Here is a 288,358-nt window from a genome sequence, read left to right on the forward strand (position 1 = left end):
AAATAGTTGGTTATGCTGACAGGGTTAGATAAAGAGGGGTGGAAGGACACTCATGTGGAGCATAAACTTCAGCATGGACCAATTGAGGAAAATCTTCTATTTCTGTGCTGTACATTCTATATAATTGCTGTCCAATGACTTATTTTGGAAGTGAGCATGACTGGTTGGCTGTAATTTTGCCCATAGCTGAAGCAGCCTCCTGATATTCACATATAAAAACAAGAAATGCTGGAAATACTCAGCAGGTTTGGCAGCATCTGTGGAGAGAGAAGCAAAGTTAACATTTCAGATCAGTGACCCTTCATCAGAGCCATGCATCATAGTTCTGATGAAGGATCACTGACATGAAAGGTTAACTCTGCTTCTCTCTCCACAGATGCTGCCAGACCTGCTGAGTATTTCCAGAACTTGTTTTTATTTCAGATTTCCAGCATCTGCAGTAATTTGCTTTTATTATCCTGATATTCACATGTGGGCTCACTCATTGGCTAGGCACCCTTATAGAAAATATACCTTAAGATGAGTCACTGCTTCAGCACATGGATGAGAGTGAAGGAAAGACATCATATTATACTTCCTAATGTAATTATAAATAAATCTGCAGCATATTCTTGAAACCCTCTGATTTATAATTGCACCATAAACTGGTGGAACCACTATTCAATGGGTTATGGTGTATCTCCATGCTGTGGTCATGAGAATAATAGCAAAGCACTTGCACATTTTATAATGAATTATATCTGCTGTTCACCAAGTAAGAGCTCAAGTCCACAGTCATCAGTAATCTAATTACCTATTTGTGACTAATTTGTGACTCTGCTTCTTTGGAAGACAGGGGTAAGCAGGGTCTCATTTGGCTCAACTTAGCTCCAAGATGACACATTTGGTAATGGAAAACTGGAATTAAGTCAACACACCATATAACTTAATTTCCAGTACCCAACACCACCGCCCCCACCCCCCGGTAACTGGTCTACACTGCCATGTCCTATTATTAAGGCAGACTGACTGACCAGTCATCAATAGCGCACTGCTGTATCACAAACTTGTTTGGCTGCAAATCTTTGCATTGAACCACAGATAACCCTGAAAGCCAACGTTGGCTGCATGAACTGTTGCTAGCAGCAGGAAGATTACTAGTGTGCTGTTAAGCTGCATAGTATAAGCTGTTCAAAATTCAGTGATGCCACTGTGCACACTTGGAGTGGGGGTGGGGTGAGGATTACATGGGGATGGGCAGTCCACACCTTGGCTTAGTCTTATTTCTTTCTAATCTGCATCTCTGCTCTTTAGTTAGGCAGTTGGAGTGTGCATGTACATGTGCATGCACAATCAGGCAAGGTGAAACTCAAGCTATACGATTTTTCAGTTGCCTCCTTTGAAGACTCAAGCTTGAAGATGGTTTCCCAATTAACCAAAAACAATATTTAAGCTCTCAATATGCCTACTTAGTGATGCTTTCACAATGAATAATGCTCCTCACTTGGGTACTATATACTCCTGTACAAAGTCTTAAAAACCAAATCAAATGGCCATTCAGTCCATCAAACACAATCCTTGAGCGCAGACTCACTGGGGCTTGCATGATGCTAGAAAAAGTACAGTCCAATGGTATAACATTTTGGTACACGAGGCTCTAGCCACATAATTTGCTGCTCCCTGTCTTATGAATTCTAAGCATCTTGATGAACTACTGTTGTCCTATGGAATGTAAAGCAGCAAATATCATGGCTTCCTACAAGGAATTAAGTCAGATCTTGATAACTATAAACTAGTACACCACAGATCTTAGAGGAGATGAAGGCTGCTGCTTAGCCCATCTATCTTCAAGAAAGTCTAGTCTCCTCATTGCATGCCTTTGGTTCCAATCTTACCTGAAAGTTGATTCCAAGTGTTGATTATTCTTTGTATGAAGGACTTCTAGAAATCAATTCCAAAAGATACAGCTTCCAACTTTACCTGGAAATTAATGCCAAACATGCAGCACTGCCAAGGTTCCAATATAAGGGATAGAAGTAGATCATTCGGGTATTCTTGAGGTGGCTAATACTGGAGTGGGAGGAGAAGCCAGTGCAGGAAATGTGCTGAGAGTTGCTTCATGATACATTTTAAGGCTTTTAACTCTTTCACGGTGTGGGATGTCATTCCAAAAAAATACATCAAATAAATGTTGTCTCTAATTCTAAACTCTTCTTTGCTTAATTAAGATTGTTTTCTTTTGAAAAGATTGCATTGTAGATGAAAAGGTCAAAGCTGTGGTAACACCTGAAAATTATAGCTGTGTTAGCATTCAAAGCATGGGGCCAAAAGTAAACGCATACAGCAAATCCATCACTTGATTACAGGACGAGATTAAAAGGACAAGCTCAGAGTAATTGCTTCTCTGCCTTGATAGATACAATTATACTACGATGTCTTCTGGAGGCTGGTCAAAGCACAAAGCACTTTCTATATGATGCACAGTAACCATGAGGTCTAAAGGGCTATTTTACATGAAAAATTCAAAAGAGCTTCTTCACTGCTCTTTATATTTTAATTCTCATCAGTCTGTCATTTTCAGTTTAATTCTGGCGTAATGGAGGGAACCAAATGCCTATGCAACAAGACCCAACATGGTCAGCACTTTCAGGAGGAAATGGGAGAAAACTGGGGTCTCAAAAGAAAAATTTCCACGGGTAATTAAAATATAAAAATTGCATACATATAGCTTAGAGTTCAGCATACAGAATATCAGTCCTGTTGCACCAGGATCTGGAAAGGATGTGTGTGATACACACACCCCTCCTCGCACCACCCCCAACACACACACACACAAAGAGCTATTATGGTATATAAAAAGATTCATTTGGTTTGAATAACCAAGGCTTCTATAGTAAAGGTGAGAATTTACTTAATTTATATTCTCCACATACTGTAAAAGTGGTAATCTTTTGAGGGGAAAGAGTCTATCTATTTGGGATCTAAAGTAGGGGATAGCATAGCTTTGCCAAACAGTCCTTATTTTCATCTATTGAAGTAACTATTTTCAATGAAATCATAGTCCTTTATGGTTTCCTTTCAAATATTCTCCAGTCTTGAAACAGCCACACACACTACTATCTGTTTTTCTTTTGGAACAACTGTCATAAATACCAGCCTATATGACTGTAACAAAGGTAAACCTTGCCTCCTTGCCCTTCATGGCCTGACTATAGTCTTTGATACAGTTGACCACACCATTCTCCTCTATCGCTTCTCTATCACCCAGCTGGGTTGGACTGCACTCACCTAATTCCATTATTATCTATACAGTCATAGCCAGAAGGAATGGCTTCTTTCCACTCCTGCACCAGTATCTCTGGTATACCCCAAGGATCTATCCTTGGCCCCATCCTATTTCTCATCTACATGCTGCCCCTCATCCAGAAACGCAAGTTTCCACATATACAGCGATGACGCCCATCTCTACCTCATGACCACCTCTCTCGATCCTTCCTCTGTCTCTAAATTGTCATACGGCTTGTTTGACATCTAGTACTGGATGAGCAAAAATTTCCTCCAATTAAATATTGGGAAGACCAAAGCCATTGTCTTCAGTCCCCACTACAAACTCTATTCCCCAACCATCCACTCCATCCCTCTCCCTGGCAACTGTCTGAGGCTGAACTAGACTGTTTTCAACCTTGGTGTCATGTTTGATCCTGAGATGAGCTTCCGACCACATGTTTACCACCATTGTGACTGCCTATCCCCACCTCCCCACTCCCACCCAGTGACCGGGGCCCTCCCACCTCAGTAACATTGCCTGACACGGCCCCTGCCTCAGCTTATCTGTGCCTTCATTATCTCTAGACTTGACTATCCCATGCCCTATGCTCCGTAGACTTGAGGTCATCCAAAACTTTGCTGCCCATGGTCCTAACTCTCATCGTCCTGTTCATCTGTGCGTGCTAACCTGCATTGACTCCCAGTCGAGCAATGCCTCGATTTTAAAATTCTCTTCTTTGTTGTCAAATCCCTCCATGGCTTCGCCCCTCCCTCTTTCTAATCTTTTTCAGCTCCACAACCCTCAGATATCTGCACTCCTTTAATTCTGGCCTCTTGAGCATCCTCAATTATAATTGCTCCATCATTGGCGGCTATGTCCAGGTGCCAACGCCCTAAATTCTGGAATTTTCGCCCTAAATCTCTCTACCTCTCAACCTTCCTTTAAGTCTCTCCTTAAAACCTACCTCTTTGACCAAACTTTTAGCCATTTGCCCTAATAGCGCCTTCTATGGCTCAGTGTCAAATTTTGCTTTATAATGCTCTTGTGAAACACCTGTCCCTTTATTACACCAAGGGCACGATATAGATACAAGTAATTGTTGGTATACTAAGGCCCACCCACCTTGCAGAAATAGCTGTTCTATGTCTATTGACACCACTGCACGGGTCAATGAGTTAGGGCTGGGGCAGGATTAACTGCCAAAGTCACAACAAAGTCTACCTTACCGAAAACAAAGTTTATCTACTCAGCAAAACGAGAGTCTATTTAAATAGTGCACTACAGCAAAGAATCTACAGACTCAGAGGCTTGGATATTTACTAGGGCAGGTTAAGTAAGAGAAGAGGGTGGAGTTCTGGAAGGGAAACTCCAGATCTGGGTTTCACCGTGTGTTGTGGAGATTTATTTCCATAGCCTGCATCTTTTTGCCCTTTCAGGTTCCCTACTGGAAGTCAGACTGATTGACAGAGTTGACTTCCAGTTGGATGGGGAGCACTTCAGAGCTTTACAGGACCAGGTAGCTCTGATCCCTGACCTGGGGTGGAGAGGGTGCATGGGGATCCGATCTCCAAACCCAGGGGCCTTTGCATTGGGGGTGGGGAAGCAATGTACCCTCTGCACAGGCGATTTGTTTAAGCGCGCAGGCCCTTTAAATTTTTTTTGCGCAGCCGGGCCCACGTGGTAAGTTAAAAGACTTGTGTGCAGCCTGTGCGGGAACTTTGGGATTGCTGCACTTACTAGAGGGAGCATTGGTGCGCAGAGGGCTGGAGCAAAGCACTCCTGCTCCTCCTCGCCTACAAGCAGCGCTGTACTTACCTTCGCACTGAAGCATTCCGCACCTTGCTTCAGTTGCTGGGTTTCCCCAAGCCTGGGAGCATCCGCTATAAAAACTGCTAAACAGGTTAAATCAGAGCTGCCAGCCTTATTAACATATTTAAAATGCCAAACCACCTCCTGGGAATGGATTAGCTGCCAACCCCTTGTTCCGCCTCGGTTAAACTCAGAGGTTGGAGCCAGCTACCCGACGTGCTTGGAATTTCCCCCCATTTAATCCTCTATCTGCAGCCAATCCCGCATTCTCACCCATGTTAAAATTTCTCCCAACGTCTTTCCGAACTAGAAGAAACAGAAATCATGACCAAAACTACAGCGACATCTCCTGATAAAGGCAGCAGGATTTCTCCAGCAAAATAAAGGAGGATAGTTATGGTGTACAAATTATGTGGAATAATCAATCGCAGTCACTGGAGGCATGATTGACAGAGGAACTATCCAATAACCTATTCTGGCTAGGTTTGAGGTGTCACCAAATGCAGCCGTTATTTGCGTTTTATAACTATGCTAGCAGTGTAATCCAATATTAATTAGATAACACTGACAGTTCAAGCTGTATATGCATTAATAGATCCTAAGCTATTATGGGTTCTCAACACAGTTCTAAATATACTTGTGGCTCCAGTTATCCATAAATTCCAGATTTGAAAGTGGTATTTCTTTATTGAACAATTTTAAAACTGAAGCTCTTTATCAAAGGCTCTTTCAATTTGCATTTATACAATGATGGACCCTACTTCTGATTTCCTCTGGTCAGATCAATTTCACTTAACTGCTTAACTTTTCCTCATCACTGTCCAAAAATTGAGTGAAGAGATTGACTAGAATGCAACAATAGTTGGACTAGTCTTATAATAATTAAATACAAATAACAAAATAAATGTAATCTTCAGCATGGATGAAGAATGTACAATATTGGTGCATTCCTCTGGTGTTAATACTCTGGAACGGCTGATCTGCTTCCTGGGTGGTTTATTGTGAGGTGTCAGGTTGAACTTCTGCAGATACAACCCTTAACGAAATAGACAATACCTACTCAATCACCATCTTAAGGGCTGCTCTTCTTAGGTTAAAGTAATGGCAAATTAATGGGGGATTGAAGTGCTCACTCTGCTTTTGAGCCACAATGTACTGGAGCTGGAAGTGCTTGATTTGCCATTCACCCTTGTTCATATTCTTCACTTTGACGAGCAGAAAACATCTGCAGAAAGTTGTGTAGTGGGTTTGGGCAATAAAATTAATGTAGGGGAGGATTCAGAGTGTTGCACTAACTCCTTTTGCCCTTTCGTGGAACTAGAGTTCAATAATCATTTAATTCTTAGCTAGCTAGGAGAGTTTACACATCAATAGTCAAGTACTATTTTAGAAGTTGTAACTGGCAGATGACAATGGTGCAAAGGCCCACTGAAATCCTATTAATGAATGCATGAAAAAAGTTCAACAGTCCATTTTCCTGCTAAATAGTGTTGCAGTCACCAGTCCATCCTTTAAGCGAAACAGTTCCAATTCTGCTTCACTATTTCAAATGCTTGGCAAAGGCTTCCCTTCCCCCACCACACCCAACATTGTTGCAGCTGTTCAATGTGGACAGATGCAGAACAATGAAGTAATGGTGAAAGTTTGATCTCCCCAGATACTTTTAAGATGAATAAAACTTATACTAATTTTTATTAATTGAGTATACAGGTATAATGTTCCAATTTGTCAGCTGTGGACAGTTGGCAGCATCTCACTGCTGAATCACAAGGTTCCGGGTTCAAGTCCCACTTCAGAGCTTGAGCACAAAAATCAAGGCTGATGCTCGAGTGCAATACAGAGGGAGTACTGCAGTGTTGGAGGTACCGTCTTTTGAATGAGTCTTTAAACAGAGGCCCCATCTGATTACTCGAGTGGATATAAAAGAGCACATGGCATTGTTTCGCAGAAGAGCGGGGGTGTTATCCCCTGTGTCTTGGCTAATATGTATCCCTCAATTTGACTGCGTGTGAAAGCTTTATCAGAATAGCTTGCACAAGAGAATGTAATTTTGCACTGAAAATATCAGGGCAGATTAAATGACGTCACTCGGTCATTTTCTTAACATTAAGGATGGAAATTTCAACCCTTCCCTGTAAGATGGAACCAGAAAAACAGTTAAAACTACCAATTCTCCCTTTTAATGCTGCATGTTTAGAGGTACATATTGGCAATTGACACCCCTTTCACCATGTAATCATTTGAAGGTCATGGGTAAAGCACATTCATTTACCATTCATAAAATTTGTTCTAATTTACTGCATGGGTGCTCAAAACCTTATCAAATTGTCCACATCAACAGCAAATTCACACCAGCAAGATCACGCTTGTTCAGAAGGAAGGAACATAGATCTCAGTAACTACTGATTAAATTATTCCTGTTTAAAGTTCTCAGAGCTCATAGAAGTCACAGCAATCAAGAGGTTTGCAACATTTCATTTACATCAACCATTGTCTGGTTAACCATTCCGATTTTGGAAACTATTACCTTTCATCATTCTCAATATTATGATTTATGAATTGAGCAATTCTCATGAAGACCAGTATAAACTCAGTCTGATACTTCGACAACCTTCAACAGGGTACAGTAGTCCAGCTACACTGCCAAGCTGACCTGGTACGATGCCTCTGACAATCTGTTCTGCTGGAAACAACTTCCTGACAGTGGCCAAACATCAGGCAATAAATAATGTACCTTTCTTGTTGCTTGATCACACCGTTTTTAATGGGTATCTTTTAAAAAAAAAGACAGCCCTTTGTGCAAAGTGCATAAAATGTGATAAAATCAGCAAAGTTAGAAATGATCCCATAGCCTGACCAAGCAACAACCTGACGGTCATGCTCTCAGAATCATACCCATCATCATGCCAGACTCCTTTATCAGCACTGACTCCATTAAGTTCCATAGTCAACTGTATCATTGTTAGTTTGTCAGTTATTTTCAATAGATTTGACTTTATATTACAGATTTTCATGCCATCCACTATCCCAGAGTGAGATGGCAGCCTACATTCAAACCGCTGATGCTACGTTCTATGAAGTGAGCAAGAATAATTTGGCAAGCAGCACTTTTCTTCTGGCAATGTGCCAGGCCTATGCCACTGTCCAGTTATGGCCAGGATCTCTCAGGTGTAGCGCTGCTTCCTAACACAGCAGAGTATTTCAAAGCACCAATGACCCAATCTGATGTAAAGAAAGAAAAATCTGCAAAGCAACTTTATCTAAACAGCCAAACCGTAAAACTGATCCAGTAATCTCCTGTAAAAATGGAATCTTCCGAGGTTCAAGAAACAAGATTATAAACAAAACAAAAACAGAAAATCCTGGAAATAGTCAGCAGGCCAGGCAGCATCTGTGGAGAGAGCGCTAATAATTAAGATAGAAACCTTTGAATTCTGGCCAAAGGTTTACCAACCTGAAACATTGAGAGCGCGTTTGGAGGAGAGTGGGTGACCCGCATGAAAATGTCGGGTTAGTCATTTAAATACTTGAATAATCAATTAATCGAGTCTTTAACCCTGAATTCTTGCTTTAACAGCAAGCAAACAGGTTTCCCAGAGTTGTATGGAACTCGCCAGGGTCAACAAGGCAAGAATGCAGTGGGGACGCATTCATCAAATGAAATGGACAAGCTGGAAAGCCTTTAAACAGCAAAGCTGCATATGTGAAAAGCTTCTGCTCACAATGCTTGTTCTGAGAGGATGGGCGGAATCTTACCAACATAGAAACTTCTTAGGCGTCGGGACCACATGTAGGTCCCGACTCCATAGGCGTCTGAGTCCTACCTGCATGAGTGATATTCCCGGAGGTGGCTGCCTGCGGGAGCCACATCCAATTAGAGATAATGGGCAGGTTTCACAGATGGGAGGGCCAATGGGATTGCCCAAGGCGATGGGCGGCCGGCAGCGGCACCGGGAAAGGTGGGCGCTGTTGATATAGGCAGGGGAATGCGAGGGCATTTAAGGTGGAGGTGCCCTCTGAAGACTTCAGAGAATGGTTAAAAATAAGTGAGGCCACAGCTGCGGGGACATCATCGTGGAGGGCCCTCTGGCATGCATGACTCCAGATGTGGGTGGTGGGGGGGTGGGACGCATTGGGAAAAGTTAGCCCCTTATCTGCCGCTGGGAAGCCGTCTCCAGGCACTTTTTATTTATTTTATTTTATTTAGAGATACAGTACTGAAACAGGCCCTTCGGCCCACCGAGTCTGTGCCGACCATCAACCACCCATTTATACTAATCCTACACTAATCCCATATTCCTACCATATCCCCACCTTCCCTATATTCCCCTACCACCTACCTATACTAGGGGCAATTTATAATGGCCAATTTACCCATCAACCTGCAAGTCTTTGGCTGTGGGAGGAAACCGGAGCACCCGGCGAAAACCCACATGGTCACAGGGAGAACTTGCAAACTCCGCACAGGTTGTACCCAGAATTGAACCCGGGTCACTGGAGCTGTGAGGCTGCGGTGCTAACCACTGCGCCGGGCTTCGGCCTCAACGGAGGACAGATCTGCCATCGGGAAGATCCCGGTGCCATCACTAATTTACCCCCAAGTGGGCAGTTAATTGCCACTAGTTGGCTATTCCCACCACTGCTGAGGCAATAGCTAGTGTGGTCTAACCCTGCCTCCAGCAACAGCACTCTGAGGCGGAACACGTCAAGTAGCAACTTTCAAAAGTTCCCCACCCTCCCGCCTCCAAACAGCTGATAGGATTCCGTCTTGTGCTTTCACTGCTTCACTGTTGATTTCCTATGTTTTGGAAGTCATTCACCTACCTTGGACTTTGCTCAATTTGACTTGATACAGTGCCACACAACAGACTTATGAGCAAACTTGTAGCTTATGGAATAAAAGGGACGGTAGCAACATGGATACGGAACTGACTGAGTGACAGGAAGCAAACAGTAGCGGTTAATGGATGTTTTTCAGGCTGGAGGAAGGTTTGTAGTGGAGTTCCCCAGGGATCAGTATTGGGACTCTTGCTTTTCCTGATATATATTAATGACTAGACCTGGTGTACAGGGCACAATTTCAAAGGTTGCAGATGATATGAAACTTGGAAGCAGTGTGAACTGTGATGAGGATGGTGTAGAACTTCAAAAGACAAGTTGGTGGAATGGACAGACAGGTGGCAAATGAAGTTCAAATCAGAGAAATGTGAAGGTGATTCATTTTGGTAGAAAGAACATGGAGACACAATATAGAACAAAGGGTACAATTCTAAATGGGGTGCAGGAGCAGAGGGACCTGGGTGTATACGTGCATAAGTCAATGAAGGCGGCAGGACAGGTTGGGAGAGTGGTCAATAAAGCATAGAGTATCCTAGGCTTTATTAATAGGGGCATAGAATACAAGAGCAAGGAATTTATGTTGAACTTGTATAAGACACTAGTTCGGCCTCAACTGGAGTATTGTGTCCAATTCTGGGCGCGCACTTTAGGAAAGACATGAGGACATTGGAAAGAGTACAGAAAAGATTCACGAGAATGTCGGTGCAGGCTTGGAGGGCCGAAGGGCCTGTTCCTGTGCTGTAATTTTCTTTGTTCTTTGTTCAATGGTTCCAGGGATGAGCAATTTCAGCTATGAAGATAGATTGGGGAAGTTAGGACTGCTTTCCTTGGAGAAGAGAAGGCTGAGAGGTGATTTGATTGACAAACATGAGGGGTCTGGGCAGAGAAAGGATCGAGAACAAGGGCACAGATTTGAAGTATTTGGTAAGAGAAGCAAAAGTAACATGAAGAAAAACTTTTTCATGCAGAGAGTGGTTAATGTCTGGAATGCGCTGCCTAAGAACATGGTGGAGGCAGGTTCAATTGAAGCATTCAAAAGGGAATTAGAGTTATATGAAAAGGAAGAATGCAGGGTTATGGGGAGAAGGCAGGGGAATGGAACAGAGGGAATGGCTCTTTCAGAGAGCCAGTGCAGACACGATGGGCTGAATAGCCTCCTTCTGCACTGTAATGATTCTGTGATCTTCCCTGTTGTTAACCTCACTGCAACATGGGAGCAGCTTGTAGCACGAGCCTCTGCTGAGGAACAAGAGGGACAGCACCAGCGACACCAATAGCGGCAGGAGCAACAGCAGCACTAGCTGCCTTTTCAGCCATGTCATTCCACTCCACAGAACAGAGGAGGTGGACATCACTGCAGGAGTTCCTCAGGGTAGTGTCCTAGTCCCAACCATCTTCAGCTGATTTAATGACCTCCCCATCATAATGTCAGAAATGGGAATGGTTGCTGATGATTGCACAATGTTCAGCACCATTCACCACTCCTCAGATACTGAAGCAGCCAGTGTTCATATATGCGGCAAGATCTGGACAACATCCAGGCTTGGGCTGATAAGTGGCAAGTAACATTTGCACCACACAAATGCCAGGCAATGACCATCTGAAACAAGAATCTAACCATCACCCCTTGATGTTCAATGGCATTACGATTGCTGAATCATCATCATCCTGGGGGCTAACAGTGATCAGAAACTGAACTGGACCAGCCACATAAATGCTGTGACTACAAGAGCAGGTCAGAGGCTGGGAAATCCGCAGCAAGTAACTCACCCTCTTACTCCCCAAAGCCTGTCCACCATCTACAAGGCACAAGTCAGCAGTGTGATGGAATACTTGCCACTTGCCTGGATGGGTGCAGCTCCAACAACACTCAAGAAGATCGACACCATCCAGGACAAAGCAGCCTGCTTGACTGGCACCCCACCCACCATTTTCAAGTCATTCCCTTCACGACCTACGCACAGTGGCAGCAGTGTGTACGATATGCAAGATGCACTGTAGCAATACACCAAGGCTCCTTTGACAGCACTTCCCAAACACCCGACCTCTACCACCTAGAAGGACAAGGGGAGCAGATGCATGGGAACACTACCACCTGCAAGTTCCCCCTCCACATCACACAGCATCCTGACTTGGAACTATATCACTGTTCCTTCACCATTGCTGGGTCAAAATCCTGGAACTCCCTTCCTAACAGCATTGTTGGTATACTTATACCCCAAGCACTGCAGCGCTTCAAGGGCGATTAGGGACAGGCAATAAATGCTGGCCTAGCCAGTGACACCAATATTCCACAAATGAATTAAAAATAAAAAAAAGAGATCCATCTCTAAGGAGGTGATACCAACAGGCAGAGGATCAGCTTTCTTGGACATACCTCGAGCACCAGAATCTCAAGGGTCTCAGGCTTTGATAGCAGGTTATTTCAGACTTCTGCAGCCTGCTGGAGCAAAACCTCCTTCACTGTGGACCAAGTGGGCATACATTGCCATTGGCCATCAAGGTGGCGATTACTGGTTGGCCACCCCAATCCCCGACTCTCTGGAATCGTTAGGAGTGAGAGAAATGGAACATATGGAGAGGATGCAACATCAACATTTTTGAAGGGTGACTGTAAAAAGGTGAGGCTGAGTGCAAGTATTGGCTGTTCAGATGGGGATGTGATGACATGCATGGAGAGAGAGGAATGAGGGAGTTGCAAGGGGTGCTGGTTTGAAGGGCGCTGTGCAAGAGAATTCTGGGTAAGTCAAAAATGTGGAAGTTGGCGACTGAAAGTGGGATGTGGCTCATCCTTCCTGCCCTTCTAGGTCCTTGAACCTCTTGGGGTACTGTATCCAGGTTCTGATGAAAGGTCATAGACCTGAAACGTTACCTTTTTTCCCTCCACAGGTGTTGCCAGACGTGATTATTTCCACCATTTTCTGTTTGTTTCAGGAGACCACACTCCTGCTGCTCACTTCCTCAGCCACTTCCATCTTTGCCTTCTTGATTCGAGAGGCTGGCCTCTTCCTGTTATCTGTAGGAAACAACACTTCATTGCAGTCCCTCAGATCCTGCAGCAGAACCTCCAGGGCAAGAGTCAGAGAGCTGGGGTGGGGCAGCATTCCTACATCTTTCCATTCGTATGGCTGCTGAAGCCTCAGGAAGCAATGTACAGTTCAGCCACTCTGACCCCTACCGGGTCCCTTTAACTAGAGATCTTTCCTTTGACAGGTCATTGTCAGGCTCGCATTCTGATTGGTCAGGGAAACCCGGAAGCAAGATACTAACGTGATGGCTGAGTTCAAGAACCACAGCAAAGCCCCCTTCTCTGACAAATGGGTTCCTGACCTGCTGCCAGGAGCGGGTCTATTTCAATAAAATTTTGTTAATTAACAGTTTCTTGCTTGACAGGTGCTGCCTGCCTTGCTGAGTATTTACAGCATTTTTTAAAAAAAATTAGATCAGATTTCCAGCATCTGCAGTATTTTGCTTTTATATTTGGTTTATAAACATGTTAGATATATGTCCTTCTCTCCTGTCACTTGTTTGGATTGCCAAGATCTGCTGTGCTTCCGTTACATTCAGCCTTTTTTTGCTATTAGAGTTTGAGGTTCTTCATATTTCCCCCTTCATCTAGAAAAGATGGTCTGAAAGCAAACTCTTTCATATCAGGTGATCAACATTGCTCAGTTACTTGCCATTAGTAAGGATTCTTGTCTGCAGAGGGGGCTGATCTGGACAGTTTTCCTGCTACATTGATATTCTACCAGATAGCTCAGCTGTAAAATAGTTACATTCTCCCAGTCAGTCACCTGTGCAAGACTAACATGTCACTGCTTGTCTACCATGTCGATCACAAAACAAATTTTATTTTTTTTTAAATAAAAAAAAAGAGAGTGAAAGGGGCATTTTAAATAAAAGATTGAACTTTTATTTAAAATAAATGCATTTATACACGTTTTCAAAAACAATGTTATGCTCCACTGTGTAGGAGTTTGTGGCACAATTTTTTGCTAGCTGTTACAATGAAACAGGATATATTTAAGCAAGGCTCAAAAAATTAATTTTCTTCTATCTACTGAAATAAATTTTTACTTTACCTATGCCTGCAAAAGCACAAAACTTAATACATTGTAAGCACAAACTGTAACTGATTTGTGATGCTATAGTTTAAAAACTGTACAATTATATAAAACTTGTGTTTTTACATTAGTTACATGAAAAAACAAATACTTCATATAGCATTACTTCATAATGTACTGGAAAGATTTCCTATCTTGAGAAACAAAGAGGTAACTAATGCTGGTGATTAAAACGGCTTCACATAATACTATAAGGTGTAAAAAAGGTTGGCAATATAAAGTACAGTATGTAAATTAAAATAACCAGATATTTGGGTAAGCAAGCAAAAATAATGAGCTGTGTTGTTTGATTGCCAAACAAAACTACCTTCATTTTCCAAATATCTGTAGTAGTCCTGATTTATGTAGGGGATTTTTTATTTTGAAAAGGTTTTAAAAAGTTACAAACACTCATGCAAAAGTTTGATAAATAGTCGTATTTTTTCTGCCATCGACATTATGCTTTGTGGATAGCTTTCGGATCATACTGTTAGGCTTGTTTCAAGGCTTTAATTTTGAAACAGATTTCTAACGAGGGATCTTTCAAGTTTGCTGTGTCAGATGGGGAGAACATGCCATTTCCAAAACTGCAGTAGGCTGTTTGGTAGCTAGTTGCTGTTAGTGCACATACAGTGTTAACTGATCTGGTAACTAAAACAAAAAAAAAGTCCATGGTAAAAGATTACAGTACGAGGCGCTTGCTGGAATAAGCAGCATATGTTGAGTAACAGCACTCATATCTAACAAAGGTGTTTTAATGGCTGAATGTATCTGTCAATGTAATTGCTGTCACATCCAACCACTGGTAAGCTTAAAGAACATATCTTCATCCAAGCTTTCATTCTGATCTTTAGCCCGCGTCGACAGGAAGATGTAACCACCAATAAACTCGTGAACTACCTTGCAGTCGATATCTCCACAGATAAAAGAAAGCCGAACTTCATCTGCAAACTCAACAGTCACCTAAACATAGGTACACAAAATGTAATGGATTTATAAAGTCACAGGCATAGTAGTGTCTCCTCTCTCCAACAGCTCAGGCAGAATACATGCTCTTAATACAAAATATGAATTCTCACCTTTATTAGCCCTTAAAGAAAAATCACTCAAGCTAAAGATGCCTACTTTACAATCTGTCTTGTTGCTCGTTTCCGATCAAAAATGTTAAGGTATGATAAACGTGCATTGTAACTTTTATTTAATATTAATGCTAATATGCTGCTTTTCTAAAAGTATTTTTCTTTTAAAAAAAAGTTTTATTTAGTCAAAAGGTGCATTAAGAAATTAATCAGTCTAATTAAAAGTGTGCTTTTTAAAAAAAAAACATCTGTTTGTTCCAAGACCATATGTACATTCTATTTTGGAAAATTAGCTAAAATGAGTTGTGCATAATGGAAGCATGTTTAAGAACAATGACAGGAGAGAAAAACTGAAATCATTAGTTTGTTCCCTTTTTCACGTTTTCTATTTTCTGCACCTCAAAAGTAGGGTGGCAACATTAGTTATGCTGTTTGTAAATAAAATTGTTTCTGACCTAGACATATGCTCTATAATGTGTCTAATAATGGAATATAGTTTATAACAATTTGCGCTTTCCAATGTGTTTTATCTGCAACTAGAACTGATGCACTGAAATATTCCAACCTGATTTTGTTATTTCTACACAGGAATTCTGATTCACTTGGATGTATCATATAACAAACCACTAAACAAATTTAACTATTCTACATAGTGATAATATCCAAATTATAATAACTTAATTTGCCAAGTTTCTTTAAAATGTAAAGGATTCAGTACAGTTCTAATTAATCATACCATTTTGATCTCCCAATTTACATTCCACTGTTTCATGTTGCTGAACCTCCATGTCTTGATTGCATCTCCTGTGCTTGAATCCATCCTGATCAACCTATTGTAGGCTATGCCAATCAGATCATCTTTCTTACTTCCTTGAAATCTAAATTGCAACATATTGCATAATATTTTTATAGCAAAATGCAGTTGGATGGTAGCAAACATTACAATTTTTTCAACAAAGAATTCAACTGGTTCTTCATGAATACCCGTATTTGGCAACCATCTAAAATACAAGAACCTACTGAACAGACATTAAATTTATTCTTCAAAAAAAAAAAAAAAATTGTTTTCTTGCATTGAATATTGCAGCAAAATACCAGGCCTATAAAAGAAAAGGAACTGAACTATGAGTGTCCAAAATTAAATGATAGGCATAGTACATGACCTTTAAATCAATGTTTAAATATTTGGTCTGCTCAAGAAAACAGCCTGAAAGACAAAATATGAAATGAAATGTACAGTTTTGAAGCTACCATAATAGATGTATAATAGAAAGGATATAAACACATTAGAATTGCCGATTCAAGATCAAAATTTAACCTAGGTATCCACTTTAAACAGAAAGGCTGCCTTGGTGCTATTTTCTGATAGAAATGAGCAATTACTTTTTTTAAAAATTGAAACAACTGATCCAGAGTAGTAAAAGCAGTACATTCACTACCACAAACATTTATTTTTGCTGCTGAATTTATGAATTATTTTAAATAGAGAATTTGCTGGAAATCTTTTCTTTGAACAGATTTCTTTATGTTGAAAAAAGGCCCATTTGGTAGTCAGTGCTGAAGTTTTAAATAGTCGCTTGGTAGTACAGAACTTGAATATTGCTGACAAAAAGACATGCAGTCGAAGCTTTATGTCTGGCACTCTTCAGGACAGAAGCAAGAATGCCAAATTTCAAAGGGAGCAACAATTTATACTGCAGGCGAAAAAGGTGTTAATTGGTTGGCAAGTCAACCCAGACTGGTCAAAGTATTGCCATGGAGAATGCACCAGGGAACTGCTGTTCCCCCAAGCTTTTGTTAAATTCAAAAAAAGTGCAACATCTGGACATGTTCCAGAAATAGTAGCAAACCTGAGGATTGGGAGGATTTTAGAATATAGCAAAGGAGGACCAAGAAACTGATAAAGAAAGGGAGAATAGAATATGAATGTAAACTAGCAAAAAACATAAAAACGGACTGTAAAAGCTTCTATAGGTACGTAAAAAGGAAACATTTGGCTAAGACAAATGCGAATCCATTGCAGGCAGAGTCAGGGAAATTTATATTGGGGAATAGAGAAATGGCAGAGAAGCTAAATGATTACCTTGTGTCATTGAAGATACAAGAAATCTCCCAGAATTAGTGATCCAAGGAACTAGGGAGAATGATGAATTGAAGGAAATTAGTATTAGTAAAAAGGTTGTATTGGAGAAATTAGTGAGGCTGAATGTTGGTAAGTCCTCGGGATTTGATATCCTACATCCCAGAGTGTTGGAAGAGGTAGCTATGGAGATAGTGGAGACATTGATCATCTTCCAAAATTCTATAGATTCTTGAACAGTTTCTGCAGATTGGAAGGTAGCAAATGTCACCCCCCTCCTCCCCACTATTTCAAACGGGAGGGAGAAAACAGGGAACTACAGACTTGTTAGCCTTACATCAGTAGTAGGGAAAATGCTAGAATCTATTCTAAAGGATGTGATAAATAGACACCTGGATAATAATGATCTGATTGGACATAGTCAACATGGATTTATGAATGGGAAATCATGTTTGATGAACCTGTTGGAGCACTTTGAGAACGTTACTAACAGAATTGATAAAGGGGAGTTGGTGGGTGTGGTATACTTGGATTTTCAGAAGGCTTCTGATAAAGTCCCCCACAGGATTGGTTAACAGGCAGAAAACAGGGAGTAGGAATAAATGGGTCATTCTAGCGTTGGCAGCTGTGACCAGTGGGGTACCGCACGCTGTTCACAATATAGATCAATGATTTGGATGTGGGGACCAAATGTAATATTTTCAAGCTTGCAGAAGACACAAAACTAGGTGGGAATGTGTGTTGAGGAAAATGCAAAGCAGCTTCAAGGGGATTTGGACAGGCGAAGTGAATGGGCAAGAACATGGCAGATGTAATATAATGTGGAAAAATGTGAGGTTATCCACTTTGGTAGGTGGAACAGATGTGCAGAGTATTTCTTAAATGGTAAAAGAGATTAGAAAGTGTAGATGTACAAATGGACCTGGGTATCCTGGTCAATGGCTGAAATTTTACTGTTGAAAAATGGGATTATTACGAGGCACCCGAGCCGTTAAATGGCAGTCGATGACATCGGGTTGGGTTCCCGATGTCATGACGCACGAACGCCATTTTACGATGGTCAGACGGCAGGCAAGATCGAGGCGCTGCTTGCTGCCCATTTACAATCAATTAAAGGGAAATTAAGGTCTTTAAAACACTAATTGACAGCCATTTCTCGGTAGCTGTCAGATTTTACAGCCATAAACCGAGTCGAGGGGTGTCTCGGGAACCCGGCAGGTTTGAGTGTGTGTGGCAGGCAGTGAATTGGTGAGGGACTTGGAGGTACTGTTATGTTGGCTGGTAGTTCAATGTTATATCTTTGTGTGACTTTACAGTTTGTGCTACTTTCAGATTGTTCATCAGGGTTCATCTGATCGGGCCCCAGAGGTATTGATTTATTGGTCGAGAGGGAGGGGGTTGTGTGTGCCTTTACTCACAGCAGGTTGATAAGACCTGAAGTAATAGCATCTGTGGAAAACAGCAGCAATGGGAATTGTCCACTCTGGAGGCGGCTCATCTAATGAGGATGACTACGCCCCAAGGAGGGACAGGAGGACAACTGGACAGGGGAACATGCAAGCTGCTGTCCCAGTGCGGCCTTGTAATCGAGTAGGCGAAGAAAGTGACAGAGTGGCCCAGGTGCAGCCACCTGTCAGGAGACGGGCCTACCCAGCAGGCAGGGTCTACCGCCCACGTTTGAGCTTCTTGCAACTGTCAGAACGCCAGTGTCGAAGACGACTGTGGGAGACAGTCACATCTTGATGGGAGATGCTGGAAGCGGAGGTCGCTTCAAACTGCATGGGTGGCCATCCAATGCTGGTTGCACTGAAGGTAACAGTAGCGCTGAATTTCGATATATCCAGCTCATTCCAGGCTTCATCGGCAGACATGTGCGGAGTCACACAGGCATCAGCACATCACTGCATAAAAAAGTTGTTACTATAGCCATTTTCAGGCATGTCAACCATTTTATCAACTTCACGACGGACACCACCAGTCAGGCTGAGAGCCAGAGGCTTCAGCACCATTGCTGGGTTCCCGATGGTCCAGGGCGTAATAGACTGTATGCGAGTGGCCATTACAGCACGTACAGACCAATCGGGAGCCTTCATTAATCGCAAGGGATTCCACTCAATGAATATTCAGCTCGTACGTGACCATCGTAAGAGAATCATGCAGGTATGTGCACGCTACCCTGGGAGCAGTCATGATGCTTTCCATTCTCCGGAACTCCCAGGTGCTAGCACTATTCAGCCCACCTGCAAGGATGGATACTTGGCGACAGGGGTTATCCGCTGAAGACATGGCTGATGACACCAGTGAGGAACCCAATGAACGATGGAGAGGAACATTACAATGCGAGCCAGGCGGCCACCAGAGTGACCACAGAACAGACTTCTCAAAATGAGATTTAGGTGTCGCGATCACTCAGGTGGAGCCCTGCAGTACTCGCCATCAAGGGTCTCCAGAATTATTGTTGCATGCTGTGCCTTACATAACCTGGCGATGAAGAGGGGAGAGGCCTTGGAGGATGATCAAGGTCAACGCCAATGCCAGGCTTCCTCAGACACAAATGTTGATACGGATGAGGAAGAGAGGCCGGAGACACCTGACCAGCGGGGAGATGGAGCTGAAGGTCAGGTGGAGTTAAGTGCAAGGGAGACCTGGGAGGCTCTAATACTCAGACATTTCTCCTGCACAGAGCCCCATCAAACATAAACCGACATGGCAATCTAGAGAGCAGTCAATGACAGGAGCTGGAAGGGCAGAAGCACTCACCCTTGGGGGAGACATCTGAAATGAACCGGGACACCATTCCATCAAACATCATCCAGCACAAATGTAGTACATCTCAAATAACCAATCTTATAGTGGTGGAGCTGTAGGAACCTCAACGCGTCTGTTGAACAGTAAAAGTAGGCTGTGGTAGTCAGTAATAAAGAACCCATTAGCGGATTTCTCAACAAGCATGTTCAAGGAAAGGGAGCTCACTAGACTGCTGCATTTCAAAGGTGAATTTGAGCCTGGAAACCAACAAAAATATGAGTGAGAGCTGGGCCGAGAGGGCATCCCATGTCAACACCATCTATTTGGGCATACATGGTGTTATTAAAGCTGAACTCAACTGCGCAAGTTGCTAAGTTCAGAAGTTCAATATATATATGCGTTGGGATTCCTACAGCTCCACACGCTACAAGATTGGCCTTATCGGCAATCTCGTAAATAGGGCCCGAGCCATTTGCTCACTGTCCAAGCTTGACGCTGAAATGGGGCGCATCAAAGCTATCCTGCGGGATAATGGCTACCTGGATCAGATCATTGCTCGTTGTGTACGTCACACACTCACGAATGGGCCTTAGGCCGCCACTTTCGGACTTGAAAAGTGCTCAGTCTATCTCAAGGGTAAAGTATCTCAAAAATGTGAGCAACAGGTGAAACTATCCATTTCACACTGCTACTATGCAGTCGCAATACAAGTGGTATTTTCCACCAACAGGATGCTGCCATCAAGCCAAAAAGATGTTTTGCCTAGCACACAAATGAGTAATGTGGTATATGAATTCCAGTGCCAGTGCGATGCCAGGTGTTTAGGCCATACGTCACAACTTATGCACCCTATCCAACAGTATGTCCTTTCGGCTGTTTGCAATATGTGGAGTAGTGACAGGGTATAAAAGGAGCGGAGAGCGAGCCTGATACCAGAAGCAGCAGCGGTGAGAGCGCTTTGTACTGTTCAGTGGAACTACTTGACCAGCAAAAATCGAAGTGTAACGTCACAGGAGGGCTGGTAAGTGATTGGTGGGTATTTCTTTACTTCTTCCGTGTCTCGTGGTGTTTTTTCTTTTTTTGGGGGTTTTGGCCAAATAATTTAAATCAGGCGACGTCATTACAGGTGAAGAGTACACTCAAATAGTTTTTTTTTTCTTAAATACTGTGATCCAAATTAATTAATTAAAATCGAATAGAGATGGCTAGGCAGGCGATGTGTTGCAGCTGTAGTGTGGGAGCTGTTAGACGCCGGTGCAATCCACGGTGACCACATCTGCAGCAAGTGTTGGCTGCTCGAGGAACTTCGGCGCAGAGTTGATGAGCTGGAGTCCGAGCTGCAGACACTGCGACACATCAGGGAGGGGGAAGAGTTACTGGAACACTATTTCAGAAGACAGTCACGCCCCTTAGATTAATTACATCCAATTTGGACCGTGGTCAGGGACAGGAGGGTGTGACTGCAAGTGAGGCAGGTATGGAGATCCAGAATTTAGCTTTGGAGGAGCCTCAGCCAGTGCCCTTATCCAATAGGTACGAGGTTCTTGCTCCCAGTGTGGACAAGTGCACAGGCTGCAGGGAGGATGAGCAAACTGACCACCATTCAAGTGGTGGGGGGAGAAAAGAGAAATGTAGTTGTAGTAGGGAATAACAGAGTTAGGGGAATAGATACTGTTCTCCGCAGCAAAGATAGAGAACCCCAAAGGCTGTGTTGTCTACCTGGTGCCAAGGTTGAGGACATCTCTTCTGGGCTAGAGAGGAACTTAGAGTGGGAGCGAAAAGATCCAGTTGTCGTGGTCCATGTAGGTACCAATGATATAGGCAGGACTAGAAGAGAGGTTCTGCTGAGGGATGATGAGCAGCTCGGGGCCAAATTAAAAAGCAGAACCACAAAAGGTAATAATCTTCGGATTACTACCTGAGACACGTGCTAATTCGCATAGGGTAAATAAGATGAGAGAGGTAAATGTGTGGCTCAAAGATTGGTGTGCGAGAAATGGGTTCCGATTCATGGGACACTGGCACCAGTACTGGGGAAAGAGAGAGCTGGTCCGTTAGGATGGGCTTCACTTGAACCATACTGGGACCAGTGTCCTGGCGAATCGTATAACTAGGGTTGTAAATAAGGCTTTAAACCAAATAGTTGGGGGGGGGTGGTAGGGTGGAGGGTTCAATTGAAGGGAAGTTTAAAAAGTTGAAAAGTAACGAGAGAGCAGAGATGCAGGGTAGTGAAGGAACATACATTAATCAGAGTGTGACAGGAAGGGACAGAGAATATAAACACAAGAGTACAGCAGCAATTAGAACCAGAGTAGGTAAGAATGGTAAAAAGTCAAAGCTTAAGGCTCTTTATCTGAATGCACGTAGCATTTGTAACAAGACAGATGAGATGACAGCACAGATAGAAACAAATGAATATGAATCGATAGCTATCACAGAGATGTGGTTGCAGGATGACCAGGACTGGAATCTAAATGTTCAAGGATATTAAACGTTCCGGAAGAATAGGCAGAAAGGAAAAGGTGGTGGGGTAGCTATGCTATTAAAGGAAGGGATCAGAGCAGTTGTGAGTAAGGATATAGGTGCAATAGATCATGATGTCGAGTCAGTTTGGGTGGAAATAAGGAATAGCAAGGGAAAGAAATCACGGGTGGGAGTGGTCTATAGGCCCCCCGAAGAGTTGCCTCTCTGTAGGACAACATATCAGGAAATAATGGAGATGTGTAAGAAGGGCACTGCAATTTAGATGGGTGATTTTAACCTGCATATAGACTGGACAAATCAAATTGGCAAGGGTAGCATGGAAGACAAATTTGTAGAGTGCCTCAGGGATTGTTACTTAGGGCAATATGTTGCCGAACTTACCAGGGAACATGCTACTTTAGATTTGGTACTGTGTAATGAGGTAGGATTAATAAGAGATCTCATATTTAAGGATCCTTTAGGGGGAAGCGATCATAACATGGTAGAATTGCAAATTCAGTTTGAGGGTGAGCAACTCGGGTCTCAAACCAGTGTCTTCAACTTAAACAAGGGCAATTACAGAGGTATGAAGAAAGAGTTGTCTAAAGCAAGCTGGGAAGGTAGACTACAGGGGAAGTCAGTACATAAGCAGTGGCAAATTTTTAAGCAGATATTTCATAACACTCAGCAAACATTTATTCCAGTCAGAAGGAAGGACTCGAAGAGAATGATGAACCACCCGTGGATAACAAAGGAAGTTAAGGAGAGTATCAAATCAAAAGCACAGGTGTACAATGCAGTGAAAACGAGTGGTAGGCCAGAGGATTGGGAATTTTAGAAACCAGCAGTGGATGATTAAAAAACTAATAAAAGAGGGAGAAAATTGATTGAGAGAGTAAATTGGCAAGAAATATAAAAACAGTAAGAGCTTCTATGGGTATATTAAAAGGAAGAGAGAGTAGCTAAAGTAAGCGTGGGGCCCTTAGAGGATGAGAATGGGAAATTAATAACAGGGAACAGGGAAATGGCAGATAATTTAAACCAATATTTTGCATCGGTCTTCACGGTGGAGGACACTATAAACATCCCAACAATAATAGATGAACAAGGTGTAAATGGGAGGGAGGAACTTGTAACAATCTCTATCACGAGGGAAAAAAGGTGCTGGACAAACTGATGGGGCTAAAGGCAGACAAGTCGCCAGGACCTGATGGCCTGCATCCAAGGGTTTTAAAAGAAGTGTCTGCAGAGATAGTGGAGGCATTGGTCAGGATATACCAAAACTCATTGGATTCTGGTAGGGTACCAGCAGATTGGAAAACCGCTAATGTGACCCCTATTCAAGAAAGGAGGGAGACAGAAAGCAGGAAGCTATAGATCAGTTAGCTTAACGTCTGTCATTGGAAAAATGCTTGAGTCGACTATTAAGAAATAGCAGGATATTTAGAAAAACATAATGCAATCAAACAGAGTCAACATGGTTTTATGAAAGGGAAATCATGTTTGACAAATTTGTTAGAGTTCTTTGAGGATAGAACAAGCAGAGTGAATAAAGGTGCACCAGTAGATGTAGTGTATTTGGATTTTCAGAAGGTGTTTGATAAAGGTGCCACATAAAAGGTTATTGCACAAAATAGGAGCTCGGGTATTGGGGGTAATGTGTTGGCATGGATTGAGGATTGGCTAACACACAGAAGGCAGAGAGTCGGGATCAATGGGTCTTTTTCAGGTTGGAAAGCCGTAACTAGTGGGGTGCCACAAGGATCGGACCTAGGGCCTCAGCTATTTACTATCTATATTAATGACTTGCAGGAAGGGACAGAGTGTTGTGTATCCAAATTTGTTGACGATACAAAAATAGGTGGGAAGGCATATTGTGATGGGGACACAGAATCTGCAAAGGGATATAGATAGGTTAAGTAAGTGGACAAAAATCTGGCAGATGGTTTTCAATGTGGGAAAGTGTGAGGTAATCCACTTTGGTAGGAAGAATAAAAAGGCAGAATATTTAAATGGAGAAATACTACAAAATACTGCAGTACAGAGGGATCTTGGTATTCTTGTGCATGAAACACAAAAGGTTAGCATGCAGGTGCAGCAAGTAATTAGGAAGACAAATGGAATTTTGGCCTTTATTGCTAGGGGGTTAGAGTTTAAAAATAGGGAAGTCCTGTTACAACTGCACAGGGTGTTGGTGAGGCCACACCTGGAGTACTGCGTACAGTTTTGGTCCCCGTATTTAAGGAAGGATATACTAGCATTGGAGGCAGTTCAGAAAAGGTTCACTAGACTGATTCCTGGGATGAAGGGGTTGTCTCATCAAGAATGGCTGAACAGGTTAGGCTTTTATTCATTGGAGTTTAGAAGAATGAGAGGTGATCTTATAGAAACATATAAAGATTTTAAGGGGGCTTGACAGGGCAGATGTTGAGCAGATGTTTCCACTAGTGGGGGAATCTCAAACTAGGGGACATAATTAAAGAATAAGGGGGCACACATTTAAAACTGAGATGCAAAGGAATTTCTTCTGAGGGTGGCGAATCTCTGGAATTCTTTGCCTGAGAGAGCTGTGGAGGCTAGGTCACTAAATGTATTTAAGGAGATAGATAGGTTTTTGAAATCTCGGGGAGTCGAGGGTTAGGCAGAACAGGCCCGAAAGAGAAGTTGAGGACTGGGACAGATCAGCCATGATCTTATTGAATGGCGGGGCAGGCTTGAGGGGCTGAATGGCCTACTCCTGCTCCTATTTCTTATGTTCTTATGTTTATACTCAACCAGCCCGTACTTGCAAAACTCAGAACACAATGTCTGGTGTTAGATGTGATTCTGTGATTGGATAGCACTTACTAAACAATCCTGAGTGCGCCCAAGATTACACTAAAACCAATTAAGATCAGTCAGGCTCACAATGTGGCACACTTACCCTTGCTGGAAGCTATGTATATTCATACACAGGGACCTGACCTCTACAGACAAAAAGGGATATGTCCAGGCATTGTGCCTTTTTTGAATTAAACAAAAGCATGGGGACAATAGTTCCCTGGTGGATTCTCCATGGTAATGCCTCGACCCGAGTCTACTTGCCAACCAATCACCACCCTTCCACCCTTTTCTCATGCAGTAGAAATTATTGCTCCCTTTGAAATTTGGCATTCTTGCACCTGTCCTGATGAGTGCAAGAAGAAAAGTTTTGACAGCGTGTCTTTTTTCAGTAATAATCAAATTTTTAAATATTTCCATCACGTCAGTACAGGAAAGCGATTCAGCAGCAACTTCCAGGATGCAATATTGCAATCATTTACAAAAAACTCCCACGATTCATCTTACTGCCTACAGTAAAATAATGATTGATGGTAAGTACTGTATTCAAGCTGGTAAGTGATATCCAAGGGAATTTCCAGAGGATGTATTTCTCAAAAATGTATTTAAATACTTCATTTTTGCTTTGTGACCCCATTGCTGACCTTCCTAATGCAATTACTTGGAGTGCCAGTATTTTGTGCTCTTCAAAGATAATCTGCTTTTGATGTATTTTTAATGGAGGGAGGGGCAACATCTTGGTTAACTGCATCAGCCAAGAAGCAAGATTATACATTTATCAATAATTAAAGCAATGTTCAATCTCAAACACTCCATTTATTGATGACCCAAATGCTAAAAAGAGGCAGAAATCCTGCAAGTTCTCAAAATTCTGTTCCATGCATCCAGGGATTGGCCAATGCAACTCAAACAAGCCAATAGGAGATGCATAACAGATGCCAAGGACAGATATTTCTTTCATTTCTCCCACATGGGGAAGGAACTTGGCTTCATAGCAGATTAGAAACTGCAAGGAATATAGCCACATCCAACACCCTGCCAGTGTTCTGCCCAAAGGAACAAAATGCCCATTAAGAGTAAGGGATTGTTTTAACTTGTCATATGCCATCAGTTTATCACCATCTTGTGACAGGTTGGGATGTAGAAAATGTCATGAAGTTTATTTAGAACTACTCCCAGCAACTCAGTAGTGGGTATGTGTTGGTCAGGATGGGAGATTATATAAAATAATTTTTGATGTAATCGGTGAAAATGTGGCCTCAAAGCAGCTACATACTCATGATCTGCAGAAGACAGGAGAGATGATGTTCATTCCTAATAAATCGGATATTGTTTTAATTTTGTTTGTTGAAATCGAGCTAAATATGTTTGAAACAGAGCTGGTCAAGATCAAAATCTCTAGAGTAGGAAATGTTCAAGATACACTACAGCCCTGGTCCCAGGGAAAATAAATATTTGGTTAAACATAAAATTAATCATAAAAGCAAAATACTGCAGATGCTGGAAATCTGAAATAAAAACAGAAAGTGCTGGAAATACTCAGCAGGTCAACAGCGTCTGTGGAGAGAGAAGCAGAGTTAACGCTTCAGGTCAGCGACTCTATCAGAACAGGCAAAGGTTAGAAGAGTATTAGGTTTTAAGCAAGTGAAGAGGTGGGGGGGGGGGGGGGCAGGGTGTGGTGGTGGGGAAGAAAACAAAAGGGAAGGGGTGTGTGATAGGGCAGAGGGGCAGGAGAGATTAAACAACAAAGATGTCATGGGACAAAGGCAAAGAGAGCGTTAATGGCTGTGGTGAAAGACAAAACATTAGTTCAGAGACAGTTAATGGCAGAATAATGAGCAACTCTGTCCAAAAGCACATGAACACAGGCACATGGTTAAAAGAAAATTATTGTAAAAATAAAATTAAAAACAGCTAGTCATGCCCTAAAATTGTTGAACTCAATGTTGAGTCCACAAAGCTGTAGAGTGTCTAATCGAAAGATGAGGTGCTGCTCCTCGAGCTTATGTTGATGTTCATTGGTACACAGCAGCAGGCCAAGGACAGAAGTATAGGTATGAAAGCAGGGCGATGTGTTGAAATGACAAGCAACTGGAAGCTCAGGATCATACTTTCGGACTGAGCGGAGGTGTTCCACAAAGCGGTCACCCAATCTATGTTTGGTCTCCCCAGTGTAGAGGCAGCTATATTGTGAGTAATGAGTACAGTATACTAAATTGAAGGAAGGACAAGTAAATAGCTGCTTCACTTGGAAGGAGTGTTTGGGGCTTTGAATGGTGAGGAGAGAGGAGGTAAAAGGGTCAGTATTACACCTCCTACGACTGCATGGGCAGGTGCCGTGGTATCTGAGGTTTTGGGTGTTAAGGAGGAGAGGTCTAGGGCGTTGCAGAGGGAACGATCCCTTCGGAATGCTGACAGGGGAGGGGAAGGGAAGATGTGTCTGGTGGTGGCATCACACTAAGTGGCAGAACTGGCAGATGATCCTTTGGATGTGGAAGCAGGTGGTGGGGGGGGGTTGGGAAGTGAGGACAAGTGGAACCTTGTCATGGTTCTGGGAGGGTGGGGAATCCTCAGTTGAGGAAAAGGGAAGACAGGTCAGAAGCGCTGTTGTGGAAGGTTGCATCACCAGAACAGATTCATTATAAGCCCATCGACTCACATGGCTACCTTGACTACACTTCCTCACACCCTGTTTCCCGTAAGGACTCCATCCCATTCTCCTAGTTTCTCAGTTTCTGACGCATCTGTTCTGATCCAAATGGTAATTTCAACAGCCGCCAGGGAAGATCGGGTGCAGGTCTTTGCATTCAAAAACTGGGGAACATTGCACCCATTTAAAGCTTGAAAAATGTGCAAGAGCATTCAGATTTCTACCTCGCTATTTTTAATTTTTTATAGATTTAACAATGTTACCTTGCAATGAAGTGGGTGATACCAAATTCAGGTAGAGACTGCCAGGCCTGAATAAATCTCATCTTTGCTTCAATGAGACTCATCTGAGCTACATTCTGATGTGCCTCAAGAATTCTGGCAGAGATCTGAAAAGAAATACAAGATCATAATCTTTACTCGCCTTAGCTATGGATATCAAAACAGCGCGGAACATAGAAAAAGTGGAATGGCAAAAACCTGAGTAATAAAGGTTAAAAACATAGACATATCTAAGTCTATAAAAAGTTAGTTTTCTTTCTTTAAAAAAAAAGAACATTCAGCACCAGAAAAAACTTCCACTGTCACATGATTAAACAGGTCAACCAAACAGGTAACCGTGCATTCATGTAAACAGTCTTGCATTTCTGTTAAATACCTTTAATCTCAGGATTCATTTCCCAGGACATTTTTTAATGTCAAGAAAGGAAACATTTTATTAATTCTATAGTGTCAGATTTTATTAAAATTGCAATATTCTCATTTACTAATTGTCCTTTGTCTCCAAGTTTGGATCCAGTGGAGGTTTTCACTTCATTAACATTTAACAATTCTGACACACAAAGAAGCCCACACACACACAAAAAAAATCATCCCATCAGTGACTGAACTGTCCACTTACCAAGTCCCTTACATAGCCTGGCTGAAGAGGGCAGCATGAAGAGGGAAAAGGAAGTTGAAAGAAAATGCAGTGAGAATAAAGGTAACAAAAGCACAAAAACAGCTTTTCACACCCAACCATCTGCCTCCCACTACTAATGAAACAAAACACTGAACAGATGAAATGAATTACTGAAATCCAACAGGTCATTTAAGCAATTTCAATAAAGACTGAATGTTAAAAATGCAAAGTAAAAATATCTCCAACATAAATCTTATGTGCTGTGAATACTATTCAATTCCCCAAGTGGTTGACACATTTTGTTTTTGGGGAAAATGCACCATAAACTGGCCACTTATAAAAGGAATCTTCAACTAAAAAATATGCATTACTTTGAAATTATATAACCCATAACTTAAGCACACTGAAACATTAATAACTAAATGACGATTAGAAAACTATAACTGGAATGAGATGGGTCGACTCAAACACTTTACGCATAAGAGCAATATCTAATGTTTGCCATATCCTTTTCGAATCTATTCCCGAGTCATGGACTTTAGGGAATACAACAAAAGTAATTTCATTGCAAATACAGTTTTGCCTAAAATTTCTATGCACTCATGTGATCCACAACTTAATATTCTGTAAATGCAAACATTTAACTTGAGATGCAATTTTGACAAAATAAAACATTTGTTTTGTACACTTTCGCTCCCCCCAATACATCTCTGCAAAGCATCGAGACATTTTCTATGTTAAAGGCACCATATAAATACATGTTTTCACTGTTCAATATAAATAGTCAGAAAATGTTTGAACTATGGATGTTAAAAAAAAGACTGAATGCTCACCATGAGAGGATAGGGCAACTCGGGGATGAAAAAGGGATTATAATTATGAAAATTGAAAGCGCGACAGATATTAAATATATATTTTGCATTGGGATTTTACAAATGATACTAGTAGCGTCAATAGACGTATACTAGAGAAAGATATGGAACAATTGAGCTAAGTATAGAAAAGGAATGGACTTTGAAAAAAATTAGCAGAACTCAAAAGGTGGATATGTCACTGGGCCTGGAGGGTGTGCATGTTCGCTACTCTTTTGAAAAAGGTTAAAAAGAGATAGCACAGAATTGGCCATAATTGTTCAATTCTCCTTAAATAAGCAAATTGTGCCATTGGACTGGAGTAGCCAACTTAACAGCTTTTCAGGAGGAAATTAGTCGAATATCACTTGTTGGCAAACTTCTAGATTCCCCAATTGGAGATAAAATTAGTGACCATTTAAAAACCCTGTATAAGGGTTAATAAAAAGGATAGTCAGCAAGGATTTATTGAAGGCATGTCATACTTAACACATTTAAGAGAGTTTTTTTTTGAAGAGGTAAATGGGTAAAGGGAAAGCAACAGCTATATAGTGCATATAGGCTTTAGATAAAGGTGCTTCACAAGAGGTTTGTTAGAAAAATTCAGGTGTATGCATGAGGAAATGCACAAAATGGATAGAAAGTTAGTGGACAGATATGAAACAAAAGTTGGGGTAAAGGGCCTACCTCAGGATCAATGCTGGGTTCACTTTTGTTCTGAGTTTACATAGAACTTACGAGTTTAGATAAAGGGAACACCAACTCAAAAATCTGCAGATAGCACAGAAGTAGGTGGTTTGACCAACAGTGCTGAGGACTGAAAACTTTAAGACGACAGACTGGTGTTAGTGGAATTTGTAGAACGAATGCGTATGCAGTTTGAGGATATAAATGTGAGGCAATATATTTTGGGAATAACATGGATTGGGACTATTCAAGAATATTGTACATGATCAATTAGATTATTTCTTAAAAATGCAAGTAAAGTGTGCCCAATAGAATTTTGGGTTTAAAAAAAGGGCATTGCCAAAAAAAAGTAATGAAATATTTCTGCATAACATTGGTTAGAACCTATGTAGAGTGCTGTGTGCAGTTTTGGGCATCTTATTAAGAAAGGGCATTAAAGCCATAGAGCACAGAACATAGATTCATCATGATGATACCAGGAATGGGAAACATTAATATAGCAAAGCAAAATACCAAGGATGCTGGAAATATGAAATAAAAACAAAAAATGCAGGAAATACTCAGGTCTGGCAGCATCTGTGGAGAGAGAAACAGAGTTAATGTTTCAGGTCATTGATTTGAAACATTAATGTAGAGCAGACACTCAAGGTACTGAGACTGTTTCTATCTGAAGGAGGATCAGCAAAAAAGGACATTTAACAGAAGTTGCTTTTTAGTTTTGAAGAGTTTGATAGCATGAATTGGGAGAGACTATTTCCTCTGTTTAGGGGATGGGGTGGGGAAGGGGGGGGGGGTGGGGGGGCCGGGCGGGGAGAAACGTGAGAGGCCGGGGGCAAGGGCCAATGGTCATAAATTTATCGTGGTCGCTGCAAGCGAAGAGAAAAGCTTCATCATGCAGAGGATAATTACAGCATTGTTTTCTGCAGGGTTGAGGCAGAGACTATTCATAGGAAATATTGGATAACTATTTGAAGCAGAAAAAGATCATTGCCCATTTTCACCCCGCCTCAGCTGATTGGAGGCCCTCATCTATGCCCTTATTACCTTTAGACTTTGTTATTCCATTGCCGTCCTGGCCAACCTTCTACCTTGCACCCTCAAAACTCAGCTACTTGCACCCTAACTTGTACCAAATACTGTTCACTCATCACTCCTGTGCTGGCTGACCTCCACTGGCACCCATTCCAGTAAGGCATCGATTTTTAAATTTCCTCATTTTCAAATCCCTCCATGGCCTCCCACCTCCTCCAGATCTCTGGACCCCTCGAATTCTGGCCTCTTGCACATCTCAAATTTATCACTCTGCCACTGGCAGCCATGCCTCAAGATGCCTAGGGCCTAAACTCCTGAATTCCCTTCCTAAACCTCTCCACTTCTCTGTTTTCATTTACAATGAGTCTTAAAACCTACCTTACTTGTCCTAATATCTCCTTATGTGGCTCGGTGTCAAATTTTGTTTGATAACACTGAACTGCTTCAGGGTGTTCTATTATGTTAAAGGTGCAATATAAATATCAATTGTTATTGCTGCTGTTGTCGAGTGGGGCAATAAGGTTAGTTTGGATTACTGTATCAAAGAGCGGGCATAGACACCATAAAGCTGAATGGCCTACTCTTTCGTAAAATTTCATGGTTCTAATTCATTAGAAGTTTTAAACTTACATATGCAATTTTCTCTACAGAATCTCGAGGCAAACTTTGATTTAACTTTGAACTGCAAGAATCACTAATTACTCAATATTTAGCAGTTCTTTTACTTTCACATTTAGGCCAAGTGCTACTTTTAGTTTTGAAGCAGAGAAAAAAAAAATTGGCAGTCTTTAGTTCACAGCAATCGATGAATCCCGTGAGGGCCAAGAAAGGAAAAAGTTTTTTACTGGAGCAAATGTGAAAATACTTCTGAGATGACTGCAATGTCAGCAAGCAAATAAATTCAAGCTAAAATTCTATGAAAGCCTTCTGTGTACTAAAGTGCAAGCAATGCAAAACTTTGACTCTAGCCCCAATGAACTGAATTTAGCATTTCCCTTATTAGCTTATAAGCATACATTCCAGAAATTCTCCAAACACTCACATCAAGCTATTTCTTCTTTCTCTACAACCAACTGACATGACAGCCTGTGATAAATATGCTCAGTATATGGCTAGTTGACCTCAGAGGCAGCAGTGAGATGGGACTATCAAAAGCAGCAAGAGAGCTATGAACATATCAACCATCTCCATGCACAATAGCAAATTGAAAAATCTTATCTAGCAATATTTTATATATTTGAGCTTTTTATTTAAAAATCAAACAATCCTATAAGAAAAAAAAACAAAAGCACATATGAATGTTTATGGCTGTAGACTTTGTAACCTTGGACTTAAGCATTTCAGTACAAGGTCTAAACAGACATCACATGCACCGCCTTGTATATTGCAACAAATTGTTGGTCATTCCAGCTGAAGGATGAAATCAAGAAATACAAAAGCTCATTTTAAATTACATCAGACTAGTTTAGTGTTAAACAGATTTTCTCTTTCCTGTTTTTTTTTCATAGGAAGACTTCTGCCAACAGGAAGGAACTGTTAGATGGGCAGCAGAAACATGAATCATTCTTCCCAGTTCAGAAATGCCAGCACAGTGAAGCATTTATATTAGAGCTAAACCATGGAATCTCTGCATAGTTTTTCAATGCAAGTATTTGTATTTGGAACTTTTCACCATTTGGGTTATCTGCACAAACCAACTTCTTAAAAACCTGAAGTAGATCTACACTAAGTCAACCAACCTTTAAGTTGACATCTGCAAACTAACGTCAGTTTTATCAGGTGGTGTGCAAACAAAACATAAACGTCACCATTAATGAGAGATAGTGCATTCTACCCTATTATATGAAGCAGTGTATTATAAAGGGAATGGCACACTTGTCAGTCTACCCTCAGTATTTTAACCATTGATCTTGCCGGAAACTAACTGTGCTATGTAAGACATGTTTAAAGTGCTTGAATTCAAAATGTTTCAGCTATTAAAAAGAGGCACTTCTAGAAGTCTCGGGTCAATAATTTATAGTTGTAGCCTTAAATCGATGCAAAAATTATCTATAAACAATAATTTAACATTTTATGTATGATAATGATATGCAACAGCCTTCAACATCTCCAAGCTTGTAAAGTCAGGCATTTCATGTGATAAATTGAAGCATGTCAGTAAATTCTGACAGTAATCAACTTAAACATTTATTACCGAGGCATATTAGAGTGCAAGCACATGACATATGCCACAACAGGCTGCGTCTCTGAAGGCCATAGCCCAATCATTTCAAACAAGCGTTTCCTCCCTAAACAACGTTAACACCAAATCCTTCCAAGTCTTCATCTGAAGTCCCCGGTTCTATTATGCCAGTTGAAAATATTAATTTCACAGTCCTTGCATTGAAGGTTACTTAAGGAAAAGCACCATAATTAAGAACAGTTAGTTCAAACTAAAACTAACAGTCACTAATAATAATAAAACTCCTACAGATGGTGGAAGAGAGGACAATCAAGTGACATCAGTTCAGAAATATGCATGTGCTTATGAGGCGCAAGGACAAGATTGGGCTCAGTAACAATGCTCTCCACAGTTATAAAGCCTGCCAATACTCACCGTCTATTCTCACCCATGAATAACCTATTTGTAACATATGGCATCCAAGATATCCCAATATTAGTGCTTTTAGAGAAGGGAGAGGCAAAGGAGAGAGAAAACTGGTAAATGCACACTTAAAAATGATTTTTTTTTTTAATCGGGCCTTCAAAAACTAAGTCTTATCTTCTGGGGCTTCTTTCTGGGTAAATTCAGGCTTAAATGGAACAACTATTGCCAAAAAAAAAAAAAAAAAAAAACTGCAAAAGGAGACTTGATGACATTAGACAGAAATGTAGGATCAGGGTAGGCTATTAACAACTTGTATTGATATAGCACCTTTAACATAGTAAAAGGTCTCAAGGCACTTCATAGGAGTTTGATCAAACAAAATCAGACACCGAGCTACATGAGGAGATATTAGGACAGATTAAAAAAAAAAAAGAGGTAGGTTTTAAGCAGCGTCTTAAAGAAGGAGAGGCAGATAGGTTTAGGGAGGGAATTCCAGAGCTTGGGGCTTTGGCAGCTGAAGGCACAGCTAGCAATGGTGGCATGATTAAAACCAGGGATGCCTTACACAAGTGGTAGGATACTGAGAAGTGTAGAGGAACAGAAGGACCTTGGAGTGCATGCCTACAAATCCCTGAGGGCTGCTGGACAGGTAGATAAAAGGTGGTTAAGAAGGCATGTGGCATGCTTTCCCTTATTAGCCAAGGCATAGAGTATAAGTTATGGGAGGTTATGCTGGAACTGTATAGAACACTGGTTCGGTCACAGCTGCGTACAGTTCTGGTAACTGCACTGTAGGAAAGATGTGATTGGACAAGAGAGGGTACAGAGGAGATTTCCGAGGATGTTGCTTGGACTGGAAAATTTTAGTTATGAGGAAAGATTGGAGAGGCTAGGGTTGTTTTCTTTGGCTGAAGGGAGACCTAATTGAAATGTATAACATTTGAGGGGTCTCGATAGAGTGGATCAGAAGGCCCTATTCTCCTTGGTTGAGGGGTCCATAATCAAGGGACCTAGATTTAGGGCAAGAGGTATAAAGGGGATTTGAGGGGAAATCTTTTCACCCAGACGGTGGCGGGGGTCTGGAACTCAGTGCCTGAAAGGGTGGTAGAGGCAGAAACCCTAACATTTACAAAAAGTACTTGGATGCACACATGAAATGATGTAATCTACAAGGCTATGGACCAAGAATGGAAAGTGGGATTAGGCTGGAAGGCTACTTGTTAGCTGGCATAGACATGACGGTCTGAACGGCCTTCCTCCATGCTGTAAATTTCAATGGTTTAAGAGGCTAGAATTAGAGGAGTACAGATATCTTAGGACTGGAGATTACAGAGGGGTGAGGCCAGGGAGTGATTTGAAAACAAGGATCAGAATTTTAAAATCAAGTTGTTGTTCAATTGGGAGCCAATGTAGGGCAGTGAACAGAAAGTGGACGGGTGAACAGGGCTTGGTGCAAGTTAGGACATGGGCAGCAGAGTTTTGGATGATCTCGACTTTAGAGAGTACAGGCGTGCATTGGAATAGTCAAATCCAGAGGTAGCAAAGGCATGGATGAGGGTTTCAGCAGCAGTTGGACTGAGACAGGGGCAAAGGTGGTAATGTTAAAGAGTTGGAACTAGACCAACTTGCTGTCGACATGGATATGTGGGCTGAAGCTCATCTCAGGGCCAAATATGACACCAAGGTTGCAAACAGCGTGATTCAGTCTCAGACAGTTACCAGGGAAAGGAATGGAGTCAGTAGATAGGGAACTGACTGTGGTGGGAACTGAAAACAATGACGACAGTCTTCCCCAATATTTAGTTGGAGAAATTTCTGCTCATCCAGTACTGGATGTTGGACAAGCAGCCTGACACTTTAGAAAGAGAGGAGGGGTTAAGAGGTGGTGGTGAGGTGGAGCGGAGCGTCATCAACGTACACATGGAAAATGAAGCTGTGTTTTCAGACGATGTCGCCGAGGGGCAGCATGTAGAGGAGAAATAGCAAGGGGGGGGAGGGGGGTGGTCAAGGATAGATCTTTGGGAGACACAGATGAGATAACAGTGTGGAAGGGGGAAGCAAAGCCATTGCAGATGATTCACTGGCCACGATCTGATAAATAAGAACGGAACCAGGTGAGAGCAGTCCCACCCAGCTGGATGACAATGGAGTTGCGTTGGAGGAGGATGGTGTCGTCAACCGTGTCAAAGGCTGTTTTAGGTCGAGAACGGATAGTTTACCTTTGTCACAGTCACATAGGATGTCAGTTGTGGTTTTGATAGAACAAGCTTGATGATTTTTGTTATTCAATTAAATCCTGGCTGATCTGTACTTCAACTCCATTCACCCACCTTTGCCCCAATCTTGATACCCTTAAGTAACAAAAATATAAATCTGGTCAGCTATTCTGTGACCTTGTCCTATTTACACCCTCTCCTTTGTTATCTCTTGCCCCACCCCCACGTTACTTGCTTATAACCTTTTACATTTCTAATATTTGCTAGTTCTGAAGGGTCACTGACCTGAAACGTCAACTCTGCTTCTCTCTCCACAGATGCTGCCAGACCTGCTGAGTATTTCTAGCAGTTCTTGTTTTTATTTTACATTATATTAAAAATATAAATCAATCATCATCTCAGCCTCCAAAGCCTTTTGGTGGAGCGAGTTCAAGATTTCCACTATCCTTTGTGCGAAAAAGTGCTTCATGATTTCACATCTAATTGGCCTAACTCTCATTTTAAGATTCTCAACAAGTCGCAGTATTGCCCTATTGAATTTTAAACAGCTTAATTAGATCATGCCTCAACCTTCTACACTCAGGGAATACCAGGCTTGTTTATTATTATTCATTTACTTAATCAGTCATGGGGAGCAGGCGTCACTGGCGAGAACAGCATTTATTGCCCATTCCCAATTGTCCTAGAGAAGGTGATGGTGAGCTGCCTTCTTGAACTGCTGTAGTCCTTAGGTGTGTAGGTACACCTACAGGGCTGTTAGGAAGGGAGTTCCAAGATTGTGACCCAGCGACAGTGAAGAAACAGTGATATAATTCCAAGTCAGGATGGTGTGTGGCCTGGAGGGGAATTTGCAGGTAGTGGTGTTCGCATGAGTCTGCTGCCCTGTCCTTCTGGGTGGTAGGAGTCACGGGTTTGGAAGGTGGTGTCGAAGGAGACTTGGTGAGTTGCTGCAGTGCATTTAGTAGATGGTACACATTGTTGCCACCGTGTGTCAGTTGTGAAGGGAGTGAATGTGAAGGTGGTGAATGAGGTGCCAATCAAGCGGGCTGCTTTGTCCTGGATGGTGTTGGAACTGCACTCATCCAGGCAAGTGGAGAGTATTCCAACCTGTCCTCATAATTTAACCTTTTTAAGTCCCAGTATCACTGTGATGAATCTGCACAATAACCCCAAACAGGCCAATATATTTTTCCTGAGGTGCAGTATTCCAGTTGGGGTCTAAGGCTTTGTACAATTGAAGCACCATTTCCTCACTCTTGAATACCAATCTCCTTGAAATAAAGGCCAACATTCTATTGGGTTTTTTGATTTTTTTTTTTAAAACTATTTTTTTTTTTTTTATAAAGTGCACACATAAATACCTAAACCCCAAATGTTCTTCCAAAGCTTCCATCTCCCCATTAAGTATTACAATTCATCTTTTTCAGATCAAAAGTGCATGAGCTCTCACTTCCTAAAATTGAAGTCGGTCATATTTTTGCCAAATTACATAGTCTATGTCCTTTTGTAACTTCTTGCTCCCATCTATGCAACATACTGTGTCGCCTTGTGTTTTCTACAAACTTGGGGATACAGCTCTAAATTTCATCCAAGTCATTTATGTACATCGCATACATCATGCCAACCAGAGAATGCTTCCTGCATCTCACCGCCTTACCAATTACCAACATGTCACAGGTTACCTTCAATCCTGTGCACTTTCATTTTCTGTATGTAAAGAGCATGCGTTACTAAAAAGATAGGCAGTTTCTCTAAAGAACCAGTGAAAGGTTCCAATAAATACTCCAATTCAACTGACTTTCAAGGACAATGGAGCCATTACTTAAAGGATTAACCAAAATGGAGAACTCTTAAGTTGTGTCAATATTGTTCTAATTACCAAAATTTCAAATCGCCTCTTGGAAACAAAGGGATGGAGAAAACATTGCGGAGGACAATTTCTACCAAGAACCACAGAAATAGAAGATGATTTGGTTGGTAGGTTAACTGCAAACTGGCAGCAGAAACAATGGGAAGGAATTGATGGGTTTGTAGATTCTTGGCATTAAACCAGAATTTATTCATCTGAAGATTCAACATTTGGTAATGATTGAGCCTAAAATGCCATTTTATACTTTTCAAGTTGATTAAAGGGATGATGCAATGGTAGCTAGATGCACGGTTGCCTCTAATTCCTGAAGTTTTATGAAATGCCTTATTGTCTCAACCTGCTAGGCTTAAGTACAAGCATCAGTACAATAATTTAATAACTTCAATAATAGCAGGAAACAGCCACGTCTGAATTCATCATTTAAGTACGAACCTCAGATTTACCCAGGAGGTGCACAGATGGTAAATACCAGACGGTAATATATCCTCATCAGATTCGGAAAACCTTAAACAATTAATTGAATCCACAAGATCCTGAAGTCTTCTAAATGTGTCAGCTTTCTGAAGTAAGGCTAAAAATCAAGGCTTCTATATTCAGCTCAAAATAGCTACTTGGGAAATCAAATCCTATCCTTAAGATTTGAACATCAATACATGCCCATCCATAAAGAATTTATTAACTGGAAAGAGGTGGTGGTGTCAACCTGGGTGTTGGCTGTGGTTCAAGTGGTAGCATACTCACTTCAGTGTCAAAGGATTGTGTGTTCAAGTCCCACTACAGAGGGTTGAGCACAAAATTTGGGCAGTATTGCGGGAGTGCTGCACGTTCAATGGTATAGTCTTTCAAATCAGCCGTTAGACTAAAGGCCCAACTGCCCGCTCAGCTAGGTAATTAAGGTCCAATGGAACTATTTTGAAGAAAAGCAGAGGAGTTCTCTGATGTCTTCGTCAATAGTCATTCCCCAACCAAAATCTCAAATAGATTATCTGGTCATTGCTGATTGCGGGACCTTACTGTTTATAAGTTGGTTGCCATATTTCCTGCCTACAAAAGTGACTATATTGCAAAAGTATTTTATTGGCTGTAAAGTGCTTTGAGATGCCCCGAGGTCCTGCAAAGTACAACAAGACTTTAAGTCTTGCATTCTTATTCAGAAGATTTTTTAAAATTAATCTCAACTGAATCATCTGATGGATTGTGCAGCAAAGAAACTTTCTGGAAACAAACAATTCAAGAATCTGCCAACAAGCTGCAATGGTGCTTCAGGCCGACACATTTTAGGAACAGGGAGAAGTATTACATGATTCAAGGACCTATTTTGAACCACAACTGCAAGTTTAGATGCTTTCATTTCAGCAAACAGATCAAGATTCAGTTGAACTTTGAGAGTTTGCAAAAATACCTTTTGCAACATCAAAACTTTTAGGGTGAAAGGAGATAGGTACTCAGGAGGGAAATAGAAGTTTCTGACCAAGACTTTTATGCACTACAGAACGAGAGAAATAAAGATCACATCCATGATTGCACATGAAATAAAATGCTGGGGATTAGACGACTGCCCCTAAGCTAAGTGGATGATAAATAAGTGAAGAGCAGAATTATTAAAAGACAGTATTGTGTGGATCACAGATAAAGTTATACACAGCTTTGCAGGTCACAAAAAAACTGCTATGCGTCATAGTAGACATTATCAATCACGATAACAGATAGTTACTGCATAATGCCATCTCTGATGGAAGGATTGTGAAATTATCCTGAAAATTTAACTGCTACTTTAATTTACCAGAAAAGTTCGTAGATTGCATTTGGAACAAAGTGCACACTTCAAACAAAGTTATATATTTTGGACTTTCAACCAGCATATATCCCCCATCAGTCACTCATAATTTTATCAATATTTCATATTCAAAATTAATGCAAAATGGCAATTTAGAAGTCAGCAGAAAATGATCTTTTGGTAAAATACCTGCTTGTTTTTATACTTTTTCAAATAGCGAGGAGACACAAGGCACTCTGGATTGATGTCTGTTGAGTTTTGGTCTGGAATAACTTGTGGGTCAGGGTTTAAATGTTGCATCTTCAAAAATGACAAGATATTCTGCACCTCAAGACTGTATGAGCTGTCTGCCATTGTCTTGCCCTTTGATGCTAGTCTGCAGGCTGCCATCCAGTGTGCATACTGCTTTTCCTAATGAAAGGCATAAAAGTTAGCTTCAAAAGGAATGTATTTTACACCTCAAAAAATAATTTTTAGCTATTCCCTTAAATATCAATTTTCTTTGGATTGCAATATATATCAAAAACATTTCAATTCAAAACTCTTATAATCAAACATGATCAGGCATCAGGTCATATTCAGATTTTACATTTTATTTCATGGAGGTTTGCAGCTAAGCAAGGCATAAAGACTGCAAAATATTTACATCAATGCCATATTCATCTTTTTAGAAATGAAATAGAAAAGCTACAAAAAGAAGTCTCCATTGGCATCAGAATCAAAGTGGATGACAATTTTCAGTACATGTATGATGGATTTAAATCATCCTCACAAATGAGTGATGTGTTAAATTACTCTTACAATGTGTTAACTTGCTTTAAAGTTGCTAATGTGCCATCGTGTGATCATGTTACAAGGACACACAAGGTCATTGAACAGGCTGGAGACAAGGTGCGGAGAAACTGGAGAGACAGGCAGTGGCACAGTGATGAACATAATCACTATTACTCTAACAGAGTAAACCAAACTTCATTTTAATTACACAAATTCAAGGATTTTAACTGTTGTGGATTAAGTTCCATAATTTTGTCAGTGCGTAATTAGGGCCACTGGATGATGATGATACAGGAAGTCAAATTCTACTTCTATTACTTGGGATTACGGGATTTTTCAGAATGTTTGGGACTATGGTTGATGACCTACCCATTTTTCGGTGATATTTGCCAATCCACTAATCTTTGTGATTTAACCACTGAAATACTTCGCCTGCATCATATTTAATTTTGAAAGGTTAGGATAAGAGGACAACAGTGTCGCAAGAATACTGAATTGAGGGGAAGGGAAAACATTTTGCTTAAAAATGTTTTTTGGGGTTACGACGTTCTCTTGTTGCAAGGTACCGCTGTACTCTTAAAAGGTTAAAATGAATCTTTTTCGAAAGTTACATCAACATTCCTATCAGTGTATACCAAGTGTCATGATCAAGTAGGATACAACTGGTAAGCATGTGTTAAAGTTAATCGTATTTATTCAATATTTTACTAACTAAAGCAGTCACAATCACAGACACACTGGAAATAAAACAGAAACTAAGTTATATTAAAATTAATTATTTTCCAGAATATCAGAATTTAAGGTACAGGATTTGTGTTGACTTCAGGATTAGTGTTAATTTACATTTTCTTCCTGGATATATGTTCACATTAAATCAAGGGAAACATTATTCATAACAGTAAGTTTCTTTTGGATTCTGAAAAATAATGATAAATGCAAGATTAGTACTTACATTATCACAACGGAGCCAGATTTCATTCATTCCCTCTGCCACTGGTATCAGCAACTTGATATTGAATTTTTGACCAGATATGTTTACATCAGGGGTCACCTCACAACCTGTTTCATCAAATTATAGCAGAAATCACCTATAGTAGCTTATGCTCAAGTGCATAAATATGGCATACTTTTGAAACATCTAACTTACAGCTTCACTAACTGTAGGCAACTAGTGTCTAATCAATCCATCAGTTCATTACAAAATCCAACTGAATATTTGAAATGCTTATTGTCCAGTTTAATATCAAATCCGGAATAGTAATTCAGGCCTCACTTTTGAAAAAACCTCCTGCATATTCCTTAAATACCATTTCTTAATCCAATAGAATAAATAAAATTCTGTCCCAAATGTTCATGATCTACTCTTCTTTGTAGAGTCCCTTCTCCAACATGCTAGGTGAATGCCAGTTCCGTTCTTGGTGAGCAAAACGGTAGGTAAAACTAACACTTGCATGTATGGGTACATTGTGATGCAGTGAAGAACAGAAACAATTTGCATCTTTAGCATAGAAACACATTCCACAGACATTTCATAGAGGTGCAAGGAAATAATGAACACTGAGTCAAAAGGAGATACTGAGAGTGGTGCCTACTAAAAGCTTAGTCGGAGAGGTGACTTTCAAGAGAAAAAAAAAAGGTGGAGAGGCAGAGGCATTTATTCGTGGAATTCCAGAATGTGGTTTCTAGGCAGCAAAAGGTACAACTATCAATGGTAGGGTTAAGGCATGGAATGCATGTGGGCTTGAGTAGGAAGAATGGTTGGTGGGGGTGGGTGCGTAGAGGGGTTTTGAAGTGCTTGAGGTGACAGAAATCGGGAAGGGGTGTGAAGCTTGCAGGGATTTAAACAAAAAGGATGAGAATTTTTTTTAAACTGAGGTGTTTAGGGACTGGGAGCCAATGTAGACCACTGAGGACTTGGCAAGGTAGGATACAGGTAGCAGAAGTTTGGATAACTTGAAGTACAAGAGCAGTGCAGGAGGGCAGAGGAGTAAAGTGACTTTGCTACAAATAGTTATCACAAGAAATCTTCCTCCATAACAGATTTTACTAAATCACTAATTTTAGTTTACTGGAAGCATCCAGAGGCCCACGTAAAATGGGGAGAGAAATCCTTTGCAAGATACATCCCATTACTTGAAGGGGGGAGCACTTGGGAAAATAACTACAATATGGCACAATTAGAATTCTGAACTCTGTCCCAAAAGGCTGTGGATGCTGAATTAACTGAAATTTAAGACGGAGATTGATAGATTTTTGTTAAGCAAGGATATCAAGGGATATACTGTTCCTCGATCGCATTTATGGTCTGAACCAGAGACAGCATTTGAAAGGCATCAGAGCACGGTTAACCTGGATAAATGGCTGTGGTTGGTTTTCCACAACTGGAAAAGGATCAGCGATAGTGCGAGCCAGGGGGCAGCTGGGAAGGTAAGTTTCAGTATTAAGTACTTACCTCGCGATTTGGCGGACACGGGGACTGCTGGGTACGTAAACTTATATATTCGGGCAGTGGCTAAACCTGAAACACTACACGTATAGTATCTCCCACCCATCCTCCTCCTCTAACCAAAAAAAAGGACTCTTGTGTGGAGGGTTTGGTAAGGTTTTCCCTTATTTATTTATTTTTTTTAAATCTCTGTTGTCAATTTAGAGCAGAGGGGATGGAAGCTCGGACAGTTGCATGCTCCTCTTTCAGGATGTGGGAGGTAAGGGTCACCACTTGTGTCCCTGCTGACTTCACCTGTGAGAAGTGCACCCAACTCCAGCTCCTCACAGACCGCGTTAGGGAACTGGAGTTGGATGAACTTCAGATCATTCAGGAGGCTGAGGGGGTGATAGCGAGCAGTTATAGGGAAGTAGTGACACCTAAGTTACAGGATAAAGGTAGTTGGGTGACTGTCAGGGGAGGGAAAGGCAATAGGCGCACAGTGCAGGAATCCCCTGTGGCCGTTTCCCTCAATAATAAGTATACCGTTTTGGATACGGTTGGGGGGTGGGCGGTGGGGGGAAACCTACCAGGGGAAAGCCACAGCGGCCAGGTCTCTGGCACTGAGCCTGGCTCTGTGGCTCAGAAGGGAAGGGGGGAGAATAGGAGAGCGATAGTGATACGAGATTCTGTGGTCGTGAACGAGACTCCCGGATGGTATGTTGCCTCCCGGGTGCCAGGGTCAGGGATGTCTCGGATCGAGAATACAGGACTCTTAAGGGGGAGGGGGAGCAGCCAGAGGTTGTGGTACACATCGGTACCAATGACATAGCTAAAAGGGATGAGGACTTGAAAAGCGAATATAAGGGGTTAGGTTGGAAGCTAAAAGGCAGGACGAGCAGAGTAGTAATCTCAGGATTGATACCGGTGCCACGTGCTAGTGAGGCTAGAAACAGAGAGCGAGTGCAGCTGAACACGTGGCTTCAGAGCTGGTGTAGGAGGGAGGGCTTCAGGTATGTGGATCATTGGGATACCTTCTGGGGAAGGTGGGACCTGTACAAGAAGGACGGGTTGCATCTGAACTGGAGGGGCACCAATATCCTGGGCGGGAGGTTTGTTAGAGCTCTTCGGGAGGGTTTAAACTAGTTTGGCAGGGGGATGGGAACCGGAGCTACGGATCAGTGGATGGGGTAGCTGTTGAACAGGCAGATACAGAGTGCAGAGAGTCTGTGAGGAAGGTTCGACAGTTGACAGGGCAAAGTTGCAGCCAGTATTATGGGTTGAAGTGTGTCTAATTTAACGCAAGAAGTGTCAGGAATAAGGGTGATGAACTTAGAGCATGGATCAGTACTTGGAGCTACGATGTTGTGGCCATTACGGAGACTTGGATATCACAGGGGCAGGAATGGATGTTGGATGTTCCGGGGTTTAAATGTTTCAAATGGAATAGGGAGGGAGGTAAAAGAGGTGGGGGAGTGGCATTGCTAATCAGGGATAGTATCACAGCTGCAGAAAGGGAGGTCGTCGAGGAGGGTTTGTCTACTGAGTCATTATGGGTGGAAGTCAGAAACAGGAAAGGAGCAGTCACTTTATTGGGAGTTTTCTATAGACCCCCCAATAGCAACAGAGACACGGAGGAACAGATTGGGAGGCAGATTTTGGAAAGGTGTAGAAGTAACAGGGTTGTTGTCATGGGTGACTTCAACTTCCCTAATATTGATTGGAACCTCCTTAGTGCAAATAGTTTGGATGGAGCAGTTTTTGTCAGGTGTGTCCAGGAAGGTTTCCTGACTCAATATGTAGATAGGCCGACTAGAGGGGAGGCTATGTTGGACTTGGTGCTTGGCAACGAACCAGGCCAGGTGGCAGATCTCTCGGTGGGAGAGCATTTCGGTGATAGTGATCACAACTCCCTGACCTTTACTATAGTCATGGAGAGGGACAGGAGCAGACGGGATGGGAAAATATTTAATTGGGGGAGGGGGAATTACAATGCTATTAGGCAGGAACTGGGGAGCATAAATTGGGAACAGATGTTCTCAGGGAAATGCACGACAGAAATGTGGAGGTTGTTTAGGGAGCACTTGCTGCGACTGCTGGATAGGTTTGTCCTGATGAGGCAAGGAAGGGATGGTAGGGTGAAGGATCCTTGGATGACAAGAGATGTGGAACAGCTAGTCAAGAGGAAGAAGGAAGCTTACTTAAGGTTGAGGAAGCAAGGATCAGACAGGGCTCTGGAGGGTTACAAGGTAGCCAGGAAGGAACTGAAGAATGGACTTAGGAGAGCTAGAAGGGGACATGAAAAAGTCTTGGGATTTTCCTTAATCCTACCCGCCAAGGCATTCTACACTTATGTGAGGAACAAGAGGATGGCCAGAGTGAGGGTAGGGCCGATCAGGGATAGTGGAGGGAACTTGTGCCTGGAGTCGGAGGAGGTAGGGGAGGTCCTAAAATGAATACTTTGCTTCAGTATTCACTAGTGAGGGGGACCCGGTCGTTTGTGAGGACAGCGTGAAACAGGCTGATATGCTCGAACAGGTTGATGTTAAGAGGGAGGATGTGCTGAAAATCTTGAATGATATGAGGACAGATAAGTCCCCGGGGCCAGACGGGATATACCCAAGGATATTACGGGAAGCGAGGGAAGAGATTGCCGCGCCTTTGGCGATGATCTTTGTGTCCTCACTGTCCACTGGAGTAGTACCAGATGATTGGAGGGTGGCAAATGTTATTCCCTTGTTCAAGAAAGGGAATAGGGACAACCCTGGGAATTATAGACCAGTCAGTCTTACGTCGGTAGTGGGCAAATTATTGGAGAGGATTCTGAGAGATAGGATTTATGATTATTTGGAAAAGCATGGTTTGATTAGAGACAGTCAGCATGGCTTTGTGAGGGGCAGGTCATGCCTCACAAGCCTTATTAAATTCTTTGAAGTTGTGACAAAACACATTGATGAAGGAAGAGCAGTGGATGTGGTGTATATGGATTTTAGCAAGGCGTTTGATAAGGTTCCCCATGGTAGGCTCATTCAGAAAGTAATGAGGCATGGGATACAGGGAAAGTTGGCTGTCTGGATACAAAATTGGCTGGCCCATAGAAGACAGAGGGTGGTAGTAGATGGAAAGTATTCAGCCTGGAGCTCGGTGACCAGTGGTATTCCACAAGGATCTGTTCTGGGACCTCTGCTCTTTGTGATTTTTATAAATGACTTGGATGAGGAACTGGAAGGCTGGGTTAGCAAGTTTGCCGATGACACGAAGGTTGCTGGAGTTGTGGATAGTGTGGAAGGCTGTTGTAGGTTGCAACGGGACATTGACAGGATGCAGAGCTGGGCTGATGGAGTTCAACTTGGAAAAGTGTGAAGTGATTCATTTTGGAAGGTCAAATTTGAATGCAGAATACAGGCTTAAAGACAGGATTCTTGGTAGTGTGGAGGAACAGAGGGATTTGGGGTCCATGTCCATAGATCGCTCAAAGTTGCCACCCAAGTTGATAGGGTTGTTAAGAAGGCGTATGGTGTGTTGGCTTTTATTAACAGGGGGATTGAGTTTAAGAGCTGCGAGCTTATGCTACAGCTCTATAAAGCCCTGGTTGGACCACATTTGGAATATTGTGTTCAGTTCTGGTCGCTTCATTATAGGAAGGATGTGGAAGCTTTAGAGAGGGTGCAGAGGAGATTTACCAGGATTCTGCCTGGACTGGAGGGCATGTCTTACGAAGAAAAGGTTGAGGGAGCTAGAGTTTTTCTCACTGGAGCGAAGAAGGATGAGAGGTGACTTGATAGAGGGGTACAAGATGATGAGAGGCATAGATAGAGTGGATAGCCAGAGACTTTTTCCCAGGGCGGAAAGGGCTATCACTAGGGGGCATAATTTTAAGGTGATTGGAGAAAGGTTTCAGGGAGATGTCAGAGGTAGGTTCTTTACACAGAGTGGTGGGTGCGTGGAATGCACTGCCAGCGGTGGTAGTAGAAGCAGATATATTAGGGACATTTAAGCAACTCTTGGATAGGTACATGAATGATAGTAGAATGAAGGGTATGTAGGTAGTTTGATCTTGGAGTAGGTTAAAGGGTCGGCACAACACCGTGGGCTGAAGGGCCTGTACTGTACTATATTCTATACCTCCCAACTCTCCTGCCACTCCCTTAGCTGTTTTGCCAAAAATAAATTTGCTTTAGAATCCTTAGGAGATGGATGCTGGAAGGAGGCAGGAGAAGGAGGGATGGGTATATGTCCACCATTCACTTCCAGACACATCTGGTTCTGATCCACGGTAACTTGCGTTGCTCTGGGCCTACATCACTTGTTCCACCTTACAATGAGAGCACTATTACTTCCTCCAATTGGCATACTTTGTTACCCTCTCCAGCAGATACTGGATGCCACTGTATTTTGGCGCACTAAACGTTAGCCCTTACCTCGCAAATTCATCTGATGAGCTGGAGGTCCATGGGATTCATCTTTGCTTTTATAGCAGGAAATGGATGTGTCTTTAAATGTGCACCAATATGGCTTGTAACCTTTGAGTGTTAATTTCTTTGGTCTACAGGAGGTAAAAAAATATATACTTTTTAGAAAAAAATCCCACTTGTTCACAGCAAAATAAGTTGAACAATGGTTTTGTAACTTTAGCCTCACAAAGCACGGTCTATATTTATTTCCTGTAGTCAGGTGAAGTCAGTATTATTGCAAAGAATTTGAATTTGATGCAACATCAAAATAAACCCTCCATTCAAAAAATGACATTTTCTTTGCACAGCCGACATCCTCTCCTCTGATTAAATGCTCCATTTAAGTGACTGTTTTGAAAAGGAAAAAATATTCTTCTACATGAATAGAAATAGATTCCAGAGCTTTACAATGTTTTTGTGCTTCATAGGCTTCTGGAAAGGACATTAAGATTGCGAAAGGACCTGGATAAGGCTTAGCCTCCCAAATGCAAATATTGAAGTTGCTACTCAGTATTGAGTGATTGCCCCCCTGGGTACTGGAGTGAAGTGTACTCCTTATACCAAAAAAAGCAAATTCATCAACTTGCTCTTGGAAACTATTCAAGTGCTCCTACTGTTAATGGAGATCTACAACATGTTTAATTGTAGGACAATAAGAACAAGGGAAACCATGGAGGGGGGATTTTAACCCAATATGTTCATTGGGAACTGGGAGCAGCTTTGACAATTGAGTATTTTGACTTACCACCCATTCCCACTGGCCATTTTTAACTCTGACATCCATTTAGCTGGTTGAAGCATCAACCTGGAAGTAGGTTGGTGCCTCATGAATGGTTGCAAACTGGGATCCTGTGATGTCATCAGGACCCTGATGCAATTTTAACTGGGGTGGTCAAAAGTGCTAGCCACTCAATAAAATCTAGGGGGCTGTGACTGCAAGAAATACTAAAGGGACACTCCAGTTATAGGAAGCCGTGTACTATTATGCTTCATGGATTTGCAAAGCATTTTTCAGCTTAGAGATTGCTTCTTTGTTTTTTCTTTTGCTTTACTTACCCAGATTAAGCTCCCTTTCCTTTCCTATCCTGAGTGGCGTGAAACAGGGCTGTGTTCTTGCACCTACACTGTTTGGGATCTTCTTCTCCGTGCTGCTCTCACACGCGTTCAAGTCTTCAGAAGAAGGAATTTTCCTCCACTCAAGATCAGGTGGTAGGTTGTTCAACCTTGCCCATCTTAGAGCGAAGACCGAAGTACGGAAAGTCCTCATCAGGGAACTCCTCTTTGCTGACGATGCTGCATTAACATCTCACACTGAAGAGTGTCTGCAGAGACTCATCAACAGGATTGCGGCTGCCTGCAATGAATTTGGTCTAACCATCAGCCTCAAGAAAACGAACATCATGGGACAGAACGTCAGAAATGCTCCATCCATCAAGATCGGCGACCACGCTCTGGAAGTGGTTCAAGAGTTCACCTACCTAGGCTCAACTATCACCAGTAACCTGTCTCTCGATGCAGAAATCAACAAGCACATGGGAAAGGCTTCCACTATGTCCAGACCGGCCAAGAGAGTAAGGGAAAATGACACACTGACACGGAACACAAAAGTCTGAGTGTATCAAGCCTGTGTCCTCAGTACCTTGCTCTATGGCAGCGAGGCCTGGACAACGTACGTCAGCCAAGAGTGACGTCTCAATTCATTCCATCTTCGCTGCCTCCGGAGAATCCTTGGCATCAGGACCATATCTCCAACACAGAAGACCTCGAGGTGGCCAACATCCCCAGCATGTACAGCCTACTGAGCCAACAGCACTCGAGATGGCTTGGCCATGTGAGCTGCATGGAAGATGGCAGGATCCCCAAGGACACATTGTACAGCGAGCTCGTCACTGGTATCAGACCCACCGGCCGTCCATGTCTCCGCTTTAAAGATGTCTGCAAATGCGACATGAAGTCCTGTGACATTGATCACAAGTTGTGGGAGTCAGTTGCCAGTGATCGCCAGAGCTGGAGGGCAGCCATAAAGGCGGGGCTAAAGTGTGGTGAGTCGAAAAGACTGAGCAGTTGGCAGGAAAAAAGACAGAAGCGCAAGGAGAGAGCCAACTGTGTAACAGCCCCGACAACAAATTTTATCTGCAGCACCTGTGGAAGAGCCTGTCACTCTAGAATTGGCCTTTATAGCCACTCCAGGCGCTGCTTCACAAACCACTGACCACCCCCAGGCGCTTATCCATTGTCTCTCGAGACAAGGAGGCCAAAGAAGAAGAACTTACCCTGATTAAGCTCTCAGTACATTACAGGTGCCAGTTCTGCTTTGTTGCTTCGGATAAACATTTGGAGAAAACTCCAAAGACTTGCAGGTTGATAGGTAAATTGGCCATTATAAATTGCCCCTAGTGTAGGTAGGTGGTAGGGAAATATAGGGACAGGTGGGGATGTGGTAGGAATATGGGATTCGTGTAGGATTAGTATAAATGGGTGGTTGATGGTCGGCACAGACTCGGTGGGCCGAAGGGCCTGTTTCAGTGCTGTATCTCTAAACTAAACTAAACTAAAAAACTGAGCACCAGCAATAATATCTATAAATCACCTTTAAAAATATAGTAAATGTAGCTTCACAGGTACCTTATCCAAATTTGACACTGAGTCACACAAGATAGTAGTTCAGATGAGTTAGAGAGTCATAGAATCATTTACGACATAGGAGGCAATTCGGCTCATCGGGTCCATGCCAGCTCTCTGCGGAACAATCCAGTCAATCCCATTTCCCTGCTCGATCCCCGTAGCCCTGAAAGTTTATTTCCTTCAAGTGCCCATCCAATTTCCTTTTGAAATCATTGATCAGCCCCACTTCCACCATCCTTGTAGGCAGCAAGTTCCAGCTCATTACCACTTGCTGCGTAAAAAAGTTCTCACAACCCCCTTACATTGCCCAAAACCTTCAGTGTCCCCTAGTCCTTGTACCATCAGTTAATGGGAACAGTTTTTCCTTGTCCAACTTATCCAAGTCTGTCATAATATTGTACACCTCTATTAAATCTGCCCTCAATTTCCTTTGCTCCAGGGAAAACAACCCCAGCTTTTCCAACCTAACCTTGCAACTAAAATTCCCCATCCTTGGACCATCTCTTCTGCACCCTTTCATGGACCCTCACATCCTTCCTAAAGTGAGGTGATCAGAACTGGACGCAATACTTTAGTTGAGGCCTAACCAGAGCTTTATAAAAGGCTCAGCATAAATTCACAGCTTTTGTACCTTATGCTTCTACTTATGAAGCCCAAGATCCCATATGCTTTGCTAACCACTCTCAATATGTCCTGCCACCTTCAAAGATCATTGCATATGCACCCCCAGGTCCCTATGTTCCTTCAAACTCTTTACAACTGTGCCATATAGTCTATATTGCCTTACCCTATCCCTTCTGCAAAATGAATCACCTCATACTTGTCTGCATTAAATTCCATCCGACACTTGTCTGCCCATTCTGCTAGCCTATCTACATCCTGTTGTAGGCAGTTCGTATCACTCCAAGTCTGGCAGCATCAGCAAATTTTGAAATTCTACTTTTTAATCCAAGATCTAAGTTATTTTTAATATAGCATAAAAAAAGCAATGGTCCTAGCACTGACCCTTGGGAAACACCACTCCAACACCAATACATCCTCCAGTTCATAAAACAACCATTTACCATGAATCGCTGTTTTCTGTCCTAATAACAATTTTTTGACCAAAAACTTGATCAAAGAAACATATTTTAAAGGAGCTTCTTAAAAAGGAGAGGGAGAGGGAGATTTAGGAAGAGAATTCCAGAGCTTAGGACCTCAGCAGCTGAAGGCATCGCTGCCAATGGTGGAGCAATTAAATGTGTGAATATGCTTAAAAAAAAAAAATCAGAGGAGTAGAGATCTGAGGGCTGAAGGAGGCTACAGGAGATTTGGGGCATGGGCGGGGGAAATAAAAAAAGGGGTGTTGACTGGCCATGGAGGGATTTGAAAACAAGGATGAGAATATAAAAAAAAACAAAGCTTTGCTCAACTGGAGGCCAGTGTAAGTCAGTGGCCAGCCAGTGAGCACAGGGGTGATGGGTCAAAGGGACGGTGCAAGGTTGGAGACTGGCGCAGTTTTAGATGACCTTAGGATTATGGTGGTTGGAACAACTAGAACATGCAGTGGATGGTTTGATGACATATGATGGGTCTGCTAGTAGAAGGCTTTACCCAGACCACAGTGTCTATTGGCCAAGAGTCACTTTTCTGGATTTGAGTGAAGAGCACTAAATCAGAAGGCTGTGTTTCATACAGCGGGATGTCACTGATCCCTGCAGCCTCCTGCAAAAGGACCTTCTGCTTGCTGGATCAGGTGGCTATACTTTTCCAGTTGCTGTCAAGTTACCAACCACATGTAACTTATATGCGCCATCACCCATACCTCCCAGTATGCAGTGCAGAACTGCATCAAGCCAGTCACCAATGCCCTATTTGCCAGGGTCAAACATGGATGCCAACACTCATGTAGCCATTAAGGCATCAGCTGTTTTCAACAGAAAAGGCCAACATTCAATTAATGTCCAGTTGGTGTGGGATCATTGCAGAAAGGTCAAATCTTTGCTTGTTTCAAAAGGCAGCCGTTGATCCATTCCTACTATTTCACCCTTCCAGTAATGCAAAGGATGATTGCTTGGGGACAGGAGTTTGCCTTGCACAGATGGCTGATGACGCCCCTCTACAACCTTACCATGCTTGAACAGCTCAGGTATAAATCAGTGCCAAAGGATCGCAAAGACCATCACTGAGCATACTACAGTACTTTGGAAAGGTTTAGATGCCAGGATAAGTCTGGAGGCTAGTTACAATATGCTCCATCACTGTAGTGTGCTGCAAACTCAAAAGCGACACTGCAGACAAAAGTGCCAAATGCGATAAAGGTAATAATTGTCAAACACAATAATGGCTTCGAATTCATCTCTCATCCAACTGTCAGCCTCTGATGCCCTTTCTAAAATGTTTACTAACGCTACTACTCCTACACCGTGCTCCACTAGTGGTTCAGCAAAGCTGATAGAAAGCTGCTATTGCTTAGGATACTTGTCGCCAGTAACTTCTTGGAGCTCGAGCCGAAAAGTCTGTCTTCAGACTGTTGCACGGGCAGTCTCACTCAGCTGGCTTTCTGATACTATGACAGGTATTGGTTGAGGGGGTTGTGAGGGAGCAGTTGTGCTGATACCCAAGAGAGCAACACCTACTGATCCCATTACAACTCCTGTGGGGCTAAGGTTCATCAGTCCCACTTAGCTGAGGAGAGCAGACTGCAGAAGGTGAGTGACACCTTTAAAACTCATCTATTTGGTTCTGAAGAGGCTGGATGACAGCCATATAAACTTCAGCAGCAGTGCAAAGGTTGGTAACCATCAACTCCTGTTGTCAGCATCCAACTGAGTGTGTATGGAGCTGGCCACATGCTCCAAGGTAGACTGCAGAGTGGTGATGTCATGCAAGATGAAAGTACACAAGATGGAATGGATGCGTCCATACTTTCAGTCATGATGTGGACACTCTTTGGCAGGCCTTTCAATACCTTGTGTGGCTGCTTGTGAGGCAAGCAGGGTTTCCCACCCCCACAGCTGGCCCTCTAACATCTCAGTCCGATCACAAATGGGGACAGACATTCTATCAGCCAACCTTCTACAAGTTTTATCTGCTCACCAGCCTCCAGAAAGAGAACGGATTTGCATTGTCTAAGAAAGCCACTCAAAGGGTGATAGGATTTAAGTGCACAAACCCCTTCTCAGAAAGTGAAAAAAAGTGAAGAGAACAAGTGGAAAAGGGAAGGATTCAAAAGGGAGAAGCAGACTTGGAAAATGTGAACAAAAAAAAAAAAAAAAAAAAAAAAAAAAAAACTTACTTGAAAACTTTTATATGGTCAGCCAATTCAGGAATAGAAGTGATATCACCCTAAAACAAGAATAAGTTCTGAGTTAATAGTCGAATTTGATAGCACAATAAAATCCATTGTTCACTACTTTAAAAAAAATGCAATTCACTACAGTATTTGCATTCTTTGGTTATATAACAGAATATGCCAAATGGTTGTCGGACTAATAGGTTAAAGGCACAATTATTAGCAAGGAGGGATTCTAGAATAGGCAAAACACTTCTAATGCAACACACATCAGGAATTCTAACAGGAAGCAGCTTATGCACCACAGAAGTATTGCGTTTGATTTTCCCTACAGCTCATTCTCACAATGGTGCACAAGTGACTCAGCTAGCTGTCAATGTGCTGGATGTTTCTAGGTACCAGGCAGTGTTTGTATAATCCAATCATGGCAACTTAATTGAATTACAACAGATTTGTTAACTGAATCACAAGCTAAAAATTACATATGATTTTACATACCAGAATAGTTGATGTTTTGCCACCTTCCAAAGTAATCTCCAAATCTGATAGGGCTGCATCTACTTCATCCACTTCTTTTTCACTGTTGTTCATGTGGTTCTCAGATGACATAATGGACAATTTGTTGATGTGATACTGGGGGGAAAAACATTACAACTTGGTGCAAGTTGTTGAAACAAGCAACTTTGCTATTACTTTTTTTTTTTAAAAAACCATCCTAACTCATTCGAAGCTATACAATATTTTTAGGCAAAATAATGAGAGAAAGGGACATCTCTATTACCTTCATCAGGAGGCACGATTTCATAGTACAGTACTTTATTATGTAAAGCTTCTGATGGTTATCACTTTAAACATTAGTCATGAGTAATGCTAGTCTACTAGACGGCAGCCTTGACTCAGATGTAGCCTCTTGGCATTTTATGCAAATCTCCCTACATTACACCAGTGATTAAACTTCAAATGTACTTCATTGGCTAGGACGTGCTATGGGATGTCCAGAGGTCATGATAGATGCTATATAAATGTTTTACGAGTGCAATAAAAATTGTGCGCATATGAAAAACTTTCATTTATATTGTGCCTGTAACTAGGTCAGGAGGAGAGAGAGATTAGGGACCAAGGTTTGAGTTGAAGAACTAGGTATCGATTTTTTTTTTAAACTAAGAAACCAATGTGGAAAGGTTCAGAGAGGCAATTCCAGACAGCAGGACACAGATGGCTGGATAATTGTAAGAGTTGATGGACAGGTACAGCTAGGTGCCACACATGTGGAAAATGACCCAATAACTGTGGATGAGAGTCAGAACAGCACATAAGGAGGCAATTCGGCCCACTGAGTCCATACTGGTTCTCTGTAGAGCAATTTAGTCAGTTCCACTTCCCTGCTCTATCCCCGTAGCCCTGCAAGTTTATTTCCTTCAAGTGCCCATCCAATTTTCGTTTGAAATCATTCATCTTCTCTGTTTCACCAGCCTCAGACAGACAGCGAGCTCTAGGTTATTACCACTTGCTGTGTAAAAAAAGTTCTTCTTCATATCCCCTCTGCATTTCTTGCCGTAAAACCTTAAATCTATGTCCCCTAGTCCTTGCACAAATAGCTAATGAGACAGATTTTCTTTGCCTACCTTATCTAACCCAGTCATAATCTTGCACACCTTGTTCAGATCTCCCTTAAATCTCCTTTGCTCCAAGAACAACCCAGCTTCTCCAACCTAACATTGTAGCTAAAAATCCCTCAACCCTGGAACCGCTCTGGTAAATCTCCTATGCACCCTCTCAAGGACCTGCATATTCTTCCTAAAGTCTGGTGACCAGACGGCGCAATACTCTAGTTATGGCCTAACCAGAGCTTTATAAAAGTTCAGCATAACTTCCCTGCTTTTGTACTCAATAACTATTTATGAAGCTCAAGATCCCATTTGCTTTGTTAATTACTCTCTCAATATGTCCTGCGACCTTCAATCAACTATGCACACGGACCTCAAGGTCTCCCTGTCCTCTTTGGAACTGTGCCATTAAGTCTATGTTGCCTCTCCCTAACCCTCTGCCAAAATGCATTGCCTCTGTATTAAATTCCATCTGTCACTTGTCTGCCCATTCTGCTAGCCTATGTTCTGTTGCAGTCGATTGTTACTATCCTCACTGTTTGCCACAACTCCAAGCTTGGTATCGACAAATTTTGAAATTTTACTCTGTATTCCAATATGAAGTCATTTATATATAAATCAAAAAAAGCAGTGGTCCCAGCACTGACCCTTGCGGAACACCATTGTCTACCACCCTCCAGTCTGAAAAACAGCCACTTACCATGACTCACTGTTTTCTTTCCTTAAGACCATTTTTTTCTTATCCAAGCTGAACTGACCCTCAATTTTGTTAACCAGCCTTTATGTGGTACTTTGTTTAAAATCCATATAGACACCATCCACTGAATTCCCTTCATCGACCTTCTCTGTTACTTTATCAAAAAATTTCAACTAGTCAAGCTCAATCTGCCTTTTACAAATCCATGCTGGCTCTCCTTAATTAACTCAAACTTCTCCAAGTGCCTGTTTTTTTTGTCCACATACTGGTCAAGGAAATTCTCTTGAACACATCTCAGAAATTCCTTCCCCTCCTTACCCAGTACTCCAATTACCCCAAAATTGACTGGAATAATATTCAAGTCCCCCAATATCACTGCTCTTTAGTTCTTGCACACCTGTGATTTCCCTACAGATTTGCTGCTCTCTTTCACTATTTGGAGGCCTTTAGAATACCCCCATTAACTTGATCATCCCCTTTTTGCTTCTCAACTCTAACCAAATGAATTCTGTCCATGCCCCCTCAAGGGCATCCTTTCCAACACTTCTCTAATCAGTACTGCCACTCATCTCCCTTTTTTCCTTCCCTACCTTTTCAGAATACTTTGTATCCCTGAATACTCAGCGCCCAGTCCTCACCATTTTTAAGCCAATGAATATCTCTAATGAACAGTCTTTAGAGGAGGGTAAAAAAAAAAAAAGAGAATCAGGAGATGAAATCATAGAGAGCGTCAGTTATGCTGGACAAGTAGGAATAGAACCATACAAGAGTAGTCCCACACAGCGGAACAGATCAGAATCTGCCATTTACAAAATAAGTGCTTTTTTTTTTGTTGTGGCTGTGTTATCAATGTGTTACTGGAATGGAAAGGAAGTTAGAGTCGGTTAAAAAAAAAATCAAAGCAATTAAGTAAATGTGCCACAAATTCTCTCCACTTTTATACACTGGTCTACTGCTGCAACTTAAAAACAAAATAAAAGCTTCAACATAATCTGCACACCTCTACTGTATAAATCAGAACAAATTAAAATATTTATTCAGCTGTATTACCAATGTATACATAAACTTTTTTTAAAAAACCATTCAGTGCAAATATTTGCAAGCATACGTCTAGAACCCATTCAGGTTTTTCATTTTTAAAACTAGTGCATTCATATCAGCCAATTTTAAGACTGCAGCCTAGTGTGGTATGTACTGAACTACACTGTCCGCATTAAAAATCTCTGGAGAGGTACACCATGTTGTTAAAGGAATATTAAACCATTAATGTTCCTGGCATTTAGGTTTGTTCGTAGGTTAGTGGGTGGAAGAGTATGAGGCGAGGTAAGGGGGTTGGGGTGGTTGAAGAACTACATACAATTGCTTGTATTATAACCTCAATTATCATTTAAATAACTCTACCTAAAGAGGCAATTTATTTTGGTTCTGCAAATGCAATACAACACTTTAGAAATTAAAGCTATGATGCAGTTTTGTGACTATGATTCACACATCCCAAATTTTCAATTTAAAATTGCAGTACTATTGACACAAGTAACTGTAAAATAGTTGCCACTTTTCAGGGACATAAAAATGACAGTACGACTCCTTGTATGTACCTCAACTCATTGATAATAGAAAACTGTTGGATGATGTAAAAGATTAAGTAGTTTGCACGTGTTTCAGTGATTGGAAAATCCACTGATCCACATCCCTGTTCTCGTTTTGCTCCCCAGTATTAATAAAATGTTATTTTAATCCCTAGTTTGGATGTAGGGTAAGCAACCGAAGAATTAGCAAGTCTTTTCACTTTACAGATTGACTGACCTTTTGCAGACTTTGAGTATTTTGTGTTTGTATTTCATGACTCCAGATGAGACAAATGCGAGATGTCATAAAGCTGGCAGTCTTGCACCATAGAGCATAACTCCAGTTCAGTGTCAAATCTTGAGAGAGAGAATGCTGAAAGAGTGCATTGGATCTCTTTGCAAACTGAAGGAAAGCTTATTTAAAGGCTTCAAAGTGTGTGGTTGCCTCACTCATTTGTTCCACATAAGGGCAAAAAAGTTAGGTGAATTTAGAAGACTAAGAGCAGCAGATGCTTGCAAACTGCATCAAACACTCAGCTCCTGACATCATTAGAGCCTTGATCCAAACATGGACAAAGAGCTGAACTCCAGAGGTGAGGTGAGAGTGACTGCCATTAACATCAAGACAGTATTTGACAGAGTATGGCATCAAGGAGCCCTAGCTAAATTGGAGTCAATGGGAATTAGGGGGAAAACTCTCCACTGGTTGGAGTCATACCTAGCCCAAAAGGAAGATAGTTGTGGTTGTTGGAGGTTAATCATCTGAGCTCCAGGACATCACTGCAGGAGTTCCTCAGAGTAGTGTCCTAGGCCCAACCATCTGCAGCTGCTTCATCAATGACCTTCCTTCAAATCAAAGTCAGAAGTGGGGATGTTCACTGATGATTGCACAATGTTCAGCACCATTCGCGACTCCTCAGATACTGAAGCAGTCAGTGTAGAAAAATGCAGCTAGACCTAGACAATATCCAGGCTTGGGCTGATAAGAGACAAGTAACATTCACACCACACAAGTGCCAGGCAATGACTATCTCAAACGCGAGTGTATCTAACCATCGCCCCCTTGACATTCAATGGCATTACCATCGCTGAATCCCCAACTAGCAACATCTTGGGGGTTACCATTGACCAGAAATTGAACTGGAGGAGCCATATAAATACAGTGGCTACAACAGCAGATCAGAGGCTGGGAATCCTGCAGTGAATAACTCACCGCCTGACTCCCCAAAGCCTGTCCACCATCTACAAGGCACAAGTCAGGAGTATGATGGAATACTCTCCACTTGCCTGGATGGGTGCAGCTCCAACAACACTCAAGAAGCTCGACACCATCCAGAATAAAGCAGCCTGCTTGATTGGCACTCCAACATCAACATTCACTCCCTCCACCACCGACAGTGTCAGCAGTGTGCATCATCTATAAGATGCACTGCAGCAATTCACCAAGGCTCTTTAGACAGCACCTTCCAAACCCACAACCTCCACCACCTAGAAGGACAAGGGCAGCAGATACATTGGATCACCACCTGCAAGTTCCCCTCTAAGCCACACACCATCCTGACTTGGAACTATATCGTCTTTCCTTCACTATTGCTGGGCCAAAATCCTGGAACTCCCTTCCCAACAGCAAGGTATGTATACCTACCCCACATGAGCTGCAATGGTTCAAGGTGGCAGTGTCTCACCACTGGCAATTAGGGATGGGCAATAAATGCTGTCCTAGCCAGCGACATGCACATCCCCATGAACAAATAACAGTTAGCAGTCAGGATGAGGAATTTGACCCACCCTTAATTATTCTTAAATTTAGATTATAATAGAATACATCAAAAGCGCTGGTTTAAACACTGCATATGTTGATGCACATGGAAATAGATACATAAAATGATCAAGAAACTTTATATGTGGACCAGTAATTATCTTCTAGTCATATATTCAACTCTAAAGTGTAGTATTAATATAAATAGATATTTGCTTCTGGCATTCACAATTCTAAGGTTCTGAAATTCCACATAGTTGCACTGGATTTGTGCCAATGAATCATGGGTTGAACCCACTGATGCTCTCCAGAGCTGAATCCACCAGAATTGTGTGTTCCACTCCTGCAAATACTGCATAAAATTGTAACAATTTGCTTGAGTGCTTAGAAATTAAAAAGTCAATTCTGGTTGAAGAGTGCAGCATCAGATTAGGGTTGCAGCAATTCTGCACCAGTGTCTGAATCACTCAGATCACAGTCAACTGGCTCTACTGGAGCGCTCACATGCACTTCTGCACCCATTTTCAAGAATGCCTCCCATTGGATAATCTGGCATGAACAGCTGAAAGAGGGATAAGTAGATGACAAACAGGAGGGAAAAGAGCTAAAAATTTCAGTGAGACCGACTTGCAAACTCTCCTCGGGGCAAAACAAGAGAGACAATTGGCAGATTTTCATGGAAGCAAACCTCAAAAAAAAAGTCATGTGTGGGAACTGCAGACTAGTGCTGCAAGTCCAGTGACCTGACCACTCATCTTCCTTGGGCACCCATGCACCGCACCCTCTAATTAAAAGCTGCACAACCATCCCACTCAACTCTAGTTAATGGGGGGCATTAACTTGGGATCTTGCTATATGTGCCACCACCACCTACTCCAACAGCAATTACTGCTATAAAATCTCCTTCCTCCACTTCAAAGGTGATATCAGCAGACCTACTACATCAGCTGTCTGATGGGATGGGGTGCAGTTGTTAGCTTTCACCTAATTCACTATTAGAGTCATAGAGTTATATAGCACAGAAACAGGCCATTTGGCCCATCATGTCTGTGCTGACCATCAAGCACCTTATTATTCTAATCCCATTTTCCAGCACTTGCCCCGCAGCCTTGTATGCTATGGCGTTTCAAGTACTCATCTAAATACCTCTTAAATGTTATTGTTGTAGGACAACTGGCATACCATGCCAGGGAGGCAGGAGAAGGCATCCCAACATTAAGGAGCTCTCCCACTACAAAGAGCATGCCATGGAGCTGATGGAGAAGCTTTCTGCTTCTACTGAAAACACTACTACTGTCATCAGCACCAACATCGGGGAATGGCTTTCCTCATTGAAGGCTGTATAGGAACTTAAGTTAAGTAGGCCATTTAGTACCTCAAGCATGTTCTGCCATTCAATGAGATCAGGGCTGATCTTCAATCTAACTCCATATATCTGCCTTTGTTCCATTCCCTTAATATCTTTGGGTTAACAAAAAGAAAAATCAAATTTATCTAGTATCAATTGCTGCTTGCAGAAGTAAGTTCCAAACTTCTACCACCCAGCATCAGTGGACTTTGCAATGAATGCCTACTATGTAAAAAGTAATCAGGCATTAGTCTATGTCTTTCACCTCCATGGAAATACCGATACTATCCTAGTCAGAATAGAGCGGTGGTTCTTGAAGTGTGGTCGGTGGACATCTGGTGGCCTCTGAGGGCCCTCTGGTTGGTCCAAAATGCAAGAGACAGCCAAAACCATATGAGAGAACAGGGCAGAACCCTCATCCTAACCACCCGCATGATGCCACACAACCTGACCGGCTCCTGTGTGTGTGGCGCTAGTCATCATAAGCATGAGCAATAACAATGTAGTTTTGTAAGCAAGACTTGTTACTGCTCCAACATACAACTGAGATCAGATTTTCAACACCTGTGGGGCTGAAAACAAGAGAGGAACCAGCTGAATGTGGAGCCGGATAGGAGACTAAAGCTTTCCAGTGTGGAAACAGACATCACCTCATTGCTGTCTCATCAAAAGCAGCACCACCATTCTTTCCATTAATTCTGATGAATGTTTTTTGCCATGGCAAGCGAAAGCAGGTGGGTAGGACTGGTAGGTGGTCCACGTGAAAAAAAGGTTTGAGAACCACTGGAATAGAAACTACCTTGCGGACCAGCTTTGCCTAACTAAGTTTGAAACTATTTTATGAGCTGAATTCAAACCAACGTAGTTTACAACACTGAAAGAGGTCATTCAGCTTATTGTGTCTATGCCTACTCTTTAATAGAGGAATCTAAAGCTAACCCTCGCCGCAAACAACAACTTGCACGTATACAGTGCCTTCAATGTAGTAAAAATCTCAACCTGCTTCATAGTAGTGTTAAACAAAATTTGAGACACACAAGAGGAGATATTAGGACCAGCAAGGTAGGTTTTAAGGAATGTCATAAAAGAAAAGAGAGTTCAAGAAGAGTGATTTATGGAGGGAATTGCAGAGTTTAGGGTCCAGGCAGCTGAAGGCATGATTGCTAATGGTGGAATGATGAAAATCAGGGGTGCGCAAGAGGCCATAATTGGATGGTTGTAGGGCTGGAGGAGGTTACAGGAGATAGGAAGGGGTGAAAACAAGGAAGAATTTTAAAACAAAAGGTGTCAATGTTAAATGAGAGACATTGCCAAGCCAGGAACCAATGTAGGTCAGGTGTGACGGGTAAATGGGACTTGACAGCTAGATTCTGAACTGTGAAGGGAGGGCCACCATCGCACAAGGGCAGCCAACTGATAAATTTATGCCTATACTGCACCCTGGCTATCAGAGATCCATGTGACTGCCCAGATTCACCAGATGCCACAGAAGTTGATGCAGTCACCACCTTCATTACCACAGGAAGAACGCTGCAGGCAGATGGCCATGGCTGGAGACCCTTATGCAGTCACAGACACAGCTTCCCTATTGCTTTTTTTGCTGAAGCCCAAGCGCCTTCTCAATAAGACTTGATTTTAAAATGGGCTGCCCATAAATTCTGTATGGTGATGGAGGGGTATAAGCATCCTCTCTTAAATGCAGCCTCAATCTCTGCTCCTCAATGATAATGGCATACAAAGGCGTGTCCATAGGACAGCATTTAAGAAGCTCTGTACAGGTGTGTGTATATAATTATGAGCAACAAAAGTAGCCAGTGGTCTCATTCACAGAAGCAAATCCAACAATGTGTTGGCAAAATATCCTGCCCACCACCCTCCCCACAACCACCCCCCAGAAAAAAAATTCCCATCTGCTGTAATCTTACCTCAAACATTCAGCAATATTCAGGATAAAAAGCTCATTTTTGCCTGTGCCAGTATTGCTGGCAACAGCTGCAAAATTATATTTTATATGCCAACTTATTCCTTGCATATTATGAGTGTAATGCCAATAAATTTGGGGCTGCAATACTACTGCATTGCACTTAATTACAATCAAATGAGGAAGGGACAAATAGTGTGCACATATGACGATCTGCCAATATTGACAAGACCAGCAGAAACAGCTGCTGCCCAAAATAAAAAGGATGTCCTCATTTTACATGGAGAAAGTACTGAAGAGGGCGTGCAATTTCAGGCTCAGATTACCAACAGAAGATGCAAAGAAATGCTAATCGATCACTATCACATAGATTGCATCACCATGGCAATATTATGGCGATCAACGGAGACCACCTCCAGGCGCTTACCCATTGTCTCTCGAGATAAGGAGGCCAAAGAAGAAGAATGGAGACGTTACATATAGTATTCACAAAAGTGTTAAACAAAGGTAGAACTACTCTTTTAAAATGTTATTTTGATTTTGGGAAATTAAATGCTCTGCCTGCATTTTTAGTTTAAACCCTAGTTATTATTTTGCTTGCCAGATAATGTTGAATGTGAATATTATATTGAGATCTCTTGAGCTTTCTGCAATTTGGATGCCAAAAACACTTGGGGAAAATGCGAAACCATTGAAAATTCTCATAGTTGAGCAAAGACAGGAGCAACATTTAAAACATTTGACAAAAAAAAGCCAATCCAGTTACACCAAGTTTTAGTATTTTCTAAAAGACTTTCTTTGTATGGGTATATTTTCTATACAACTAAACTGAGTTACCTTTTAGTTTAAAAGGACTGCCTACCGTTTTTCACCCAGTAAGACATTTCTGTTTATCTGGAAACAGAGAAGCAAAAACAATATGATCATGATACTTGGGTATTCTACAGGTCTCCAAATAGATAGTTAGATTAGATAGAAAGAAAAGCAAATCTGAAGGGTAATCACAAGAGATGTGCAAGAACTACAGAGTGGTGATACTGGGGAATGTTGATTACCCAAATAAATATCAATTTGGATAATGTTAGAGTAAAGGGAAAGGAGGGGGAGGAATTTCTGAAGTATTCAGGAGAACTTCCTTGACCAGTATGTTCGGTCCAACAAGGAAGGAGGCATTGCTGGATGTGTTGCTGGGAAACCAGGTGGGACAAGTGGACCAAGTGTGTCAGGGAGAACATCTAGCCAAGAGTGATCATTGTATCATACGTTTTAGATTAGTAATGAACAAACTAAAGTAGAACTTCTAAATTGGAATAGGGCGAACTTCAATGTTATGACAGAGGATCTAGCCAGGGTAAAATGGAACCAAAATAAAAGCAAAATACTGTAGATGCTGGAAATCAAATAAAAACAGGAAGTGCTGGAAATACTCAGCAGGTCTGGCAGCATCTGTGGAGAGAGAAACAAAGTTAATGTTTCAGGTCTGTGACCTATCAGAATGGAACCGAAGTTAGACAAGAAAACCAGAACAATGGGCAATCTTTAAGACAGAGATATTTCAGGTACAGCCAAGATACATTCCAACAAGAGGGAAAGGCAGGGGAACCAAAGCGAGGGCTCTTTGGATGACGAGGTTGATAGAGAATATGATAAAACAAAAAGTGTGATGCATGCCAGGTGAATTCTTCCAGCAAGAACCAGGCCAAATATAATAAATTGAGAGGGGAAGCGAAGCAGAAAATAAGACTGGCAAAGAGAAAATGAGAATAAATAGCAGTTAACATAAAAGGGAACGTGACATATGCTAGAAGTGCACGGCAAGGCTAGAATATTTATTGAGTACTTTGTATCAGTGTTTACCAAGAGGATGCTGACAAAATATATCAGAAGTGGAGATGGTAGTGCTAATGGATGAGGTGAAAGTGGATAGGCAGGATGGCTATACATAGAGTCGATAAGTCAGCTGGTCAGGACGGCTTGCATCCCAAGTTAAAGGCCTACTACCCGACCCAAACCCGACGATGTTGTCGGGTGCGGGTCAGGTCAGGCCGGACACACACGGTAAGTGGTCTGCTGGTAAGTATTATGAATAAAAAATAAAACATTTACCTGAGCTGGGAGTCCAGGACGAAACTGAGTCTGCACAGTGAGCGAGTGACATCACTATGACGTCATCATGCACGCGCTGCAGCTTCATGGAGCTTCCCAGTTGGGAGGTAAGTAAAGGGATGGTCGGGTCAGGTCAAGCCGGGCTCGGGGTGAAATTGGAGGGACTCGGGCTGGGTCAGGCTCGGGACCGCTGTGGATCGGTTGGGTTCAGGTCGGGTTCTTTTTCCCGACTTGAGCAGGCCTTTATCCCAGGTTTTTAAGGGAAGTGGAAATAGTGGAAGGGCTTGCCCTAATCTTCCCTAGATACAGGGGAGGTGCCAGAGGATTGGAGAATGGCAAATGTGACACCATTATTCAAGAAAGGCTGCAAGGACATTCCTAGTATCTACAGGCTGGACAATTTATCAGTGGTGGGTAAGGTCTTAGAAACAATCAGGGAAAAAAATTAACATACACTTGGAGAGGTTTGAGTTAATTATGGAGAGCCAGCACAGATTTGCAAAAGGCAGATAGTGTTTGAAGTAGTAACAGAGAAGGTTGAAGAGGGGAATTCAATGGATGTTGTCTAAGAATTTTAGCAAAGCATTTGACAAATTACCACATTAGAGGCAGGTTAACAAAATTGAGGCTCATGGGATAGGAGAGTCAGTGGCTGCTTGGATAAAAAATTGGCTTGAGGACCAACAGCAGTGAGTTGTGGTAAATGGTCGTTTTTCCAGAGTGGAGGATGGCAGACAGTGGTCTTCCCCAAGGTTCAGTGTTAGGACCACTGCTATTTTTGATGTACACAAATGAATTAAATTTCAAAATTTGTCGATGATACCAAACTTGGAGGTGTGGCAAACAGAGCAGATGGTACCAAATCAACTGTAACAGTTCATAGATAGGCAAGCGGAAATGGGCTGACAAATGGCGATGGAATTTAATACAGAGAAGTGTGAGGGGATGCACTTTGGCAGAAGTAATAGGGAGAGGCAATATATACTTAATGGCGTGGTTCTAAAAAAAAAGTGTGCAGCGACAGAGGGACCCGAGGGTTCATGTGCATAGATCTTGGAAGGTGGCAGGACATACAGGGAGTAATGAGCAAAGTATTTGGGATCTTTGGCTTCATAAATATATAGAGGCATTGAGTGCAAAAGCAGGGAAGTTATGCTGAACCTTTATAAAGCTCAGTTCAGCCCCAACTGGAGTATTGTGTCCAGTTCTGGTCACCACACTTTCGGGAGGATGAGAAGATCCTCGAGAGGCTGCAGAGGAGATTTACTAGAATGGTTCAAGGGACGAGGGACTTTAGGCTGGAGAAGCTGGATTGTTCTCCTTGGAGCAAAGGAGGTCAAGGGGAGATCTGATAGAGGTGTACAAGATTATTGCAGGTTTAGATAAAGGTAGACAAAGAAAAGCTGTTCCCATCAGCAGATGATACAAGGACTAGGGGACACAGATTGAAGGTTTTGGGAAAGAGATACAGGGTGGGATGTGAGGAAGAACCTTTGTTTAAATGCAGTGAGTGGTAATGACCCAGAACTCACTGCCTATGAGTGATGGAACTGAATGCGATGAATGATTTTAAAAGGAAATTAGATGGGCACTGAACATGCAGGGCTACAGGGACACAGCAGGGAAATATAATTGACTGGATTGCTCTACAGGGAGCCGGCATTGGCTCGATGGGCTGATTGGTCTCCTGTGCCGAAATGACTATAAACTCACAAGATGTCTACTTCATGACACCATCACCATGAATAATATTCCTCACTTGAGTACTATATATGCCTGTACAATGAAATTAAAATGTATGAAATGGCCAATCATGAAGCGCAATCCTCGAGCACAAACTCACTGGGGGCTCACAGCAACCAACTATATTTTATATTCCCCTAACACCTTACTCCATGAGCTAACCTGGCAGATTATTTAAAACATTTATCACCTTTTGAACATTTCTGTATTGGACAATCATTCACAATTCTACCTAGAATCCTGTGAAACACATAGAAGCAAAGTTTAACATGGTAATACTGTGCTAAGTCTTGAATTTGAATGTTATGCTGGAATTTCCTGGAGATCTAACGGGACGAGATTGATGAGCACTTTGTTTAATGACATTGCTCAGTGTATAAACTATAAAAGCACCTTGACAAATTTGGAATTAACATATTTGTGTACTCTAAACCAGATATTTCCTTCTGCATCTGCCCCTAGAAAAAGCTCTCCATATAACATCACTCAAATTCTCAACTGTCGAGTCATTGGCCCTCCATTTACCACAATATTTCTGCAGCTGCTGATCAGTTCAATCACAACCTCAACTCTATCTTCAAGCCCGTGTCCCCAGTAAAATACTCAGACTCTCACCTGGGCCTTCGTGTCCATTTTCCGTCCCCTATGATGTCAGGGGCCATGTTTAGGGTAGAACCTCTGTCTGTCCTAAATAGGCCCTGATGGAAACTAGCAACTGAGACCAGGGCCTGATTTATCCAGCAGGTACCAAACAGTCACTGTACTCCTGGCAGACTTATGGCAGCAGATATTTGGGGCCTAAATCTTGAATAGTCTCAAAGGAACCATATAAAAAGTATAGCAATGAAATCTGGCCTGATACAAAGAAAGTAGTTAATATGACAGCCAAAAATACATTAGGCCAAAAGGTTTGTTATTGGAATGCTATAGAACTCTACACATTTATATATAGTCAATATGAAAGTCAATAGTGTCCTGTCAAACCTGCGCAACACAATCTTAAGTATGAATCAGGCTTACAAATCAAAATCATGAATTTAAGTTTTGGATTGTATAACTCAAATAATGGGTGAAGCCAATGTTGTGCATTTATTTCAACATATGCTAATAATTAAATCATGCAAAGCTCCTTGACATTTGATTGAAAGAGGAATTTGAGGGGGAAGTGGGGGAAGATACCAGCTATACAGTAGCATATATGGAGGCCACAGCTGAGGGGGGGACATGCGAGGGAAGAGCGCACGAGGAGAGGGTGGGAGGAGCGCGTGCGAGAGGAAGGAAAGGAGGGAGGGAGGGGCGTGTGCAAGAGGACAGGAGGGAGGGAGGGGAGGGGAGGGGGACGAACGAAGAGAATGTATAAGAGACTGGCAGCCAGCATAAAAAGGGGAATCCAGAACTCTTCAATAGGCAAATAAATGGTAAAAAGGGCGGTAAAAAAGGAGGAGCAGGTGCAATTATGGACCTAAAAGGCGATTTATGCATGGAGACAGAAAGCAAGGCTCAGGTATTAAATGAGTACTTTGCATCTGTCTTTACCAAAGAAGATGCTGCCAAAGTCATAGTGAAAAAGAGGTAGTTGAGACACTGGATGGGCTAAAATTGATGAAGTATTACATAGGCTGACTGTACTTAAAAGTTGATAAGTCACCAGGACCAGATATGATGCATTCGATATGAAGAGAAGCAAGAGTGAAAATTGTAGAGGTACTGCCATAATCTTCCAATCCACCTTAGAATACAGAAGTAGTGACAGAGAACTGGAGAACTGCAAATGATACACTCCTGTTCAAAAAAGGGTGCAAGAATAAACTCAGCAAATATAGGCCAAGGTCAGATTAACAGGTCATTCATTCTTTTTGTAAGAGCTTGCACAATTGGTTACATTTTCCCATCATAAGTGACCGCTCTACTAGTGTAATTTATTGCTTCTGAAGCACTTTGAAACATTTTGAGGCTATGGTTGTGACTATTCCCTTGCCTTCATTAAGCTGAAGATACCATCTTGACTGTCGTGGCCTTTAGTGTCCTAAACAATATTAAGCTTCCCTGCTGCACTGCAGCTCTTGCAAGGTCACATGGCCAAATCATTTATTAGACTCAAAAGCCAGAAATTGGGCAGGATGTTTCCTGTACTCTGATGCTACATTTTTCCAAAACTTTGTTGTCTAAGAGGAAGGATACACATTATGTTCAAAGATTTACCATACCTATTGATGTTAATCAATGAACTGCACAGGAAAGTTTGACAAAAATGTCCAGCAAATATACAAGAAATTGGGACCTAGTACAGTATTAAAACTCACTTGCCAGTTGTCAGATCAGTAATTACCTGATTAAACCTTGATTTTGCCAACTTTCTCCCCAAGTGCTCCGGTTCTGGGTAACTGGTTTGTACTTTTCTTATTGGGTGAACAGAAATAGCACTTGTGTGGATTTCGGAGTAGATTGATTCAGACACAAACCTGATGTTCAGTTTCCACGTGTGTCAGATACCCAGTTGACAATTAAAAACTTTTGCTGAAGTCACAATTTGCTGAACAAACTGGCTAAGTGAATCATATATAATATGACCACTCATGCCATAAAATACAAGTCAGGGATGTGGAAAAACTACCTAGAACACTGAAGCGCATCAATCCAGCACATGAATTCACCCAACACATTTAATAATATTTTAAATAACTCACAATTATCTTTATTGATTATTGATAGTAATAACGTTTTTTTTCCACAAGCTTCCATTTATGCTCCGATGCAATCATGTGGGTTTACCACACTTGACTGCAATCTTTTAATCTTTACATTTAGCTTGTCTAATCTTTCTCAATAACACGTCTTTACATTTAGGATTAGTATTGATTCGGATCTGTACAATTTTTACATTTCCTAATACAAAAGGAATCTTCTTGTGTGGCCAAAACTAAACACAACATTCTCAGTTATGTGCTGACCAGTGAGATATAAATTTTTTAGCATAATATCTGTAGACTTGCATTCCATCTCTAAGTTATGTAATGTCGCACTTATCACCTCCTTTTAAAAAAAAACTGTACTGCTACATTGTGCAGTCAATGAAAATAACCACATCTGTGATTACTTCCAGGTCCCTTTCTAAATATACCCATGCTTTCCATGTTAACTCAGTTCCTTTCTCTCCAAGCCATTCATATAGATTAGAAGTAAACAGTCCATGGGCTGAATTTTGAAAGCTCGATCAAAAAAGGCGCAGCGCACGCATAAGCTGTGCGCTGCTGAGCCCCATGCGATATTTCATGCGGCGGCTCATTTACATGGAGGAGGCGGGTGCTCCATCCCCAGCAACGGCAGCCGGCGCGGCACCATTTTTAAAGGGCTTCAGGCCCTTGTTACATTTACATTTTTTTTTTTAAATGGTCGTGTCTCCGGCAAATAAAAATAAAATGTTAATGCAATTTTGAATCCCCTCTCCCACCCCCGCAATGAGTAATCTATATAAAAATTTCCCTCTCCCTCCCAAAAAAAAAAATGTTTATTCAGATCCCGAAGTTTATATCCTTTGACCCTCAACTTTTTTTTTGTTATTAGTTTGTGGGATGTGGGTGTCGCTGACTAGGCCAGCATTTGTTGTCCATCATTAATTGCCCTTGAATGGAGTGGCTTAAATGGGCTACTTCAGAGGGCATTAAGAGTCAACCTCACTTCTGTGGATCTGTAGTCACATGTAGGGCAGACCAGGTAAAGGCAACAGATTTCCTTCCCTAAAGGTCAATAGTGAACCAGGTAGGTTTTTACAACAAACAATGCTTTCATGGTCACCATTAGACTAGCTTTTAATTCCAGATTTATTAATTGAATTCAAATTTCATCATCTGCTGTGGTGGGATTCGAACCCATGTCCCCAGAGCATTAGTCTGGACCTCTGGATTACTAGTCCAGTGACATTACTACTACGCCACCACCTTCCCACCATCCCTGCAGCCAATAGCAGGAGGAGTTTTCCCCGCTCCCTCACCCTGAAAACTTCACTCCTCTTGCGCCTTGGATCTCCGAATGGCATGGGATGGCTGCCGGGACAAGGCAAGTGTTTATGCATTCATTATAATTTATTTAAATATTTAAATTAAGGCTTCACCACCAAGCAGCGGGGGGGGGGGGGCACCCTTAAGCTGTCTCATCGATGCCGGTAAAATGGCGTGGGGCCTTCTCGGCATCAAGGCAGGCCTCGCCTGGAAGTACTTTCCGGGCCCATCCCCAAGACACCCGCATCGGATGGGCTGGCAAAATTCAGCCCCATGTCTTGTGGGACACCATTCATTCCCCTCAATCCAGTCTGATAAAACAAGGCCAAAGAGGTCAGTTATAATGTTTAATAAAATATTGTGTCATAACTGGCTTTATAAATAGGCAGAGAGTACAAAAGCAAGGAAGCTATTCTAAACCTTTATAAAACATTGGTTAGGCTCCAGCTGAAGAACAAGGTCCATTCCTGGGGACAACACTTTACAGGGTTGGTAAAACTTGAAAACATTATTTGTAGGGCTGTGGGGAAAAGAATGTGGGAGTGGAACTAATTTCAAAGAGCCAGCACAATGGGCCAAATGATCTCCTCTGTGCTGCGTGTTTCTATGAAATCAGTTTCAGTTCCAATCCCATTATTTTTCTATTATAGAATGGATTATATCATTGGGACACCACTGGTTTAAGCATGCACTGAGGTATTGTAAAAGAAAAGCCTTTGTAGAAGATTTTAAGATCTGTACTAGCATTCATACAATCCAGACAAAATTTTAAATGAATTATTTAGAAGCCACTTTAAAAAAAAAGTATTCAAGAACGTGTGGATAGTTAAAATAGAAATCTTTCTGGAAATTGATGCATTAAAATGCAAGCCAAATAAATTTGTTGCAACAACTTGTATTTATAGTCAGTGACTCACGGGTAAGTATGCACATTTAAAAATTTCCAAGAAAACAAATCCTGTCCTTTCTGATTTGATAAAAAGGCAAAATTAATTGTCCTCTTACACTTCCCAGAAAAGCAGAACACAGAGTTACTGTAGTATCGTTACAGCTCAGAACTATCAGTACATGCTGGAGCACTAATATGACACCATGCAATGATTGTGATGTGAACATTCAATGCTCTGGACACAAGCTCAAAGTTTTATTTCTATTAAGTGACTTTCTTCAGCCATTTCTGGCTGAAACTCCTCCTGCTACTGGAAGCAACCAGCCTGCTCCAAGATTTCCACCAAGGCCTTGTAACTGGCCAAAAGAGGCAGTACACACCATCCACAAACAATTCACCTTTTCCAATTCTAACCACTCCCAGCCTCCAACCCTACACCTCCACAAGGAACGTCACAACCTTGGTGTGGAGTTTGGCATCTCCTAGGTAGAGAACGAACACCCAAGTGTGTGCTCTAGTTTGGAGATGCCCAAAGAGTTTCTGATCTGAGCAGCACTGCTGTAGAGAGCTACCAAACAACAATTATATATTACCCTCAGAGTGCAGGAGGAAGGGTATGAGTCATTACAGTTGCACTCACTGCTTAGCTGTCAGTATCAAAATAAGACTGCAAGAGCAGCAGACCAGAGTAACTGGCTTCCAGGTCATGGATGACATAGTACAGGCAGATCTAAATTGGGAAAAGGGAGAACCAAGTTAAAAAAAAATTCTCTCTTCTTTCTGTGGTTATGCACAAGGAAAAATAAAATGCAGGAAATCAAGGGCTCATGGGGCAGGGTGGGGTGGAGGCGCCGCATATTAATGTACTGAAGTAAAATCAAGATTTCCAATGATCAGCAGCTAGAATTACAGGACTTAGTAAAACTTAATCACCCCGTCCACCACCCCACCCCCCTCAATGCTTTACACAATGGAAATCTGCTATCTGGGAAAAGCTGGAATGTGAGTTCAGCCAAAATAAACGAATCTGGTCTAATATCGGATACAAAATACTATTGCACTGTCCCCCTTGACCACAAAAGCTTTTTGGCTTTCATCTGCTTGATTTGTCATTCTTATAAGATTTCCTCTGCCAAATGGAAATATAATTTGGCAATGGGTATGACCAGCTACTCATTTCAGACCTTCTTCGGCAGTCCCTTGGGTTCGTGGATGACTTGCTTCCACTCTGGCATGACAGAGTCTGCAGATTACATATTGTATTTATCAGCCATCTCAGACACTGCCATGGAGGGGCAGATGGTGTTTGAAGGGTCAGGTAGATGAGCAGTTTGGAGGCTTGTGTACTCCCTCTGATGCCTTGACTTTGCCCCTGCATGTTCTCCAATTTCCTCAAGGTGTACGATGCCTTCCTGAATGAGCTTTCTCCATCAAGGAGAGTCATGAGCCAAGGACTCCCACGAATTGATGGGGATGTCTGATGTACAGATGCCTTGAGGACATCTCTAAAGCATTCTGCAGTCCTCCTGAGAGTCTCCCGCCATGACCTAGTTCGGAGTAGAACTGTTGCTTCGGGAGTCGGGTGTCAGGCATGTGAATAATATGACCTGCCCAGCTGAGCTGGTTCTGGGTGACTAGCACCATGATGCTGGGCAGGTTGGCTTGGGAGAGGACACTCCTGTTGGATAGTCTTTCTTGCCACCATATTTGGAGGATCTTGTTGAGGCACCTCTGGTAGTACTTGTGCAGTGCTTTGGAGGTGCCTGCTGTAAGTTGTCCAAGTCTCCGAAGCATATAGGAGCATAGGAATCACTGCAGCCCAGTAAACCATGATCTTAGTCTCGGGTTTGAGATCCTGACCCTCAAATATTCTCTTCCTCAGTTGGTCAAAGCCTGAGCAGACACATTGGAGGCGATGATGAACCTCATCGTTCAGGTCTGCTTTCACAGAGAGTAGGCTCCCAAGATTTGAAAAATGGTCCACATTTTGCAGGATCTCGCCATTGATCTTGATTGACAGGGGAAGGTGTTGTGCTGTGGGAGTTGTTTGGAAGACGACCTTCATTTTCCAAGTGTTTAGTGAAAGACCCAGTTTCTCGTATGCTTCAGAGAAGGAGTCAACAATGATCTGGAGCTCAGTTTCCAAGTGAGCGCACATGCAAGTGTCATCTGCATACTGAAACTCGATGACGGTGGTTGGAGTAATTTTGGTTTTGGATTGAAGGCGGCGTAGCTTGAACAGTTTCCCGTCTGTTCTGTTGATCATCTCCAAGCTTGCGGGTAGTTTGCTGGAAGTGAGGTTTAGCATTGCAGCAAGGAAAATGGAGAAGAGGGTTTTCAGACCAGGCACCCACAGAAAGCAGCGATTTTTCTTCTATTTTATCAAATAAATCTTGATATAGAATACAACGTTGAAATTATATAGTTTCATTTTTGTGCTTATATGATTCATTTTAAAGTGTGCATCAGCACTAAGTGATAGTATAACTTAGACTGAAATACCAATGGACACCCAAATGCACAGGGATGAGAAACCCATTCTAGAGCAAGGTACAACTCCAATTTGGTACAAAACTGCATTTTTATAGCGTTCAGGCAATCTGCTCGAGTTCCTAGGAGCTTTGAAAATTTTGCACTATTTCTAGGACAAAGGAGATGCTCTAACGTTAAAATTCAACTGCCAGTGAAGTATACGTACTGCTGTTGCTATATCTTGTTGCCAGTCAGATTGACAGATAACTTTGGTTTGCAGGTTGTGATGTATCAGCATCAATATAAATCATAGCTTAATATTACCTATTATTGATGAGATGGATAAAATGTTGATGCTGCAAATGTAAGTTCTGCTTTTCAGCAGAAATGATGAAATACAGGAACATAGCTGAGCCTATACTAAAATAAACCTCAAAATATGAAATTCACAAACCATTTGTGCTGAAATAAAAAGGATAATAAAAAACAGATTAAGTGCAAGACACAAGAATCATACAAGTTTCAGAGTAAAGTTAACCTTCAGAATTAATGGCCACCTTTTCAGAAATCTTTCACATATCTGCACACGAATAGACGGTTACCAACACTACCCATACCAAGTACAACTTACAAAGAGAGACATGAACACTTACTGAATGAGGAGAGTGCACTTGGAGTTAGCAGCATTTGTAAGCAAAACAAAATCATTGGGACTAGGTTATAATTATGATTTCAATATAAATGAATCTTGTCTGTTTTTCACACTGAGCCTTCAGTGTTTTCAATGTTTCTGAATGTAAAGGAGTGGCAAAAACCACAACCTTCCAGAGCCAGCGGATCCTGAAATAAAGTGAAACAAATCATGTCCTCCCCTGCCAGCAAAAGGGACATTGCTCTCTCCTCCTTGAACTTTTTGAGAAGACTGAAGTGGAGAGTAGAAAACAGGAGGATAAAAGGGGATAGCAGAGATAAGGTACTTACTCCAGGAAACCAGCAGACTGTTGCCTTGGGTGCCTTGACTCCAGTTCAAAACACCACAGCAACTGATATTTTGGAAACTTCTCTGTCCTTCTAGGTTTGCTTCTCACAAGATAAAGATTACACACCAAGTTCCCACTCCAGAAACTCGACTCTATCCCCACTAGGATTCTGTGCCACTGTGAGCAGGAAGGTTTGTGAAGTTTCAACAGTACCACATCTGGAAATGCTGAGGTTGTTCAGACGGAATCAAGTTTCTCCGCGTACCTGGTATCATGTGGAATGTCCATACCCTCAACTAAATGCTCTGCATGCTGGTTGATGTCACCTTGCCATTCCAACCTCTTTCAGCAGCATCTGCATGGAAGGCAGTGGGTGCAAGAAGCATCTGTCTCCGCTTTTGGTAAAAATGCTGATTGACACCAAATTAGTTGGAGACCACCCCAAATATACCATCATTATGCTGGAAAATCATGGTCTATGTTTATAATAGCTGTATGGTGGGGAACACATAATCTAGATCCAGGCCTCCTCTAGCTGCACGCCCCAAATGTTAAGGTAAACATTGATCACCAAGGGAAGGGGTGGATAAGAAGACTGCAGTAATAATTCAATAGCATTCGTCTTAGGAGCCTCATTGCACATCTCGTTATAACCAGACTGCCCAGGTTAGTGGAAAGTACTGGAATAATGAAATTGCACAAGGAGTTATACTTTAGCTATCACAGGTATGGCTATGGCGGCCAGTCCTGGAATCTGAAGACAATGCTGTGCCTAGATCCCACCTTAAATGGCAAATATTCTGACCAGATAATTTAGTATCACCACCTGCACGGTCGAAAAATTATGTCCTACTTAAATATATACAAGAACACAAATTCCAAGACAAAAAGCTAGGAACCACACTAATTTAGTTAAATCGATTTCTCATTTCAGAATTATGTAGAGTAGTTTTGCTCAAGCATACATTAAAAATAGAAAACTGATCTCATCATTCTGTAGTGCGTTTGTGCTCATAAATGCTTTTATGGAACATGTAGAATTGCCCAATGACATTCTGGGCACAGTGCCCATTCCTTTGCAGCCTCTGCCCTTCTCAAATGTTCCAAAGTTGTTTATAGCTAGAATGATGAAGATATGCAGAGTTTAGACAAACAGATCTCAGCACCAAAACTTTCTAATGCGACAATTAATCTGAGGTAGCAGTTTTACTGAAAAATTGAATTTTTCTTACTTTATGCTTATGTTTACTTACTTGCAAAGCAGCAAACATCATCATTTCCTCCTCTGTGCATTCAATTTCTTCCAAAAGAATACACCATTTAGCTTGTTCAAAAAGTTGGTTGATCCTCACTGCATCATACTGAAATTTCAAAATAAAACAAATGTTTAGAATTGTCACAACTTTGTACAAACAAGTATTTTTGTGTCGTAGCATAAAGAATAAAAAAATTGTTACTGCAGATATTTTAAAAATCTTTTTGGGTATATTTTAAGACTAATACCCACTCCAACTCTAAACTATGAAAGTCATCACATTGTAATGTGCTGTGCCACCATAACAGTATTGCTTTTAATTACATATTTTAAATCAAATGTTGTTCTTTAATTTCAAAGATTTCTGCTTTAAATAAGTTGGTGTTAGTCAGTAACAGAAATGAGCTGAGAAAGACCGGAACATGAAAGATTTAAGTAGTCAAAGCAGATTCCTGGAGCCTACCTTGTCCGGAACTTGGTAGTGACCTATTCTTGCCTTCCACTGTGTCAGTATTAAGTATTTTATGAAGCGGTCATACAAATGTTTTGTAAACATAGCTAAAATAGTTACATGTTGGGTGGCATAGTAAATAAAGTATAACTTGTATATTCATGCAGAATTGGAAAAGTTACACAGAGAAGCGATCAAACATGCAATAAGGCCGACACTTTCTAATGCTTTTAACATTGGAGGGTGTGTATAATATTATTCAGTATACTGGTGCAAAATAAGTGGTATAAACTAGTTTTAATGGGCATTTCAATGGCACAGAAAAATCTGCCACATTATAAAGGCCTGCTACCTGACCCAAACCCAATGGGACCCGACGACATGTCAGGTTCAGGTCAAGTCACTCTTCCGGGTCCGGCTCGGATTGGGCACCCGCAGTATTAATTGGACTTTAAAAGGTTGTTTGAAAGGATGAAGATTGGAGCCACGAAGTCAGTGATTGTTTGGTCAAGAGTTAAACAGAAACCCATGGAGTTGTGCCCTGACAGATTGTCCCACACTGTACCAGTACCTGTATTGTTTAAAATAAACACAGCAATTGCCCGAAGGCTCAGAAAATATTATACATTACTTAGACTCCTGCTTTACAGGTTGAAATACGTGCTGCAAGTTTATCCAGTGAGCAGCTGAGATGCAGAGACTAGGAAGGTCCTGAATGATTAATTATAATATACAGTATTTATATAAAAAGATAAAATAATCACTGTCAGGACTCTAGTCTACACACATACAGTACTGTACTGTGTGGCACAACTCCATGGGTTTCTGTTTAACTCGTGACCAATCACTGACTTCGTGGCTCCAAACATCATCTTTTAAAACAACCTTTCAAGTCCAATTATAGTTTTTGTTGCTCATCTGCACAAACTGAAAAAGCGAAAAATGGATTCGGAATCGGAAGGTAGGTAAAGTGAACATTCCGGTGGTCAGGTCGGGCTCGGAAAAAAAAAAAAAATGGAAGGACTCGGGCCCCGGTCCAATGTGGTTCTGTCGGGTTCAGGTCGGGTTTTTCTTCCCCGACCCGAGCAGGCCTCTACCACATTATGCATTGCCTTGTAAAATACTTACTAAAAATATCCTTTGAAGTACAGAATAAAAAGCCAGCAGAAAAGGATAAAAAGAGCCTTTCAAAATGGTATGCAGTTTTGTGAAATCATACCTTCGGATTTAAATCAAAGAAACTGTAATATTTGAATCGCAGCATTAAAACGTCATTGTCTTTTACATCTTGCTCCATCAGGGACCTTGACGAATCTAGCCATCTAAAAGAAACCATGCAAAGATTGAAATATATTTACACAATGGTGACTTTATACTTTTCTAAAGAAAAAAAGGAGGCAAAAAAGTATCTGGACTTACCCTTTATTAGTTTTTGCCTTATCAAGTAGAGACTGGGGTTTGAATAGCTGTGCCAAAATATCTGGAGAGGTGATTGGCTGGCTCACTGCAAGAACACCAGGATTGCCTTCTGACAGAGGACTATCACCAAACCAAGCTGAGGTTGGGGAAAGTGGACTACCATCTCTTGAGTCATATGTTGGCGTCATTGTTTTGCTATACAATCCTGGGCTTGAGTAAATACTTCCTGAAGGAGAGAGATTAAAATAAATATAATTTTATTTGGTTAATTATCAGTTAGGATATACAGCGTTTAGCATGATGCAAAACTGCAGAGCCAATAATTCTGATCATTACGGAAATCTGTGTTTTGGAAATACTAAAAATCAAACAAAGCACAGACAGGTATCCATAGTGTAACAATACATTTAATCAAAGTCTGTGATAAGTTGAAAGCTTACCTTTTGATGGACCAATATAAAGAACATCAGAGCCTACAGAAGAGGAAAACAAGAGGAAATGAGAAGGGCAGGACAGAGCACAGAACAGGCAGGGCATAGCAGAGTGAACAGGCAGAGCAGAGAGTGAGTAGGTAGAGCACAATATCATGCTGCAAGAACATAGCCAGTGATAAGAACATTCATATGAATCAACTTATCTGTACCAAGGATTCATCATGTCTCCATTATAGAATCTGCTTCATCGCTAACACCAGTGAAATAACTAGTGGGCCTTCAGATGCCATACCAAAGGCACTTGCTAGAGGAAGTGCATATTGTGAAAGTTCGTACAGCAAACAAAAAAAAAATAATCAAGTTTAAAAAATGAACATGGCTAATTTTGAATACATGCTGGTTTTGGCATGTGCTATACATTTCAGATAAATTAGTGCTATCACTATTTGAGGAGGGTTCAAGTAAGTGAGTGATTAAACTGAAAAAAATCCAATGCAGAAGAATTGTGTTTGTTTTTTTTTTTAATACCAATGCAAGGACTTCTATAGCGCTAGGCTGAATATGTATGTCTGAATGTCCTTCAGCATTGACATGCACCAGACATGTTAAATTAGTTTCATCATACATGACTACCTTATTTTAATGCAAGTTCCACCTCATCCCCCTCAAGAAAAATATATTTAGGAGAGATTGCTCTGACAAGAGGAGCAGGCAAGTTAAAATTGAAAGAATTATTAAAACAGATTCAAGTATCCTCCACATAATTATGAGATTATGTCCAGAAAATCTAAAGGGATGTGTCCTTTGAAGACAATTTGGGCCTTTGTTGATGTTACTGAAAACCTTTCCTTCTTGCATTATAAATTTACTCTTGGCCTTGCTGTCTATCCAACCAGAATGGCCTCCGATAACTGATGGATCCCCTCCTAACACCAGCCATAATTCTTCTAATTCAAGTTTTATAACGTTTCCTTAGAAATGTAAGTTTCTTTGTCCCCCTTCAAAACCCAACTTGTTTCAGTTTTATTTGTTGGGGAGTGGGTGGGAAAGGGCAATTGACACCCAAGATCATACTGAATAGCGCAGCAGGCTTGACAGGATGTATTGTAAACTCCTGCTCCTATTTCTTATGTTCTTTTGGGATTAAAGCATAAATTGATCAAAGATTCTACTTAACAGTAGGAACAGATTTTTCATTAAACCACGAGTAGTACATTGGACTCTGCCTATCCCAGGGGCATCAGTCATCATGGGTTCTGATACTTGATTTATTAATTTAACCTCATTTGACCAGCTGGGCCTCCGATCAACTTGGTCCCAGGGAATGCAATATGACTCTAATGTTCCTAATAGGAAGTTTAGCACTGGCCAATCTGAGTCTGAGATACTGAGCTTCATTATGGTAGTGCAGGAAGATAAGCAATGGTACCAGAGCTGATATACAAGCTGCTGTGTAGTCTCCACCATGTGAATTCTGTCTGGCAACCCTAAATACTGCAGATGTTCCTGTGACTGCCTTCATTGTAAGTTAAAAGCAAAATACTGCAGATGCTGGAAATCTGAAATAAAAACAGAAAATGCTGTTTTTATTTCATTGTAAGTTGCCTGGTTAGCATGAGATTTTTAGCCCTTTAGTATCACCTTTCTTTTGGATGATTTGGACGCAGCTTAGGTTTGACGCTGTTTCACACTAGCCTTCTCCATGATGCTCCTTTCACTCCAAAGGTTAATGGGGGCAGATTCCACCAACAACTTCTGAATAGTTTTTTTTTAAAAAAGGGAAGCAGCTCGCTTCCCTTATCTCCACAAAGTCAAGCCACTTTTTAAGTACTCCCAGTCATCACCTTTGGTGGATTCATCTTTGATTAAATCTTTTGACTGTCACTGGGAAGAACTGACAGAGCACTGGCAAGTCACTGGTTACTGTGCAAGTGGACCCTTTTATCTAGTGCACCCTTCATTATCAGATCCTGGGTACAAATTACCCATATAGAATTTCATTCTTTGGGTGCACTTCATCAAGAAGGATGCCAATTCCAGGTTACAACCTAGTTTCTCCAGACAAGGAAGTTCATGTAATTGTCTCTGCAGTCAGACAAAGCAGAACTTTTCACATTTGCTTAAATGGATACACCGAGCTCTGATCAGTGTCAGAATGCTGATTAAGTTTCTAATATTAGAAAGAACCAGTGGCGTTTTCTGCTTTTTACTGGTAAAAGTGCAAAGCTGGTCTTCATCCAGATAAATAGCCTACAGTTTGCAATATTAGGATATGAACACTTAACAAATCTGTTACTCATCTATTTTAATAGGTGTGACTTCCTTCAAAATAAACAAAGATCATCCTACAAATAGGTTATGTGTACAAATTCTAATATCACTTTCAGTAGTTTCCAGGCATTCATGTTTAAAAATAGTCTGATTACAGTCCAGTATAAACCCCAGGTAATGCTACAGCACTTACCTTGCCAAAAATGGAAAACAAGTCACGTTTGCATTATTACTGGCGCAGAGAAGTAACCTTCTCCGGACCTATAACCCTGAGAAATATCTGCACTCTTCCAATTCTGGCCTCAAGCCAGTCAATCCCTGACTTTAACTGCTCCAGCACTGGAGTTCTGTGACCAAGCTTTTGGTCATCTCCCCAATATCTCCTTACGTGGCTTGGTGTCATATTTTGTTTCGACAATGCCCCTGTGAAGTGCTTTAGGCCGTTTTACTGCAAAATGGGTTATACAAATGCAAGCTGTTGTGTTGCACTAGAAACAAGCATCCATACTATAGCAGTATAGAGCTGGCATTTACCAACTTCAAATGAAACAGTTTGAATGTGGAGCTCAGATAATCTAAAATGATACACCCTGCCAAAATGAACAATTAATTTATTTAGGCACTGCAGAAGAGCTCCCTGAAAAGAGGGGAATTTAAATCCTGTTACTTATAGTTCAATTAGACAAGGACATCTTTGCCTTTGTTTGACGAACCTAAATCAGGAAGAAACTTATAGTTTGCCTGAAATCGTTCAAACCATCTGTTCAGTGATGGGTTGGTTACAATAATTACATAACACTTTCTTCCACCTAAACACCTGCCAGACAGTTCTATTTTACATTCTGGAAAGAATTCTCAGTACAAAACTTTAACTCTTGAAACCAAAACATGCTCCGATTACCATCCACCTTGCTCCACAGTCCCTCTTATTGGAAGTACCATTTTGTAATTCATGACATAATTCTGTTAGTTATCACTGATTTCCCCTCTCCCTGTTCCAAACTTACATAATGGTGAGATAGATGAAGGAAGACATCTTTACACAGCTGGAAAAGGGAGGATCACATGGGCAACATGCCAAAACTAGAAATCTCTAAAAAAAAAATATCCATCACACTGCATTCCTTACCACCAACACCACCCCCACCCCAAATCTAGATGTTATTATGTGGAATGCAGAAGTTGACTTCATTTGAAGATTGAGAAACAATCCTAAAAACTTTCCTACACCTGCATGCTAACAAACATAGTTCAGGTTTCAAAAGATCTGTCCAGATTTATCTTTGTCTAAAAAGTAAATGACAGCTTTGTTTACACCTTTCTCTCTCTAGCTATGTGCAGAGTCAGCGTTTGTACAACTAACTCTCAAACATCCCTCAACTTCAGATTAGTTCTCTGTAGAGGGGAAGGAGTACTACTGAACTGTTACTACCATTTCCTGCAACAATATTATATTTTTGTTCATTAAAAAAAAAAAACTTTCCTTTAAGACCTTTAGGAAATCAAGTGCCAGTGTTAAGCAGCCAACAGTTGACTGCAAAATTTAACACACCAGATGAAATTAACACAAATAAGCCAAAATGTCAGAATGGAACTTTAGAAAACTACATGAAGAAATAAATCACAGGGCCAAGCTACTATCTGGCTATTTATGACCTAATTAGGTGCAACATCCAACCACAGCAGCAAATATAAAAATAGGAAATCTGTACGACATCCAAGATCACAAGTTCATTATGGATGAGGAAGGCAGCTGGCCCAACCTGATTCTTCCATCCAGAGCCATCTTAATTAAGGAAAGCCAACAGGGATTTGTCAAAGTGTGTTTAACTAACTTGATTTTTTTCCCCCATGAGGTAACAGAAAGGGTTGATGAGGGTTCAAAGAGCACATGGATAAACTACAACAATTGTTTATTCCTGTCTGGCGCAAAAGTAAATTGTATGTTTTCAAGAAGGAGTTAGATATAGCTCTTGGGTTTAAAGGGATCAAAGGACATGGGGCGAAAGCAGGAACAGGTTACTGAGTTGGATGATCGGCCATGATCATAATGAATGGCGGAGCAGGCTCGAAGGGCCGAATGGCCTACTCCTGCTCCTATTTTCTATGTTTCTATGGTAATGCGGTTGATGCGGTGTCAATGGACTTACTAATAAGCAGGTCAGCAAAGTTGAAGCTCATGGAATAAAAGTGACAGTGGCAACAAGTATAAAAAGATGGCCGAGTAACAGGAAACAGTACGGTCGTTTTTCAGACTGAGGAAAGCTATACAGTGCAGTGCCCCGGGGTCAGTACTAGGACCACTGCTTTTCTTGATCTATATGAATGCAACCGGGCTTGGGTGTACAGAACACAATTTCAAAATTTGCAGATGACACAAAAATTGAAGTATTGTGAACTGCAAGGAGGATAGCGATAGACTTCAAGGGGACAGACAGGCTGGTGGAGAACTGTGAAGCGATACATTTTTGTAGGAAAAACGATGAGGCGAGGCAATACAATCTAAAGGGTACAATTCTAAAGGTGGTACAGTAACAGATACCTAGGGGTATATGTGCATAAATCGTTGAAGTTGACAGGGAAGGTCGAGAAAGTGCCAAAAAAGGCATATAGGATCCTGGGCTTTATAAACAGAGGCACGGAGTACAAAAGCAAGGAAGTTATGAAGAACCTTTGTAAAATACTAGTTTGGCCTCAACTGGAGTATTGTGTCCAATTCAGAGCACTGCACTTTAGAAAGGACACGAAAGCTTGAGTATGAAAAAAAAAGATTTATCTGAATGGTTCCAGGGACGAGAGACTTCAGTTATGAGGATAAATTGGAGAAGATGTGGTTCTTATAACAGAGAAGGTTGAGAGGAGATTTGATAGAAACGTTCAAAATCACATGTGGCCTCTAGACATAGGAACATAGGATATAGGAGCAGGAGCATGCGTAGGCTATTCGGCCCCTCGAGCCTGCTCCACCATTCAACTAATTCATGGCTGATCCTCTACCTCAACGCCATTTTCCAGCACTATCCCCGTATCCCTTGATAGATTTAGTGATATTAAAAAGGTATCAATCTCCGTCTTGAATGACTGAGCCTCCAAAGCCTTTGGGGTAGAGAATTCCAAACATTCACCATCCTCTGTAAAGAAATTCCTCATCTCAGTTCTAATTGGCCTACCGCTTATTCCAAGAGTGTGTCCCCAGTTCTAGAACCCCCAGCAAGGGGAAACATGCTGCCTGCATCCACCCTGTCAAGCCCTGTAAGCATTTTGTATGCTTCAATGAGATCACTTCTCATTCTAAATTCTAGATAATATAGGCCCAGTCTTCTCAATCTCTCCTCATAGGACAATCCTGCCATCCCAGGGATGTCTGGTGAACCTTCGTTTCACATCCTCCATGGCAAGTATATCCTTCCTTAGGTACAGAGACCAAAACTGTACACAATACTCCAGGTGCAGGTCTCAAAAAGTTCTATACAATTGCAGCAAGACTTCTTTACTCCTGTACTCAAATCTTCCTGCAATAAAGGCCAACATACCACTTGCCTTCCCAACTGCTTGCTGCACCTGCAAATTAGCTTTCAGTGACTTATGAACAAGGACGCCCAGATCCCTTTGGACGTCAACACTTCCCAATCTTTCGCCATTTAAGAAATACTTTTTTTTCTACCAAAGTGCATAACTTCACATTTTTCCAACATTATATTCCGTCAGCTATGCTCTTGCCCATTCATTTAGCCTATCTAAATCTCCTTGAAGCATCTTTGCATCCTCCTCACAACTCACATTCCCACCTAGTTTTGTGTCATCAGCAAACATGGAAGTAGTACATATTATCCCCACCTCCAAATTATTGACAGATTGTGAATAGCTGGGGCCCAAGCACTGATCCTTGCAGTACTCCACTAGTCACAGCCTGCCAACCAGAGACTGATCAGTTTATCCCGACTGTTTTTGGTCTGTTAACCAATTCTCAAGCTATGCCAGTACATTACCCCTAATCCCATGTGCTCTAATTTTGCGTACTAGCCTCCTGTGTGGGATCTTATCGAAAACCTTCTGAAAATCCAAATACACCACATTCACTGATTCCCCCTGATCTACGCTCATTACTTCCTCAAAAAACTCCAACAGGTTTGTCAAACACAATTTCCCTTTCACAAATCCATGTTGACTCTGCCCAATGCTACCATTATTTTCTAAGTATCCAGTTATCATATCCTTTATAATAGATTCCAGCATTTTCCCTACTACCGATGTCAGGCTAACAGGTCTGTAAGTTCCCAGTTTTCTCTCTCCCTCCTTTCTTAAGTAGTGGGGTTACATTTACCACCTTCCAATCTGCAGGATCTGTTCCAGAATCTATAGAATTTTGGAAGATGACCAGCACATTCACCATCTCTATAGCCATCTCTTTCAACACTCTGGGATGTAGATCATCAGATCCAGGTGATTTACCAACTTTCAGTAGATGAGGAGAAACTGTTCCCATTGGCGAAAGGGTCGAGAACCAGAGGACACGGATTTAAGGTGAATGGTAAAAGAAGCAAAGGCGACATTAGTTAGTTAGAGATACAGCACTGAAACAGGCCCTTCGGCCCACCGAGTCTGTGCCGATCATCAACCACCCATTTATACTAATCCTACACTAATTCCATATTCCTACCACATCCCCACCTGTCCCTATATTTCCCTACCACCTACCTATACTAGAAGCAATTTATAATGGCCAATTTACCTATCAACCTGCAAGTCTTTGGCATGTGGGAGGAAACCGGAGCACCCGGAGGAAACCCACGCAGACACAGGGAGAACTTGCAAACTCCACACAGGCAGTACCCAGAATTGAACCTGGGTCACTGGAGCTGTGAGGCTGCGATGCTAACCACTGCTCACTGTGCCGCCCCTAACCACTGCGCCGTCCCATGAGGCAATTTTTTTTTTTTTTAACGCAGCAAGTGATTAGGATCTGGAATGCACTGCCTGAGTGTGTGGTGGAGGCAGATTCATTTGTGACTGCAAAAGGGAATTGGATAAGTACGAGATAAAAAAAATTGCAGGGCTTGCGGGGGGAACTAGCAGAATTTCATTTGCAGAAAAGCAGCACGGACACAATGGGCTGAATGGTGACAGCACGAGAAGGAACCATTCTATTATTCGACTCCCCCCAGATAAAAAAAAACTTATAGCATCAAATTGTTTCTTAAATGAGTTGAGTTTTTGCCTTCACTACTCCATCTAGGAGTTTATTCTGTACGTTGATCATTCTTGTAAGAAAATGTTTTCGTTATTTATTCTAAAAAGTATCTTTTATGGGTCTGAACCAGTGTCCCCAATTCTATTACCATAGTTTAATTTAAAATAATGTGCCTGGTTAATTCCTTATATTTCTCTAATGTCACCTCTCAGATGCTCCCCTTCCATAGTGAACACAAGGTTCTTCAGTCTTTACTCATACCTTATACTTCTGATACAGTGGATTAGCCTTCTGGCTCTTACTTGCATTGGCTCCACTGCTTGAATGTCTCTTGGTGACCATAACTGAATGCAGCATTCAAGGTACAGTCTAACTCGGGCATTATAAAGTTTGATCATTACCTCTTCTGGCTTAGACGGTACAGTTTTAGCTGTGCATTTTAGCATCCCATTGGTTTTGATTGCTGCTCTGCATTGATTGGCGATGTTTAGAATCAATTTCCTCTAAGTCTCTTTCAGCTTCATCCTTCAATGTCTGAACACCATTCCAGCAGTATGGCAGTTGTCTATTTTTTCTTTCTACATGCAGCACTTTATACTTGTATGAACATACGAGTTAGGAACAGGAGTAGGCCATTCAGCTCCTTTGAGCCTGCTCCACCATTTAATAAGGTCATGGCTGATCTGATTGCCGCCCCCAACTCCACTTTCCCGCCTACCCGATACCCTTCGACTCCCTTGTTAGTCAAGAATTTATCTATCGCTGCCTTAAAAATATTCAAATGACCCTGCCTCCACCACTCTGGGAAAAGAGAGTTCCAAAGACACTCCGCCTTCAGAGAAAAAAAAAATTCTGCTCATCTCAATCTTAAATGGGAGACCCCTTTATTTTTAAAACTGCATCTTAGAACATAGAACATAACAGCGCAGTACAGGCCCTTCAGCCCTCGATGTTGCGCCGACCTGTGAAACCATCTGACCTACACTATTCCATTTTCATCCATATGTCTATCCAATGACCACTTAAATGCCCTTAAAGTTGGCGAGTCTACTACTGTTGCAGGCAGGGCGTTCCACGCCCCTACTACTCTCTGTGTAAAGAAACTACCTCTGACATCTGTCCTATATCTATCACCCCTCAACTTAAAGCTATGTCCCCTCGTGTTTGCCATCCTCATCCGAGGAAAAAGACTCTCACTATCCACCCTATCTAACCCTCTGATTATCTTGTATGTCTCTATTAAGTCACCTCTTCTCCTCCTTCTCTCTAACGAAAACAACCTCAAGTCTCTCAGCCTTTCCTCGTAAGACCTTCCCTCCATACCAGGCAACATCCTAGTAAATCTCCTCTGCACCTTTTCCAAAGCTTCCACATCCTTCCTATAATGCGGTGACCAGAACTGCACGCAATACTCTAGGTGCGGCCGCACCAGAGTTCTGTACAGCTGCAGCATGACATCGTGGCTCCTAAACTCGATCCCCCTACTAATAAAAGCTAACACACCATATGCCTTCTAAACAGCTCTATTACCCTGGGTGGCAACTTTCAGGGCTTTATGTACCTGGACACCAAGATCTCTCTGCTCATCTACACTACCAAGAATCTTCCCATTAGCCCAGTATTCTGCAATCCTGTTACTCCTTCCGAAGTGAATCACCTCACACTTTTCCGCATTAAACTCCATTTGCCATCTCTCAGCCCAGCTCTGCAGCCTATCTATGTCCCTCTGTAACCTACAACATCCTTCCGCACTATCCACAACTCCACCGACCTTCGTGTCATCCGCAAATTTACTAACCCACCCTTCTACACCCTCATCCAGGTCATTTATAAAAATGACAAACAGCAGTGGCCCCAAAACAGATCCTTGCGGTACACCACGAGAAACTATACTCCAGGATGAACATTTACCATCAACCACCACCCTCTGTCTTCTTTCAGCTAGCCAATTTCTGATCCAAAGCACTAATTCACCTTCAATCCCATACTTCTGTATTTTCTGCAATAGCCTACTGTGGGGAACTTTATCAAACGCCTTACTGAAATCCATATAGACCACATCCACGGCTTTACCCTCATCCACCTGTTTGGTCACCTTGTCAAAAAACTCAATGAGGTTTGTGAGGCACGACCTACCCTTCACAAAACCGTGCTGACTATCTCTAATGAACTTATTCTTTTCAAGATGATTATAAATCCTATCTCTTATAACCTTTTCCAACATTTTACCCACAACCGAGGTAAGGCTCACAGGTCTATAATTACCAGGGCTGTCTCTACTCCCCTTCTTGAACAAGGGGACAACATTTGCTATCCTCCAGTCTTCCGGCACTATTCCTGTCGACAATGACGACATAAAAATCAAGGACAAAGGCTCTGCAATCTCCTCCCTGGCTTCCCAGAGAATCCTAGGATAAATCCCATCTGGCCCAGGGGACTTACCTATTTTCACACTTTCCAAAATTGCTAACACCTCCTCCTTGTGAACCTCAATCCCATCTAGCCTAGTAGTCTGTATCTCAGTATTCTCCTCGACAACATTTTCTTTCTCTACTGTAAATACTGACGAAAAATATTCATTGAACACTTCCCCTATCTCCTCCGCTTCCACACACAACTTCCCACTACTATCCTTGATTGGCCCTAATCTAACTCTAGTCATTCTTTTATTCCTGATATACCTATAGAAAGCCTTAGGGTTTTCTTTGATCCTATCCGCCAATGACTTCTCGTGTCCTCTCCTTGCTCTTCTTATCTCTCCCTTTAGATCCTTCCTGGCTAGCTTGTAACTCTCAAGCGCCCTAACTGAGCCTTCACGTCTCATCCTAACATAAGCCTTCTTCTTCCTCGACAAGCTCTTCAACTTCTTTAGTAAACCACGGCTCCGTCGCTCGACAACTTCCTCCCTGCCTGACAGGTACATACTTATCAAGGACACGCAGTAGCTGCTCCTTGAATAAGCTCCACATTTCGATTGTGCCCATCCCCTGCAGTTTCCTTCCCCATCCTAAATCTTGCCTAATCGCATCATAATTTCCTTTCCCCCAGCTATAATTCTTGCCCTGCTGTATATGCCTGTCCCTGCCCATCGCTAAGGTAAACCTAACCGAATTGTGATCACCATCACCAAAGTGCTCACCAACTTCTAAATCTAACACCTGGCCGGGTTCATTACCCAGTACCAAATCCAATGTGGCATCGCCCCTGGTTGGCCTGTCTACATACTGTGTCAGAAAACCCTCCTGCACACACTGGACAAAAACAGACCCATCTAAAGTACTCGAACTATAGTATTTCCAGTCAATATTTGGAAAGTTAAAGTCCCCCATAACCACTACCCTGTTACTCTCGCTCCTGTCAAGAATCATCTTTGCTATCCTTTCCTCTACATCTCTGGAACTATTTGGAGGTCTATAGAAAACTCCCAACAGGGTGACCTCTCCTCTCCTGTTTCTAACCTCGGCCCAGACTACCTCAGTAGACGAGTCCTCAAACGTCCTTTCTGCCGCTGTAATACTTTCCTTGATTAACAATGCCACACCCCCCCCCCTCTTTTACCATCTTCTCTGTTCTTAGTGAAACATCTAAATCCCGGAACCCGCAACATCCATTCCTGCCCCTGCTCTACCCATGTCTCTGAAATGGCCACAACATCGAAATCCCAGGTACCAACCCATGCTGCAAGCTCACCCACCTTATTCCGGATGCTCCTGGCGTTGAAGTAGACACGTTTTAAACCAAGCTCTTGCTTGCCAGTGCCCTCTTGTGTCCTTATAACCTTATCTCTGCCCTCACTACTCTCAACATCCTGCACACTGGAACTACAATTTAGGTTCCCATCCCCCTGCTGTATCTTCTAGTTCTAGTCTCTCCCACAAGGGGAAACGTCAAGTCCCCTCAGGATCTTATACGTTTCAATAAGGTCACCGCTCATTCTTTTAAACTCCAATGGATATAGACCCAACCTGTCCAATCTTTCTTCATAACCCCATCCATCACAGGAATCAGTTGAGTGAACCTTCTCTGAACTGCCTCTATTGCATTTACATCCTTTCTTAAATAAGGAGACCAAAACAGCACACAGTACTCCAGATGTGGTCTCATCAACACCCTATACAACTGTAGCAAAACATCCCTACTTTTATATTCCATTCCCCTTGCAATAAACGACAACATTCCATTTGCCTTCCTAATCATTTGCTGCATCTGCCCACCAACTTCTTGGTAATTAATGTACCGGGACACCCAGATCCCTTTGTACCTCAAAGTTCTGCAATCTCTCTCCATTTAAACGATATGCTGCTTTACTATTCTTCCTGCCGAAGTGGATAAGTTCATAATTTCCAACATTATACTCCATTTGCCAATTTTTTTGCCCGCTCACCTAACCTATCTATATCCCTTTGCAGACTCCTCATGTCCTCTTCACCACGTACCTTCCTCACTACCTTTGTGTCATCAGCAAATTTAACAACTATACATTTTGTCCCTTCATCCAAGTCATTGATATAAATTGTAAATAGTTGAAGTACCAGCACGGATCCCTGTGGCACTCCACTCTTCACATTTTGCCAACCCGAAAAGAACCCATTTATGCCTACTGTTTCCTGTTAGTTAACCAATCCTCCCTCCATACCAATGTTACCAATGCCAGGAGCTCTTGTTTTGCTTAGTAACCTTTGATGTGGCAGAGCGTCAAATGCCTTTTGGAAATCTTAGCATAGCACATCCACAGGTTCCCTTTATCCACGTTGTTTGTTACTTCCTCAAAGAAGTCCAATAAATTAGTCAACCATGATTTCCCTTTCATAAAGCCATGTTGGCTCTGCCTGATTACATTGAGATTTTCTAAGTGCCCCACTACAACCTCCTTAAGAATAGATTCCAGCATTTTCCCCATGTTAAGCTAACTGGCCTGTAGTTTCTTGCTTTCTGTCTTCCTCCTTTCTTGAATAGAAGACTCACATTCGCTATTTTCCAATCTGATGGGACCTTTCCAGAATCTAGGGAATTTTGGAAAATTAAAACCAATGCATCTACTATCTCTTAAGACCCTAGGATGAAGTCCATCAGGACCTGGGAACTTGTCAGCTTTTAGTTCTATTTTTTTTTTCAGTACCCTTTCCCTGGTAATTGTAACTGTTTTTAAGTTCCTCCCTCCCTTTCACCACCTGATTCAAAATTATTTCTGGGATTTTATTTGTATCCTCTACAGTGAAGATAGACGCAAAATACCTGCTCAATTCATCCACCATCTTCTTATTTTCCATTATTAATTCCCCAGACTCTCTTTACAGGACCAATGCTCTCTTTATTTACTCTTTTCCTTTACAAATACTTGTAGAAACTCTTACTATCTATTTTGATATTTCTAGCTACCTGTCTCTCATACTCTAATTTCTCCCTCATAAATTTGAGTCATTCTTTGCTGTTCTTTTATATTCTGCCCAACCTTCTGACCCGTCGCTCATCTTTGCAGAATATTCTTTTTCTTTCAATTTGATACTATCTTTAAACTTCCTTAGTTGGCGTCCTTCCTGTCTGCATTATACTTAATTTGTCATTGTTCTGCCCACTTACAGATCTTTTTCAACTCATTCCGTTACTTCCAAGCTGCCTTTTCCGATTCCACTGCCCCTTCTAGTCTGGCATCATCTGCTATGTTATCACTTCTGTTCAGTTTCTGACCTGAGGCACTCCACAGGTCTGATACTTATTTTTGTACCCTTACTTTGGCAAGGCTTCATTACAAGCACTGAAGTGGCCTAGCAAATCACACACATTTCAGGGAAACTGCATTGTCTGCATAGCCCTGCCATCCTCCTAAAAACTTCTGGGTCACAGTGTTGGCCAGGGGCTGCAAGAAATACAGAGTCTGTTAGAAACTGTTGAATAGCTCATGAACTGAAGTAACCTGAGCTCAGACACTGGCCTGTGCTGGTAAAAACCAGTTTAAACTAATTAATTTAGGTGAAAGACAAGAGAGAGATCACAGGAATAGAGCCTTATTTGGACACGGTGTGATACTGGGGTCTTTGGGCCTGGGCCAATAAGGAGAAGATACAAACGAAGTGAGCAAGCCTAAACCAACTGGAAAGAAACAGCACAGTTTGGAGCTAAGAAAGAGAATAAGTATGGAAAATCTCAGGCATAGAGCCAGCGAGAAACTCTGGAGACCAACCATCGCGGAAGCGGAAGACCCTGCGTGAGCAACGCGACGACGTAAAAGAGAGAATGGAACGCCTGACCAGCGTCAACTCCCCCCCCTTTTCGGGTATTATCCTTTGTTTTCTGTGACTAGGTCAGGGAAAGGTCAGAGGAACCTAGTGGGTGTGCTCATCAATTCTAGCTAGCTGTGTTATTAACTGTATAACCCAGTTTGAGTTGCATGCTTTTGTCTAACCAAGTATATAAGCCTTATTCTTACATTGTACAACAACGTGAATAAAGTAAATTGATAGTTAGTTAAAGAAAGGACTGAGTTTCCTCCTCTTTGTACTAAGCCATTAACCGTAGCTGGTGGATTAGGTGGAGGGTGGCTCTCCTGTAACCCGATATCCCAAACACCCAGCCTGAGCCTGAATTAAGAGGACTTAGTCCCACGTGACAGCCAGGATCAAGTGGATGAAGGGAATAAAGGGGCCAAGGGGGTGTTGACTCCGCGCCACGGTTTACAACAGATATATGGAAGTTATAATCTGTAAGAATCCACTCCCTTGCAAAACAAAAACAAAAAAAAAAACTGGCGTAGCTCGATCACTTTTCATTTGAGATTCCTTAATGTCCCTTAGGGAAGGAAACCTGCTGTCCTTACCTGGTCTGGCCTACATGTGATTCCAGACCCACAACAATGTGGTTAACTCTTACATGCCCTCTGAAATGGCCTAGCAAGCCACTCAGTTCTACCTAACTCCTACGAAGTCAATAAAAAGGAATGAAACCGGACGGATTACCTGGCATCGTCCTAGGCACTGGAAACGACAACCCAGCCCTGTCGACCCTGCAAAGTCCTCCTTACTAACATCAGGGGCTTGTGCCAAAGTTGGGAAAGCTGTTGCACAGACGAGTCAAGCAACAACCTGAGTCATGCTCACGGAATCATACCTTACACTGTCCCAGACACTGCAATCACGATCCCTAGGTATGTCCTGTCCCACCGGCAGGACAGCCCCAGCAGAGTTGGCGGAACAGTGGTCTACAGTAGGGAGGGAGTTGCCTTGGGAGTCCTCAATAATCGACTCCGGACCCCATGAAGTCTCATGTCATCAGGTCAAACATGGGCATGGTAACCACCTACTGATTACCATCTACCACCCTCCCTCAGCTGATGAGTCAGTACTCCATGTTGAACATCACTTGGAGGAAGCACTGAGGGTGGCGAGGGCACAAAATGTACTCTGGGCACAAAATGTACTTCAATGTCCATCACCAAGAGAGTGGCTCAGTAGCACCACTACTGACCGAGCACTAAAGGACATAGCTGCTAGACTGGGTCTGCGGCAGGTGGTGGGAGAACCAACACGAGGGAAAAAACATACTTGACCTTGTCCTCACCAATCTGCCTGCCGCAGATGCTTCTGTCCATGACTATTGGTAGGAGTGACCACCGCACAATCCTTGTGGAGACAAAGTCCTGCCTTCACATTGAGGATACCGTCCATTGTGTTGTGTGGCACTATCACCGTGCTAAATGGGATAGATTCGAACAGATCTAGCAATTCAAAACTGGGCATCCATGAGGCGCTGTGGGCCATCAGCAGCAGAACTGTATTCAACCACAATCTGTAACCTCATGGCCCGGCATATCCCCCACTCTACCATTACCATCAAACCAGGAGACCAACCCTGGTTCAATGAAGAGTGCAGGAGGGCATGCCAGGAGCAGCACCAGGCATACCTCAAAATGTGCAAACAGTGAAGATGGATGAGAAAGGCCAAATCATCCTTTACCCCTTCTCAGCAAGATTCTAAAGGAAGGCATCCAAACTGAAGTTTTCGTTCATTGGAAATCCCAAGTACCGACATGGATTAACAATTGCAACTAGTACCTCTTGAAGATCATCTTTTGGAAAATACAAGAGCTCCTCTTCGTCCATCCAAGGCCACAATATTACATTTGCTCACCACTATATCCTACTGGTGAGCACAATTTTCAAAAAGGTGGTAAGTAGTGTGCACGTAGATCAAAGTGATTTTGCAGCAACTAAAATATTGTCTGCGAAATGGAATGCTGCAACATTTTTAGAAAATGCCCGAAAAACATTGACACCATCCCATATTATGCCACTCACATCACCATCGATGAAAACACCGAATAGGATAACTATAGCTCATCCGAATTTGAGCGATAGATTGAGTGTCTTTCTAAAACACAAGTCTTGAAGCGGGAGCAAATATATGGGATAAAATCCAACTTAGAGGGCACTAGGTTGAAAGAATCATGAAAACCGATGAAAGTAGTGCAAATGAGCTCCCAAGTTTTACAGCTTGTTTTGCATGTTCCTCATGCAAAATCCTAACTGCTTCTTTCTCATTGTTTTACTATTCCACAGAACAACTGACACACATGCTCTAAACACCCAAAGAACTCTAAGAGACATTAATGCTGATTATTGCTCTATAGATTTCAGGTACGAGGATCTTGCAGTTGAACAGAGATGAGCAACAGAATCTTATTTATCAGGCTAAGAAAGGCAGCTCCACAGGCCATTTAGCGGTTCCTGGCACTGTTGTCTAGGACTATTGCCATTTCTCTTACCCACCTCCTCCACCACATGCCAGAACAGCATAGCAAACTGCTCTCAAAGACATCCCTCACCATTAATAGCTAAGCAAGGGACTTGGGAGTCACAGTACTGATTCTGTAACCAGCTGCAAGTCATTTCGCTTAGGATCTCTAACAGCAACAGCCAACTATTGAAGATAAACATGCTAATCAAGACAGCAGCAAACATCTCAATATTGCTATCCTATCAATCTCTTTGCCCTCAACTGTGCAGTGTTCTACTACTGCTGTACAGTAACCTATAGCCTCCAGCCTTCAAGCCGATATTGTCCACGAGCAATTCTAACAAACACCTTGTATTTATATAGAATCTTGAGTAAAAATTCATAAAAACTTGGAATAGGAACGTGAATGAATCCTCAGTAATAGTATCAAAGAATGAGACTTCATTTACAATAAATTTCGAGAATTTAACAGGAATCTTAAAAGACAGAAAACATTTAGCAATTAATAAGTGACAGAAAACTGATCTGACCAAAACTGAAAAATGCTAACTCCCAAAATCTTCTAAAGTATGCATCTCAAAGTCCAACTCCCGAATTCCTTCAATGTATGCATCTTATAAAGTCTTACTGATGGTCTCAGTGAAGCTGAACAGTTAGCGTCCTTGGGGTTTAAAAGAACTCGAGTCGAATTTAGTCAAAAAATTAAAAATAAGGAATGTGGTAATCGGTGAAAAAGTTAACACACATATACTGTTCATTTTATAAGAACGAGTGAAGCAGGGTTAAAATAGTTTGTATTCATTTTTTTTTGCAATTCATTTACTATACTATATATGGAAGAAAAAATAATCCAGCGAGTCTGGTCTCTAGCAATTACGTAATACTAAACTTTGGATAGACAAAGCATTAGCAATGAGGTTTGATATATTTCCTAATGCAGCGTGCAGCCTTTGAAATAACAGTTCTCTAGTTGCCAGGGATGACCAAAACTTCCAAACCAAGAGAGTGAGGCCTCCATTTTATGGGTTCTCCTACTACAATTTAAAAAAAAATAAAAGTGCACATAAAATATGCTGCTCCGATACAACTAAACAGCTTCGCCAGCTTTAGGGTTAGCTCTGAGGTACACACTTTATTTGCAGCTTCTAAGATAATGCTGCAAAAGAAAATCCTTGTACTATAGATTACACTGCCATCATTGCCATGTGGAGAGAACCATTAAATCAATAGTAAACCAATTTTTTACTGAATGGACTATTTAGAGTTTCTGCTGAGAAACATGCAATTTATTAGTTTGGGTAATAGGCATCAGTAATAAGCTCACTAGAAGAAACTGGGTATATTTTTGTCTTGCCTCAAGCTTGTCGACTTTGAAATGTATAACTGGAAGGAGGAACACAACATAAGCATTTCCAGGTTTAACATTCCAGCAGTACAAATAAAAAGCTTAAAATTTGTTTACTACTGTCAAGGGACTCATTTATTTTTCAGCTCAGGCAAAGGGCTTATACCCAAAATGTTAACTTGTATTTTCACCTGTATTCTTCAGACACTGATAGATTTGCTGTATACTTCCAACAACTTCTGCATTTATTAAATATTCCAACAGAAACTACAGCTTGTAAAAATAGAGATATTTTCAGGCACATCCACACAGCCAAATAAACTTGATTCCTTCCTTCTGCATCAATTACAGACAGACATTCTCCAATGTTGAGGATTACAATCCTGAGTGGTATTTTAATTGTGGAGCACAGTCACACTGTACCACAGAGTAATGTGACCCAGATCTGTGGCCTTGATATTCTGCTTTCAAATATGACACTTGCTTACACTCGAGATAAGAAAAAAGTTCCTTTCAGAAGGCAGCACGGTTCCATTTTCAATTTGAATATATGGCCTAGCAAAAAATTCAAAAATAGTTCTAGAATCCTGAAATTTTGTAGTTGAAAGCAAGAATGAGTCCTGCTCATTACACCACACATGGCTCCAGTCATTTGATGACTACCACTAACTTGAGTTACCCCTTAATTGTACAACATTAACTTAGTTAACAGTAATCAACATGCGTTCAGAAGGGAAAGATCTTGTTGTAAAAAAACCTTTGAGGAAGTGACATCTCAGATGGATTACAGTCAGCCCCACGACATACTGCACTTAGATTTTCTAGAAGGCTTTTAAGTTTCATGTGAAAGACTATTTAATTAGGTTCAAACGGTAGAGAGTCATGGCAAATATTGGGCATAGATTAATGATTTCCTGAAGGTTAGAAAAGAACAGGTGCTTTCTAGAGGAGTTATGGCAGTGGGAGAAAATACTGAGTCAGATGCCCCAGGACTCTGTGTTGGGGCTATGAGTGGTTCCAATTCATATTAAAAAAAAGGACTTGGATTCAGGAACCCAACACAAAATGGTCAAATGAAATGAAGGAGTTGGACAAGTATTTAAAAATGAGCAGACCAACAGCAGATGAAATTTATTAGACATGCATGAAGTACTACACATAGGAATGAAAATGGACAACACATGTACTCCAAATGGTAATAAGTAGCTACGGGTGAAGTTGAGAGATTATGGGACAAATTTTTTTTGCATGATCGAAGTGGTAAGAATGCCTTTGTCCAAATAATGCAACTGATATATACCAAGTGCATGGACCTCATTCAGTCAACACACAAAGTAGTTGGTTTCTTGCATTTGGTTTAAGAGTAAGAAAAAAATGATACTCCAAAGAGCAACAAACAAGATATAGACTAGTAGATCAAGCCCTTCATTTGACTTTTGACCCCAGTTTCAATGATGGGATGTTTTTCAACAATTTTGTCAACTAAATAGGTTGGTAGACTAAAATAAACCCTTCTTAAAAAAAAAGTACTCAAACTTGGCACACAACTCCAACCATGCAAATATCAAACAGATTTTCCATCAATTGTAAATCAATTCTTCAATTAACATGAACCTAACTCTCGAAGGAAACCTTTTACCACACTGCATACTTTTAGACTGGAGTATCAAACAATAGAATAGTATTCACCAATTATAGAAGCTCTATAATTAGCAGGCCAAGCTGTTAATCGGGGAGCTGCTGGAAGGAATTGTGTTTTTTTTTAAAAATAAATTTATTCTTGGGATCTGAGCATCGCTGGCAAGGCCAGTATTTATTGCCCATCCCCAATTGCCTTTGAGAAGGTGGTGATCAGCCACCTCTTGAATTGCTGCAGACCGTGTGGTGTAGGTACACCCACCGTCATATTTGCAAGAGAGTTCCAGGTTTTTGACCCAGTGACAGTGAAGGAACGGTGATATTGTTCCAAGTCAGGATGGTGTGCGACTTGGAGAGGAACTTGCAGTGGCAGTGTTGCAATGAATCAGCTGCCCATGTCCTTCTAGGTGGCAGAGGTCATAGGCTTGGAAGGTGCTGTCGAAGGAGGCATGTCGAGTTGCTGCAGTGCATCTTGCAGATGGTACACACTGCTGCCATTGTGCGCCAGTGGTGGACTGAGTGAATGTTTAAGGTGATGGATGAGGTGCTGATCAAGCGGGCTGATTTTTCCTGGGATGGTGTAGAACTTCCAACATTGTTGCAATCTGGCAAATGGAGTATAATGTGGAAAAATGTGATGTCATTCCCTTTGACAAGAAGAATAATAAAGCAGAGTGTTAATTCAACAGAGAATGACTGCAGAATTCTGAGGTGCAGAGGGATCTGTGTTCTAGTGCAAGAGTCACAAAAAGTTAGTATGCAGGTACAGCAAGTAATAAAGGCGGCTAATGGAATGTTATCCTAAATTACGAGAGGAATTGAAAATAGAAGTAAGGATATTATGTTTGTTATACAGGGCATTGGTGAGACCACATCTCGAATACTGTGTGCAGTTTTGGCCTCGTTATTTAAGGAAGGATATAAATGCATTGGAGGCGGTTCAGAGAAGGTTTACTAGATTGATACCTGGCAATGACATAGCTTCAAGTTGAGGGGTGATAGATATAGGACAGATGTGAGAGGTAGTTTCTTTACTCAGAGAGTAGTAAGGGCGTGGAACGCCCTGCCTGCAGCAGTAGTAGATTCGCCAACTTTAAGGGCATTTAAGTGGACATTGGATAGACACATGGATGAAAATGGAATAGTGTAGGTCAGATGGTTTCACAGGTCGGCGCAACATCGAGGGCCGAAGGGCCTGTACTGCGCTGTAATGTTCTAATTCTAATGAGCAGGTTGGCTTATGAGGAAAGGTTGGACAGACTGGGCTCGTTTTCACTGGAGTTTAGAAGCGTGAGGGGAGATTTGTTTGAAGATCTTGAATGGTCTTGACAAGGTGGATGTGGAAAGGATGTTTCCTCTTGTGGGCGAGTCCAGAACTAGGGGCACAGTTTTAAAATTAGGTCACCCTTTTAGGACAAAGAGGAGGAGAAATTTTTTCTCTTAGGGTTGTGCGACTTTGGAACACTCTGCCTCAGAAGGGTCATTGAATATTTTTAAGGTGGAAGTAGAGAGATTCTTGTTAGGTGAGGGAATCAAAGGTTATCGGGGGTAGATGGGAGCATGGAATTCGATACACAAGCAGATCAGCCATGCTCTTATTGAATGGCAGAGGAGGCTCAAGGGGCCGAATAGACTACTTCTGCTAATTCGTATGTTCGTATGTATATGCTGCAGAATTCACAGCCTTTGACCTGCTCTTATATCCAATGTTTATCTGGTTTGCCCTGTTAAGTTTCTGGCCAATGATAACACCCAGGATGTTTAAGGTGGGGGAAATTCAGCAATGGTAATGCCATTGAATGTCAAGGGGAGATGGTTAGATTCTCTTTTGTTGGGGATGGTCATTGCTTGGCACAAATGTCTTTGTCAGTAGATCTATATATCGAGTGATAACAAGAATAGTTGAATTTTGGCTCTAGCAGCTCTGAAAACCTAGCCTTCCTCAGGGGTGGTTGAACATCACAAGTTTGCAAATTCTTGGAAGAAAATATTTAATAAGGAAAAATATTTCCTCCTAAAAACCAAAGAACATTGAGGACTATAGCTCAATATTTCTAATTTAACAGATTTATAATTCTAATTAAAAAGCAGCCCATTTCTGCTCTGATAATAGTACATCTGGATGCAGAACGCAACTATGCAAAGGCTAGCTATTTTTAGCACCAAAAATGCATCTGCAATTGTGTCTCAACGAAGAGCACAGCTGGAACTTTTGCTGATGGTGTAACATTGATCTTTGAAACCTTGAAGAATTACACCACACAATGAACAAGGCCATTCAGCCCTTCAGCCTATTCTGACATTCAATTAGATCAGGACTAACCTACATCTTAACTCAATCTAATCCGTAACCCTCAAAACTCTTACTTAACAAAAATCTACCAATCTCAAATTTTGAAGCTTTGGATCTGATGTCAAAAGCTTTTTATTTGTGGAGGGGGGTGGGGGGAAAAACAAACAAAAAAAAAAAAAAAAGATCTCCAAATTTCCATTACACTTTGTATGAAGTGCTTTCTGACATCGACCCTGAATGGCCAGGCTCTAATTTTAAGGTTATGTCCCCTTGTCTGGACTCCCCACAGAGGAAATAGGACAGGGAAAGAAAAATGTAATTGACTCCTTTAACCAGCTCAATTCAGCCTTAATCTTTTATCAAATGGAATAAAGGGCTAGTCTATGCAATATCTGCCTTCACAATTTAATCCTTTTAGCCCAGCACATCAGTGCCAAAGACAAGGCTGAAGCATTTGCAACCACTTTCAGCCAGAAGTGCCGAGTGGATGATCCATCTCGGCCTCCTCCTGAGCTCCCTAGTATCACAAATGCCAGTCTTCAGCCAATTCGATTCACTCTACATGATATCAAGAAATGACTGAAAGCAATGGATACTGCATTGGCTTGGGTCCTGACAACATTCTGGCAATAGTAGAGGACTTGTGCTCCAGAACTGGCTGCACCCCTAGCCAAGCTGTTCCAGTACAGCTACAACACCAGCATCTACTTAATGTGGAAAATTGCCCAGGTATGTCCTGTACACAAAACGCAGAACAAATCCAACCCGGCCAATCACCACCCCATTAGTTAACTCACAATCAGCAAAGTGATGGAAGGTGTCATTGACAGTTCTATCAAGTGGCACTGACTTAGCAATAACCTGCTCACTGACTCAGTTTAAGTTCCGCCAGGGCCACTCAGCTCCTGACCTCATTACAGCATTAGTCCAAACATAGACAAAGAGATGAACTGCAGAGTTGAAGTGAGAGAGTGACTGCCCTGGACATCAAGGCAGCATTTGACAGAGTGTGGTATCAAGGAGCCCTAGCAAAACGGGAGTCAATGGAAATCAGGGAAAAACTCACCACTGGTTGGAGATACAAAGGAGGTCAATCATCTCAGTCCCAAGACAACACTGCAGGAGTTCCTCAGGGTAGTGTGGTAGGTCCAACCATCTTCAGCTGCTTCATTAATGACCTTCCCTCCGTCATAAAAAGGTCAGAAGTAGGGATGTTCGCTGATGATTACACAATCTTTAGCACCATTTGTGACTCCTCAGATACTGAAGCAGTCCGTGCCCATATGCAGCAAGACCTGGACAACATTCAGGCTTGGGCTGATAAGTAGTAAGTTACATTCATGCCACACAAGTGCCAGGCAATGACGATCTCAAACCAGAGAGAATCCAAGCATCTCCCCTTGACATTCAATGGTATTACCATCTCTGAATCCCCCACTAACATCCTGGGGTTACCACTGACCAGAAACTGAACAACCACATAAATACTGTGGATAAGAGAGGTCAGAGGCTGGGAATTCTGTTGCGAATAACTCAACCTCCTTGCTGCCCAATGCCAGTCCACTATCTACAAGGCACAAGTCAGGAGTGTGACAGAATACTCTCCACTTGCCTGGATGAGTGCAACTCCAAAAACTCTCATGAAGCTCAATACCATCACCTTCAACATTCATTCCTTCCACCACCAATGCACAGTGGCAACAGTGTGTACTATCTACAAGATGCATTACAGCAATCCACCATGCCTCCTTCGACAGCACCTTCCAAACCTGCGACCTCAACCACCTAGAAGGACAAGGGCAGCAGATGCATGGGAACAGCACAACCTGCAAGTTCCCCTCCAGGCCACATACCATCCTGACTTGGAACTATAAATCGCTATTTCTTCACTGTCGCTGGGTCAAAGTCCTGGAACTCCCTAACAGCGTTGTGGGTGTACCGACACCACATGGACTGCAGCTGTTCAAGGTGGTGGCTCATCACCACCTTCAAGGCCAATTAGGGATGGGCAATAAATACTGGCCTAACCAGCGATGCTCACATCCCATGAAAGAATTTTTAAAAAGCATCATTCTGGGTGTATTTGTGCTGAGACTCCTCCAAATCAGATAATATCCCTCCTGAGGCATGGTGCCCAGAACTGAAGGGAGTACTTTAAATGGGGTCTAACCAGAGCTTTACATAACCAACATTATCAGCAAAGTCTTTGGCCTCCTTGTCTCAAGAGACAATGGGTAAGCGCCTGGAGGTGGTCAGTGGTGTGTGGAGCAGCACCTGAAGTGGCTATAAAGGCCAATTCTAGAGTGACAGGCTCTTCCACAGGTGCTGCAGAAAAATTTGTTTGTCGGGGCTGTTACACAGTTGGCTCTCTCCTTGCGCCTCTGTCTTTTTTCCTGCCAACTGCTAAGTCTCTTCGACTTGCCACACTTTAGCCCCGCCTTTATGGCTGCCCGCCAACTCTGGCGAACGCTGGCAACTGACTCCCACAACTTGTGATCAATGCCACAGGACGTCATGTCGCGTTTGCAGACGTCTTTAAAGCGGAGATATGGACAGCCGGTGGGTCTGATACCAGTGGCGAGCTCGCTGTACAATGTGTCCTTGGGGATCCTGCCATCTTCCATGCGGCTCACATGGCCAAGCCATCTCAAGTGCCGCTGACTCAGTAGTGTGTATAAGGTGGGGATGTTGGCCGCCTCGAGGACTTCTGTGTTGGAGATACGGTCCTGCCACCTGATGCTAAGTATTCTCCAGAGTCAGCGAAGATGGAATGAATTGAGACGTCGCTCTTGGCTGGCATACGTTGTTCAGGCCTCACTGCCATAGAGCAAGGTACTGAGGACACAGGCCTGATACACTCGGACTTTTGTGTTCCGTGTCAGTGCGCCATTTTCCCACACTCTCTTGGCCAGTCTGGACATAGCAGTAGAAGCCTTTCCCATGCGCTTGTTGATTTCTGCATCTAGAGACAGGTTACTGGTGATAGTTGAGCCTAGGTAGGTGAACTCTTGAACCACTTCCAGAGCGTGGTCGCCAATATTGATGGATGGAGCATTTCTGACGTCCTGCCCCATGATGTTCGTTTTCTTGAGGCTGACGGTTAGGCCAAATTCATTGCAGGCAGCCGCAAACCTGTCGATGAGACTCTGCAGGCACTCTTCAGAGTGAGATGTTAAAAGCAGCATCGTCAGCAAAGAGGAGTTCCCTGATGAGGATTTTCCGTACTTTGGACTTCGCTCAGACGGACAATGTTGAACAACCTGCCCCCTGATCTTGTGTGGAGGAAAATTCCTTCTTCAGAGGACTTGAACGCATGTGAAAGCAGCAGGGAGAAGAAAATCCCAAAATGTGTGGGTGCGAGAACACAGCCCTGTTTCACACCACTCAGGATAGGAAAGGGCTCTGATGAGGAGCCACCATGTTGAATTGTGCCTTTCATATTGTCATGGAATGAGGTGATGATACTTAGTAGCATTATAGCCCCTCGAGATGAATTTTAAATTATTTTTTGTACTTGCTGACTAGATTTTAGTGATTTCTGTACTTTGACTCCTAAATCTCTTTGCTCCACATCAATTCCCTAGCATCTTGCCATTTGATTACTTGGAAAAAAAATTACGATTTGTATTACCTTACACCAAAGAAAGCTTAAAGAGAATCAGCTGTTCTGGGATGTAGGTTATGAAGATTGCAAATACTTCATTTACATTCTAAACTAAAAGTAGTAATACCTTCAATAAATGTCACAATGGTTTAAACCGATGAGAAAATGCAATGGTGATGTGGCGAGAGCGTAAAAAATGCATGATACTTATTTTATATAATGCACATTTTCCATTTAAAATAAAGTTCTGTTGTTTTATAAGTCACACATAAACAATATATGCATGTTTTAGAAGCAAAAAAATGCCTTCCTAAAATATGGAAGGCTCTTGACAGAAATTATTTTCTCATTCACTACAGCCACACTTATTCAGTCCATCAACTGGAGACTTCCTCTTTATAAATGGAATGGTTCATAACCATTATTTGGCTTCAACTGCTAAGTTACCACACCCATCATATAAAACTTCAATGAGCTTAAATGATTCATTCAAGTTTCCAAGTTAGCATGACACTACATAGAAGTTATGCCTCATTTTTTCAAAAAAGAAATGTGAAGAAGGAAGTGAGAAACTTAACACATGCAATGGCGATCATAATCACACTGGAGCTGACAATTGCTAGCCAATAACTATTTTGATCAGCATTGACATTAAACAGTCAAGTGTCACGATATGCTTTAAGCAACTCCCACCTGGCAGGAAAGTTAATACTTTCCACTTGATGCTGCAATTATATTGTACTAATGCATAACTGCTCCAGTGTTACATTTTGCAGTTACATATGCTGTACCCTTCTCAATGGCTGGAGAAGATCCATACAGGCCTGTGAGCACAAAGATGCTTGCTGTTGAAATGCAGCATCACTTTACCTATTTAGTTCATCATGTTGCCAATAATGTCAGCAATGCAGCTGTCAGCAGTATGCTGAAAGGAAATAGTCATTTCATACTACCACCCAAAAGTACAGAGATAATGGGATCATATGCTATCAGTGAGATGCAATTTGTGTCCAGAGTGAGCAGCATGCCTTTGTCTGATGCAGCTCTGTTAAATGAAGTCTCCCCTTGCCTCCTTCCTCAGTCTAGCCACCAAGGACACAATACTAAAAGTCTTTAAAATGTCTAATTGGAGGCTTTGAAATGGCTGTTCTGCTTTTCCTTTAGAGATGCATACTGATGTCAATATGTGGATTGAGCAAATGAAAACTATCCTGAAGACTACAAGACAGACTATAAACTTTGCAACAAAAGCAGCCTGATTAATGGATTTTTTTCTGATGTAGAAGATAAGACCTAGTGCTAATGAGTGAAAAAAAAAGGACTTTGGCAAGGGAATGAGATGAAAGTTGATTCTCATATGGTATTAAATTCTTGCAGATCATAATTCTAGCATATATGCTAACTTAGGGGCAACCACACCTCTAATGTGGGATTGGTTATCCAGTTGAAGAGCAGCCACCTGACTGCCTCAGACTTACTGGTGGCCACCTGGTGCAGATCTCAGCCAAGACACCTGATGTATGCAGTGGTACTTGAAGTAGGACTTCTGAATGAGGCTTCTCAGTTCCTTTATGACTTCTCGTAATGACTGTGTAGGGGTGCAAGGCACATTCAATTGTCATGTGTCAGCTGAAAGTGTCAGAATAGCAAGTGGTCACACAGGTAGAATGTCAGAAATGGAGCTAATCTCTATGCAGTTGCGTGGGCTCTGCTGAAGTGACATTATTAGTGATTTGTAAGGCTATGAGGAGTGCAACATAGACTGACGGGTTCTACTATTTCAAAGTCAATGTGGAGGAATAAAAAAAGGACCCAAGAAGCAAATGAATCCCTCTTAGAGGATCCACTGCTCTGCAAAAGGTCAAATTTACATATTAAATTTCTATTTTAAAATGGATGTTTGCATATTCAAGTTTAATTCAGATTGCTTGAAAAACAACAAACTGTTTCAAGCAAATTTCCTTAAAATAAAAATAAGCTAGTTTTGCATTTAATCAATATTCCTCCTGATTTTTTGCTTCCTCCCCCTCAACCTAAAAAAACTGTTTGGGTGTGCTCCAATACTAATGAAGTGATGCATTCTACAAACTAGATATAAACAAGTATTACATGTCCATTTCTCGCTTCCCTCTGGTGTAGTATGACAGATTACATAAAGTGTTTTGATTCGCAAGCCATCAGTAGAATAGGAGGTGGCATGTAAATACTGGAACATATCTGGCAGATGAGAAAGGTTCCAGCCTCAGCCAAAGGTCAATCATTCATTTTTTTTTCCTCAACTGCAAATCTTTTTTCCCTTTTTTTTTTATGTAGAGTGTACACTTTTACAGACCTGATCCTGGAGTAATTAAAGGTCCCTCCAACTCCAGTGCCTCATCTTCACCTTGGTCTTTTTCATCAGCTTTTCGCTTTTTCTTCTTTGTTGGATCTTTTGGTTTTCTCAGGAGCGACAATTCTTCAGGATGCCTTATATCTGCAAGAATAGAAAAGCAATACATAAGATAATGGAATTGACAAGACATTCATGCAAGTAAATCAGCAACATAAAACAATGCTCACAAAAAACCTTCCAATAATGAAGCTTGTAAAGCAAGGTGTAGAAATCAGAGCAAAGAGCTACAAGACTTTCCAGGCTGATGCCAAGTCTGCATATCATTTTTACACACTATTTCTTTCATTCTTTCATGGGATGCGATTGTCACTGGCAAGGCCAGCATGTGTCACCCATCCCCAATTGCCGTTGCGAAGGTGGTGGAGAGCTGCCTTCTCGAACTGCTGCAGTCCATCTGGTGTAGTTACACCCACAATGCTGTTAGGGAGTTCCAGATATTTGACCCAGTACAGTGAAAGAACGGTGATATTGTTCCAAGGCAGGATGATGTGCGACTTGGAGGGGAACTTGAAGGTGGTGGTGTTTCCATGTGTCAGCTGCCCTTATCCTTCCAGGTGGTAGAGGTCACGAGCAGTGCAGCTTGCAGATGGTATACATTGCTGATATTGTGTGCCGGTATGGAGGGAGTGAATGTTTAAGGTGGTGGATGGGGTGCCAATCAAGCAAGCTGCGCTTTGTCCTGGATGCGGTCGAGGTTCAGTATTGTTGGAGCTGCACTCCTCCAGGCAAGTGGAGAGTATGCCATCACATTTCTGACTTGTGCCATGTAGATGGCGGACAAGCTTTAGGGAAGTCAGGTGGTGAGTTACTTGCTGCAGAATTCCCAACCTCTGACCTGTTCTTGTAGCCACAGTATTTATATGGCTGGTCCATTTAAGTTTTGGTCAATGGTAACCCCCAGGATGTTGATAGTGCAGAATTCAGCAATGGTAATGCCATTGAACGTCAAGGAGAGATCGTTCACAGAATACAGAATTGTTTCAGCACAGGTGGTGGCCATTCAGCCCATCGGCTGTGAGGGAACAATTCACTTTATGCCATTCCCCTGCCTTCGCCCCACAATCTTCTACATTCGTCCTTTTCAGGCAACTCTCTAATTCCCTTTTGAATGTCTTGATTGAACCTGCCTCCACTGCACTCTCAGACATTGCATTCCAGATCCTAACCATTGCTTCTTTTTGCCAATTACCTTAAATTTGTGCCCACTCGTTCTTGATCCTTTCACGAGTGGGAACAGTTTCGCCCTATCCACTCTGTCCAAACCCCTTGTGATTTTGATTACCTCTATTAAATCTCCTCAGAGTTCCCTTCCAAGGAAAAGAGTCACAACTTTTCCAATCTCTTTGTAAATGTATTTCCTCATCCTAGAGCCAGTCATTAATCTTTACTGTACTCTCGCCAACGCCTTCACATCTTTCCTTAAATGCACTGCCCAGAACTGGACGCAATACTCCAGCTGAGGCCGAACTAGTGTCTTATACAAGTTCAACATAAACTCCTTGCTCTTGTATTCTATGCCCCTATTAATAAAGCCTAGGATACTGTATGCTTTATTGACCACTCTCCCAACCTGTCCTGCCACCTTCAATGACTTATGCACATATACACCCAGGTCCCTCTGTCCCTGCACCCCTCTTAGAATTGTAGCCTTTATATTATATTGTCTCTCCACTTTCTTCCTACCAAAATTAATCATTTCACATTTCTCTCTTGTTGCAGATGGTCACTACCTGGCACTTGTATGGCACAAAGTTACTTGCCACTTAGGAACCCAAGCCTGAATGTTGTCCAGGTCTTGCTGCATGTGAACAGACTGCTTCAGTATCTGAGGAGTCACAAATGGTACTGGACACCATGCAATCATCAGCAAACATCCCCACTTCTGACTTTATGACGGAGGGAAGGTTATTTGATGAAGCAGTTGAAGATGGTTAAGCCCAGAACATATTTGGAGTTTGGCACTCTGCTGGATGCTTGAAAACAAGTAAAAGCAATAAAAGTGGCACTATAGGTTAGAGTGCTGCTCTTTCACCAAGAAACCTGAATTTGAAACACAAACAGGAAATGCTGGAAATACTCAGCAGGTCTGGCAGCATCTGTGGAGAGAGAAGCAGAATTAACGTTTCAGGTCAGTGACCCTTCATCAGAACTGGCAGATATTAGAAATGTAAAAGGTTTTAAGCAAATAAAGTGGGGGCGGAGCAAGAGATAACAAAAGAGGTGTTGATAGGACAAAGTCACTGAGAACTGACCAGAAGGTCATGAAGCAAAGGCAAATGGTATGTTAATGGTGTGCTGAAAGACAAAGCATTAGTACAGAGAGGGTGTTAATGGACAGATAACAGAACAGCCTGACCCCAAGCACAAACATAAAAAAAAGTGGGTAGGCAGAGTCAAAACAAACCAAAATAACATTTTAAAAAAAGGGGAAAAAAAAAAACTAAAAATAATAAAAAGCTGGGCCCCGGCATGCTCTGAAATTATTGAACTCAATGTTCAGTCTGACAGACTGTAGTGTGCCTAATCGGTAAATGAGAGTCCAGAAGGCTATAAAAAGTGCTGAATCAAAAGATGAGGGGCTGTTCCTTGATCTTGCACTGAGTTTCATTGGAACACTACAGGAGGCCAAGGACAAAGATGTCAGTGTGAGAGCAAGGTAGAGAAGTAAAACGGCAGGCATCTGGAAGCTTGGGGGTCATACTTGTGGACTGAATGGAGGTGTTCTGTAAGGCGGTCACCCAATCAGCATTTGGTCTTCCCAATGTACAGCAGACAACATAGCGAGCAGACAGTACAGTTGCCCATCCCTAATTGCCATGGAGAAGGTGGTGGTGAGCTGCCTTCTTGAACTACTTCAGTCTATCTCGTGTAGGTACACCCACAGTGCTGTTAGGATGGGAGTTCCAGGTTTATGACTGAAAGTACACACAAGTCTCTTTCACCTGGAAGGAGTGATTGGGGCCTTGGACAACGAAGAGAGAGGAGGTAAAAGGAAACATAGGTTTTGGATCTCCCAAGCCTGCATGGAAAGGTGCTGTGGGAAGGGGACAGGCTGTTGGGGTGATAGTGGAGTGGAACAGGGCGTCATGGAGGGAACAGTCCCTTTGGAATGCTGAAAGGGGAGGGGGAAGATGAGTTTAGTGTTAGCATCATGCTGGAAGTGGTGGAAAATGATCTGTTCAACATGGAGGCTGGTGGGGTGGAAGGGGAGGTCAAAAGAAACCCTATTGTGGTTCTGGGAGGGAGGGGAAGGAGTGAGGGTAGAAGTGTGGGAAATGGGTTGGACATGGTCGAGGGTCCTGTCAACCACACCTCCTCTGGGCACATCTTTTGTTTCATGTTCCATTACTACTCCCTTTGGATGTGTTCCACCAACTCTTGGCATTTACTCTATTTACTTGGCATCCTCTACCCTATCAGACTTCCCCTTTTGTTCTTTTTCCACCCTCCACTATTTGACCTAATTAAAACCCATTACATTTCTAACATTTCTCAGTTCTAATGAAAAGGTAGTCAACCTGAAACGTTAACTCTGCTTCTCTTTCCACAGATACTGCCTGACCTGCTGAGTGTTTCCAGCATTTTCTGTTTTTATTTCAAATTTCCAGTGTTCACAGTATTTTGCTCAATTGGTTTGGGATTGAGAGTCTCACAGGGAAAAGAGCAATGGAGTTTCAATCTGTAGCTCTTGTAGCAAAAAAAGGTTCACTGCAAAAACAAATAGATAATGGCAAATTTAAAGTACAAATAAAATGTAAAATTACCACATTGAATGCTACCTATAGCTTTTTACTGTCCAGAAGAGAATATGCAGCTTTTGAGCATTGTAAACTATGAAGTCAGCTTGGATTTTAGTTTTGGATTTGTCAGAATGCAATTGGTGAAGTTGGGGTGGGGGAGGGATGTTACAAAGAGGAAATGAAAAAAGTGGCTGAGCAGAGTTTCCATCCAGATTGTTGTCCAGCAACCTTTGCTGGAAATACATGCACGTGGATATTGGGCAGGAACAGGCTCAAATCACAGTTCTGATTAGTCGCCACTGAATTAGCTGAACATTCACGGTTTAAAGATAACACAAAGACGGGCCACCTGACCAAGCTTAGGTCAGTAATTTATGCGTAGAAGAAAATTCAGTAGCAAGTCAGCAAACCTAGTGAAGATTAGCTTGCAAGACAGCTTTTCACTGATGTGGGGGATCTTTTAAAAAATGTGCAACATTTATGTTGGTTGTTAAAATGCACTACAACGGAGAAATGACTAATGCAACATTAAAAAGATTCCTGTGCACTTTTAAAGGTTGGAGCAATTCTGTTGTGACTATTAGTGATGCTCATTGATTTGGTAATTTTTATGAAGTTTAGTTTTCATAATGTGCCAATATAGGTGCAAATCACAAAGTGAAGGCATACAAAACAGCAGTACAGAAACAGCTTGCACTGAATCTCAAATTTGGTGAAATATTAAGTGTTAGCAATTTTACTTTTTGATACATGACATTCAATATAAATTCAGCCAGTTAGCTTTTTCAGGCTTCACATCAGAATTATTCCCAGTATATTTCACTTTTTATGTAAAAACACATAAGGGGCTCAAGCTGCTGCTTTTCTAGCCACATGTACTATAAAAAAAAAGCATATGCAATGTATTAGCCTACAGTCAACAATATTCCAGAGCATATCTAGACCTCCTTTGTTATCTCTTGCCCCACCCCCACCTCACTTGCTTATAACCTGTGACTTTTCTAATATTTGTCAGTTCCGATGAAGGGTCACTGACCCGAAACGTTAACTCTGCTTCTCTTTCCACAGATGCTGCCAGACCTGCTGAGTGATTCCAGCATTTCTTGTTTTTATATTATATAATATTCCAGAGCAGACTGATTCACTCCTGCCCCTCAATCACAGTAGTAAAGTTTCAAATTTCAGGCATGCCACATTGGAGACTTAGGCACCCAAAAACCTTCTGCAGTGCCATCAAACCCTCAAAGTGCAAAGTAGGCAAAGCAACATATAAAAATTAAAGACTTTTGGGTTTTTATAAACTTGGACAGAGAGAGTACAAGAAATAATGAAGAATTTATGCAAAACATTGGTTAGATCACAGCTAGGTGACTACCGAGTGCAGGTTCAGGTGTCCCATTATAGAAAAAAAGGACCTTAAAGACAGACAGAACATTTAGAACATGAATAAAAATGGCCCCCTCAAGCCTGCTCCGTAAATAATGTTTCCACCTGGGATAGCATAGATTAACCAGGATGATAACATGGGTGAAAGACTATAGTCTATGAGGAAAGACTTAAGATATGGTACTATTTCCACTAGAGCAGAGAAACGAAGAGGAAGTTTTTAAACTTCAGAAAAGTTTTGATAGTGAAGAGAGAAATACCATTGCTCCTGGTTGACAAAGGGTCATCAATTTAAAATGGTCATCAAAAGGTGAGGAAAGAAATGAGAAATTTATTTTGAAGGCTATTGGAGCATGGCAGCTTTTGCACAGCACATGGTTGAGGCATAGAACACTTTTTGGGGGGAAAGAGGGGGTGGGGAGGCATAAATTCAATAAATATTTGAAGGAGGACAGGGCAAGATTAATTAATCCAGCAAGGAGTTAAAACAAACAGAATGGACCAAATGGTCTCCTTCGAGGCTGCAAAATTCTGTGGTTGTATTTGTATCTTGTAAAGTTTCAACATAACCTATGCAGACTTGCAATTTATTGCTCTGGCTTTATTATAATGCTTTGTTTATACTTTTTTTTTAAAAAAAAAGCTCTTCTTGTCTAGATTCGAGACCGATGATTTTATTTCTCCCAGGTCCCTTTCCAAGTCCACACCTTCACTTGGTTTCCTATTTTATTTAAAATCCACTTTTTATACAATGCTGCCTTTCATTCTAGATCCCAGAGTTTTCAGTTTAATTACAAGTCTTCATATAGATGTTTTAGGCAAAAGCTTGGTGAAAGACCTCCAAATAGTAAGAGATAGAGGAGCAAATCTGCAGGGAAAAATCAGAGATGTGCAAGAACTAAAGAGTGGTAATATTAGGGGACATTAACATTATCCCAATTGATAGGAACATAGGAGGAGCAGGCCATTCAGCCCATCAAGCCTGTTCTGCCATTCAATATGATCATGGCTGCTCATCCACTTCAATGCCTTTTTCTCCACACTATCCCCATATCCCTTTGTGTCACTGATATTTAGAAATCTGTCAATCAGCCAGAAGTGCCAAGTGGATGATCCATTTCAGCCTCTGCCTGAAGTCCCCAGCATCACAGATGCCAGTCTTCAGCCAATTCGATTCACTCCACGTGATATCAAGAAAAGACTGCTGGATACTGCAAAGACTATGGGCCCTGACAACATTCCGGCAATACTACTGAAGACCTGTGCTCCAGAACATACCGCGCCCTTAGCCAAGCTGTTCCAGTACAGCTACGACGACATTGTGGAAAGTTGCCCAGATATGTCCTGTACACAAAAAGCAGGACAAATCCAACTGAGCCAATTTCCGCCCCATTAGTCTACTCTTGATCATCAGTAAAGTGATGGAAGGTGTCCTTGACAGTGCTATCAAGCAGCACTTGCTGAGCAATAACCTGCTCACTGACGCTCAGTTTGGGTTTTACCAGAGCCACTCAGCTCCACCTCATCACAGCCTTGGTTCAAACATGGACAAAAGAGTTGAACTCAAGAGGTAAGGTGAGAATGACTGCCATTGAGATCAAGACATCATTTGATCAAGTATGACAACAAGGAGCCCTAGCAAAACTGGAGTCAATGGGAATCAGGGGAAAACATTCTGCTGATTGGAGTCATACATAGCACAAAAGGAAGATGGCTGTGGTTGTTGGAGGTCAATCATCGCAGCTCCAGGACATCACTGCAGGAGCTCCTCAGAGTAGCGTCCTAGGCCCAACCATCTTCAGCTGCTTCATTAAAGACCTTCCCATCACAAGGTCAGAAGTAGGAATGTTCACTGATGATTGCACAATGTTTAGCACCAATCGTGACTCCTCAGATACTGAAGCAGTCCGTGCAGAAATGTAACAAGACCTGGTCAATATCCAGCCTTGGGCTGATAAGTGGCAAGTAACATTCGCGCCACACAAATGCCAGGCAATGACTACCTCAAACAAGAGAGAATCTAACCATCTCCCCTTGACATTCAATGGCATTACGATTGTTGAATTCCCCCACCATCAACATCCTGAGGGTTACCATTGACCAGAAACTGAACTGGAGTAGCCATATAAACACCATGGCTACAAGCGCAGGTCAGAGGTTAGGAATCCAGCAAGTAACTCACCTCCTGACTCCCCAAAGCCTAGCCACCATCTACAAAGGCACAAGTCAGGAGTGTGATGGAATACTCTCCACTTGCCTGAATGGGTGCAGCTCCAACAACACAAGAAGCTAGACACCATCCAGGACAAAGCAGCCTGCTCGATTGGCACCCCCATCCACTCCTTCCCCCACCGACGCACAGTGGCAGCAGTGTGTACCATTGACAAGATGCACTGCAGCATCGCACCAAGGCTCCCTAAACAGCACCTCCAAAAATACCAGTGACCTCTACCACCTAGAAAGACAAGGGCAGCAGTTGCATGGGAACACCACCACCTGCAAGCTCCCCTCCAAACCACGCACTATCCTGACTTGGAACTATATCGCCATTCCTTCACTATCGCTAGGACAAAAGCCTGGAACTCCCCAACAGCACTGTGGATGTATCTACTCCACATGGACTGCAGCGGTTCAAGGCGGCAGCTCACCACCACCTTCTCTAGGGCAATTTGGGATGGGCAATAAATGCTGGAATAGCCAGCAATGTCCACATCCCATGAATGTTTAAACTAGTGTGGCAGGGGGGTGGGAACCAGAGCAGTAGGACAGCTAGTGAAATAAATGAGGAGGACATAGTAAATAAGGCCAGTAGGACTAAGAGGAAGAGCAGGCAGGCAGGATGTTGCTGAGCACAGCAGGACTGGTGGTCTGAAGTGCATTTGTTTCAATGCGAGAAGTATAACAGGTAAGGCAGATGAACTTAGAGCTTGGATTAGTACTTGGAACTATGATGTTGTTGCTATTACAGAGACTTGGTTGAGGGAAGGGCAGGATTGGCAGCTAAATGTTCCAGGCTTTAGAAGCTTCAGGCAGGATAGAGGGGGATGTAAAAAGGGGTGGGGGAGTTGCATTACTGGTTAAGGAGAATATCACAGCTGTACTGCGGGAGGACACCTCAGAGGGGTCATGCAGCGAGGCAATATGGGTGGAGCTCAGGAATAGGAAGGGTGCAGTCATGATGTTGGGGGTTTACTCCAGGCCTCCCAACAGCCAGCGGGAGGTAGAGGAGCAGATATGTAGACAGATTTTGGAAAGATGTAAAGGTAACAGGGTTGTAGTGGTGGGTGATTTTAACTTCCCCAATATTGACTGAGACTCACTTCGTGCTAGGGGCTTGGATGGGGCAGAATTTGTGAGGAGCATCCAGGAGGGCTTCTTGAAACAGTATGTAGATAGTCCAACTAGGGATGGGGCCATTCTGGATCTGGTATTGGGGAATGAGCCCGGCCAGGTGGTCAAAGTTTCAGTGGGGGAGCATTTTGGGAACAGTGACCATAATTCCATAAGTTTTAAGGTACTCGTGGATAAGGATAAGAGTAGTCCTCGGGTGAAGGTGCTAAATTGGGGGAAGGCTAATTATAACAATATTAGGCAGGAACTGAAGAATTTAGATTGGGGGCGGCTGTTTGAGGGTAAATCAACATCTGACATGTGGGAGTCTTTCAAACGTCAGCTGATTAGAATCCAGGACCAGAATGTTCCTGTGAGGAAGACAGACAAGTTTGGCAAATTTCGGGAAGTTTCGATAACACGGGATATTGTGAGCCTCGTCAAAAAGAAAAAGGAAGCATTTGTAAGGGCTGGTAGGCAAGGAACAGATGAAGCACTTGAGGAATATAAAGACAGTAGGAAGGAACTTAAGCAAGGAGTTAGGAGGGCTAAAAGGGGTCATGAAAAGTCATTGGCAAACAGGATTAAGGAAAATTCCAAGGCTTTTTATACATATATAAAGAGCAAGAGGGTAACCAGGGAAAGGGTTGGCCCACTCAAGGACAGAGATGGGAATCTATGTGTGGAGCCAGAGGAAATGGGGCGAGGTGCTAAAATGAGTACTTTGCATCAGTATTCACCAAAGAGAAGGACTTGGTGGATGATGAGCCTAGGGAAGGGAGTGCAGATAGTCTCAGTCATCTCATTATCAAAAAGGTGGTGGTGTTGGGTGTCTTGCAAAGCATTAAGGTAGATAAGTCCCCATGGCCTGATGGGATCTACCCCAGAATACTGAGGGAGGCAAGGGAAGAAATTGCTGGGGCCTTGACATAAATCTTTGCATCCTCATTGGCTACAGGTGAGGTCCCAGAGGACCGGAGAATAGCCAATGTTGTGCCTTTGTTTAAGGAGGGTGGCAAGGATAATCCAAGAAATTATAGGCCGGTGAGTTTTACGTCAGTGGTAGGGAAACTATTAGAGAGGATTATTCGGGACAGGATTTACTCCCATTTGGAAACAAACAAACATATTAGCGAGAGACAGCATGGTTTTGTGAAGGGGAGGTCGTGTCTTACTAATTTGATTGAGTATTTTGAGTAAGTGACGAAGATGATTGATGAGGGAAGGGCAGTGGATGTTATCAATGTGGACTTTAGTAAAGCCTTTGACAAGGTCCCGCATGGCAGACTGGTACAAAAGGTGAAGTCACATGGGATCAGAAGTGAGCTGGAAAGATGGATACAGAACTGGCTCAGTCACAGAAGACAGAGGGTAGCAGTGGATGGGTGTTTTTCTGAATGGAGGGATGTGATTAGTGGTGTTCCGCAGGGATCAGTACTGGGACCTTTGCTGTTTGTAGTATGTATAAATGATTTGGAGGAAAATGTAGCTGGTCTGATTAGTAAGTTTGCGGACGACACAAAGGTTGGTGGAGTTGCGGATAATGATGAGGATTGTTAGAGGATACAGCAGGATATAGATCGGTTGGAGACTTGGGCGGAGAAATGGCAGATGGAGTTTAATCCGGACAAATGTGAGGTCATGCATTTTGGAAGGTCTAATGCAGGTGGGAGGTATACAGTAAATGGCAGAACCCTGAGGAGTATTGACAGGCAGAGAGATCTGGGCGTACAGGTCCACAGGTCACTGAAAGTGGCAATGCAAGTGGATAAGGTAATCAAGAAGGCATACAGCATGCTTGCCTTCATTGGTCGGGGCATAGAGTATAAAAATTGGCAAGTCATGTTGCAGCTGTACAGAACCTTAGTTAGGCCACACTTAGAATATTGCGTGCAATTCTGGTCGCCACACTACCAGAAGGACGTGGAGGCTTTGGAGAGGGTACAGAGGAGGTTTACCAGGATGTTGCCTGGTCTGGAACGCATTAGCTATGAGCAGAGGTTGGAAAACCTCGGATTGTTTTCACTGGAACGACGGAGGTGGATGGGCGAAATGATAGAGGTTTACAAAGTTATGAGCAGCATGGACAGAGTGGATAGTCAGAAGCTTTTTCCCAGGGTGGAAGAGTCAGTTACTCGGGGACATAGGTTTAAGGTACGAGGGGCAAAGTTTAGAGGGGATGTGCGAGGCAAGTTTTTTTTTTTTTACACAGAGGGTGGTGAGTGCCTGGAACTTGCTGCCAGGGGAGGTGGTGGAAGCAGATACGATAGCGACGTTTAAGAGACATCTTGACAAATATATGAATAGGAAGGGAATAGAGGGATATGGGCCCCGGAAGTGCAGAAGATGTTAGTTTAGGCAGGCATCAAGATCGGCGCAGGCTTGGAGGGCCGAATGGCCTGTTCCTGTGCTGTACTGTTCTTTGAATGAATTAAACAAAAAAAATATCTGCTTTAAACATACTCAATGACTGAGCTTCCACAGCCCTCTGGGGTAGAGAATTCCAAAGATTCACAACCCTCCGAGTAGAGAAATTTCTCCTCATCTCGATCAAAAGTGGCTTCCCTCTTGTTTTGAAGTTGTGTCCCCTTGTTCTAGAATGCCCAAACTGGGGAAACATCTTACCTGCATCTACCCTGTCTATACTTTTCAGTATTTTGTAGGTTTCAATGAGATAATCTCCCATTCTTCGGAACTCTGGAGAATACAGATCCATTTTCCCCAATTTCTCTTCAAAGGACAGTCCTGCCAGCCTGGGAACAAGTCTGGTGAACCTTTGTTGCACTCCCTCTATGGGTAATAATATCCTTCCTAAGGTAAGGGGACCAAAACTGAACACAGTACTCCAGGTGCAGTCTGACCAAGGTTCTATACAATTGAAGCAAGATTTCTTTACTCCTGCACTCAAATCCTCTTGCGATAAAGGCTAACATACCATTAGCCTTCCTAATTGCTTGCAGCACCTGCATGCTAGCTTTCAGTGACTTATTGACAAGGACACCCAGGTCCCTTTGTACATCTACTCTTTCTAATCTCTTACCATTTAAGAAATACTCTGCACATCTATTCCTCCTACCAAAGTGGATAACCTCACATTTTCCCACATTATATTCCATCTGCCACATTCTTGCCCACTCACTAACTCTGTCCAAATCCCCTTGAAGACGCTTTGCATCTTCCTCACAACACACCTTCCCACCTAGTTGTGTGCTTTCTATGAACTTGGAAATATTACATTTGGTCCCCACATCCAAATCATTGATATATATAGTGAACAGCTGGGGACCAAGCACTGATCCTTGTGATAACCAACTGGTCACAGCCTAATGCGAGAATGACCTGTTTATTCCTACTTTCTGCCTATTAACCAATCCTTAATCCATGCCAGTATATTACCTCCTATCCTTTGTGCTTTAATTTTGCTAACCAACCTCCTGTAGGGGCCTTTACCAATAGCATTCTGCAAATCCAAATATACTATGTCCATCAACTCCCCTTTATCAATTCTGTTGGCAACATCCTCAAAAAACTCCAACAGGTATGTCAAACATGATTTCCCGTTCATAAATCCATGTTGACTATGCCCAGATTATCATCTAAGTGTCCATTTATCACATCCTTTAGAATAAATTCTAATATTTTCCCTACGACTGATGCAAGGCTAACAGGTCTGTAGTTCCCAGTTTTCTCTCGCCCTCCCTTCTTAAATAGTGGGGTGACATTTGCTACCTTCCAATCTGCAGGAATTATTCCAGAATCTATAGAATTTTGGATGATGATCACCAATGCATCCACTATCTCCATCGCTACCTCTTTCAACACAGGATGTAGAATATCAGGTCCTGGGGCGTAATCAACCTTCAGACCCATTAATTTCTCCAATACAACCTTCTTACTCATAACTAATTTCCTTCAATCTCTCATTCTCCCTAACCTCTTGGATGTCTAATTCTGGGAGATTTCTTGCATCTTCCTCAGTGAAGACAGAAACAAAGTAATCATTTCACTTCTCTGCCATTTCTCTATTCCCCATTAAAAATTCTCCTGACACTGCCTGTAATGGACCCACATTTGTCTTAGCCAAACTTTTCCTTTTTATATAGCTACAGAAGCTTTTCAGTCTGTTTTTATGTTTTTTTACTAGTTTACCTTCATACTTGGTTAAGAGTAAAAGGGAAAGGAGGATGAGGAATTTCTGAAATGTGCTCAGGAGAACATCCTTGATCAGCATGTTCTCGAACCACCTAGGAAGGAGACATTGCTGGATCTGGTGCTGGGGTATGAGTTGGGCAGTATGTATTGGAAAGGTTGGCTTTGCTTAGAATGGATAAGTCGCCTGGTCCAGATGGTTGCATCCCAGTATAATAAAAGCAAAATACTGCGGATGCTGGAAATCTGAAACAAAAACAAGAAATGCTGGAACCACTCAGCAGGTCTGGCAGCATCTGTGGAAAGAGAAGCAGAGTTAACGTTTCGGGTCAGTGACCCTTCTTCGGAACGGACAAATATTAGAAAAGTCACAGGTTTTATAAGTGAGGTGGGGGTGGGGCAAGAGATAACAAAAGGAGGTGTAGATTGGACCAGGCCACATAGCTGACCAAAAGGTCATGGAGCAAAGACAAACAATATGTTAATGGCGTGTTGAAAGACAAAGCATTAGTACAGATTAGGTGTTAATGCACTGAATATTGAACAGCAAGTGCAAACCTGAAAAAAAAAACAGTGGGTAAGCAAACTGAACTGGTTGCATCCCAGGTTGTTAAAAGGGAGTGGAGATAGCAGAAGGGCTTGCCATAATCTGCCAAAGTTCCATAGATATAGGGGAGTTGCCAGAGTATTGGAGAGTGGCAAATGGGACACCCTTATTTAAAGAAAGCATGCAAGGACATTCCTGTTAACTATAGGCTGGTCAGTTTAACATCATTGTGAGTAAGGTTTTAGAAACAATAATCAGGGGAAAGAAAAGGTGAACAGGCACTTGGAGAGGTTTAAGATAATCAGGGAGAGCCAGCATGGATTTGTAAAAGGCAGAATGCGCTGGACTCATCCAACTGAATTTTTTGATGAAGTAACAGAGAAGGTTGATAAAGGGAAAGCAAACAATGTTGTCGATATGGATTTTAAGAAAGCATTTGACACATAAGAGGCTGGTTAACAAAATTGAGGCTCATGGAAAAGGAGGGACAGTGTCAGCTTGGATAAAAAATTGGCTTAAGGACAGTAAATGGTTATTTTTCAGACTGGAGAATGCTAGACAACGGTGTTCCCCAAGGCTCAGTGCTAGGATCACTGCTATTTTTGATATACACAAATGACTTGGATATTGGGAGAGAGTAAAATTTCAAAATGTGCCAATGATACCAAATTTGGAGGTGTGGCAGACAGTGAGGACAATACCAATCAACTGCAACTGAACAGATAGACTAGCAGAATGGGCAGTTAAGTGGTAGATGGAACTTAATACAGAGAAATGCGAGGTGATGCATTTTGGCAAAAGGGATAGTGAGAGGCAATTTAGACTAAATGGCACAGTTCTAAAAGGTGTACAGGGAATGAGGGACCTGGGGATTGATGTGCATTGATCTTTGAAGATGGCAAGACATATTGGGAGAATAGTTAGCAAAACATATGGGATCTTTGGCATCAGAGGCATTGAGTACAAAAGCAGACAAGTTATGCTGAACTGTTATAAAGCTCTGGTTGGCCACAACTAGACTTTGCATCCAGTTCTGGTCACCACACTACGGAGGATGTGAAGGTCCATATGAAGGTGCAGAGTAGATTTACCAGAATGGTTCCAGGGATGAGGAATTTTAACAAAGTTAGGCTGGAGAATCTGGTGTTGTTCTCCTTAGAGCTCAAGAGATTGACGGGTGATTTGATTGAGGTGTACAAGATTCTGACTGTTTGGATAGAGTAGACAAAAGAAAAGCTATTTCCCATGAGCTGATGGTACAAGGACTGGGGGACATAGATTTAAGGTTTTGGGCAAGAGATGCAGGGGGAAATGTGAGGAAGAACTTTTTTTTTAAAAAACGCAGCGAGTGGCAATGACCTGGCACACGCTGCCTACGAGGATAGTGGAAGCGGAGATGATGAATGATTTCATCAAGGAAATTTGTTGGCGCTCGAGGGAAGTAAACTTACAGGGCTACAGGGATAGAGCCAGGGAATTGGATTGCTGTGCAGCAGGACAGCGTGGACTCAATAGGCTGAATGGCGTCCTTCTGTGCCATTATGACTCTATAATCCTATAAAGTCCAATCAGTTATATGGTGCTCTGTTATGTACTTTTTCTGTAAAGTTCTCAAAATACATCAAGGGCTACAGACTGCAATTAGAGGTGGAGTCATAACCTCTAAAGTATAAAGTAAATGTTGCTGAAAGGAAGTAAAAATACCAAAATTAGCTCAGCTAGTAGCTGAGTCATCAGATCTGGAAGGTTGTAGGCTGAATTCTGACCCTACTTGAATTAGCAGATCGCAGCAGAAGTAGTAGGGGAAAGGAGGCTGCTCAACTGGTTTCCTTCTATGGGAGACAGTAGCATATTGGTAATGTTACTGGATGAGTAAGCCAGAGGCCTGCTCTAATGCTCCAGAGACAAGTTCAAATCCCACCATGGCAGCTGGTGGAATTTAAATTAAATTAATTAATTAATAAATCTGGAATTAAAAAGCTAGTCCGAGTAATGGTGGCCATGAAACTACCGGATTGTCATAAAAAGAAAAACCCATCTGCTTCACTAATATCCTACAGGGGAGGAAATCTGCCATCCTTACCCAGTCTGGCCTGCATGCGTCTTCAGATCCACAGCAATGTGGTTAACTCTTAACTGCCCTAGCAAGCCATTCCATTGCATCAAACTGCTCCAGAAAAGTCAAAAGAATAAAACCTGATGGATCACTGGTCATCGACCTAGGCACCGGGAAATGACAAAAGGCACACCCTGTCCTGTCAATCCTGTGAAGTCCTCCTCACTAACATTTTGAGACTGGTGCCAAAAATTGGGAGTTGTTGTTATACTCACCAAATCAGGTCTTACAGCCAATGTCCAAGACTCCTCCATTACCACCCCTGGGTATATCCTGTCCCACCAGCAGGACAGGGCCACCAGAGATGGCAACAAAGTGGTATACAGTCGGGAGGGAGTGGCCCTGAAAGCCCTGAACATTGACCCCGGAACCCATAAAGACTCACTGCACCAGGGCAAACATGGGCAAGGAAATCTCCTGATCATCACCTACTGCCCCTCTCAGCTGATGAATCAGAGCTCCTCCATGTTGAACACTACTTGCAAGAAGCACAAAGGGAAACAGGGATGCAGAATGTACTTTCGGTGGGTGGGGGGGGGGGGGGGGGGGGGGGAAAAGACGGGAACTTCAATGCTTGGTAGCTCCACTACTGACCGAGCTGGCGTCTGCTAGACTGGGTCTGCAGCAGGTGCCAAGAGAACCAAGAAGAAAAAAATCTACTTGACCTCACCCTCACTAATCACTGGTCACAGATGTATCTGTCCATGACAGCACTGGTAAGAGTGACCACTACTCCTGTGGAGACAGAAGATACCCTCCAACGTGTTGTGTGGCACTACCGTGCTAAATGGGATAGATTCAAACAGATATAGCAGCTCAAAACTGGGCATCCATGAGGTGCTGTGGGCCATCAACAGCAGCAGAATTGTATTCAACCACAATCTGTAACCTCTTGGCCTGTCATATCCTTCACTCCACCATTACCAACACACCAGGGAATCAGCATGGTTCAATGAGTGTCGGAGAGGATGCCAGGAGCAGCAGCAGGCATACCTAAAAATGAGATGCCAACCTGGTGAAGCTGCAACACAGAAGCACATGCATGCTAAACAGCAGATACAGCATGCCATAGATAGAGCTAACCAATCCCACAACCATCAGATCAAAGCCCTGTAGTCCTCCCGCATCCAGTCAAGAATGATGGTGGACAGTTAAACAACTATCTGGAGGAGCAGGCTTCACAAATATCCCCATCCTCAAATGATGGGGGAGCCCAGCAGGTCAATGCAAAAGACAAGGCTGAAACATTTGCAACCATCTTCAGCCAGAAGTGCCGATTGGATGATCCATCTCAACTTCCTCCTAAGGTCCCCAGCATCACAGATTCCAGTCTCCAGCCAATTCGATTCACTCCACATGGGCTGAAAGCACTGGATATAGCAAAGGCTATGGGCCCCGACAACATTCTGACTGCTCTGCCAGGCTCGATTTGCTGTAGACCTCATTACAGTCCCTTCCCCTCCTGTCAGCATTCCGAAGGGATCGTTCCCTCCGCAACACCCTGCTCCACTCCTGTATCACCCCAGACAACTCGTCCCCTGTAATACCTGCCCTTTTACCTCCTCTCTACTCACCATCCAAAGCCCTAAACACTCCTTCCAGGTGAAGCAGCGATTTACTTGTATTTCCTTTAATTTAGTATACTGTACTCCCTGCTCACAATGAGGTCGCTTCTAAATTGGGAAGGCCAAACACAGATTGAGTGACCGCTTTGTGGAACACCTCTGTTCAGTGAAAGCATGACCCCAAGCTTCTGGTTGCTTGGCATTTCAATCCCCCACCCCACTCTCATGCCAACATTTCTGTCTTTGGCCTGCTCCAGTGTTCCAGTGTACAACAATACAAGCTCGAAGAGCAGCATCTGATTTTTCGATTCGGCACTCTACAGCCTTGCAGACTGAACATTGAGTTCAATAACTTCAGAGCTTGACTGGCCTTTTTTAAAAAAAAAATATTTAACATGTACCCGGTTTTTCATGTAGACAGAGGCTGCTCATTATTCCACTATTAACACTCTCTCTGGATTAATGCTTTGTCTTTCACCATAAGTATTAACACGCTCTTTGCCTTTGTCCCAGGACAGCTTTGTTATTTAATCTCTCCTGCTCTATGCCCCATCACACACCTCCCCTTTTGTTCTCTTTCTCACCACACCCCCCCACCCACTTTACTTGCTTAAAACCCAATTCTTTTCTAATATTTGCCAGTTCTGATGAAATGTCATGGACCTGAAACATTAACTCTGCTTCTCTATCCACAGGTGCTGCCTGACCTGTGGGTCCTTCCTGCTGCTGAACGCATGTTCAGCTGTGTTTGTTCGGGAGAGGGCATTAGCTGGAGCAAAAAAGGTCAAAAATTGCAGTGCAGGCATTAAATCAGGGTTTCACACTGACTGATCTCACAATCTGGCTACTCTGCTCACTTCCAGTGTGTGCTCTATTGCCCGTACCAGTGACCTCCCCAAAATGGTGCCCAGCGTAGGCCATGTCGGACGTGTACACATGCTAAAACAGTACCCATAACACTGCAGCTGCTGTCAGATTTACTCCAACAGTGAGCGCTGATAGCCTAACTGTTATTCTTGCTGTAAAATCTAGCCAATAATGAAGTAAACGTGATTAGCTTTCTAGTGCAACTTTTAACTTCAGTGTTGATCTTTGCATATTTTCAATGGTTTTTGAAAATTAACCCAACAAGCGCTATAACACTAGTACTCACTGAATGTCTTGGAGATGTCAGAGACTGCTTTGAAGACTCTATCCGAGAAGTTGACCTTCACCTTCACAGTCTTCATATTGGGCAGCTGGAGGCGAAGTACCTTGTGCTGAGGTGTGAACATCAGTTTGGCATCAGCTTGCACACCATATTTATCCAAGGTCCAGTGGGTTTTCAGAAGCCAAGTTTTTTTCTTCTCCCACCACAATGCATGATCTGACCAGTCTTTCTTCACATCTACAAAAGGAAAATAATTGGCTAGTGAGAACAAATGGTTTAAAAAAAAAAGTTATGCAATTCTCCCTCCTCAGTGCCTTGGGATGTTTTATAATGTTAAAGGTGCTATGCAAATACAAAAATTGTTATAATCTATATGCCAACTTTCATGGGGGCATTTAACTTGCCACACTCAAGCAGAATTGGAGACATTGAGATCTACCTGAAGAGGTGCTTTTGCCATGTGTTTGGATGCATTTCAGTGGCAAATGTAAAATGCTGCCTCAGGAGCAAGCAGGCAGCTGCCATCTTTTCTAGCTACCAGGGGAGGAACACTGCCAGAAAATAACCAGAAACTGCAACAAAAACAGCCATCAATGTACAAGTTTTTTTTACCCCAAGTTATAGAAACCAGCCACATATTACAGCAAATGCTTTCAAACTTGGGTCTTGACAGAGAGTCCATATGGCAAATAAATTTCAGTATTTATTGACATTCTACATAAAAATAAATTGGGTGGGAGAATTGAACAATGTTAACACTCTCTTTCAGAAGTTAGAGCAGGAAGTCCCCAAGAGTGAATCAATATTTGTAAGGGAGTTCCTCCAAGCAGAAAAGTTTGAAATCAAATTTTTCAAGAATTTACAAACACAGGATAAAGTGAATGGTGCATTAGATCATATTCACATATAAGGATATGAATCAGCACAGTTCAATGGTTTCAAACAAGATGTCTGCTTCTGGAATTCCATTTATGTCCCAGCACACATTTACACGTTTGTGTTCTCAACAGTCAGCCAGGTCTGAGAAAACAGGCTCTGGTCAGTGTTTCTTGAGCAAGAAAATTACTTATTTCTCACTTCCAATTGCAAAGCTCCTCAGCTATTACTCCTCACCAAATTATTCACTCTAACAACCCCCCCCCCCCCCCCCCCCCCCCCCCCCAAGTGCTCTTCTGCCAACACACTAGCAGATCAGGATTCAATGATTAATCAGATTGTTTTTGTATTCCATTTTTACTAATTCTTCCCTAATATACAGATTTCAGTTAACACATTAGCCAAAAATTCAAAACCTTGGCAACCTTCAATGTTTTAGGAAGCCTTTCTGTTCATGCAAGTCTCAAGATTGATTTGTATGCTGCGCGTATACGGAGGTCTATCATTTGCATTCTAGTTTGAGAATGGGCAAGTCATACAAGTTAGCAATCTGTGCGCTTGGGTAGACACTGGAATTGCCTGCTGGAATTCTGTCCATCCAGACTTTTCAACTTCTGACCGCTGCAACTAAACAGCCTCCAAAACAATTTCCATCCAACTCAAAAAAGGCAGTAGCTGCTTCAGGACCAGTGCTCAAATGCCACCTTTCTAAGGGCCCTGAAAAAGTCTAACATTAATGAAAACAACTTTTTCCCTCCCATGTCTGAATGTCTATTAAGTTCAGATAAATGGACTTCTACACAGATCACGCCACTTAGTTAACCAGCACTACATTACATCTACAAATAAGTTGAACAAGATTTGCTATTTTTCAGGCTACGTTTTATGTTGGATTTTAGGTGATTAATTACAATAAAAGATTTAAATACAGGCCAAGGCATCACATTACAAATCAGTATAATTAATAACCAACAGCCTCAGTGGGGGCGGGTTCCCCACTCAGAGGCCACATAGTCCAAGCAGAAGTGTACTAGGAACCCACAAAAGGGTTCTATCAGGGCCACTCAGCTCCAGACCTAGTTATAGCCTTGGTCCACACGGACAAAAAAGCTGAATGCCAGAGATGAGCTGCAATTCACTGCCCTTGACAACAAGGCAGCAGTTGACCAAGTGTGGCATCAAGGAGCCCTAGCAAAATTGAAATCAATGGAAATAAGGGGGAGGGGGGAAAACCCACTCCACTGGTTGGAGTCATACCTAGCACAAAGGAAGATGGCTGTGGTTGTTGGAGGCCAATCATCTCAGCCCCAGGACAACCATCTTCAGCTGCTTCATTAATGACCTACCCTCCAACACAAGGTCAGAAGTGGGGATGTTCGCTGATTAGAGCATCCAGTACTTTTCACAACTCATACTGAAGCTGTCCATGCCCGCATGCAGCAAGACTTGGATGATATTGAGGCTTGGGCTCATAGTGGCAAGTAACATACATGCCACAAGTGCCAGGCAATGAGCAAGAGAATCTAACCATCTCCCCATGACATTCAATGGCACGACCATTGCTAAATTCCCCCATCAATATGCAGAAACTTAATTGGACCACCCATATAAATACTGTGGCTTCAAGAGCAGGTCAGAGGCTGGGAATTCTGTGGCAAGTAATTAAGTTCCTGACTCCCCCACCCCCCCTCCAAAGCCTATGCACCATCTGCAAGGCACAAGTCAGGAACGTGATGGGATGGTTGTAGCTTCAACAACACTCAAGAGGCTTGATGCATCCAAGACAAAGCAGCCCACTTGATCGGCACTCCAATTACCACCTTAAACATTTACTTCCTCCACCAATGACACCAGTGTGTACTGCCTACAAGATGCACTGCAGCAACTCACAAAGGCTCCTTCAACACCACCTTCCAAACCTGCAACCTCTACCACCTAGAAAGACAGGGCAAGAGATGCATGGGAATACCATGACCTGCAAGTTCCCCTCCAAGTCACACACCATCTTGACTTGGAACTTTATAGTCATTTCTTCAATGTTGTTGGGTTAAAATCCTGGAACTCCCTTTGTGACAACACCGTGGGTGTACCTACACCACATGGATTGCAGCAGTTCAAGGTGGTGGCTCACCACCACCTTCAAGGATTATTAGGAATCGGCAATAAATGCTGGCCTTGCCAGTGATGCCCACAGTTCAAGAATGAATGAAAAACAATGTTAAATAATTATTGGCCTCGAGAGTCATGGGGGAATGGAGGACGCACACGCACACATTTAAATTGACTATAAAATATAAGAAATTGAATATATAAAAAAGTAGACAATGTGACTTTATGATGAGAAATGAATTACGCCTGCACATTCTGATTAGATTATACCTCCCATTCCAACAAATTCACATGCTCCATATGTAACCCTATGGGAGATTCACTAGTATATTAAAAATAAAGCACATGTACAGATTTTGTCCATCTGAAGTACTTCCACTGTCATAGTTTGATGCTTTCATGTCATTTAAAAATTAAACAGCCCATGTAAAAACTTTGGATTGAAATCATGAGAAAAGCAGGTGTAATGCTGTTGTGACAGGCCCATTACCAATTGCACCAATTTTCTATTTTGAGGTTTCTTAATTCATTTACCATCTTGTTTTTTTTTCCTGTTGGAAGGCAAGTCATTACAGCAATTATCTTTATATGTATTTTTAAACCTTTTAATTAAAAATCATTTGAGAGTATTTGGCTCTCTCTAGGCATTCCACTCATTTTCAGTCACCCTCTGGCTTCTTTTACTAGGTACCTTCTCCTCCACTGCACCCCAAAGTGCTCGGTTATCCCAGCCTTTACTTCCTGTATTTCAAGCATTTTGAGAGGACCTCAGTACATTTAAAAACAATTAAATAAAGTTTTAAGAAATATTCAGAGAGCCTGCTACTCGGTGTTCCATTGTTCAAAGATTAATCCAAAGTAGTCAACTCTCTAGAACTTTTAAATTGTACATGCTTATCAAAAACAAAAAATGTTTCTCCAAAAAAAAAAGCAAGATTCACAACCTTCACTGGAAAGTTTCCTCTGACAACACCTGTGTAGCAGATGGGACTGTGCATAATAAACACCATTTTATTGCACACACACTGCCTGATCTAACCATGGAAGAAGTGAGACCACGTGTTCAACAGAAATTTATTAGCCAGTTTTTCAGGCCGCAACTATGCGGCAAACTACATTTCTCCAACAGTCCTCACATACAGTAAACTTTATAGAGCAGAAGGGAGAAAAAGTGAACGCTGAACAAGATGGCAAAAGCAGGAAAGGATTTAGGGAATGTTGTCCAAAACCAAGTCAAACAGAAGGCTTCTGGGAATGAGGTAGCAAGACAATGTTTCAGAATGCACGAGTGTGATGCTTAAAAGAACAGCAAAGCGCAACCGAGAGCAAGCAGAAGACTAGCACAGCTGAAGGAATTAAGTTACAACGGCTGCATGCTTCCTAGCTATTGATACATGAAGCAAATAGAAAATATAAAAATACAGCCCAAATGCTTACATGCATTTAGACAATTAGAATCTTTGGGGAAAAAGAATCACCAAAGAAAACAAGAGAAATTAAGAGAAGCAGTGTCACCCACCCCTGTCTTTGTGCATCTGATATTCATGGTATATACTTTGCTCTTGCCAAATTTAATACTCCAATCCACATTTATGGTCTTGTGGCCTGGGACAACATTTGCCCCCCTGAAGCAAGCAATTTGATATTCCCTTGTAAACTGTATAGATTCCTTACTTACATTACAAATGGCAGATGTATTCTAGAAACCTGTATACCACTAGAAAAAAAAAAGAGCTTACAACATTATAGGAAGCATGATGAAGTAATATATTGAGAAACTGCATTGGCAAGGGGTTAATAACATTCAATGTTTTGTTTCCCTTTCTAGGTCTCCCTCCATTTTGCAGTAGTATCAGCATTGCTGGAATATGCTGGACAAGTAAAAATGTTCCTCCATCAAGGTACCTCTAAGCCAATATTTTCCAAGAAGCAGAGAGGGGCTTATTCATTCTAATGCAAAGAAATATCTTAAGGGATTGATCCTCGAGGCCACACTGCACATTAGATAGCCTGATATACCTTTATACAGCAAATATACTGAAGGTTTTCCATGCAAATTTAGGTGGACAGCTGCAGGAGAAAAAAAATTCTGTAAATGTAGTGCTTGGATTCCACCACTATATCCTTTCAACAAATACAATAAAATCACAACCATGTACAATTTTTCTATTAGTTTAGGCAAGTGAATATACAGTGGTTCATCATGATAATTCAAGTGAACTTTTGGTGATCAATAACCACAGAATATTAGTCTAGAAATTGGTTCATTCCAGCCTGCCAGCACAAACTAGGCACAGGGAATGATCCCTGCACAGGAATGGGTCAGCCCAAGGTACACACTGTATTGGGCCTAATTTAAATGATGCTGGTGAGCTGCTGGGCAGCCCCGGTCAGCTTAGTGGCAAAGTCAATTGAAATCTGGAGTGAAAAAGGTTACTTTAGAGCAACTGCTATTTGCTCGGGTCCACAAAGAGAGTTGTGGATTTAGGTTGTTATTTTTAATGAAACGGCAGTCATTTCATTTACTGCTGCCCATACAGGGCAAAAAGCAGGTTGCCAAACTTCATCCTGCCAGAATGTTAGTCAACTCGACTCTATGGCATCTTGTTTTATAATGGCTAGCAAGACAAGGTCAGTTTAATTGAATCATAACTTTTAAGAATTAAATTCACACTTTGTATTTCAAATTAGATTTACAGAGAAGCTATCGCCCTCAATAATTGCACAAACGTCATCCACTTTTTCAACTGGTGAATAGGCCTTTCACAGTAAATATCCAGGCACAGAAAAACTAGTACAATCGGTGCAAAAGAAAATTCAAAAATTTGAGAGATCATCATCAGTATTAGATTCAGGGACTTATCCTGAAACGTGTACTGCAAACACTGCACAATACATACCACCAAGCTGCTTTCATTATATTACAACAATGTCAAAGTGACATAAAAACCCTATCCTGATGAACAGCTGTTTAAGATTAAATTTGTATGAAACTACACAAACAGTAAAAAGGCCAACCATGGCGTTTGTTGTGTCTGTAAATGTAATGTCTTTTTAAAAGAAAATAAATGCAGCTTAGATTAGTGTAACAGTGGCTAAATTGTGAATAGTCTTAACTTGGAATGAATAATTTCCATTCTCTTAAAAGTTTTGAAGAGAACTTACACATCATACTACCTGAAAACAGTGATATCTAATACACCCACACACGCACAGCACTGCTAAAAACTCCATTTTAAAAAAGACCATTTGGCCTCTTTTACTCACTCACATGCATGTCCTAAAATTTTTAAAGCACAGGAGGTCATTCAGTTCATTGTGTTTGTGCAAGCTTCCTGAAAGAACTATTCAGTTTGTCCATTCCCCACCCTCTTCGTAAAAAGAATTTCAAATATCTGCCCTCCCCTCTTTTAAAATTATAAATTCTGCTTCCCCCCGCCCACTATTTTTGATGAACAAAAAAATGCCCAATTAACCTTCAGCTTAGTGACAATCTCAACCTTTAGGTACTGACCAGTAAAAGTGCTTTCCTATTTACCTCAGCAAAACCCAGTAAATAAAATTACATCATAAATTCTTCAGCAGGCCCTCAGAACCAAACCTTAAATCATTCGGCAAAATGCAGTGTGCACCACCAGGAAAGGGGAAACAAAAAAAAAAGAAAATGAAAATGGCTTTATGTCCAAGAATTGGCCTGCATAGCAAGTTTCACCACCACTGCTGGGCAAGTACTGAGAGATGGCTATGCTGTCCTTCTGCATAACAAAGTGGGAACTTGAAAGATGAAGTCACCTCCCAGGCTGTCGTTCAGCACATTTCAGCAGTACAAAATACAGGGGCATGGGAGTAGTTCATCATATACTATTACTCTGCCAGTCCCAACCTTTTAATAATCTGTTTAGTGATTGATAAAAGAATCAAAAGGTGACATGAGGTAAACATTTTACACAGCGAGTGGTTACGATCTGGAATGCACAGTCTGAAAGGGTGATGCAGGCAGATTCAATCATGGCTTTCAAAAGGGAATTGGATAAGTGAAAGGTGGGGGGGAATTCTGCAGGGCTACAGGAATGGGTGAGTGAGTGGGACAAGCTAAACTGCTCTTGCAGAAATCTGGCATGGGTTCAATGGACTGAATGGCCTCCTTCCATGCTGTAACCAGTGTATGATTCTATTACAACCAGACGAGCTCCTCAATGGCTCAGTAAATGTACTGTGCATTATAACATGGAATCATAAAGCACGGAAAAAGATCTAGCTTTAATCTTTGATAATACTATTTGACAGGTCACAGCAGGGAAAGTACAGGTGCCACAACTGGTCCCTGTTTCCAGACTCTGAAGGAAAGTTTTTGTTGGCTTCCTGTGGAGATGGATTTGGAAAAACTGCTTTAATATCTGAACAAAATGGTTTTAAGGATTGGATTCAATTTTGCAGATGCAATTAGTGAGCAAAAAGAATAGAGTGCAATGCTGGGCGAGTAGTAGTCATTGGCTGGAATTTTACACCGCCACCCCCCAAATGAACAGGCTGGTGCCGGGGGGGGGGGGGGGGGGTTAAAATTGAGTGGAAGGCGGGGGCCATTCCCAAACCTCCCTCGCCCCTGCTACAATTTTACATGGGGTGGTGGCGCTGAGAAATGGCCCGCCTGCGGCCAATTAACTGGCATTTAAGGGCCTCCGCCCACCACTGCGGGTATTTTATCCTTGGCACTTCGACGGCAGAAGCCTCAAAAACACCGCCTTGTGTCCTTCTTGCAGGCTTGTGGGGGGGGGGGGGGGGAAAAGGAAAGAGGCCCTCCTAATGGGGCACAGGGTGCCCCACAGAGGGCAGCCCCTGAAGCCCCAACTGCCCCCAACGCACAACACTCCCCCTGCCCCCCTAACCAAAACCCCTTGCCTCACCGGGGCCCAACCGATTGCCCCCAGCAAGGCCCCAAAAAAAAAAAAAAAAAAAAAAAAAAAAAAAAAAAAAAAAACTTACCTTAGTTCCAGGGCCGTCCTTCATCTTGCTTGTGCTGGCTGGATGTAGTCCCAGCCATGACCGCCGCTCCCAATGGCTACTGCTGGGACTAAGTGCTGCCGGCCTGTTGACTGGCCGGCAGCTCTATTAGGCAGGACTTCCTGCTTCAAGGAGGTGAAAGTCCCACCCAAGACCTATTTAGGGCCTGGGGAGCAAACAATCCCAGTGTGGCTCCTCAGGGCCACAGGAGGGCTCACCAACCTTTCGGCCAGTGGATGGGCCTCCCGCCCAATGAAAATTTCCAGCCATTGCTTCAATCACTTTATAATCAAATAACGTGGCTTCAACAAGTTTAGGCTTGTTCAACCAAGAAAATGCACTAGTTACCATTAATGTCAGGGAGAGAGTCGCTTAGTGAGACGAGCTACTTTCAACCACTGTTTCATATGGATATAAAATCATGAACGAGACAATGTAATTACATATAACACTGTTCTTCTTACACGAGAACAAATGTCTACACTTTTAAAGTAGTGTGCCTGTAGCATTTGTATGCATTCCTCAGGGATTTTAAGAATGTCTATAAATCCAAGTCTTTGTTTTTTTAAATGGTTACAAAATTCCAGATCAAAAAACGATATCAAACTGATCTGACACCCAAAACAAAAACAGATCCAAAATGCGCTACATCTGTAGCTTTTGTTTCCAACATACATTGGAATTCATCTTTCACTAATGCAGTACATTTCTTGTGTAGCCATGTAGAAGGTTCATTACTTGATACATCTATGATGCTAAAGTATTAATGGACATATATTATATAAAAACTTACCAATAGATTCACTGTATCAAATGCACACTCCTGCAACTTTTTTATGCAAGATGTACAACTGCATCATGATTAATTATGTAAACCAAAGTACATTTCTGGAAAAAGGGTGGTTCAGTGCAGGAATCAGTAGTCCATGGTGACATTTGGACATAATTCTTCACCCCAATGTGTCCTGCCAACCCAAGGAGCATAAAGTGAACAACTGACAGGACAGAAGAGAACACCAAGTATAATGCAAAGAATATAAAACAATTAGAGACTCAAGAGTTCAGCTCTCTAACATGTACCCAGTAATTATGTTTGTAATTAAACCTATATAATACATAAACTTGAAAATTAAAAAAAAAGGCCAAATAGCAGCATTAACAACTTTCTATCAAAACCCAAGCAACACTGGGCTGTACCTTGCTGGAGCAGGGGATTCCACAGTGAACAATACCATTAGATAGTTTTGATGAAAGAAGTTCACCAACCTGAAAACATTAACTCAATTTCTCTCTTCAAAGACCTACTGAGTATTTCTAGCATTTTCCATTTTTGTGTCAGATTTCCAGCATCTGTTTTTTAACTTCTGTATTTTCATCAGGTGAGTTTAGGCAAATTTTCTTTCTTCTTACTAATACTGTTGAACAATTGGGAAATTTGACCAACTTGCATTGAAGAGAGTTCAAAGATAAAAATTTGGAACTGTATATCTCTTTCCAAATGTGCCCTCTGCCAACTGGAACAAGCGTCACCTCCAGACCCAATTATTCCAAAGCCTTTCCATCCTCTGTTAACATCACCTCATCCAAAACTCCGCTACCCACACCAAATCCTGCTCATCCTTTTCCTTGCTGACGCTGACTCCAGAACACCCCAACACTTCCAATTTAATATTCTCACGTGATCTTCTCAACATTGGGAGAGACTAAATGCAAATTGGGTGACCGCTTTGCGGAACACCTCCAATCAATCAGTCCGCAAATGCAACCCTGAACTTCTGGTCACTGGTCATTTCCTTGGCCTGCTACAATGTTCCAATGAAGTTCAACGTAAGCTCTAGGAACAGCAGTTCATCTTTTGAACAGGCATTTTATAGCCTTACAGACCGAGTTCAATAATTTTAGATCATAACATTGCTGCCATTTTTTCCTTATTTCATGATTTTTTTTTTGCTGGTTCGCTCCCCCCGCCTTGTTCCTTTCTGTGTGCTTGGACAGCTGCTAGTCAGCCATTTACACCTCATCCAGACTCATCTTCTGTTTCTTCATTTGGCTTTGCCCCATGAAACCTTTGGTCATGTAATCTCTCCTGCACTCCACCCTCATCACAGACCTTCTCTTTTGTTTTGCTTTCCCCCACTCCCCACTGACTTTCACTTGCTTAAAGCCTATTACATTTCTAACTTTTGCCAGTTCTGATGAAAAGGTCACAGACTTGAAACATTAACGCTGTTTCTCTCTCCACAGATGCTGCTAACCTGCTGAGTATTTCCAATATTTTCTGTTTTTGGTTTCAGATTTCTGGCATCCACAGTATTTTGCTTGTGTTAAAATTCTCATTCGCGTGTTTAAAATCCCTTCTGGGCCTCATCTCTCCCCATCGCTGTAACCTGCTCCAGCCCTAGAACTTCCCACACCTCTGACCTATTGATCATCACTTCAATCACTAGCAGGTATGTTTATATAAATGCAAGTTTTTCTTGGGGGCATTTGGGATAAGTAAGTTTTATATTAAAATGGTGCACTGAATAAATTAGAACAATTTGCCCCTCCAACACCCCCAACTCTAGTTTATAGATGTATTCTCCCACTTCATGCTAGCACTCCCCCCACCCCTCAGTTCACAAAACTTGATTCAAACTAGTATATTAGTCAGCTAGCACCTTCTCAGCATCATATTTGAAGTCCACCCTTTTTCTTCTCTTACTCCTTTCCTTCCTTTCACTTCCCTCAATATTGCTATTGTGAATTCACTATTGCCAGGAGTGCTTCTCTCCCTACCCAATGCTGCTCTTAAACCTCCACCAACCAACATCATTCTCCAGCTTCCATCTCCCCATCATTCTTTCTTGCACCCAACCCGACCTCCACAAAACCCACTCAGGTGCTCCCTCCTCAGGACAGCAATGGGGCCTGAGTTGTTGCTGTTCGATGTTTGGTTGTTATGGGCTACTGTGGCAGCAAACCCTGATGCCACAAAAGATAGTGGTACTGTGAAGCAATACTCAAAACTGCAGCTCAAAAACATCTCCCAAACCTGCAACCTCTACCATCTAAAAAGGACAAGGACAACAGGCTCATAGGAACATCATCATCCTGCCTTGGATATACATCACTGTCACTTCACAAGGTCAAAATCTTGTAACTCCCAACCCATTAGCACTGTGGGAGGGCTTCATCACAGACGGCAGTGGTTTAAGAAGGCGACTTAACTTCTCAAAGACAAGTAGAAATGGGCAATAAATGCTGGCCCTGCTAGTGATCCACATAACCCATGCATGTCTTTTTTAAAAAACTAAAGAAGTCCCAGCGCAGTGCTGCGGTGCAGGGGGGGGGGGGGGGGGGGGGGAGAAGGGTTGCTGGTGGCGAAGTCCACGATTGATGCTGGCTTGCATTTGTAAATATGGACTCATGATTAGTAACCCCAAAAAAACAACTGTCCATGTCACATCCAAATTTGTAGTTTGTATGTATGATTGATAAATATTTAAAAATGCCCAAGTATTCTAGTTTAGTTTGTTTGATGAAACGGGAATCAAATTATCCTTTAAAATATACAGAAAAACAATGTGATGCTTTTTAAACTCATTCATATGGCCCATTGTAGAAGATGCTATTTCTGTATATAAAATTTAACTTTTATGCTTTTTTTTTGTACATTTATTAGGTCCTTCCTCCCCGATAACTCACTAAAAATCTACTAAGCAGTTACTGTTTAAAGCACAACTTATTGTTTGATGAGGAGCATGGGACCCATGCAATTTGGGAAGACTTTAAAAAGAACTGTGCAATGAGGAACACACATCACCATGCACATGAACAAGATTTGGTGTACACAGAACGTAATTCCTGTTACTCTGAGGTGACCATGGCACTCTGTTCCCAAAGTGTTGATTTTCAACAGAATGCTAGATACCTTCTAGCATTGTCTTTGGATACAAGGGAAAAAGAGAAATACAAGAGAAAAAGGGGAAGGAAAAAAGGCAATGGACATTCCTGAAGGTCATGTACCAAATTTGAAATGCTGGTACTTAAACTTTAAAGTGGCAATATGAGCTTTTATCTCCAATGACAAACAGATCAGCTACTGTAATCTGAGAAAGTTTTACTGTTCCCTTAACCAGACCATGCATGTGCTAAATTTAATGGGACCCCTCACTCTCAATTTTCTTCTTTGGGGCACTACAGTCAATTCACATGCTTCAAGAAAATTGGCATAGCATGCACATATTGGAAGTAAATCTGTGACATGTATTCTGATTTGTAAGATACCATAAATATGTCAAGGATGAGCAGCCTTTTAAATGCTGGCCTGGAGATAATGGCTTCTGCACTTGTGCAATAAGCTCGCATTCTCCGCGCCCCCCAATCATTTGTAACAAAGTGTATGTGCGGATAGACAGACATACATTTGAATAAAAAAAAAGTAAAATTCCTAAAATATCAATAGTTATGGAGAAAATTTACATTATGCATCCTAAAGCTGGATCAGCAGAGTTGGATGCAGAACAGAAACAAATGCAAATGCCTTACATTCAGTTTAAATGAGGCATATAAAATAAAGTTCATTATGTTGGCTTCCTGGGGGAATTTATACTTTTTTCTCTTTAAAAAAAAAAGTCTGCCACAATAAAATACAAAAGATTGAGTGCTGCAGGTTTTTACTTTGGTTGAGGGGGGGTGCAGAAAATGATAAATACAAGCTTTTCCTCCTCACACAAGCTTTCATGTGCTATTGTGCAGTGAGCACATGTCCAACAATACTGCTTAATCCAGTTGCCAAGAAATTACTGGCATTTCTTTCACACCTTATGGAATGCATCTAGTTGGCATCTCCTTCAGCAGAAGAGAAAAAGAGAGATCAGAAATTGACTGAGGAAACTACGAACATGAGGTCAGAAACAGGACAATCTTACTTCAGGAAATATCTGCGATAAAGTTGTGGTACACCTCATTCTGCCAACTTTCTTCTTTGGGCTGTCAGTCAATTCACAAACTGATAACACAACTAGCATAGGATGGACATATCAGAATAAATCGGTCATATTTATAGCATCTTACAAACCTGAATACATGTCAAGGGACGTAAATGTTAGCCCACAGATAGCTGCTCCTGTACTAATCGGAGACATGACTATTTTCATTAATTGACACTTGTGATATAGTCAAAAAAGAAAACCACATGCAATACAGCAAAGCTGCCAATACTACACAACTTAGATTTTCAGTTGCAAGCCAGTCAGAAGGCGCCCCTTCTCATCAAAATACATTAAAAGTGGCGAACGGTCAATCACATGGGTCGCTTTAATTTTAGCATTAATATCTTCTCTCCTTTCTTCTTTTTCTCTCTGTACATGGTTTAATATAAACCTTCATTTCTTCAATGTATGTGGGGAGAACCCCGCCTGAGCAGCATTCTCTTGCTTTGCCTTCACTCCTCTTCTGGTAAGTTGTAAGAGAAGTGCCAGAAATTAGCAGCAGAGACAGACATGAGATTGAGAGAGTTGAGTGGAACGTAGGGATGTTCTGCTCCAGTAGGGAGATTATAGAAATTTTCCTTTGTGCTAATCTAAAATTTGTGTTCAGTTGGAAAAAAAAATACTTTGTCAAGCAGGTCACTTTAAGCTGGGCAGCTTTTATTATTCCATACATATGTAATTGTTCATTAATTGTCTCTGAAATTATGGTACAAAAACAGAAAATGCTGGATATACTTAGGTCAGGCACAATCTACGGAAAGAGGGTTAACGTTTCAGGTTGATGACCTTTCATCAGATTACCAGCGTCTCCAGTATTTTACTTCTGAAATTATGGAAATTGCTTACACTGGCATTAGTCGAAGTGGCCTATAATTATCTTGGCTATTCTCCAATCCTGGTTAAGGAGGAAAGAATAAACCAACTGCACTATTTGCATATTTGAAAACTGAAAAATTGTGACCACAGCCTGCCTGTTACTTTGCAGACCTTTTTCAACAGCTTAGGCTGCACCCAATCAGGTCCTAGTGACTTATCAACCTCTGGTTTCACTAATTATTTCAGAACTAATTCACTTTCTACAGTTAACATTTTAATTATCCTTCTTCAATATAACCACACTTTCTATTATTTACATTAAAAATGTTTTCCAGCATACCATGATCCTCCACAATTAGCCTCACTTCATCTCCAAGCAGTCCTATCCTCAATAATAGTCCTTTACAAGCCTATGACATGTATTGATGTAGTATGCTAGACTTTTTCTCATTCCCTTTTAACCCTTCTAATCTCCTTTTTCACCTCCCCACTACATGATTATCTTGAGAAAAGGTCATTAACCCTAATGTTATCATATGTATCCCTTTTAAGTTTGTTTAGTTTTAAACTATTAATCCACAGAAAATGTTTGCCTTATAGAAATATTTGCCCTCTATTCTATCCATCTTGCTTAAAGATTAATTGCTTCAGATCTGCTTGCATTATGTTTTACCCAGTTAAATTTATGCCAAAACCTTTTCCCCCTTCTATCTTGAACTTGTATTTTTTTACTCATTATTCTTATGTTGAACTTCATTATATTGCAGTTGCTTTTACCATATATTCTCCTAATCTCACATCAGATATTATCGCCACTTCCATGTCTGAATTAAAAGCATACCATTAAGCAGATATTTGAGTGCAAACTTACGATGCCACAATGCAGTTATTAATGTGTTGCTACCAATACATTATATAAATACTGTTATGAAAGTACTTCCATTTTTGTTAAATTTTTTGAGGACTTGCTTTTTATTTGGAAAACTGAAAAAGGATTCCATGGATGTTTTTTCACTGAGGTCATTTAAAGGACTGAGAGGTCTTGTTTGCAAACAAGATGTACTGGAAGTCATCTGTCTTCAGATAAATACCTAGCAGGGGGCTTTTTTTTTTTTTGAGTTGGAGAAGATGCTTACAGAGAAGCGACAGGTTAAGATTTAGAGGGGTCAGGAGGCTTGACTCCTGAGATTGTCCAAAGCGAAACCAGAAACAAGCAAGCAGTCAGCTGGAGTGTAAAACAAAGCAGCCAAGACAGCAGTCACCCCAGCTCAGCCTTTTCCATCTCTGAGAAGCTTTTAGAAGTGAGTGTAAGAATAGAGAAATTGAGCTACATTCATCCTGAAAGGCCTGCTTGAAACTCCTGTTGCTGCATTTCTCCCGAGACGCTGGAAAAACCAGCTGGATAAAGCCTTGATGACGCCTGAATGAATTGCTTCAAAGAAAGATCCCAGTGACAGCTGGGATGCCAAATCAATATAGAGGGACAACTGACATCTTTCCATATCTTCTCTTATCTTTCTTCACGAATTAACAAGTATTTGGCCAAAGTATTTTTTTTTGTCTTTAAAAAAAATAACAGAGCTCTAAGAAGAAAATCTCTTTTGGTTAACCAGTGTGTGCGTGCACGTGTGTGTGCGAGGGGCTAAGGTAAAAAGGGACCTTTCACATTTCAATCCATGTGTTAATGTTTTGCTTCATTACTGATTAAGTCTTGTTTTATAATAAACAGATAATTTTGTTGTTTAAAAAAACCTGGTTGGTGCACTTTATTCTGGGAATAAAGAGTACAGTATACAATTGGCAGCATCGGTAACTGGGTAAACATTTAAATAGATGTTGTGACCTGTGGAAAAGTGAAACTAAAAAAAAAAAACAGTGCACTCCTCCTGCCTCAGTTGTGACAATATTTAAAACCAAACTTCAGTACACTGCATATTTTTAACTAACATCACTACAAACAGGACTTGTAACCACCATGATATATCACAATTTGGATCTCATATGCAACCTTCTGTGTCACGAGAGAAAGAAAGTCAAATTGTTTCTAAAGTACAGCCAATACCTTCTAAGATATATTTTTCCTACATTACAACAGCGAATATACTTTAAAATTACTTCAGTGACTATGAAGCGCCAGTAAATTCTAAGGCTGTAAAAGGCAATATATAAAAATGCGAGATTTTTAAAATCTCAGGAAGTGGAAGATTTCCAATTCACAACAAAAAAACCAGGATAAATTTAACCTGGCTAATTTCCACCTCACTACCTTCTCCCAATTATCTGTGAAGTGATGCAAGAAATCAAACACTTAGTCACAAATACCACTCTCGCAGACACTCATTACAGAATCACTTGGCTCCAGATCTCATTAGCTATGAGGTGATATGTAAAATTACTACCATTACTTCCAAGTTCCACCCCAAGTCAGGCAGCAAAGTTGGACATATAAGATTGCCAATCCTTCTTTGTCACTAGGTCATTATTCTGGAATTCCCTTTTCAAAACAATTAGGGGAACACCATCACTGCAAGGTCTGGGGCAGTTCGAGGGGAATGCCCATTGTACCAATACTATCCATGGTCAACTAGGAATGTAGAATAAATGCCATAATTGCCCATATCCTGAGAACAGAATTGGAACAAAAAAAATAAATCCACTGAAGGCAAAAATCAACAACCAAAATGACCTCAAGAAGGCACAATAATTGCACCTCGTGTCCTAAAAGAGACACACCAAGTTAAACACAGCTATTCTACAGCAGAAAAAGACTTTGTGCATTACCTGCTATAATGCTCCTGTCCTTCTAAAACAGTAAACTTCAAATACATAATACCTGGGTCTGATCCAATAAAGCAGGATAGAAAATAAAAAGAGATAGTATGATCATGATGAAAGGAGCAAGCAACAGATTTTCTTTTTAGGAAAAAAATGAACACTAATATTAAATCCCTGTAGAAATTGAACTTTTTCCCTCTTTTTTTTGTTAGTGCAGGGGCAGTCACTGTTACTACAATGCAGCAAGTGAAAAACTTGCTCAAATACAAAATCACAACAGAACACAGTCGTATAACCGGAAACCACTGGGCTGGGCACAGCTCGCAATTCTGACCAAATTGCTTCCTGTGTTCAAGGAGGAATAAAGTTGTGCTTAAACCAAGCAAGAATTTCAGTAAAGAGAAAAAAAAAAAATCACAAAAATATGGATTTCCTAGATTAAAATGGAGATATTAATTCCTCCTCCCTCCCCATCTTAACAGTAGGGGATGGAGTTAAATCTCATACATTAAGGAAGTCCAACAAGTTAGGGTAATCCAATAGTTATGACAAACATAGATAAGGTAATGCACAACTTGGTATTCTTTTATATCAATAATTCAAATAAAGTCACCCACATCTTAAACTGTGCTAATTTCTTCACAACTGTCCTGTCAGGTGAACTGAATGGCTCACTTCAAAAAAGCATACATAAAAAGCAACTTACTACAAATTCAGTTATTAACCAATATTTGCAACAAAACCATGAAACCTATGCATTTGTTTACTCTACATACCAATATCATATTAGTTCAGAATAAAAGAGGTTATTGAATTGCTGTCAGTGAATTCCAAGGTGCTATAAAAGGCTATGAGGGTAGAAAAAAATAAAATGTAAGAGGGAAGCACAGTCTGTTCAACAACTGAGTCTAGATGATTAGGTGCCACCCCTTTTCTGGCCATCACACGCCAAATTGTCAAAAGTGGCCAGCTCATTTCTGCAGAATTCTGACCTCAATAAACTGGCCTCATCCTGGGGATGTACAAGTAGCTGTCAATGTACAGAAACCACTTTCAACAATAAGCCTGTAATTGGCCTTAGTAGGTTCTGGTTTGGGCCACTTCCCAATTGGGTCTATTAAAGCAGTAACCTTATGGGGACAAGACAAGTCATAAACTACTCCATCTCAGCAGCTAAATGGGAAATTCTCCCAGTGTTCTGCTCAACAGAAAAAAGTTAAAATGATCTTTCATCTAACTTACCAGTCATAAAAACTTGCTGTGCACAAACTCATTATGTTTATCTAGACTACAATGACTACATTTAAAAAAAAAGTAACTTATTGGTTGTGAAGCACTTTAGGATGTCCTGTAGATGCAATAGGGCGCATTCTATGACAGCAGTGCTCCAGACCCAAACGATCCTTCAATGCCATGGAGATCCACTGCAAATGCTCCAAATTGGGGCTTTTCAACATTGATTTGCACAATGTACCATTATGCACAAAAAAGGTTGTTTTTGGTGGTGGTTTATATATTAAAATGAAATTCACTCACAACATTAGCTCCTGATCACCCAATACCACAAATTTAACAATTCTCATTCTTGTATTTAATTCCCTCAATGGCCTCACATGCCTCCCTATCTGCATACCCTCCTTCAGCTTTACAACTCCATAACCAACTCCACCTCCCTTCGCCCACCATTAACAGCCACACTCAGCTGCAATTCTCTCCTTAAAACCCTCTGCCTCTCCAACTCCCCCTCCTCAATCCAAACACCATCTCATTGACCAAGCGTCTGGTCAACCCTCCCATCACCACCTTCTTGGGCTTAGTGTTTTTTTTAAAATTATGCCTCTGTGCATCATATTAATACATTAAGAGAAACGATGCAAATAAAAGTTGCTGTAGCAATAATATACATTGGATTAGAAAGATTTCATGCAAAGTGAAACTTACAACCACATCTAGATGTAAATGATAAAACTCTGCAAGAGCAGCTGAGTCACACAGGACAGGAATATTTTAGGTTTGAATTGGCTCCATTTGTAATAGTGTTCCTTATTTTCAAGAACAAAAATAAACCCAGAAATAAACAAAAAGAGCAAGTTAAAAAAGATAATTTCACACTTTTCATTACAGCAAAGATGAACAAGTGGGTACCTAGCCATTAAAATGCATGGTATGGATGTATATAGATTATAAGCGGTCTCCAGAACTAAGAGCCACAAGGATAAAATTAAAGATTCAATATTGAGAATAAAAAAATCATCCCACCCATTCTGAACATTAAAAAACTTAAATCAGAAATATTCAATATTATTTTACTCAACTACATAAAAAAAACACTAGAAAATACACCAACGGCAAAAATATTTATGGAGACTGCTATTTTCTCAGACACAGATAGCAAAGAGCATAATGAATTGAAGTTAGCAATTAAAAGTACAAAAGGGAAGGTGGGGATGGGAGAGGGGAAAAATGGGATTAATGTAGGATTAGTATAAATGGGTGGTTGATGGTTGGTGCGGACTCAGTGGGCCGAAGGGCCTGTGTCGGTGCTCTGTATCTCTCGAAAATCAAAGGTGCTTTTAGACTATAAAGTATCAGTTCTTGCAATCAGTAAATTGAACCAGAAAACAATTTATATTTAATTTCTAACATAATGCTTGAAGTCACTAATGCTTTTTCAATTAAATCGGTATATAGATGCCTCTTGGATATTAATATTTATAGAATGCAATATTTTAAAATTGAAATAAGTTTATAAATCAACAAAAATCTGTTCTTCGGGGTTAAGAAGCACTGCAGAAACTGCATATACAAGAATGACGAATGGCTCAGTGCAGAAAATCGATAAAACTTTTCTGACAGGAAGTGACTTGTACTATTTGGCATGTATTACTGCTCAACAGCAGTATTCTTGGAGGAAGCAGCAATTTTGGCTGCAGCAGCTTTTCCTGTGTAATATGTAGCCCATATCATGCAACAGCTAAATTCTTTTGCAAGGTCATTTAATAAAATTTACAGTATTTGCTATGCATGGATCACTCATTAATGGTCTGCTTCAGATTTTTTCCAATGTAGCAAATGAAAATTGAAAAGAATTCCTATTTAATCTTTAGTTCTAAGACATAAAGCTAAGTAATGTGAAAAAAAATGCTTTTACTTCTTGCATTTAATTACATACACAATTATACTTATGATTGATGGTGACTGTGAAGGGGGAAAAAAAAGGAAAAAAGATTTTAAACAGGATGTTGAGCAGTCTACCCAAAAGACTGCACAAGGAAGACTACCTAATCTTCATTTGGTCATGGAATGAAGACATACAATCTCCAAAAAGTTCCATGTAATAAAACAGAACTGAACCATAATCCAGAGCACCCAATTATAAACAGGCAAGTCACAGAACAAAATCCTCAAAACATCAGTAAAAATCTTAAAACAGAAAACACTCACCATTAAACAATGAGCTTTAAATAGAGTTTAAGAGTCGTTTCTCCTCCATTTGTGGAGAAAGGGGTCACACACACACAAATTTAGGACACCCCTCAACCCCCCACCCCGGCACAGAGCCAGCTAGTGGCCAGTGCCCATAACTAGATCATGGCACTTGATTAACAGTTTAAAATAGTAAAGATCGATAATAAGCCTGATCAAAAATCAAAACAGGTCGTCAGGTTTGCAGAAAAGATCTACATGCCCCGTGTAAAAATGTTTCAAATCAACAACATATAATTGAGTATTTCAATAGAAGTGTCTGCAATTTTGATTCCTATAATAAACAGTCACTTTTGAATATATAGAAACTGGTTACTAGTGAAGCTTGGGGCACAATTCACCAGTGTTCAGCACAAAACCTCCAGGTTTTGCTGTAGATAAACCACCAACTCTGAATCCCTTTCAAAAGCCATGTTTTTTTTTGGATTTATACAGACAGAGAACATAGGCTAAGTGCAATTTGTGTTACATTCAATATACTGTAAATTTAATTGCTTTGTTCAACATTTTAGTGGTGTAACTATTGCAATTAAATCCAATTAATGATTTAATTGCAATTTGACTATTTTGATAAATACACAAAATCTCTTTCCCATCTAACTCAGTGCCAGAAAGCGGTTTATGTTGATCTCCCTCCTCCCATTCACATCACCATGTGCGCTTTGTTCCCTCATTTCCCAGATTGGAAACAGCATCAGGAAGCAAGAAAGCTGACACTTCAGCTCCTTGCTTTCTATTCTACCCGAAAGTCACCTGTATTACATTGTCTGAAATGGGCATTTCCATCAAATGCCAAATTTAAAAAGTCAGCCTAGAAAACAGATAAGGGGAGGATGGGAAGGAAGAGAAGTAATTTCCCCATCACCATCGGTCTTGTTGTAAAACATGAAATCAGATTGGTAAAATGTTTAATTACTAATTTTGCCCATTATAGAAACATGACATCTTGGATCTCCACTGCAACATTAAACTGCTCTAACAGTTAGAAGAACATAAGAAAGTAGCAGCTGGAGTAGACCATTTGGCCCTTCAAGGCTGCTCTGCCTTTCAACAAGATCATGGCTGATTTTCCCTCTGAACTCCACCTTCCCTCACTATCCCCATACTTCTTAGAACCCAAAAATCTATTGATCTCTGTCTTGAATATGCTCAGACAGAGCATCTCTCTGGAGATGAGAACTCCAAAGATTCACAACCTTTTGATTTAAGAAATTTCTTCTCAAATCACTCCTAAAGTGGCCGACCCCTTATTCTGAGACTGAGCCAGGGGAAATATTTTCTCAGCATCTACCTTGTCAAGCCCCTTAAAAATGGGCTATTTCAATTGAATCACCTCTCATTCTTCTAACTTCCAGGGAATATAGGCCTATTCTACTCAATCTCTCCTCATATGACAATCCTCTCATCCCAGGAACCAGTCTAATGAATTTTCACTGCACTCCCTCTAGGACAAGTGTGTCCTTCTTTAGGTAACGTGACCAAAGCTGCACACAGTTACTCCAGGTGTGGCCTCACTACAATTATACAGGGCATTGGTGAGATTTTTTTTACTTCTATACTCCAATCCCTTTGTAACAAAACCCAATATACCGTTTGCCATCCTAACTGTTTGCAGTACCTGCATGTTAACTTTTTATGATTCATATACAAGGACACCTAGGTTCCTTTGAATGCAAGCATTTCCCAGTCTCGCACCATTTAAAAAAAGCTTCTGCTTTTTTTTTTCTACCCAAGTGGAAAAGTTCACACTTTGTCACATTGTATTCCATCTGGCATGTTCTTGCCCACTTATCCAACCTGTCTACATCCCTCTGCAGCCTCTTTGCATCCTCCTCACCACTTACTTTCCCACGGGAGGCACAGTGTTGCAGTGGTTAGCACTGCAGCCTCACAGCTTCAGGGACCCGGGTTCGATTCTGGGCACGGCCTGTGTGGAGTTTGCAAGTTCTCCCTGTGTCTGCGTGGGTTTTCTCCGGGTGCTCCGGTTTCCTCCCACAAGCCAAAAGACTTGCAGGTTGGTAGGTAAATTGGCCATTATAAATTGTCACTAGTATAGGTAGGTGGTAGGGAAATATAGGGACAGATGGGGATGTTTGGTAGGAATATGGGATTAGTGTAGGATTAGTATAAATGGGTGGTTGCTGGTCGGCACAGACTCGGTGGGCCGAAGGGCCTGTTTCAGTGCTGTATCTCTAATCTAATCTAATTTGTATGGTCAGCAAACTTGGAGATCATCAAGTCATTGATACAGATTGTAAATAGTTGAGGCCCAAGTACTGATTCCTTGTAGTACTCCACTAGTTACAGCCTGTCAACCTGAAAATGTCCCATTTATTCCTACTGTTTTCTATTCATTAACCAATCCACAATCCATGCTAACATACTACCACAATCCCATGAGTCCAAATTGTGTGTAATTACCAGTCTACGTGCATCCACAAAGGCAGCTGTGCATTGGACCAGCAGATACATCAATCCCAAAGTTTCTCCGAGTTGAGGGAAATATTTGTACCAGCAGAGCAGTGCTACTTCAGGAGTACTGGTTTTGTCAGGTCAGGCGCTTCCACTATGGCCTTCGGGCAGGCTCTCATTGAAATGACTGGCTGCTCAGGAACCTTTTCTCACATACGGAAGTAACTCAGGTCTCCCCAGCAGACAAAATGCTCTTGTTAGAACCAAGATCTTTACTAATGCATCTGGTTGAACTTTAAAAATACAGGAGATGCATCAAGTATAGAGTTCCAATAGAATATTAAGTAGTGGTTTGAATAATTCTTTCTAATCTTCTTTGGCAAGGTTTTCCATTTCACTGCATGCAGTTAACCTTTCATAGAGTGACTAGTTCACAGAACTTCATTCAAGCCAGACAATGACAAAGCAAATCACCTTCAACAGTCCTGCCTGCAGCTGGAGAACAAAATAATAATGTCACATGGTCTAGGGCAGTTCCTCTGCAAACAATCTAAAGCACAGAGGGGGGAAAAAAAATCAAACTGGTTTTCAAGAGATCATTTACTCAACAGCTAAAAAAAAATCCAGGCAAACCAATCCTAACATCATTGTTCAGAATCACCCCCAACAAAAAGGAATAAAAGGCAAGTGGAGCAAAATGTTTATTAGGCATCCTGGATTTTTAAGCCACTAAAACATCATTGCAATTTTCTTTGTACTATTTAGGTAGTAGCTCTTATACACCCAGCTACACTACACTTTTCAGTGGTGCAATGTAATCTTATCCACCCCATTAAATGTACATACAGGAAAGATTGCCAAATTTCACAGCAGAGAGATATTCAGCTTCAGATAATGAGATCAATTAGTCAGGTCAAGATTTAACTCGAGGTTCAGGAAGGGCACCAGTAGTGGTGGGTGGCAAGACATCCAAGACTTTCCCGGGGATGCTGTGGACTTGGCAACAAGATTAGAGAGACCCACAAAAGGAGGGAAGAGAGGGTCTTGTTTGAATTATATTTTGTGTGATCTGGATAGACAGCACCAGGAAAAATCTGGGTAATTCCTTAAGAGGTTAAAAATGGCTCTCTTAGATTGAAAGCATCTGGACATTTTAAAACAGTGCATAAAACTTGACATTTTTGGTCCAACTTTGTCAAAAAAGATAAATTTTTTCTCATCTCCTTTGCAAGGAAAGCATCAATTAAGAGGTAGCAGGAGAGGGAAAAAGGTAGAAAAGAAAAGATTCCTAGCAGAGACACATTATATACAGAAGTTGCATGGGCAGATGGATTCAGGTCCTACATCAGACATTCAGCCAGTGAGCAAATGCACTGCATGCTATGACAACCTGCCATACCAACCAGGAAGGTTAGTTGGCTTCCAGTACTTGTGGAGTAGAGTGAAGTAGAGTTCTAGAGAGCCATCTAAGTCTCAGTCTGGAGTCAAACCCCAGTCTAAAATACTAGAAACCATCTTTAGTTGATGATATGTGCAGAGTCCAGATGTAGCTCAGTGCCATTTCCTATTTGCCTATTGTGATGTTAAAAAGGTTCTATACAAATACAACTTCTTTAATGAAGTCAAAAATTTGACATTCATGGACCTGTAGGTTCCATCTTGGGTCAATACCCTCAGACAGCTGCACTTGGACAGCCAGAGGAGGCAAACACACATATGCAGTTCCAGATCACTATCATACGGACATATGAATTAGGAGCAGGAGTAGGCCACTTGGCCCCTCGAGCCTGCTCTACCATTCAAGGTCATGTCTGATCTGATTCTGACCTCGACTCCACATTCCCACCTACCCCCAATAACCTTTCACCCCCTTGCTCATCAAGGATCTATCTACCTCTGCCTTAAAAATATTTAAAGACTCGGTTTCCACTGTCTTTTGAGGAAGAGAGTTTCAAAGACTCACGACCCTCTGGAGAGAAAAGAATGGCTCATCTGTCTTTAAAGGGCAACCCCTTATTTTTAAAATTGTGACCCCTAGTTCTAGTTTCTCCCACAAGGGAAACATCCTTTCCACATCCACCCTGCCAAGACCCCCAGGATCTTATATGTTTCAATCAAGTTGCCTCTTACTCTCCTAAACTCCAGGGTATACAAACCTAGCCTGTCCAACCTTTCCTCAAGACAACCCGCCTATTCCAGGTATTAGTCTAGTAAACCTTCTCTGAATTGCTTCCAACGTATTTATATCCTTCCTTAAAATAAAGGAGACCAATACTGTATACAGTACTCCAGATGTGGCCTCAAACTGAAGCATAACCTCCCTACTTTTGTATTCAATTTCTCTCGCAATAAATGATAACATTCTATTAACTTTCCTAATTACTTGCTGAACATGCATACTAACCTTTTGCGATTCATGCACTAGGACACTCATATCCCTCTGTATCTCAGAGTTCTGCAATCTCCCAACATTTAGATAATATGCTTTTTTATTCTTCTGGCCAAAATGGACAATTTCACATTTTCCCACATTATACTCAGTTTGCCAAATCTTTACCCACTCACAACCTATCTAGATCCCTTTGTAGCCTCATATCCTCTTCACAACTTACTTTCCTACCTATCTTTGTCTCATCAGCAAATTTAGCAACCATTCATCTTAGTTTGTTCAGTTTGCTTACCCACTGTTTTTTTTCCATGTTTGTACTTGTGGCTGTTCAGTTTTCAGTCCATTAACACCCTTTCTGTACTAATGCTTTGTCTTTCAACACACCATTAACATATCTTTACTCCATGACCTTCTGGTCAGCTATTCTGTGACCTCGTCCCATCTACACCTTCTCCTTTTTCATCTTTTGCCCCACCCTCACCCCACTTGCTTATAACCTTTTACATTTCTAATATTTCCCAGTTCTGAAGGGTCACTGACCTGAAACGTTAACTCTGCTTCTCTCCCCACAGATGCTGCCAGACCTGCTAAGCATTTCCAGCATTTCTTGTTTTTATTTCACAAACCCATGTTGACTCTGCCTTATTACCTTGAATTTTTCCAAGTTCCCTGCTAGAACGTCTTTAACAGCTTGCAACATTTTCCCCAAGACAGATGTAAAGCTAACTGGCCAGTAGTTTCCGGTTTTCTGTTTCCCTCCTTTTTTGAATAAAGGAGTTACATTTGCTATTTTCCAATATAAATGGAACCTTCCCCGAATCTAGTAAATTGTGGAAAATTAAAAACAATGCCTCAACCATCTCACTAGCCACTTCTTTTAGGACCCTAGGATGAGGTCCATCAAGACCCAGGGACTTGCAGCTCCAACAATTTGCACAGTACCATTTCCCCGGTGATTCTAATTTTCTTGCGTTCCTCCCTCCATTCCATTTCCTGACTTACAGCTATTTTTGGGATGTTAAGGTATCCTCTTTGAAAGGGTTGTCCAACATACGGCCCGGAGGCCAGAATCGAACCAGCCAATGGTTTCCATCTGGCCCGCAGATATAATCTTTACTCAGTGTTGTTCCTCATCCTCGCCAGGGGGCCATGACTGGAGAGGACAAATTTTCCATTGGCTACTCCGCATCAGTACAAGTGTGCAGGCAAACCCTGACCACTTGTGCACGCAAAAAATGCCAGGCATCTCACTAAATCAGTGTCCAACATGTGAAGAGACAGTAAGTCAATAAATTAGTCTTTTCATTTAAAGCTTTTTCACAAAAATGCACATTTGTTGCTATTTTGATTACTAGCAAGATAAATTTTAATGCCTTTATTTTTCCAAAATTGTCTCACTGGTCCCCCATGCAAGACAAAAATTGTAATGTGGCCCCCGAAATGAAAAGGTTGGGCACCCCACTCTATAGTGAAGACTGATGCAAAATACCTGCTCAATTCATCTACCATCTCATTTTCCCTTAATTCCCCAGACTCACTTTCTATAGGACCAATGCTCACTTTGTTAACTCTTGTTTTTTTAAAAAAAAAAGATCTGTAGAAACTATCTGTTTTTGTATTTCTAGCTAGCTCTCTCTTGTACTCTAAATTTCTCCCTCCTTAAATCAATCTTTTAGTCATTCTTTGCTGCTCTTTTATAGTCTGTCCAATTGTCTGACCTGTATCCCATTCTGCCCAGAGATCATGGCTGATCATCTACCTGTATGCCATTTTCCCCCACTATCCCCATATCCCTTGATGTCATTAGTATCCAGAGATCTACTGATTTCTCTCTTGAACATGCTCAATCATTGAGCTTCCATAGCCATCTGGGGTAGAGAATTCCACAAATTCACCACCCTCTGAGTAAAGAAATTCCTCCTCATTTCAGTCTTAAATGGCCTGCCCCTTATTAAGACTTTGTGTCGCTTTGTTCTTTGTGCAATTATATGCTTTTTCTTTAAGTTTGATACTAACTAACTTTTTTAGGTAACCACGGATAGTGGGTCCGTCCCTTGGAAAGTTTTTTTCTCATTGGAATGTATCTATTCTATGTATTCTGAAATATCCCCTTAAACGTCTGCCACTGCATCACTATTGACCTATCTCTTAACCGAATTTGCCACTTCACTTTAGGTAGCTCTTTCATGCCCTCATAATTGCCTTTATTTAAGTTTAAAATACTCGTCTTGGACCGATTCTTCTCTCCCTCAAATGGAATGTAAAATTCAATCATATTATGATCGCTGCTACGTAGGGGCACCTTCACTATGAGGTCATCAATTAAACCTATCTCGTTGCACAACACCAGGTCTAGTCTAGCCTGCTTTCTGGTTGGCTCCAGAACGTGCTGTTCTGAGAAACTATCCTGAAAACATTCTAGGCTACCTTTGCCAATCTGATTTTTCCAGTCTATATGTAGATTAAAATCCCCCATGATTATCACCGTACCTTTCTGACAAGCTCTCATTATTTCTTCCTTTATACTGTTCTACCATGTGGTTACTGCTAGTGGTGTACAGGCACCCTCCCACTAGTGACTTCTTGCCTTTATAAGTTTTCTTCTCTACCCAAACCACTTTCACATCTTACTACTGATCTATCTGCATACACTTTGGAAATGCATGAGTGCGCGTGCACGCACATCAGATATGGACAAGATCAGCTAATGGTATGATATTTTCAGAGTTAAATAGCAGATCAACATACTGGAGGACCAATACTGTCAATAGAACCATATCTAGCAAGGAGTGTAGGAAATAAAACACTACTTTATGTAGCATTTTACTTATATACAAAATGAAGCAACACTAGCCATGTATTGCATACATTTTGATTTCACAACCATACTGACGGTTGGTACAATACTGAAGTTTTTTCAAATTCATTCATGGGATGTGGGCGACGCTGGCCAGGCCAAAAAAAGGGGAGAAAAAGTGCACCTAGTTCCATTTGTTATCTAGTGACCTCTAGGATCAGGCTTAGCTGTGAACCACTCGGCAAGGCCAAATATCCTGTTACACCATGTTTAGATTCATAGGTGAAGAATTGCCAACGAACAGGGAACCAGACAGTTGCTTCAATCAATGGAGCCATATCCTAGTCTGCAGTTTCTACACAAGGAGGGAAGAATTGTGATTTTTTTTTTAGGATTATTATCCTGGAGAAGGTGGTGGTGAGCTGCCTTCTTGAACCGCTGCAGCCCTTGGGGTGTAGGTACACCTACACTGCTGTTAGGAAGGGAGTTCCAGGATTTTGACCCAGTGACAGTGAAGGATCGGCAATATAGTTCCAAGTCATAACGGTGTGTGGCTAGGAGGGGAACTTTCAGGTGGTGGTGTTCAAGAATCTGCTGTCCTTGTCCTGCTAGGTTACAGAGGTCACAGGTTTGTAAGGTGTTGGCGAAGGAGCATTGGTGAGTTGCTGCTGTGCATCTTGTAGATGGTTCCCACTGGTACAACTGTCCATCTGTGGTGGAAGGGGTGCCAATCAAGTGGGCTGCTGTGTCTTGGATGGTGTCGAGCTTATTGTGTTGTTGGAGCTGCACCCATCCAGACAAGTGGAGAGTATTCCACCACACTCCTGACTTGTGCCTTGTAGATGGTGGACTAGCATTGGAGAGACACGAGGGGAGTTACTTGCTGCAGAACTCCTAGCCTCTGACCTGCTCTTGTAGCCACAGCATGTGTGTGGCTGGTCCAGTTCAGTTTTTGTTCAACGGTGACCACCAGGGTGTTGATAGTGGGGGATTCAGCAACGGTAATGCCATTGAATGTCAAGGGGAGATTAGATTCTCTAGCTTCAGATGGTCATTGCCTGGCACTTGTGTGGCATGAATGTTACTTGCCACATATCAGCCCAAGCTTGGACATTGTCCAGGTCTTGCAGCATATGGACACAGGCTGCTTCAATATCTGAGGAATTGCGAATGGTGTAATCGTCAGTGAACATCTCCACTTCTGACCTTATGATGGAGGGATGGTCATTGATGAAGGCTTTTGACAGGATATCGCACACCTACATGATGGATGTGCTTTCCAAAATGGGGTTTGGGGAGGGAATCTGCAATTGGATCCAACTGCTCTACACAAACATCAGTAGCGCAGTCTCAATCAACGGGTGGGAATCGGAAAGTTTCCCGATCAAATCTGGAGTCAGACAGGGCTATCCTCTCTCCCCGGTCTTGTTTGTTTGCTGTATTGAACCCTTTGCTGAATCTATTAGGAAGGATGCGAGCATAAGAGGGGTGACAATCACAGGCAGCGGAGGCACTCAGGTTAAAACCTCCCTGTACGTGGATGACGTCGCCGTTTTCTGCTCGGATCCGCTGTCCGTGCGCAGACTGATGAGCATCTGCGACCAGTTCGAACTGGCCTCGGGAGCCAAAGTTAACCACGGTAAGAGCGAGGCCATGTTCTTTGGGAACTAGGCTGACCGATCCTTTGTCCCCTTCACCGTCAGGTCAGACTACCTGAAGGTGCTGGGGATATGGTTCGGAAGGGCCGGGGCGTGCACCAAAACCTGGGAGGAGCGAGTGGCCAAGGTACAACAAATGTTGGGCATGTGGGGGCAGCGATCTCTCTCCATTGTGGGTAAGAACCTGGTCATCGGGTGCGAGGCTCTCACATTGTTGCTCTACGTGGCGCAGGTCTGGGGGATATGCGTGGAAAGTTCTTTACACAGAGGGTGGTGGGCACCTGGAACGCATTGCCAGCGGAGGTGGTAGATGCGGGCACGATGGAGTCTTTTAAGATGTATCTAGACAGATACATGAATGGGCAGGAAGAAAAGAGATACAGAACCTTAGAAAATAGGCGACATGATTAGAGAGAGGATCTGGATCGGCGCAGGCTTGGAGGGCCGAAGGGCCTGTTCCTGTGCTGTAATTATCTTTGTTCTTTGTTCTTATACCCCACTCCTGCGCTGTGGCAGTCACCCGAGCCATTTTCCGCTTCATCTGGGGATCTAAAATGGACCGGGTCTGGAGGGACACGATGTTCAAATCTCTGGACAAGGGCGGGAAAAATGTACCCAACGTGGCCCTCATCCTGATGACCACCTTCATATGCGGCTGCATCAAGCTGTCTGTAGATCTCTAGTACGCAAACTGCAAGTGTCACTACGTGCTGAGGTTCTATCTGTCCCTGGTGTTGCGAAGGATGGGCCTGGTCACATTGCCACGGAACGCTCCATGCAGTTGAACCGTGCCGTACCACCCATCCTTCGTGGAGCAGTTTCTGCGGGAAAACACCTTTGACCACCGGTCCATCAGGCAGAGGTCTGCACGGAATGTCCTCAAGGCCCTACGGGAAAAGGAAACGGGGGATCCTGTCAGATGGTTCCCCGAGCAGACCGCCAAAGTCATTTGGCGGAATGCCTCATCACCAGAACTTTCAAACAAGCGCCAAGATGTAGCTTGGTTGGTGGCGAGAAGGGCCCTCCCTCTCAGATCCTTCATGCACGTCCGAAGTCTTGCCCCCTCTGCACAATGCCCCCGCGGTGGCTGTGGTGGGGAACAGACGGTTGCCCACCTCCTCCTGGAATGTGTCTTTGCAAAGCAGGTGTGGAAAGAGATGCAGTGGTTTTTGTCGAGGTTTATCCCAAGCAGCTCTGTAACACAGGAGTCTGTGCTCTACGGGCTGTTCCCAGGGACACACACCGAGACAAACATCAACTGCTGCTGGAGGACTATCAATTCGGTGAAAGACGCCCTTTGGTCTGCCCGAAACTTGCTGGTCTTCCAGCGCAAAGAGTTGTCCACCACCGAATGTTGCAGACTGGCACATTCCAAGGTCCAGGACTACGTGCTGAGGGACGCACTAAAGCTTGGGGCAGCCACAGCAAAGACTCAATGGGGAAAGACCACAGTGTAAGGTCCCCCCACCAAGCTGAACTGAAGGGCTGGATTCATGGGAAACCCCTCGAACTGTATCGGGAAAATTTTGTGTGCTGTAAATGTAAAAATGTATATGGCATGACAATGAAATGGAAGGGTTGTGAGGCAACTTAAAATTGTATAGAAGGAAACTGATCACCTTTGCACTGTTTGTATTTTTTGACTTGATGCTGTTTTAAACTGTTTGGGAATGTAATTTTTACAGATTTTTATGAATAAAGTATATTTTGAAAATAAAGAAACTTCAAAACACTCTGGATCAGGAGAGCTCTTCATACAGGTCACATGACAGGCTGGCCCTCTGATACTTCCATTCCTACAATAAAAGCTGCAGTGCTACTCATCTTTAAATCTTCTAGGATATGCGTCTCCAATCCCCTTTCTTTTTACGTCTCATTGTTTTAATAAAGATAACTGTTTCTCCACAACAAAAACTTATTAGCATTCCAGTCTTTTACAGAAGCTTATCTATGCCAGTTCTTCACAATTGCTTATCTATGCTAGTCATTTACATATTACAAAAAGACTCCTTAAAGATAAAACAAAATGTTCTAAGGAGCATAGTTTACACTGCTACCCATCAAGCCACTTTTATCTTTAAAGATTACATCTATTGTACCACATATATAGTCACTTCTATTCCAGGCTTCACATACCAAAGTCATATGCAACGTAATTTCTTTAAAAAAAAGACATTTTATATAAAAGGTAAGATTATAGATGAAGGAAGCCATTGTTTTTGGTCTCCGCCACAAAATCCATTCCTAAGTTACCGACTCCATCTCTCTCCCTGGAAACTGTTTGAGGCTGAACCAAACGGTTCACAATCTTGGTGTCATATCTGACCCAAAGACATGGCTCCGAACACATATCCACACCATCAATAAGTTCAACTATTTTCATGTCTGTAACACTGCCCAACTCCACCACTGCCTCAGTTCACCCACTGCTGAAACCCTCATTCATGCATTTGTTACCTCTAGACTTGACTATTCCACACACTCCTGGTTGGCCTCCCACATTCTACCCTCCATAAACTTAAAGATCATCTAAAACTCTGCTGCCATGTCCTTACTTGCACTAAGCCCCATTCACCCATCACTCCTGTACTTGCAGCCAGTCAAGCAATGCCTCGATTATAAATCCTCATCCTGGTTTCCAAATCCCTCCATATCTCTATAATCTCTATGGGCGGCGCAGTGGTTAGCATCGCAGTTTGCAAGTTCTCCGTGTCTGCGTGGGTTTTCTCCAGGTGCTCCGGTTTCCTCCCACAAGCCAAAAAGACTTGCAGGTTGGTAGGTAAATTGGCCATTATAAATTGCCCCTAGCATAGGTAGGTGGTAGGGAAATATAGGGACAGGTGGGGATGTGGTAGGAATATGGGATTCGTGTAGGATTAGTATATATGGGTGGTTGATGGTCGGCATAGACTCGGTGGGCCAAAGGGCCTGTTTCAGTGCTGTATCTCTAAAACTAAAACTAAAAAACCTCCTCTAGCCCCACAACCCTCCAAGATATCTGAACTCATTTAATTCTGGCCTCTTGAGCAACCCCAATTTTAATTGCTCCACCACTGGGGGGGGGGGGGGGGCTGTGCCTTTGCTATCAAGGCCCTAAGCTCTTGAATTCCATCTCTAAAGCACGCTGCCTCTCTTTCCTCCTTTAAGATGGTCCTTAAAACCTACCTCTTTGACCAAGCCTTTGGCCAATTGCCCCAATAGGCTTGGTGTCAAATTTTGCTTTATAATGCTCCTGTGAAGCATCTTGGGACATATTATGTTACATGTGTGACATAAATACAAATTGTTGATAATGTTTGGAATTCAAACAAGCCTTCAACCATCAGTTATGATCATCATTAAACAAGGCAACTGATCACCTTTTATCAGGGAAGCAGTTGGAAACGGCTGTGGTGAGAATGACCGGCTAGAACACAATTCATTAAGCTGGTAGTGGTTAATTTTCTGTTGCTTAGAGTTCAACTTCAGAATACAATCCATGGTATAAAATTAAACATCAGATTTAAAAAAAGACTGGTGACCCTTTCTTATTGCTTGACATATTAATAAGACGTTCAAGACTGGATCACACTTATTACAAATTCACTATTTCTCCCCTCCCAGAGTTTCATTTTAAAAGGGTAACGTGCAGCCTTAAAGAGATCAACTCAACGATCCAAGGTTCAAACAGGATTAGCAATATTCGTGTGCAAATCTATAAGCACATTCTTTAAAGATGTATTTGTGAAAGATTATGTTGGGAGCTTGGTTCTCTGAACCGATTCATTCAACATTACACCATCGAGCTTTAAATCATTGAATAACTAACAAAAGTTTTAAAATTAACGCTGTCATGGTTGTACGAACATACAAGGGATTTTAACCCTTTCCCACTGAATTTCAAGATAACTCAGATCCCGCCTGGCAGCGATTCAGCAGAAAGGAAAATGGGGCTTGGCTCAACATTCGGTCTAAACTCGAACCCATACAAGGCATCATGCACCCGCGTTTTTTGGAATTGGCAAAAGTAGCAGATGGCATACCCAATGAAAATCAGAGCTTACCCAGTTTCTCCACCAGCTTGAGCATCACTCCACCTATGTGCACTTCCCCGGTCACTCGGAGGGAAACATCGCGGCTCAGGTCAGTCACAAGAACATTTAGTTCCCACGTCCCATCAGCGTAACAGCCATCCGGCATCCGAATTCCATCCAGTGCCATTTTTTTACCTGGTGGGGTGGGGAAGGCAGTGAAAGGCTTAACCGAACTGGTTAAAAAAATAGTCAAGGTAAACTAATTCGGCTATTGGAATAAACGAATGTCATTCAGTTGCCCACCCGGATAACACATGGGGCCAACATAGCAAGACGTGAAGTAAAACAGATCTTGCAACCAAAATAGATTAAATGCAGATCATAGGAGTCAAAGGTAACAAAGAAAATCGCCAAATTGAAGGTCTTTGCACCTATAAAGTAACTACAAAGAGTCGGCTGTCCACTGCTAAACATTTTCCGTTATAGGACTTCAAACTACAGTTCCATACTCATGGAAGTGCTGCAAACCTGTTGAAATCGTTTTTCCCCCCAAGTTACACATTCTTGAGAACAAAATGAGGCTTCACAATGTTTTCTAATCTTATTGTTAATACAGCGTGTGAATTACGTCCAGTACGTGGGATATAAACTACACTTCAAAGGGCTGATTTACGACTTTGCAGTTCACAATCTGAAATGCATTAAACTCCTTCAGTGTAAACAGCAGCACAAGCAAGGGAAAGAGCTTCCAATGCGGCTTTCCATACAATGAAAACCTTGGGCGTCTTTAAACGTGCTTTCCGTTTTGCAAACCATCCTCAACGTGAAGCCCATCGTGTCAGACCCCTCCGCGTCTGTCACTGGGTCTAAAAGCATAAAGACATCACTTCACTACAACTGCACTACCCTCTCCCTGAAAAAAATAACCACAAACAAAAATATCTCCCCCCCCCCCAAAACCAGAGTCCACCAAATCTGAATGGAGGCTGGGTTCCGAAAGTCACCCAGTGTGGCAGAGAAGATAGAACAGAAATTGGGGACGGGTCGGGACAGGACGGGGGGGGGGGGGGGTGTTGCCTTTGCTCGATAGCAACAGTTATTCCAGGAGAAATACTGCAAAGATGCAAAAAGAAAATTACCTCAGAGAATCCACTGAAAGTAATCTTGGTAGCCCAGCAATGGGGAGAAAGAAGGATACAATTTAACAGCTTTCTTCACAGTGTAGGCGTAGGAAAAAAAAGTGTCCAAACTGCCGGCTCTTCGCTTCCCTGCTGGACGTTTTAATGGAGTCAATCTTGGATTTTTTTCTCCCTCTCTGCTGGACTTCAACGTCACTCTGACTCGCCTCAAAGTTCAATCTCAGCAGCTCACAGCTGCCCGTCCATGGCTGAGCTCAGCCCCGTCCCAAACACTCTCACTCTCTGTGTCTGTGTGCCTCCGTCCGCTGGCTAGCCGTCTTCTCCCACTGGGATCCCTTCACTCCCAACAACGAAGCCGAGCCTCCGCTGCCTTTTATGGAAATGAGAAGAAGCAGTGCCGCACATCCGGGCCTCGAACTCCAGGGCGAGAGACACAGGACGGCATTCCCGTTAGCATCGTCCGACCTGCCCCAGAACTGCGCCTGCAAACAGCTTCAACCCAATGCAAATAGAGCCTCAACTCTTATGTTTCAAGTTTAAAAAGTCTTACTCGTGTACTTCCATTTCTTTAATGCAATTTCCAGCTCGTTATTTGTCATTACTATAACCAGCTGTAATGCATTTTTTGAAGGAATTACTCTACGCGGATTTAATTTTGTTTCAGCACGAGTGCAGATACGTGTGTCCATATGATATAAATATAGTTTTATAAAGATCTGCATGTTTAACAACTTAAATTTACATAGCACCTTTAACGTTGTAAAACATCCCAAGGCGCATCACAGGAGCATTATCAAACAAAATTTAAAACCATGCCACATAAGGAGTAGGACAGGTGACCAAAAGCTTGGTCAAAGAGGAGTGAGGCAAAGAGGCTTAAGGAAGGGAACTCCAGTATTTAAGGCCTCAGCAGCTGAAGGAATGACGGCCAATGGTGAAGCAATTAAAGTCATGGATGCTCAAGAGACCAGAACTGGAGGATGGCAAATATTCCAGTTTTTAAAAATTAATTCAGGGGATGTGGGTGTCACTGGCTAGGCCAGCATTTGCTGCCCATCCTTAATTGCCCTTGAGAAGGTGGTGGTGAGCTGCTTTGAAGTGCTGCAGTCCATGTGGGGTAGGGACACCCACTGTGCTAGGTTGTAGGAGATCACAGAGATACAATGGGGTGAGGCCACAGGGGGATTTTGAAACAAGGTTAAGAATTTTAAAATTAAGGGAGCCAATGTAGGCCAGTTAGCACATGGATGATGGTTGAATGGAACTGGGTGAGAGGATACAGGCAGCAGTGTTTTAGATGAGCTCAAGGCTTTGGAAGGTACAAGATGGGAGGCCAGTCAGGAGAAAATTTGAATAGTAAGATCTAGTGGTAACAAATACTTAAGTTCACAGTAAAATATTGAACAAGTTATCAGTTGTGTTTAATTACAACTTATACCCTTTGTTTACATTTATTGTTTTTCTTTATCATTTCCTAACATTAATGCATTGGAAAGAAACACTAACAAGTTTAGCTAAGAATACCTGTTGCGGCTGTTCATCAGACTGCAGGAGGAAAGGAAGAGAGGATTCTCCAACAAACCCAGAAAAGAGTTACCTATTTTCCACTTTATTTGTTCTTATGATATAGCCAGCACTGGCAAGGTCATAATTTCTGCAAACTCTGTGGCTGTTAAGAGTCAATCATATAGGGTAGAATTAGTTCCATGTCAGTCAGACCAGGTAGGGGTGGCTGAAGGACATAAATACACCAGTTGAGTCTTTACACCAATCCAAGGGCTTTCATGGTTATTTCCTGGAGCTAGCCCAGAAAAAAACCAGATTTTTTCAAATTCAATTTCACAGCTTGCTATGGTGGAATATTAATTCATGGGTTGCTAATTTAGTACCATAACACTAGGATACTGTAACAATAACTTGGCTTTTGGCAGTTTTGCTGTACAGCTACAATTGAAATAGTAAACAGCATCTATAAATTTGTTCTGTAAAAATGGGATCATAGTCCAACATTGTTGTTCCTCACACCAACTAAAAGGCTTGCTCATCTGTGTGACCTATTATCAATGTCACTTCCTATCTACCCGTAACAGATACATCTATCCATGACAGTATTGGCAGGAGTTACCACAGCAGACTCCTTGTGGAGACAAAGTCCAGCCATCGAACTGAGGACATCCTCCATTGTGTTATGTTGTGTGGCACTCCCACCATGCTAATTGGGTTAGATTCAGAACAGACCTAGCAGTTCAAAACTGGGCATCCATTGGATGCTGTGGGCCAGCAGCAGCAAAATCTGTAACCTCATGCCCGGCACATCCCTCACCCTATCATTATCATCAAGCCAGGGCATCAACCCCAGTTCAATGAGGAGTGCAGAAGAGCATGCCAGGAGTAGCACCAGGCATACCTAGAAATGAGGTGCCAACCTGGTGAAGCTATAACACAGGACTACATACATGCTAAACAGCATAAACAGAATTTTATAGACAGAGCTAAGCAATTCCACAATCAACGGATCAGATCAAAGCTCTGTAGTTCTGCCACATCTAGTCGTGAATAATCTTCTTCTTCTTCTTCTTCTTCTTTGGCCTCCTTGTCTCGAGAGACAATGGGTATCAACCTGGAGGTGGTCAGTGGTTTGTGAAGCAGCTACTGGAGTGGCTATAAAGGCCAATTCTAGAATGACAGGCTCTTCCACAGGTGCTGCAGATAAAATTGGTTGTCAGGGCTGTTACACAGTTGGCTCTCCCCTTGCACCTGTCTTTTTTCCTGCCAACTGCTAAGTCTCTTCGCCTCGCCACTCTTCAGCCTAGCCATTATGGCTGCCCGCCAGCTCTGGCGATCACTGGCAACTGACTCCCACGACTTGTGATCAATGTCACAGGATTTCATGTCGCGTTTACAGACGTCTTTAAAGCGGAGACATGGACGGCCGGTGGGTCTGATACCAGTGATGAGCTCGCTGTACAATGTGTCCTTGGGGATCCTGCCATCTTCCATGCGGCTCACATGGCCAAGCCATCTCAGGCGCCGCTGGCTCAGTAGGGTGTATATGCTGGGGATGTTGGCCACCTCGAGGACTTCTGTGTTGGAGATACAGTCCTGCCACCTGATGCCAAGGATTCTCAGGAGGCAGCGAAGATGGAATGAATTGAGACGTCGCTCTTGGCTGACATACGTTGTCCAGGCCTTGCTGCCATAGAGCAAGGTACTGAGGACACAGGCTTGATACACTCGGACTTTTGTGTTCCATGTCAGTGCGCCATTTTCCCTCACTCTCTTGGCCAGTCTGGACATAGCAGTGGAAACCTTTCCCATGCGCTTGTTGATTTCTGCATCGAGAGACAGGTTACTGATAATAGTTGAGCCTAGGTTGGTGAACCCTTGAACCACTTCCAGAGCGTGGTCGCCGATATTGATGGATGGAGCATTTCTGACGTCCTGTCCCATGGTGTTTGTTTTCTTGAGGCTGATGGTTAGGCCAAATTCGTTGCAAGCAGCCTCAATCCTGTCAATGAGTCTCTGCAGACACTCTTCAGTGTGAGATGTTAATGCAGCATCGTCAGCAAAGAGGAGTTCCCTGATGAGGACTTTCCGTACTTTGGTCTTCGCTCTAAGATGGGCAAGGTTGAACAACCTGCCACCTGATCTTGTGTGAAGGAAAATTCCTTCTTCTGAAGACTTGAACGCATGTGAGAGCAGCAGGGAGAAGAAGATCCCAAACAGTGTAGGTGCGAGAACACAGCCCTGTTTCACGCCACTCAGGATAGGAAAGGGGTCTGATGAAGCGCCGCTATGCTGAATTGTGCCTTTCATATTGTCATGGAATGAGGTGATGATACTTAGTAGCTTTGGTGGACATCCGATCTTTTCTAGTAGGCTGAAGAGACCACGTCTGCTGACTAGGTCAAAGGCTTTGGTGAGATCAATGAAATCAATGTAGAGGGGCATCTGTTGTTCGCGGCATTTCTCCTGTAGCTGGCGAAGGGAGAACAGCATGTCAATGGTGGATCTTTCTGCTCGAAAGCCACACTGTGCCTCAGTGTAGACACGCTCGGCCAGCTTCTGGAGCCTGTTTAAAGTGACTCGAGCGAAGACTTTCCCCACTATGCTGAGCAGGGAGATTCCACGGTAGTTGTTGCAGTCACCACGATCATCCTTGTTCTTATAGATGGTGATGATATTGGCATTGTGCATGTCCTGTGGTACTGCTCCCTCGTCCCAGCACAGGCAAAGCAGTTCGTAGAGTGCTGAAAGTATAGCAGGCTTGGCACTCTTTATTATTTCAGGGGTAATGCCGTCCTTCCCAGGGGCCTTTCCGCTGGCTAGAGAATCAATGGCATCACTGAGTTCCGATTTTGATGGCTGTACGTCCAGCTGATCCATGACTGGCAGAGACTGGGCTGCATTGAGGGCGGTCTCAGTGACAACATTTTCCCTGGAGTACAGTTCTAGGTAGTGCTCCACCCAGCGGTCCATTTGCTTGCATTGGTCAGTGATTGTGTTCCCGATTTAGATTTGAGGGGGGCAATCTTCTCGATGGTTGGCCCAAAAGCTCTCTTAATGCCATCATACATTCCTCTGATGTTTCCGGTTTCAGAGGCCAGTTGAATATGAGTGCGTATGTGTTGCCAGTAGTCATTTGCGCAGCACCTCGCTGTTCTTTGTGCAGCACTTCTGGCTGCTTTAAGTGCTACGGATGTTAACTCGCTGGGGGCTTTCTTGTAGTTCAACAGAGCAATGCGCTTAGCGGCTATGACAGGTTCCAGCTCTTCAAAGTGAGATTGAAACCAGTCTGCATTCCGCTTCACACGTTTGCCATAGGTGGTCATTGCTGAGTCATAGATGGCGTCTCTGATGTGGGCCCACTTGGTCTCTGCATCCCCTGTCGGAGTGTTTTGAAGGGCTTTATCAAGTGAATTTAGAAACTTATGTAACAGCTGTGCATAAGAAATTCTGCTAGTGTTGATGCGCAGGCGGCCCTTCTGCTTGGAGTGATGCGGCTTCTTTGGTTTGAGTCTAACCTTGCTGCACACCAGGGAGTGGTCGGTGTTGCAGTCCGCACTGTGGAAGTTGCGTGTGAGTTGAACGCTGTTTAAAGAGGCTCGCCTTGTGACGATGAGGTCCAGCTGGTGCCAACGACGTGATCTTGGGTGCCTCCATGAAACCTGGTGACAGGGTTCAGTATGAAATAACGAGTTGGTGATGCAGAGGTTATGATAGGTACACAACTCCAGCAGTCTCTGTCCATTCTCATTCACCCTTCCAATGCCATAGCGTCCAAGGCAGGAGGGCCATTAATCATGGTCGGCCCCAACCCTGGCATTAAAGTCCCCCAGCAGGCACAAATGTTCGGTATTGGGATGCGACTAATGATATGATGGAGTTCCTCGTAGAACTGGTCTTTAGCTTCAGGTGGGGAGCAGAGTGTTGGAGCATAGATGCTGAGTAGATGTACTGGACCAGAGGCGGTGAGCAGTCGGATGGACAGTATGCGTTCCGAGCCATTTGAAGGTGTCTCTATCATGCTGAGCAATGGGTTTCTGATGGCGAAGCCCACTCCATGCTGTCTTGGTTCTTCATGATCCCTACCCTGCCAGAAGAAGGTGTAGTCTTGCTCTCTTAGAGATCTGCTCACAGGGAGGCATGTCTCCTGAAGTGCTGCAATGCCCACATTGAGTCTACTGAGCTCGTTGTTTATGATGGCGGTCTTCCGAGAATCGTTGATTTGTGTAAGGTTTTTCGACAGGCCAGGACACATAGTTCTGACGTTCCAACTTGCAAAACAAAGGGCTGGTACCTTCTTTCCTTTTTTTGTCATGCTGTTTGGTGCGGTGTTGCAGTCCACTGTTTGGGCAATGACCCTGAGCTCCAAGCACCTATTGAAGCAGTTGGACTGTGGCGGGACAGAACCTTACTGACCGGGGGCTGCTCGATTTGAGGCGGGTGGTAGCTGTCCAGTGAGATGCGATGACCTCTCCCGCCGACAAAGGCAACCCGTGGCGCCCAATCTCTACGCCAATTGAGCTGGACTTATAACCCGTAACTGCTGCCTTCCGTGTTGTTTTGGTCGTTGTGAGGCGACTATGGAGTGACCTCTCCATGGTGCGACCTCTCCATGGCGCATGCCTGGGCGGATGTATGGAGGTTGTGAATTGCCCAAGCGGCAAAACCCCCCCTCTCGGCCTTCCTGGTGGGGTCCAAAGGAGTGCAGAGCATGACGTTTGGCACCAGTATGGCTGCAGGAACTGCCGGAAACATGCCAAAGGTGACACATGACCGCCTTCAGGGTTCCGTTCCAGATTTTCTGTTAGGGTTCACTCCCTTAGCTTTGGTCTCTCCCGAGACGCCCACAAGGCAGTGGGGTTGTTAGGGCCCCTGCTCAGGAATAGGTGGATGCTGGTGGGAGAAGGTGGGAGGAAGGGGGTGCGGGGGGTGGGGGGGGGAGGTGGGGGGTGCGAGGGGGAGGGGTGCGGTGGGAAGGGGTGGAGGGAAGGGGGTGTGAGGGGGAGCTGGAAAGGGGGGTTGCAGGGGGGTAGGGGAGGGGGTGCAGGGGAAGGCGGTGCACAATTAAACAACTAACAGGAGGAGCAGGCTCCATGAGTATCCCCATCCTCAGTGATGGTGCAGCCTAGCATGTGAGTGCGAGAAACAAGACTGAAGAGTTTGCCACCATCTTCAGCCAGAAGTGCCAAGTGGATAATTCATTGTGGTCTCCTCCTGAGGTCCAAACTGTTATATTCTAGAAAGCCAGGTGTTGAAGGATAGAACTAGAGCCAATCTTTACACTCTTTTATAAGCATTTATTTACAAAGATACATATTGCAAACATGCACCTCCTCACCCAACAACCACAGTTTCAGCCTATTTCTTTTTATAGGGGCACCAGTGAATCCCCAGTTAATGCCTGCTACCTGTATACAATTAATATATAATTAACACCCACCTTCAGTCTTCAGTCAGTCTTCAGCCAACTCGATTCACGCCATGTGATTTCAAGAAATGGCTAAGTGCACTGGATACAGCAGTGACTGTGAGCCACAACAATATCTTAACTGTGGTCCTGAAGACTTGTGCTCCAGAACTAGGCATCCCTCTAGCTAATCTGTTCTAATACAGCCACAACACTGTCATCTACCCAACAATGTGGAAAATTGTCCAGGTATGTCTCCACAAAAAGCAGGACAAATCCAATCTTGCCAATTACCACCCTATCAGTCTCCAGTCAATCATCAGCAAAGTGATGGAAGGTGCGATCGACAGCACTATCAAATGGCACTTACTCAGCAACAAGCTGCTAACTAATGCTCAGTTTGAGCTCCACCAGGACCACTCAGCTACAGACCTCTCTGCAGCCTTGGTCCAAACATGGACAAAAGAGCTGATTTTCAGAGGTGAGGTGAGAGTGACAGCCCTTGACATCAAGGCAGCATTTAGCCGAGTGTAGCATCAAGGAGCCCTAGCAAAATTGAAGTCGATGGGAATCGGGGGAAAACTTTCCACTGGCTGGAGTCATATCTAGCACAAAGGAATATACTTTTTTTTTTAGAGATACAGCACTGAAACAGGCCCTTCGACCCACCGAGTCTGTGCCGACCATCAATCACCCATTTATACTAATGCTACACTAATCCCATATTCCTACCACATCCCCACCTGTCCCTATATTTCCCTACCACCTACCTACACTAGGGGCAATTGCTAATGGCCAATTTACCTATCAACCTGCAAGTCTTTGGCATGTGGGAGGAAACCGGAGCACCCGGAGGAAACCCACGCAAACACAGGGAGAACTTGCAAACTCCACACAGGCAGTACCCAGAATTGAACCCGGGTCGCTGGAGCTGTGAGACTGCAGTGTTAACCACTGCGCCACTGTGCCGCCCTGGTTGTTGGCGGCTAATCAACTCAGCCTCAGGATATTGCTACAGGAATTCCTCAGGGTAGTGTCCTAACGCTAATCATCTTCAGCTGCTTCATCAATGAGCTTTCCTCCATCATAAAGTCACAAGTGTGGATGTTTGCTGATGATTGCACAGTGTTCAGTTCCATTTGCAACACCTCAGATAATGAAGCAGGCCACACCGGCATGCAGAAAGACCTGGACAACATTCAGGCATGGTAAGTGGCAAGTAGCATTCGTGCCACACAAGTGGCAGGCAATGACTATCTTCAACAAGAGAGAATCTAACCATGGCACTCAATGGTATTACCATCACTGAATCTCCCACCATCAACATCCTGGGGGTTACCATTAACAAGAAACTTAACTGGACCAGCCTCATAAATACTCTTGCTACCAGAGCAGACCAGGGGCTGGGAATTCTGCAGCGAGTAACTCACCTCCTGACTCCCCAAAGCCTGTCCACCATCTGCAAGGCACAAGTCAGGAGTGTGATGGAATACTCTCCATTTGCCTGGATGAGTGCATCTCCAACAACACTGAAGAAGCTCGACACCATCCAGGACAAAGCAGCCCACTTGATTGGCACCCTATCCACCACCTTAAATATTTACTCCCTCCATCACTGGCACATAGTGGCTGCAGTGTCTACCATCAACAAGATGCACAGAGGCAATTCGCCAAGGCTCCTTTGACAGGACCTTCCAAACCTGCGACCTCTACCGCCTAGAAGAACAAGGTAGCTTCTTGGCATCTCTTCGTGGACGAAGATTTTTGAAAGGTTGTACTCATCGACTGCAGGCCCGCTGGTGGCTAGTCAGGCCTATCCGTGACCGGCTGATTCTTCCACAGTGGGTGCAAGTGAAGGTGTAGTCGCTGCTGGGGGCAATTGGATCTACCCTTCTCCTCCATTTCTCTTTTGTGCTGGTTCTTCGCTCAGTCTCAAAGGTGTCTGTAGCCTTCCTGATGTGGCATCTCCAGGCATCACGATCTATGGCCTGCGCTTCCCATTGGCGATGGTCAATGTGGCACACAGAGAAGGATTTCTTCAGGGAGTCCTTGAAACATTTGCATGGGGCCCCTCTGTTCCTTTTACCAGTGGTCAGCTCTCCATACAACACGATCTTGGGCAATGTGACCCACCCAACACAGTTGGCTTTGCAGGAAGATGGCTTTGATGTTGGTGATGTTGGCTGTTCCCAGGGCTTCAATGTTTGTGATGCGGTCCTGGCAGCGGATCTTGAGAATGCAACGGAGGCAGCACAGATGGAAGCGCTTTCAAAGGCGTATGTGATGTAGCAGGCACATGGAACACCACCACCTGCAAGTCCCCCTCCAATATGCACACCAAGCTGCTTTGGAACTATATCACCCCTTCTTCACTGTCGCTGGGTCAAAATCCTGGAACTCCCTTAATAACAGCACTGTGGATATATTTACACCAGATGGAATGCAGCTCATCACTATCTTCTCAAGGATAATTAGGGATGGGCAATAACTGCTGGTCTTGCCTGCAATGCCCACATCCTAAGAATGAATAAAATAAAGTGAATGGATTTGGAGGAAGTTCCAGAAAGCAGACCAAAGAGGCAAAAAGCTCTGCCATCAATGGAGAGATGAAGGGATATTACGGGGGGGGGGGGGGGGGGGGGGGGGGGGGGGGGGGTGGGGGGCGTAGTGGGCGGTGGGCATAGTGGGGGTAGCTGGTGTAGAAAAATCTGGAATCAGGAATGGAACATTCAGGAAAGTATACAAGGCTGAAGAAGATTACAGAGATAGGATTGGATGATGCCCATGGAGGGAGTTGCAGATGAGAATTTTAAATTGATGCGTTGGGGTACATGGAGCCAATATAGGTCAGCAGGACTGGAGAAATGAGCCACCAGAACTTAAAATGAGACAAGATAACAGGCTGCAGTGTTTTAGAGTTTGTTGTGGGTGCAAGTGGGAGTCAACAGGTAGGCATTAAAGTAACAGAGTCTGGAGGTGATGAAGGCATGCAGCAAAGGTAGGGACAGCAGTGGGCAATGTTATAGAAGTGGAAATAGATGGTCTTCATAATAAATAAGATGTGTGATTTAAAGCTCAGTTAAGGATCATACCTGACACTAATGTTCTATACAGTCTGATTCGGTCTGAGAGAGGGAAATGGAGCCAGTGGCAGCTTGTGGTCAGGGGCCAAAGACAATACTTTGGTCTTCTTGATATTGAGTTGGAAGAAATCACAACCTAACTATGATTGGATGTTTGGACAAATAAGAAACAGCAAAGAGGTGGTCAAGAGAACTGGTGGAAAGGTGGAGCTGATGTTATCCGCATATATGTGGAAAGTGATACCTGCAAATAAAGTCACTGTGGAGCAGAATGTGGGGGCCAGGAACAGATGCTTGAGACATGAGAGAAATCATTACTGGAGATGCAGTGGTTGCAATTGAATAAGTCGGAATGAACCATGCAAGGGAAATCTCAAAAAACTGAATGTTGAAGGAGAATGGCATGCTTAACCATATCAAACACTGTAAAATAAAAAGTTGAAGTGAACAAGGACAGATAGTGTGTCACAGTCACAAAGTGTGTAATTCTTGATATTCATTAAAGCTGTTTCAGTGCAGAGGACAAGGTTGAAAACTGGACTGGAAATACTTGAACTGAGAGCTATGAAGAAGTAGGCAAGGAGTTGAGAGGCAATGACATGTTCAAGGACCATAGAGAATTGAGGAAAGTTGGAAATGGAGAGATTTTTTGAGGAGATCGATGATAATGAAAGTTTTGAAAGAGAGAGGCATTGTACACATTGTCAGCTAACATGGGCACCAGGAAGAGGAGTGGATTGGTCAGCAGTTAAAAGGGAAGGAAATAGAGAGAGCAGGAGAGATGTTTCAGGGAAGAAATTAGCTTGCAAAGGGCAGAGTAAAATGGGGAAGAAACTGTAAAATGGAAACAGTTCAAAGCTGCCCATGAGCGAAAGTCTGGGAGAGGGTTCAAGTGAGTGGCCAAGGATATGATTGCAGTAATTATTTTTATTCATTAATGGAATGTGGGCATCACTCGCAAGACCAGCATTTATTGCCCAATCATAAACACCCTCGAGCAGGTGGCAGTGAGCTGCCTTCTTAAACTGCTGCAGTCTATATGGTGTAGATACACACACAGTGCTGTTAGGGAGGGAGCTGCAGGATTTTGACATGGCAACGATGAAGGAACGGTGATATATTTCCAAGTCAGGATAGTGTGTGACTAGGAGGAGAACTCAGAGATGGTGGCGAACCCATGTACCTGCTGCCCTTGTTTTTCTAGATGGTAGAAGTTGTGGGTTTGCTGTCAAAGAAGCCTTGGCAAGTTTCTGCAGTGCATCTTGTAGATGGTACACACTGCAGCCACAGTCCACCAGTGGTGGAAGAAGTGAATCTTTATAGTGGTGGATGGGGTGCCAATCAAGTGGGCTGCTTTGTCATGGATGGTATCGAGCTTCTTGAATGTTGTTGGAGCTGTACTCGTCCAGGCAAGTGGACAGTATTCCATGTGCCTTGTAAATAGCGGACAGGCTTTGGGGGTTCAGGCATTGAGTGACTTGCTGTAGAATTCCCAGCCTCTGACCTGCTCTTGCAGCTAAGTTATGTGGCAATTAAGTTTCTAGTCAATGGTGACCCCCAAGACGTTGATGATGGAGGATTCAGTGATGGAAATGTCAATGATTTTCAAGGGGAGGTGGTCAAACTCCCTTTTGTTAGAGATGTTCATTGCCTGGCACTTATGTGGTTACTTGCCACTTAACTGCCCAAATCTGAATGTTGTCCAGGTCTTGCTGCATGGGGCATGGACTGCTTCTTTATATGAGGAGTTGCAAATGGAAATGAACACTGTGCAACCATCAGTGAACGTCTCCACTTCTGATCTTATGATGGAGAGGTGGTCATTGATGAAGCATCTAAAGGTGGTTGTGCCTAGGGTGCTGTCCTGAGGAACTCCTGCAGCGATGTCCTGGGGCACAACCATCTTCTTTTGTGCTTGGTATGACTTCAACCAGCGGAGAGATTTCCCTCTGATTGGCACTGACTTCAAATTTTAGTAGGACTCCTTGATGCCATACTTGGTCAAATGCTGCCTTGAGGTCAAGGGCAGTCACTCTCACCTCACCTCTTGAGTTCAGTTCTTTTGTCCATGTTTGAACCAAGGCTGTAATGAGGTCTGGAGCTAAGTGGTCCAGGTGGATCGTAAACGGAGCCTCAGTGAGCCAGTTGTAGGAAGGATGAGATTAAGAGTAGCATTAGACAAATTCTTTTGAATGTATAATGTTCTCCCTATAGCTTTTTAGATATCCATTTAATAAGGCATATTGTTTGTTACATGCATTTTGTAGACAAATTGACTCGAATTTTCTTAGAAGGCCTTTTTCCATTACTTGCCTTGGGTAAAAGTTCACAGAGAGTTTACTGAAATAGAGACAATACGAGAACTTTGCTAAGTAGCTTCAGAATTAGTATTAAAGATGTATATGAAAACGCATTCTAATAGCTATGTGTACAAATATACATATTCCCCACAATAAAAATGAAGATAAATTAAAATCATAAAATGTGTCTTAATATCAATAACATCTGCAAGCTTCTTCTGACAATATTTATGTATTTGTCAAATATTCTAAAACTAAACCAAGCCTTACACACATTCGTGAACTAAAACTGTTCAGCAAAAAAACTAAATTACAAGATTTATTTACACCCCACATTATGATTATTAAAATTTGAAACCCGAACCATGGGCAAAAAGGAAGGATTGAATTCTTGTAAAAATATTTTTAGCTAATTTTTAGGATGATTGCTTTTCAGAAATGTTCATTTGAAATCGTACATCTATTTATGGAATCTCAGGAGTCAAATATCTCTCTGAATTACATTTATTCTGAATGGAATACTGGAGACAACGATGAAGTCCAAATGGGAATTATTTCTGTCACCATTCAGTTCTTCAGGAATGTAATTAAAAATGTTTTTTTTTGGAAAAAGTGAAAGTGATAAAGTGACAATCTTGTACAACTGCAACAACTTATATTTATATAGCACTTTTAATGTAATAAAACGTCCCAAGGCCTTTCACAGGAGCATTATAAAACAAGGTATGACACCGAACCACAAAAGCAGACCTTAGGTCAGATGACCAAAAGCTTGGTCAAAGAGGTAGGTTTTAAGGCATGTCTTAATGGAGGAACATGAGGTGGGGTCGCAGAGAGGTGTAGGGAGAATATTCCAGAGTTTAGGGCCTAGACAACTGTAGGTACGGCCATCAATGGTGGACTGATTAAAATCAGTGATGCACAAGATGCCAGAATTAATGAAATGCAGATATCTTGGAGGGTTGTGGGGCTGGAGGAGATTACAGTGATAGAGAGGGGTGAGGCCATGTAGGGATTTGAAAACGAGGAGAATTTTAAAATCAAGATGTTGCTTGACTGGGCGCCAATGTGGGTCAGCGAGCGGAGGGTGATAGGGGAACAGAGCTTGGTGTAAGATAAGACATGGGCAGTAGAATTTTGGATGACCTCAAGTTTACAGAGAGTAGAATGTGGGAGACCAGCCTGGAGTGCGTTGGAATAGTCAAGTCTAGAGGTAACGAGGCATGAATGAGGGGTTCAGCAGCAGATGAGCTGAAACACGAGTAAAGTCAGGTGATGTTACAGAGGTGGAAATAGGCGGTCTTAGTGATGGTGCGAATATGAAGTCGGAAGCTCAACTCAAGGGCCAAATGTGACACCAAGTTTGCGAACAGACTATCTTGATCTCAGACTGTTGCCAAGGAGAGGGATGCAGTCGGTATCTAGGGAACAATGGCTTCAATCTTCCCAATACTTAATTTGAGGAAATCTTTGCACATCCGGTATGGGATATTGGATGAGCAGTCTGCTAATTTAGAAACAGTGGAGGAGTCAAGAGAAATAGTGGTCCTGGGTGTTGTCAGCGTACATATGAAAACTAATGCTGTGTTTTCAGATGATGTCACTGAGGGGCAGCATCTAGTTGAGAAATAGGTGTTGAACAGGGCTAGATCCTTGGGGGACACCAGAGGTAATGGTGCGGGAGCAGGAAGAGAAGCCATTGCAAGTAATTCTCTGCCTACAATTAGATACAATTAGGAACAACCTGGTCCTTTCTGAAATTGGGATGGAGTATGCGATTGATTGTTCCACTGGCAAATTTCATATATCACTTGACTGCATCCCATGAGTTGGCGACCAGACCACATTTTTAAGAAGACCATAAATAAAATCTCAATGATTAGAAAACAAATGTATAATCACATCTACTGTAAAACAGCTTTTCACAAACATGTAATTAAAAAAATCCAAAACATTATTTCAATGAAATTTCAAACACCAGATATGGTTTATTTTGCATTGCAAAGTAATTTATTTTGTACTTTGCTAATTTCCAGGTGTTATACACAGCTCAAGGCTTTACGTCAACAATTAGAGATAATCCAAGGGAGTGAACGGATTTATGCGTCATTTAAGATTAAATTTTCAAGGGGCTCAAAAGCTGGATAAGCCCCTATTCTGGGTTGATTTACACTAGAGAAACTGTTTTATTTTGATGCCTATGCACACTGTACATTATGACTTTCTAAAATTGTATCTAGTTCACATAGAACATCAAATTTGAATTTTCAGTAAAAATAGTTTTTACTTTTGTATTCATTTATATCATAGAAGAAAATCTAACAATTAGATTTCTTATAATCATTAACATACCGTATTTATTTAATTTGATTTTAGAGGAAATGTCACCATCTACTGGTAATATTTATAATGCAAAATTAATCAGTGATGAAAATTAGTCAGTTGGAAGACTGAAGTTCTGTTAAAGTTTGCCTCAAGTTAAAGAGATTCCCACAATTTACCAAGCCAATTGTTGATCCAGACCTCAACTGAACCCCACCCCATCAACCTGTTACCAGTTTAGGTGGTATAGTGTACATTTATTATATTTGATACGATGAATGTGTGCTTTACTGAAAATGTTCATGGTCACCTTACCTCTATGGGGGAAAAAAAACTTTGGCCTGGATATTTCAATGAGTGGCAAAACACTTGCACTTACCTAAAGACATTGTATGAGGTTTTGCCTTGGAACTTTCTGTGATCAGAGAACCATTCGGCACAGCATCCTCTACAGGGGACTTTAGAACTCTATGAACTGGTCAAGCTATTGTGTATCTCCTTAATCAATCAAATTGAAAAATTATTAATGAGGTGCACAGAGTTTGAACCAAGAAGTGTAAGTTATATTTAATTTATTTAAGAATATTTATTCAATGCCAAATCATGTGCAGAAAGTGATATGAAGAGATTGAAAGAAAAATGGGATTTAGAGTGAGGTAAAAGAGACAGAAAGGAAAAGTTTAACAATTACATTTTCTTTTTAAAATCTCCAACATTAAAATCTGAAGGAATATAACTCAACATTTGTTAAAATTAATTTTCAGTGCCGGAGAGATTGTTTGGCAATAATTTTAAGATTAATCACACAGTTAAAAATTTACTTACATTGGCATTGACAAGCCCTAACTTTATTTGACTTATTTAACATATATTTTGTAAGTACAACAACTTCACACCATTCCATGGGTGAGACAGCACCTGGAGTACTGTGCACAGTTTTGGTTTCCAGATCCAAGGAAGAATATACTTGCCTTGGAGGCAAGGTTCACTACATTGGTCCTGGGATGACAGGCTAAGGAAATTGGGCCTATACTCTGTGGAATTTAGAAGAATGAGAGTTGATCTCATTGAAACATATAAGATTCTGAAGGGGTAGAATCTGACTAGGGAATCTAGAACATGGTGTCACATTCTCAGGCTAAGGGGTTGATCATTTAGAACTGAAATAAGGAGAAATTTCTTGAGGGTTGTGAATCTTTGGAATTCTCTACCCCAGAGGGTTGTGGATGCTCCATCATTGAGTAAATTCAAGGCTGGTAGTTAGATATTTGGTCTCTCAGGAGGGAATCAAGGAGTCTTGGGATGGGTGAGAAGCAGAGTTGAGGCAGATCAGTATTGAATTGCAGAGGGGGCTCGAGGGTCCACACGGTCTACTCCTGCTCCTATTTCTTATGTTTTTATTTGAATAGCAACTCTGTCAGCGAGATACCTTTATATCAAAGTTTTTGGATGAACAGGGAAACTTGGGACAGCAACTTCCTGATTTTGTATTTAAATACACATGTGCAATTGTCAAAAGTTGATGTCTGATTTGCATTTTAATAATGGTCAATGCTGATAGCCTCACCATTACTTTTACTGCAAAATGTGGTGCATTATGCTGTCTATGGTACCAGTTTAGCTTGTGGGAAGCAAAGAGTGTTCAATATCAAGGGTGTTGTGTCCTACCGGTCACAGACCTGCCTAGCTTGGTGTCTCAGAGAGTAAGAGTGATTTTACCAGAACGTTTTCAAAGTATTGTTCTGTTGATAATAAATAAAGCCCAGTTGAAAGAATTAAAACATTTCATTTAAGTGTTATACCTGCAGAAAATGGCCTCCAGCATGCACTTCAACACATTTTTTCTTTCAGTGAAAGAACAAGAAACCTTCACAATACTGATTTAAATAAGTTTATTGCAGCATTCTAGTCTTTGGCAATCCATAATATTCCTCAATATAATGCGGTGGCATAGTAGTAATGTAACTGGACTAGTAATCCAGACCCCCAGGCTAGTGCTCTGGTTTCGAATCCCACCACAGCAGATGGTGAAATTTAAATTCAATTAATAAATCTGGAATTATAAAAAAAGCTAGTCTGAGGGTGACCATGATCTGCCGCCCTTACCTGGAGAAACTGGGAGAATGGAATGGAGTTCTTACAGGGGGCAGGGTGTGAGGAAGTGTAGTCGAGGTAGCTGTGGGAGTTGGTGGGCTTATAATGATGGACAGTTCATCCCCAGTGATAGAGACAGAAAAGTCGAGGAAGGGAAGAGTCAGAGATGGACCACGTGAAGGTGAGAGGTATTGTATTGGTGCCATTTCCTGTTCCCGCCCGGAGGTGGAAAACTTTTTCGACTTCGCTTCTAATTTCCACCCTTCTCTCACATTCACATAGCCCATCTTCGACATTTCCCTTCCCTGACTTCTCTGTCTCCATCACTGGGGATAGGCTGTCCACTAATATTCATTACAAGCCCATTGACTCCCACAGCTACCTTGACTACTCTTCCTCACATCCTGTCCCCTGTAAGAACTCCATTCCATTTTCCCAGTTTCTCTATCTCCAACTCATCTGTTCTGATGATGCTACCTTCCACAACAGCGCTTCTGATGTATCTTCCTTTTTCCTCAACCAAGGATCCGACCCCACTGTGGTTGACAGGGTCCTTAACCATGTCCGACACATTTTCTGCACTTCTGCCCTCATCCCTTCATCTCCCTCTGAGGCCCACAACAAAGTTCCCCTTGTTCTCACTTCCCACCCCATCAGCCTTCACATCCAAAGGATCATCTTTTGCCATTTCCACCACCTCCAGCATGTTGCCACCACCAAACACATCTTCCCCTCCATCAGCATTCCGAAGGGATTGTCCCCTCTGCGACACCCTGGTCACATTCCTCCATCACCCCTGACACCTCGTCTCCTTCCCATGCAATTGCAGGAGGTGTAATAGCTGCCCTTTTACCTCCGCTCTCCTCACAGTCCAAGGCCCAAATACTCCTTCCAGGTGAAGCAGTGATTTACTTGTACTTCTTTCAATTTAGTATACTGTATTCGCTGTTCACAATGCGGTTGTCTCCACACTGGGGAGACCAAATGCAGATTGGGTGCTCAGTCCACAGGCATAACCCTGAGCTTCCAGTTGCTTGCCATTTTAATTCACCGCCCTGCTTCCATGCCAACATTTCTGTTCTTGGCCTGGTGGAGTGTTCCAGTGAACCTCAATGCAAGCTCGAGGAACAGTACCTCATCTTCTGATTTGGTACTCTACAGCCTTCTGGCCTCAACATTGAGTTCAACAATTTCAGAGCATGACTGCCTTAATCTATTTTATTTTTTAATCATGGGTTATCTTAAACTTGTTTTTCAGGTTTTTGCTTTTGGCAGAGCTGTTCATTATTCTGCCATTAACACTGTCTGTGGACTAATGCTTTGTCTTTTCATACAACTATTAGCACTCCCTTCGCCTTTGTCATTTAATCTCCGTTGCCCTCTGCCCCATCACATACCTTCCCTTTTGTTCTTCTTTCTGCCTCCCCCTTTCCACTTGCTCAAAGCCGATTACATTTCTAACCTTTGCCAGTTCTGATGAAGGGTCACAGACTTGAAGCATTAACTCTGTTTCCCTCCCAATAGCTGCTTCCAGACCTGAGTATTTCCAGCACTTCGTTTTTATTTTGAGTTTATGGACTTCTTTAACACCAAAACCATCTGGTCAGCTGCCTCCGCTGCTTCTCCCACTTTCCTCACCCAATAAAATAAATCTTCACTAAGGCACCCACTCAGCTCTAAACCCGCATCTCTCTAGCTTCACCCTTACCTCATGCTATGCCTTTCCAAGCTCATCTCATCAACAAGACACATCTCTTGCTGCCCTTGATCCATTCCCACTAAACTGATTACCCAGTGTCCCTTCTTGCATTCTATTAGCTGACAGTGTAAATGATTCCTGCTCGTCATGCATTGTACACGTCTCTTTCAAAACCATTGTCGTTACCACACTCATTCACGGCAGCTCTGTCCTTGCAAACTACCAATCTCCAACTTCCCGTTCCTTTCCAGTCCTTGAACCCATTGTTGTCTCCCAAATCTACATCCAACTTTACCACAATTCCATGTTTAAATCTCCCCAAACAAATTTCCACCCCACTACAGCTCTGAAACAGCACTAACCAAAATCATTAATGAAATCTTCTGGGACCAGTACACTTATCCCTCCTTGTCCTTCTCAATCTATTTGGAACTAGTGGCATGATCAACTACATCTTCCTCCAACATCTCTGCTGTTGTCCAATTCAGTGGAACTGCCTTACTTGGTTCCAATTATATTTTCTACCTCTGGTCTTGTTCTGTGGGCAGGATTCATTCAAATACAATGATAAGGGGCACTTGATGTAACCTACCTTAGTCACACCCCTGCTGATGATTCTGGAGAAGATGGTATCCTCAATTAAATATTTGCAATTTTGTTAACTTATTACTGATTGTTGAATATCTTCAAAATTAAAGACATATGCTGCAAAATAATCACAATACTTCTGCTATACCCTAGGATTCCATTAACATTTGTCCTACGGAATCTTTCGATAGCCTTGTACAGTCTTTAATGCTTCTTTGACTCCTAACATAGCTAAGAAAACTGCTGTAAGTGTCCACTATCAGCTCCAGTGATCGGATAGCTGTTCCAATTGTTGCTCGTTTCCTTTTATGTTGCATTATTTATTTCTATGTTTCTGAAAATTATATTCTTCCAATACAAGAAAACATTTTTGTTTAAGTCTAATCTGCCTCCAGGGTCCCCCAAAGCTGTTTTTGGCCTCTCCTCCTGCTCACCTACATGGTCCCCCTCAGCAACATCATCCAAAAAGAGTCAAGATTCATACATATGCCGATATACCCGCTCTACCCCTCCACTGCCTATATTGTCAGACTGCTCGTCCAATATCTAGTCAAGGAAGAGCTGCAATTTTCTCCAATAAAACATTGGGAAGAACCAAACCACCATCTTCATCCTCACCACAAATTTGATACCGTCGCCAACAGTTCCATCACCTTGCTGCTCCGTGTTAGCTCCTGGTCCTCCAATGGCTCAAATCTAAAAATTCTCATCTTCATACTTAAATCCCTTCACGGTGTTGCCCCTCCCTATATCTCAGTAACCTTCTCCAACCCTAAAACCTTCCAAGATCACTGCGCTCCCCAACTCTGGCCTCTTGCACATCCCACATTCCGTTTGCTATATCTTCAGTGGTCGTACCTTCAGCCATCTAAGTCCTAAGCTCTGGAATTCCCACTTAAAACATCTGTCTCCCCACCGCCCTCTCCTCCTTTAAGGCCCTTCTTAAAACACATTTCTTTGATCAAGCTTCAATGTAGCCTTCAAAACATCTGCCTCTTTGGCTCAACATCAATTTTTGTATGATCACACTTCTGTAAAGTACCTTGAGATGTTTCTCTACATTTAAGGTACAATATAAATGCAAATTATTGTGAACTGATAGATGGAATTACTCCTAGATTAAATGGAAGGTGGTAGAATATTGGTAAATTGAGACTAACTTTATTTGAACATAAAATATACCTAAAAGCAGACAAGTCAATTTTTGTTCCTGCTCATTATCTTCAAGCCATATTGGATCATTCTTCCAAGCTGGTGCCCTTTAAAACTGACCTGTATGCTCAGTGCCCAAGGTAAAGACAGTGATAGGTCTGTGAAGCCGCACATCTTTCTGTAGCCAAATCCAAACAGAACTTATTAATGTATTAAAAATATTCAACAGAGATGATTTCCAGATATCAAAAGCAATGTATTTAAAGAGAGCTCATTTAGCAGCAACTGCTTGTTTAATGGTTTTTTAATCATTATAGGGTTTCTGGAAGGTTACTCTTGGAGTACGTATTTTGGGGCTTAGGTTCCCAAAATAGGAAGTTAAGGCACAGAGAGCAGACATTTTGCTCACTGCATCTGCACCATAAATCACTGAAAGAGGTGTCCACCAAGTTCCATTACCCTCTTATAGCTTATTTACACATTAAGAATGTCATTCATTAATGGAACAAAGTCTTGTCTTCCCATTGAGGATACCCTCCATCGTGTTATGTGGCACTACCACCGCGCTAAATGGGATAGATTTCAAACAGATCTAGCAATGCAAAACTGGGCATCCAGGAGGCACTGTGGGCCATCAGCAGCAGCAGAATTTAACTCAACCACAATCTGTAACCTCATGGCCTGGCCTATCCCCGACTCTACCATCACCATTAAGCCGGGACCAAGCCTGGTTCATGAAGAGTGGAGGAGGGCATGCCAGAAGCAACACCAGGCATACCTCAAAATGAGGTATCAACTTGGTGAAGCTACAATCCAGGACTACTTGCGTGCCAAACAGCATAAACAGCATGCGATAGCCAGAGCTATGCAATCCCACAACTTATGGATCATATCTAAGCTCTGCAGTCATGCCACATCCAGTCATGAATAGAGGTGGACAATTAAACAACTAACAGGAAGAGGTGGCTCCACAAATATCCCCATCTCCAATGATGGGGGAGCCCAGCACATCAGTGCAAAAGATAAGGCTGAAGCATTTGCAACAATCTTCAGCCAGAAGTGCCAAGTTGATGATCCATCTCAGCCGTCTCGAGGTCTCCAGCAAAACAGATGCCAGTCTTCAGCCAATTCAAATCACTCTGTGTGATATCAAGAAATGACTGAAGGCACTGGATATTGCAAAGGCACTGGGCCCTGACAATATTCCGGCAATAGTACTGTAGATCTGTGCTCCAGAACTTGCAGCGCCCCTAGCCAAGCTGTTCCAGTACAGCTACAACACTGGCATCTACCCGGCAATGCGGAAAATTGCCCAGGTATGTCCTGTATACAAAAAGCTGGACAGGTCCAACCCGATCAATTACCGCCCCGTCAGTCTTCTCTCAATCAGTAAAGTGATGGAAGGGGTTGTCGATAGTGCTATCAAGCGGCACTTGCTTAGCAATAACCTGCTCACTGACATTGAGTTTGGGTTCCACCAGAGCCACTCAGCGCCAGACTTCATTACAGCCTTGGCTCAAACATGGACAAAAGAGCTGAACTCAAGAAGTGAAGTGAGAATAACTGCCCTTGACATCAACGAGCACTAGCAAAACGGCAGGCAATGCGAATCAGGGGGAAAATTCTCCGTTGGTTGGAGTCGTACCTAGCACAAAGGAACATGGTTGTGGTTGCTGGAGATCAATCACCTCAACTCCAGGACATCACTACCGCAGTCCTCAGAGTAGTATCGTAGGCCCAACCATCTTCAGCTGCTTCATCAACGACCTTCTTCAATCATAAAGTCAGAAGTGGGGATGTTTGCTGATGATTGCACAATGTGAAGTACCATTCGCAATACCTCAGATTCTGAAGCAGTTTGTGTAGAAATGCAGCAAAACCTGGACAATATCCAGGCTTGGGCTGATAAATGGCAAGTAACATTCGCATCACACAAGTGCCAGGCAATGACCATCTCCAACAAGAGAGAATCTAACCATCTCCCCTTGACATTCAATGGCATTACGATTGCTGAATCCCCCACTAACATCATCCTGGGGGTTACCATTGACCAGAAACTGAACTGGAGTAGCCATATAAATACCGTGGTTACAAGAGCAGGTCAGAAGCCAAGAATCCTGTGGCGTGTAACTCACCTACTGACTCCCCAAAGCCTGTCCACCATCTACAAGTCACAAGTCAGGAGTATGATGGAATAGTCTCCACTTGCCTGGATGGGTGCAGCTCCAACAACATTCAAGAAGCTCGACAACATCCAGGACAAAGCAGCCCACTTGATTGGCATCTCATCTACAAACATTCACGCCCTCCACCACCGATGCACAAAGGCAGCAGTGTGTACCATCTATAAGATGCACTGCAGCAATGCATCCAGGCTCCTTAGACAGCACCTTCCAAACCCATGACCTCTACCACCCAGAAGGACAAGGGCAGCAGATGCATGGGAACACCACCACCTGCAAGTTCCCCTCCAAGCCACACACCACCCTGACTTGAAACTATATCATTGTTCCTTCAGTCACTGCGTCAAAATTGTGGCACTCCCTAACAGCACTATAGGTGTACCTACCCCACATGGACTGCAGCAGTTCAAGAAGCAGCTCACCACCACCTTCACAAGGGCAATAAATGCTGGCCTAGTCTGCGATGTCCACATCCCAGGAACAAATTTAAAAAAAAAAACAGGAGTTTTGAATGCAGGTTATCTACTACTCAGACCCTGGATTAGTTAAGTTGGGACATTGAGCAATTATGTTCATAAAGTTCACATCATTTACAGCTACTAGAAACACCAAGATGGCAGTTTTCCACATACTTACAGATAACAAGTTTTAACATTGGTTATTAGGAAAATGGCAGGGATTCTTTGATAAATAATTTTGCAAAGCAACATGGATAGTTTGAAGATGGCCAGTTTGGAGGTTTAACGTTCTGGTACAATAAATGAATCTTCTTGTGAACATTGCCAGTCTCCATGCTCACTAGCATAGAAATATTTCCATTTAGAATTTGTGTCAAAGACAGCAAGAAACTAGTGACCACTTCAATGACTACTGTCTGTTTTTTTTCCCTCATGGATTTCTATTTGTGCAAATGCTTAACAGATATTGCTCAAAACTAACGTAAAAATTATCAGTGATGCAAACTTAACTCAGGGGTACACTACTTCCTTCAACACAGCTACATCATGCGGTTTCTTCGATCATGTGTGCAAAAAAACATTTATACTCAGATTCAGAGCATTTCTTGAGCTTAGGAGTCCGTGCTTTATCTTGCTTTGGAGATTGTTTCAAACCTGATCTGCAGCCTTAGACTATTTGAATGCACTGAAGATGGTGCTCACCTGATTAACATGTTGAAATTAGATGAGCCAAATTAGAAGGTTTTAAATTTAGAATGGAGCCAAGTTGTTATCCAAGAATACTTTTTGTTCTAAATAGGCAACTATTTAGAGAAACTGATTCCTCTCACTTGTAAGATAATAATGGCAGATTTAAAAAAAATGAAAACAATTGAGGATGAAAGTTGAAGAGTACAAGAAAGGATAAACATGATAGGATAAAAGTTATTTGGAGTTTTCTGAGATGTCCAATTGTTATATGAATGCAAAATAAAAATGCACAGTATGCAGAAAACTAAGCTATTAAATTTTAAGGTTTTGAGAGCTGAAAATTACACATTAAAACCCTGAGGGGGAAGTAAGTGGAAGGCAGTTTGAAAGTTGAACAGTTTTACTAAGGAAGGCTTGAAAATGACCTCTGCCTAGTCCTAATTGTCAGTTTTCTTTTTATGAAAAGACCTTTCAGCAGCAACATCTTTGAGGTTATACAACATCAACCACATTGTTTTATGAAATCACCAGGGCTTTTATTGACTGAAAAAAACCCCACAAAGCACTGAGAAAATGATTTTATGCAGTGCCTCCTCCACTATACAATAGTACAGTGTAGCTTTCAGTTTCGGCACAATTAAAAAAAATACATGAACCAGAACCAAAAATTGTGAAAAACATTAGTGAAATTGTATTAACAAAATTATAAGCACCAAAAATACGATTTTATACTTAAAATGTGTAAACAGTTCATTGTTAGCCACATTAACTAGTTATAGGACGAGGGTTGGAGGCATAAAGTGCAAACTTCAAGTCAACATTCATAGTGGGTTATACTCTTAGAACAAAACATTTTTGAAGTACTTTTGTACAGTTTGCACTTTCGAAACAAATAAAAATGAACAGTTTTTAAATTATATGTTCCACCCCAGGTGTTAGTGTCAAACCCAGTTTGCCATAAAGAAGTACTTTACATATCTATTATACAGAGAATAATGACAAAATTTTATGGGGTAGGAAAGGAAAGTATTTGTCTTGTTAAGTCCGAGTACTTTATTTAGAAATAGGTCGATCATACTTCTTCTAGTATATTCATTGTGGATTCTAGAAAATAAATAAAAAACACAAACAAAACTGTGATTCTTAGTCTTTCATTGCACCTTAAGCAGCAGTACCAATAGTCTCTCCATACAGTTCTTCATTTGTACACAGTGTCTCCTGACAATCTGGTGGTTTCCAAGTGGTTTTCATTTCCAGGTGGTCTCTGCGTGTACAAAAACGAGAGGAGGAAAAGAGCGACGTCTAACGACGACCAATAAGACGTATGTGATGTTACTGCGGACCAATACCTGCTTTCTACAAGGCCCTCCCGCAGTTCAAAATCAAGGCGATGCTCTAACTCTACTAACAGAGAAAAATAAAAATGGTCAAGAATTCATAATTTAAATAAAACATTCAATCATACAATACACATTAAGCTGACAAAACTTCCTTTGACATACATAAGTTGTACATTGCATGCCCATCTAGGTCTCAATTATACCTTGCTGGGCGCGAGGGGTTCAAAAAAAAAAATCAACACATTGAAGACCAGCAAGCTTAACAACTGCATAGTTTATCGCCTATGAACTGGTTGAACTGCATAGGTCACTGGGAGGCAGAAAAGACAGCAGCCTCAGCCAACTTTATATTGATATTGTGGCACTTTTGCCATCAGAGCTATCGTGAAACCCACCTCTTTCAACACCTTCATTGAGAGTTAAATCAGCAGTACAAGGTAAAATAAATGGGGCATAATGGTTTGATTTTAAACACTTTAGAAAAAAAGTTTCCTGCATTTCAATCTTATATATACAGTATGCAATGCCCATCACATCACATAATGTAGTGACCAGTTCTCTATCCCTCATGTACCAATGGGTTGACCAGGAACCCAACAGGAAAACCACAGGCACACAGCTCTTTTAAGGCTTTTGAGTGTCATGGCCTTGCATTCACAACAACTTTTATATAGTACCTTTAACATAGTTAAACATCCTCAGTGCTTCACAGGAACATTATAAAGCACAATTAGACACCAAGGCACATACAGCAAAATTAGGAAAGATGGCCAAAAGTTTGGTCAGAGGTAGGTTTTAAGGAGAGTCTTAAAGGAGGAAAGTGGTGGAGAGGTTTAGGAAGGGAATTCCAAAGCTCAAGGTCCAGTCAATGGTGGAGCAAGTAAAATCTAGGATACCCAAAAGGCCAGAATTAGACAAGTGCAGATATCTGAGAAGATTGTGGGTCTGGAGGAAATTATAGAGATAGCAAGGGGCAAGGCCATGGAGGGATTTGAAAACAAGGATGAGAATTTTGAAATCAAGGCATTGCTTAACCGGAGCTAATGTAGATCAGCGAGCACAGGGGTAATAGGTGGACAAGACTTGGTGCGAACAAGGACATGGACAGCAGAGTTCAGGATGGAGGGTAGAATGTGGAAGGTCAAACCAGGAATGTGCTGGAATAGACAGGTCTCGAGTTAACAAAACCATGAATGAGGACCATTCTACACCATACAAGAACCATATCCCAAGCTGATTTAAAAATGACCATAAAAAAAAACTTTGCAGTGAAAGAGTATAACCATGAATGATAACCTTAAGCATGAGCTTTCTTTTTACAAAAACTTCTACATTTCTCAAGGTATGTTTATCACTAGTAATGTAACCAACAAAATGATGCTTGGGCAGAATACTTCTGTAGCACTACTCTCCATTCAGTCTCCTGTTTTAACGCTGCATTATATTAGCCATCAATCGGGGGAGACAGGCACCCTTGTGCTCCAGTGAGGGAGCACCCCAGCAGCAGAAGCTACCTCCAGTGAAGTATCACCCCCCTGCCCTCCTGATGGACCCCCAACCCACTTGTGGAAATCCCACGTACCTTTCTTGGGGTCTGCATCCATGATGCTGCTCTGGGCTAGGTGTGGTCCCAGCAGTGTCCATCGCTGCCGGTGGTGCTGCTGGGACTGAAGAGCTGCTGGCCCGATTGGCTGGCAGATCTTGGAGGCGGGACTACCTGCCTCAGAGGGGCAGAAGTCCTGCCCATGGCCAATTAAGGGCCTGGGCCACGCAAAATCGTTGCATGGCTTCCAGGCCCACAGAGGCAGGCTCTCCCCTGACTTTTAAACTGGTGGCTGAGGCCAGTGTCGCCAAGTAAAATTCTGGCCCTTGTTTTGTGACCCAAAGGTCTGGGAGAGCGAAACCCATTGTCCTCCAGGCGTTAGTGCTGTGGGTATAAATGTAAGAGGGGCAAGTTAGCTATGGTGAATTGGGAAAATACATGAAAAGATTTGACGGTTGACAGGCAATGGCTAGCATTTAAAATAGTATTACACGGTTACAACAAATATACATTCCGAAGACACAAAAACCCAACGGGAAAGGTGAATTAACCGTGGCTAACAAAAGAAGTGAAAAAGATATTAGATCAAAGGAAGTGGCTTATAAAAGGTCACCAGAAAAAGTGGCAATCCCGAGGATTGGGAGCAATTTACAATCCAGCAAAAGAGGACCAAGAAACTGATAAAGGAAGGGAAAAGAGAATATGAATGCAAGCTAGCTAGAAACATAAAGGCAGACTGTAAAAGCTTTGTTCGGTATGTGAAAAGGAAAAGATTAGCAAGGACAAATGTGGGTCCATTACAGACGGAGACAGGAGAATATGTGGTGGAGAACGGGGAAATGGCTGATAGACTAAACAATTACTTTGTATCTGTCTTCACGGAAGAAGATACAGAAAATTTCCCAGAAATACTAGAGAACCAAGGAACCTGTAAAAATGAGGAACTGAAAGAAATTAGTATCAATAAAGAGAGAGAAAACAGAGAACTACAGAGCTGTTAGTTTGACATCAGTAGTAGGGAAAATGTTACAATCCATTGTAAAGGATGTGAAAACTGGACACTTGGAAAATAATGATATGATTGGGCAGCACAACATGGATTTATGAAAGGGAAATCATGTTTGACAAACTCAGTTTTGGGAGAATGTTACTTATAGCATAGGTAAAGGAGATCCAGTGGATGTGGTGTATTTGGATTTTCACAAGGCTTTTGATAAGGTCCCACACAGGAGGTTAGTAAACAAAAATTTGAGCATATATGAGATTGGGGGTAGTATATTGCTATGGATTGAGAATTGGTTAACAGACAGAAAGCAGAGAGTAGGAATAAACGGGTCATTCTCAGGATGGCAGGCTGTTACTAGTGGGGTATTGTAAGGATCAGTGCTGGGACCACAGCTGTTCACAATCTATATAAATCATTTGGATGTGGTGACCAAATGTAATGTTTCCAAATTTGCTGATGACACGAACCTAGGGGGAATGTAAGTTGCAAGGAGGATGCAGGGATGTTTCAAGGGGAAAAGGACAGGCTAAGTGAATGGGCAAGAACATGGCAGATGGAATATAGTCTGAATAAGTGTGAAGTGATCCACTTTGGTAGAAAAAACAGAAAGGTAGAGTATTTCTTAAATGGTGAGAGGTTGGGAAGTGTTAATGTCCAAAGGGACCTGGATGTCCTTGTTCATCAGTCACTAAAAACTAGTATGCAGGTGCAGCAAGCAATTAGGAAGGCAAATGGTATGTCGGCCTTCATTGCAAGGGGTTTTGAGTACAGGAGTAAAGAGGTCTTGCTGCAATTGTATAGAGCCTTGGTGAGACCGCACATGGAGTATTGTGTACAATTTTGGTCTCCTTATCTAAGGAAGGATATACTTTCCATAGAAATAATGCAATGGTGGTTCACCAGACTGATCCCCGGGATGGCGGGATTGTCTTATGAGGAGAGATTGCAGAAACTGGGCCTGTATTCTCTCGAGTTTCGAAGAATGAGAGGTGATTTCATTGAAACTTACAGAATTCTTACAAGGCGTGACAGGGTATATGTGGATAGGATCTTTCCTCTGGCCGTGATTCTAGAACCAGGGGTCATACTCTCAGAATAAGGGGCAGGTCATTTAAGACTGAGATTAGGAGGAATTTCTTCACTAAGAGGGTGATGAATCTTTGGAATTCTCTATCCCAGAGGGCTGTGGAAGCTCAATCATTGAACATGTTCAAGACAGAAATCGATAGATATCTGGATACTAATGGCATTAAGGGATATGGGGATAGTGGGGAAAAATGGCGTAGAGGTAGGCAGAGCAGGATCAATGGGCCGAATGGCCTATGCCTGCTCCTATTTCCTATATGCCTATGTAGTCTCTGTTTTTCAGAAGACAATTTCGATCTGTGTTCTCTGTTGTTCTTGTAACCTTTCAGAGTGGAGGTGAGGTCACCTGATCTTCTGGACACCATCTTGAACTGTTAAAAATCACAATTTTTAAGGCAATCATATTACAAGGTCCAGCATTCATAACACTATTTAAATTTAAATAAAACTACTGTCACACATTTTTTGTGATGCTGGATTCACCTGTTCAATTTTGATAGGGTGGGCAGTTTGGAAAGATTTACTCTTTCCCAACAGCAGAAAAAATAATTTAGTGCAGTTTATTCACTATAGCATTCCCTGAATTCAAGTGGTTGCAGAAAGATCTAAATCCAAAATAGATGTTACATGGGAATGAAAGGCATCGACAGATATGCACCAAAGTGTTAATAAACCCATCAATAGAGATCACTTCAGTCATCAAAAACAAATAAATTGCAGGGATATGAATGCCTGATAAGGACTTGATGGCCTGAATTAACAGCTTACTCTTTGGCATGCTCAGTTATGTGCTCCCTAGGAATTGTCCCCAGGCTTTTCTAGAAGGGCAGCACTTGCAAGTCAAATCCAAATATAGCCGCTTTCCCTTCAGTTCTAGGCGGAGTGTATTTTGTTGTTCTAAGTTGTCTGTCCCATTCTCTCAGTGTCATCTCAATTTGATTAATCATTGCCTAACCAGACCTTTGAACACTGTTAAGAACAAGCCTGCTGCTGGATTTGGAGTATACAAAGTTATAGCTATTTCGTTTGGCCCCACTATTATTCAAGCAACAAACTTTGGAAGCCCAGAAGCAGCAGCAAACCAATTTTTAAAAGTATTTCCCAGTAATACTTGCAAGTTGTCATGTTCTTAGAAAAACACAAATTTAGCAACTGTAGTCAGTCATTCACATTATCAAATGCAGTACAAAATAACAGAAAGCATAAGTCTTTGGAAATGTTTTTACTTTGCAAGAGGCTTTAAGAAACAATACTTGCATATACTAACCTGTACCATACAAAAGACCAGAGTTATTGCGCGACAGCATCCTTGGACTGAGTTGAATTTCAGGTGCCTTGCTCTCTTCTACAGCTGATTCGTCCTCAGTGGTTGGAGCGTTAACAGTAGAACGTGCGAATCTTGCAAACAGTATTCCACCAATACCTTTTCCTATGTGTGCAGCTCCTAATAGGAACACAATAATAAAAAGAATTAGGTAAAGATGGGGAAAATGTCATACTTAATGGAAGATTTGTAAAACCTCACACACTGGCTTTTACTGGCCTTGAGAAACTATGCTCACCTTTTTGATTAAGAAATAAAGCTACTCAAGGCATGGTTTGGAATTACACAAATTAAAAGGCCTCAAATTTGAAACAGGTCAGTTTAACCCATTGAAATAAAAACAGAATATACTGGAAATACTCCGCAGTTCAGGCAGCATCTGTGGAAGGAGAAACAGCGTTAAGTGTTTCAGGTCAATGACCTGAAATGATGAAAGGCCATCACCTGGAAATGTCAACTCTGTTTCTTTCTCTACAGATGCTACCTGACCCATTGAATATTTCCAGCATTTTCAGTTTTTATTCAGGTTTCCAGCAACTGCAGTATATCGCTTTTGTATTTTTTTTCTAGATTAAAAAAATTGCCCAATAACAGATACAAGGTCACGAACATTGCAAACAACCCATTTGAAGGGTGATATGAACTGGGCCACTTCAAGGTCTGCAGAATTTGGGCAGATGATTTTAACAGCTGAATTGCAGGTATAAAAATCAAATGGAAGACTAAATTTCAAATTAAAACAGAGCAAGAATTAAAAAAAGACATTTAAATAGAATTTTGAAATTTCCATCACTGAGAGAAAAATAGGAGGGATAAAAACCCTGCGGTGCAAAAAACAAATCAAGCTAGTGATGGTAAGACAGAAGCAGTCAACCACTTCTTTCTCTTTATTTCTTCTGGTTCTTGAAAAAAAAATTGAGCAGGTCCTTGATTGGCACCCCATCCACCACCTTCAACATACACTCCCTCCACCACCAACGCACAATGGTAGCAGTGTGTACCATCTACAAGATGCACTGCAGCAACACACCAAGGCTCCTTTGACAGCACCTTCCAAACCCTCGATCTCTACCACCTCGAAGGACAAGGGCAGCAGATGCATGGGAACATCACCACCAGCAAGTTCCCCTCCAAGTCACCATCCTGACTTGGAATTATTTCGCTGTTCCTTCACTGTCGCTGGGTCAAAATCCTGAAACACCCTTCCTAACAGCACTGTTGTTGTACCAACACTGCAGTGGCTCAAGTAAGCAGCTCACCACCTTCTCAAGGGCAATTTGGGATGGGCAGTAAATGCTGGCTTAGCCAGCGATGCCCACATCCCCTGAACGAATAATAAAAAAAGAAATAAGACGTTGCAAGCTCAAAGACCAGGTACTGATTATAAGCATAAGGTCATGATGCAAGATCAGTTCCTGTAAATCAAATTCTGGCTTTAATAAACACAGTACTGAGAAAATTCTTCGCTTGCACGAACAGTTGCTCCAAAAGATTAATATGCTTGGAAATGTCAATCATTTGAAACGCTGGAATTGGATATAGAGGGCAGCAATAAAACTTTCTGATTCAGTGTCTTTTATGAAATGCCCTAAGGTTTCACCATTCACTCCTTTTAGTGATTGGTGTCACAATTTACAGATTAATGGTGCCATTACTGTTGCTGTTCCAGAACATTGAGCCAAGTGCTTTTCGATTAGAGACATAGTTACACAGCACAGAAACAGGCCCTCCGGCCCATCATGTCTGTGCCGGCCATCAAGCACCTATCTATTCTAATCCCATTTTCCAGCACCTGACCCGTAGCCTTGTATGCTATGGCATTTCAAGTGCTCATCTAGATACTTCTTAAATGTTGAGGGTTCCTGCCTCTCCCACCCTTTCAGGCAGTGTGTTCCAGATTCCAACCACCCACTGGGTGAAAACTTTTTTCCTCAAGTCCCCTCTAAACCTCCTGCCCCTTACCTTAAATCTATGCCCCCTGGTTATTGACCCCTCTACTAAGGGAAAAAGTTTCTTCCTATCCATTCTATCAATGCCCCTCATAATTTTGTATACCTCAATCAAATCAGATCAGATCAGACCAGACCACCAACCCCCCACCTCCCGCCCTCAGCCTTCTCTGCGCTAAAGAAAACAACCCTAGCCTATCCAGTCTCTCTTCATAGCTGAAATGCTCCAGCGCAGGCAACGTCCTGGTGAAGTGAGAGCAGAGTATTACTGAATTCAACACCCTGTAGTAGGGTGCCAACTGGGTCTTATCCATTGTAAAGTTCTGATCCTTGATTTTGAGAAAAGCAAAGTTAATCAAATGTGTTTTTCATTTTGTGGCATAATAAAATATTACCTAGTTTAATTGAATTACATGTTTTAAATCAAATATAAAATCAGTCAGAATAGCAGCACCAGTAGACTTACTAGTTTCTTCTTTTGAACAGAATTTATTCAACAAAAACCCATGTCTACAATGTCACCTTGTGGAACAAAAGTATTATGGGATCAGATCATTGAAGAATGGTTTTAAGTGTTAGTAACCAACTTCGTTGACAGGATATGAAATTTGAAAGACTTCACATGGCTCTTGTTACACTCCAGAAAGCTTGTTGTTGAAGGATTATGCTGGAGCCAATCTTTACTCAGTCTTGCATTTATTCTACAAAGTAAAGAGATTACAAACATGCAGCTACTCACTCAAACATTCACCCAGTTTCAGTAAGTGTCTCTTTATATATACATGCAACTAAGACCCTAATTAACACCCTCCATCTGTATATGATTCAACACAATTAAGAGATCCCCTTTTGTCCTCTTTAAATAAAGATGCACAAACTTTTCAAAACAAATCAAAATAAATTCCATATTCTGTCCATAGCACCACATTGCGAGACGCCCCTCCTCTAGGACTCGCAACAATTTCTTTGTACAAGCATTTCTTTTCCTAAAACAGATAGTTGATGATGTACATGTGCCATTTAATTTTGAAAATTTCCTTTCTCTCCAGCATTGGTTTCAATCCAGCAAGGTCAATCCATAACCTTTTCTCACTCACATTTTTTGTAGAGTGTACATTATCCCACAGGGAACGACTTATCTACATAACATTCAAGGGTATCTTACCTTCAGTATGCCCTTTGTACAGAATCTCACCTAAAATATTTGACAATTAGAACCCCATATCCACTGCCTCCACAAGACTCAGTGTTTCCGCAGCTAATGTACTTCTAACAGCCCTTTTCATTTTCTCAGCTTCCCAAGCAAATTACATTTCCCATTTTCAATCAAAATTACCAGCTGCACTTGAATACCCAGCAAGATAAGCATGGGAAGCATCATTAAAAATGACTAGTTTCATATTCTTTGGGTCACTTAAGGATGAGAACATAAGTATGCATTTCTCCAGATCTAATGTTTTTTAATGTTTTATTTGCCCTTGAAACATGCTAGACTTTTGGGAGTTTCATCATAATGCTTAACTCCAAAACATCAAAACCTGCATCAGGTCTAGTCTGAGTGCACAACCAGTTTAATTGACCAACCAAGCTTCTCAATTGCTCTCTCTCATCTTCTATCATCTTTCTGTGATGACCTAGCACAATTAACCAGGATGGGAGTAACACTCTCTAAATAGAATTGTTGAATTAAAAAAGTTATTCCAGACCTACTCTACTTAATATCTAAATCAATATATTTAAAAGCCCCGCAACCCTGACTCCCAATCTTCAATTCTACTTTAATCTTATTAATAACACATTTCTCAAATTCTGCAGTACCACCCCATAAGAAATCATCAACATGCAGCATGAAGATGCCTGAAAGTTTCCCTTTATGATGCCAATAAAACATTGCGGGATCTGCTTTTAGTTGAACACAACCAATTTTCAACAAAAAACAGATCTCAACAAGGAATCCCACACCCTGGAAGCATCATTAAGGCCATAGATGCATTTGTTTAGTTGCCATAGTTTTCCATCTGCATCTGCTGCCTCCTTAGGCAGATCCAGAAACACTTCTCTCTGAAAAGTATCACTCTGCAGAAACACGACTTTTATGTCGATTGATCAGTATTCCCAATGAATATGTGACCAACAGTGCTGAAATGATTTTCAAGCTAACTTTTCCATCTATGGGAGAGTGCATTCTAACCTCTGTATCACCCATTTGCTCTTCAAAGCCCCTCACAACTAGCCTCACTTTAGCCATATAAATCCCATCTGCAAGGACCTTTTCAGTATAAATCCATCTCTGAGACAAGGCTGGCTGATTTTTCTCTGGTACCTCAGAATAAACACTAAACGCTCTCCAACACTCTAACTCCTTTTGTTTTGCCTCTCATTAGTTTATCCCCAAGTTTATTGGCAACCACAAAGTTCACAGTCATGAGGACTTCTGCTTCTAGTTCCATTGAGAGACTTGTTCTTCAGCCCTCATTTCGTTGTGTAATCTGTTCAAACTATGGCCTCTACCAGCACTTTGATGTCTTTTAGGACTACTACTCCCTCTCGCATTATCGGAGGCTCTTTCTCCAGTACGTGATCATTTCCTGATGCGAAAATCACTTCCAGACACACTACTAGAACTTGCACTGCGCTTTCTTACTCTCCACTCTTTCACCCCATTCTACCAGCCCATGGACCTTGCTTCTTGGCCATCATCCTGAACATTCAACCGATATTTAAACTGGTCAGTAGATTTTCCTGCACGTCCCACAATTATCACATCCCTTCATTCACTAGACCTCTCTGCAATATATGTCACCAGAGTACCTACTCAGGATAATTGGCCTTTGGATGCGATAGCTCTGTCCTGCACGTTGTGATCTCTCACATTACCACTATCCAACCCTTCACCTACTGTATTTTGTTCTTCGGGACCTCAATCAAACAGATGAGCATTTGAGGTATAAAGTGCCTCATTTCCTTTTATCAGCTGCTCACATTCGGAGATTTTGTAATCAATCGCAATTAATCATCAGGAATGAACCTTAATAGTTTGATTTCCAAGTTTGATTACTACAAATTACCTTACCAGGGCTTTTCCATTCTCTATGAACCTCTTTTATAATGCACCAAATCTCCTGAATTAAATTCTGCCTCAGATGGCCTTATGCAATGCCTCAAAGCTCTCTGAATTTTCTCAGAGACGTCAGCCTTGATGCAAGCCCGTCTCCCTGCATGTAAAGTATTAAAATGTGCAGAAAAATGGAATTAATTGTAGTACCTTCAGGAGGACAATAGCACAGCACAGAAGGCAATTTGGGATTTCGCTCACAGACAAATTGATAGGGACCTTACCCTCTAACCATCTGAAACAAATTATTTGCAAGAACCTAGACAACTTGTAGTTTGGTTGATCAGATAAGATTTTATGCAGCATTTCAACAATCACCATGTGAGACCATTGCTGAAAGGACTTACAGCTGTGGTATTCATGAGCATAATGTTCATGTTTTCACATGTCTCTGAACTTGTCATTGGCAAGTTCACCTCCATTATCAGTCAGAAACTTAGTTGGTGCCCCAAGTCCGGTCCCTATCTATTTCTCCGTGATTTTATCTATAATCAACCTTGCTACGTATTATTGTAGAAAGACTAAATCTGGTTGCGAGGTCTAGAAAATGTAGAATGAAAATATTTCTGTCTTCGTCCATACTTTTAAATCCATGGCAACTACCTTGTTAATGTTATGTGCTAATTGAAGGCTTACAATAGGACGTGACAGCATCCGCCGATACTTTTTACAGATTTAACACTTTTCACTAATCTCTGTTATTCTCGTCTACTCTTCATCAATCACACCTACATCCTTTAGCAGTGTTTTTAATCTTTGACAAGAAGGGTGAGCAAATTGTCTGTGCAATTTTAAGACAATTTGCTTTTCTTCTCTTTGATTCATATGACCTGATGCCATTAATACTTCTCTAACACTCTGGCTAGAAATATCAGTTTTTGTTAAGGGGATACAATAATGCCCTGACTGGGTAAACTGCTAACCCAGTGACTTTTCAAAAACAATTGCCTTATCATCCTCCATATTAAGTTTCATTTGTGCCTTTTCCACAGAAGGTTTACTCAACAGTAAATGTATCAGTACTAATAAAAATGGCTTATTCCAGCTATTTTACATGGAATTACAACACTCTTTAGTTGACTTCAATGTTTTGTCATCACCAAACCTAAAGCAAGTAGTACTTTTATATTTAACCTTGCATCGATCCTCACATACAAGCACTATCTAACATAGCACAATTGAATGAATCTGCGAGTAACACATTCATCACGAGACTAAAACTCCTTGTGACTAGTATAATTCGTTCAGAATTATTAACTTCCGCTTTTGCCCCAAAATTCTGTGCGTCATGTGTCATTATGAGGATCCTGCCTTTCCGCTTTGGGCAGTTTGTTGCACAATGATACTTTGAGTCACCCCTGAAGCACCTATTAACTGCTCCTTGGGCATTCTTGGGAATTATTCACTTATTGCTGTTGCAATTCTGTCTTCTCCTGTAATAGCCAGACCTGCCTGCTTTCATCCTCATTCCCCCGGTCTTTAACTTTTCCACTGTACTGGTGCCTGCGTCTGGTATCGGAACCATTTCAAAATCTGGCAATCATTGAGTCATCCATTATTTGTGTCACTGTAGCATGTCTTATTTGTTCTACCAAGGCTGCAGGAAACTACTGTATTCCCAGAATTTTAAGGCAGCAGACATCTGATCCAACAGGGAGTCTTTTTCGAAGAATCAAACCCCAATTAGAATCAGCAGCCTGTCCATCTGCGACATCTTAGCAATTTAAATGCTAGTGCTGAATCAGAAATCTCCAAATTGAGGAAATTCAATCTTCTATATAGTCTGTTAAAGTCTACGATATATTCCTCCATTGAATAACAATCCGCTTTTAGAAATCTATCAAAGTCTGATCATGCCTCACAGGCATTTAGTAGATCATCTTTCTTGTAGATCTCATCCAGAAATTCTAACAGAAGATCCAAACCTTCATCAGTATCCAGCTGGTGAGCATTTGGTTCACAAAACACTTTACTTCTGATTTTACTTTTGGTAGGAAGTGACAACATCAAGGCCATACCTTGTTTCCTCTTTGGTAGGGACATAACCTTTGCCCACACATCCACTTCATTCTTCCACTGGTCATAGAACTCAGACTTGGAGCACTTCGGACAGCAATCAAACCCTGACAATTTACTCTTGCGTTCTGCCATTTTCCTCAATAGCCACTGAGATTTTAGTTTTCTATGTGAAAAAAAATCTTAGTTTCCAACCTTCACCTTTAGATGACCATCCTCTGCTAAAATATTATACTCCAGAAAGCTTGTTATTGAAGGATTATGCTGGAGCCAATCTTTACTCAGTCTTGCAATTACTTTACAAAGTAAAAAGGATTACAAAAATGCAGCTTCTCACTCAAACCTTTATCCAGTTTCAATAAGTGTCTTCTTGTATATGTATATATATTTAAGTAAGACTTTAATTAACACCCGCCATCTGCATGTGATTAAACAACATTAACAGCTCCATCAATCATACGTGACCTTACCCGTCCCTATCTAATCTAGCCCTATAACCCATCTTTCAAACTCCCTGTCCCTCTCATCGTCTTTCACAAACCCCACCCTACCTCCCATTTTATCTAACTATGGGGTAGCGGGGGGTGGGGGTTGTGCCTTCAGCTGCCTAAGCATCAAGTTGTAAAATTCTCTCCCTAAATCTTTCTGCCTCTCCAGCTCCTTCTCAAAATACCTCTTTCCTTGCATTTATTTTTGACTGACTATGTATCTGAAGCTTCTTAGGATTTTGTTTTATGTTGAAGTGGCTTTATAAATGTGAGTTCTTGTTTTTCTGTTAAGATTCTCTCCATCAAATGATCAGTAATCTAGAAATACATCAGTAAAAAGAGAATTGTTAAAAATGAGATGGAATGAAAGGAGAGCATGGAGAGTTAGTACAGGATAAACAGAAATTAGTGGGATACTTAACCAGTATTTCACATCACTGTTTTTACAAAAAAAGGACATTGGAGGCAATGCTCCCTCTAAGGTGTACATGTGCGGGGATGCACAGAAACCGGGAAGATACTGAGTAGGCTGCTCACAAGTTGTTCCATTTAAGATAAGGTGGACGCATGTGCAGCCATCAAAACAAATTTAAAAAGGTACTGTGCAATGAAATGAACAAGCCACATACAACAAATAAAAATTAGGAGGGAACACTGGCAGGAGGTTACTCCCAATTTGGTTAAAAATGAGATGAGAAATACAATAAGTAAAATGAAGGTTTTGTAGAAGTCGTCAAGCTAAAGCAGGACAAAATGCCAGGATCTCCTGAGATTTATCGGGAGGCAAACAGGAAGGAAGTAGTACAGTCCAGAGAAAATATGCTTCAGGGTTCTATTGAGTGTGAATGTGTACGAGAGAACTGGAGAAAGGCTAATGTAATATCAATTTTCAAACTGAGAGGCGGAGCTTACAAAAATAATTACAGACCAATTAGTTTAACATCTATGGTGTGAAAAATCTTGGAAATTTTAGTTAAAAAGATAAAATTACTTAAATATTGAGGTGAATATAGAATAATTAGAAATAGTCAACATAAACTTCAGAGGGAGTGGTGTTCAGACTTGGAAATAATACCAAAATAGGAATTGTCTAAGTCTGATGACCAAAGGAAGTTACAAGGGGAGATTGGTAAAATGATGGAATGATGGAACTCGATGGCAGTTAATGGCAGGTACTATATTTTGGTAATGATTATACTTTGAATGGGGGCAAACTGGGTGATGTGGACGAGCAGATGGGACTTGTGGGTTCAGGTTTGTTAGACATTAAAAGCAGCATCTCAACTGGATAAGACTTAAACAAAAAAAGGAATAGTGGATTTCTGGTAAGAGTTAAGGAATATAAAAGTCAAGATATAATGGTGAATCTATATATAGCTTTATTAAGATTCCAGTTGGAGGGAATACTGCATAGAGAAAGGATGTTGAGGCACAGAGAGGGTATAATGCATTTTACTCAGGATGCTATTTCTTATGAGGAAATACAAATACAAAAGAGACTTGAAATCATTGCGGTTATATATGTTAGAACAGAGGTAATTCATTGTGAGAAAAGGGCCACTTCAGCACCAAGAGGCTCACATACTGAAGTGCAGCAACCAACCATCTCTCATTTCTATGATTCAGATTGCAATTAAGGGAAATAGTAGATTCAATGTATAAGGTGGAAAAGCATAAACTGGCACCAAGGGGAAACAGTGCAACTAGAAAAAGTGTGAAAACATTGCCTTTTAGGCATAGAAATTATGGTAGCAGTGAAGCTGAAGTGTCTGTAAACATTGTTTGTGGGTAGCAATGGATAAGTGACTTCAGAGAACTATCAGTACATGAATGCATCTTTATTTTGGGAAAGGTGGAGATGTTTGCAGAGCTGCTCATGGAGTGGGCACGTCAGGTGTTAAAGAGGTTTTTCATATGAAACTTGTATGGATTTGTCTGGCCAACTGTTGCCCGTTGCTTCCTCTACATGATGCTGTTGACTTTCAGCCTGATTGTCCTGCTGTGCTTGACCCCCTTCCTCTTTCTCCTCCTGTACATCCTTGAGTAGAACTCTTTAAAAGGCAAAGTTGCAAAGTAAGCAGCACAAAATCCTCAATAGCTGGGCTATTTTGTAGAGCTGCCTTTCCCCACTGAGTGTCTCAGAATGGTCCTCAGAATATCATTAGCCTGGTCGAAGATTATTCTGCTGGTAAATGGATTGTATTTTACTAGTCTCAGCTAGAGTTTGTGGAAAATGCACCTGTCACAAGCCATTGCTGCTGATAGTATTGTTGGTCTCAAGGAGCCAGCTAGTGTGCAAAAAGCTGGCTGTCTCAAAGTTAACAGCATTGTAGTAACTCACACGAAACCTTGCATGAGTTGCTACTGAAAAGACAAGACTTGCATTTATATAGCACCTTTCATGACTTCAGGATGTCCCAAACCAATGAAGTGCTTTTGAAGTGCAGTTACTGATGTAATGTAGGAAATGCAGCAGCCAATTGGGACACAGTGAACTGCCACTAAAAGCAATGTGATAATGACCAGATAATCAGTTTTTGTGACGTTGACTGAGGGATAATTATTGGCCAGGACACATCTTTGCAATCGTCTACATGGACTTCAGTATGGCTTTTGATAAGGTCCCGCATGGGAGATTGGTTAAGAAGGTAAGAATCTTTGGGATCCAGGGCAATTTAGCAAATTGGATCCAAAATTGGCTTAGCGGCAGGGGGCAGAGGGTGACGGTCAAGGGTTGTTTTTGCAATCGGAAGCCTGTGACCAGTGGTGCACCGCAGGGATCGGTGCTGGGACCCTTGCTGTTTGTAGTGTACATTAATGATTTAGATGTGAATATAGGAGGTATGATCAGTAAGTTTGCAGAGAACACGAAAATTGGTGGTGTCGTAATTAGTGAGCAGGAAAGCCTTAGATTACAGGACGATTATAGATGGACTGGTAAAACGGGCAGAGCAGTGGCAAATGGAATCTAATCCTGAAAAGTGTGAGGTGATGCATTTTGGGAGAACTAACAAGGCAAGGGAATATACAATGGACGGTAGGACCCTAGGAAGCACCGAGGGTCAGAGGGACCTTGGCGTACTTGTCCATAGATCACTGAAGGCAGCAGCACAGGTAGATAAGGTGGTTAGCAAGGCATATGGATTACTTGCCTTTATTAGGCGAGGCATAGAATATAAGAGCAGGGAGGTTATGATGGAGCTGGATAAAACACTAGTTAGGCCACAGCTGGAGTACTCTGTACAGTTCTGGTCGCCACACGATAGGAAGGATGTTATTGCACTGGAGAGGGCATAGAGGAGATTCACCAGGATGTTGCCTGGACTGGAGCATTTCAGTAAAGAAGAGAGACTGGATAGGCTAGGGTTGTTTTCCTTAGAGCAGAGAAGGCTGAGGGGGGTAGACAAAATTATGATTGAGGTATACAAAATTATGAGTGGCATAGATAGGGTAGGTAGAAAGAAACTTTTTCCCTTAGTGGAGGTGTCAATAACCAGGTGGCATAGATTTAAGGGGCAGGAGATTTAGAGAGGATTTGAGGAAACGTTTTTTCACCCAGAGGGTGGTTGGAATCTGGAACACACTGCTTGAAGGGGTGGTAGAGGCAGGAACCCTCACAACATTTAAGAAGTATTTAGATGAGCACTTGAAATGCCATAGCATACAAGGCTATGGGTCAGGTGCTGGAAAATGGGATTAGAATAGATAGGTGCTTGATGGCTGGCACAGACACGATGGGCCGAAAGGCCTGTTTCTGAGCTGTATAACTGTATGACTCTGGTGTCCTGGGTACTTCAATGCCCATCTGAGAGGGCAGATGGAGCTTTGGCATAACGTCTCATCCAAAAGGCAGCAGCTCCGACAGTACAGCTTCAGTACTGCACTGGAATGTTGTAGTTTACAGGGTCAAATGGAGCATATATTTCCATATTTGTGCAATAAATGATTCTCTGTACTTTTGAGGGTCCGGCAACTCTAAAAATTGAGGTGCAGTCATGCTAGTGCTCAGAGGTCCATGGAGAGTCTGAAGTGGAGGCTAGCTTGAATGAACAATACATTGTCACTTACTTAATGCAGCTATGCAGAGATTTGAATAATTTTAGAGGTCACCAGATGCAGCTAGAAATATCTTAGTCATACAGAATTCTGGCTGTAGTGCCTGTGATGGAGGTGGCCTGCAGGAAAGGTCTTGTGACACAAGTCTTTAATGGCTTTTTTCAATTGTGTATTCTCTGAAACCATTGGTTCTGGAATAGGCAGTTGAGTGCACTGGTCTAAATATCCTGGTGTGAAGGTACCAGCAAAAAGTGCCAAATACCTTTGGTGTTGCCTGAACAACCTCACCTTCCTTTCTGGCTCTTTGACATCCTCTTCCAAAAAACATATACGGCTAGATTTTTAGTTGCCGCTGGCCTCTGGGCTCCATCCCATCCCCAGGCCCTTTTCCCAGAGACGGAATGAGTGGCAGCAGGGCTACCTACCTGCGTGGCAGATAGCCTACTGACCCACTTAAAGACCTATTAAAGCCCATTAACAGAGGCTTCTGGGATATTCCAGTCGGCCTCCAGGTTCTCACAGATGGCAGGGGAACAGTTTAGCTGCCTGGAGGTGGCCTCCTGGCGGCAGGTGGAGGGGTGGGGGTGGCCAGCATTCCAGGCAGGCTTAGAAGTCCTCCCTGCCTGCCTGGGTACAGGAGCAGCTGCAGGCCGTCCTTAAAAGGGTTCCCCCCCCCCCCCCCAAACAATGGCTGCTGAATCTATTTTTATCCTGGAAAAAATTAGAGAGGGTCCCTACATTTTGGGGTACCATCACATACCTGCCATGGGCTCCTGCTGCTGCTTTCAAGCTGGAGAGCCTCCGATTAGCCCTTCAGATTCGAGAGCCTGCCCACCATCCTTAATTGTATGGTAAGCCTACCTACCCTCTGGCCATTAATCGGCCAAGTCAGGGAAAATCACAGGTGAGTGACTGTTTCCCACACAGTGAGGGCTTCTGACCCCCCACCCCCCCATTTGAGCATGAAGGCAGGGTTCAGAAGCCCGCAGGAAAATCCTGCCCATGGAGTGGGATACGCCCAAGAGAATAAACCCAATTTCATCTGTTTCGCAGGTCAAATAGCTGATGCCATAGCAAACAGACGCAGCGCTTAATGAAGAAGTTGCAGTGGTTTAGAGAAACGGTTCAGTATGTATTTTTATCATGACTTTCCTCTGTACTTACAAAAGACTCTTTGGCAAAACTTCCACACTGGTGTGGCCACCAATGTTGGAGCCATGTTTTATAGGAGCACAAACAAAGTTACAAAGAAAACAAGCAATCCATGTTGCAAAACTGGGTGTTTGACATTAGGATTTGATTTCCTTATTACTTCAATTTAGTCTGCTGCCAACTTCCAGCAGAAAACTGCAAATACAATTTCCATGGGTGGGGATGTGGTACAACAGAGAGCCACTCCATTTTGCATTCCTACCCTAATACCACAACTCAGAAAATTCATATCATAGTCTGTACTGCTCCAAAACACACAATTGGTGGATTTACCTACTGTGGTAGTAGGAAAATGCTGACATTTAAAAAATATCTATGGCAAATGGTGCTCAGTTTTCTCATCCTAGCAGTGTCAGGACAAACAGATTAACTTAGCCAATTTTCTTAGGAGAGCAATAAAAAAATTCGGAAGTCAGGATGTAGAAAATTCATTAGCATTTTAGTCATTTTTACTGTTTATACAGGCCCTATAAATTTATAATGCAAGTACATTTAATGCTAATAATAAATGCCTTTTAAGATCCACAGTATAAAGCTGTTTTGCTTCATTGCACTCTACAGATATTTACTGTAGTTTTAAAACAGACATACTTTTAATACCTCACCCATTATACTTGCTTTCCCTAGACTGGTTATTGATTCCCCGTAGTTTCGTCGAGGCATGACAGGCGAGGTACTTGGACTTGGTATATTTTCCATTTCTGTGCTTGAGGTAGTCGCTGAGGGAACTGCTGAATGATTCACTGACTCTTTGGCAGGCTTGATGTAAGTTGGCCTTATGTCATCATAATTTGTTAAGACAGTGGTGTTGTACCAATGGATCTGGAGGGGTGCAATATTACTGTAATGTTTCAGGATCAGAGGTTCTAGTCGATAGGCCTACAAATAAATTAAGATTTTACACTTGTCAAGTCTCTGACTCATTTCATTTTTTAGTGCTTTGCACATTTGAAGTGGCAAAATATTATGGAGAAACTATTGCGCATGAAAACTAGAAATGAGAGTTAAGAAATGGATCAATTAAGAGGCTAAACAGAAGCATCAGATACCCATCATTAAATATCAAAGAAACCATCGAGGTAAGGAATGTTCATTGAAGGTAATTATTCTTAGAAATGAGCATTCTTTGCCTTTCACTCACACAATGCTAGTAAGAGTAAACAATAGAGAAATGAAATAGTTTGCATTTTGGGTGCCCTGTATGGTACACTTCTAGGTCAAATATAGTACAGTTTGATGCAGAGTGAAGCTCCCTCCAATCTGCTTCAGTTTCAAACAGAAAAGCACCCATACTGCACCAGTATGATATTCTAATTTCCAACCCCAAGCAATCATCTATTTCATAGGCCTTCACAGCCACATCAGACAAGATTTTCATACTATCAACATGTGCCAGATTTGAACCAAGGTCCAAAAGTGAAAGCCCAATATATACATAATATATATAAAACTGCAAGTATGCAATTGATTTGTTTTAGGATACTGATCGTTTATGTACCTCACCACGACTCAGTTCCTCTCTGACCCCTTATTATCTAACTGCGTATTTATCAATGGTATTGTGAAGGCCTAGGGGAAACTTGCTTACCCTCTTGGCTGGGAAAGAGGACACAAAAGATGAGAAGAAAATCACTTTTAGTGTTATTGCAGTGATTATTTCACAGTTCGAGAGACTACAAACATGCTTAAGGTGCATTACATATAGAATGAGAACTCACCACAGGATCAGTTGGGTGAAATATATTGTACAACCGGCCACAGATACTTTTCGGTAGAATGTGATCTAGATTACCAGTATTTTGAGGACGTATGCCACGCAACGCTAGGAAAACAGCTAGAGGGGAGCCCATGCAGAAGAAATTTTCAACCTAAAATTAAATAAAATTTATTTTGGGTTTGACAAATAGTGTTAAAAATAAATGGCATAAAACAGAAAACAGAAACATCTCATCTATTGGGAATTCACAATTTGGGATTCACACCCAGAAAATTATGATCACAATGATCACAAACATTCTGTACTAAAGTTAAAATTCAGCTGTTAATTTTCAACATCGGAATGATACTTTTTTTTTTACAATTATGTGCACGCAACATTTGTCCAAATCTCAAATTTAAATAATCCCAAGAAACCAAAGCAGTTTTCTTTTTAAATCAGCTATAACGAACGAGTTGCACTGTCCAACAAGTGGAAAGAACTCATGGACTTCTTTGTCATTAAGACAGAGGCCATCCATTTTGTTCTTTCCCCTTGGACACCAAACCAAACCTTCCACAAGGCTTCCCCAACCCTAGCTACGATCATGTATCTTTCTCTAGTTCTCTGGTTGATGATTGGAATCAGGACTACAACCAGTGTCAGACCAGTAGCTGAAGTATAAACATACCAGCAATAATCTGAAATGATTGAATGCCTATGATCAATGTAAATCTTTAATGGCAGATGGAGAGAACCTCGAGAATAAAACAATTCACTGATGTCTGCAGCTGTTATCAGATAGTGTAAAATGGTCACCCATTGTGTTGTAGCCATCTTATCTGGTAGATGCATAGTTTGGTGTGTCCTCATTTTTAATTGGTAGATTTTAAAGATGTTACCCGCGGCAATGCATTTTAGGCTGGAGAAAGGAAAAATGCAGGCCACAGATACTTTACCCTTATCTGCCACTTTAAACTGAGACTCAGCAGAGCTGGAATTATGATTGAGGGGAAATCATTGCAGGTAGTTTTCTCAACTGAAACACTGGCAAAACACAAAAGACATACTGGACCAGTCATCAAAAGTATAGTACTGTTGAGAACAATTCTCAACTGAACTTAAATGATTTGGTCTTTTTTTTTGTTAACAAGGGACAGGATTATAAAGTCCTATCTCACTGAATTTCAGAGTTATGCAAACTTTAAATGGCAGGTAATGCATCTACTTCTAAACTCACCTTAAATTTCAAAGCAGGTAATCTGAATGGAGCTGAAGCTTTCACTTGAAGTAATTGGTGCTCTAATTTTTTTAATCTGTAAAATGAAATTTAAATATGAATGGATGCCGAGGTAGAAATGTACTGTAAAAATTTATAATTTTTTAAAATATAAAATCCAAATTTTATAAAAGCACCACTAATCTTCAGCTGCATTTTTGTTCTCTGCTGCCAGTTGGTATGCCACAAGGAATGGTTACAGTTGGATATTAAAATATGTATACATATATCTGTACCCTTTTCCCAGGGATATCTGAATTGGCTCGTAAATACAGTCCAATACCAACATTTAAATAGACACAGACACCCCTCCCCCACCCTAGCCTTCAGGCAACTTTTGTAAATTCTACACTCATCACTGTTGGTTCCACACCTCAGAATGTTGCTGCAGAGCGGTCAGTCAAAGTTTGCAACAATTGCCCACAGAGCAAAGTCATAGCGTCAGGAGAAGAAACTTTGCAGAGCAAAAGTAAAAATCAAACAGCATGCCACTCTGGGTCACCTTAATCACCTTCTAAATACTGACTCCAGGGCGTTGATAATAAACATCAGAGGTCAGCTGCCAAGCATGGGATATATGGCAAAGAAACCTAAAGGAGGCAAACAATTAAAACAAATGGGGGAAGAAATGGCAATGAGTACTTTTGCCCCCATTCAGATAAAGCGCTGCTTTGCATTACTTATTCTAGATTTGTGACATCGCACTATATAATTATTTTAATTTATCCAACTATAACTATTCCAGGTGGCAAAGCAAGTCTCAGGATGAAGTAGGAAGGAGTTGAGTTGGGAGATGGAGGGAGACAAGACAGAAAAGTGAAGGAGGAGGAAAGCAGAGGGCCGAGAATGGAAAAGAAGTAAGGGACACAAGGATAGGGAAGGAAGGAAGGAGACAGAGGCTACTGAAGGCTGCAATTTAGAAAGAGAGAAATACCATGACTTACTTCCTTCACCATGTGGTTACAGGCTGTACAGAATTTAACAGAACACAATGAAACCATACAGCCTACTGCATCAGAGCTTGCTTTCCAAAGAACTATCCACTTAATCCTGTTCTGTGCCCTCTACCATATCCTTTTCTAATGTTCTTGTTTTTAAAAAAATATATATTCGTTCATGGGACGTGACAAGGCCAGCATTTGTTTCCTATCCCTAATTGCCCTCGAGAAGGAATTGATGCGTTGCCTGCTTGAGCCACTGCAGTCCAAGTGGGGTAGGTACACCCACAGTGCTGTTAGAAAGAGAGTTCCAGAATTTTGACCCAGTGACAGTGAAGGAACAGTGATCTATTTTCAAGTCAGGTTGGTGTGTGGCTTGGAGGGGAACCTGCAGGTGGTGGTGTTCCCATGCGCCGGCCGCCCTTGTCCTTCTAGGTGGTAGAGGTTGCAGGTTCGGAAAGTGCTGTTGAAGGAGGCTTGGCAAATTGCTGCAGTGCATCTTGTAGATGGTACACGCTGCTGACACTCAGTGGTGGAGGGAGTGAATGTTTAAGGTGGTGGATAGGGTGCTGATCAAGTTGACTGCTTTGTCCTGGATGGTATCGAACTTCTTGAGCATTGTTGGAGCTGCCAGGCAAGTGGAGAGTATTTCATCACACTCCTGACTTGTGCCTTGCAGATGGTGGACAGGCTTTGGGAGACAGGAAATGAGTTACTCACTGCAGAATTCCTAGCCTCTGACCTGCTTTTATAGCCACAGTATTTATATGGCTGGTCCAGTTAAGGTTCTACTCAATGGTGAGCCCCAGGTTGTTGATGGTGTTGGGGATTCAGTGATAATAATGGTGTTGGGGAGAGGATTAGATTCTCTCTTGTCGGAGATGGTCATTGGCTGGCACTTGTGTGGCACAAATGTTACTTGCTACTACTCATCAGTCCAAGCTTGAATGTTGTCCACGTCTTGCTTTATGCGGGCACGGACTGCTTCAGCATCCGCGAGTCACGAATGGTACTGAACACTGTGCAATCATCAGCAAACATTGCCACTTTTGATCATAAGATGGAGGGATGGTCATTGATGAAGCAGTTGAAGATGATTGAGCCTAGGACACTAGCCCTGAGGAACTCCTGGGGCTGAGATGATTGGCCTCCGGAAACCACAAGAATCTTCCTTTGTGCTAGGTACTTGTAGAAATATTTATCCATTTCTGTTTTCATAGCTTTTATAGATTTTACCTGCACTTCTGTTTCTGGTATGGTATTCTATACCCAAACAGCCCTTGGTGTAAAAAGACTTCCAACAACCTCCCCTTGCCCCACTCACCTTCCATTTCACTCTTTTTGGTGATCCTCATTCTATGTGCTCTAGGTACTAACTAACTAACTGGCCAGTGGAAATAGTTTTTCCACAATTTACTTTATTAACATCCGTCATAATTTTTAACAGCTGCACCAGACCTCCCCAATCTTTTTGTTTTCATACAAAGAGGTCCAGTTTCTCTATCTTTCCTGAAAGCCAAAAGTGTTCATCCCCAGTATAAGTTTAACGAAATATGTTTTGCAATATCTCCATGGCCTTGACAACCTTCCTAAAGTAACTTGCCCAAGACTGAACACAATATTCAATCTTATCCTGTAAGTTTTTATCTCCTCTTTGCTTGTATACTCTATGCCCCACTTATAAAACCTCTTTGATTGCACAAATTTGTTTGACAGCTTTATCCATTTGTCTTCCAACTTTCAAATATTTGTGCATCTGAATTGCACGTCTCTCTGCTTTTCTACGTCTTTAAAAGTTTTACTGTTTAGAGTATATTTAATCCCTTATTTCCCCCCTAAAATTTAGCACTGCATATTTCTCTACATTAAATTTTATCCAAACATCTATTTGTCCAATTGACTTAATTTGTCTACACTCTCCTGAAGTTACTTTCACTTCCCTTCACAGTTAACCATGCTCCCCATATTTGTGTCTGTAAATTTTGATATCATGTCCGCTATACACAACTCCAGTTCATTTATATATTGGGAAGAACAATGAATATAACTGCCTTTGGAGTTAGCACTGCTCGTGTTCCTCCAGTCTGAAAAACATCCGTTAGCCACTACTCTATGCTTTATGTCCTTTAGCCAACTTTCCATTAATGCTGCCACATTCCCTTTAACATTTTAACACCTGAATTTGATCAAAAAGCCTTCTATGCAGTATCTAATTAAATGTTGTTTTGAAAACATAATACCGCATTTCCTTTATCAATAGTTATTTCCTTAAAGGAATCATTAAATTTGTTATACAACACTTGCCTTTTAAAAATTCATGCTGGCTACCTTTAATTAATCCATAATTTTATTCCATATTATTGTTTTTAGCATCTGTACTGGGACAGCTTCTAAGCTGACTGCGCTATAGTTATCTGATTTATGCTCTCTCCTTTCTTAAATTGAGGTAATACATTGGCAATATAGCAAACCTCTGTTATAATTTCCAAATCCTAGGATATTTGGAAGTTTCTGGTCAAAACTTAGGTTATTTTGCTCTCTGATTTTCCTCAGCATTCTAGTGTGTATGTCATCAGGGCCCTGTGCCTTTTCCAGAGTGCCACAAACCTTTTCAATCCAACATCTTTAACTGTAGTTATTCTATCTCATTTCTCCATCTCATCCTATTTCATCCTTTCATTCTTCTGTGAAAAACAAGGCAAAGTACTCATCTAGTATCTCTGCCATTCCTGCAACTTCCATGAAAGGATTTCCTTTGTCTCTAGTTGGTCCCACCTTTTTAGTAACTATTCTTTTACTTTTATAAAATCCTTTACGATTTCTATTAATGCCACCCACTTCTGGGGAGAATGTAGAAGCCAAACCTGTGGCTGAGTTGCAGCACTCTCAACTCTTTGCCAGATGGTCGTGGGTTCAAGTCCCACTCCAGAAACTTCAGCATATAATCTCATCTGACATTCCAGTACAGTACTGAAGGAGTGCTACACTGTCAGAGGGGGTCATCTTTTGGATGAGATATTAAACCAGGGACCCGTTTGCTGTCTCATTGCACTATTCGAAGGAGGAGGAGCAGGGTGGGCAGGAGTGCAGGGATGGTTTTCCTGGTGTCCTGGCCAACATTTAGCCCTCAACGACCATCCAGAAACAGATGATCCAGTCATTTATTTCATTGTTGTTTGTGGAAGCTTGCTGTGTGCAAACTGACTGCTGCCTTTTCTACTCTACAACAGTGACTACACTTCAAAAATACATTATTGGTTGTTAAGGCTTTTCAGACATCGGAGGCCATGAAAGGAGCTATATAAATGCTGCTTCCTTCTTTCTATCCATTAAGGGAAAATGGAACACTTCATTCTACACCTTTTGTTTTGGTGGCAATAGAGAAAGGACAGGAAAATGCCAGCAATGATGGCAGATACCAGAGCTGGTGAGATTATATGAAATGTTGCTCTCAAATTCATCTTTGTGTAAGTCGCACTAAGATTGCTTTTTCAAGTTATTTGTTTTATTTTCAAAACCACCACCCAGGCAATACAGCCTTCATGTGTACACGCTCTGGCTTTAATGATCAAATGTTTTCTCAGCTTTTCTTGGTCAGAAGAAACCAACTGCGGTTAGAACGAAAAAAAATTCACACGCATCTGACACAGGTATACTGAGCTCTTGGGTCTTCTCTTCCCTCCCAGTCTAAATTTACGTGCTTTTTGGAAATCTGATTATCTTTACTACATCTGGTTAAGCAAACATAATAGAGTGCCTTATTTCCACATTATGCTACATAAACTAAAAGTTCAAAATCACCATTACCAAAAATCTGAACTGACTCATTAGCAATACGATGCATGCAAAAATAGTACCTTTATGTACCTAATTTTGATAAAGCAGTTCGGAAACATGATTCTAAGTTTACACCATGTATATATCCTTACCGTTGTTTAGTCTTGAGAATATCATCCAGAAGCTCACGCTCCTCAAAACTCATGGCAGTCTCTGGCATCTCCTCTTCCTCCTGGACCAGTTTGTCATAAAATCGCACTGGATACCATCCAGTCATAATATCATAAGTGATGACACAGCCTAGCGAGTGGGCTACTATTGAAACCTTCCCGCCATGAACTTCAAAATCTGGGTTCCGAGAACAGAAAAGCGCATATAACCGATTTAACTCCAGCTGAAGACCTTTTACAATCTGAAGCAAGAAAAAATATAAAAACATATAATGATATTCCTAGCTTTCACTATCGTATACATAAAGCTGGATTAAAAATATCATAGCCGTATTATGAATACACACGTAATTCTGTACCAATATAAATTTAGATAATTCTGGATAGATATTTACAAAAAGTCAAAGCAATTCTGTATGTGAGATGCAAAATGCAACTCAGTTAAATATATAATTAAATTATAACTAGATTCAAAAACAGTGTATAACCACTTCAAAAAATTTTCACGATCCAATAGATCCCTAATGCAAGTTTAATAATACACTGCTAAAATTAAATTGATACTCAGTGTTATTTCTACCTTTGCCACAATTAATGAATACTGTAGACCACCAACAGAATACTTGAAGACTCTATATAAGCTGTTCAACTAAACTAATATCAGTTAGTTACAGGATTCAAAATTATATGCCTTGGTCATCAGTTGCTTAACAGGAACTAATACACCAGTGTACACTGTACAGTTTACAGCTGATCCAAATGAGATTTAAAATACATCATGACATTTTTTAACCAGGTATGTGTGTAATGAGCTCTAAGCGCGAGCAGGTCTAAAAGTTGCAAGAAAAAATGGTCATTTTGCCTTTTTGTCTGGCTAGTCACACTGTCAAGAACGTGGTTTTCATAAGCTACAACATAACATTTTGTTTTGGAAGGGCAGTGGCTTTGTACATGTATAGAATAAGGAAACAGGATGTTGCTAATGCTCCTGTCACCCTATCACCACCCTGAAACACAAGAAATGGGGAAAAGAATCATGGTTACAATGGATTGCTCAGATTTGGAAGTCTGAATTCTGCAATAAATACAAGGGCATTTCCTCCAACTAAAAAAGGTATACTTTAAAAATGACAAGTTGCCACATGTAATTTTTTTCTTCCCATCTAAACAAGCCTGATAGGATGTTACCTTAAACAGGGCTTGATTTAAAATTTTTTTTTTACATTACTGAGATTACAAATCAGTTGTTTGTTCACACACATGCATGCACAATTCATTGTTCCTTTTTCAGATTAGACAAACTAAGAGTTAGAAGTTCACTTTGGGAAGCAGCATACTGGGGGAGGGATCAGGTGAAAGGAGATTTAGAAATCTTAAGACAAAAATCGAAGCACTAGAGCAGTGTAGCGATTTGGATAAAGATAAACAGATTGGGATGAAAAGGAACAGAGAATTGAAGAGTAATAGATAAACATTCCAGCGTAAACAACATTTCAAAAAAACAGACAGAATGGAAAAGGAGTAGTCCTCATAGTAAAGGATGACACAAGGACAGTAGTGAGAAAGGATCTTGGTTCAGAAGATAAGGAAGCAGAATCAGTATGGGTGGAGACTAGGAATAACAAGGGTCAGAAAATGCTGGTGGGAGTGGTTTATAGGCAGTAGTAATACGATTAAACAAAGCATTAAGCAAGAAATAATTGGAGCTTGCAACAACTGCAATGCAATAATTGTGGGGGGCTTTAATCTTCATAAGACAGGACAAAATCAAATTGGCAAAGGTGGTCTGGAAGATTAATTTGTAGAATGCTTTCGCAACAGTTCCTGGAACAATAAGTTGTGGAACCAACTAGAGTTAAAGCTATTTTATATCTAGTATTATGCAACGAGGCAGGCTTAATTAGTAGTCTTATAGTAAAAGATCCTCTGGGAAAAAGTGAACATAATTCAATTGAATTTGATATTAAGTTTGAAAGCAAGATACTCTAATCCCAACAAGAATTTTGAACTTAAAGAAAGCCAATTACATAGGTATGATGGGAGAGCTGGCTAAGGTTGATTGGGAGATGGAGTAAGTGTTATGATGGTAAATAAACAGTGGGAAACATTTAAAGAAACAATTCAAACTGTTCAACAAAAGTACATTCCATTAAAGAACAAAAACTCAGCAAGAAAGAGCCATCTGGAGCTTACTGGGGAAGTTAAGGATAGTAATTGATTAAAAGAAGAGGCTTATAATGTTGCAAAGAACAATAAGCCTGAGGATTGGGAGGCTGTTAGAGCCCAGCAAAGGGTGAGCAAAAAGTTGATAAAAAGGATTGATTGAATCCTTGAAAAAGGAAAATTGAATATGAAAGTAAATTAGCCAAGAATATAAATACAGATTGGAGAAATGGGATATGGTAGAGCCATTGAACAAATATTTTGGGGCTGAATTTTACTGGCCCCTTGACGCCACGGGGTCGCCACATTTTACCGGCGGCGGCGGGACCTCAGTGAGGACCCCTGCCGCATGGCGGTGGCACCACAATTAGCATATGGTAATACTTACCTATGCTGATTATGCAGCCCACTGCCTCTCCACCGACACTGCCAGATTTTCCGTTGAATGGGTGGCCGCTACGCGCCGTCCCGTTCACGATCTGAAAAGCCGGCAGGTCCTCACTCTGCATTACAGAAGGGGGGGAGATACACAGGGTTTAACTCTGCATTCTGGAAGGGAGGAGGGGGGGGGGGATATGCAGGGGTCCAACTCTGCATTCTGAAAGGGAGGGGTCTGGGATTACTGGAGGGAAAGCTGTGCTGGCATGAAGGGAGGTACCATGTACTATCCCTATATTAACAGTGTATGTTCTGTGTTTGTGAGGGGGCAATGGCACATGAGGCACCGTGTGTGTGGGGAGCGTGTCAGAGGGTGCCAGAAAGGGCAGGAGCTTAAGGATGGTTGGGGGGGGGGGGGGGGGCAATCGATTCAGCTGGTAGGATCTTGATGTGGTCATGCTGTGCCACTCTGAGTGTTGGCCAAGATGGGCAATGCCATGGCACACCACATAGTTGATCCAGGAAAGCAGCTGATGAACCCATCAACACCAATCCATGCCCTGTTAGGAACCTTCGAATACATGCAGGGTTCAACTTTATTTATCGCATAGAAATAGGTATGGCTCATCCTACATTGTGTGATCCTCTGCACGTGAGAATATGTACGCGCCAGAGGCAATATCAACAGGCAGGTGTGAGCCACGTAGAGCCCTCCGGTCGTGAGCAGCAGCCCCCAAGGGGAGCTCGCCATCACGGTTGCCGTGCATTTACAGGCCCCACATGACATGCCATCAGATGTCAGAGCACCAGTGTCAGAGGAGATTACACATATAGAGAGGGTGATGACATGTCTCTGTGCCCTACTCAAGGATGACCTGCAGCCCATGGGCTCCGGTGGACATCCCATGCCTTTGTTCCTCATAGCAGCAGTGGTTCTCAAGCCTGATGCCTCTGCAGCCTTTTAGGGGCTCACCAGAGACCTTAGTGATGTCAAACAGTCAGTGCACCGCTGCATTAGGGAGGTCACGAAGGCCTTACACCAGAGTGTCAGTGAGGATGTCCGCTTCAGGACGGACTCTCACAGCCAGGCCCAGAGTGCCATTGGTTCTGGCACCATTGCCAGGGAACCATAGGTTGTAATGTTCATAGACTGCACTCATGTGGCCATCAGGCCTACTGCCAGGCCACCACCTGCAGACGTCACCATTAAAGGAGCCCTCTCAATCTAGGTGAAACTGGTATGTGAACACAGCAGATGCTTGCAGTGAATGTGTGACTGCTTCTCAGGCAGCTACCATGACACCTGGGTCTTGCGTCAGTCCTGGCTGCCACCGCTGTTCACTGAACTGACTCAGATGGAGGGGTGGCTTCTTGGAGATAAGGGCTATCCTTTGCAGACATGGTTCCCGACACCAGTGAGAGACTCCACCACTACTGCAGAGGAGAGATACAACGCCAGCCACCGAGCTATGTGAGCCATCATTGAGCAGGAGATCGGCATGCTGAAAGAGCGTCTCCAATGCCTGGATGGATAGGGTGATGCCCTGTACTATGGGCCGAAAAGGCCAGCTCCTTTCTTTGCTGCTCTGCACAACTATGCACCCAATAGAGACCAGGCCTGGCATGATGAGGAGATATGTCAACAGGATTCCTCCTCGGACTATGAGGATGCTGAGGACCTACAACATGAAAGATGCAAGGGAGGGCAGATGGCACCCAGGCTCTGCACGCAGGGCGAGCAGTGAGCTGGGGACATACGGAAGTGGCTTATCAGACAAAGGCTGTCTGCTCCATAGGAACCAACACCAGTTCTGCAAGCCACACATCACCCACGCTCACCTGCTCCGCACCAGTCTACATCTGCAGCATCCCTCTGTAAACCATTAGAGGCAGCAGCTGACCGAGCCAATGTCCATGTCACTGAGTCTGTGGAGACGCTCATGAGTAATGGTGGCATGGTAATGCTGTTATTGCATATGTTGGCTCTCCTGAAGGGCCAACAGTGCCAAGGGATGTGACATTGGCGCTACATGTTGGCACACATCATTCACAGAGAAAAGGACACACATGTTGGTGAGACAAATTTAGTGGAAGATGTATTTACATTGCTGTAACACCCATGCATTCCCATTTGTGTCAGTGTGTTCTCTGTAAACCTCTGAAATACCTTCTATTTAAGTCTCACGTCCTGGAATGTGCAAAATTATTATTCACCCAGGTGCAGCACGCCTGCAAGAAAGAATGTTACACTTGAGTGGGAGAAGAGGATCGCAACTTCACAGGACACTGGGACACAGCAGGGTAAGTATGTGGCAGCAAGGCGAAAAGTGCTGGGGTCACTCAGCAGGTCAGGCAGCATTTGTGGGAGACAGAAGCAGAGTTAACTTTCAGGTCTGTGAACTTGGACAAGTTAACTCTGCTTCTCTCTCCACAGATGCTGCCTGACCTGCTGGAGTTCACCAGGACTTTCTGCTTTGCTGCCAGATTGACAGCAGCCCCACTCTTCAGTAGACAGGTAAGTATTTCTTTGACAGCGTTTAGGGCGGCGCAGTGGTTAGCACCGCAGCCTCACAGCTCCAGCGACCCGGGTTTGGTTCTGGGTCCTGCCTGTGCGGAGTTTGCAAGTTCTCCCTGTGACCGCATGTGTTTCTGCCGGGTGCTCCGGTTTCCTCCCACAGCCAAAGACTTGCAGGTTGATAGGTAAATTGGCCATTGTAAATTGCCCCGAGAATAGGTAGGTGGTAGGAGAATTGAGGGAAGTTGGGGATGAGGTAGGAAATATGGGATTAATGTAGGATTAGTATAAATGGGTGGCTGATGGTCGGCACAGACTCAGTGGGCCGAAGGGCCTGTTTCAGTGCTGTATCTCTCTATGAAAGCTGTCAGAAAGCAGGTTCTGGAGCGCTTAAAATAGGGCCCCAGCATCTGCTGCACAGCTGTCAAAGACACTCTCACTGCGCTGAATGTCCCGCCTCTCCCCACGTAATATGGGGTGGGCAGCTCGGCGCCGTGATTCTAATGAGCCCCCACGATTAATATCGCGAGGGGCCCAAGGGGATAATGAGTGAGGCCATTAGGTAATTAATATCAGCAGTGAAACAGTATTAGAGAAACTTAAGGGACTAAATGCGGACAAATCCCCAGGACCTGATGGTCCACATTCTGGGGTTCTAAAAGAGTGTAACTGCAGAGATAGTGGATGCACCTATGATTTTCCAAAATTCCCTAGATTGTGGAATAGTCCCAGCGGATTGGAAGTTAGCAAACCTAACACTGCTTTTCAAGAAAGGAGGGAGAGAGAAAACAGGGAACTACAGACCAGCTAGCCTGACATGAGTCGTTGGGAAAATGCTGGCTGGACTCTATTATTGAGGAAATCTTAATGCACTTAGAAAATCACAGTATGAACAGCCAGAGTCAACATAATTTTTCGAAAGAGAAATCATGCTTGACAAATTTATTTGAGTTTTTTGAGGATGTAACTAGTAGGGTAGATAAAGGGGAACCAACAGGTGTAGTGTACTTAGATTTCCAAAAGACACTCGATAAGGTGCCATACAAAAGACGAATATGCAAGGTAAGGGTGCATGGAGTTGGGGGTAATATATTAGCACAGATAGAGGACTGGTTAATGGACAGGAAGCAGAGAGTAGGGATAAATGGGTTATTTTCAAGTTGGTAGGTTGTAACTAGTGGGAATGCCACATGGATCAGTGCTGGGGCCTCAGCTATTTACAATCTATATTAATGACTTAGACGAAGAAACTGAGAGCAATGTATCATCTTTTGCCGACAATACAAAGCTAGGTGGGAATGTAAGCTGTGAGGAGGACACAAAGAAACTGCAGAGATATAGACAGGTTAAGTTAGTGGGCAACAAGGGGGCAGATGGAGCATAATGTAGGAAGTGGGAGTATATTTACTTCGGTAGTAAGAATAGAAAAGCAGATTTTTTTTTTGAAAAGGCATGAATCTTCTAAATGTGGACATTGAGAAATTTGGGTGTACTTTTAAAAGGAACACAGATTGTTAGCATTGTTAGCATGCAGGTACAGCAAGCAATTAGGAAGGCAAATCGCATGTTGGACTTTATTGCAATGGGATTAGAGTACACGAATAAGGAAGTCCTGCTACAATTGTGCAGGGCTTTGGTGAGATGACACCTGGATTTGTCTGTGCAGTTTTGGTCTCCATATTTAAGGAAGAACATGCTTGCCTTGGAGGTGGTACAGCGAAGGTTCACTATAAGGGTTGCCCTATAATGAGCTACTTAGTAAGATGGGCCTATTGTCATGGAATCTGTGGTTTGCAGGAGCCGTGGGAAGCGTCTTTGAGCAGTCTTCTGAACAGATGACTTGTCGAATGTTCTGTTAGGTGCACAGACCCTGACTGCAAAGATTGTTTCTTTTTTTGGGTTAGACTGTGAGGTAATGGGACAGACTGTCTGAACAGAAATGGACACAAAAACTTCAGGTTTCTGTGAAAACAGAAACAGGCTGGAACCAGATAGAAAAGGAGACAGAATCATCCAAACTCAGATGGCAGGAAGGTGCATTTTTCAGGCAGGTTGAAGAAAGTGAAGCAAAAACAAAAAGTGCTGGAAATACTCAGCACGTCTGGCAGCATCTGTTGAGAGAGAAGCAAAGTTAATGTTTCAGGTCTGTGACCTTCTGATGAAAGGTCATATGAATGATCATATTGAATGGCAGAACAGGCTCGAGGGGCCGTATGGTCTACTCCTGCTCCTATTTCTTCTGGTATGGAAGTTGGACTCATGGGGTCATGCATGCTTCTTGAAAAACAATTCTGATGAGCAGTTCCAAATTTCTTTGCAGAAATTTGAAAAGCTATAAAATCCTTGAACTTACGATTCTCAAGCTTTACTTTTGTAATCCTAGGCTGAATCCTCTTCTTAAGGATTTCTCCATTCGAGCTCACTGCGCACCATCACCTCCCTGCCCACTTCACCCACCTCACCAATGGTCCAGCCCTCCAATCAATCTTAAAAGGAGTCCCAAAATATCATCCAAACAAAAGCTTTGCATAATTAATATTTGAGGTTAAACATCCTCATGCATCAATTACTGCATCCAAGGAGTTTTGATGATGATTACAATTTTTAATTAAATCATTACCATCGGCAAAATAGATGCATCTTACACGGCATTATTAGAGAGATCTAAATGAAAGTGCTAATTGGTTGATACCAGGTGCTTTAAGAATCAATCGTTATATCATTGCTGCTGTAGTGTCATGGAGGATTAGAGACAGAATAGAAAGCAAATAAAAATGCCACAAATTAATCAGTCCAGCTCAAATCCTATTTACTAATTCATAAGTCTTAGCTCCACTCACTTCGTTGTGCATGGAATCTCAATTGTGTACTTCCTCTCCCACTATGTGCCATATGACTCACTGCAACCAGCCTCAAATATACAGTGGTACTATCTTAAATCTTGCTTTAAGTCATTATCGAGTTATTATAACTGTGCACAAATGTATGCCAACAATCTATTCAAAAAGGTGCTTCGCTTACAATTTCCATCCGTGTCCCCAGCTTAAACTGCAGCAGTTTCCACTTTTATTTACATTCCCTCTGCACTTCATCTCATCTTGCATTACACAGAACCAATATATAGATATCTCTATGATAACCCTGCATATGCTATAATTGAAATTCCATCAATTTGATGACAAGATGCTGTTCAAGTGTTTTTTAAAATACATTTTTAAATACACACAATTCAATTGCTATCCCCAGCATAGCCAGGTCAGATCTGAAATTATTCACTTTTTTTAAGCTTGGGTGTCATCGGTAACATACAGGGCTAGAAAACTGTCTTTGCTGGTAGCACAAAATGGGCAGTATTGATAGGACATCTCTTATACACTCAACCTGATATTTAGTTCCTTAGACTTCAATTGAATGGCATATTGAATCGTGTATATAATAGATATCTTATGCAATATTGTCTCATTTGTGCTGCTGCTCAAGGCTAAATTCTACCCAATAGTTCCTTTACCTACAAAGGATAAAAAAAATTAAGGACTGGTCAGCCAGAAATGCCTGGAAACAAAAGTGCCAGAATTTTTTTTTCCAGGTCTGATAAAGGAACACAACACAAAGTTGCTAGCTCTATGAAATGCTGTTTGACCCTCCTCCCCGGCACTGGATTGAGAGGCAGGCGGCTGCTGACCTCTGCTTGTTCCAGGTCCCGTTTACCGGGTGGTGGTGGTACCCCTTCACCGCCTTTGTTCGGCGGAGAGTTTCATCTGTTGACTTTTTTTTATTAAAATAAAACCACCCAGTTTGTATCTTCGAAATTTTGGTCTGGATTTTTTGTTTGCAGTCATTACACCACTGAAACTGACAGCAACTTCATGAGTTCGCACATAAACAGCATAACATGGAAGTCCAGAGATTGCCATCAGTGATTCGACACTTCTCCAGAGGATACGCCATTGAGGTCACCCCAGAGTGCAATCCCTAAGCAACCAGTAAATTTTCGGGCCCTGCCTATGTCGGGAACAGAGGCAGATGGGGCCCGAAAATGCTAGCGAGCTCAGTCCCTGACACCGGCCATTTTGGGGCAGGTGGGTTCAATGCCCAGCAAGGCTGCCCGCCCCCATGAGGTAGGCAGCTAATTAAGAGCCTTTTTAAATGGTTGCTAAAAGAGTCTGACTGGGATCTTCCAGTCGGCCTCAAGTTTCCCGACACGGTGGGGGCAGTTCAACTGCCTGGAAGGCAGGCACCTAGTGGCAGGCCGGTGGGGCCAGCATTCTAGGCAGACTTACCGACTCTCCCTACCTGCCTGGGTGCAGATGCAGTCTAAGGTCATCCTGTAGAAGGATTCTTTTTCTATCCTTTAATTAAATTCTAATTTTAATTAAATTAAGTTGGTGAGAGGGCACCTTCATGTTGAAGCGCCCTCTCAGTTACTTACCCTTTACTGCAGCTGGCTGCTCCTGAAGCTAGAAGGCCTCTGATTGGCCTTCCAGCTTCAAAAGCCTGCCTGCTGCCTATAGTTGGAGGGAACCTGTCTCCATTCCAATGAAGGGCGTGCCTGAATACTATCCCAACAAGTGACTGTTTCCCTCCCACCTCCCCCCGCCTAGCCCCTGGGGGAGGGTACGGGACCTGGAAACAGTCCCACTCTTGATTCTCCATCCAAATTGAAATTTCAGCCCAGAGAGTCATTATGGCACAGAAGGAGGCCATTCGACCCACTGAATTCATGCCAGCTCCCTGTAGAGTAATCCACTCAGGCCCATTCCCCCACTTGATCCCTGAAGCCCTGCAAGTTTATTTCCAAGTGTCCATTCAGTTTTCTTTTGAAACCACTCATCGCCGCTTCTACCACCCTCATAGGCAGTGGGTTCCAGGTCATTATCACTCACTGTGTAAAAAAGTTCTTCCTCACATCCCCCTTGCATCTCTTGCCCAAAACCTTAAATCTGGGTCCCCTAGACTTTGTACGATCAGCTAATGGGAACAGCTTTTCTTTGTCTACCTTATATCAACCTGTCAAAATCTTGTACACTTCTATCAAATATCCCCTCAATCTCTTTTGACCTCTGTTTTGACAGAGGGAACAACCTCTGTTTCTCCAACCTAACCTTGTATCTAACATTCTTCATCCCTGGAAGCATTCTGGTAAGTCTCTTCTGCACCCTCTCTAGGATCCGTACATCTTTCCTGAAGTGTGGTGACCAGAACTGGACACAATACTCTAGTGGTGGCCTAACAAGAGCTTTATAATGGTTCAGCATAACTTCCCTACTTTCGGACTCAGTATTTATGATCCCAAGATCCTAATATGCTTTGCTAATTACTCTCAATATGTCTAGCCACCTTCAAAGATCTATGCACATGAACCCCCAGGTGCCTCTGTCCCTGTACACGCTTTAGAACAGTGCCATTAAGTCGATATTACCTCTCCCTATTCCTCCTGCCAAAATGCATAACCTCACACTTCTCTATTTTCCCTCTCAACTTTGCAGCTTTTGCAATGTTATTAACATTTTTCAGAAGAACAAAAATGATACTAGATATAAACAAGATGCTAGATAAACAATTCGGATAGCAGCAGAAAGGCTGTACATCTAATTGTTGACTTTCAAACAGCTAAATTGATAACTTTATTTTCCTGTACTAATTGAAAGATCACAGAATTTGTATGCTGTTTACAACAGCTCAAATAACTCAAAGCTTTGCAACCTGATAAACAGCTAAATCAACATACAAGGATATGCATAACCTACTAGATTTACAGAAAAATGTAATTAAAGTCACATTCTACATCCCATAGTCATTAGTAGAGTAGAATACATGTTTTGTACGAAAGTTAGTATTGTACTCGTAAAACATTAACTCAAAACCTTTCATTTATGGCTTGATAAGCCATTATTGTCATGCCCAGTTAAAACGATTAATAGCAAGATTGCAAATAGACACACCTCATCCCTGTAAAGGGGGCTGGTGTAGTACATGATGTCCATAGCACTGCTGTTTAACATATCTCGAAGTCCACGTACTTTATCTGGCGTGATAGATTCAACAGTAACTAGAAACATAAAAGTTTAAAAAAAAGGTCCATTTTCAATAATTTAGTGAGTCAACATTTGGAAAAAATGGACATGCTACATGAACACTGTTTCCACAGATCTAAATCAACATGTTTGATCCTGTCCTCAAGGTAGGGACTTGTACCATGTGGTACTAACACCTCGCGTAAGTGACCATTCTGCAAGTGCTGGTCATTGATTTGACTGCTGTTGGGTGTGGTGGGGGGGGGGGGGGGGGAGGAGGGTTGGCAGTGCAGGGGAGGGAGGTGATAAGAAGTGAAACAAACAACTGGCATCCACACACAACACACTTTTTAGCCTTGCACATTGCCAAATAGCGATCAGAAGCAGAGCTTGACTGTATTTTCTCTTCCCTAACCCAGAAGTTTCAATGCCAGTTCTAGATCCCTCAGCATTGATCAGCAAACTCAGCACAAATGTGGAAGTGCTCTTTCCTGGTCTGTATAGCTCAGTAGTACAGCAGTATTCACCACTGTCCTACTAGAGGAGCTATATCATGCCTTTTCAAGATGACAGTTCCCTTTTAACCACTTTTTTTTGGTAGGTTAGAGCAAGTATGTAGTCAGCAACTATATGAAAAATACTTTGGTTAACATTTTCTTTTAATGATGAAAACTAATGATTTTTAGCAGCACAAAAGAATACGCATGCTTGTTAGAAGAACAGAATGCTTCTTCATTTACACTGTTATTCAAACAACACTATATTTCACTGCTTGAAGAATTCTTTTTGGGCCAAAAAAATGCATTGCTGCCAGTATCAAAATTCATGGGAAACAAAGTCCATAAACCCTAAAAGTCATCACTATTTTCTTAGGCATCAGCCATGGCAGCGTGATAGCATTCCTGCCTCAATCAGAAGGTTGTGAGTTCGAGTCCCACTTCGGAGATGGAGCATATAATTCAGGTTGACATTCCAGTGCAATACTGAAGGTGTGTTGCACTGTCGTAGCTATCATCTTTCAGATGAGACATTAAACAGAGTCCCCGTCTGCCCTCTTAGGTGGACATAAAAGATCCTATGGCACTATTTCGAAAACTAGCAGGGGAGGCTTTGTTTGGCTAACATTTATCCTTCAACCCACATCTAAAATGGATGAACTGGTCATTTCTCTCACTTCAGATTATGGGAGCTTGCTGTATGCAAATTGGCTGCCACAGTTCCTAGATTACACCAGTGACCACTCTTCAAAAGCTCTTCATTGGCTGCAAGTCGCTTTGGGACATGAAAGGCACTATATAAATGCCAGTTTGTCTATTCTTTCACTTGAAATTATCCTTCCTTTGACATAGATTGTCCTTTAACCTGTGACTATCCACATACATCGAAGTATAAAGGACTATCTACAGTGTAGCTGTCCTAGCAGCTTATTTCTGTCCGAGCACAGAATTGAAAATGAAGCATTTAATTTTTTTTCGTTCCTGGGGCGTGGGAGTCACTGGCTAGACCAGCATTTATTGCCCATCCCTAATTGCCCTAGAGAAGGTAGTGGTCAGCTGCCTCTTGAACCGCTGCAGTCCATGTGGGGGAGGTACACCTACAGTGCTGTTAGGAAGGGAGTTCCAGGATTTTGACCCAGTGACAGTGAAGGAATGGCGATATAGTTCGAAGTCAGGATTGTGTGTGGTTTGGAAGGGAACTTGTGGTGTTCCCATGTATTTTCTGCCCTTGTCCTTCTAGGTGGTAGAGGTCGCAGCTTTGGAAGGTGCTGTCGAAGCAGCCTTGGTGCGGTGCTGCAGTGCATCTTATAAATGGTACACACTGCTGCCACTGTGACGGACAGAGTGAATGTTTGTGGATGGGGTCCCAATCAAGTGGGCTGCTTTGTCCTGGATGGTGTGAAGATTCTTGTGTTGTTGGAGCTTCACCCATCCAGGCAAGTGGAGAGTATTCCATCACATTCCTGACTTGTGCCTTGTAGATGGTGGACAGGTTTTGGGGAATCAGGAGGCGAGTTGCTCGTTGCAGGATTCTCAGCCTCTTTATTTATATGGCTACTCCAGTTCAGTTTCTGGTGAATGGTAACTCCCAGGATGTTGATAGTGGGGGATTCAGCGATCGTAATGCTATTGAATGTCAAGGTGAGATGGCTAGATTCTCTCTTGTTGGAAATGGTCTTTGACTGGCACTTGCATGGCGCGAATGTTACTTGCCAGTTATCAGCCCAAGCCTGGAAACTGTCCAGGTCTTGCTGCATTTCTACATGGACTGCTTCAGTATCTGAGGAGTCGCGAATGGTGCCGAACATTGTGCAATCAGCGAACATCCCCACTTCTGACCTTATGACTGAAGGAAGGTCATTGATGAAGCAGCTGAAGATGGTTGAGCCTAGGACGCTACCCTGGAGAACTCAGGGGGAGGCGGTGGCTTACTGGCATTGTCACTGGACTAGTAACCCAGAGACCCAGGGTATTGCTCTGGGGACATGGGTTTGAATCCCACCATGGAATTAAAAGATAGTCTAATGATGGCTAAAAAATTATTGTCGATTGTTGTAAAAATCCATCTGGTTCACTAATGCCCTTTAAGGAAGCAAATCTGTTGTCCTTACCTGGTCTGGCCTACATGTGACTCCAGTCCCACAGCAATGTGGTTGACTCTTAACTGCCCTTTGAAATGGCCTAGCAAGCCACTCAGTTGTATCTAATCGCTGCAAAGTAAATCATTGCAATTTGGTTTCCTGTGTTGTTGTTCAGGTTTATTAAAAAAAGAAAAAGTATTTTTCTCTACCTTCTTGTAACTCTCTCTCTGCCCATCGCCCTGTCTAATTCTTTGCTTCTACTTTTCCATCTTCTGTTCTGACTCCCTCTTTTTCTCTCTATATGGTTGAGATAGTATCTCCTGTTATTATCTGTCCCTCTGTCCATCATCCTTTCTCAACATTCTTCTGTAAAGCTATCCTTCCCTCTTTCTCTCTAGCCGTCTGCTCTTTGCATGTCATACAGTTTGCATCTGTATGTCTGGCAAAATATATCCCCATGATACAAGCCCTTCTACATTTATAAAAAAAGGTTTTTGAATACATTGATTTCTTTCTGACCCTTTGCTCCTTTCTCATTCTTTTCTTTCAAATCTAATATTTGAATTCTATTTCTTGTGAATGTTATTGTAAATTGGCTTCTTCTGAGCAAGAGCCAAAAAACAACAAGCACCCACCAATCTGCTAACTTCCCTCACCAACAGGAATGACCTGTGATCCTATTTACAATTGGGTTCTGTGACTTTAAAAGGGGCAGGCCAAGTTAGGCACAGCTGCACTTTATACATGATTTAATGCTGGATAGTTATAAAATAGATCATCTTTCTTACTGTGAGCAATGCCACTTGAAATGCACTACACTGTTATTTATATTTACTGTGCTCAACTTTGCAAAGATTCGGAGTGAGTCTGGCATGACAGAGGAGTTGGGACTTCAGTGCACAGTTGTATTTAGTTGGAAATAAGATGAGATTGGATGAAATTTGACTCAAATAGGGAAGAGGATCAGTAGACCAGGACCTGGCTGTGTGTGTTAAAAGAAACAAAATTGCTAGCAATTAATAGAAAGCTTAAAATAAAAAAGACTTTATATTTATGTAGCTCCTTAACAGATCTCAAAGGTCCCAAAACACATTACGTACTGTGATTTTAATTGCCCTCACTCAAGAATGCTGTGACTACTTTACACACCATTCTGTGCACACCAACATCAATGAGATGACTGACTAATTGATCTATTTGTGGTAATGTTGTTCGAGAGTGGAACGTCAACTAGAATAGAAGAACTCTCTGCAACAAGAGCAAAATACTGCAGATGCTGGAAATCTGAAATAAAAAGAAAATGCTGGAAATACTCAGCAGATCCAACAGCATTTGCAGAGAGAGAAGCAGAGTTAACGTGTTAGATTCTGATGAAATGCTATTGACCTAAAACTTTAACTATGTTTCTCTCCCCACAGAGTCTGCCAGATCTGCTGATATTTCCAGAACTCCTCCTTGGTTCTCCTCAAATAGTGCCAAATGATCTTTAATGAACATCTAAATCCAAGAAGCCACAGACAGGACCATGAAGCCACACCAATACCTCTAATAATTCAACACTCCCTCAATTCTCCACTAGTTATGAAATTTGAAAATTTAGCGAACTGGCAGGTACTTGTAAAATTTCTCTATTTTCTTGTAAACTCACTATTAGTAGATTTATGTTTCAATACTATCCACTTTGATGAGGTACTAAAGTACATGATAAGATCAAGCACAAATTCCAGTTCAACCCAGATCCACAAGAAGCCATTATCTCAATGGTACCCCTGTTTACATTTAATTACCCCCATCCAGGCAGAGCTTCGACCTCCACTCCACAGGCAGAAACTCAACATATTCCAAATTTGTGGCATAAGGAAAGTGCTTTTCTTCTACTTTCCTTGCAGCTTCTCGCATCCTACCAAATGGAACAGAAATATTATGTGAGTAAGCGTTAGGAATAAAGCAAACAGATCATGCTGCTGTTATAATTTTACATTTTGTTCATTCTTAGCCTTTGGTAAGTTTAACACGAATATGCTGAATTATATGGCATTCAACTTTATTCGTTCATCACCAGCTTGACAACACAAAATTCACAGTGAACTACATACAGTACTTGTGTACTGCATTTGAAATTGGTTATTAATTGGTTACTGATACAAGTCTGCAAAAATTTGATTGAAGCTCCTTCAGGGTGACTATTTGTAAACAGATTTTTGCCTTTAAAAACAAAAATCAAAAAAGAGCTTGTACAAACATCATATATGGGATTAATCGTGATTTTCTGCAAATTAGGCTCTGTACTTTGCCTTAATATAATGCATGATTTCTGAAGATGAAGATTAAATAATATGTTTGGAGCGATGGATCCAGAAACAAAAGGTATTATTGCATACTAGACATTCAGTTCCTGTCCTCTTTGAAAGATCTGGTGGAGGAAATAAATAGCTTTGCCATTGACAAAGATTGTCTACTGCCTACATTGTTCCTCAGAAGCACTTTGAGAACCTTTCTGCTTGAGATGCCATTCTATTCAGTTTGAGACCAGAAATGCATAGACTATCAAATTACAAGAACCCTCCATTTTTCACTAATCTTTTCAAGCAACTGACAATCCTATGAGTGGCTGCTGAATCTGGGGTAACCAAGAGAAATGCAGCCATCTTTTGCCTTTGTTTCTGTAAATAAAAGGAGGCCAGAATGTGCTTCTACAAAAAGCCTGGTTCATTCTTAAAGCCAACAATTAATGAATTGCGAGTTTTAAAGTCCGTGCCAGTTATCGAGTGCATTAGGTTAGACTGCATTTTCAATAAGTAGACTTCTGTTTAAAGTTTACATTAAGTGAAAAAGCAAGTGGTGTTTTTGTCTGTATCCAGGAGGATAGAGAGCTATACATCTTACTGAGTCATACTCCCTTTTGTTCACTCATCTGTCTCATGCAAATAAAACCACTTGCTGGTCAAACACCACATCGCGATTTGTAAGAGAGTATGTATATCCAATTCACCTTCTCAATGTGTCCTGATGTATTCCTGTAGACAGTGTACTGTGTAGACTAAACAAAGTAAGGGTTCTCTCTTACAATCTCTGTGTCATGTTATTGTCCATCTAGATATTGGGCAGGAAATGTTGCACTCCAGTTGTAGGGGCCATAAAGGTTCATTTATATGAGTGGCTGATGACACTAAACCTGAGAAAATAACTAGTGCCATAACCCAAAAGCATGATGCAAACTAGCATGGCTTTATCTTTGTAACAAATATTCTGCATCTATACATTTTGGTGAATAAGTTTAGGTAAAACAAGTCATCCAAATGTATTTGGGAAAACTACAAATTTAGCATACACATTTCAAGGTTAATATTTCACAGTTCCCCAACATAAAGTCATTATAACATACACTAAATTTTGAGAAAAGAAACCTCTGATTCTACCCATATAAAACATACAAAATGTCATTAATTATGATAATAAAACAAAAAATTAAATATTTGTCTAATCCCAAAAATACTTTCAGGAAGGTGTGCCAATATGGTCAGTATTAAAGCACAATTTATTAGATAATGTGACTAGGCTATCAATTGATTCAGTCACAAAATGTTTGGACGTAGCTTAACTGTGTTTTATCATTTTGTTCCCACTTTCTTGAATTCCTAGCTTTTAAGATTTAACTTTACCCCTGTTTCATGTATGTTCCAATATTTTCTGCTCCATGGCTTGTTTTTTAAGTTTCAAACTTCTCTGCTTTATTTATAACTATTCACCTTTAATCATGATTTTTTTTTCTATCCTTCATTTAGTATTTCTATTTTTTTCTCCCTATAGTTCTAATTGAATTGTGACATGAGAAGCTATAGTGCGAATTTTGCCTAGGACCGCACTGGAAGCGGAAATGCAGTTACAGAGAAGAAAATAACATTTGGGTTCTATTGTTCATACAAAAATAAAATCAAAAGGAATCCCGATTTCCTTCTTTGACCACCTGCACCTGAGGACAATGCAATTGCTTATTTTTACTTGGCTGCTACTTCCGTTCCGTAGCTCATTTCTTGTGCAGCCAATTGTACAAGATATGTAATGATTGGAATCTCGTAGAGGTCAGGAGGATAAGCCAACTGAGAATGAGAAAGTTTTTTTTTTAAAAAGTAAAAAGCAAATATTGCAAAGTGGGGTGGAGGGATTACTGGCATTTAAGATATTAAAAATGTCACAGTACTGAACCAAACTTCAGATTTTTCTCTGTTAGGGACTGTATAATCGAACCCAGACGGACTTTGGTGGGAACTCTGGAATAGACAATGGTCAGGACAGTTTAGATCATGCTTTCAGCTGTGTGAAGTACTGTTTTTCGCTTCTGGTTCCATCACAAACGATTGTCAGTGTACAACTTGCAAAGTGACCACAACACTGCTTCAAGTAAACAGCTGAAACAATGAATGGACGCCAATTTCTCTGGAATAATATCCATTTCTGGAAGAAGGAGGGCACTTTTCAGCAATACAGAGCCATAAATCAGAGACAATCCAGGCTCACTACCCAAACAATCCTCTCATGAAGAAAATCTGAGCCCCATTTCCCCCTCAACTCTTACCTGATTTCCTCAGAAGCTTTGTTTTTTTTTAAACAAAAAAAAAGAGTTGATTTTTGAAAACAGAGACACATTTTGTACAGATTAAGATTTAAAATGATTAATTCTCTAAAATTAGATTTCTCACAAAGGCATTGTGAACATTTTGCAACACCAATCAGCAAAAAACAACAATTTACAAGGATTTGTTTGAATAGATGGCATTACCACATTATAGTGCTAGAAGCAGACTAAGCATTTAACAATACTGGATAAAGCTGTGGCTATAAAGTTTTGTACTAAAACCACACTGGTGAAATACTTTCAAGTAAAAGTGCAAAGAATGCACTACAATGTCAATGGTGGGGGGCAGGGGCGGCTGGGGGAGGGATAGAAGGCTATGAGTTAGAAACCAAAATTATAGTATTTTTAAAAGGAAAATGTTGCAGACAGAAACTGACAGTTAAATTGTGCAGCTGATCTTTGTTCCAGATAGGCTGCGCAAACTGCAAGTACCCTCCATATATAAATTCTGCCTTAAGAATTGCTGAACTCAAACATAAGCACAAGCACATATTTGGAAGAGCAAAGAGGGGAGATGAAGATGCAAAGATCACAGACTAGAAATTACTAACAATGTAAAGGATTACTCCAGCAGTATTTGAGCAAAAAATGCCAGCAAAATTAGTAGTGGTTAGCACATGATGGGCTGGAGCTTGTGCTCGGCCCAACGTCGGGTTCCGTGACTGGGGGACGGGGTGGTGAGGGGTCGGAGAATAGGAGCAGCAGTGGCCGCCATGGAACCCGACACTGGGATTGCCGGGCCCGATCTTCCCAGTGATGGGGGAAGCTCCATGGCGGCACCCCAGCTGTTCTGCGATGGGACTGTAGTTTAAATATTTAAAATACATCTCTGCATAAATTTCAATGTCATCCGCCACAATCTTCCCATCGTTCCCAATCTTGAGCTTGACGTGTGGGACACACGCACCTTCACTTTCCTGTCCATGACAAGCTGGCGCTACGGAGAAGGGGAAGGGGTCGTCTCTGCATTTTGTTGAGAGATGGGGGAAGGGGTCGTCTCTGCATTTTGTTGAGAGATGGGGGAAGGGGTCGTCTCTGCATTTTGTTGAGAGATGGGGGAAGGGGTCGTCTCTGCATTTTGTTGAGAGATGGGGGAAGGGGTCGTCTCTGCATTTTGTTGAGAGATGGGGGAAGGGGTCGTCTCTGCATTTTGTTGAGAGATGGGGGAAGGGGTCGTCTCTGCATTTTGTTGAGAGATGGGGGAAGGGGTCGTCTCTGCATTTTGTTGAGAGATGGGGGAAGGGGTCGTCTCTGCATTTTGTTGAGAGATGGGGGAAGGGGTCGCCTCTGCATTTTGTTGAGAGATGGGGGAAGGGGTCGCCTCTGCATTTTGTTGAGAGATGGGGGAAGGGGTCATCTGTGCATTTTATTTAGTGCCATGCAGGCCCCCACATGCCAAGAATGAGGCAAATTAATTTTGCCACATGGACATTAAATTTCAAATTGTTGCTGGGAAGAAGAGAAAGCCTGTTACAAGAATTGTCGACCTTGACTGAAAATAATATTTACATATTAACAGACAGTGCTTGTAGACAAAGCAGCTATTCCCTGCTCCAATTCAATCCACAAACAGACGTGGTCAGACCAGTTAGTCAGATGACTAACTGGCTGTTGCAGAGTTTGAATTGAGAGTCAGCAGAAAGCAGACCTCCTCTGTCCTGTCTGCGCCCATCTCTTTCTCACTGAACTCCAAAACCCACTGAAGACACATGAACCCCAAGAGAGAAAAGTCTCTCACAGTGAACAAGGTTTAAGAGGAGTAGTGGGCCCGAACAAAAAGCACGATCGACCTACAATCAAGGACTCTACAGTGAGTGCGAAGAACTGTAACAATTACTCTTCAGATATTGCCTCAAACCTTTCAACTTTATTTTTCTTCTGTTCTTTTCTGTCTCTATTTGCATGTGTCTATCGCGTATGTATGCTAGCATGGGCGTACTGTGTATACGCAGGAGTCAACTGAATTAGAGTTTAAGTTTAATAAAATTTCACCTTTCTTCTTTAACCCTAAGAAAGCCTGTTTGTACTGGTTTCTATGCCTTATAATTGGAAAGCGGTGAACAAGGATTCACCAAGGGGAGCTAAAAACAGTGTGTTTAAAAAATAAAACGCTGTTACAGTAAGACCAGGTAAAGACTGAAAGGAAACCCAAGGCCACTTTCTCACCTGGTCGTAACATTGGAGATGGGGGAGGTGGGGGGGAAGGTGTCATCTCTGCATTTGGTTTATAGATGGTTGGGAAGGGGTCAACTCTGCATTTTGTTTATAGATGGAGAGACAGGGAAAACTCTGCATTTTTGTTTGCCGGGCTGGCAGCCTTTTAAAATGGCACCAACACCTGCTGCAACATCAGGTAATACCATTCACTGCGCCGTCAGTGCTGCCCTGCCATGTGTCTGGGGGGGTGGAGGGGGTTGGGGGCTGTCAGTATGTTAAGTGGGCACCCGCCGCAGAATTGCCGTGCGGGGCGTCTACACCAGGATACAAAATCCAGCCCGATATCGCAAGTTTACTGGTGCAATTTTCATTGCCAAGAATAGAAGAATTCTTTACACTACAGCACCCAGAACAGATAAAACTGCAATTATACCTATTAAACATTCTTTCTGCCCATATATTTTGGGCATTGGAATGGAGGAGTCATCTCCAGCAGAGGAAATTCCTCATTAAGCAGCTGATTTTCACAGAAGAGTCGCCACAGGAGACACAATGAGGATTACAAGCAGTGCTCCTCTGACACTAGACTTGGGTGAGAATGATCAGCATGAGCAAAGAAATGCAAAGCAGCACAATTTCACTACCCATCGGATGCACCATCCCAGGGACTGCCACCTGGATTTTACTGCATGACAACCCCCAAAGAAACTGTGGTTTACCAAGGATACCATGATCAAGCTCTGGTATGTCCTATAGAAGATCTTGAGCCAACATATGCAATCCAGGTGGCAATATAGAGGTTACCATGATCCTCAGTTTGCAACCTTTCCAGGCTAGCACTGGGGACACCTAGATTGCAGCCCAGTTCAGTTACCTTTGATGCATTGAGATGATCAATGCTTCAATCAGAAACCAAATATTTTCATAATCATTATCATGGAGCAGCACCATTGTGAGGGGCTGCACAATTTCACTGAACTGCTGGCTTTCCACAGCTAAAAGGAATGATTGTACTAGAGTAGCCATTTGGGCCCCTGCTCTTAATACAGTGGTACAAGACAAGGATCCCATTTCCTCCATGGCCAGCTGGTCTGAGGCCACTAGAATTATATGTAGATATGTAGAGATACAGCACTGAAACAGGCCCTTCGGCCCGAGTCTGTGCCGACCATCAACCACCCATTTTTATACTAATCCTACACTAATTCCATATTCCTACCACATCCCCACCTGTCCCTATATATTTCCCTACCACCTACCTATACTAGGGGCAATTTATAATGGCCAATTTACCTATCAACCTGCAAGTCTTTGGCATGTGGGTAGAAACCGGAGCACCGGGAGGAAACCCACGCAGACACAGGGAGAACTTGCAAACTCCACACAGGCAGCACCCAGAATTGAACCCGGGTCGCTGGAGCTGTGAGGCTGCGGTGCTAACCACTGCGCCGCCCATTATGCAGACCAATGATTAATTCCTCAGCAGCTCCTATGATGCTTTCATTTTTCACCAATCTATGCCAGGCTTATTTGAAGAGAAAAGTATATCATAAAAAAAAGGCCCTCTTTAGAATTGGCTAATGGCACTCATGCCAGATATGAACAGAGGTACAGCACTCACACAATGAAGTCCATGCAACTACAAAGATCAATATGAAACATAGTGATTTCTTAAAGCAGAGCTTCTAGATTCTGGGCTGATCAACAGATGCTATACTTTACAAGCCCAAGACCTCCAAGATACTAATCAGGTGCTGCAGACTGCACGGCTGGAATTTTTAATTGGGTGGGAGGCCCCGCCCACCAGCTGAAAAGTCAGGGGTGAGCCCGCCTCCGCCGGGCCTGGGAAGCCAGACTGCGATTCTTTGCTCCCCAGGCCCTTAATTGGCCTTGGGTGGGACTTCAACCGCCTTGAGGCAGCAAGTCCCACCTAATGGAGCTGCCAATCAGCTGGTCGGCAGCTCTTAGTTCCAGCAGCGCCACCAGGATCAGTGGCCACTGCTGGGACTACACCCATTCATCGCAAGCAAGGTGAAAGACAGCACGGGAAAACACAAGTTTTTATGGCCTTGCCGGGCCCCGGAGAGGCAAGGGGGGTTGGTGGGGGGTGGGGCCTCCATGGCGCACAGGGTGCCTGATCAGGAGGGGACCCCTCCAGCCCGCAAGGTGGCCACTTGGTTTTACCAGGTGGGGTTTGAGGCTTTTGCCATCTGGCCGCTGAGGGTAAAATACCTGTGGCGGTGGCGGGTGGAGGCCCTTAAGTGCCAGCTAATTGGCTGCTTCTCGCCACCGCCCCATGTAAAATTGCAAGGGGGGGGGGAGGGGGGGGGCGAGAGGGGGTTGGGAACGGAACCCCCTCATTTGGGGACTGTAAAATTCCAGCCCATAACTTTGCTTTACAAAGAGCCCTATCTATACAGAAAGAGCAGAATCCAGAAAGTGACACAATACAGGAAGAAGATAGTGAAAATGAGGAAGTAGCTCCTGAAACACAAAAGTAGTCAGGAAAATGTATGTACCAGTGCCTAGCTGCCTGTACTTTCTGTTTTAGGGATGCTCCTTTGCACATGTACTAAAGACCACTGGCCCAAAACATCTCGAGTTCTTCCTCCACCACACTCAATGCCCATCTATTAATATGATGTTGCATTATTCTGCACAATGACAGACATTCTCAGCAGAATGTACAAATCAAGCATACAAATCACTGAATTGAGTGATGTGTGAATGACCTTTGTTTTGCTACAGAACTCGAGTTTCAGCAGCATTTCTAATCCATCGCTTCTTCTAAGCAAGTGGAAAGAATGTGGAAAGAATAATTGCATCCATTGGCTGCAGGGTTTCTGGTGGTCCTCCAAGGCACTTGGAGATAGGGAATGGTTCATGCTTTTAAATTCTGTACCCTTTCCTCTTCGAGTCTTTGCAGACAGCTTCAGAACTTGTGCTTGGCTCAATGACGTTCAATCCAATAACATTTTTTCTTCAAGTCAGCAGCTAGCTTTCAGGCACTAAACTGACTACCAATTACAGTTCACAGCTGATTCAGGGAATTAGTACTGCCCTGTTTTCATTGGGCTAAAATGTGGACTTTCTTCCCAATCAAGCAGCAATATCATGTGCAAACCAAACTGGGAGTAACATTGTCCAGAGAGTTTTAGTAACCCCGTTTACTGACAACACATACAATTTCTAGGCTCCTGTCTGGTACATCAATGCTTTTTGGAGAAACAGGAATTACTGTTTGGTAATACTTACTTTTCCACACAAAGTTGTGGATAAATTCTTACAGAATGACCTATTCAGAAGTACTGCAATGAATGTTCCTTTCTCTGAATTGTTGAAAATTTTTATCAAATGCTTTTCTTTAGTGGGTATATACGGAGTGGTGTAGGTGTGAACTATCACCATGCCTTTGGCTCAGATTTTTGCAAATGCAGAATGTCTTTGGCAGAATGAGATGGAGGTCAAATTGTAATGAAGAGTGAGTTTTTTTGCACAATACGATCGACAAATAATGGAAGTATAACAAAAAATATTAGAAATGAGAAAAGAGTCTTAAACCAATGCGTTGCAAGAAAAACAGGCTGCTGACTCAATAGTAATGACAGATATCAGACAAGAAATATTATAAAGATACAATACAGGTTTAGTATTAGTACAGTCTGAATTTAACACTTTAAAAGGTGCTATGCAAATGCAAGTTGTATTTTATTTCATAAATTTAACATGTCCATGGTTTTTGCACACAGTGTTTGAATAAGAGTTTGAAGTACAAGTATTTTTTTTTTAGATTTAGAGATACAGCACTGAAACAGGCCCTTCGGCCCACCGAGTCTGTGCCGACCATTAACCACCCATTTATACTAATCCTGCACTAATCCCATATTCCTACCACATCCTCACCTGTCCCTATATTCCCTTACCACTTACCTATACTAGTGGCAATTTATAATGAGCAATTCACCTATCAACCTGCAAGTCTTTTGGCTGTGGGAGGAAACTGGAGCACCCGGAGGAAACCCACGCAGACACAGGGAGAACTTGCAAACTCCACACAGGCAGTACCCAGAATTGAACCCGGGTCGCTGGAGCTGTGAGGCTGCGGTGCTAACCACTGCGCCACTGTGCTGCCCTAAGTATATCCGAAATTCAGATATAATGTTCCTCCATCACTGGGACTCTGCTATAACTTGGTCCACCATAATACGGAATTTGGTATAACGCGGGCCCATCTTGGACCCAAAATTTTCATTTAAATTCATCATTTCAGAATATTGTTGAAGTATAAATGCTCCACAGATGATTTAGAACCAGCCAATGAGATGGCAGCCTCATGGTTAATTAAGGTGCCATTATTTGCATATGATGATCAATGCAAAATCATGTGTACTGAATCACGAAAGAGCAAATCTTACATCATCACCAAGAAGCTGAAAATCATCACCCAGATCAAGGAAGGCGTTTCACAGAGAATGGGGAAATCACTGAATTAACGTTTCGTGGGTGGCTTAAGGATGAAGTGAAGATGAGAAGGGTGTTGATGGAGATGGATGAAGCTGGCCAAGCAAAAAAGGCAGGCAGAGAAGCCGACAATACACCTCTTGACAAAGCCTTACACACGTCGTTCACCCAGCAGAGAGCTGAGGGCATACCCTTATCTGCTGCTGTTATTCAAGATCAAGCTAACAATTGTTGCCACCAAATGAATGAAAATACCAGTGCCTCAGTAGAGTTTGGAGACAGCAAGGTTCAAGGGTCGGCATGTCATTTTGCAAATTACTATAAAAGGAGAACAAACTACGGATAAGCTCGCTGCAACATAATTTCCCGCAGAATTAAAGAAGATTTTACATGAAGGTGGAACAAATAATCATTGGAAAATTTGTCAAACTAAGCTGCTTCCATCAGCCAAACCTAATATCACTACCATGCCAATACATAAGTAGCGCCAAAACAGAGATGACCTCATCAATTTTTGAACACTGATTCCACCATGAATACATACCAAACTTTAGAAAATATCTCAGATACAGCAAACTACCAAAGAAAGCCATCTTTCTGCTTAACAATGGCCCTGCACACCCACCCCCAGAGAACCTGGTAATATGATAATCAACTGTATTAAAAGCTCCTGGAAACATGCCGTGGGTGCAGCATTCGTGATGGAAACCAACAGCAATGGCAAAGGATTTCGGAGGCTTCATTGAAGAAGAAGAAATACTTGAAAGTGAAAAGCGAGTTGTGGACTATGATGGGTTCAATGCCCACGATCTAAACAATGCCAGATCAGTACCAAGAGTCGAATTAGCTACTGCCGACATCAATGCATGGATGAATAGACATCCAAGAAGCTACCAATGAGACAGGTGATGTAGACGACCGAGAAGAATCACTGATATGCTTGGAAGTCAGAAAAAAAAATTCAACTGCTGCAAGTATGACAACTCCAGAACATCCTACGTCTAGCAAGGCAGAGATGGGGAGTAAATGTGAACAGTTAAAAATTACTGCTTTCTTTAACACTCATCTATTTGTACAATAATGACCATCTGTGGTTTTCAATAGTTCATTTGTACATGTATATTCACATTTGTGCTACACGAAATAGAATTTAACTTATTTGAATTGATTGTCTTCATTTTGTTTATTATTCTGGCTACTGGCTTGGAGCTTTCAAAAGGACCTCGTTATAACACGCTCTCCGGACGTGGACTATTACTTCAATGCCATTATGTTTGATCAATTAGCAAAGATTCAGTAGGGTTAAGAAATCAATGCCACTATTTTCTAGTATTTTAAACTTTTTCATTTCAGAAACTTCAATCTACTGATAAACAAGAATGGCAGTTACTAATTTATCACAAGTGCATCTGGATCAGTCACAAAAATAAGCAACAAACATGACATCTTGTAAACTGCAGAATTGAGCAGTTGTGAAGAAACAATTGACTAATTCTTTTCAATGAGGCAGTGGTGATCTTCCTAGTCGCATGATGCATAAATGGCAAATGCCCACCCAAAATATTGTTTGATTTCCCACAAAAACTTTAAATATCAGCCAATTGCTACAGTAATAAAATTGCTAATGTACACGAGAGCAAAATTAAAAAAACAAATTCTCGTAATTGCTGACAAGCCAGTTATTATGAGAAATAAAGTTCCAATACATACTGCTAGAGATGTGTTTACAGAAAAAAATAGGATTAACTTTGCTTTTTCTTTTAAGAAAGAACTTGCACATATATAGCACCTTTAGTGACCTCAGCACAAGGACTTGCATTTATAGAACACTTTAAAGTTGGAGTATATTACAAGGCACTTTGCAGGAGTGTAATTAGAAAAAAAAAAATCACATGGAAGCAAAAGGAGGAGACTAAAAACTTGGTTAAAGAGATAACTTTCAAGAAGAGTTTTAAAAGGGAGAAAATCCAGAACACAGGGATTGGGATGCTGAAGGCACAGCCACCAATGGTGGTGCAAATGGAGCTTGGGATACTTAAATTGCCAGAATAGAAGGAACAGAGTTGTCTAAGGGCAGCAGGGATGAAGGAGGTTACAGAAATAGGGAGGGTTAGGGTCATGAAGTGATTTGATCATGAGGAATCAATGCTAAATTGGAGGCTTCTGAGGACTGTCAGCCAAAGTAGGTCAGCAAAGACAAGGATGATGATGAGCAGGACTTTTTGTGGGTTATTTATTTATTTAGAGATAAAGCACTGAAACAGGCCCTTCGGCCCACCAAGTCTGTGCCCATTTATACTAATCCTACATTAATCCCATATTCCTACCACATCCTCATCTTCCCTCAATTCCCTTACCACCTACCTATACTAGGGGCAATTTATAATGGCCAATTTACCTATCAACCTGCAAGTCTTTGGCTGTGGGAGGAAACCGGAGCACCCGGCGAAAACCCACGCGGTCATAGGGAGAACTTGCAAACTCCGCACAGGCAGTACCCAGAATTGAACCCGGGTCGCTGGAGCTATGAAGCTGCGGTGCTAACCACTGCGCCACAGTACCGCCCTTATGATATGGACAGAAGAGTTTTGTATAAGTAAAAGATTATGAGGCTGGAATATGAAAAGCTTGGCAGAAGAGCACTGGAATAGTTGAGTGTGGAGACAACAAAAGCATGGATGAAGGTTTCAGCAGCAGCAAAGCTGAGGCAGGGGTGAAGATACGAGATGAAAGGAGGCAATCCTTGTGATGGGGAGGATATAGGTTCAGAAGCTTAGCTCAGGGCCAAACAGCTACAACACTGGCATCTACCCAGCAACGTGGAAAATTGCCCTGGTATGTCCTATGTACAAAAAGCAGGTCAAATCTGACCCGGCCAATCACAGCCTTATCAGTCTACTCCCGACCATCAACAAAGTGATGGAAGGGGTCATCGACAGTGCTATCAAGCAGGACTTGCTCAGCAAAAACCTGCTCAATGACGTTCAGTTTGGGTTCTGCCAGTGCAACTCAGCTCCTGACCTTATTAAAGCTTTGGTCTAAACATGGACAAAAGAGCTGAACTCCAGAGGTGAGGTGAGATTGACTGCCTGCCCTCGACATCAAGGCAGCATTTGACAGAGTATGGCATCAAGGAGCCCTAGAAAAACTGAAGTCAATGGGAATCAGGGGGAAAACTCTCCGCTGGTTGGAGTCATATCTAGCACAAAGGAAGAAGGTTGTAGTTGTTGGAGGTCAACCAACTCAGACCCAGGAAATCACTGCAGGAGTTCCTCAGGGTAGTGTCCTCGGCCCAACCATCTTCAGCTGCTTCATCAATGACCTTCCCTCCATCATAAGGTCAGAGGGGGATGTTCGCTGATGATTGTACAATGTTCAGCACCATTTGCGACTCCTCAGATACTGAAGCAGTCTGTGTCCATATGCAGCAAGACCTGGACAACATCCAGGCTTGGGCTGATAAGTGGCAAGTAACATTCGCGCCACACAAGTGCCAGGCAATGACCATCTCAAACAAGAGAAAATCTAACCATCTCCCCTTGACGTTCAATGGCATTACCATCGCTGAATCCCCCACTGTCAACCTTCTGGGGGTTACCATTGAATAGAAACTGAACTGGACCAGCTACACAAATGCTGTGGCAGGTCAGAGGCTGGGAATTCTGCAGCTAGCAACTCACCTCCTGCCTCCCCAAAGCCTGGACAGGTGCAGCCCCAACACTCAAGAAGCTCAACACCATCCAGGACAAAGCAGACCACTTGATTGGCACCCCATCCACAACCTTGAACATTCACTCTCTCCACCACTGACACACAGTGGCAGCAGTGTGTACCATCTACAAGATGCATTGCAGCAACTCAGTAAGCCTCCTTCGACAGCAATCTTCCAAACTGGTGATCTCTTCCACCTAGAAGGACAAGGGCAGCAGATGCAAGGCAACATCACCACCTGCAAGTTCCCCTCCAAGCCACACACCATCCTGAGTTGGAACTGTATCGCCGTTCTTTCACTGTCGCTGGGTCAAATCCTCGAACTCCCTTCCGAACAGCACTGTTGGTGTACCTACACCCCAGGACTTGCAGCAGTTCAAGAAGGCAGCTCACCACCACCTTCTCAAGTGCAATTAGGGATGGGCAACAAATGCTGGCAGAGCCAGTGACGCCCACATCCCCCGAATGAATAATAAAAAAGGATGCTGAGGTTGTGAACAGTCTAGTTCAAGCTGAGACAGGTACTTGGGAGGGGAATGGAATCTGGTGCGAGGGAATGGAGTTTGTGGCAGGGGTTGAAGACAATGGCTTCTGTCTTTCCAATGTTTCATTGGAGGAAATCGTCAATCCCCCGGGGCTGTGTCAAACATACAGTCTGAAAGAGTGGGTCAGTCAGAATTAACACTAAAATCAGTTAAAAAAAAAATGCAAGCACACAAAGGAGAGAAAATTAAAACTAGAAGAGGTATCAAATGGATAAAAGAAAATAAAGCAGATGGATCAATCATAAGAAAGTAAATTAAATGAAGATATTCAAGCAGAAAAAACAGGAAAGAGAGAAAAAATAAAAATGAGGAAGGCAGTGAATAAATGCAAGGAATTCTGGTTCAGCATTCTGTTTAAATTTGTTTGAAGATGGTAAGTGATTGGAAATTATAGCTCCTGGTAGGAAAAGACACTGACCTCCCCAAAGGTCCAATCTATATATTGATCACTGTGTTCTTGACATAAATATGAAATATTCCTTTTGCTATTTTGTGTCCCTTGTCCTATAGTTATTGTTTAATGTTATAGATTTACTTTACCATTGCTTTTACTATCTTGTATGCCTCAAAGCAGCTGCTCACTCATCTCCTTTCAGGATTAAATGCTTCAAGTTTCTCTACTCCTCAGATGCTCAGAATTAGTTTTCACCTCGAGAGCTTTAAAGTCTTCCTGGTGTGTTACGGAGCAGAATTGGACAGAAATGTAGTGTGACCAGAGTACAGACAACTTGCTCACACCTATAGTCTACTGCTTTGGCTACATAGTTCAGCGTTCTAAATGTTTTGTTGATTGCTGCTTCAACACCATTCATGGAAGGTGTAAGCCACCTTCTTTTTCTACTTGTATAAAATACTTCCACTCGTCTGCATTTTATTTCACCTGTCACTGTTCCACCCACATTTTATCTAACTCATTCTGCAAATGCTTCGCAGCTTTCTCATTCACCTCCCATTTTCATGTTGTCATCATCTCTCTCCTCAGACTCTACTACTTCTCTGCCCCTCCTGCCTAGTCTAACAGTCTACAAATTTGATCAATTTTCATTGAGTTTCTGAATCCAAGCCATTAATATAAATAAGAAATTGTTCCGTAGTGTACTGGCATGAATTTCATCTTGAATACCAACGCCCTGTTCCTTGAATTCCTCCTCACCCCACTCATAAGAGGAATTAGATCGTCCTTTTCCAAATTGAAAAGATTTAACAAAATAAAATGTGTACTTCTGGTAATCTGACTACAATAATACAGTAAATTTCTGAATTTCACCATAATCATTTGAAGACATTCTCAATTATTGCATAACCTGGATTCTACAGGAACAAAATTCAGAACTAGAAATGCACTTGGAGTTCCAAAATGGTATCTGTGACACATGCACTTCTGATGCGAATTACAGTGGATGCCCTGTTGGTGAAGGTATTAGCACCTCTAGAAGTATGCAAAGTAGATAGGTCACGACGGCAACTGGTGTGTAATGCTGATTTGATGCCAGCGCTGCCATTTTGGAACTCAATGCTCCAGCTAATGACCTCTCAAGCTCACACAGCTGAACATGTATTCAGAAGGAAGAACACTCTGCCCCAGCCAGCACTGTTTAAAGGGATCATCAAATTCTTGCAGATTAGTTGCTGATTGATTTGTACTGACTGTGGCTATGATTGTACAAGTGTTTAGTGTTTTCTACAGTTCTTTAAAGTTGCTAAGGAGTGGCGTGCCATGTGTTGAAGGACTTATATATGAACATACGAATTAGGAGGAGTAGGCCACTCAGCCCCTTGAGCCTGCTGTGCCATTCAATAAGATCATGGCTGATTTTGACCCTGACTTCAAGGTTTCTGCACAAATCAGTCACCCCAGACACAAGTGTAGTAGTAGGTATTCCTCTTTGGAATACAACATGACTAAGAGAATGCACAGAAGGGTAAACTGGTAGAAAATGAGGAGGGGGAATAAAAGGCTACTCAGCAGGAGTCCATATCTGCCCAAGCTGTTCAGGGAGCAATTCATTCTCCTACTTGAACCTCAGCAAGGAAGTGTGAGGGACATTTGAGTTTCAGTCACCTGCTGCAATTGCAACTTCAGAGCAGGGGGAGGACAGTATTGCCAGTGGCTGTGGCTATGAACTTTATGTCAGTCTCCTTCCAGGTTGGAACTGGAGATATTTTAAACAACTTGCAGGTTGCCGTTCACTATTGCATGATGGAGGTCACTGAGGCTCTCTCTATTCAAAGAGAGCTGACTACATTTCATAAGGCAGAGACAGCACATGGCTACATGAGGATTGCAGGCATCCCCACAGTGCAGAGCGGCACTGTCTGCACACATCGCTTGGCGGGCGCATCAATTCAGATGTACTGTAATGAAAAGGTATTCCACACCCTCAACGTTCAGCTGGTGTGTCACCATACGTGGAAAATCATGCAGGTTAATGCCCAGTATCCTGGCAGCAGTCATGGTGCCTTTATTCTGTGGCAGTCAACTGTGCCATCTGCATTTGAGCCATCAGGCAAACCAAAGGGTGGTTACTGGACATTAATGGCTATTCACTGACACATGGCTCATGATTCCAGTCTGCAAAAAGCACACCAAGACAGCATGCATACAAAGCCATGCTGCCACATGAAATGTGATAGAGCAGACAACTGGCATGCTGAAACAATGCTTTTGCTCTAGAGGAGCCCTGCAGTACTCAGCAGAGCGGGTGCCAAGATTTGAGGTGGTCTGCTGCTTGCTCCACAACTTCGCCATCATGTGGGCACAGCCCTTCCCACCAGCTGTAGAGCAAGAAGCTGAGGAGCTAGAGGAAGAAGAAGGGAGGAGGCAACCTGGACAGCCCTTCCTGACAGGACTATCTATGAACAACTCATCCAACTACAATACCAGTAAATACAGTTCCAATTCCCCATTCTTCAACAGTCCCATACCTTACCTTCCCTCTATAACTGACCATCACAGTGTTCATTTGGCCATAATGCAAAATAAAAGCCATCACAAGATAAACATTTCAATGAAATTTACCACACTGCATCCAAATGCAAGTGAGTCACCCTTATACATCCCCTTAGTGCCTGTCTTCTGTGTTTCTTTGTCTGAGTGTTCCTACTGTCATGCAGGCTCCCAACACCAAGAATGAGGCATATTAATTTTGCCACATGGACATTAAATTTCAAATTATTGCTGGGAAGAAGAGAAGGCCTGATACAAAGGGTTGCCGAGCCCCTGGCTGGAAAGAAATGTTTTCATATTAACAGACAGTATTAGTAGACAAAGGACCATTCCCTAACCCACCCAATACACAAAGCTAGAAGTGTTTATACCAGTCACGTGACTACCCTGCTAGCAAACTTGGGGAGTTTTAAATTGTAAAGACAGTGTTTGAACTGGCAGAAAGCTCTTGGCTCCTGGACTGAAGCAGACCTCCTCTCTAACTGTCTGCTCCCATCTCTTTCTCACTGAACTCCAAAACCCACTGAAGACACGTGAACCCCAAAAAGAGAGAAAAGTCTCCTACAGCTAACAAAATTTAAGAAGAATACTGGGCCCCAACGAAAAGCAAGTTCAGCCTACAAAAGGACCATAACAAACTCTTCAGATATTGCCTCAAGCCTTTCTACTTTATCTTTCCTGTCGCGATTTGCATGTGCGTATCGCATATGCATGCTAGCGTGGGCACATCGTGTATCCATAGGCGTCAACCGAATTAGAGTTTAGGTTTAATAACATTTCACCTTTCTTCTTTAACCCTAAGAAAGCCTGTTTGTGCTCGTTTCTTTTCCTTATAATTGGAAAGCGGTGGACAAGGATTCCTCCAGGGGTGCTAAAAACACTGTTTAAAAATAAAACCCGGGTACAGTAAGACCACGTGAAGGCTGAAAGGGACCCCTAGACTAAAGGCCTGCTGCCCGACCCGAACCCGACGACATGTATTGGGTTCGGGTTGGGTCGCACCGGACGCACTCTAACACCACCTCAGTTAAGTGACTTTAATGTTAATTTACTTTTTGGACTTTAAAAGGTGGTTTTGTTACAGTTATTTTAAGCTTGTGCAGGTAAGGAACAAAGTGAAAAACAGATGGTAAGTTAACTGATGGACAGGTCGGGCGTGGGAAAAAAATGGAAGGACTCGGGCTGGGTCGGGTCTCATTTGCAGACCCGAGCAGGCCTTTACCCTAGACCTTTTTCTCACCTGCTCGTAACACGACACAATGCAACTCCAGTGGCAGCAGCGTGGCTGGTGGAAAGCTGCTGACCTTCAGTGGGAGAGATTTCATTGCAGCTCTGGCCCCACAGGCCCAGCTTTGGACTGCACTACCTTGGCATGGACAGCAGCAGTCTGGGCTGGCTGGCAGACAACAAGGGCATTTGTGGAGTGACAGGGTGGGAGGACGACTGCTGTCATCCTGAGAGAGGACAGCGGCATCTTGCCCCACAAATCCATTGCTGTTCCCTTGGGATGGCGCCTCATCAATCCTAGTAATCTGCTGTAGGACAGATTGATGGACTGTTCTGACACCCTGCAAGACCCTTTGAATACTTGAGTCTGCAACCATGAAGGCAGCAAGCTGACCTTGCATGGCAGCACTCTGACATTGGGTGGTTTCTGCTGCAATGGAAGCTGAGGCATCAACCATCAGACGCTGCAGCATGGTTGGGTCCACAAGTGGATTAACGAAGTTAGCCACCACTTCCACACTGGAAAGAAATGGGCTCCAAGCACTGCTCAAAGCCCTGTGCAACACTGGCGCTGGACACCTCCATGCTCCTTGACATTGCACACAGGCTTTCTGGTGGGGCTGCCAATATACCATGTATTCCACTGTGCATACCCACCAGCCTTCTTCTGCAACCTGCCTGATCGAAGTGCTCATCTGAAATCTCTGCAGCAGAATTAGTGTGTGACCTTGCCCTCTAGCAAGTTGGCAACCTTTGCTTTCTGCCCTGGCTACAGGTCACCCATATCCAGTGTCTCAACACTTGCAGATCCTGCCTCCAAGCATCTCTCTTAATTACGCGCAGTATCTGAGTGGTGGCTGCGAGTGCAAAAAATCGAGTGATGGTGTTTCTTCATCAGTGTCTTCATGTTCTTCCACCACTGCCTGGACAGGTGGCAGTTCTTGGGTATCTGAAAGGAGAAAAGCACAAGGGTAAGGTTGTGGTGGGGAAGGAGCAGCAATGGGCACTGGTGGGAAGCAAGAGGTGCATGCTTACATCTGCAGCTTGTAAGTCAGAAGAGATTGTGGGATGAGGGGGAAACGAGATGAGAGGAGGAGGAGGAGGATTAGGTATGAAGATTCTGTCACCTTCTATGGCTCAGCCACACGCTGACCACATCTTGAGCAATGACCGCTCAAATGGTGGCCTGCATCATTTCCTCCATGGGGGTAAGGACATGTAGTTGCACCTGCCCACCACCGGTTCGTACCTACTGCCTCTGGTTATGCATCACTTTGTCCTGCAAGAGACATGGAAGTATGTCAGTGAATGTGGTGCATTGTATTTGGGTAATATGGCTATCATGGTTGGAGAGCTGGCAGTGTGTGCAAGCTGTAAGATGTGGGCATGAGGCTTTCAACAGTGCTAAGTGAGTGAGGGTGAGGTGCAACTATGAATGTTATGTATAAATCGTGATTGGTAGAGATGGTTGGTAGATGAGTGATGGGGTTGTGGTGCACTGAGCAATTTCTGGGACTAGTGGTGCAGTTGGTAGGATATAGCATTTGAACAAGTAACATCCCAGAAATAGCTGTAAATCAGGAAATGGAAGGGAGAAACTCAAGAAAATTACAATCACCAGGGAAGTGGTAATGAGCAAATGGTTGGAGCTGCAGGTTGATAAGTCCCTGGGTCCTGATAGACCCTCATCCTAGGGTTCTAAAGGAAGTGGCTAGTGAGATAGTTGACAAGCTGATTTTAATTTTCCAAAATTCCCTAGATTCGGGGCACGTTCCATTAGATTGGAAAATAGTGAATGTAACTCCTTTAATCAAAAAGGACGGAGACAGAAAGCAGGAAATGACAGGTCAGTTAGCTTAACATCTGTCATAGGGAAAATGTTAGAAGCTATTATTAAAGATGTTATAGCAGGGCACTTCGAACAATTCAAGGTAATCAGGCAGAGTCAACATAGAGCATGGCTACCCGACCCGAACCGGATGGGATCCGACGACATGTGTCAGGTTCGGGTCAGGTCGGGTTGCTCTTCTGGGTCCGGCATTCGGGCTCGGGTTGGGCACACACTATCACCACCTCCAGTACGTGGCTCCAATCTTAATGTACTTTTTAAACAACCTTTCAAGTCCAGTTACAGTTTTTGTTGCTTATCTGCACAAGCTTAAAAAGTGAAAAACAGAAGCTAGGTTAACTGAACATTCCGGTGGTCGGGTTGGGCTCAGGTCAGATGTGGTTCTGACGGGCTTGGGTTGGGTTTCATTTGCAGACCCGAGCTGGCCTTTAAGTCAACATGGTTTTGTGAAAGGGAAATCATGTTTAACCAACTTATTGGAGTTCGTTGAAGTAACATGTGCTGTGGATAAAGGGGAACCTGTACTTAGATTTCCAGAAATCTGATAAGATGCCACATCAAAGGTTATTACAGAAAATAGAAGCTCATGGTGTAAGGGGTAACATATTGGCATGAATAGAGGATTGGTTAGCTAACAGGAAACAGAGAGTAGGCATAAATGGGTCATTTTCTGGTTGGCAAGATGTATCAGATGGTGTGCCACAGGGAGCAGTGCTGGAGCCTCAACGTTTTACAATTTATATAAATGACTTGGATAAAGGGACTGAGGTATGGTTACTAAATTTGCTAATGACACAAAGATAGGTAGGAAAGTAAGTTGTGAAGAGGACATAAGGAGGCTACAAAGGGATATAGATAGGTTAAATGAGTGGGCAAAGATCTGGCAAATGGAGTATAATGTGGGAAAATATGAAATTGTCCATTTTGGCAGGAAGAATAAAAAAGCTGATTATCTAAATGGTGAGAGATTGCAGAGCCCTGAGATGCAGAGGGATCTGGGTGTCCTAGTGCATGAATCACAAAAGGTTAGTACACAAGTTCAGCAAGTAATTAGGAAAGCTAACAGAAATGTTATTGTTTATTGCAAAGGGAATTGAATACAAATGAAGTGAGGCTATGCTTCAGTTATACAGGGCATTGGTGAGACTACATATAGAGTACTGCGTACTGTATTGGTCTCCTTATTTAAGGAAGGATGTAAATGCATTGGAAGCAGTTCAGAGAGAAGGTTTACTAGACTAATACCTTGAATAGGCGGGTTATCTTATGAGGAAAGGTTGGACAGGCTAGTCTTGTATCCGCTGGAGTTTAGGAGAGTAAGAGGTGACTTGATTGAAACATACAAGATCCTGAGAGGTCTTGACAGGGTGGATGTGGAAAGGATGTTTCCCCTTGTGGGAGAATCTAGAACTAGGGGGATCACTATTTAAAAATAAGCAGTCGCCCATTTAAGAGAAAGGTGACGAGATATTTTATCTGACAGTTGTGAGCCTTTGGAACACTCTTCCTCAAAGGGTAGTGGAAACAGAGTCTTTAAATATTTCTAAGGCAGAGGTAACAGATTCTTGATAAGCAAGGGGGTGAAAGGTTATCGGGGGTAGGCGGGAATGTGGAATCAGATCAGCCATGATCTTACTGAATGGCAGAGCAGGCTCGAGGGGCCGAGTGGCCTAATCCTGCTAACTCGTATGTTCGTATGTAACATGAATTAGTTAACCTTGACTAATCGAGTGAGGTCACTGGACTTTTTGTGGTACTGCATCCAGTTCCTCAGGCATATCCCCGGCACTGATTGCCACAGCTAGCTGATTCCACTGCCTTCGAGCATTTATCTGGAGGGCATCCTGTGGATACATCCTCCTTGACAATTCCTCCACCAAGGCATCCAGTGTCATGTTCAAGAACCTTGGAGCACCTCTTTTCCATGTTGTGCCATTATTCAGTCTTTTTCCACATCAGTGACTTGTGCAAGAACTTTCATGATGTAATCCAGCCACAATGCACCGCCCCTTTAAGAGGTGAAGGCTAACTAGCCCCTCTCAATTCTGGGAACCACCGATGAGGCATGCAGCCACTCAACAGTTTGGTTCGCACTGGCTGCACGCTACAATCATGACAATGAGCAGGGAGCTTAAAGTTGTATCATGTTGAACAGGCATGGGATAAATCGCTCATCGCAAGCCCTGCACCCGTTTTCAGGGGCTATTCAATTTAGTCCTCTACATTTCAGTATGAGCTAAGAGAGAATATTGTTTTCAGAGTTTGAATGTGCGTAGCTATTGCATTACACCAAATTAAACAGACTGACTGGTCAACCAGTGTACTGGATCATCCCCATTGGCCACAGATTAACATGCACTGCTGAAATGAATTTACGACAAAACTTCTAAATCAATGTGAATTTATCAGTAATATGCTATACATTACTAAACACATTCTACTGAATAGTTTACTACAATTAATCGATAAATGGTTGTCAGAATGATGGAACAGGTACTTACATGCCTGTGTTTTTGATAATACGACCTTGGTCCATTTTTTGTCCTATTCCATGTACAACGAAGACGATGTGAGTAGGAAGTGGAGGTTTGTCTTCAAGTGAAGACTCTTCTACATATCCTCTATGAAGTCTAGTCCCACTACTTGATGCTGCATTGACAAAAGTAGATGTTATTTACACACATACGTATTGTTTCAATATTAAGAAGCTTGACATACGATCTTCAAGCAGACACATTCTGCCAACTACAAAGCTACATGGTAGCTGTAATTCAAGTTAAGTGGTAAAGTTACTCTACAAATCTGGCGATTTATACATACTTTTGAAAAATGGCTTAATAGAAATATAATAAAATGACAAACATTTTGCTCCATCTTATTTCTGGAATTTCTCCTCTTTCACATTGCTGTAGACAATGCTGAGACACACAGAAAATCTTATCATTTCACTGGAAGGCTCTGATGTCCCTTCATGTGAGTCAGCAATGCATATCCTGGGTTATGCATTGAGGTGTTTTGACAAAGCAAAATAGCAGCCTTTCCTTAACTCAACAAATATGCCTTTGGCCATCATGCCAGTAAACTTTAGTAAAATTGTAACAGCCTTGATGCACAAATCAGAAGAGGTCAGACTCTAATGCGGGATTTTCAACAGTTTCTGTCCAGTTATAAAAGAGCCCATTCAGATCGCTAAGGACCAAAACCTTTTCTGCCAAGTTATTTTTCTCCAATTTGCCAGCTCCAGTCCATTCATCAATTCTATCTGAGGAAACCAACAGGTGAGCTGCTCTAATGTTTCCATCAGTGCTACTCTGAATTGCTATAAGGCAGTATGCAAGAACAGTTCGTCAATGAACCCTGCGATAAATATTTCTGGGTAGACCAATCTAATCATTTACTGAGATGTGCAGGAAAGCACTTTGGAAGGTATGATTTCAGGTACTGCAATCCACTACCACACTGGGTGGCCTAAGCTAGCAACAGCCTAGCTGATGAATGAAGCCAGCTGTTAGTTTCATCCGCAAAATGATGTAGCATCAGTGGAAAAATTACTTCAGAAGTACAAGAAAATATTGTGCTAATCTTACAGGTACTGTTTGGCTCAGGCTCTTGCTTATAACATACTTGATAAAAACATTGACTGTGACTCGGGATTGTGAAATAGTCAGCAGTTATACAATTCCATCCTTCTCCCAAGGTCAAAACCAATTTACATTTCAATAGTTAAAAAGATTATCCCTTTAAAAATGTTTACAAATGAAATTAAAGGTTATATTTTGTAGGCTGTGAAGTCTAATGCTTATATATACATGTTTTGCTTATTTTAACTTGCTCAAAAATTTCAGAGCGACATTAACAAAGCAAAGTAAAGCAAAATGTTTTACTGACCATACTTACCTTTGGAAAATCCCAGTTTCTGGGTAACTGTCCTGGCAATTTTGGATGTGGTTGCATCACTGTACAGGTAAACTTCATCCACGCTGTACCAGTCCACATGGTTGCGGCTGAGCTTTAAACTATGTATAGCTGTGACCGATAAACATATTTCAAATGTGAATAAAGCACAACCTTCCCCAAGACACAGATTTGCCTGCTCTTTATAAAGGTGACACGTAAAACAACAGTTAACTCTGAATAGTGCAAAAGTGTACAAAATGCATGCAGTGATTCAGAGATATTCCAAATCTAGAGGTTTATTAGTAAATAAATAGACAAGAGGAAGCACTTCATGAACTGTTAAATGTTTCCAGCTTTCTTGTACAATAAAATCGCTTTGCCCTTCAGTAGTTTTTGTGGCAAGTAAGAGAGAAGATAGAACAAGAACACTTCTGTCTGAAAGGCATACTGTCACAGCCACATAACCCCTCCTCTACATACGTATATGTTCATAAGGAGTTCAGATTATGGATGTACTTGGAGGTCGAAATATATCAAATAATTAGGATTGAAGACAGACAAGCCTTTTGCAGTTAGTGCTGTAATTTACAGGCAGGTAATTAATACGTTGCAAGTTACTGAAGACAGCTTGTGCAACGGAACGGTGTTTTAGTACACGATGGAGCTAATTATCCAATTTTGTCAAAGCCTTCATGGCAACACAAAATCTCTAGCTGTTCAGTCATTTAACAAGATCAGCCATAAATGACTTCCATCCTAATAGGATCAGCAACATTAAGTGACCAATTATAGACATTCCTGGTTGATCAGTTCATGATGTGCAACTCTCAGTTTATAAAATGTTCATGCTAATTCTGAAGGAATTTATCTTGTATTTGCTAGTTCTACTATACTATTTACCCTTCCTACTGGTGGAAACATGCACTAAAAGTCAAACAGCATGTAATAATCTAGTTGTCAACCACAATTTCCTAAAGGTTACAAATGAAACACATAATAATGAATTTATAGAGCAGGTTTTCCAAGGGCACAGCACTGATGAGAGGGTGAGGAAATAATTTTGAATTCAAGAAGAGCCCTTCTTTGGGTACAGGTTCAGGAGAAGAGTAAATACAGGTTAAAAAGCTCTTCTAACCAATAGCAAAGCTGTACAGAATAATCTATACTATACCTTGGCAACGCTTTCTTTTGTTACATGCAGTGTCTGTACTTTCCTTATATCCTCTCCATATGAACAGAAAGGGAAGGTAGAAGGGAGGGAGTTGGTAGAAAACTAACAAAGTAAAAAAAGTGAGCTTCATGGATTTTGAGATAACTCAACTGATCTTCAGAATAAGGTCTCAAAATGAAAATACATTGTAGGTGTTCCAACCAAAATAGGTTTTTAATAATTAAAAAATACTATTCACACCATATTGGTACTGTATTCTTGAATTATTTCTATAAAGTTTACATGAAAATTAAACACAAATTAGATCTTATCGACAAATGTGACATTTGCTTCATGACCTATGACATCTGAAGTTTTATGTCCATACTAAGGTTGCCATGTTAAGATTTTAACCATGCAATATCCAGGTTATCAGCAACTGTCCAGTTACTGGTTTCTTGAGAAGCTACACAATTGTTATTGTTGCAGTCCCCTTAGTCTCTGCTCTTTACAATAAATTGCAGTCAGATACCATATCATCAGCACAGCAATGGCCCTAATTTAATAACACATCTTGAGTCACTCCATTTCAACTTCTGTAAATAGTTTTTGCTTATAGAAAGGTATTGCAACAGCTTACAACTGTCTTGTCTACTGCAAAACCAGACTAAACAAATAAGAGTACATTAACAGTTTTACAGAAAGTACTAATATATTCAGTTAGAGCAGATTACAGGTTATCCACCAGAACCAATCACTCATTTCTTTTCTTCACTTTCACCAGTAGCCAGGTTTGACATTCCAAAATGCCAAATACACTAACTATTTACATTAGAGTTAAGAATTTCCAGGTTTTTTTTTATAAAAGGCTCTAGATACTGGCAGTCAGCATTGCATGAGATATCTCTCTTCCTCTTGCCTCTCCCCTTCATTCTGCCAGTCTCAATGAAAAAAAAACTGCATGTGTTTTAATTACAACTCCATCAGACATGACCACTGAATTGAAAACTGTCAGTGAAAATGGTTTAGGGGAAAAAAAATTACCCAAGTGTTAAGGGACCTTTTCTCTCCCTTCACCCCAACCACCAACTTACTTGAAGACTTTTTAACTTTAGAGTTTACCTTTTCTCTAACTCAGGTTATTACTGTAGGATTCCAGTATAAATCAGAAGATAGACAGTGACTTCAAAGGAACAAAATTCCATAAAGTCCATGTAGCAGACGGCATCAGAAAATTTTGTAGGTGTTGGAGATGGCTTTCCTTGCTAGGATGTTTTAGTCAAATGAAAATACTGGGGAAAAGTCACAGGAACTCTTCTATAACATTCCATTGGTACATAGTACAGATTTTTGTTTTTCTGAGCATCAACTCGTTTTTCACCCAAGGCAGAAGGGAAAAAAAAAACTGACCATGTATAAGATATTGCAACTTAATTATCCTCTTGGGAACCAGTAAGGTGCAGAAGTTCAGAAAGCGAACACAAGTTTGTGGGCCAAATTCAAAGAAAAAGCTATTTGGAACCAATGTGCCTGTATGTAATGTCAGGAAGTATACTTCACATAAAGTGCAAGCATGTGGAACTAATATCAGGTAGAGAATGGGAAGCAGAAATCTTGGAATCATTAACAGTTAGATGCTGTAACGGGGAACTAAGTTCTCGCTAAATGAATGAGCCAAGATGGATCATCATGATTATTCACATCTAACTTATGAATAGCTTGAAGAAACTAGAATGCATAACTTATGACGATTACAGTTGTAGGTAGTTGTGTAGTTCTTCTCCATCCCACGAATACCTACCATATCAAATTGGTTGCAATGTACTATCCCATATTTGCAACAGTTTAGGGTTCCTAGCACTGTTTGCTCCCCCACTCCCTAATTAAAGAGCTTTGAGGGAGGCCAATACTGAAGTAACCTTGGTAAAGTCTTAGCATTTGTGGAATTATCAATATAGTTCTGGTTGTATAGGGTTGACCACTTCATTATCTAAAAGGAGCTACCAACAGGGTGGAATTTCTAATAGTACACTGCCTTCCTCCTGCTATGGAAAACCAAAAGCTGTTGTTGGATTTATTTTCCCTTTTGATTTACATGCACAAAAAACAACCCAGGAAAAATTCAATCCAGCCAAATTACTGCCCCATCAGCCTACTCTCAGTCACTAGCAAGGTGAAGGAAGGGGTCATCAACAATGCCTTCAAGCAGCAATTATACAGCAATAACCTGCTCACCATTGCACAGTTCGGATTCTGCCAGAGGCACTCAGCTGCAGACATCATTACAGACTTGATTCAAAAATGGACAAAAGAGCTGTATTCCAAAGATGAGGTGAGAGTGCCTGCCCTTGACATCAAGGCAGCAGTTCACCAAGTGTGGCACCAAGGAGCCATAGGAAAATTGAAGTCAATGAGAATCAGGGGGAAAGCTTTCCACTAGTTGGAGTCATACCAAGCACAAAGGAAGATGGCTGTGGTTATTAGAGGCTAATCATCTCAGCCCAGGGCAACACCGAAGGAGTTATTCAGGGCAGTGTCCTATGTCCAACCATCTTTAGCTGCTTCAATGACCTCCCCTCCATCATAAGATCAGAAGTAGGGATGTTTGCTGATGATTAGAGTTCAATTCCATTCACAACTCTTCTGTTAATGAGATAGTTAATGCTCTCATGCAGCAAGACCTGGACAACATTCCAGTTTGGGCTGAGAAGTAGTAATTAACATTCTTGCCAGACAATGTCCCTCTCCAACAAGAGAGTCTTACCATTTCCCCTGGACATTTAACAGCATTACCAGCACAAAATCCTGCTGTTGTCTTGCTCAAGATAGTTCTTATTAAATGTTTGCAGAGCATTGAGAATTTTGGATAGCTGTATAAAACACTAGTTAGGCCACAGCTGGAGTACTGTGTACAGTTCTGGCATCACACATTAGGAAGGATGTGATTGCACTGGAGAGGGTGCAGAGGAGATTCACCAGGATGTTGCCTGGGCTGGAGCATTTCAGCTATAAAGAGAGACTGAAAAGGCTAGAGTTGTTTTCCTTAGAGCAGAGAAGGCTGAGGGGGGACATGATTGAGGTATCCAAAATTATGAGGGGCATTAATAGGTTAGATAGGAAGAAACTTTTTCCCTTAGCAGAGTGGTCAATAACCAGGGGGCATAGATTTAAGGGAAGGGGCAGGAGGTTTAGAGGGGATTTGAGGAAAAATGTTTTCACTCAGAGGGTGGTTGGATTCTGGAACACACTGCCTGAAGAGGTGGTAGAGGAAGGAACCCTCACAACATTTAGAAGTATTTAAATAAGCACTTGAAACGCCATAGCATACACAGCTACGGGCCAAGTGCTGGAAAATGGGATTAGTTAGGTGCTTGATGGCCGGCACAGACACGATGGGGCAAAGGGCCTGTTTCTGTGCAGTATAACTCTATGACCTACCAGATGAAGTGTGTCTGGGCTAGCATAGTACATGAATTAACAAAATGAGCCAGGAATTTAGAAAAACATTTTAAAATCAACTCTTTTTCAAGCAGTGGGGTTACCATTGACCAGCCATATAAATATTGTGGCTACAAGAGTAAGTCAGAGGCTGGGTATTTTGTGGTAAGTAACTCACCTCCTGACTTCCCAAAGTCTTTGCACCATCTACAAGGCAACAAGTCTGGAGTGTGATGGAATACTGTCCACTTGCCTGGATGAGTGTAGCTTCAACAACAATCAAGAAGCTCGAGACCATTCAGGACAAAGCAGCCCGCTTGATTGGCACCTCATCCACCACCTTCATCACCGATGCACCATGTATAATGTACAAGATGCTGTAGCAGCTCGTAAAGGCTTCTTCAACAGCACCTTCTAAGTCTGTGATCTCTGCTGCCTAGAAGGATAAGGGCAGCAGGTGCATGGGAACACCACCATCTGCAATAAAAGCAAAATACTGCGGATGCTGGAAATCTGAAATAAAAACAAGAAATGCTGGAACCACTCAGCAGGTCTGGCAGCATCTGTGGAAAGGGAAGCAGAGTTAACGTTTCGGGTCAGTGACCCTTCATCGGAACTGCCAAATATTAGAAAAGTCACAGGTTATAAGCAAGTGAGGTGGGGGTGGGGCAAGAGATAACAAAGGAGGTCTAGATTGGACCAGGCCACATAACTGACCAAAAGGTCACGGAGCAAAGGCAAACAATATGTTAATGGTGTGTTGAAAGACAAAGCATTAGTACAGATTAGGTGTAAATACACTGAATATTGAACAGCAGCAAGTGCAAACCTGAAAAAAAACAGTGGGTAAGCAAACTGAACAAACTAAGATGAAATGAACTAAATGCAAAAAAAAAAAGGTTGTAAAAAATATAAAACAGAATGTAAAAAAAAAAGTAAGAAAAAAATAACTAAAAATGAAAGTAAAATGGGGGGCTGTCATGCTCTGAAATTATTGAACTCAATGTTCAGTCCGGCAGGCTGTAGTGTGCCTAATCGGTTGATGAGATGCTGTTCCTCGAGCTTGCGTTGATGTTCACTGGAACACTGCAGCAATCCCAGGACAGAGATGTGAGCATGACAGCAGGGGGGAGTGTTGAAATGGCCACCACCATCTGCAAGTGCCCCTCCAAGTCACACACCTTCCTGACTTGGAACTATATTGCTGTTCTTTCACTATCACTGGGTCAGCATCCTGGAACTCTTTCCCTAACAGCACTGTGGGTATACCTACACCACATGGACTGCAGTGGTTCAAGAAGGCTGATCACCACTATTTTCTCAAGGGCAATTATGGATGGTCAATAAATGCTGGCCTTCTCAGTGACACCCTCATTCCATGAACGAATAAAAAAATTTGGAAGACATGTTTATGTTCTGTATACTACCTGGATTAACCTTCCATTGCTGTCTTCTTGCTCAAGCTAGTTCATATTAAATGTCTGCAGAGCATTGAGAATTTTGGAAAGATGACTTACCAGGTGAAGTGTGTCTGAGCTAGCATGGTACATGAATTAACAAAATGAGCCAGTAATTTAGAAAAAGCATTTAAAAATCAACTCTCTTTTTCAAGCAGTGATTAACACACTTGAATCCCAAGTGATGACAGTCTGGATTAAGTTTATTAACATCCCATGTTGCTTTCCAGAGCAGCTGCATTCTATCTTGCTGGTAAAACCAACCTATTTATGCTCGAAAGCAATTTTCAAAGGACATAGAAAGAGATCTCAAGCAGCCATTCCCTGCTACCAGCTGGAGGTGCCTGTGTTTAATCTGAAATTCAACACTTTTCTAACCTGACCTGCCACTTTAGTCAGTCAATGTGAAAAACAAACCTGAACAGTTGACAAGAAATGTTACATGTTTGAGTTAACATTCATTTCTCTAATTGAAAGCATTTGGGAATCTGCCACACATCCTCTTGAAGAGGTCCATAGCTCAGTCTTAGAATGTCTCACAGCATTGCAGGTAATCATTTTGCCTTGTACAGCTCAATAGTTCCATTTCTCAATAACTCAGATCCAATTAGTTTAGATCCCACTCCCAGGGAGTGTAGGTTGGAGTCACAGGGGTAGAAAGCTATAGTCCAATCCACTCCCTTTGAGCATGTTGCCTTGGGAAACAAACGATCATGGAATTAACTCCAGGATCTTTTAGACTTAGTTTTAAAGCAAAATGAAGCTTTGTGCATCACACACTTTTGAATTACTATTCAAGTTGTCAGGCAAGTCCACCACCTGCCAAGAATGAGGAAAATTAATTGCGCCGCATGACATTAAAACTTAAAATTGCAAGCCCCTGACTGGAAAGAGGCATTAATCTACCAACAGACAAGTACTTCAAAAGGACAAAGGAGCTATTCCTTGCTCCAATTTAATCCACAATGGACTTTTGATTACCAGACATTGAAAGTGAAAAGGCTAGCATTCCAGGTTAACTGCTAAGATGGCCGAATACACAAACAGACGTGGTCAGCATGGCTGGCTGACTGTTGGAGTTTTTTTGAATTTGAACTTCCAACAAGGAATTTGAAATCAAAAAGCTATTTTCTCCTGGACTGAGAACAGCTCTCTCCTGTCTGCTTTCATCTCGCTCTCACCAGCATTGGAAACCATTTAAGACATATGAACCCCAAGACAGAAAAGTCTTCTACAGTGAACAAGGTTTAAGAAGAATACTGGGCCCCAACGAAAAGTAAGAGCTGTCTACAATCAAGGACTCTACGGTGAGCTGGAAACACAGAAACAGGAACAAGAAATCCCCTTTAGAGACTGTCTCAAACCTCTCCATTTTATTTTCTTCTGCTCTTTTCTGTCACTATTTGCATGTGTGTATCGCTCGTGCATGCTAGCGTGGGCGCGTTGTATATACATAGGTATTAATCGTATTAGGGTTTAAGGTTTAATAAATTTAACTTTTTTTCTTTAAATCTGAAGAAAACCTGGTGTGCTCATTTCTTTGCCTTATAACTGGAAAGCTGTGAACAAGGGTTCACAAATGAGGAGCTCAAAACACTGTTTATAATTAAACCCTGTTACAATAATGGCAGAGGCAGGAACCCTCACAATATTTAAATAGTATTTAGATCAGCACTTGAAACTCCATAGCATACAAGGCCAACTGTTGGAAAATGGGATTAGAATAGATAGGCTTGATGGCCAGCGCAGACACGATGGGCCGAAGGGCCTGTTTCTGTGCTGTATAACTCTATGACTCTAATAAGACCAGATGAAGACAGTAAAAGACACCTCGACACCTTTCTCACCTGGTCATAACAGAATTAATGATCGATACGTTGAGTAGAAAATTGTGAAACAGTGAGAAAAGATATTCTCTCTTATTCAAAGGGCTAAATCAAATATCTGGATACATCACATGCACTCGTGATATAACTGGAATGTTTATTATGCTCATCAGTTGTTACCAAGGAACATAGCTAAATAGCCTAGGCTTCAACAGGCATTAATAGCTGCCGACTAAAGTGAGCAAGATATTTGTGTTTGATATTGATCTTGTGAGTCAGTGAGTTAGCCTGATGGAATGCAGAAATTTACACTAAAAATAGTTTGGGTACAGTGTGACAGTCATCAGTGTATTCAACAGAACCAGCTGTGACCTTCTGCACAATTGAAATGAATCAAAACTTGAAGACAATTTTGTTGCACTGGATATTTGTATTCCAACACCCTGCGATTAAGAGTTGTGGTGCATTTTGATGATTCTTCACTTGGTTTTTCTTTTTATTACCTCACCAACCACATTCCTCCCTGGCTCTTGAAGGTGCCAATTCATGTTGAAGTATAATTCCACTGATGTTTCCTATCCTTCAATATCTCAGCCAAGTGACCATTCTTCATATGAGCCTAGACAGGCAATGAGAGAACTACAGTTGAACCCTTTCTAAAGTCAGGAGCTCTGAGGCTAATTGAAGTGTCCCTACCACAACAGCAAAGATCAAGTAATGTAGCACATAGTGAGATTGATCCTGCATCTTTTCTGCCTGTGTGGTTGAGATCCACATTGACAATAAGGAATTTTTTAAATTCATAAACCAAAGCTGCTGTTTTCCAGAGGTCTTCAAATCTCCGAAGTAACTGTCCTCTTAAAAAAATGCTTTCGGACCTGGTTTATATATCAGTAGATTTGGCCAAAACTAAATCTACTCACTTATATAAGAAAAAGAAAGGTTAAACAATTAACGTGCTTTCAACTGTAAAAATCATAACCAAATTAATATTTTGCTTCATAAAGTATGTATTTTGTTTAAAAGTTAAAATTCTGCGCAAATTTGTAAAACAAATTTAACTGATGACATGGAAAACATCATGCAGAATTATCCAGTGTCAGGATATGCCAAATGAGACATTAATTTCATCGATTGGAAACATACCTTAGACTTTTAATGGAAAAAATCCTACAAGTAACATTTTAAAAAACTAGCAGCCAAGATGGCCACTGCCATTTACATCTGAAATACCAGGAGATTGGACTGGAGACAAAAAGTCTAAGAAGAAACCGAGCCAGGAAAATGGCTTGCTCCAAGTGATTGAATTACCTAGAATGGCTTCATTATTTTGGCAGTCAAGGCCATCTCAACCCATTGACTTTGAAAGAGACAACCCCCTCCAAGTGTGAATGGACACTCTGGGGCACGTAGAACCTTGAATTTTATGATAAGATTCCAGAAAAACCTCATTAGAAACAAAAGGGATTGAGAAGAACCACGTGACCGCCTGTTCACCTCTGAAGAAACAAGTTTTGTTACACAGACGAGCAGTAACTGAATGTACAGCAGCATAGAAGGCTGCTGGTCCCCTGTCTCTCTCTCCCCACAAAATATCACGTGAAAACCGTCTGCGACTAGGGGATCCTCAAAGCCTACAGACTGCTACAGCCAGCAAGTGAAGGTGAAGAGAGCCAACTACAGATTCTGCCTTCAGGAAAACCCTGAGCAAAGCAAGCCAGCCAAAATACACTTTGAGCAAACGAGAACGTCAAGAACATTGCTTCAGCCGAGGACTACTGGATCATCCACTTTACTATATTAAGTTCCATTTAATCTGGACTTTAATCCAACCAACAAATCTATTTACCCTCTTGTAATCTACTTGTAGGTGTGTGATTCTTGTGTGAATGCGTATATGAACATGAAGCGTATTTTAGTATTTTAAAATCCAGTTAGAACGTTAAGTATAATAAACTTACCTGTTTCTTGTTTAAACTCAATAAAACCTGTCCGATTGTTTTTGTCACGATCAAAGTAAAGGAAAAAGGTAAAACAATCAGTGAGGTGGTAAGCACAGCCATTGTTTAAAAGGAATAAATCCTGTTGCGGACAAATAAGAGGAAGGGGCGAGAGGGGAGCCCGAGACCCCCTCCTCACCTGACCGTAACACCAGAATACCTTTAAATGAAACAGAAATGGCATCCTCCCTGGCTACCAATGAAAAAAACTGCAACGGGCTGGATTTCAAATAATTCACAGTAGCAGCAGCACCTGGAAAACCAAGCTATTAAAAATTTATATTCAAGCAACCTTTAATAAGCTATTTAAGGCTATTGCTGTGCTGATCATTTGGAATTCCTTTTTATTCAGATGAATAGAAGTTGAATAAATGGAGCCAACCCTAGTCTTCTGCATGAAAAATATTTTACCTATAAATCCTGGATATTACAGAAAAATCTTCCTCCCACCTTTAAAAGATAGTTGATGGTATAGGCAGGCAATGTGCATGCAAACAGCTCAACAAAACAAATGAAGCATTTATACAGCACAATTTCACTAATGATCCTGCATATCTATTGACAATTTTTAAAAAGTTGTTTTGGCTTACGCTGTGTCCATCTTGTATTTAAGCATATTTCTTAAATTATGTAGAACTGCTACTATTTAATCCAAATCTAAAGCAAATTAGTATTCCATAGCAATATTATGCAAATAAGTCCGCCCAGATGGTAGTGTCTAAATTATGTTTAAAACAATTGGCAGATCCAGTGAATGAAAAGAAGAATTCTTCTAACTATATTGCTTTTCCTCCAGCGTCACTAGGTCAAAATCTTGGAACGCCATTTCTAACAGCACAGTGGCAGAACCTTCACCAAATGGACTGGAGTGCTTCAAAAAGGTGGCTCACCACTGCCTTCTCAAGGGCAATAAGGGATGGGCAATTAATGCTAGTCTTGCCAGGGATGCCCCCATCCCATGAATAAACAAAAAAAGTCACATCTAATGCCCTGCAAAGCTTTTAATGTCAGACAGGAAACACGTTAACTTCTAACATCATAGTACATTAATAGGTCGGGCTGCAGCTCACAAACATGAAATTAGAAATATTATAGCATACACATAATGACCAGCCATTGTGTATTCAAATAGTAAACAAGGCTGAAAAATTCCAGCCTTTATTTCAGAAAGAGTGCATTGTGAAACTGGAATTAGGAATACAGGCTTTCTTTGTCTTACCATCTTTACTATCCATAGATTTAGCTACATCCAGTTCAAATGCATCCTGCATCTGTTGACCCCGAAAACGTTTTAGGTGCTCAGCTTCAATCAGATCACTGTCTTCCTCTTCCAAAGGTTGCCACGTACCATCAATAAACCACTGGCCACGCATGACTACAATCTGATCAGATTCTGCAAAGTCAAAGACAACAGAAGTAGAGTTAATTGGAGAAAACAAAATCTGGCATGCTGCAAGATCCCTGAACTTTTTTTCTTAAACATACTAGTCGCACAAGAATCGAAAATACTGCAGCAGTTCTCACTACAGATGCTGCCTGACCTGCTGGGTGTTTTCAGAATTTTCTGTTTTTGTTTCACGTTACTGGAACAATGGAAGGGGGAAAAGAGAGAAGGAAGAAGGAGAAAAGGAAAGATTAGATTGTACTGTACAGGATGTTAAAAAACACAACATAAACAAGCAACTTATGTTCTACCCATTTCATTATTTCTAAGAGTTCTTATTTTTAATAAGTGGACTAACACTGGTTAATGTTTTCACAAATCAAAACAAGCTAACAAAAGTTAAAAGCTGAATTATTGACCTCAATTTTGTTCTTAAAAAATGATAAAATCCTACTGTTAAGTGGTAGCAAGTGACTCTTCCATAAATACCAGAAGCCAGCAATGCTCTGGCTGTTCTTTTTCAAACTGCTAGTTTCCTGACAAGAGGGATTTAAAGCAAAAGCCCTACATATGGAGGAGCCTCCTTTCACCAAGTAGTGTAAGAAATGTCATCTTCAAATTTTGTTCCCCTATCCCTAACAAATTGGTCTATTATCAATGCTACAACTACCAGGAAGATCAAAGCAAGTAATAAAAAATCCCTATAAAATACAGTGAAAGGGTCTGGTTGGTACAGTTGATAAATAATAGCTTCTCACCTCTGTAACCTGGGTTCAAGTTCAGCCCCGACTGTTCAGATAAAAGCTTTTCTGTGTCTGTAGGATGCAAGAGTCCTATATGAAATGAGTTTGCACAGTTCCAATCGACATGAACCTAATTGCTAATCTCACTTGGAGATAGTCAACATGCAAGACGAAAAATGTTACTGGTGCAGTTGGAGGTGGTCTTCTTTGGTTGAGGCTCAGACATATTGGTGGTGCAAAGTGTTTATGGACAGGGGATAAGTGGTCCTCTAAAACTAATCAAAGATTAGGGGCGGCGCAGTGGTTAGCACTGCAGCCTCACAGCTCCAGGGACTCGGGTTCAATTCTGGGTACTGCCTGTGTGGAGTTTGCAAGTTCTCCCTGTGACCGCATGGGTTTTCGCCGGGTGCTCCAGTTTCCTCCCACCGCCAAAGACTTGCAGGTGATAGGTAAATTGGCCGTTGTAAATTGTGTAGGTAGGTGGTAGGGAATATGGGATTACTGTAGGGTTAGTATAAATGGGTGGTTCTTGGTCAGCACAGACTCGGTGAGCCGAAGGGCCTGTTTCAGTGCTGTATCTCTAAATAAAATAAATAAAAAAAGTTTTTATAACAGAGGGATGAATCTTCTGTGTTAGATTATGTATCCGTGTTCTGGGAGTGGCTCACAAGAGCCTGTAAAGTGGCTCAGTCACACCTGAAAGCTTCTCAAACAACCATGAACGCATGGGCAGACAAACATGCCAAGACCCGAACATTTCAATCAGGGCATGAGGGTGTTGGTATTACTACCTTCACAGGGTGAACCGCTGAAAGCACATTTCAGTAGTCCATATAGAGTAGTCAAAAGGATTGGTAAATTATTTGACTGATACCCTAGTACCCTGGAAAAAGAATCGGCTGTGTCACATCAATATGTTGAAACAATATTATCACCGGAGCAGAATACGCAAGTACAGGTATGTCAGGTAGTAAGGACAGTGAAGGACGAAAGGGATAGTGAGGATGAGGCAGAAGGAGGCCTAGACAATTCCCAGATTGAACCTCCTACTATCTGGTTAGCTAATACTGAATTGTTAGGGAGATTAGACACTATGCTTTCACATTTAGATGCAGAACAATGAGGAGACCTAAAAAGGCTACTCACAGCATTTAAAAAGGAGTTTGTAGGGACAAAACTGGATGTACAGCCTTAGTCATACATAATTTGAATATAGGAGAATCCTCTTCTATAAAATAGCATCGTTACCGCTTAAGTCCAGAGAAACAGGCCCAGGTGAAAGCAGAAATCCAGTATATGTTGGAAAACCATCTAATGGAACCCAGTCAAAGCAGCTGAAGTGCCCCAATGGTGTCAGTCCCTAAGCCTGATGGTTTAACTAAATGCTGCTTGTATCACAGAAAAGTTAATGCAGTAACAAAGGCAGACTCTTACCCAATTCCTCGCTTGGAAGACTATTGAAAGAGTTGGCAGTGCCATGTTTCTTACCATAATAGATTTGTTAAAGAGATACTGACAGATTCCTTTAACACACCAAGCTAAAGAAATATCAGCCTTGGTCATACCAGACAGTCTTTTCCAATGCCGAGTGATGCCATTCGGGCTAAAAAATGTCCCAGGAATTTTCCAGAGACTAATGAACCAAATGGTAGCCAGTGTTCCTAATTGTGTGGTTTACCTTGATGATGTGCTGGTATACAGCGACACTTGGAAGGACCACTTGGAACAACTAGAAGCTCTGTTTAGAAATTTAGAGTAAGCTTATTAGATGATAAACTTTGTCAAAAGTGAATTTACAAAAGCGTGGGTAACTTACCAAGGACATATACTAGGGCAAGGAAAAGAGTTGCCAAGAACAACAAAAGTACAAGCATTGGTGGGGCTCCCTGCCCCCAAGACTAAATGAGAAATCATGAGTGTTTTGGGGATGTGTGGTTTCTACCGCAAGTTTGTACCAAATGTCAGCACTATAGCTGCTCCACTGACGGATTTGCCTCAAAAAATAACCAAGGTAGTGTGGTCAGGGGAGTGCCAAGCATCTTTTGAAAGGTTGAAAGTAATTTTGATTAATGAACCAGTGTTGGCTGCCCCAAATTTCACTAAGCCCTTCAAGGTTGCAATTGATGCTAGTGACCTGGGGATCAGTTTAGTCCTGTTACAAGAAAATGAATCGGGCATAGAAATGCCAGTGGGATACTTTTCCAAAAAGCTAAAGCAACACCAAAAGAGATACTCTAGTGTAGAAAAGAAACCCTGGGCTTACTACGAGCTCTTAAACATTTTGAAGTCTATGCCCACCACAGTTAGTATATACTGATCATAACCCCTTAGCTTTTGTGAAAAAATTCAAAAACCAGAATGCCTGACTATTTCAATGGAGTTTACTATTACAGCCCTATCACTTAAAGATGATCCATATTGTGGGGAAAAACAATGTAATTGCTGATGCTTTGTCTAGAATTTAGAGTACAAAGATGGTACAGGACATAACTTTATTAGTTACAGGTAAAGAGTGAATGAATTCTGTTTTTTGACCACACTTTATAATGAAATGCATTTAAAAATGGTGTTTCATTCCTCCAAGGATGGAGTTGTCATGAATGTGCTTCCATTGTTAATATTGTTTGAGGACTTGTGTGTAAAAGACTGTGAAGAATATCTGAGGAGATGCTGGACTTTTTGTTTTTAAAAAGAGGGTCACTGGAAGGGCACTTGGGACTTTGTTTAAAAACAAACACTTATTTGGAAGTCACATGTCTTAAGCTAAGTAAAAAGCAGGAGCCTTGCTGGCATTGGAGTTGTTTACAGAGAGGTGACATGTCTAGACTTATGGTGGTCAAGAGTTGTTTTTGTTTTTGGATATTGTTTGGAGTTCAATTGGTGTGTAAGCCTGCTAAGAGAGAGAGGCTACCAACTCATCCTGTTCCACCTCTTTGAAAAACCCTGAGAATCCAGTGTGAGAACTGGAGAAACTGATGTAGCATTTCTCCTGAGAAGCTTCTGGAAGACTTACTCTTGACAATCTTGAACAAACTACTTCTGAAAAGATCCCAGTGACAACTGCATAAGTTTAATGGCACACGTTTACATGTATCCGGACACCAGACTAACTGGAACAGTCCACATCTTATCCTTTTTCTTCAAGAATTAACAAGTACTTGGCCAACGTATTTTTTGCTTTTCTCTGATCTCTGCAGAGAGCGCTTCTTTATTTTTCCTTTAACCGGTCTGCGTGCGTGCATGGGTGTTGGGGTTATTTAGAAGGGAATATGTTTATACTTTCATATTTCAATGTGTTAATAAGCTTTGCATCTTTATTGAATGTGTCTTCTATCATAAATTAATAATTTTGCTGTTTTTTAAAAAAAATTTATTTAGAGATACAGCACTGAAATAGGCCCTTCGGCCCACAGAGTCTGTGCCGACCATCAACCACCCATTTATACTAATCCTACACTAATCCCATATTCCTACCACATCCCCACCTTCCTGATATTCCGCTACCACCTACCTATACTAGGGGCAATTTATAATGGCCAATTTACCTATCAACCTGCAAGTCTTTGGCTGTGGGAGGAAACCGGAGCACCTGGCGAAAAGCCACGCGGAGAGCTTGCAAACTCCGCACAAGCAGTACCCAGAATTGAACCCGGGTCGCTGGAGCTGTGAGGCTGCAGTGCTAACCACTGCGCCGCCCAGAAGAAATTAAAGAAATCTGGTTGGCAGATTTTTATTCTGAGACTAGAATAGATAAAGCATATAACTGGCCTGGTCAGTAACTGGGTAAAACATTCAAATATATGTTGTGACCTGTGGAGAAGTGGAACTAGAGAAAGACAGTGCACTCCTCCATCCTCGGTAACACTTCCTAATTGCTTGCTGTATCTGCATGCTAACTTTCTGTGTTCCTTATACAAGCACACCCAAGTCTCTTTGAACATCAACACCTTTTTAAAAATATTCTTTTTCATTCTTACAACCAAAGTGAATAATTTTACACTTCCCTACATTATACGCCATCTGCTACCTTGTTGCCCACTCACTTAACTTGTCTATATCTCTTTGCAGCCTCTGTGTCCTACCCACAGATTAGCTTTCCACTTACCTTTGTATCATCAGCAGACTTAGACACATTGCTCTCTGTCTCTTTATCCAAGTCTTTAATATAGATTGTAAACAGCTGAGGCCCCAGCACTGAACCTTGCAGCACTCCACTATTCACTGCCTGCCAACTTGAAAATGCCCCGTTTGTGCCCACTCTGCTTCCTGTCAACATTGTTAACCAATCCTCTACTCATGCTAATATATTACCCCCAACTCCATTAACCCTCATCTTGTCTATTAAGCTTTTGTGTGGCACCTTATTGAATGCCTTTGGAAATTCAAGTATACATCTGCTGGTTCCTCTTTATCTACCCTACTAGTTACATCCTCAAAAAACTCTTAATAAATTTGCCAAATATGATTTCCTTTTAGTAAAACCATGCTGACTTGTTCTAATCATGCTGTGCTTTTCCAAGTGCACTATTAAGACTTCTTTAATTATAGATTCCAGCATTTTTCCAACGACTGATGTTAGGCTAACTGGCCTGTAATTTCAGATTTTCTCTCTCCTTTCTTTCTTAAAGCGTTGTAACATTTGCCAACTTCCAATCTGATGGGACTGTTCCTGAATCTAAGGAATTTTGGAAAATTATAGCTAGCGCGTCTACTATCTCTGCAGCTATCTCTTTTAGAACCCTAGGGTTTATGCCATCAGGTCCTGGGGATTTGTCAGATTTTAGTCCCTTAAGTTTCTCCAATAATTTCCTCACTCTTTTTAGCCCCTGGGTTACTGTCTATTTCTGGTATGGAACTTGTGTTTTCTACTGTGAAGACAGACACAAAATATTTGTTCAATGCCTCAGCCATTTCCTCATTCTCCATGATAATTTCTTCTGTCTCGGTTTCTAAGGGATCAACGTTTTACTTTAGTTAATTTTTTCCTTTTTATATACCTATAAAAGCTCTTGCAATCTGTTCTTATATTACTGGCTAGTTTACTCTCATTCTACTATTTTCCTTTATTAAAATCAACTTTTAGGTGGCCCTTTGCTGGTTTCTAAAACACTCCCAATCCTCAGATTTGCTACCATTTTTGCAGGATGGCAGACAGTGGTTAGGTCCAGTGCTAGGTCCAGGACAACTTTTTATTTGAGTATATAAATGATTTGATATTGGAATAGAGTAAAATTTCAAAATTTGCCGATGATACAAAACTTGGAAATGTGGCAGACAGTGAGGACAATACAAATCGACTACAACAGGACATAGATAGGTTAGCAGAATGGGAAGACAAGTGGCAAATGGAATTCAATACAGAGAAGTGTGAGGTGATGTATTTTGGCAGAAGGGATGGGAAGAGGCAATATATATTAAATGGCACGTTGTAAAGCATGTGCAGGAACAGAGGGAGCTGGGGGTTCATGTGCATAGATCTTTGAAGGTGGCAGGACATATTGAGCAAGTAGTTAGCAAAAGCAAATGAGATAGTGCGCTTCATAAATAGAGATGCTGAGTTCGAAAACAGGGAAGTTATGCTGAACCTGCGTAAAGTTTCTGGTTAGGCCACAACTAGAGTATTGTGTCCAATTCTGTTCACCACACATTAGGAAGGACACGAGGGTCCTTGAGAGGGTGCACATGATAAATTTACCAGAATGGTTCCAGGGATGAGGAATTTTAGGTGCAAGGTTAGGTTGGAGAAGTTGGGATTGTTCTCCATGGAGCAAAAGGAGATTGAAGGGAAATTTGATAGAAAGATTATGACTGATTTAAATAAGATAAACAAAGAAAAGCTGTTTCTGTTAGCTGGTGATACAAAGATGAGGAGATAATGTTTTAAGGTGTTGGGCAAGTGATGCCAGGGGTGAGGGGGGAAATGTGAGGCAGAACATTTTTTTTTTTTACACACAGCAAGTGGTTAAGACCTGGAACTCGCTGACTATGAGAATGGTGGAAGTAGAGTTGATGAATGATTTCAAAAGGAAACTGGCTGGGCACATGAAGGGCTACAGCAGGGGAATGGGACTGACTGGATTGCTCTAGAGAGCCAGCATGGACTCGATGGGATGACCCTGCGCCATAATGACCATTTAAAACATATGGTTGGAGATATGTAACAACACTTCAGTAGAAAATAAATGATAGATCTTTACAACAATAATGCTGGACATGCTAAACAAGTACACACCTAACACAAGCAAACTCAGATAAATGATGAATTAACTAAACAAGTGAAGTAAAGATGAAATTACTTTTACAAATCCTGCAGGGAAAAATGACTCACTGGGATGAATACAGATCAATCAAAACAAGTTGAAAGGGTAATCAGAGTGAAAGAGAGATCTAGAACAAAAACAAGCATAACAGCAGAGGTAAAATACAACAGTAAACAAAAATTTCAATACTAAAATAGTATGAGCTCTACCAAAGAACAGGCAAGAACATTAAAAGATAGCAAATATTCCATAATGATTACATACTCTAACACAGATGGCAAATAATATACCTCTGGCCTCGACCCTGCACCCAGCCTCCAAAACAGCATATTAAGACAAAATTCAAATGAGATGGAAGTTCTATAAAAGCTAAAAGGACTTAAAACAATTAAATCCCCAGAGACAGAGGTACTTATCATAGGCTAATGCAGTACCCATATTCAAAAAGGACAATAAAACAGGCGCAAACAATTAAAGACTACTAATCTTCAATTCTATGCAAAATAACGGAATCGATCGGGGTAAACTTGAAAATTATCTGGCAAAAAAAGGGTACTGGTTTGAGTGGGTAATGTTAAGGTTGTTGGGGTAGGGTGGCGAAATATTGAGAGCTCAGTAATGGGACTTCTGATGATTCTAATTGACTTTGATGCCTTGAATTCAGAAGCTCAATGTAAATTGGTCAAATCTGCACATGAAACCAAACTGAGCAGGGCCGTGAGATTGAAGGAAGCATCCGAGAAATTACAGAAGGAGCTAAACAAATTGAGAGAGTGGGCTGATCACTGGCAGCTGAAATTTAATGCAGACAAGTGTAAGTATTGTACACAGGAAAGAAGAATGGGCTTCACAAATACTATGAATGGCATTGAAAATAGCTATAGTTAAGAGATTTAGAAGTCCTTAGTCTCAACACATCCAACCAATGCACAACAGCAAATAATACCAATAGAATGTTAAACTTTGCAGTGAAAACAGTAGAGTGGAAGAGAGGAAGTGGTGATCAGCTGTACAGTGCCCTAATCAGACCATGCCTCACGTACTGTGTTCACTTCTGATTGTTGAAAAACGAGGGAGGCATTCAAGAACTGGAAGCAATACAGAGAAGAGCCACAAAGCTGATCCCTAGTGTTAGGGATTGGAGTTTCAAGGAAAAACAGGAGACACTATGATTTTCACTAAGGAAAGGAAGCATCGGAAAGGTGGCCTTATAACAGGAAGTACAGAAGGTGGTACATGGTATAAGAAAAGTTAATCCACAAAACTGATTTAAAATAAAAAAAGAGTGGGAGCAGGATATGAGGGGATTTTTATAATATTAATTCTCAGGATGTGGGTATTGCTTGAATTGCCGCCAATCATTGTCCATCCCTGAGGTGGTGGTGGGCTGCCTCCTTGAACCTCTGTAGTGCTTTGATACAACTGAGTAGCTTGGTAAGCCACTTCAGAAGGCAATTAAGAGTCAAATCATGTGGGTATGGGACCGCTGGGTAATTAGGGATGGACATACTGGCCTTGCCAGTGACGCCCAGACCCAGTGAATGAATAAAAAAGACTTGAGGCCAAGCATAACCTATTCAGTAATTACTAGACCAGGTCAATTTGTGAATACCACCCCAAACCATTTGGCCATGACAAATATATCACCGACCGATTTTTTTTTAAACATATGGAATAGATTGTTCCAGGAAACTCTTAAGAGTACCGATAATCTAATGTTCCCACTTCCCCCAGTATTTTGGCACTTCTGTGGAATAGAGGAAAAGCAACACTTTTAGGTGGGAGTGGGAGGTGAAGGAGGCAAGGGTCAAGAAAACTTACAATTTTGTAAATTAGAACAGAGGAGGAGGGTACAAGAAATCAAAGGGTTTGAAGGCTAATATTAAAACTCCACAGATCAAACATTTCAAAGACAAAAATATGATCCTTAACCACTACAGATGGTCAACAGAAAAAAAACACTTTAATAAGCTCCCAAAGCAAGCTGCAAAGCGCCTATTTCAAAGTAAACAAATTCTTTGAAGATTATGATACATCTGGAAGGTTCCAGCATAACAGCAGAGGTTGAAAAAGCAAATCAATAGCATTATTAAAATCTTTACATTAATTAGACTTAGTAGTTCAAATGCAAATCCAATTGGAGAGTTTCCCTTCAAATCTTCTCAAGACAGCAAGCTCCCTTAAATATTAAAAGAAATGACGGTTGGAGGCACAAACATGTTTTTTCACTTTTGAATGTATTATGTGCTTATTGAAACGAAAGACAAGCAGATTTTGATAATCAGACCATCCATGTGCATACATTGTGCCCGAATGACCCTTCTACAGCTGGCCCTTCAAGTGGTGTAGAGGGAGCATTTCACATTAGATACATTACATCACACTGTCCCCATTTGTTCACTTATTGTTTTCATCTGTACAAGCAAACTTCATATGCTGGCGAGGTTTGCATAAACTGAGGTCTTCTGTACTTAGCAGCTTGCCACCTTAAAGCAATTGCATAGATTGGTGCCAGAAGACTCATTATCATGGTTCTTGAATGGCAGATAGTACTACCAGCCCTCCATAGCACATTGAGCACAAACTGAGTGAATTAAAAACTTATCAGACATCAAAATAGAGTTCTCTCTCATCTCTGCTTAAAACTCATTAAATATTGCATATCTTCCACTCAAACATAAATTGCCCTGAATGAAAATCTGTTATTTTCATTTAAATGTAAACATTGAATCCAGACCCGTTCCTCCATTCTTGAACAAGACCTTTACCAACCCAGTGCGAACTTGACTGACAAAACTGGAAACACAATCTTTCGCAGGTATTGTATCAGGTGCAATGCCATAAACATTATATTCAAAATGAGGAGACCTGGTGACAAAAAGGACCACCTTACATTTCAGAGTTGAGATTATAATGCAATTGTACTGCTCATATATAAGGCATATATAAGGATGCTTAACTGAAGTCAATTTCTGCATTAGATATACCAGTAATCTACAAATATTTAAAAAGTATTAATATATGCAAGAACAATAGCTAGGAATTGTTCTTGTTAATTACATGTTGACAAATAAATAATGACTGAAGTAATATTTTTACTGAATGTTTGAATGTTTACTGTTACGCCAATGTGTTTTGTTGAATGACAATTTTCTTTGGTCCACTGACTGGAGAGCTGAATTTGTATTTTTTTTTAAAAAGACCAGCTAACAGGATAATTTTGGTGGCAGCTTAAGATGATCACCTAGTTTGCAACACTGGATCCGACATTGCGAAGGACTGTGAGGAGGGAGATGAAACGTCTGTGCATTTCCCAGCAAGAACCAAGACCCAGGAAGTTTAAAGGAACTACCTGTTCTTTCAGCAAGCAGAGAACTACTGCTAACTACTATGTTTGAATCACTGAGTGATTGTCATGTGACAAGCCCCTCCCCAACTGTGGTTTTAAGCAGGTGTTTTCTCTGCAGCAGAGGAGAAGCAACTGAACTGTGACAGTGGGGGTCTCTCTCTTTCTCTATTCCAGCTTGAAAGCTTTCAAATCCTGCCTATTGACTGACCACCTTTACATACTCTGGCTAAAAGAAGAAACCCCATTGGAGGAAATCATCTGCATCGCTGTCTCCAAAGAGACCCACCAAACCAGTCATCTACCTCTTCAAACTGAAAGCTGCAGGACCACCGAATTCAGCTAGAAGCTAGCCGAATCATCAAACGCTACATACTGTATACCCCTTATTTTCTATGCACTAACAGATTTACAAGAATGTTGCCAGGGCTTGAAAGTTGCAGCTATTGGATCAGCTAGGGTTGTTTTCCTTAGAACAGAGGAGGGTGAGGGGTAACTTAATTGAGGTGTACAAAATTATGAGGGGCCCAGATAGAGTAGACAGGAAGGACCTGTTTCCCCTAGCGGAGAGATCAATTACCAGAGGGCACAGATTTAAGGTGATTGGCAGAAGGATGTGAGGAGACGTGAGGAAAAACCTTTTTACCCAGAGGGTGGTGGATGTCTGGAATTCACTGCCAGGAACGGTGGTGGAGGTAGAAACCTTCAACTCATTTAAAAGGTACCTGGACCTGCACCTGAAATGCTGTAACCTGCAAGGCTACAGACTAGGTGCTGGAAGGTGGTATTAGATTGGGTGGCTAGTTTTATCGGCTGGCGCAGACACGATGGGCTGAATGGCCTCCTTCAGTGCTGTAATTTTTCTATGGTTTCTAACTCAACCAATCTACCTTTCTCCACTCTGTAACCTATTGTGAGTGTGTAAACCTCTAGTGTGTGTGTGTGAGAGAGAGTGAAAGTTGGCGCGTAATTATTTTCATTAGTTCGGTTTAGATATAATAAAGTTAACCGCTTTCTTTGTTAAACTCAAGAAAACCTGTCTGATTGGTTCTGGTTATGATCATAACCAGAACCAATCAAACATCTACTGAATTGGCCAGTCATTCCACTTTAAGAAGAAATTAAACCTGTTGTGGTCAAACAGGGAAGGAAAGAGGGAAGCCCTTTGACCTCTCCTCACTTGAACATAACATTCCAAAAACAGCTGATCTGAATTTGTTCTTTATTTATTCCTCGTGCCATTTTGAAAGAGCTGTACACAAATACAGGATTTATCCAAGTTATATTATAACACTGCACCTCTTTTTATGCTCTTTTAGTACTTTTCTGCAAGTTTCACCACATAAATAGCAATATTACAATAAGGCAGGAATCATTGCCACCAGCTACCATCACAGAACCACCCAAAACCTCCCCCAGACATGCAAAAACCTACACAGACCCCAAATCTGATTACAAACACCAGCCATCCTTCTGCATTCTCTCAGATGAGTGCACCAAGTTATGGATAATTTTCTACTGTGGGCATGTACTCACCAAGAAAAGGAATGATGGGGCATCCATAACCTTCTGGGGTAGAGAATTCCAAAGATTCACAACACTCTGAGTGAAGAAATGTTTCCTCACCTCAGTCCTAAATGACCAATCTCTTAATCTGAGCCTGTGCGTTTGGGTTCTAAATTCCCCAGCTAGAGGAAACAACCACTCAGTGTCTACCCTGAAAGCCCCTTTAGAATCTGGTATGTTTCAGTAATATCACCTCTCATTCTTCTAAACTCCTGAACATAGGCTCAATTTACTCAGCCTCTCATCATGGGACAACCCTCTCATCCCAGGAACCAATCTAGTGAACCATCGCTGTACTGCCTCCAATGCAAGAATGTCTTTCCTTAAATATGGAGACCAAAACTACACACAGTACTCTAAGCTGGCTTATTTCCCACAGCTTGTGGAGAACTAGCTCATTTGTAATTCTGGTGCCTGTAGGATAGATTGTGACAAATAACAAACGATGTGCAATTTAAAAAAAAAACAGAATGGCAGTATAGTACTAGGCCATAGGTCCAAGGTTCAAACAGTCTGTACTGAGTTAGCTGATCTCTGCTGGGCAGCATTTGGAGTTCTACAATCGGCCTCATAAGTCCCTGAGCTAACGAGAAAGACAGCAGTCAAGGTTTCCACACCTAATTGCTGCTCAAATAATCCATAATGCAAAGTGTGGGTGGAAGCATTAGGGCCTGTGTAATGTCCCATTGGAGGATTGGACAGATACTTTTCTGCTTCTGACAAAAACAAATGCTTCCCTGAGCAAGGGCAAATCTTTCAAGAAAAAAGAAAATACAAATTAAACTCACTCTGATACTTCATTATAAGTTCTTTTGACTAAATGTGGAACACGTTGGGGGTCAAGTTTAAGTTCGTCTACACTAGTAATATCAGCACAATCCAGGTGGAAATGGCCAAGCCATCGCAAAAGACTGGAGAATTTTAAAAGCTAGCGAGATAAGCCTAAAACCACTTATGTTTGTGCTTTCGATGGGCTTTTACACTGATTCAATTCATCGGATCAGGCCCCGCCCACAAAACCTACATTCCTCACTAGTTGTGTTTTGACCACTCTTTTTAAGTTGCAACATTCTGGTGCCCATAGAGGTGATGGATGTCATTGTTGCAGTATCAGTGCAATTACTATGGCATAACCGGATTCAATTCAATTTCCACATCTGATTTTCAAAGTTAATGAGTCAAGGAGGAAAATAAAATCCTGATTTCTCACCACAGATATCTTCACTATGCCTCCTAAAAATGTGCTAGTGGCAGATCATCAGTGCACAATGGTTTAGTTTAGTAATGCATTTTAATTTTAACAGGAGGACTGCTAGAAAGCCCCTTTAGCCAGTGTCCAATAATCCACTTTCTGCATTTAATTCTAAGAAGGGACATTGTTGCTGTACCAGGGCGTTTGGAGCAGACCATACATTTTAAATAGCTGACTGTCATTTTGGTCAATACATTAAGTTTGCACTGTAGCATGTATATCACATGATAGCAAATTTTTGCCATGGACATATTTCAATTATTTATTTGAATGTTGCAAATTTCTTCTGACAGATGTAATCACTGAAGCATGACACCACCTCATAGTTGCAATATTGCACCCACCTGTTTACTAATTTTAATTATGCAGGACAATTAATGTGACAATGCCCAGTTAAAAACAGTTGGTGGATGACAGAAACATATGGTTGATTGGGAGGGAAAAAACATTCTCCTCTTATACACACACATACATTTTAAAAATTGTAACACAATTCAATGAAATGTCTTTACACAAGGTTCACAGAATGTTATTAAACCTAATGTCCAAGTTAAAAGCTGCTGAGGTAATGTGATGTATTTGTTTATTGGTGCAATTACCAAGAGAAAACAATTCTAAACTTGTAGTACAGTATTAAAAGTCAGTGGAAGTGTATTATATATTGGTAGAAAGCTAATTGAAGTAAAAAGTCCTATTACATGAGCACTAACGTTTAAGATAACATACACTTCATATCTCATCTTGGCCGATCCTTACACTTCTCTAGTACTTCCACCCCCAACCCTCCACTCCCTTCAGGCATTTCACTTTCTACAATTCTTTCACTGCTCCTTCAAGATCTTTATTGTTTAAACCCTCCTCCTGTCCTAACTCAATACCTCATCTTTTGTGGCTTCAATTTTCATTTGAACTCTCACTGCCCTGTCTGCAACCCTCCTTACCTCCTTCACCATTACAAACTCCCATACCCATAACCATCCCCCTCAATTTCTTCATAAGATCTTGCCACTGTGAAGGTCTCCATCATGAGCAGATCTATTTCTAAAATCATTCAACTCTTATACATCCTCTTATTCACTCTCAACCCCTCCACCCTCATCTTCCATACCTGGAAAAAACAGGCCCCTTGGTCTCTTAAATTGCCCTCTTGAACTCTCTCTCCTCTGATCCCCGTGGCACACCACATCATATCTTGCCAACCAGAAAATGACCCATTTATGCCTACTCTTTGTTTTCTGTTAGCTAGCCAATCTTCTATTCATACCAATATGTTACCCTCTATACCATGAGCTTTTATTTTCCGCAATAACTTTTGATGTGGCACTTATCAAATGCCCCCTGGAAATCTAAGTACAGTCTAAATCATTGACATATACCACAAAACGCAAGCAGCCCAGTGCTGAGCCCTGCAGAACCTCACTGGAAACTACCTTCCAGTCACACAAACGCCCATCACTATGCTTCCGGCTTCTAAGCTGATTTTCGATCAAACACTTCGCCTTGGATGTCAGGAGCTTTTACTTTCATGACCAGTCTGCCATGTTGGACTTTATTAAAAACCTTGCTAAAATCTATATAGACTACATCAAATGCACTACTCTCCCCCACTACTCTTTGTTACCTACTCAAAAAATTTAACCACAGTTGTATAAGACTTTGGTTCGGCCACATTTGGAATACTGCGTGCAGTTCTGGTCGCCACATTACCAAAAGGATGTAGATGCTTTGGAGAGGGTGCAGAGGAGGTTCACCAGGATGTTGCCTGGTATGGAGGGCGCTAGCTATGAAGAGAGGTTGAGTAGATTAGGATTATTTTCATTAGAAAGACGGAGGTTGAGGGGGGACCTGATTGAGGTGTACAAAATCATGAGAGGTATAGAAAGGGTGGATAGCAAGAAGCTTTTTCCCCCAGAGTGGGGGATTCAATTACTAGGGGTCACGAGTTCAAAGTGAGAGGGGAAAAGTTTAGGGGGGATATGCGTGGAAAGTTCTTTACGCAGAGGGTGGTGGGTGCCTGGAACGCGTTGCCAGCGGAGGTGGTAGACGCGGGCACGATAGCGTCTTTTAAGATGTATCTAGACAGATACATGAATGGGCAGGAAGCAAAGAGATACAGACCCTTAGAAAATAGGCGACAGGTTTAGATAGAGGATCTGGATCGGCGCAGGCTTGGAGGGCCGAAGGGCCTGTTCCTGTGCTGTAATTTTCTTTGTTCTTTGTTCTGACAGTTGACACCTCTTAACTGGATCTACACATGACTGGCCACCACTTTTAATACCTTGATTCCCCAGTAGATGCCAGATGGTCTCCCACTCCTATATGCCTCTTCTAAAAAAAACCCCAGTGTCTGCAGACTGTTGACTACAGAACACAATCACACAGAACTGGCACGCATCACTAGATCAGGTTTCACAAGCTTAAATCAACAATACAGCTGCCTCTCTGGACAAAGTCCTCGTATTACTCCCCAAACCTCCTCTGACTGACCTCCTTCCCCTCGTATTTATTCTTCACCTCTGATACTAAACACAAGAAGCTCGTGTACCTTCATTTCCAAAATCACAGTCATCCACGTGGCTGCTTCTGCCTCTCCACCTCCTCCATCATCCTCTCCCTGCCACTCACTCTTCCCACATCAGTACTCAGATATCCTCCACTTAAACTCATTGAGCCAGATTTTGCTGGAGCGGGAATCTAACAGCATCTGCCATTAGTTAGACTTACCCTTCTTTAGGTTTTTAAACTGTTTGCATGGCAAGTTGCCAAAAATGTGAGCTGATAATGGCACAGGGAGGGAAACAGGGCATCTGGGACCCAAGTGATCAGAGTCAGTGATGGTGCACCTCCTTAACCAATCGGATTGAAATATTATGAAATTAACAGCGCAAGAACTGAGAAGGAAGTGGATGGATTCAATGTCAAATTGGGTACAAAAGGAGAAATAAAGAGAGGGAAAGAAAGATTGAGAGAGAAAGAGACAAATGACATTTTTTAAATCTTCAACAATTAAAACCTGAAGGAATGAGACTGCACATCTGTAAAAGTTAATTTTCAATGCCAGACAGACTGATGTGCTAAATGCTAATTACTACCAGTCATTAAAAGGGTACTTAAACTGGGATGGATAAGACTTGATTCTGTGGCATGTTTAGTTAATACAGCAACTTCATACCATTTAATGCATTTCAATGGCGAGATGCCATTTTCACAAGAGCCAACAGCGGAAAGGCACAATTCGGATAAAAACATTTGGATATTTTGACTCATCGCATATTGGCCCATCGCCTGATGTTGCTGTACCATTTGCACATACATAATGGCAAGCACCATTTGCCTCACCGTTACTTGACAGTAAAATCTGGACCATTTTCTCTCTCAACCCTAATTACCCATACTAACATGGCATCATTAATTTCTCCCTATCTTCTCATATTGTATGCATATTTTTTTTTAAACTGTCATCACTCTTGAGAGGCCCATACTTGACCATTCCATTTTTCTCATTCTATATAGCAGAGACAATATTCAACTCACTGCCTGGATGGTAATTGATAGAACTAATCACATACCAGCTTTTGAGACAGCCTGATTTTCATTTCCACTGAAATCAATGGATGAAAATAGAACAGGTTCCTTAACAGGCAAGCAATCTTCACCATCAGATCATTTACGTAGCAAAGATGAAAACTGAGCCCACTTAATGTCTCCAGTCTCTTGAAAATCTCTTAATGCTTTGATGCTCTTTAATGCTTAATGTCTGAGTCAGAAGGTTGTGGGTTCAAGCACTCCAGGACTTGTGCACAAAAGTCAAGCTGACACTACAGTGCAGTACTAAAGGAGTGCTGCACTGTTGAAATGCCGCCTTTCAGATGAGACATTAAATCAAGACTCCGTCTGCCCCCTCAGGTGGCACTATTTCGAAGAATAGTGGGGGAGTTATCCCTGGTGTCCTAGCCAATATATATCCTCAATCAACATCATAAAAAAACTGATCATCAGATTGCTGTTGATGGGATATTGCTGTGCACAAATTGATCTACACGTTTCCTACACTGCAACAGTGATTACACTTCAAAAGTATTTCATTGCCTGTAAAGTACTTTGGAACAGCCTGAAGTCATGAAAGGTGCTATACAAATGGCATTTCTTTGTTGCCACCCAAATAAACATTCACCTCTCAACAAGCCTCTCTAATTTAATTTCTGCCTTCCCAAGACACTGAGGCGACTTTCATTGCACTTACTTGTGAGTGCCTTGGGGAGCCTTATTCAGTCAAAGGTGCTAAACAACTGCAAGTTGTTGTTGCCTCAGTCACTAAGATTTTGTGTAACTGTGGATGAGGCTCATTAGCCTTTTTTGTCCTTATGCTCTCTACCATATTCAACACATTTTTCACCATCTCTCGTGATCCTTCATCACCACACTGTGTTCTTATAGCTCCACACACCTATTTCTGTGTAGCCCTACATCTCAACCAGTCTCTTATTTTGTCACCTCCACTATGACCAGAGCTTCACCGTTGGTATCATCCTATCAATCATTTACATTACCCTACTGCAACATCACCCACAAGAATGGAGTCAGTTTTCACATATATACTAATGATATAACTATCTACCACTATTAAATAATTAATTGTTGCAACATTGTCCATCTAAGAGCTGGCCTAGCAAAGCTAATCTTTTTTGCTACGCATCACCACTAACCTGTTTTTGATCCTGACTTGGTCAGCCTCTCTACCGTCCTCTCTGATTAAGGCATGTGGCACACAACCATGCTTGATCCTGAACTAAGCTTTTTAAACTGCATAACTGACCTGTTGTCAGGGTCTCATTCTTCCACCTCCAGAACATTGCCTGGTTATGCTGTGACTTATCATCCCAATTTGATCAATTTCCCCAAATTCCCTTCTCACTGGCACCGCCCCCCCCCCCCCCACCCCACCTCAAACTTCCATGGAGTTCAACAAATCCAGAATTCCCAAGCCTCTGCGAATCTACTGTAAGATCTTGTCAAAGTTTAAATCCCACCTTGCTTTACCGTCTGGAAGTGCTTCTCCAGCTTCTAGTGCTATTTGTTACCCACTCCTACTACACCAGCATTGACGATTATATCCCTGCAGTCTGGGATTCTCTCACTAAACCACTTTGCTATATTTGATCATGCATTCAGTTATCTGATTACTGAGGAGCACAATATAAATGTGATAGTTACCTTCACTTTGTACTACCTAAAAATGATACTCGGCTGTTTTTGAAGCTTGATCATTGACAACTTGAAGTGGCATTTTAAAAAGTATTGGGGGGGGGGGCAGGCAAGAGTATCTCTTTTACACAGCACTCTACACCAATGTTTATTTGAACTGAGAACCTCACTAAAACAGGTCTGGCAAGCAGGGGTGTGTCAAACAGTAAATGGGTTTCTAGAGGAGGTCGGGTTAATGGTGCGTTTACATCAGAGCATCTCTTCCAGAAGCAAAGGGGCAGTTCAGCCTACAGAATGCGGTTAGCCTTATTTCACCAGTTTGACAGAAGCCCAGGTGCTGATTTTTCTTCCACATAAAAAGGAGGCAAGTTAGAAAAGGGAAGCGACACTCACGATACCAATAAACAGGGTAACAGCCCTTGTCCACGACATTGACTTCGTACAGGCCGCCGCGGACACACACGGTCTGCACGGTGTCCAGCCCGGAGCTAGCGGCACCGGCCTTGCTGTAGTCCCGGTACATGAGCTCGATGCGCAGCGAGTCGTAGCCGATGAAGGGTTTCCAGGTCTTGCGGTCCTCCTTGTAGAACCAGCGCACCTCCTCGGAGCCCAGCTCGCCCACCACATCGTAGCGGTGCCGGATGCTGCTGGCGCGGCTCCGCTTGCGGTCCACCGACGTGTCGCTCTCGCTGAAGTCGGGCTCCTCGGCGTCCAGATAGGACAGTGAGGCGTCCGACTCGGCCGTGAACAGGTCGAAAGTGTCTTCGCTCAGCGAGCGATACATCTCCAGGCCGAAGCGGCCCGAGCGCCGGCGGCGGTGGCGTTGCGGCGAGGAGCTGGGTGAGGATTTGGTGGACGGCGGCCTCTCACTGCCCGGCGCTGCTGCTGGTGGTGGCGGCGGCTCCATCCTGCGCCGAGGCCTCTCCTCCTCCTGCCTGGCCGACCTGCCACTCGCCGATGTGCGGAAGCTGCTCCTACTCCGACTCCACCTTCCTGCCGCTCATCAGGCGACGGGAGAGCCGGGGAAGGAGGGACCAGGGCGGGGTACAGTCGGTAGGTGGGGATGTGCGGCTCTTCCCACCCCGCCCAGCTTTCCTTTACACACGGGAAGACGCTGCTTCTCTCCTGGGGCTCGAATCGGCCCCGGCCCGACTTTGACGCTCACACTGCCGGCAGCCAAGTACCTTCCCCCGCCCGTCCGACCGACTCGGCCTGGCCCGGCCAAACCCGGCGTCACAACGCGCCGCACGTCAGCCCCTGGAGACCGCAAACAGCCCAGGCCCGGCCCGGCCCGGCCCGACCCCCCGGCTTCATCCGGCCCTGTTAGTTCAGAGGCTCGGCGGCAAACACTCGAGGGGCCGCGGCCGACCTGCCTAAATTACCTCGGGTAGAAGGGGAGCCTGCCCGGCCTCCGACTCCCAGCTCGGACCGGGCCTGTTGCCAGGTGAGCTGCGGTGGATGGATTGGGAAGGAGTGGTAGGGCCGAGTGGCCTCTGTATTGTCATTCTGTATGAGTGACAGCAATCCTGATCTAATCTCCAGTGTCCCACCCAGGAGGACGAAACATTTCCATGTGCAATAAATGCACTGGACTCAGTAAATTAAATTCTGAAAATCTTGTCATTAATGGGTGATTTAATTACCTGGTTTAATAAATCGAGCTTTCCGAACCCTATGTGTTAGAAGATGATGTGAATCCTTTTCATTCATTCATGGGATGTGGGCATCACTGGCAAGGCCAGCATTTATTGCGCCCTTATTTAATTGCCCTTGGGAAAGTTGTGGTGACTGCCTTCTTAATACAACTGAGCGATTTGCTAGATCATTTCAGAGGGCAGTTACAACATGTTTTGCGTCACATATAGACCAGACTGGGCAAGGACAGCAGATTTCCTTCTCTAAAGGACATTAGTGCACCAGATGAGTTTTTATGACGATCCAGTAATTTCATGGTCACCATTGCTGTTAGTTTCTAATAACAGATTAATTAATTGAATTTAAAGTCCCTAGCTGCCATGGTGGCATTTGAACTTGTGGCTCCAGGTCATTAGTCCAAGGCTTTGGATTACACGTCCAGTAACATAACCACTATGTTACTGTACACGCCCCCCTCCCCTCCCCACAAGATCCTGTTAGAATGTATCCTTCTGTCACTTTACCATGATGTTCTGAGGAAATTGATGCCTGGTTCTTCTCTCTCCAAAACATAAAAAAGTTTTCCAAGTATGTTTTCAATGCACACAATGTCTTTTAAATTAATACACCACACAAAAATATATTATAGAGAGGGTAATATATGCTTAGAGGCACAGGGCGAGGCTAATATACTTACTGAGAACTTTGTATCACTTTTTACTCAGGAAATGGAGGCTGACAAAATATCAGTAGAAGCAGAGAGAGTAGAGGCCATGAATAGGATAAAAATTGAGAGGGGAGCTACTAAAAAGGTTGGCTATGCTTCGGGTAGATAAGTCACCTGGTCCAGATGGCTTGCAGCCTAGGTCGCCAAAGGAAGTGGGGATGCAGTTAGTGAAAGGGCTTGCCATAATCTTCCATATTCCCTGGATATGAGGGAGATGCCAGAAGATTGGGGAGTGGTAAATATAACACCCTTATTCAAGAAAGGGTGTAAGGACAGTCCTAGCAACTACAGGCCAGTTGGTTTAACATCAGTGGTGGGTAAGGTTTTAGAAATTATAAGCAGGGAAAATATCAACGGACATTTAAAGGTTTGAGTTAATTAAGGATGGCCAGCATGGATTTGTAAAAGACAAATCATGCTTGACTAATCTTGAATTTTTTGATGAAGTAACAGAGAAGGTTGATGAAGGGAATGCAGTGGATGTTGCTTATATGGATTTTTAAAAAAGCATTTGATAAGGTGCCACATAAAAAGCTGGTTAACAAAATTGAAGCTCGTGGAATAGGAGGGTCAGTGTCCAATTGGATAAAAAAATTTGCTTATGGACAGAAAACAGCGAGTCGTAGTAAATGGTTGCTTTTCAGACTGGAGGATGGTAGTTAAACTAGGATTCTATTTGTTTATAATTAGCTCATTGGTTTGTGGTAATTCAATAAATAGAGCTTTCATTAGATGGTATGTGATTTTCTTGGATTTTAACCAGTGTTTTGTGTTAGTATTCTCCATTCCTCTCCCACTTTCCTGTGCTCTGTGTCCTTGTGCAGTGCATTCAAAAACAAAGCATTTATATTGATAATATTTCTAATACAGAAAATATTCCAAAGTGCTTCACAGAGGCATTATCAAAAATAAAAACAGAAAGTATTGGAACCAGGTCAGGGACTAGCCATAGAAAAACACCAGCAGTCAATGTTTCAGGTCTTTGGCCTTTCCTCATATTCAAAAAATGGGAACTAAACCAAAGAAAGAGATATTAGGGGGTGACCAGAAGCTTGTCAAAGCAATGGATTTAAAGCAGGGTCTTAAGGGAGGAGAGGGAGGTGGAGAGGCAGAGGGATTTAAAGAAGAGATTCCAGAGCGTGAGTTTAGGTAGCTGGAGGCATGGCTGCCAATGGTGGGGCAATAGGAGGGACATGCACAAGAGCCCAGAGTCAGCGGAATAGAGAGTTTGCTGGTGGGGGGGGGGGGGGGGGATGTTATAAGGTTGAAAGGACTTAAGAATTTTACGTTTGACATGTTGGGATTTGGAGCCAATGCAGGTCAGCGAGGGCAGATGTGATGGATGAGAAAGACATGCAGGAGAGAACATAGGCAACAGAGTTTTGGATGACTGGAAGCTTAGAGGTTGGAGGATGGGTGCCATTGGGATAGTTGAGTCTGGAGGCTGCAAAGGCACAAGGCAGCATTTGGAAGGAGTTCATACAATTCTCTATTTGCTGACATCATCCCTGACAGTTCAAGACAAGCTGGTTTGAATCTTCTATTATTCTGTGTGTGTGAACACGTAGCATAAAGGAACCTTGCACTTTGGCACTTGTTTACATAGTTAATGGTTGCCTCTGTCAGCATCTTGACAAAGCAACAAACAAAAAGTATACTTAACAATTAAGATGTTGTCAAGCTTGTATATTTACCTCAGAAACTTTGAGGAGCCCAGCAAATTTGTTAATCACCATATTCCAGGTTCGGGTTAAAGATGAGGCTGCATTGATGTGCTCTACTACGTCCATCCATGCTGTCTGGATGTTTTCTTTTTTATAAGATGGATCTCTCTAGCAAACAGGGGCATAATTTTCTGCAGAACATCCTGTTGTCGAGCCATCAATGGCTGATTGTTGAGTGGGGTTATTCTATCTGTCAACAGTTTTTGAGATCCTTAAGAAAGACAGCTGTAAGGGCAGCCAGCAAACCTGGTGCCATAAATCCTGCTCTGGGCTACTCTCAGTACAACATGTCCTAAGTGCTATCAAAATATTCACATTTGCTGATCTTTCATTATTATACAAGCTCAACATGTTGCTCCATAATGCTTATGTAATGATTGATGTGCAGCACATTTATTTATTTAGAGATACAGCACTGAAACAGACCCTTTGGCCCACCATGTCTGTGCCGACCAACAACCACCCATTTATACTAATCCTATATTAATCCCATATTCCTACCACATCCCCACCATTCACCTACCTATACTAGGGACAATTTATAATGGCCAATTTACCTATCAACCTGCAAGTCTTTGGCTGTGGGAGGAAACCGGAGCACCCGACGGAAACCCACGTGGTCACAGGGAGAACTTGCAAACTCCACACAGGCAGTACCCAGAACTGAACCTGGGTCGCTGGAGCTGTGAGGCTGCGGTGCTAACCACTGCGCCGCCCAAATTATTGGCTCCAATGTATTTCCACACAGCTATCGTCTGTTAGCTATTGGGAGATGTTGCAGTTTGAGCGCATGTGGTGTGCATGATTTCCCACTTGTATCAGTATGATTCTCACTGCAAGTGAAAGACTCTGAATATCCTCCTCCATGTAATTTTCCCATTTTGACTATTACCAACTGTTTAATCTTTATCATGGGCTTGATTTCATTTCAGAGAGAAAAACAAATCAATGATTAACATCACCTGTGTTTTCTCATGTATCTTTTGAAATCCAAATCAATTATTGTTTAAAAGCAATTTATTTATTTTACTCATCAGATATCATCGTCAGCCTTTTCATTTTGGCTCCAAATATAGTGAAGCATCCTCTACTCAATATAAACAGGGAATTAGGGGGGAAACTGTTCACTGGTTGGAGTCAAACCTAGCACAAAGGAAGATGGTTGTGGTTGTTGGAGGCCAATCATCTCAGCCCCAAGACTTAGCTGCAAGAGTTCCGCAGGGTAGTGTCCTAGACCCAATCATCTTCAGCTGCTTCAACGTAGGCTCGGAGGTGGTGATGTTTGCTGATGATTGCACAGTGTTCAGTACCATTCGCAATTCCTCAGATAATGAAGCACTCCATGCCTAGAATGCAGCAAGACCCGGTCAACATTCAGGCTGGGCTGATAATCAGCAAGTAACAAGTGCCAGGCAATGACCAGCTCCAACAAGAGAGAATCTAACCAACTCCCCTTGATATTCAATGGCATTACCATCGTTGAATCCCCCACCATTAATCTGGGGTTTACCGTTGACCAAAATCTTAACTGGAGCAGCCATATAGAATCATAACCATTAGAATGGTTACAGGTGGTAGGAGAATTGAGGGAAGGTGGGGATGTGGTAGAGAATATGGGATTAATGTAGGATTAGTATAAATGAGTGGTTGATGGTCGGCACAGACTTGGTGGGCCGAAGGGCCTGTTTCAGTGCTGTATCTCTCTATGACTCTATGACTAAGGTCTTGGAGGGTGGTGTCCACGCCAGTTCTCTGCAAAAGCAACTCATCTAGTCCCACTCTTCACCCCCCCCCCTTTTTTCTCGTAGCCCTGCAAATTTTTTCTCTTCAGATCTTTATCCAATACCCTTTTGAAAGCCACAATTGAATCTGCCTCCATCACACTCTCAGGCAGTGCATTACAGATCCTAACCATTTGTTGCTTAAAGTAAGTTTTTTTATCATCTTTGGATCTTTGGCCATTCACCTTAAATTGGTGTCCTCTGGTTTTTGACCCTTCCACCAATGGGAACAGTTTCTTTCTATCTACTCTGTCCAGACCCCTTATGATTTTGAACACTCTATCAAATCTCCTCTCAACCTTGCATTCTATATGGAGAACAGCCCCATATGGGCTACAATAGCATATCAAAGGCTTGGAATTCTGCATGAGTAACTCACTTCTTGATTGTCTGCCATCTCCAAGGCACAAGTCAGGTGTGTGATGGAATATTCCACTTGCCTGAATGAGTGCAGCTTCAACTACACTCAAGAAGCTTGACACCATCCAAGACAAAGCAGCCTGCTTGATCGGCACCCCATCCACCACCTTCAACATTCAATCCCTCCACCAGTGGTGCACAATTACAGCAGCATGCACCATCTATAAGAGTCACTAAAGTAACTTGCCACAGCTCCTTCGACAGCACCTTCCAAACCTGCAACTTCTACCACCTAAAAGGACAAGGGCAGCAGACGTATGGGAACAACACCATTTGCAAGTGCCCCTCCAAGTCACACACCATTCTGACTTTGATCTATATCACCATTCCTTCACTGTCTCTGGATCAAAATCCTGGAACTCGCTTCTTAACATCACATGGACTGCAGCAATTCAAGAAAGTGGCTCAACACCATCTGCTCAAGGGCAATTAGGGATGGGCAATAAATGCTGGCATAGCCAGCGATGCTCACATCCCATGAATGAATAAAAAAGTGTATCATACCCTCAGCCTTCATTTGAAAGTGCTCCTTCATTCACTGCATTACACGCATTCATCCCACTAAAAGCATCACATGATACTCTCGTATACTTCCAGCAGGTCCGGGCCAACCCAGTCCCACAGGGCCGAGTACAACTCGACCGGTAAGCCGTCGTTTCCAGGAGTTTTACTCGTCTCGAAGGACTCGACGGCCTTTGTCAGCTCGTCCAGAGTTAGCGGCTTGTCCAGTCTCTCCCTCGTGCTGTCATCTAAGACCTCTGTGATAGATGACAGGAAGGACTGGGAGGCTCTGCTGTCTGTGGGCTTCACGTCATACAGCCCAGCATAAAAGGATTTGCTGATCCTTAGTATGTTGGACTGTGAAGACGTCACCGAGCAATCGTCTTCCTTCAGGCTGCTGATAACAGAGCTCTCTCTGTGTACCTTTTGGAAGAAGTAACGCGAGCACGTCTCATCCTGCTTGATGGAGCGGACTCTGGACCGGAAGGCCTGCTGGCTCTTCACCTCTTGGAGGTCCTCCTTGACCTCGACCCCCATCGACTGCAGCCGGAGCAGATTTTGCATACTTTTCTGGAGTCGGGACATTTCCCTCTGTCTCTCTCTCACCCTCTTAACACCTTTGTGGATAAAGAACCTCTTGATGTTCTCCTTGATCGCTTCCCACCAGTGAACTGGAGACTCAAAGAGGGGTTTCACAGTTCTCCAACCTTTGTAATCCCTTTTGAGTTCCTCAATGTTCTCTGGGGTCAGCAGTGTAGCATTGAGTTTCCACGTCCCCCTGCCAACCCGCTGGTCGGCCAGTAAGAGGCAGTGGTCGGAGAAGAACACTGGCTTGACGTCGGTGGATCCGACCGTGACAGCGCGGGATACAAACAGGAAGTCAATCCTGGAACGGACAGACCCGTCCGATCTTGACCAGGTGTATCTACGCTGCGCTCCGTCTGCAGGTTTGCTGAAGACGTCGTGCAGTTTGGAATCTTTAACTGTTTCTATTAGGAATCTGGACGTAGCGTCCAGTTTGCTGTCGTCTCTGCCGGATCGTCCAGCCGCATTGATGATGCAGTTGAAGTCACCGCCTAGGATGCCTGGCCTGGACGTCGCCAGCAGCAGTGGGAGCTGCTGGAAGACGGTCAGCCGCTCGCTGCGTTGTACCGGGGCGTACACGTTGATCAACCGGAGCGGAGCGTTGTTGTACATTACATCTGCTACGAGGAGGCGACCGCCCACCCCCTCCTTAACTTCGGAGATGGTGAAGTTACCTCCCCGCAGCAGAATACCCAGGCCGGAGGAACGACAATCATTACCCCCCGACCAGATCTTCAAATTCTTTCTATTGAAACACTTTGGGATATTTCTGAGAGACGTGATAAGGCAGTTTACAAATGTTAACTTTGTTCTTTTCCGAGTCGTGATCTATTACCGAAGTAAGTTTGTGTTATTACATCTCTGGACAAGAACTGCCACATTTAAGCTGCTGTAGGACTGCAAGAGATCTCAGAACCTGCGGTTGATATTGATCACTCCTGTCTGCAATGGCGGGACGGGGGAGTTTTAAAAACTTTAAATCTTGAAAAGCACCCCAGCTTGCATGGTCTGCCTGGAGAGGTAGGACACCTCATTCTGATTTTAATTAGAGTCCCACAGTGTAGTCAGGAGTCTGATTTTCAATTCAATAATGGCCGTTGAATAGAGATGGCAGTAGCCAGATCCAGCAGGTAAGTGCTTCTTCAGTACTGCTTGTGAGTCAGAAGGAGTGTGAGTCCCCACCACCTCCCGCCGCAGATGCAGTGAAATAGAAAAGAAATGATAACGAGGTCTTGACGTTAAATTGAGCAGGACCTCTGCCTTCCCACAATTTCCAGGAATTCCACCCCCGGCTCCCTGCACCGCAACCACGCTCCCCTGATCCCTCACTGTACGTTTAGGGGTTTATATTGAAAATTCTGGACTATCCATGAGTAACACCACAGGAAATCTATTAGCTTTACTTAAGGCACTGGCAACTGTGAGAGAAAGCTTTCTTGCATCCTTCATTAGTGTGTAACTAATTTGGCATTCATGCCAAATAGGAACTTCACAAACGCTGACAAACAACTTCAAAAAAGTTGAACCAGCTGCACCAAAGTTAACTCAAAAGCCAACCTGAAATGTATGTATATGGCATGCAATAATCACATTTCCATGTTGTTATTCGTCCCAAATATTTGGTAGTAATCAATATTTAAATGGTCTTTATATTTTAAGTATTAGTGAAATGTGAACTTATTTGTATGATATAAAATTACTGAGATGAAAATATGCATAATAAGATTAACCCAAGTTACATACTTATGTAACGAACTTAAGGGATGATTCTGTGATCAGACAATTCTAGCAATGGGTGACATTCTCATGAGTGCAAGTCAGGTAATTATGATAATATAAAAACAAAATACTGCAGATGCTGGAACTGGAAATCTGAAATAAAAACAGAAAGTGCTGGAAAAATGCAGCCAGTCTGGCAGCATCTGTGGAGAGAAAAGCAGAGTTAACATTTCAGGTCAGTGAACTTCCATCAGAACTGTGTTCAGAACAGTGACCCTTCTCCAGTTCTGAAGGGTCACTGACCTGAAACGTTAACTCTGCTTCTCTCTCCACAGATGCTGCCAGACCTGCTGAGTTTTTCCAGCACTTTCTGTTTTTATTTCAGGTAAAGCCCACAACCAAATCTTTATGGGCAGCTTTATTTGAGGTTGCTATTGACCACAAAATCCAGGCCTGTAAGTGAACCCAGTCCAGTTTCTCTAGAAACCTAACCCAAACTCAACTCAGCGCTTAGCTACAAGTTGATATCCTTGAACCTCAAGAACATTTTTACTTGTAATTGGGTGCCTGCTGAAACTCGAGTCACAGTAGGTCCCCAAGTGACTCAATTTAAGGACAAAGCAGCCGGGTTGATTGGTACCTCTCCACTACCTTAAACTTTCACTCCCTGCACCGCTGGTGCACTGTGACTGCAGTATGTACCATCTATATGATGTACTGCAGCAAATCACCAAGACTTCTTCGGCAGCACCTTCCAAACCCACAACCTCTACCACCTAGAAGAACAAGGTTTGTTAGGAACACCACCACCTGCAAGTTCCCCTCCAAATCACACACCATCCTAACTTGGAAATATTTCACTGTTTTTTCATTGTCATTGGGTCAAAACCCTGGAACTCTCTACTTAACAGTATATTGGGTGTACCTACATAACATAGAGTACAGCAGCCACCACCATCTTTTCAAGGGCAATTAAGAATGGGCAATAAATACTAGCCTTGCCAGCAATGCCCACTTCCCATGAATGAATTTTTAAAAAACTGCAACTATGCTTGTGTTTGAACAGCAGTGGATATATGCTGTCAATAGAACCCATATCCCAAATGAGAAATATTAATTTCATTGGTTGGAAACTTACATTAGATTTTTAATGGAAAAAATCCTACAGATAACTTTTAAAAACTAGTAGCCAAGATGGCCACTGCAATTTGCATCAGAAATACCAGGAGATTGAACTGGAGACAAAAGTCTAACAAGAAGCCCAGCCAGAACAATGCTTTGGCTAACTAAGTAGATTATGCAGATCATCCTCATTAGCAGGACAGTCAAAGCTATCTTGAGACATTCATAAGTGGAGATGTCCTTCCAGGGAGTAAACACTGACAATCCCACCAAAGAGTGGACATTGGACCTCATTGAAAAAGATGGGGATTGAGAGAACCATGTGACTGTCTATGAAAAACTGGGAGTTTTGTTACACTCACGGAAGAGACAAGCCGTAACTGAGTGTGCAGCAGCAGAGAAGGCTGTGTGCTTCCCTTTCTCCCTCTCTCTCTCCAAGAAACAACAAGTTTGAAAACTATTTGTGACTGTGGATCCTCCAAGCCTACAGACTACTACAGCCAGAGACCAGGGGAAGAGAGCTACCTCTCAGTCTGCCTTCAAGAAAACACTGAGCAAAGCAGGCCAACCACAAAGCGCACTTTGAACAGCCGAGGACTTCAAGAATGCAGCTTCAGCTGGAGGACTACCGGATCATCCACTTCACAGACCGTGTATTTAAGTTCCATCTATTCTGGACTTTAATCCAACCACAAAATCTGTTTTTCCCTCTGTAATCTATCTGTGTGTGTGATTCTGGTGTGTGAATGTGTGCATGAATGTGAAGCGTATTTTTTATTATTTTAAATCGGGGTTAGATTGTTAAGTATGATAAACTTACCTCTTTCTTGTTTATACTCAAGAAAACCTGTCCGATTGGTTCTTTCAAGATCATAGTAAAGGAAAAAGGTAAAAGACTCACAGAGGTGGTAAGCACAATTACTGTTTAAAGGGAATAAACCCTGTTGCGGTCAAATTAGAGGAAGGGCAAGAGGGGAGTCTGAGACCCCCTCCTCACCTGGTCGTAACAATGTGCAGCAGCAATTTGTGGACAATTCTAGGACAACCTCAAATGATGGGCCTGGCAGTGCAGCAGCTGCATTTTTGTGCATGTGCACAAGTTAATGTGTAT

The 288,358-nt window shown here is 42.1% G+C and overlaps 2 protein-coding genes across 13 annotated transcripts; both read right to left on the reverse strand.

The window, feature by feature from the left end:
* Nucleotides 1–14,645: 14,645 nt before the first annotated feature.
* Nucleotides 14,646–158,274, reverse strand: fermt2 (FERM domain containing kindlin 2). 3 transcript variants are annotated; one of them, XM_068039141.1, is made up of 16 exons: nucleotides 157,911–158,274; nucleotides 156,743–156,945; nucleotides 123,408–123,641; nucleotides 105,362–105,502; nucleotides 77,964–77,996; nucleotides 77,524–77,749; nucleotides 77,324–77,426; nucleotides 75,652–75,759; nucleotides 53,809–53,943; nucleotides 53,314–53,363; nucleotides 47,379–47,503; nucleotides 41,485–41,591; nucleotides 39,948–40,169; nucleotides 28,102–28,226; nucleotides 15,814–15,955; nucleotides 14,646–14,961 (listed from the first exon to the last, which is right to left on the reverse strand). In XM_068039141.1, exons 2-16 carry the CDS (start codon nucleotides 156,897–156,899, stop codon nucleotides 14,788–14,790), a joined length of 2,082 nt encoding a protein of 693 aa, XP_067895242.1. In that variant the 5' UTR covers nucleotides 156,900–156,945; nucleotides 157,911–158,274; the 3' UTR covers nucleotides 14,646–14,787. The 3 variants fall into 3 exon arrangements, with proteins under 3 accessions (XP_067895242.1, XP_067895241.1, XP_067895243.1); XM_068039140.1 differs by having other exon boundaries at nucleotides 156,743–156,907; nucleotides 157,852–158,273; XM_068039142.1 differs by lacking the exon at nucleotides 77,964–77,996 and having other exon boundaries at nucleotides 156,743–156,907; nucleotides 157,852–158,268.
* A 23,566-nt stretch (nucleotides 158,275–181,840) lies between these two features.
* Nucleotides 181,841–278,522, reverse strand: ddhd1b (DDHD domain containing 1b). 10 transcript variants are annotated; one of them, XM_068039147.1, is made up of 14 exons: nucleotides 277,427–278,520; nucleotides 259,420–259,476; nucleotides 258,497–258,670; nucleotides 248,578–248,679; nucleotides 247,398–247,535; nucleotides 246,011–246,158; nucleotides 223,764–223,876; nucleotides 219,327–219,433; nucleotides 208,311–208,570; nucleotides 203,405–203,480; nucleotides 202,187–202,336; nucleotides 201,074–201,290; nucleotides 187,576–187,752; nucleotides 181,841–182,737 (listed from the first exon to the last, which is right to left on the reverse strand). In XM_068039147.1, the coding sequence occupies exons 1-14, from the start codon at nucleotides 277,938–277,940 to the stop codon at nucleotides 182,532–182,534; spliced, it is 2,439 nt and encodes an 812-aa protein (XP_067895248.1). In that variant the 5' UTR covers nucleotides 277,941–278,520; the 3' UTR covers nucleotides 181,841–182,531. The 10 variants fall into 10 exon arrangements, with proteins under 10 accessions (XP_067895248.1, XP_067895245.1, XP_067895244.1 ...); XM_068039144.1 differs by having other exon boundaries at nucleotides 181,842–182,734; nucleotides 201,074–201,347; XM_068039143.1 differs by having other exon boundaries at nucleotides 181,842–182,737; nucleotides 201,074–201,347; nucleotides 277,427–278,518.
* Nucleotides 278,523–288,358: the final 9,836 nt, after the last annotated feature.

This window comes from Heterodontus francisci, chromosome 9 (genome assembly GCF_036365525.1).
Source record: "Heterodontus francisci isolate sHetFra1 chromosome 9, sHetFra1.hap1, whole genome shotgun sequence".
NCBI lineage: Eukaryota > Metazoa > Chordata > Chondrichthyes > Heterodontiformes > Heterodontidae > Heterodontus > Heterodontus francisci.

What these genes read in the sequence shown, in the direction of transcription:
- fermt2 (XM_068039141.1), bottom strand. Translation starts at nt 156,899, where the DNA reads ATGGCACTGGATGGAATTCGGATGCCGGATGGCTGTTACGCTGATGGG. An exon ending in TGATGTTTGCTGCTTTGCAA is followed by an intron (nt 53,944 to 75,651) that starts GTAAGTAAACAT and finishes TTTTCCCCCCAG; the next exon opens with TATCACATCAACAAATTGTC. An exon ending in GCAAAACATCAACTATTCTG is followed by an intron (nt 53,364 to 53,808) that starts GTATGTAAAATC and finishes TTCTTGTTTTAG; the next exon opens with GGTGATATCACTTCTATTCC.
- ddhd1b (XM_068039143.1), bottom strand. Translation starts at nt 277,940, where the DNA reads ATGGAGCCGCCGCCACCACCAGCAGCAGCGCCGGGCAGTGAGAGGCCG. An exon ending in TTCACCCAACTGATCCTGTG is followed by an intron (nt 201,348 to 202,186) that starts GTGAGTTCTCAT and finishes ATTTATTTGTAG; the next exon opens with GCCTATCGACTAGAACCTCT. An exon ending in AGGGAAAGCAAGTATAATGG is followed by an intron (nt 187,753 to 201,073) that starts GTGAGGTATTAA and finishes TGTTCCTATTAG; the next exon opens with GAGCTGCACACATAGGAAAA.